Source organism: Apus apus, chromosome 2 (assembly GCF_020740795.1).
Source record: "Apus apus isolate bApuApu2 chromosome 2, bApuApu2.pri.cur, whole genome shotgun sequence".
NCBI classification, from domain to species: domain Eukaryota; kingdom Metazoa; phylum Chordata; class Aves; order Apodiformes; family Apodidae; genus Apus; species Apus apus.
The window spans coordinates 133,952,455-134,206,813 of NC_067283.1; the positions used below are offsets into that span (position 1 = coordinate 133,952,455).

Consider the following 254,359-nt stretch of genomic DNA (forward strand, 5'->3'; position numbering starts at 1 on the left):
CAAGCTTGTGTCTTCAATGGAACAGGACTACTCATGTGTAAAGTTGTTCATCTGCATAAGAGTTTGCAAGATTCTGGCCTAAATAAAGGAAATAAATATTCCAATTATTTGCAGCAGAACCACAATGTGAATATCTGCTTAAACTGACTCTTTTTCCTTCCATGTTTCTTCCTTGCCCATCTGCAACCATCTCATTACACCTACTCTGAAGTTAGCTTACTACTTCTGAGAGACCTCATACGAGTTATCCTGGTGCGTCTGAAGGACAGGGGGATACACTTAGATTAGCTTGGAGGCATCTTTCCTTTTTGTCCTCTAATATCCTTGAGAAGTTCTGAACACTGCAGAAATACTGACAAAGAGGCAAGACAAGGACACAGATTGTAGAAGCTCCAAATATTTTCAAACCAAAAATCCGTAAACTATGAATTCTCTAGAGGAAATTATTCATGATATGCTTAAGTGATACCTTTCAAATGCATCTGTTCCTTCATTCTCTCTGTCTCACTGAGATTTTCCACCCTACAACACTGCCCAGGAAGGTAAAATAAGATTTTATTTATTCCACATTTATACTGGAGAAATTGAATAAGAAAGAAATGGCAGATCTGTAGGACAGACCAGTGAGCACTTGTACAATCAAGTTGCACCTTTATGAAGACAACTTGCTTAGCCTATAGGTGCTTTCTTTGTTTCATCTGTGTATCTGATACTATTAGAAAATGCTTCTGTGTTTAAGAATTGTGCATTAAATTACAATACGCAGCTGGGAAACACTAACCAATGTATATTGCTGACACCACCCAGTGGATAATCAACCACAGGCAGAAAAAGGGGAGAGGGAAACAGAGGGTGTTGTGCTCCTATGTACACATGTGTGTATGTATGTTTGTATATCACTGTAACTCTGAACATAAAGTAAATAATATGACTCAAAAGGTAAATTATTAAATAAATATATTTCAGTACACTGGTTTTTTTCATGCACATGAAGAATGTAGACCAAGAGTCTTCCCAGTGAGAAAGAAGGAGCTCAAAGCAAGGTTTTCCTATCTTAAAGAAGGCAAATTATGACAATCTGTGAGAAAATGTTTCTTTAAAGCACCCTTGACACAGCTGTCCATGTCCCAGTGTTTCTTTTATCCAGAACTTCCCTGCATGTAAAGCAAAACATCTGCCTCTGTTTCATCACTGATGACACCTATAACTTTTGGCAATTACTCTTCTTCCAGTTCATAACTGTTTGGCATTTATTTTAAAGGTGGCAACATTAGAAAAGACAAAAATGACTGATCTTTTGAGCAGGCTCCAAATGTCACATTGTGAAAGATGTTGTTTTATCATCAGCATATGGCATCTGTCTGGGCTCCTTAAAGAATTCTCTAGCTGGAAAATAAATGTTCTCTAAGCAGAATCTTTGTGTCTCCAGCTTTTAGGCAGCCTTGACTGAAACACCATTCTGAACATTATTTACCTTCAACTTAATTTGATCCTCAGGAATTTACACATAGTTTAAAGTTTCAGAATAAATTCCTCAACTAACTCCTCGTTAAATTTACTTGAAGGGTTCTTTTATGATTAAAACAAGCTGGTTCCCAGAAGACTGTATCTGCATAAATATACACATTAGTCTTTAAGACTGCCCACATCCTGGTACTGTGGTTGCCTGTGTTTTTTAATGAAGAGTGAAATCCACAATGTATTTGCTGTGCCAGGAATCAAGACACTTTCAGTATGCTGTCAGATAAGGAATTTATTTGAGCCTTTATTCTTATTTTGCATTATAAGTCTTGTTAAAAACCTTTTTTTTTTTTTCCTCAAGACATTATAGTTATAGTTGGTAATGAACCAAGGGTAGAAGAGTAGCTGAACTGTGCAGTGACGGATGCTATGGTAACTAGAGCAGGTATGAAAAATGCTTTCAAGCAGACTATTTAAGTCAGAAAAATTATAACAAGAGAAAGCTAATTAGCAATTTAAGCAGACACCTTTGACTCAAGAAGTGAAGGGCTTTGGAATACTAGCAGCTGATATTGTTACAGCTTATTTGAAAGTGCTTTTAATTTGTTGTGGATTGTTTCACTGCAATTCAAGGAATACAAATTTAAATTCATGCTAGCTTTTTGCCAGTTTCTTCCAGGGTAAATCCAGGCTTCTGCAGCAACAGATCTGCCAGAAAGAAAAAAAAAAAAAAAAAAAAAAAAAAAAAAGAGGCTGTGGCAATGGAAAGAAACCACCCAGCTATGGGCATACAGTCATGGATGATCCAGATAATGATAGAGGTGGCACTGCTTTCAGGGAAGAGCTGTGGGTGGGAAAGCTGACAAAATGGTGATTTTAATGTGTTCAACTAGTAAATGTAGCCCAAAGATTTTCTAACCTAAAATACATCTCTATCTTCAGAAAGTTCAATTTAATGTAGCAGCACAGCTCATTCACACTTCATGTCTTCTCCAAGTACAAGTGACCAGGTTAAACTGAGGAAGTGCACCTGAGTCCTCCTTACACATCTTGGCCTTTTGTGGTTTTTTCAGAAGCTGTTTGCTTATTCCTGGAGATGCTGGTACCTTCTATGTACCTTCTATGGACACATATACATTTACACCTTTGGATTCCTTCAGTACTTGATTTTCAAGATGTGTTGGGCATCTGCCTGAGCTGATGTCCAGTTTAGTCTCCTTCCAAATAATACAAATCTTCTTTCATCTCCTCTACAGACTACGGGTATATAAGAGTTGATACTAACGTATTTTTTTTTCTCACATCCCTGTGAGAGAAAGAGAAATATTAATTTCTATTGTGAGGATAACATGCCAAAAGACAAGGAAAAAAGTAAATACTAGTGTTTTATGGCAGGGCCCCACAGACACTACCTCCTAGGCCATACATGTCACAGGTACAAAACATATTGTGCTTTTGATCTATGTGTCCATCAAAGTCTAACACACAGAGTGTGGCATGGAGACAGCAGCTTTGCTTTGCATACACAGTGCCACCAGTCCCCACTTGGAATCTGTAGACCCCTTAGAATACTGCTTTTGATGGAGAGCCTTGGATAGCTTGGTTGAGCATCCTCCAGCAGGGTTTACTTTGCTTGATGACGTGGTCTATCCTCACTGCAGTACAACATATTGTTTGCAAGGCTGCTTAGCAGTTTGCAGGATCAGGCTGCTTTGGCATTTGAGAAGGTTGGTTACAGATTATGAAAATTTCCTGAAATGAAAGGACTAGTTAGACACCTGAGAAACTTACACAGTCCCATTGATGTTACTTGTTGAGGGACAAGAATGCTCCTTATAGTAAAAAACCTCAGAAAATATGAGAAATGTTGCTGCCAATCCTGGCTCCTTCCCTGAACACATCAGGATACAGGATGCAATGTCACAGGAATGTGAGGAGCCAGCCAGAATCCAGCACTGTCTCTAAGTGGCTAAGTTCTCCTGGAACCTGTCCTGAGGAGAAGCCAGGGGCAGAGCCATCCAGGAGGCTCTAGTCATTGAAGGGTCCAGCACAGCTCACTCTGTGTTCAGGCTGCTCAGCCTGAGCTGGCTTCAGGGTCTGCAACACATTCACCAGCCCTCAGGAGAGCAAACATGCAAGATACCAACTGCTGCCCTATCCACACTGGTGGCTTTGCACGGCGAGGAGCTTGTCAAGGTATCTCTGTACCCCTGGCATGTGCTATCTACAGTGTGCTATCCCTGCAAAGAGAGAGCTGACTGCTGAAGAAATGCTATCCTCTAGCTGAAGTCATCTGCCTCTACAGTGGAATAGGAGGAATCAATTAGCAAATCCTGGGATGTCTTTGTACCTTTGCTAGAAGGCTTTAAGACCACTTTTATTACTCACAGATTACAGTAAATTGGTTCTCAGTGGTCCTGCAGTTTTATAGTAATCACATCCCACAACAGGCAGCAACCAATGCAGAGCAGATCAGCCTTACACAGAGGGTTTGCTGTGCTAGCTAAAATATTTACTTGTTTTCGTCAGTCACAAGGAACTGTTCTATAGTCAGCATCTCAACAACAACAAATCACAAGAGTGTTTTTGCAGAGCCCATGTAACTGCATCAAATTTGGCCTAATATAAAAGACCATGGAACAGAGACAGGTTCTGTATACATCACAAGTCTCTATAAATTAGATGTTGACCTTTTGCTTCCACAACTTCAGAGACTATTTTCTTTAAAGCAGCCTCAGCAACTACTTTCTTTCTAAAGAAAATAAATGTTGTTTTAGTTCTGCTCCTGGGGACTGCACGCTGCAGAGGTGGCAACAGCTAGCTCAGGTGACACTGAAAGCTGAAGAATTAAAATGCACTCTCATGTAAGAAAATGTAGGTGAGAGATGAAAACACATTTCTTGATCATGCCCTGCACAGGAAGTACATGACAGTTCAGTAAATGGATCCTGGTTTATTAAAAAAGCATAGTGTTTTTTAAGGGCAAATGTCTTAAAGCAGCCTCTCAGTTTGGTTCTGCAGTGCCTCAGGAGCATAGAATGAAGTCCATCTGGAGAGCCTTTGCTATTCTCTTGCCTCACTGTTGCTTTATCACTGCAGCTACACAGACCAAGTCTGTCCTACGCTGCTATGTGGATGCTGGTTGAAAGCTGTGGTTCGTTCAGGTATAATCCTGAAGCTTTGAATTCTTTTGCAGTTCAGGCTGGAGCAGAAGACCATGAGCATATTGCACTGGCACTGAGAAGAAAAAGAGAGTGTGCATGGGCTGACAGATCACCAGGCAGGTCCAAGCTTCCAGCCAGGGAAGATAAGAGCCCAAATGCAGTCGGAAGCATGCATAGGTCAGACCCAGGATGACAGACATCAACAATGATGTTTAGGGAGACCATTAGGCAAATGCAGCTTGCAGAGTGGATGGGAGCCCTCCAACAGCAAAAAGCTGCATCCCGTCTTTTCATCCTCTAGATGCTACCCTAGAGTAGCTGTGAACCCATTACCACACTCCAGCATTTAACAGGAGTGAAAAGATTAGTTACTCCCAAGGATAACGAGGCCAGTAAAAACACTGTCATGCACCTTGTTAGTCAGATGACCACTTCCATCCCACAAAAACCAGTATTGATATGTAGGACAGCATAGTCTCTTACAAGCCACAGTCACAGTTACCTGCCCCACACCCAGTGGTTCACATCTCTTGGTTGCTAGCCACTGTTATTGAATCCATCTGCCACACCATAATATTGTACTGGAAAGAGTGGCAGCCAGCCAAGGAACCTTCCCAGAGCTGTAACACAAGATATTCAGTAGTTCCAGTAAGAACCTCCTAGCCCTCAACTAACTAATGTATGAAACCAATGAAAAGATGTAGGGCTCAAAATAAACCCAAAATGTGAAGCTGCAAATTGTTTGGGTTTGTTTTTCATCAGTTCACTATACTGATCCCCTCTTCATTTTTTCTTTTTCCTACATGGAGCAGCAGAGGCTTTATGAGAGTGTGTCTGAGACACAACTTGTGGCAAGACACAATATGTGCCCCCAACCTTGCAGAATGAACCTGAAATTTGCTTTAGAGTATGTTCCTGAACATCAGCCTATGGTCTTGAAAATCTGGCCAACCGTTCTGTTCGTCATATTTCTGTGCTCTCAGGTTTATATCTACCCTGGTCCACAGAGTGTGATGCCACAGGTTAATGGCAGTGACCTGACTTGGAGCCAGAGGCATGATGGTTGTGTTACTACATTGGCACAAGTGTAACACCATACTGACATGTCTCTTTTGCTTTCAGCACCTGAAAATTATCTTTTCATGGCTTTGTGCTATGCTGTGTAGCTTGGTGTCTTACGGACATACAATTTGTCTTTTCCAGCAAATGCTCCTAATTTTCTTTCTCTACTCTTCTTAGGTTGTTGTGGGGCTTTTTTTTCTTTTCCAAGATGATTTAAAGCTAAAATTCTTCTTATATAGATGGGAGAGGTTTAGCCATGCAATAACACAGTCCTCCACTCCTTATTTAGGTCAGCTCTGTAGTTAAACAACTGCAGGACTGCTGCATGTGCACTGGCTGTTGGACTGGCCCCACAGCTCATATACTACGAAAGGGTTTATTCTGCAGGGTTTACTGGCTGTTACTTGCTGTTCTACAGCCAACAGAAAAAGTGGAAAATACTAGGCCAGACTCCACTCCTGGTGCACCCCCAGTAGATTTATGCAAAATGAAGTTGGCTCATAGGTTGTAAAATCCATTAAATGAATGGCTGTTTTTTTTCTGCAGAAATACTTCAGCAATCATGATAGTTTGTTAGTTAACTGCTGCTGCTGTGATCTAAAGAAACATAAACACCACAATTGATTTAGGCTGTACAGTACGGGAGCTTCTTAACTTCTTAGCTTCTTAACTTCTTTTGTAATAACTTCTGTTGTTCAGTATGCTTGATGCACAGTAGTTAGCAGCTTGTTATTTGGTTTCCAGTCTTAATACTGTTCAATTGCCTCTATCATTTGATTAAGATTCTGAAATATTTTCTTGAAGGGAGAGATACTATCTTTGCAGGATGAAAAAAAAACAGCAAAGTCCTGTTATTAAATTTTAATACTGGTGAATCTCTCAGATGAAAATACTGTTGATACCAACACAATCTACAATGGTCCTCTAGCATGTCAGCTCTTCACGCTCCTGTGCCTCAGGAACTGCCTGTGTATATCTTTTTTTGTCATTAATTTGTCAAGAAAGCCTTTATTTCTAAGCTTAATAAAGTTTCTTAAGGAAAAATCTTTCTCAGAGGAGTAGTTAATTTGATCTTTTATCTTAAGCCAATGTTTTCCATTTAGTTTTCTAAGCAAATAAAAGGTCAATTAACACTTATAAAATAATGAAAGTCTCCATGTGTCTTCCTTTAAATCTCTAAGGTATCATTACCGTGATTATATAGGAACATGGCTAATTTAATTTGAAGCTTTCTATTACCCTATTTGAAATGTTCCTTACAATACATCTTCAACTTTTGAGTTTAGGAAATAATGTTTTATATGAGCCCTAAACTACAAGAAGACACACAAAGTCCAGTCATAATCAAGTTCTAGCTACAAACTGGTATATATACAAATGTTTTTTCTTGTTTTTCTAGTTAATATAAAAATGGAATATTATTCCAATTTTATTATCAATCAGAATTCCATTAACAGATACATTAAGAAATACTATTTGTTAGTTGAAAGTAAATATCCTTAAAAGCTGAATAAATACCCTGAAAGCTTCTATATTTCTCTCCCTCAAACCTCAGTATTCAAAAGCAATGTTCTCTAGAAAGAACAGTTACATGTTCCATTAGTGATATCCATACCTGTTAGAAAGTCTCCCTCAGGGGCCTTTGCCACTTACATTGCAGCTAACTCAAAGCTTGAGTTCCAAAAGTTGGAAGGAAAATAACCTCCCTTACCAAGGAAGAAAACACCTCATGCTTATCTTTTCTAATACATTCTTTAAAGAATTTCTCCATCTATTGAGGACAGGATGCCTAGTTTTGCACTAACCAGTTCTTTATATTTATACTCATAGATTATGTATAATCCTAGTGCCAATAACCTAGTGCAAATAGCAGGCAACCATTGACTGCTTCACTTTCCTGTGCAAGGCTGACTGCTGTGTATTACTACACAGGGTCTCTCCCAGGTTCTTCCAGTTTTAGGTCTGTGTGCTGTTCCTGCTTTGACGTATTAAATCTCTGACATTGCTGGGTTTCTATCCAAGACAATAGCCTTGTTGAAAACAGAGGTTTGAAATCTACATTTGGTTTGTGCGTGGCTCACTGGACAGCTTCAATTGTTGCAGAAATAGTCATGTATACAACAAGCAAATGTTGTAAATGAGAAACTGGAATCAAACCAATATTGTAGAAGGAATTTGAGATGGTTCATCAAGTTGTCTATCAGCAGTCTCATTCTAATTTCTTTATTAAAACCATATTTTAGTAGTTTATTGTATGAGATCATTCAGGTTGAAACATAAGCTGCATTCATCCTGTGGCCAGAGAGTCTCCAGGAGCAGCAGAAATTGTACAATTCCACTTTGGAGAGGGAGGGCCAGAAAAACAGTAAGGTAGCAGAGAGAAACCCACCACTTCCTTTTGAATCCTGTAGCTGTGTCACATTAAGGCATTTGCTATAAGCATGTGCACTCACCATGCTGTAAATGAGTGCACAGCTGCCCTTTGGGTAGGACGGGAGAGGTTTAATCTTGGAAGGTTTCCCTTGCGAAGCTCTTTACTCTTTCTTCTTGAGATAAGATGGATTTCATCCTTAGATGATGCCTAGCACTTTATACAGTCATTCTTTGCCATCTGGGAATATAAATCCTTTCACACAGGCATTTCAGTAGCTTTTCAGTGCTTTACAACTTCAAGCACTTAAGAACTAATCCCATCCTCAATACACAGGTTTGTGCGTTGGATTATCTACGACAATGGGAGAGGAAGAACTTCTCTCCTGGCAGGCTGGAGCACCCTGTGGGCTGGTCTTTACTGCCTGGTGAAGGTGAAGCAGAGATTTCTTGAAACTTTGGCTTCTAATAGTTTGTCATTCCCAGCACCCTGAAGCAACTGTGCTCTGGGTTTGAACCAAAAAGGAAACTACCCCCCAGCACACATCCCAAGACTGGCCAGACTATCAAACACCAGCTGGGTTTCTAATACTGCCACCTCTCAAAATGTGTCTTCAGCTGCTTTCCGGGTGGTGGCACTGGGCTATTTGTTATGAATACTGACTGGCAAGCATCAGATGCTCCAGGAAACAAATGTTGGATTTTAAGCCAGTTGTACACTGGCTGGAGCCCACCTCCCCAGGATGATTTGGGCAGTCAGAGAAATAAAGAGAACATGTGGAAATGGGCCTGAAGACATTTTGTGCATAGTTGGTGACAAATCAGATACTGTTACACTCATTTTAAATGAAGTACATCTTTGCTGGCCTCTGGCCTTCTGCCCCAGGTCCTGTGGAGACATATTGTCCTGACACAGACTACTGTCAGGAGCTGAGGCCAGCTGGGGCCAGGAGGTGGTGGCAAAATAGAAAGGGATGCTTTTGAGCTGGGGACACAAACCTGGAACTAGAATTTAGAAATTTCAAAAGACTAACAAGTTACCTCATTTAGTCCAACAGACAGCAGCAAGAGAAAGAAAAACTAGCAAACTTCAGGTAAGAAATGGAAAGACTGTACACTCCTCTTGAAACCAATTTGAGCAGAACATAATCCCCAGAGGCCAAGGAAGCAGCATGGTGGCATGGGGAGATGCAGGGCTGGTCTAATAGATGTTAACTCCTAGCTAATTGGGGAACCATTTTTTTCCCAGAAACTAGAGCAGCCAAGGCAGCTCACAGCCATGCTCCCCACCCTCCCAGCTGGGCCGAGCATTGCCTTAGCACAGCTGACAAACTAGCCCTTAATCTCATTTTTCTGGATAAACGGGTGACAACCATGTATCATCCTTTCCTTGTTGACTTTTACTTCTGGCAACATTTGTTTCCATTTTGGTTTAAGGTCAGTGTCAATTGTCTTGGGTAAAAATGACTTAATAATGAAATTACTAAAATGAAATAATGTTAAAGTAATACCATAAACACATCTTTTGGCAACCAGTCTAGCAAAAGAGGTCTTAGATCAGATTACTCTATAATTACTTTTTATAAATATACCTAAGCCATTGCTCAGCATAAACTTCCAGATAGCACAGGCACTCAGCAGTCCCTTGTAGGCTGTGGATTCATATCTTTCAAAAAACTTGGCAAGGTTTGCTGCATGAAACTCCTCAGTCTAAAGACTGTGATATAACTGATTGCTTTAATATCGTTTTCTAGCAGAATGTTCCATGGAACATTATGCTCTGAGATAGCATCTGAAAGTGGTTGTTTGGGAGAGGTGTAGGAGGACCGGAATTCAGGACTCTACAGCAACTGAAGAAAAATGGGGTCCCAAAGTCATAATAAAAATTATTCCCTGCAATAGGAAGTTCTATTTACTCTTTGAAGCTGAGAGCAAGAGAAGAAAAATACTATTTGGTATCTAACTAATTGGAACAGGTGGGGTATTTTACACGCTGGTCAGAGAAAACAAGCATGTGAATCATCCTGCAAGAGAGCAGGAAGAGAGCAACTAATAGAAAAACAGTTTGCAGAAAGAAGAAAATATAAAATAAATTATTCATTAGGAGTACCTGGATTTCCTAGCCAGAGACATGGCAAATCACATCACGAACCATGAAGTAACCAGCCAGTCCACAGCATTATACGGAGGAAATGAATGCAAAAAAAATAGATGGGAGACATATCTCTGGAAGTAAAAGAGCATGGCAGCACTTCAGTCAAGGATAAGAAAGAACTAGGCCTGAAAGGGATTAATGAATGGACAATATTGGAAATTATTTTCCAGAGTTTTGCACATTGAGCAGAATCTTATGTCTGTAATAAAATGTGCAAAAAGTTCTGTTGTTTTGCATAGATGACTACCTGAGGAGTAAAGCCCAAGAGAATCAGGTCTTTCCCCTCGACAGTTACAGACAGGAACAGAAGAGATCTGATGATCTTGTACTAATGTCATGAAATAATATTTTTCTTCCACGGAAGAAGATTAAGTGCATTCTGTCAATTAACTTCTACCCTTCTTGTAATAAGCAGTGAAAGACTAAGCCCAGCAGTAAATCAAAGACGTGTGTATACAGAGTAAAATAGCTTTTTTCCTTTTTACAGTTACAAAAAAGACCATCTGACTCCAATGATAATCAGCCACTCCACATGATCCCCCTGAACTCAGTCCATGGAACACCTGAACAAAAGCCAAACGAACTTGGACATGTTTCTCATTCTGCCTTTTTTGTTATTTTTTTCATCTAAACATCTGTTTTCCCATGTTGACATATGAGCTCATAACTTGCAGAACAAAGACAACCCAGACCTTCATGTAGCAGCATGTTTATGTAGGTAGCACTGGGCTTTCTGACACTTTCTAGATATCAGTCCTACCCTTCAGCCCATTGCCCAAATTCACTGCCACTTTGTAAGGAACGAGCAAGAGGCACGGAATGCTTCTTACATGGGGTAAGATTTCAAAACATAACCAGAAATCATGACATAATTTAACGAAGGCTATTGGTTAAATATAGTTTTATAAGGAAAACATGATCACGATTACTTAATGAATAGCAATGCTATGACCACTATCACAGATCACATCTATTTAGCTGCACAACACCATAGCATTTTCAAAACAAGTAGAGCATATGCCCTATTCTGAAGCTCTTATAATTTAGGGCTAAGATCCTATAAGAGTGCACTTTTCACAGATCATGGGGACCTCTTGCAACACCCAGTGTATGTGTGTAACATTTCGAGGGACCACAGCCTCTTAAATACAGAGCAATCCTACTGCATTTAAGATCACAGGATCCTATGGAATGTCTTCCATGTGGAAAGCTGCGAAAAGTACAAGTGTTTGCAGATCAAATGAATGTAGAAACAAGATGAAAGATTAAAAAGTTAAAGACTGCAAAATGGAGTACAAGGTGGAGTCGCTTTGGACTGTAATGTGGTTAGTTCTAATCCTGTTGGTGTTGGCTTTTCTTCATTTACATTATGAATGTTGTGTACTGGAACACACTTCCTCCCCCCACGTGTATCCCAAGTTTAAATGAAGGTAGATTCCAAGTTAAGCATATAAGTATTTTTTAAAAGCTCTAATAGTTTACAGTATTGAAGTTTTGCTTATATTAATGTGAGCAATATTATCTCTAGATATTACATTTTAAAAAATCTTAACTTTATTACTTTGTTCTCAATTACATAAGGAGAAGATGGAGTATTGAGATCAAGAAAGTGAAAGGCAGAGAGGGACAAGAAGATGATAAATGACACAGAAGTTGTTGCAGGAAGATCTTGGAAACAAATGAAAGAATGAGTATCATCAGTAGGTTAAGAAGCTGAAGCAGTGCTAGTATGGATGTATGGATTTGTGGCCATCTGGGCAACTTAATGAATATAGAAATGCTGAATACCAATTGCAGTTCTGAATATTCCCCCAATAATGTAAACAGAGCTGCGGGTGTCAGGAGTCCAGCATCTGGCTCCAAAGGTGCAGGCAGGCAGCTGTTGGAGACCAAGAGAGGGCACCAGCTTCAGCACCAGTCCCAAAGAGCTGGTACTTCTGAAAACTCTTCCACATGCTGGTAGCACAGAAGTGGAAAGGATCCTGGTGCTTTGAGTGGCGCTGCATTCATCAGAAGAAGTCAAAATTGGGAATCAACAAATGTGTTCAGCTTGCCTCATGTTGTGACTCTTCAGGCACAAATTGTTTTAAGTTTTTGCAGACAGAAAGTGTGATGGCAGTTGTTGCTCACCTCGGGTAAGTGTTTTGGGCCCAGACACTCAGGAAATCTTGAGTCATGTATACACAGCTATGGAAACTTAGGAATCTGGTGGTAGTGAGCCCTGCAGAAACACAACTAGATGCTGCCTCTGTCCTAAGGGACTTACAGAACAAAGACCAAAAGGAAAGGGAGAAAGGAAAAACATTAAATAATAAGAGCAAATATTTATATAGTAACTACAAGCACCCAAAGTCTTAAAGTTTCCAACAAGATTTAACATGACGAAGAAACATTCCATAAAGGCATGGAGAAGTTAGGAAAGTTTGCATGGAGAGAAATAGTGTTTCATGCAGTTCCATGACTTTGCAGATTTGTGTAATTCCCAGCTGCCCCACAGGTTTCATATCTCAGATTCTCTTTTAAAGATTGTATAAAAGAGAAGTACTTTCTCACAAATAAATTCAGGAAACATAAAGAGCAGCCCTTAAGGAGCACACAGCAAACAGGCAGCCATGGCAGAGTAGATGGCTGAAGGAAGAGAAGAGTTAGAAGAAACTCAGTTACAAAGTGCTGTTACAAAGTACAAGATTTACAAAACTGTTTTCATGCTCTGCATTTATATTTAGGGATGATATAAGCAGTCATTTCAATTATAGTAGTTGTAGTACAAATTCATTCATATAGTTTGGTTCCCACTGTTCTGTTTTGATTTATAAATCAATCCCACCACAATGAATGAGAAGTATCCATCTATGTTCTTTAAATAACATCATGTTATTTAACATAATATATAACATAATTAACTATATTCTGTGACCTCTGAGTGCTACACAGCCCATTGAGAAAATGCTGTTACTTCAGTGCCTTGAGAAATGGAGTTACTCATAAGAGACAGACCTTTAAAGTTTCGAGGCATCTATCTCCCATGGGAGCTTCTAACAAAAGGGAATGTCTTAAAGTGCTTTGCAGCATGGCTGAGAAAATTAAGCCTGCCTCTTTGCACCCTCAGGTTTTGTAGCAAGAGTGACATCCTTCCTGTGAGCACTCAATTGTTCATACTATGTGTTGAGTCGTTAGAGAGTTCAGACTGTCCTTTCTCCATCCTTCCTTGCTTCCTTGTACACCCAACCTGGGAAATACCGAACATTATGTTCCAGCAATGTGGGGATATAGGAACTTGTGCTTTGGAGATCCCATGCCTAAATAAGCTGTCCAGTACTTGACCAAATTCCAACTTAATTTTATATACAAAATGGTATAAATGGTTTTATGTAAAGTAATGCTGATTATAATCCCACAGAGTGAAACTGCCAGCATTGCTAAATCAGTTTAAATGTCAATAGTTCCTCTTACTTACTGCTATTTTCCTGCTATATTTCTTCATGCTTTGGTCTATATAGATGTGTAGAGGTGAAATGATACATGTGCTACATACTGCATTATTTATGTCACATCTGGCTTATGTATATTAATTCAAGAAGAAAGGAAAATTACATCTCCTAAGGTTGAGATTCTATGGATAGGGTTGTTGCTTCACTTGATGCATAAAAACATCTATGTTTCAGTCTTCTAGCACCTACAGCAATGAACAGGGCAGAAGCAAAGATAAGCAGAAGCATTTAGTCAGTCAGTCTTTATCTTTTTCCCCACTATCACCTTTCTCTCCTTTCAGATAGAGGAAAGGGAAAGAGCACACAATGGTTAGCTCTTAACAAACCAGGTAAATCTCCTGATCCCTATCAGAGCAACAACACAGCAGCACAGTATGTTTGGAAGAATGAATTATAATACTTTGCAGATAAGTGTATATGCTCCTGAGACACCTGTTTATGATGAAGTGTCATTTCCTTCTTATTCTTGATAGGAACTGTACTATTCAATAAACTGTATCATGCAAGAAGACCTACAGTGTGACTGAGGTCTCCCAACTGACTGCACAGATAATTTAGAAATACTAAATTCTAAATATTTAATTCTTCTTATTTGTGTTTGAAGTCTAACAGTCCAACATTACATACTGATGCAGGTGCTCCTAAACACTTCATCCTGTATTTCAGACTGGCATGGAAGCTAAACTTTGCAAAGTGTTACGTTTTCTTCTGGACATAATTATCCCTGTTAGTTATGAAGCAGAAGACAACACAACTTGCTAGTGCGTAATTTCAATACTCAACCTTTGGCATATACCTCATAGGAAATTCCCTTAATTCAGAAAGAAATTATGTAACTCTTATTCAGATTAAACTGTCTTCAAGACAAATAGTTGATATGTCACTCAAGATTTTGCTGGATAACCAATGGAAAATTGGTCTTACAGTCTCATTTATGATACCTTCTGCACTACGGAATGGCTTCAACATTAAGTGTGGGTAAAACTCCTACCCACATAGTAATTATACCAATATTAATAATAGTAATAATATCAATAAAGCATTGTCTGGAATTACCTAGTTTCACCAAAAGACTTGCTATCCTAATAAAGAAATTAGAGACGTGTTTATTTCTAGGCGTTCATGGAGCATTTGATTTTATATTCACAGAATCATATTAAAGAGCTATGTAACATTTCCCATTAAGAGGGAAGATGCTACCTGGGAATGACCTCTGCCCTGGCACAAGTTGATCATTCTCAAGAGTGTTTCACTGAAGAAAAGACCAGAGTACTGAAGAAAACTTAAATTTTTTTTTTTTTTTCTGGCCAGCTAGAAAAAAAGAAACCAAACACCCAAGAAAAAAAAAAAGTTACAAAATGTATTAGTTTCCCTTGCATACCATTTTTTGGAAGAATAGTTTTGGTCTTTTCAGCTGAACGGCTAATGAATAAAAGCTGAGATGCTCTAGTGTCTCCCACACTGGGAGACTGGGAGCTTTGATTCAGGAAAGAAAAAATTAGTATGGAAAGAAAATTTTATATCATTCATATAGAGGATGGTCTTTCATACCACAACTGAGATCTGGAAAATAATTCAGGGTCTGCAAGAGAAGTCACTGAATTGTGACTGTTTGCAAATATCAAGCTATTTCCCATTATTTCTTTTGCGTTGTCTTCCCCCAGTTGGAACATTTTTCTTAAGCAGTAGACAAATAATAATAGAAAGAAGCACATAGCAGTGAAATTAGAGCTCTCTGTCAGCTAGTGTATTTTATGCTTCTTACATGATGAGGTGAACTTTACTGTAACTTCTCTGACTTCCCGAAGTTATATGAAGGATAGAGAGAACTAAGTAGTACAGGAGGATGAATGGCAGAAAAACCAGAGCCAATCTCAAGAATTACTGTGAAGTACATCAGGGTTTAAAATCTGCTATACACTGGTCAGACTTGTGGGAGTTGCTCCTGTTACAAAATCCACAATTGACTTCAAGTCTGAAAGAATTCTGACTCGTTAATTCACACTATCAGTGGCAACTCATGTGATTCAGTAACAGGAAATATTAGTACTCAAATGTCATAAGCACACCTAAATGAGAACAGCTTCCCTTATTTTTTAACAGCTAGCTCACCTATAATTACTTCACTTAAATACTTTTTTAAAAAATTACTTTAATAGAGGAAGCATAACAAAAGAGAAGTATGCATCTAGAAATTCTGAACTAACAAAATACATAAGAAATAAGGCAAACTTTAGTCCTGCTACCCAAGATCTTTTTGAAACACACGTATCTTGGGGTCGAGTTATTCAGGTTTTGGCTCCTGCTTTGTTGATGTCCCAGGTCCCGCAGCGGCGGTACTGACCTGACTGACAGGCTTACATTGGGTAAGCAGTATCTGCCATCTGCTGGAAGGACTTTTTCTAGCACTGATGAGGCTGGCGTTATTTGGTTAGGTGGCCAACAACAGGAAAACTGAACTATGAGCATTCTAGAACAAGCTGACAAATTGAAACTTAATAAAGACCTTCACATGCAGTTTGCCAGTGGAGAAGTGAGTCACAGAAGAGAAATTCTTTACAGAGAGACCTAATGCAAGAAGACTAGAGACTTGAACTAAGTCCTAATCCACTTTCCTATACAGTATTCCATACTGTGCCCATTTCAGCTCACAAACCCCAGTAAAACATGTATGTTTTCACAGCATTTTGACAGAACAATTTTCCTCTATCCACTCTGCAATTATTTGTGAGAAATATAGAATACATAATACTGCACATTTTTACAGAAAAGAGTCTTGGTCTTCTCTTCTTATTTTACATGAGAAGTGAAGCATTTAGGTTAACTTTGATGACAAAGTGCCTTTAAAAAGAGAATCAAACATAGTGTCCTTGCAATGGTATTACTGATATAAATGGCTACTGTTACACATATGTATGTTACATGCAGACAGACATTAAATATCTTTGGGATTTTGACAGAACACTGTTACTTGGCTGTGTTTCACACCACCTTTGAAAGTATTCCATTAGGCTTCAAATTCATATTTCCATGATGTGAGTGAATGGAGTGAAATGTTGTCGTTACCTCTGAGCTAAAAGAAATTGCACATTGCCTTTGCTACTCTTTGGTGAGCAGCAGTTCGCTACCTGATTTGGTTAATACATTAGTGTGAAGTAGTCAGACTGTTAGAGCTATTATGGCAATTATCCATCACTTCTGAACCCATAGTCCTGTTATCAGCTGCATAGAATTTTGCCACACATGAATTGCTCAGTCTGGAATTTTCCATGCTGGGTGTTTGCCTCCGGACAATTTTCTAGAAAACTTCAGCCAAAAGCTTTCAGCTGTTTCTGAAAGCACAACTAAGAAAAAAAAAATATTGTTTTGGTCATGTTAAAAATTCTAGCAGGCTTTACTTTAAACAGCTTTCATACATTCATCCTTTGGTACAGGGACTTCCTGTTTGCAAGCTGGGTGGCCTATTTATCAAAGATTAACTTCTTGCTATCTTCCTGAAATTTTAACAAAGTTTGACCAACTTATAGACCTTGGAGCCTGTGCACAATAAATGTTTTCAGTAGAGACCACGTTTTGAATTAAACTCTCCCATATTCCATCCATCTCAGCAGGCTCCAGCCTGAGCCTGCACGTGACTTTCCCCATGTTTCTGGCTCCAAGCTGTTGTTACTGGATGAAGTCTGGATGTGTGACCTGAGAGCAAGGATGCACTTTCAAAAGTCACAACACCAGGTCTTGCTGGCACAGGAGAGAGAAAAGGGGAGATGGTCAGGATAGGAATGCTGTGCTAAGTGTGGGTGGTGTTCTGTGGAAGATGCAGCATTAGAGAAGGGATGGGAAGAATCTGTGAGGGACTAGCCCTCAGAACCCCTACTTACTGGAACTAGTGTCTAAACCCCATTGTAACCCCTCAAACAAAGTCTCATTTTAATCCCTAAAGGCCTGCCTGAGAGGATGGAGACATTGCACTGCTGATGGCCTGCATATGGCCTAGGGCATGCATGCACATCAATTGAGATAAGGACAACCATTGGGGGGTGGGGGGGGGGCAGGGCTGGAGATCCACTCCAGCTGCTCAGTCTTATGACTCAAACACGCTTGCTCATCCTTTCAAAACAAGGAAACGAGGGCTCTAAAACAGGGGGCTGCAATGGTGGGCTTGGGGAGCCTGACACCAACTCTCCCCCATTGGCTGGCCCAATCACCAGGACTGGTGATTTTCTCTCCCTAAACTTTTCTTCTCCTCCTCTCTCTCTCTTCCTTCCTAAAATCATTAAGTAACACAAGGCTTAACCACAATTTTTTCTCAAATTGTGCAGCTTAAACATATGTGTATTATAATTTTGTGATCCAATTGTCAGCCTTTATGATCGTGCAGCCTAAGATAATAACTGAAGTATCTATATTCCTTCTATAGGTTTAGTTAAACCTAATTCAAATACAGACCTTGAGTGTCATTTCACCTTAATCTGATCAAGTGGTATCAGACAGTCAAGCATTTCCTCAGATGGTGACATTTTAATTCCTCTCCCTGGAAAGGCCAGGTCTGAGATGAAGGTTGGATCCAGCTGCACCTGGGCTCCTCTCTGAGGAGTTTAGAAAGAAGGAGGTCCAATCTGAATTTCCCTGGTTGCCCTACCCAGGTTGTGACAATAATGAAGGGGAGATAAAAGGCTGGGGTGGGTAGCTTAGGGTTTAGTTCAAGATGGGATTGACATGAAGATCTAGAGGAGTCTAAGACTGAAGTTGATAGGAAAGAGGTATGAAAGGGAGATGGCTGTAACTTGTGATCAGATATGGTGGAAACAGTGGGAACTGTCTACAGAAAGACTCTAGAACAAGAAGCTGAGATCAGATGAAAAATCTGGAGAAGATTGGAAATGATTGTGAATGGGGAAGCTGAGGAAGAAAGACTAGATAAGGATTTAGGAGAAAAGAAACACTACGGGTAAGGCAAGCATGGAAATGTGAGCAGGGGAATGCAAAGTGGCCAGTCAAGGAGATAGAGTGGGAGAAGCACTGGGATTACTTGGATCTGAGATTAGCACTGGCTTGAGAAGTCTGTCAGACTAAGTATTTGCAGTCATCATTTATTTCAAGGCTCCCTGAGCAATATGAGATGGACTATGAGCAGATCATGTTGGAAGCATAGGCTGTAAGCTGGGCATCCCCAAATGCTGTCATTGTACATGTTCTTTTTCTCCTGTTTCATTCACTTACCTGCTCTGCCAATGCATTTACTACAAGTGTAGTGAAGGAAACTGGCCAAGATGTGCTGTGAACAGAGGTGGCTGAAGTCTTCCAGTTAACGAACGGCCTACCAAAGACTGTATGTTTTTACTTGGTTGTATCACTTCCCTCACAAAGTGTGCATGTACATTTATGCATGTATTTCTCCTGGGTTACCTTTTCTTCACAGAGTAGGAGGGAGCTATGAAGGAGACACAGTGATCTATCACTTCAAGTTATTGTAGAAGTGCCTCCCTCATCCTTGCATACTGCTTTAAAAATGAACCTCAAGTATTTTCATGCTTCTTCTGGTATGAAGAGAGCTGAAAAGCATCAGCTCATGTTCAGAGAGTCAGCATATCAAGAACCACAGGCTGGAGAGGCCCAGATGCGTGGGCAGAGCTGTGGGCAGCTGGTAGCAAGCACCAACAGTTGACTGGAAGTTACTTCATTTCTTGCACTGGCTCATGTGCAGATCCCACTGTATCCCTGGCCATATACAAGTTTTCTTGAGAAACCTGATCGCAAGAATTCCCCACCAGTTAACTCATAGTTTTTGAAGACCACATTTGTCTCAGGGGCACTCTACTGATAGACAGTTAGTAATCCATTATTTTTGGATCTTCAAAATCGTGGTTAGAATAGAAATTATTTTGTGACTTCAGCAATAAACTAGATGCTATCTCCTCATGCAACTGAGGAGCAGGGGATGAGGTAATGCAGAGAAAAACAGAAGCTTTGCCCCTACACACTGAAGACTGTAGTGAAAATACCCATTTCCATGAGAGCAAGAGGAATATAACTAGAAGAAACTTAGTCACGACTATAACATTATAGATTACTAGATTTAGAAAAGGTTCTGACTCATTGATCCCTGAAAAACTGCATATAAAATCTCTAAGATCCTGTAAAAATGTGTTTTGCTAACTAACAAAAAACCCAACCAACCAACAACAACAAAAAAAGGAAAAATAATTAAAATATTCAAAATATTTCATGTGTATCTGGAGTATAATTTTAAGACAGCCTTACTAAAGATTCCACAACTGATCTTTGGTCTCTTTAGATTAGATTTAGAACAAATATGAAAGAACAACTTATGTTATTCAATGAGAGACAAGGAAGCCTTTTAAACTAAGAGAGTGATGTGTGTACTTAAAGTCTTTCATTGCTCCCTAGTGGCAAAGGTTCCAAGGCACCAAACCTTCCTGAGTGGTCAAAACCAGAGATTTTTCAACTTCCTCTAAATTCTAAGCTATTTTCTTTCCTCTTTCTCAGCCCGCCCTTGCCTGTTCCTGTCTTGGGTTCATGTGAGTGCAGAGTCGTGTGGCACTGCTGCTTAGTGCCCAGAAAAAGTTGTGCTGTGCAATAGCAGTTCTGTCTTATGTGCTGCAGCTAACTAGTGTCAGGAGGAACAAAACCAGAAGGAAAAAAATGACATCTTGAAAATATATTTTTTTTCTTTCTTAGGATCAAAAAATTATTTCACTCTCCTGGGCTAGTATCAGGAAGACAGAATTCAAATAATGTAAACGCACTTAAAATGTGGGGTGATGTGGGGTTTTTTTCCCATGCACAAAATTTCTCCCTCCCCCTCTTAGCTGGCAACATTGAGGCAGAGTTAAAAAAAAAAAAACCCTTTGAGACTCTCTTGGAACTTGCTGCTGCCTCTCTGCAGCACAGTTTCTGGATGTCTGAGCTTCAATTCACAGGCACATGCCAATACAAAGCCCCATATTGAGCTCTGTCGGATTTTTCATGACACTTTCCTGCTTGACATGATTTCATGGTTTTGGCAAGTCTTTATGCTCTCCATTAAGAAGCATTTCAGTTCCTTGGTGTCTGGTTAGTTTATCCTTGTTCTAGACTCCTCCCATTTGCTATCATAAGGAAACATTTCCAAAGCTGCAGAAGTGCTGAAGTTGAGAGAGTTACAAAAGGGGCAATGGCATGGCAAACATTTCTGGAAGAGGGCAGCGGGGACCTGTGTGGAGGACTGACAGCACGTGCACCAGGTTCAAAGCTTTCTGCATGCCATGCCAGTGACCAAGGACTACATGCTCATGCTTTTGAAACAAGTAGAGGGGATAGGAGATACATACAAAATTACAGAATCAAAAAATATTTGGAGTTGGAAGGGACCTTAACGATCATCGAGTTCCAACTCCCCTGCATGGGCAGGGACACTAGACCAGGCTGCTCAGAGCCCCATCCAACCTGCCCTTGAACACCTCCAGGGATGGAGCCCCCACCACATCCCTGGGCAGCCTGTTCCAGTGTCTCACCACCCTCACACTGAAGAATTTCTACCTAATCTCTAACCTAAATCTCTCTTCTTTCAGTTTACAACCATTACCCCTTGTCTTCTCACTGCAAGCCCCTGTAAACAGTCCCTCCTCAGCTTTCCTGTAGCCCCTTCAGGTACTAAAAGGCCACCATGAGGTCCCCCCAGAGCCTTCTCTTCTTCAGGCTGAACAACCCCAACTCCCTCAGCCTGTCCTCATAAGAGAGGTGCTCCAGCCCTCAGATCATTTTCGTGGCCCTTCTCTGGACACATTCCAACAGGTCCACATCTTTCTTGTGCTGGGGGCACCAGAGCTGGATGCAGTGTTCTAGGTGAGGTCCCACCAGGGGAGAGTAGAGGGGCAGAATCACTTCTGTCAATCTGCTGGCCGCACTTCTTTTGATACAGCCCAGGATGGAGTTGGCCTTCTGGGCTGCAACTGCACATTGGTGGCTTATGTCCAGCTTTTGATCCACTAGTACCCCCAGGTCCTTTTCCACAGGGCTGCTCTCAAGTGTGACCTCCCTCAGCCTGTATTCATATCTTGGGTTATCTCAGCCCAGGTGCAGGACCCTGCACTTGGCCTTGTTGAACCTCATGAGGTTCACCTGGGCCCACTTCTCTAGCTTGTCCAGGTCCCTCTGGATGGCATCCTGTCCTTCTGTCATATCGACTGCACCACCCAGCTTCGTGTCATCAAGAAAACTTGCTGAGGGTGCTCTCGATGCCACCATCAATATCGTTAATGAAGATATTAAGCAACACTGGACCCAGCACTGACATCTGAGGGACACCACTTGTCACTGTTTTCCATCTGGACTTAGAGCCATTGACCACTACTCTCAGGATGCAACCATCCAGCCAGTTCCTTATCCACTGAACAGTCCACCCATCAAACCCATATGTCTCCAATGTAGAGAGAAGGATGTTGTGGGGGACGGTGTCAAAGGCCTTGCAGAAGTCCAGATAGATGACATCCACTGCTTTTCCCTGGTCGACTGATGCAGTCACTTCACTGTAGAAAGCCACTGGGTTGGTCAGGCAGGATTTGCCCCTGGTAAAGCCGTGCTGGCTGTCCTGGATCACCTCCTTGTCCTCCACGTGCCTTAGCATGTCTTCTAGGAGCATCTGTTCCATGATCTTCCCAGGCACAGAGGTGAGGCTGATAGGTCAGTAATTCCCAGGGTTCTCCCCTCTATCCTTTTTAAATATGGGCGTAACATGTCCTTTCTTCCAATCACCAGGGACTTCACCTGACTGCCATGACTTTTCAAATATCATGGACAGTGGTTTGGCAACTACATCCACCAATTCCTTCAGGACTCTGGGATGTATCTCATCAGGTCCCATGGACTTGTATATCTTCAGGTTCCTCAGATGGTCATGAACCTTATCATAGTTACAGTGGGGGAGACTTTGTCTCTCTGGTCTCCATCCTGTGGGTCGTCAACATGAGAACTGTGAGGAGAGGGGTTGCCAGTGAAGACTGAGGCAAAAAAAGTTGTTGATGAGAACCTCAGCCTTCTCCTCATCTGTTGTTACCATTTCACCACCGTGGCTCATCAGCAGGGATGTGCTTTCTTCAACCTTCCTTTTCTGGTTTATGTACCTGTAGAAGCCAAAATTCATCATAAAGAAAGGTCTCAGGGACAGGAGCTGTGTTTTTGTCCTGCACTTCACATCTCAGTGGGTGCCTCATGGGAACTCATTGCATAGTACAAATAATAAGCAGGTGAAGAACTTGGAAAAATCAAGTTAAATTGTAGCCCACTCTTCATTCCTTTTTTATTTCTGCACCTGCAAGGAGTGTTCAGCAACACCTAGTGTTGAAGAGGTGCAGGTCTAACATGAATTTTATCTTAACTGAAGGGGAAAGACAACATGTTTTCAAAACTCTCAGAATTGTTAACACTAAGTAAAAGCACAAGCAGGATTGGCGTGCTCCTCAGAAAGCAGCAAGTCGTGTGAAGTCCTGCTATTCTTTTGGTGGCTCCTGGCTGAGAGGATTAATGCAAGGAAGCACGGAGAACTATGCTTGTCCAACACTTTGGTCCTGGCATTTTTCTCCAGATGCTGCTGGCCTGTTTTTTCTACCTCACACCACAGTGCAAAGCTTTCTCAATGATCTGCATCATTTCTTGGTGTTGGATGAAGATGCCGACAGCCCTACAGCAGACAAAACTCATCACATGGGTGCAAGTTGGGAAATCCTGTTTTCTAAAACTTTATTACAGCATCTGAAAAACCACATCTAGTGTTCCTAGTCAGTGACGTCTTGTCAAAATGTCACATAACTGATTAGGAATCCAGATAATACAAGGAAATAAGCCATTTTTATTGACATTATTACCATTAATGCAGCTTTCACTTTTCCCTTGTACCCTAGTATATTGCAAGCAGTTCCTACCATGGCTGATGATAACACAGAGAGCACAGGGGACCAGATGAAAGGTTTCTTTTTAAGTCATCCTAGACAATTTTCCGACACTGTGAGTCTCTGACTACCTTTCACTTCCTAATCTTAGTTCTCCAGCACCATAGCATCTTCTTCTCTCTCCTGAGAATTAAACTGCTTCAGTTCTCCACTTCTTTAGGAGTAGGCAGTTCCAAAAGCTAGTTGGATTTCTGCTGTAATTTTTTGAAGCTTGGATAGTTATCAGCCTAGACAGACAATTTAACCAGGCTGGAAATGTGTCAGGTGCTCCCTAGCAGCCAAGACAGCTAAGAGATCTCCAAGAAAGAGCCAAAAATGGAATACACTAAGTCAAATTCTCTTTCTTTATTTCAGGATGTTGTTCTTCCCTAACGCATGTAGCAGATGGAGCCTCTTTCATACTTTTCCCAGACAGATTGATCCATTCAAGTGTTTGGGTCCTTACAGAAGGAACTAAAAGTAATGCTGTAGAGGTGCTCCAAGGCACATCATGAAGGGGGCACCAGCATACCTGATGCCACAAATAAATTACCGGGATACATAAAAAAAGGTATTGCTTTGTTCTGAACAGCTTGCACAACCAGGATAAAGGCAAGATGTAACATACACATGGAGGAAGTAAAATAAAGATTAGCAAACATTCTAACTATATTATATTTCAGTTCTTGTTTCTTGCTCAGTTATGTTATATGTTATAGTGGCATGTGTTTCATGAAAAAAATCAGAGAATGACTTACACAGACTACAGAATTAGGAATGGGCAAGACAGCAGGCATAACTTTGGAATGAAAAACACAGCAGGATCCAGGGAACAGGAAGGGCTAGGAGGAAGGTAAGTCAGAGGGCAGGTAAAGGACGTTGCACAAACCACAGTAAAAGAAACAGGGCCAATGAGAAAGGAGAAACACCTAACATCCACTCTGGAGCACACAGTATGTCATTTGTGTCCTGCTGAATAAATGAACCATCTATTGGTCTTTTTCAAAATCTTTCTTCATTACCGTTTGAATGCTACTGCAAGAAATGCAGTATTTTGGAAAGAGGTATCTCAGAAAACTTTGGGAAAAATGGTCACCATAAACAGAAATACAGCAAAATATTACCCAGACATCAGCACTAGGAATTGCATGTCAACTGTTGGAGGCACCTTGGCATCTGCATAATTGTATCACCTTGGATTTTAATAGGAGTCCTTTGTCTTGTAAAGATTTTTAAGCATCTGTTATTGCTTCCTTAATGCACACAGACTGCTGATATACTGAGAATATGTTCTTACTATTGTTAGGTAAAACTCCCCGAATATCCCGCACTTCCTGAGAGGATTTGAGAGTATGATTTTAATACAGGAAATAGAATTACTATTTTAGACCCAGTAAAAATGAAGCAGAAATTGTTGAATAATGTCCATAAAAGACATGTAATAAACCGAAGTATCATAAAAGTTAGTATTTAGGTTAGGGACTGCATTTTCTTTTTTTACTTCAAAGGGAATTTACCAATAAAATGGAAGAAAAAAAAAAAAAAAAAAAGAGTACATGCAGAATTTTCCTGATGTCCAAGGCCATAGGCCAGTTAGATGATATGCTGAGGGCATGGAGACAGGACAGCTGCAGGTATAAAGCTGGGATGCTGCTCTGAAATTTGGTGTACAGTCTGCATCATTGCATGACACTGGTTCAAATAATGAACCTGCTTTGAAAAAGACATGGAATTAAACATCTGTGACTTCTTAGGTGTTCCTTTTTTAAATTAAATGCTTAGGCCTGTTCACCTTTTGGAAGCTATAGAATGCTTCTTAAAAGTTCAATAAACAGAAAAAATCAATTAATAGTGAGCATGGTAAAATGAAGCCAAAGGCGAATGTTTATGAATTTGAGTCAAACTGCTTTGTAAGCAGTTTTAGCTAAAAGACAGGGTGGAAAATCCATATAGTTGAAACAGTTCAACTTTGCAATAAAATATCTCTGTTCAGAAATGCCAAAAGCTTTAAAACACAATTTTTTGTTTCAAAAGAACATTTTCTCATTTTAAAAATAGATTAAGTTAAAACAAGAAAAGACTTAGCCGAAGTCATGACTCTAAACAAAACAGAAAAAAAAATGTTTCAAATTTTAATTGGCCAAAATTGTTCATGACTTTTCAGAAAGGAATTTTTGCTATTGTCCCCATTGTTCTGGTTTAGCCTCCAGCCCAAAATATCTGTTTACTTCCCAGCTTTCTTTTTATTTACATACTGATTTTCAAGCTCTGTAGTGTCTTTTCTGTGTAAAAGTCATTATTTTCTCAGTGTTTTTTCAATACTTAGAAGGCTGGAGCATATGATACAGGAGGCTTGGTTTTGGTTTGCCTCAAGAAGAGAAGACTAAGAGGAAAATAATTGCTGTCTTCAGCTAAATAAAGGTCAGTTGTACAGAAAACAGGGCCCTACTCTTTTCAGATGTGAACAGCAAAAAGACAAGAGGCAGTGGGGCTGCAAGCCATTCTTGGAGACTTTTAAAACTTGGCTGAACAAGGCTGAGCACCCTCATAAAACTTCAAAGTTAGCCCTGCTTTGTGCAGAGGACGGGAATAGATGGGTCACCCCAACTGAATTTACTTTGTATTTCTAAATGTGAATGTTTTGTATAGCAGTGCTTTGGTTTAGATCAAAACCATACATGGAATGATTAAGTAACAACTACAAGATTACCAAAAAGCATTGGTCTTGCAGCTAATGCACAAAACTTCATAAAAGCTTGTTTAATGTCTAGAAAGAAGTTCTCAAAAGCAAACACTTCTTTTCAGTACCTATGTTAGACATTTTAGATAGGTCTAATTATACAAATAAAAGAAGGAAAAGGTAAATTTGAACTATTTACTCTGGGCATTCACGGCCCTTAACTCTTAGTTTGCATCCTGGGTTTGGGATCCTGCCTAACTAATTTGGTGGCCTTTTACAATGAGGTCACAGCCCTGGTGGACAAAGGCAGAGCAACAGACACCAACTATCTGGACCTGTGCAAAACATTTCACACTGTCCCACATGACATCCTACTCTCCAAACTGAAAAGTTATAGTTTTGATGGATGGACCACTCATTGGATAAGGAACTTGCTGGATGCTCACACCCAAAGAATTGTGATCAACGGCTCAATGTCTAAACGGAGACATGCAACAAGTGATGTTCCTCAAGGGTCCAGTGCTGTTTAACATCTGTGTCAGTGACATGGACAGTGGTATCGAGTGCACCCTCAGCAAGTTTGCTGATGACACCAACCTGTGTGGTGAAGTCACATGCTGGAGGGAAGGGATGCCATCCAGAGGGACCTTGACAGACTTGAGAAGTGGGCTAATGCTAACTGCATGAAGTTCAACAAGGCCAAATGCAAGGTCTTGCACCTGGGCCAGGCAATCCCATGTACAAATACAGGTTGGGAGAAGAAAGGATCGAGGACAGCCCTGCAGAGAAGGACTTGGGGGTGATGGTGGATGAGAAGCTCAGCATGAGCCAGCCAATGTGCACTTGCAGTCCAGAAATCCAACTGTGTCCTGAGCTGCATCAAAAGAAGTTTGGCCAACCGGTCACAGGAGGTGATTCTGCCCCTCTACTCTGTTCTTGTGAGACCCCACCTGGAGTGCTGTGTCCAGTTCTGGAGCCCCCAACATAAGAAGGACATAGAGCTCCTTGAGCTAGTCCAGAGAAGGGCAACAAAAATGATCAGAGGGCTGGAGCACCTCCCCTATGAAGACAGGCTGAGGAAGTTGGGTTTGTTCAGCCTGGAGAAGAGGAGGCTCCGAGGTGACCTTATAGCAGTTTTCTAATACCTGAAGGGGGCCTATGAGAAAGCTGGGGCAGGACTTTTTGCACAGGTATGTAGCAACAGGACAAGGGGCAATGGTTTAAAACTTGAAGAAGGGAGATTTAGATTAGATATTAGGAGGAAATTCTTTACTATGAGGGTGGTAAAGCACTGGTACAGGTTGCTCAGGGAGGTCATGGAAGCCCCATCCCTGGCAGTACTCAAGGCCAGGGTGGATGGGGCTCTAAGCAACCTGATCTAGTCGTAGGTGTCCCTGCCTGTGCAGGGGTGTTGGATCTAGATGATCTTTAAGGTCCCTTCCAACCCTAACCTTTCTATGTTTCTATGATTATATTATTTGTTTCGGACCACTCCAGCTAACTTTCCAAACAAAACTCAGGCAGCATGCTCTGGATAGTTTACTCCTAAGAAATGTTAACAAGGTTTGGCTTTGTCTGAGCTACACAGACTTCATGTGTTGAAACATCTTCACAGATACTTACAGCATACAGTAAAGCATATACCCCTCCCATTTAATTCTATAAAAACCTCACTCTGGCAAGCTGCAACACAGCCTTCACATTGTTTCAGTTTGTCCTAAAGAAACTTATGAAAGAAAATTGCAGTTATCTCTTACGGTCATAGAAACATCACATGGTACCTAAAAGAAACTCAGAGGCACAAACAATTCCCTATGGACACAGACAGGCAGCTGTAGCAGAGTCCTAAGCAGCAAGGGTGTGAGCCAGCACGTGTCACTCCAGAGCCAGGAACAGAGATGATCCCTGGGATTCTTTTATTGAGCACTATAGACATACAAACTATAGACAGTGCAAACTTTCAGGGAGTTGGGTTTAAAAGGAGTATTAAATAAGGCTGAGGTTTTTATTTTTATAGGGATAATTTCAATATGAATAGATTTTAAAATCAGGAAAGTTTTTTTTTCCTATTTTATTTTCTAAAAAGTCTAACTGGTATGTAAGTTTGCACATTAAGAGTAACTAAGAATGCCAAATCAAGTACCCAAAAGTTAGAAAATGCCTTCTCTAGCCTTGAGGGTGCAGACAAATTCACATATGTTCTATGTATTATTCATAGTTTCATGACTGACTGGTTTGGGTTTTTCTCCTCCTGTGGCAATAAACAGCTTTCCATCTAGTAAAAGAGGGACTGACAAAACTTGATATCCTAGCTCAGGCAAGGGTTTGGATTTTCTAGGTTTCCAGGAGTACAGCTGCCTAGAACAGGTCTTCTCTGTGGTAGACTTCACAGCCTATGTGCTGAAGCTTCACAGCACCTTGCTATATAGGCCATCAGAACAAGACCAGATTAAGCTTCCTGTGGGAGTCCCAGGTGTGCTGCATCAAAAGTTCACCAAAGACTGAGCCATTTCCCTCCCTGTCATTTCCTGGAACTGGAGTTTTCTGATAACATGTGGTATTTTGGAATATTCCCAGCTACCTCTAGGTCAAAATGACAGAAACCAACCCAAGCCTAACACAATTTTACTTTTTTTTTTTTAGGGTAAAACATAGAGGAACAACTAAAAAGCTTGAGTATGTCTGCACTGATGTCCCTGCTGCTTTTGTCACTAGCTAGTTCAGGTACTGTCAGGGCAAAAGCCTAACTGAATAAATGAGCCTGCACATTTTGATTCTGTAATTGTATTTTTAATAAATGAACCCCATGCTTTCAAGACACCTTGGCACCATCTGTATGCTGTTGGCCTTCTTGGCCACCTGGGCACACTCCTGGATTCAGTGTTTGCCTTCTGTTAATTCAAAGGTGTTTTTTTCTCAGCTGGGTAGCAAGTCTTTGAATATTTATTTTTCTCACTGCTTAAGGCTGATAGAAATTTGATCATGAAGTGTTCTTCATTACCCAAGACACTCCTGGCCTGTATCAGTCATAACAACAATTTAGCTTTGATGGCTAAACACTATTTATGTTAAAGGCTTAATGATAACAGACATGGCCTTCATACAAGGTTTTTGTTGGAATGTTTCTGTATTTGAATGATACTGTTATGCAGAAGAATGTGAACTATAATGAAAAATAGTGTAAAATTAATACAGATTTTGAAGAACACAGTACTCCTTAATAGTGAATTTTGACTTAGGATTCTGTGTCAGCTCAAAAGCTGATCATGTCAACAAGAAAAATAAATACAGTGAGCTTCCAAGGTCAAAGTGGGACATGGATTACTCATCTTCTAGCTAAACTGTCCTCTTCCTTGCCCCTTAGGTGGGAAAGAAATCCTCCTGAAGCACCATATTAGAAAAACCGAAACTGTTCAAAGACTTGGTGAAAACATTCACTAGTCTGAGAACAAGAGGTAACTGATCCCTAACCACAGGTATGGACTGAGACTTAGCCCAACACTCCTAACCATCAGTCACATAAGAAATTTCACAGAAGGTAATTGTTTTTGTGGCCCCTTCTCTGCCCTGCCCCAAATGGGGATCCAAACTGTCTGCTCCCTGTCCCTAAGCCCCAATTCTAAGGTCCAATAGAAACTGACACCCAAATCCCTGAGCCATAGCCTAGATGATCAAGTTCTCAGAAGATTATTCCTTCAGCAACTGTTTCTCAGGTTGACTCCTGACCCCAGGACTCTAGGCCCTACTCAATTAAAACTCTTAGTATGAAACTAAAGGATGGGTTGAGCCTTAGCTCGACTCTGAGCTAACACCCAGATGATAAACATCTCAGGGAAGAATAATTTTTGCAGCCTACTCCTTAATCTGGCTCCTCCTCTGCTGCCTCACACCAGCTGGTGTTCTAGGCTTTGTCTCTCTAATTAATCCTAACCTCAGCCTCCCACAACAAGCACAGCCATGGCCTAGATAAAACCATCTCAGGGAAGAATTCTTTTCATGGCCTACCCCTCTTTGGCTGCCCTTTGTAGCTCCACTCCAAGTGCATCTCTAGGCACAATGACTCTCCTGCTCTTACTCTAGTCCTTAACTCTAACCCAAATCCTCAGCCTGGGCTGCGCGCTTAGCCCAAGGCACTCAGCCATGACCCAGATGAATAATTCCTCAAGAAAAACTGTCTGCAGACTACACATCCCTTTCCTGGCTATTTGTTAAAATTGCCAAGGATGGTGATGGTTGGCTCAGGGATTTTTTGTTGTTGCTCCCACCTGGAGCATAGTATACTGAGTTTTCAATAAAGCAATTTGGAGTTATGACCTATGTGAGGTAGTAAAATTGGCTTTTGTCCAAGACTTCAACTTTCTGTCAGAAATGAAACTTCAGATGTGTTTTGTTTCTTTACTTTATTTAAATGCTGAAAGGTTTACTTTGCTCCTGCTCTATCCATCCTACTTCTAATCTAAAGAACATCTAGAGCTACAAGATACATGGCTTCAATAATGTTTGAGAGGATAATCATAAAACACATATGGAACAGGTATTTCAGTATGTATGAAGCAAAAGTTCTTTTTTCCTTTCCACCAAATGGCAGGTGCTGAGTTTTAAATATGGTTGTGGAAAGGTATTACATAGGGTATGCCTAATAGCAGTTGTGGTAAAGCAAGGAATGTTTGCAGGGACAAGAAAGATTACATAAAACCCATTAAAATTAAGCTTTTTCTTCTTTATTTTTGCTCTTGTCATTACTTTCTCTTCTGTTATGTGCCATTCAACCTTCTGCTGTCATCCTTAGGAGAATGACATGAGAAAGATATTTTATATTCAGCACTGCCAGAAAGAGCCTTTGGGTAACTTTGGTCAAATCTGTTAAGACATCTGAACATTGATATTAGCATTGAAATTACTATGAAATAGAACGTTTGCTTTTTGGATGAGTACTGCCAGAGTAGTACGTTTGTTCCCACCTTTTTCTACGAGTCACACAAACTTTCTTCAAAATTTTTCAATTTGCCACAAATTTTATGGCTATTTATGGCTGTATCTCATTAGTTCAGAATAAAAAGATATATATTAGTTTCAGATTAACTTGCTTCACCAGCCAAATCAAACCAAAAGCGGCTATTTTCAAGATCCGTTATCTTTCCCCCCCCCTCCACATAAATCGGTTTCCTAAGACTTCTCGGCTATTCCCGCTGCTCCCACCCGGTGGTGCCAGAGCGCTGCATTCGAAAAGCTCCAGCGGGCCTGAAATTCAATCCCTCCTGTTGTGGAATACGGCCCCACCAGGCCCTTGCAGTGTTACCTTTAAAATGAATAGTATTTACTGTTCTGTAGCCTCTATTTAAAACAAATAAATGAACCCGTTCTAGCCGAACGAGGCTTTCAAACTGTTGAGGCATGTTTTTTCAGCTAATGTATTTTGGACTAAAACTAAGTTATCACAGTTCCATCACCTCTATTTACATCTTAAACAATGAAACTACTTCTAGAATACTTTGACATGCTTAAAGTGACCAAGCTGTGCAACAAGCAGTACAATGATAGCTAACATTTTCCAATAAATGTGTATGTGCAAAAGCATGAAAGATTTATTAAAAAAAGGTTTTATAGAACCCCCAAAATATTAGGACTTTGAATGATAAAGTTAGTTTTCTAAAAATATATAAATATCTACCTGTAAAATGCTCTGCTGTTGCTGCTACTGCTTCCAGCAGCATCCTTTGTTCCAACTCAAGTCAATTAGAAAAGAAGGAATTGACTGCCTAGTGGTATCATAAAAAAAGGCTTAGAAGCAACGCAATACTGTAAAAAAAAAAACATCTTTGAGAACAGTACAAACATACATATTTGTATACAAAAGATAAATGGACTTTTCAAAATAAAGCAGTTACATGAAATCAGCTATCACTGTGCTGTTTAAACAAATTTTACTTTGCTACATTTTAACTTCCAAGTATCCTAGGCAGATGTCAAAGCACTAAACTCGAGTATTTTCCTAGTGGGCTGTGAGACAGGGACATTTTTATACGCAGAACTGCAAATTGAAAGAATGGGACACAACTTTCCAGCAACCCACTGCCACAGAAGGCTATGGTCACTGCAAAGCCGTTCAACACCAGCGGCTCAGAGGTTCTGACTGCTCAGGTTCTGAAGGGAACTCTGAATGCTGCGAGGTAAGATTTCTGAAAAAAATAAAGACATGCATTTGGGGGGCAAATTTCTTAGAGCTTGTTCTTAGGAGAGAGGCTCTCAGTTCCCAACGACAAAACAACGCCCACCGTGATGCACACAGATGTATTTTACATAGTTACTTACACGGATGTATTGAGCCAGTTTAAGAATTAACATCTTAGAAAACATGGCCCTACTATGCGGTCGTGTTATCCTGAGCGGTGTATGAAAAAGCAGCTACAAGCGCTGCGACTTTTTGCGACATTTTCAAGCGCTTTATCTGCAGAAGAAGCGGCCTCCGAGGGGCCCCGATCCCGGCCTCTGAAACCCGTCGAGAAGGAGCATCCACCTGCGAGTCTGGGTCCCCAGACACGGCCCGGGCCCTGCTCCTGGCGTTGCCACGGGCGGCCCCGCCACCCGCGGCCCGAGGAGCGGCCGCTGCCGCAGCAACGCGCCCACGGGGCCGGGGCCGGGACACGCGCGCCCGGCGCGTCCTCCCCCCGCCGCCTCAGGGGGCGCTGCGGGGGGCGCTGCGGGGGGCGCTGCGGGGGGCGCCGCCAGGGCCGCCGGGTGGGTGCGCGGGAGGGGCGGAGGGGCCGCCACCCCCCCGGCCGCCGCCGCCTCGTCAGGCACCGCGGGGCCTCCCGCCCGCCCGCAGCGGCGGCCCAGCCCCACCAGCGGGCGGCGCCAAGCGGCCCCCGGCAGCCGCCCCCCTGCCCCCCGCTGTCCCGCTCGCTGGCTGCCACGTCGAGGTCGCTCCCCGCGCCGCGGCCCCGCCCCGGCCGGGAGGAGGGCGCCGGGAGGAGGCGGAGGCGGCCGGGGCCGGAGCCGGGAGCCCCGCGCGCGCCCGCCCGCCCTTCGGGCCTGACGCTCCGCCCCGCGCGCGCTGCGGCAGCGGCGGGCGCGAGGCGGGGCGGTGACGTTGCGCGCGAGGCGGAGGGCGGGAGGAAGAGGAGGAGGAGGAGGAGGAGGAGAGCCGGGCGGCCCCGGGGCTGAGGCCGCCGCGTCCCGCCGCGCTCCGCTCGCCTCCCGTCCTCACCGCTCCCCCCTCCCCCGCCTGCAGGCCCCGGCGGCTGCGGCTCGGGCAGGACCAGCGCGGCTCTTGCGAGGCTGCGATGCGCTCGGCCTGAGCGCTCCCTCGCCGCCCCGCCCGGTGTAGGCCTCTGCGGGGCAGGGGACCGCGATGGCTGCGGGGAGCTGGCAGGAGGCGGCGGCCCAGCAGGCCGAGGAGGCGGCGGCCCGGGTACGGAACGTCCTGTCCGGCGGCCTGGGCCTGCTGCGTGCCGAGCTGGGTGTGGAGCTGGGCCTCGACCCGCAGGGCCTGCCCACCTGGCTCGCACTGGTGGTCCCGGCCGCGCTGGGGCTGGGGCTGCTGGGGCTGCTGCTGGCCGTGGCCTGCGGAGGCGGCCTCCGCAAGAAGCCAGCGCGGAGCGCGGCGGAGAGGAAGGGCGACGAGGCGGTGGGCGCGGGCCTGACAGCCGGCGGGGGCCCGGGCAAGGCGGCGGGCCCGGCCCCCGGACAGCTGCACCTGAAAGGCGACGAACAGAAGAAGCGAAACAAGAAGAAGCTGCCGGAGAAAACGGCTCGGGTGAGTGGGCCCGCGCCGCTCCGGAGGGAAGGGGTGAGGACACGGCGTGGCGGGGGAGGGGGACGAAAGGCTCATTGGCGGCGGCGGGGGTTGCCGCGGCGGCCGGCCGGGCGCGGCGAGTGTCCCCGCGGGAAGGGCCGGCAGGTCGCGTCTGGCGAGCGGCCCCCAGCGCGGCTGCCTCTCCACAGGCCTTGTCCCCGGTGCCCCCTGCTCGGTGAAACTCTTGCAGGTTGGTTAGGCACCGGTGAGAAGGGGGAGGACCGCCCGCAGGGTCTGGAGGGCACAGAGCCCCCCCCGGAGTCGCCGTGCGATGCACCTGGGCGCTTTGCGGAAGCGGTGGGGGTTCTGTCTGGCCGCTCTGGAGCCGACTCGTGTCGTCTGCCTTACTCGATGGCTTAGAAAACCAGAAGGAGCAGCGCGCACACACGGAAATTACACGTAGATAGTCCTGAGGGGGGACGAAAACGCTCGTCTCTTTTTAGAAGCTTTTTGATGGAAACAGTTACCTGAAAGCATGAACTTTTTATTAATAGTAATTTAATGCTTGCGGGGTTAAGAATCAGTAGTGGGGAACTTCGTATGAGTTAGGTTTTCTAGCCAGGAGTTGGCAGTCCAAGCAGATACAAAGTACTGGAAATAGCGTTGTAAACTCCATGAATGCTGTGATGATTCAAACTTGAGTGAAGCTGTTTGCTGTGTCTCTGACAGAACGCGTTAACGTCGATCTTGTGGTGAGCTTGCCTCAGCAGGAATATGTCTGATTTAGTTGTTACAGGAAGGATCATCTACTTTAATACGGAAATCTGTGTCTTGGCAGCCCCTTAAAAACAGATCGTTCATGTGGAGTTGTTTGTTTTTTGTTTTTTAATCCTTTCTTTGTGGTGTAGAAATCTTCCGGTTTTGACAGTATGCAAGCACTTCGTGAGAAAATTAGTAGAGTGCAGAAATTATCAGCTGCCCTTCTAAAGGTTCCAGTTATTGTAGTTTTGGGGCTTCAAAGGATTGCCTCTATAGCTAGATATTGTTAGTATGTTTGTAATCCTATTTAGGTCCAAATGGATTATAGGAATGAAAGTGCAGCAGATGTCCCCTGCCTGTTAGAACTGTCTTTTAATTATATCTTGCTCTATAAAATCTAAATTGCTTACCTAATGACCAGAAAAAGGAGAGAAGATGGTTTTGTACCTTCATTTGAGTCTGTGGCAGTATAAAGATTTTAGAAGTTTTTCTTCTTTAACGAGAAGTTAAAGCTAGGATATCTTTAAAAAATATAAAAATCTTCATACACCATCAACTCCTCTTTGAGCAATGAATTACCAAAGTTAATTCTGGAAATTGGAAGAGACTGAAACACTAAGCACCAAGAAGAGGAAGTGTTGTGATTCAGAATCTTTCCAGTGTAGCTACGTCTCCGTTTTGGAGGAGACATGTTAAAGATGCAATTTTTTTTCCCCATCTTGAACAGCAAATAGTTCCAGATTTAGTGGATCTGTTATGCCTTCTTGAAAAGAAAGACTAATCTAGAAATAATTTACATTTTGCTTGTTCTGTTTTCTTTAAACTTCAGTATAAAAACAAAGCATAAACTCTTGCAAGTCATTATTGAAGCCACTGAAAAAGGTCTTGACAAGAAGACCCCTCCCTGCTATGCCAGGGTCTAGATTTCCATTGCGGGCGTTTCAGAAAGCTTAGAGGAACGGGTCTGTGGCATTGAAGAGCACACTACAGATAACTCATGAAAATCTGCAGAGTTACCTTAATAGAAAATGACTGAACTCAACATACGCAGGTGATGCATAACTCACCAGTGAGGATCAGAAATGTTCTTCCCTGTACCCTTTCTGAGGAAGAGTATTGCTGTTTGTATGTGGCTCTATTCAGTTCCTCTATAGCTAAGATACAACTTACCTGATATTTTTAGTAAAAGAAGTTTAAAATTTAATAGAATTGTATTGACTCCATAGGGTAGCAACTATGAGATTGTTTACTTGCTATGGGCAGACTGTGAAAAAAATTAAGCTGAAATGGTTTAGCATTCAGTAACACTATATTTTGCAGAGCCAGTTCTGGCCTTCTTCATCTGCTTGGAGCAAGGTAGTATCATGGTATCCTTCTGATTCTGTGCAATAAGTCTGAAGCCCGTTTCTTTCTTCTTTTTTATTTTTTTCAGCTCCTGGCAGGGGCAGGACTCTTTTGTCTCCTGTTACAAAGTCCTTCAGCCCCTGTTAAGATTATTTTTTTTTATTTCCAAAAAATCTCTTGATCTTTAATTTTAATTCCTTCCCTTCTGAATACTTGTGCTTCTCTCCTACTCTAGACCTTCAGCAGAAAAAGGTAAAATTATTACTACATGGTTTCTGTACAGTCTACAAAACATCACAGAAACTTGAGAGTAACCATCTTCTGTACTCTCCTACAGCTTTAGTAAGCCATTCATATTCGTACCATCTGCTTGCAGATACAGCAAATACCAAATTGACTATGTATTTCCTGCTGTTTGAAGTACACCTGGTCAGTAAATGCTACACATTTTAGTCAAAGCATTTGCATTCTTTTGAGAGTTTCCTAGGTGGTCTGCTTGAAAGAACTTTTCAGACTATGACTGTTTTATGCTTAATGCACTTAAAAATAGACTGCATAAAGACTTTTTCATACTTTCTACTGATACTCGTATGTTGATTTTGTGTGTGTATTGTCAAATTGCAGGAGAAAGCAGGGCTGTAGGATTCTCCAGTGCTCAAAGAGAAATTAAGAGAAGCTTATATGGATAAACAGATTTTTTCATTGGCTGAAGATATTCTAAGTAGGCCTATCTTTTTAATGTGTAACTAAGGACTTTGGCTAATGAGGCCTTGTAAGACTCAGATGACAGCAATTTCATCACTGCCATTTGCAGTGTAAAACTGAGTTATCCATTGTGCTGTATCGTATTCTAAGTCTTTTTTAACAGTCTTAGCAAAATATTCATTCCGCTTTTGGATTATCTTAACGCCCTCTGATGAATGTGTGTGACAAAGGCAAGAAATGTGTTCAGAACTCAGTAGTGTTATTGACATCACTATTTCTGCCTTATTGTATCTTTATCTTTTTGGATGAGGAAAAAAAGAGGGCATATAATAAATTGCACAAGTTGATTGAGTTAATATTGTTGATGTTTAATATAGTACCATAAACTTTTAAACTTAATCTTTTACATTGTAGTTGTCTTTTAGAATAAACATTTCTGCGTACTATGGAAATGCCCTATTTTTTTTTTTTCTCGTTTCTGTTACTATCTTTGCTGTATCCAAAAATGGTCACATGAATTTTGGTTAAAATTCTATGATTCATCTGTGGGCAGGGAATAGATGTGGAAAGCTTCCACTGAAAAGGAAGCTATTACAGTTCAGGGAGAAATACATCAAAGTACAAGTTTGTAAACATTTCTCAGGGTAATTGCTTACATGATCAGATGATCAAACACCATTTTAAAAAGTAATGCGGGTGAATTTTTCTAGATTGTTCTTAATGGATATGAATTGGTTTACTACTTCAGAGAAACAGCTGGATTTTTTTGAAATTAATTATTAAATTTGTATATTAAATTTTTGAGAGGGATTAAGAAAGTGGGTTTCGATTTAAGTTACCTATGTTATAACAACAAAGCAAAGCAAGGTATAGAATTTTAAAAGTTAGTTTTCTGTAAACATTTTTTTACACAAGTCCAATACTAGATGCAGCAAAGCTGTTATCTAATTTTGCTGCTAATTAACTTGGAAACAGTGATTCTTTCTCCAGCTTAGGATCTTAAACATCGTGGGTACTGTGGATTGAAAAGCATCACATCACTAATAACATGGCTGTGCAGAATCTGGAGAAAATAGAGGGGTTGAAGAACTGATTTTTTGCAACAGGACATTTTCATGATTGAATATCAGGTCTTTGCAATCCCTGTGGAATTGAGGACTGTGAACTTTGTTGGGATGAACTTTTAGAGTTTTGAGAGACAGAGCTAAAAAATATACTTCATTTTCAGAATGCTGAGGGAAATGTGCTGCATCTTAGATAGGAAGAGTCTAGTTTAAAGATAGCTGTTGCAGAAGAGAGGTTAGGTGACCTGATCTTTCCATTTCTATTAATAGTTACAAAATAAGATGTTGGCATGCTGACTAACTACAGTAAGCAATACTATGTTATGCACTGGTGAAAGCATGCCAAGGGTGATTTGTAAGCCTTCACCACTTAAACTGAGGATCAGATCTGATGTTTGAAGGAATAGGTCACACAAAGTTCTAATATGGTCTTTGTTTTACTTTAAAGCAATGAAGTTTGTGTGATGCAGAGTTAAAATTCCTCTTTTTTAATAAAAAAATAACTGAAGATAATATAGCTTGAACTTTATTTATAAAGAAATTGCAGAAATTAAAGCAACTGTGAAGTAGTTACTTATGCTTAATGTCTTAATTTTCAATCTTTATCTGAGTCATGAATGTGAATCAATATGAAACTTGTGTGGACTCTTATCAATTACTACTCCTAACAATTGTTCTTAACTCAGATTAATGGATAACAGTAGTATGTGTTATTAATTTTCATCTTTTCTGCAATTGGGCACAGTAGCTTCAGTCATAGCTTTTTGTTTACAGTAAACGTGACTTTACAAAATATTACTATATTGCATAGGGAATATGTAGGCTAAAGTATATGCTTTTGCTGTCAAAGATGATGATCGAGACTAATTTAATGACTGTCCAGAGTTTTAACTTCATATGTTAAATAATACATGCTCATTTTCTTTATTATGTGAGGGAAAAACAGTAGACTAATGTAATTACTATAATCAAGTCTGAGAAGAACAGTGGGACATCGTGCTTAGTCATGCTTCGTGTTTGACTTTCTGTTCTACTATGTGGCTTAACTTGTGAAGGAAATGAGCTATGAGGGATATGCATTGGTAGAAGTTCGGTCATGGTAAAAGTTACTTTAAAAATTCAGTCCATTGCTGAACTGCACGCTGATCTAATTTAATTAGATAATTTATGATACATACAACTGTAACTTTTCAGAAACAGTTTTCAACTGTAGCAGTTCTGAAAGCTGATCCCTTCCAGAAGTTTACCTTTTGAAAAGCAATTCCTGTGTTGAGTAGGATTGAGAAGAAATGAGGATAACTGTTGTCTTTCTGTTCTAATTTCTATGTTTGATAAATACAGAATTGCAGTAGATATTAGTTGCTTGTCAGTAGTAGTTGAAACTGAGCTCTGTTTCATCTGCTTTCTCTGAATTTTTTATTATTCACATTTATTGTTTACACAGCCTAATGGACGGTCTTTCCTTGATGTGTCTGAGGATGATGTAATACAGACTATCCGTAAAGAAAATACAAAGCAGCCTGTGGACACAGAAAAGAAGAACGAAAAGGTCAGTTATGGATATGAAATTGTAATGTGGAAGTTTAGTGTGCATTATTTCGATATCTAGAAACTCTATTTGGGATTTGAAATCCTGTCACTTACATGAATGAAGAGGCGTATTTCTCACTATCCAGAGTACTACTAATTCGATGTTGTTAAGAGCTGAAGTAGTATTGTCTTAACTTCTGAGGTCATGCCTTAACACAGCACGTTTGCATCAGGCAAACTCCCACTCACTCCCCACTTAACACTGATATCTGTGTTCACCACGTGAAAATGTTAAGCCTACAGAAATTAAGTCAGTATTTCTTGTTTGCTGGCTTGTAAGTGGTTTGTAAATGGTCTAACAATTGGGGGACTACTATTCAAAGGGTTAAGATCACATGCCTTGGTATTTTTGCTGTCAGATGTATCCATTGGTAATTATAGTTCTTAATTTCTGATGACAAATACAGGCTTTGAAGTGTGGTATGAGCTTTTTGTTATGCAAATTGAACAGCTATGTAAAAAACGTCTTTGTAAAGCTTGATCTGTAGCTTTATCTAAAAGGTAACCATGCTAGTGGCAGTGATTTTTTTTATTATTTTTTTTGCATTTTGAGGACTAATAGCTTTTGGCCATATCATAAATGATGTAATTTGTAGCCAACATGGATATATTTATGGTAGGCCTTTGATTGTAACTTTTGGCTTGTTTCTTTTGCTAACATTGTGCATGAAATTTTCCAGCTGTCATGGATTTTTTTATTTGTATTCTCCAACAAAATTGATTTCTTCCAAATATACTGTGGGAAAATAGTGGAAAAATAAATTATTATGCATAGTCAGAAACCAGTAGTTGATTATTGTAAGTTGTTTAGCTCATTCAAGCTTTAATTAACTTACTTGACTACCCTGTAGTAACTTCTTTTGCAGTTAGTATATTGATTAAATATCCTGTTAGTTGGCTGTAGGGCCATAAAGTTTTTTAGCATTAGCAAATAAAGATTTTTTTTTCCTGTGAAATGTGTTTGCCTTAAAATCTCACTCTGCACACTTCTTTCTCTTCTCCATGTGTTGGGTATCAGATTTACTTTGTGGGGGTTTTTATCAAGAACATAACAAAATTTGATCCTGAAGAAATAACTATTTCTCTTCTCAACTTGCACTTTATCTCAAGCAGGTTTCCAAGTAGGTAAGGTGTTTAAATGCTGAACTGGAGCTTTACCTTAAAATTGCAGATATAGTGATCTCAATTTTAAAATGTCAAGTTGCAACTTCAGGAAATCAGGATATGGGTGTTTACTGATTAGGTTTTCCTATCACTTTGGGGAACTCTGGGCAAAGCATGGTTACCTCAGGAGATGTTAGCCTTCAATTAAAATCATATTCAAGAAGCTTCTTTAAACTTCAGGTAACTTCACAGGCATCTCATTGTTTGATTAAGCCTCTCAAGGCATCTGTTGCATTTCTAACATTTTAAACTTGCTAAGATTATGGTAAGAAGACCTGTGCATGGCTTTGTATAGCTTGGAATGGGTGATACAAGTCAATGGGTGGAATTCAGGTGCTGTGTGCATGTGTGTAGATATATGAATATATATAATTATAGCCTGAGGGGAGTGATACTTATTTTTTTGTGTGCTTGAATATATGCTTTCAATGAAAATCACACTCCCTTTGTGTTTCTATATTTCTTAGCTGCTTCTTGTGAATTTCATGCATGTTTTTTCAGAATAGTAATTTAAGTTGTATCCTTGTTCTGCTAAAGGGGTCGGGGGGGAGCTTTGGGTAATGTCAGGATTGTGACTCTTCATAGGGTTAGTGCTTCTCTTAACACTTTTTACCATGTCACTTTTAGTGACTTGCACAGTATAGGGATTTTTTTTTTTTTTTAGTTTTTGGTATAAAGAACTGTATCTAAGAAGTGACTGTGGGTGAGATTGCAGGATGTTAAAGCTTCATTTCCCATTCTGTTTGCAAACACACAACTACCTTGTCTTGAATACTAGAAATAAACAGACCATTAGGGATGAGGAAGAAATATTTATTTTTCTATTGCTCTTGTATGCGGGGACATTGCATCTTAAAGACTTAAAAAATTCTAGCAGGCCTGCTGAGTTCCTCATGTGCTCTTTGGCTGGTGACAGAGCTACACTGGCAGCTGTATTGCCGAAGGTGACACTTTGAATGAACAGGCTTCTGCAAAATGATCGACTAGCCTGCTCAGTAACCTTTAACATCTCATGCTGTTTCAGTAAGTTTCTTACTGATATAGTGGCTGTCACAGCACTGAGTTTGGCAGGTGATGAGTGAATTGGCTAACTAATTATACTTCTGCTTTCTCAGATTAGGTTCTAGTAATTTAGGCTAGGAAAGTAAATCTGTTTTAAGATTTGAATTACTGATCTTTTTAAAAACACTGGTTTTTAGTAACTTATTTTTAGAACTGTTAAACTTTGATATTTTCATGAGAAGTGTGAAAATTTATGTTGATACCTGTACAGGAGCTAGTCATTTAAGAAATGGGAGTTTTACCTTGGAGGACTAGTCATGTTAAACTGCTCTTTGGGAGACTTCTGAAGTCATTCAGATTTTCTCTTAATACCAGAAGACAGTTGCTAGTTATGGCTTTGTTGGTGGGAGACACCAAGACCTCAACTTCCATTCTCAACATAGCTGAAAATGGGAGACTTAAGTAGAAACATACTAATCTTTCCTGTACTTGAGCACCAAGAAGTGATTAATAATTGTTTTCCATGCTGTCTGCTTCCCCGGTTAATTTTTTTGTATAGAAGGTGCTCTGGCAAATTATTTGGCTTGTTCATATTCTTAGAACAATTTTTTCTTAGTTTATTTTTGAAACCAATCCTTTCCTTTTGGAGACTTCTCAGCAGTTAAGATAGCTGGTATGTGCGTAAAGGTAGTCTACTGAGCAAATATGTAGTAAAACATGAGTTAACTGTTCAGGTCAGCTTCCCAAGTGTTACAGGTGTGTTGGCACAGCATTGCATATAAGCAGTGAAATTTTTATTGTCTCTGGTGCTGCACTAACAAACTTTACCACTTTCAGGACCTGTATTAAAGCTACATGGTACTTTCTGGGCATGTTAACTCAAAGGCATGTGAACTATATGCCATGGTGGGCCAGTAGGATAGCTGTTGCGGCTGTGGTGATAATTTATCTGTTCTAAATTCTAGAAATATTATTATACTTCTCTTTGGCATCTAAGACTAGAAAATCATGTAGTTTGAACTCAAGTATAAAGCTGGCAATTACTAGTCTTACTCTGGCGGAAGCATGTATTCCAGAAGGACTTTTGGCATTCTTAGAATATCCTTATTCAAATATTTCAGAGACAGTGAATCAGTGAATAGTTCTTCTTGTAACATTTGAGTGGATAACTATCCTTCAATAAGTCAGATTTTTTAATTCAGGTTTGTCTGGTAGTTCTTAGACCTTTCTTCGATAGGTTGAAAAGCTTTTCAGTACAGTATTTGCTAAGAAGGAAGTCAAATCAATTGGCCATCGCTTCAGCTTATCAAAAGGTTAAACTCCAGTGTTTTGTGCAGTACACTCTCTGCCTGTATCGTGGGTCATTTTTCATATTTTCTTCCTCAATATTATCTTGTAATACTTTATATTGCTACCTCTTGCACCAAAACTGCTTGCAGAAGTAGGCATCTCTGTTCCTCTTCATTTGTCTCTGCTTGTGTGGCCAAAAAGCTGTAATTGGTGAGACCCTGGGGAAAAAAAAACCTGTGTATCTATTGTATGGACTCTAATCACAGTTCCTGTTTTTGTGAAGTAATTTTCCAAGCTAGAATTCTCTTTCCCACTTTTTTTTAAAGAACTCAGCAGCATTCTTTCTCCATGTATAACTTCATACTTGCTTTTGCTCAAAACAAATTCTGCCAGAGCAGGATCTGCCTGCCAAACAGTTCATACTCCTCTGTGATTGTGATGCACAGCTTTTTCCACCAGGCTTTGTGCTCTGTAGCATGAGTAATCATATCCCCATCTTCCATTTGTGTACTGCGTAAGTCTTTCTTACTCCTTCAAGCCTTAACTGCTCTTCAGGCATTAGTAGTATTGAGTACTCCTTTCAGAGGACTGTACATACAAAGGGTTGTTCAAGAGTATCTATTTTAAACTTATTCCTGTATTTCAGTGGGGGAGAATTGTAAATCGCTGTGAGAAGTGAGGACTGAGTAATTATTAAGAGAATGTTTTGTTTTTATTCCAGTCAAAGAAAAAAAAGAAATCAAAGGGAGATGCTAAAACGGTTCAGGATATGTCACGTCTAGATGGAAAGGAAGTTGATGAAGGTACTGAACACAAATGCAACAAAAAACATGCAATTAGACATGTTTTGGCTTAAATGCTGTTTAAGTTTTACTTGTTTGTGTTTCATAAAGAAACACATGAAGCTTATTTTGTAGTAACTCCACAGTTGTATATTATATCTGGAAATCTGGTTTTTGAAACAACAGCATTTAATGACATCGACTGATTTTTTTTTTTTTAAGTTAAACCTACAAAAACTGAGAAAAGTCAAGCCCTCGATGTTTTTCAGGTTTTACTCTGTGAAGCAAAGTATTGCATTGTATCCAGGAAAGCTTATATTTGGCCAATCATTCATGTTTTCAAACTAATGTTGAAGTTGATATCCATGTCTGTGATTTTTAAGCTAAAGCCATTTTTGCTCTCTGATATTTTCATTTGGGGCATGTTTAGGAGCCTGGGAAACAAAAATCAGTAACAGAGAGAAGCGACAGCAGCGTAAGCGAGACAAGGTGCTGACTGACAGTGGCTCAGGAGAAACAAATCTCCAAGCAGGGGAAAATACAGTTTCTGTGTCCATCGAACAACTGATGCCTACACCATCACTTCCAGCTGGTCTCAGGAAAAATAAAGGTATGATGGTCGATAGGTCTATGAACATGTTCTAGAAAGATAATTTTACTTGAATGCTTAAGTAATGACTGTTTTGGATGTATGGTAGGTATGTTTGGAAGTGTAAGTCTTGAGGAAATTATTTCTAGCCATGTCAAGCTACTTTTTATTGTGCAAAACACCACCTTTTTTTGAGCCACGCTTTGGAGGGAGCTCAGGAGAGAACATGCTGGAATAAGTGGCTGAGACACTGGCCTCCACGCCAGAGCTCTGTCAGTAGCTGTACAGCTGCATAGGCATATGTCTTCATTCCTTAACTTGTGCTCTGCTGACTTTGCCCTTTTTGTTTCTGGAAACTTTAAAGGCATGCTAGCACTGCTTCAGGGAGCATCAACTCCTTAAATTTTTAAATGCTTCCTTGTCGGAAGGTTATACTCTTGAGTTCTCTCTGCAGATCACTTACTGTTTAACATGTAGACATTTTTTCGAGCATTGATTTAGTAGTACGTGTGCTCAAGCTGTTCATAATGGTGGGACACGTGGCAGAGACTAGGTCATCAATTATTACAGCTAAGGATTCAATAAGGAAATGCAGGCTTTAGCTTCTATTGGCTGCTACTGTTTAAGAAAAAAAGTTGCATGGACTGGTTTAAACAGTGTGTAGAACAGTGTGTAGACAAAACAATTCATATTTGCCTGCAACTGAGAAATGGTGTAAGAAGCTAAAAGAATATGAAGACTCAAACTGTTTAGCTTTCTGACATACTTTTAACTACTTAAATACTTGGTGCTTTGAGTAGGTGAAACTTGATGTTCTAGCAAAGTGGCAAAAAGACTGAGCTTAGCAATCAATGATGTGGTACCATGTAATAGTATATTGAAATTTGCTTGCCTTACCTGGTGTTCTTACTGACACTTGTTTGCGTCTTGACTGAGTTCTTGTCCTTGAGGACTAGATCAGCTGTTTCCTGTTTTAATTCTTTTTCCTGTCCATTTACACACAGCTTCAAGAAATGGTAATTCCAGCTGTGGCTGGCCATAACGACTGTAACCTCTCTTGCCAGAATCCTTGATGCATCATTTGTTCTTAGATATCACCTTGCACCAGGCCAGTCTGAAAATAATTCAGCTGTATCTAGTGTTTTTGTGAAAAGCAGAAGTGAGAAATAGCTATGAAATACTTAGAGTTGGTCTTTGTTTGAAAATGTCAGCCTTTATTTTATGTTTCTGCTCACCATTCTTTGAGAAACCAACTGGAGCTATTGGAAATCTGCAGTTACTTGGTTTATAGGCACTAAATAAGTTTTGAGTTTATTCTGTCTGCAAAATAAACACAAATAATAATAAAATATAGAGCATTTTAATTTTATTATTTGATTTTCTGAAAATGTCTTCATTTGAGGTATTGATGTTTATTTTTCTTAAAATATCAGTGATGGGTTCTCTTAGAAGACTTTTACAGATATTGCTATTTGAAAAAAACTTAATCTGTTTCCTCTTCTTAACCAGGTGATGCACTTCTGAATGCACAAGTTAGCAGCTCTAAGCCTGCAAAGGGGGAGGCATCAATTCCACAAGGTAAAAGGCTGTCATTATTAAGCATCCTAATAAACTAGAAGAGTACTCTACAGAAGCAAAAACATGATTTGTTGGTGCAGAATTTTGTGAGGTAACTCAACTGGAACTTTATGCAGCTGGCTTTTTGGGCTATGCAGATGTTATGCTTCTAAGTTGCACTAACTTTTTAACAGGTTGAAAACAGTTTCTGTTATATGTAGAAAAAAGCATTTGGTATCAAAAATTTTCAGCCAGATCATCTATTATACAAATTACTATTTACAGAACAATAAAGCTTATTCTCAAACTCCACTTAAAAATTCTCTATGCTAGCTTTTCAATCTTACTCTCTTTTTATATTAAATAATTGATTTTTTGCACAAATAAAAACTTAATGTAGATGACTGCAGAGAGCTGAAAGATGCCAGTCCAGATTGTTGTAAAGTTTGCACTTGTTTCAGATCATGAGCACGAGTTACTCAGTTCTTTAGATACTGCTTTGAGAGGCATACTTTAAATACATTCATTTGGAAAGTAAGTAAATATAAATATATGCTTGTAAATAAATATATACATAATGTTATATGTCATACACAGACTTGTTAAAATATTTGGCTATTTTTGCACTGTGATTGACCAGTGAATCTTAGCAGTTTTCTGATGAGAGATACTGTTACAGTAATACTTAAAGTGAATTTGGCATAATTAAATCAAGATGGTTGTTTTTACTCATAGCCAGTATTAGTGGTGTTGCTTTAATGTAAAGTATCTAGTGTAATTAAGCAAGTCAACAACTGAGTTGTTAGAAGCACACAGGTCCAGGAAGTGGCCCACTTTGTACTACTCTGAGGGCTTTACTTCACATGCAGACTTCCTGGACCTTAGTACAGAAGAAAGAAGCTATATTCTTCAGATATGCATGATGAAGGGATAAGAGGCAGTAATCAAGCTTCTGTAAGGGAAATTCTGACTGGCCATGGGAAAGAAAGCACTTCGTAAGATTGCTCAGAGATACTTTGAGCTGCCAACCTTTATGATTTCTAGAACTTGAATAAAGTGGTATTTTTTAAGTCAGCTTTGCTGTGAGCAGAAGGTAAAACTAGGTGACATCTAGAGATTCCTTCCAGTCTTCATTTTGCTGTGATTCGGTGAAAACTTACTGATAGTATATAAGGTAGATGTTTGTGATAAGAAAGTAGTATGATGAACACAAAATAATCAAGCTCCTGCTTCAGGACTTCAGCTGTCTTTTTGCGGTGTTTAAAGACTTTTTCTATCAGCTACGCTTTGGTTTCAGTCTCATTGCTTTTTTTGTTGTTACCTTCCCCTAAGGCATCATATTATGGTTAGAGGACATAGACTGACACAAACAATATTCATCCTGTGGGGTTGTATAGAGGAAGGACAGTGGTTTTAGGTTCAGAAACAGTGACTTTTCAGTATCTGTACTGGAAATTATTTGTCTAAGAAAATGTAGGCATATCTCACCTAACCAGTTCCTTGCTGGTCAGGCTATCTTGAATGTGGCACGTTCATGCTGTCTGAGCTATGAGTTCATTTGAGAAATGAAATACTTGGTCTGTAGTTTTTGTTGGCATGCGGTCCTGACTTACTCCTGGATCGGGTTTTGGCTGACTGTGTAAGTGTTATACTTGCAATGTGCAGGTATTTCTTAATTGTTTGTAAGTGAGAAGTTTTTCTGTTGCTTACATTGCACAAATAAAAGGAGAGAGAATTTCATATACAGAGCCCTTTGAGAAAGATTTGTGATATATAGGAGGTCAGGCTGGGTGCACCAGGTAACCACTAGCCCATTTTATTGGGACACTAACTAAAAGTAATTTTTAAAAAGTTGTATAATCTTTGTCTCAGTATACTACTGACTTGTCTCAAAGTATACATTAAACTTGCTATGACTAGTAATTCCGCAACAGGATAGACTGTTGCAGGTAGGCTTGTGGTCTTTCACCTTAGTATAGCATAACCCTCTCAAAAATAATAAATAACCAGTATATTTTAGCATTTTTTTTTTTCCTCTAACTTTGATGGATTCTATAGTCAATATGATAACTGTGCCCTGGGAAGCATTTTCCAATCCTTGGTCATTTTGCTCTGCTTCCTGCCTAAAGAACTGCTTTGTGCAGTTATGAAGAAGAAATTACTCATTTAGTGCATTGTGCTTTCCACGAATCATTGCCGTACTCTGTAAGAGAAGTTACCTGGCAGTGTTGGAAGCACCTCCACCTCTTTTTTTTATTTATTTTTTATTTTTTCTTTTTTTTTTAATCTAGAGGTGCTGGTTCACCAAAGTATCAGTATAAAGAAGGGGATGCAGGAAGGAGAGTGCAGTTTAGTGTTGTCTTTTCCTCCCTCTTGAAGTTAGTAGACAGATGGTGCATATTATCTGAACTGGAAAATCTGCTGAGACGGAGCAGCAGCTTTTCTGTATCACACTGGTGGAGCAAAGCTCATGTTCCATTGTCCTTTTTTAAATTGTTAAGTATATGTGCACACAAGTAATATTTTCATTATTCCTTCAGTTCTTATTTTATAAAATGCTTTCATTATGCTTGTTTTAAGTTGCTGCAGGATTGAGTGAAAGCCATACAGTAAATGGGGGAAGCTGGAATGAGAAGTCTGTGAAAATCTCCTCCCAGATCAATGTAGGGGAGGAGAAGTGGACATCTGTTCCCTCAACTGCAGCTGGGAAGAGGAAGACTGAGACATCAGCTTGGGGCCAGGACGCTGGAGATGCTAATGGAAATGGAAAGGACTGGGGTGTAACCCTGGTGGGCAGGCCCTGGAAGGAGCGTTCTTTGTTCACTCCTATTTGTAAGCAATTCTGAAAAAACCCCATTTCACTTAAGCATTTTTTACATAAGTATCTTTTTTAGTAGAGAATCTTTTAAGTAGCCTTATGCTTATATATTAAAAACATCTTGGAGTGGTCTAGTGAAGTGTGAACTAAGTGATTTCTGTTTACTCTTAAATTCTGATGGCTTAACATCTATGTGTTTACAGTTCAGCTGGGTTTTTTGGAGTTTATCTGAAATAAATTATTTCTGTGAAGAAATGAAAAAAATTTATATCACTCTCTGAAATCTCTGAAAGTAATTACTAAGTTATTTTGAAATGTAACTTCTTTTTTTAATGAATGCCTTAAAACCTTTGCCATAACTCTATCATGTTAATCCAAAATGATCAGCTGTGTTTTTGGCAAGTGTTTGTTTAGGCTCTAGCCATACAGAATGTTCAGCTCTTGTGACATTTAGTGTTACACAGTTGTCCTTAGTCATCCTTAGTACAATTTTTTTGCCTTTATACTTGTACTATCCATAATAAAGGAGAAGAGAATTCTGCTCTCTCTGGGCAACAATTTTTTACTTATTTGTAGATGCTGTAATATGGTCCTTCCCATTGTTCAGTCTAAGTGATCCTAGACTCATATAGAGCTCTGTGTTCCCTTGTAGTCAGCAGTGTTGCTTTAGTTTAGACCTCCTCTATTTGCCTTGCATAACTTGAAATGTGCCTGAGGCTGCTATACTTTTGAAAGCTTTACTATAGCCAAGTAGAAAGAAAGGGCTTTTTTCACATTCCAGTTTGCTGTATTTTGTTGTATATTCTAATAAGGTGGTTCTTAGTGACTGCCACCAGCTTGGTGCTGGTTTTGTTACTGAGAATTCACAATGCCTGACCAAGCTGATTATGCTTCTGGTAACATAATTAGTTTTGTGGGTGAGGGGAGAGCAACACACATCTTTCACAATGTTTTCAACACGCTTTCAACATTGCGTCTCTCAGTATTACTGTATCCAAGTTAGGATGGTTGAAAAACCGGTCAGGCTCAAAGGTAGGGTTTAGTGAGTCATACTCTACCCGGAGGCTGGTCACAAGGGGGATATCACAGGGCTGTGTACTTAGATTGGTCCTGTTTATCATCTTTATAAATGATCTGGAGGAAATAACAGGGTATGATTCGCATCAGATTCCCAGATTACACCAAATTTGAGTGGGAAAGGGGGGGCAAGTTGATACTGGTAGATCAGGGGTGCCATCCAGAGAGACCTAAACTCAGAGTTGTGTGTTCATGCAGTGACATCTTTATCACCACTAATTGTCTCATGTAATAGGTAAAATAATCCCTTCAGTTGTGTGAAATATTAACATAGCTAGAACTTCTGCTGTTTTTCAACTCTGTGCATAATTAAATAGGTAACTCAACATTGCCAGCAACATTAAGTTCTTTTTTTTTTCTTTCTTCCTCCCCCCACAGCTGCTTGGAATGTGGATGCAAGGATTAATACCTCTGAACAGAATTCTACTTCTTTCTCTTCATTTGGATTAACTCCTGGAGTTGCTGGTATGTATGCCCTTCCAAAGATTTTTCCACTCTCCCTGACCCCAACCTGCTGTAAGTAAAATTTGCCAAGTATTATTAATATACATCTTTCTCAGTGTTCTTTGAAAACAGTACAGATAACTCTAAACAAATGCAAGATGTGTTTTAGGAAAGCCTATAAAGCTTTTTTCTTATTCTAAAATTATGCAATAAAGTAACTGTTTTAAATTGAGAATCTAAAGCTAAATCACTAAGAAGGTGATACTTTTTTTAGCCTTGTTTGTATGTTGAGTCTAAATAACAGGCATAAGAGATTGCTTAATATTGCTGTGTCTCAAGCTGGAGATGTGAAGATTGCTTTCTAAGAAATTCTGCTTACCCATACTTCTGGGAAGTTTGTCATTTGGTGATTGGGGTTTTTTCCCTTCAAGGAACTGAAACGCTACTTTGGGAATACATTCTATGGACAGGATTTGAAGTCCTGAGTCTTTTTCCTCTATGATGGGTGGGAAAGCTGAGGTCTGGGGTTTTCCTGTTTTGGAGGGTAAAGTTGCTATAGAGTGCAAACCTGGCTTACTTAGAAATCTTCTGTGTTAAACTTACTGACATGAGTGTTACAGTGATTTATTATGCAATAAAGCAATCATAGTTAGGTTTTCTGCTCTTTCTTGCTTACCCCATTATCTAACTAGCTTGATGTTTGTTTTCTTTTAGGAAGTACTTTATGGACAAGTACTTTATGTATTTAGGCTATGTTTACTTGCATTGGAGTTTGCAGTCTTTTAGCTGTGGAACTTGAGCTCTTTGTCCTACAGCTCACATCCGTTCTTCATTCTCTGTACTCATCTGAGGCAGGGTAACAAAGAAGTTATGAATTCCAGGGTCTAATTTATCAGACTTTCCAAAGAACAGTTCACTTAATGAAGACATTGTCTTAAAGAAGGAACAAAGTCTTAATTGTACAGAGAGTTTTAATAAAAAAGCATTTGCCAGGGTAGCCATGTGAATTCAGGTTCAGTCATGAGGCTAAAACTTTACTTAATAAAGTGGGGCAGATTGATCTTAAGATTCATCTGCAGTACCACCATTCCAACTTCAAGTAAGAGAGAAGTGTGAAGAAAATGAAGTATATTAATAATCTTTGCACCTAAGCCAACAGTGTTGTAATGCAAAGCAACCACAGGAATGAATATTTACTACTTGTAGAGTTGTTTATAAAATAGAGTCCCAGGTAGCTATGGTCCTATTTAAACTTAATTTTGAAAGTAAATCTCATCATAAAGTAATACCTTTGCTTCTTTTGGTCTCACAGTCAAGGTTTTTTGGTTTTGTGCCAATGCCTTATTTTTCTTAAAATAAAGATGTTGTATGTCTTACACTTTGTGTTATCATGAGTGGTATTGGCTTTTTGTTTTTTGTCATGCTGCTTTTATGCTCCTGAAATCTTTTACTTGACATGAGAATTGGATTTTTAGTAATTAATAATTTAATTGTTTTATCTACAATGTAATTGATGAAGTTTCTTTCTAGTACTCTTTTCTTGTAAGCTTCTCCCTGGAAGAGTCCTTACTGATACAAGATAATAATTTTACTACCCATTTTTCAGTTTGAGGAGACTGCTGTAAACCTTAGACTGCTGTTGTTCACCCTTCTTATCACTTTTCCATTCTCTTCTTCCAACTTTATTATGTCTTCCTTCTTCAGTTCCCTTGTTTTCTTAATATATCTCATATTCAAGAGCCTTGTATATTCCCTATCCTGTCCTTAAAATCAGACTTTTTATTTTGAGCTTTCTGTCTTTTCTACTTTGATAAGAATTTATTTACTGAAGAGAACTTGGGAAGCTTGTTAACTTAAGTACAATTTTATTTATTCCCTTTCAGGATCCAACAATGAGTCAGTTTCTCAGACTGGTGCTTCTGATTTTCAGTGGGATCTAAGTCATGCTCAGCCCCCTGTTGATGACGAATGGTCTGGGTTAAGTATGTTCCTCTAAAACATTCATTAACAAAATCTTTTTAATTCCTGTTATTTTAAAGTATAGTTACTTAAATTAGCTACTTGTGTAGGTAATCTGAAGAAAAATCTGAAGGAAATTTTCACTTCTTTAATTCTAATTGACAGTTTGAAGAAAGCAGGAAGAAGTACTTTGGCAGATGATAATAGAAGATGGTTAATTTTTTAGGAAAAACACTTGCATATTGAAACTGAAAAGTGAAAGAGAGCTCATGCATTTGAAGGTAGTTCTGGCTTTTGCTAGAAAATCTTAGTAATCCTTTAAGACAGTTACTGTAAATGATGAGAAAAATCTACTGCAAGTCTGCAAAAGAATGTAGGTATTTAGCAGATAGTATTAGGGCCACTGAGTTTGCTTTTATGTGTTTTAGTACTTTACAGAAAACTTAACATGATTTAAGACTCTTGCAATTAGTCTAACTTACTTTCTTATTTAGCAAACATTAGGAGGCTATCATGTGTGTAGAAAGCATATGCAGGATAGAAATCACTGAAATTACTCGGGAATTGTAGTAAAGTTGGTGTTTATTCTTCCCTTTCCCCTCTCTGCCAATTTTAAAATATTCTTGTAGTTGTTACCACAGTCTCTCCCTGAAAAGGGATGTACTGTAGTAAAGTTAAAGCCATTCCTAAATATTAACTAGTGCAGCTGTACCTGTGAAGAAAGCTTTCAGCCTTAAATTAACTTTTTGAACTATCTTGTAGTTTACGTCTTTATTCAGTCAGATCTAAAAAAGTTTAAGAAAAACAATTTAGTGCTTCTTACTAGATCTTTGATCTGAAAAATTGTTCAAGAAATTGACCAGAAGAGCTGCCATGTATGTTACTTTCTCTTTAAGAAAAACTTACTGTTTAATAACTGCAAACATGGAACTAGTTGATGCAGTCTTTGATTCCACTGATTTTGGCATGACTGCTCTGATGCCAGATCATTTTGAAATTTTACCTTTTGTCTTTTATCTGACTTAAAGATAAGGAAAGCACATCTCAGTTAATCATTTGAAAGCAATTTGTTTTAGATACTATCAAAGTATAATTTATTCACCTTTCTGACCACAGAAGGTTTATGGCTATAACTTCTCTTAATAGAGTAATGCAGACGTAGATATCAGCTAATTGAAGCGTGCACTCATCGAAGTGGGGAAATAATGGCAGTTTAGGCCAAGGTGATTAACAAACACACCTTACTGCTTTTGTCAGGTTCAGGATAAGGAAATTAGCTGGATGCAAAAATACTACTAATTTTTGTTATTAATAAAAAATAACATTTTTTCTTTAAGCAGCTAGTGAGAGTGCAGTATATAAACTGTAAAGTGTTTTGTTGAGCAGTAATTGTTTTTTCAAATCAGTAAACTTTAGTGTCCAAAGTAAGTGTAATTGAGGTAATGTTTTTACATGAAAGCAAGAGATGGAAAAGTATTAGAAGTAATCTTAAGGTCTTTTAATGTATTTTTTGTTTCATAATGCTTGCCAGTAAACTTAATGGGGTTTTATTTTGACTTAATTTTCAAATGTTTAAACTGAATCCTGCTGTTGGCAGACTGAGTTTGCTTCTTCTCATTCAATTTGGCATAGACCAAGGGTGAGAAATATTTGTGATGTCAATATAAATTTGAAATTAAATAATATCTTTTACCAGGTGGTTTGTTTTAGAATCGACTTTCTGTAACTTTCTACTAACAGTCAGTGTAAGGCTTAGTTCTTCCCTTCAGATCTTTTAGTTTTTATACAAGTGACCTTTAAATCTGTCATTCCTGTATGACAACATAAATGTGTGTGATCATAAAAGAATGACAGCGGAATGGAGTAGGGACTTAAGAGTCTCAGAACAAAATAAGGTTATTAAAAATGTCAGTGTTAGATGACTTTTGGCTTAGTAAGATCGACACTTTCAGAGAAGTATCTTGTATAGGATTCTTACTAAAGCAAGATTGGTCAGTGTTACTCTTAATTTTTTTACAAGCTTGGAGGAAGGCATAAGGTAGAGAACAACTCTTAAATTTGTCCCTCTTCATCTAGTCTAGAAAAGTATCTCGAAGCTATTGCATCTAACTTGCTGTTGCTGTGATTAGTTTGTAATGATTGCTCTGTAAAATAACCAAGCCTTGCTCATTACTACAAAATTTTTCCACCTATTTTTTTCAGAAATGTAGGAAATTAATATTTGGGTCTTGATGTTGATAAGTGGTTTTATGCATAGATTTTTATTACTTTTTTTTTGTTTTAAACTGTCAAAAAGCCACTTACAAAGAAAGGAGACATTCCTGAAAATCTTCTTAATCTTTGTAGATGGGCTTTCTTCAGCTGATCCCAGCTCTGATTGGAATGCACCAGCAGAAGAGTGGGGAAACTGGGTAGATGAAGAAAAAGTTGCTTCTGTTCCTCAACCTGAAGAGATGCCTGATGTTCAGAAGGTAAAAGGTGATATTTTCTCCTTAGAGCCAGGACTTTGTCCTTACCACTGCCATTTTTTAAAGTAACTAAAGGGCGATGATAAAAGTAATCTCTCAACTCTTTTACACTGATAAGAATATCACAGTTGTGTTTAATGTGTCCACAGAGAAGGAAAATGTTATTGAGAAATTAGAAGCCACTAAGCTCCATGTCAAATCTGCTGTCCCACCATAATATAAAATTACCTTATTGTAGACTGAGAGGATTTAGGTCTGTATTATAGAATCACAGCTTTCATAAATAGTTCTTAACAATACTTAATTATCTGTGTGAAAAACATTTCCATGCCAGCAGTACATGGTGTTTGGTTGCCTCTTTCATTCCCAAGTTCTATACCTATATTACCAAATAGCATGTAAAGACTGTGGTCTTCCTGAAATTAACTGAATAAATAATATTGTGCTCATTTATACTTTTATATGCAATTAAATTTCTTATAGCTATTAATTTGTGTTCAGTTTATAAAAGACATATTTCATTCTCCTTTTAAATGCTAAATATTTTCTATTCCTTTAAGAAGCCTTCAGATAATGAAAGAGATAAAGCAGAGCCCATTCTTCAAAGTTCTACAAGTGGGAAATCCAAGAAAAAGAAGAAGAAAAAGAAGAAACAGGGTGAAGAAGCTAACTCTGCTGCACAGGTAAATAGAACAACAAAGAGAGTCTGAAAGCAGTGCAGGAGGAATTCACAAAATCACCTTATTTTTGTATATTAATATCTTAAGTAAAAATTATTTGGGGGAAACTAATTTCCTTATGGTGGATTGTTCACTGTCGTTTCTCAAGAGTTAAAGTAATCCTTCTCTTACTAGTATTTCCTTTAATGTGAATGATTACACGTTAGACTTACAAAGGCACCATAGTAGTTTTCCTGGGTTTATGGAAAGCATGACATATGTAGAAGGTATTTATCCTGAAGTATTGGGGTTTTATCAATGCAGGATTCTGTACTGTAGGGATGGTTCTAGGAGGAACTCTGCTCTGCATGGGAAACCTTCTCTTCCTGTCCTTTAAAACTGCTGCCTTGGCAGATATAGCTAGCTAGGAGAATGAGGTAAATTGAAGTTTTCTCTTAGGCTGTTTAAAAGTAAAATTCTACAATAATGTAGTGGTTTTCTGAAGTACTGGCTTAGCTTGATTTATGTGAAATGGTATCAATACCTTAAACTTGTTGGAGTTACTCTTGAGTCAGATTTGAATGAGAGAGTATTTGCAAACTGAGGAGGATTGATGTTTTCTGTGTTACTTAATGTTATTCTTCAAAAGCTATTTGAAATGGATTTATTGTAAAAATAGCAAAAGTAGATTGCACCTCACTTGGCAACTGAATCATGTTTGGTTAGATGAAAACAAGTACTTTCCTCATAGAAAAAAGCTTTTAGTAATTCATGCTCAGAATACATCCTGCTTCTGCTTATAGTGACAGCCATTCATAATTTAAGTTATTTATGTAATGGTAAATACTCAGTTGGATCTGACTAGATTAATTGGGGGGAGAGAGAAAGCATTACTTCAGTCATTCTTGCTTTGGATTTGCTTTTTATTATTATCATGTTACCAATCTGGGATTTTTTAAAAACAATTTAGAGGATTAAATTCCTGTTACACTAAATCATTTTGAAATTTTATACATGGAGATGGATGCTTTTGTCAATTTGCAATGTTTATTTTGAGGCAAAGTTAAACAGAGGCTATTAAGACTGCAGCGTTTTTGTAAATTAGTCATGCTCCAGCATTTACAGTGACTTGTAAGTCAGAATTCATAGGTTATGGTTAACAGGTTTTTGCAAATGTCTTGCATGGATCTTAGGGTTAGTGAGTGCATTTTCTGTTTCCTATGAGCTGCCTTTCAAGATGTATATGTCAAATGGAGTCCTACTGTCCATGATCAGATTCATTTATTCTATCTATTGGTCTCCAGACATTCTGATTTTGTTACTTGTTCCTTCAGTCCATCAGTCCAGGAGATATTCAGTGTAAAGATTTTTTTTTTTTTTAATGGAAAACCCTGGGGTGATGTTTGATAGGAGCAGAGGGATTGCTAATACATCAGATAAATTATCTTTGTTATAGCAGTTCAGTAATATAACTTACCGGTCCTACTTCAAACTCACTTAGAATTTGTGTATTTATCCTCTGAAAATTGAACATGTTCGTTTAAACAGCATCACCTTTCTCATTAATCATACTTGTTGACTTTGGTGTTTGTCGAGGCAGTGGAAGCTATCTTGTCAAGAATCAAGAGACACAGACTGTAGCTGTGTTTTCACAAAGTCTGAGGGGAAATAAGTGAAGGAACAGTGTTTGAAGAAGGTACATCCAGCTTAAAACTGCACACTTATATTCTGTTTACTGTTCACCACAACAGGATTCTTCTGGTGTTATAAACAAATATAAGTACTCATAATTCCTCATGTAAAATGAAAACTTTGCACCATTAGAGTGTTTTAAGGAGTAAAGATTGAGACTCAGATACTCTGGATATCTCTTCAGTTTCTGTACTGAGAGGTTTGTTTCACAGGCATCCTGGCAGACTAAATTGGGTTGCAAATATTAAAGTCTAATATGTTGTAGAAAGGTGTATAGGTTCGTATGCAGAGCTTCATTTTAAACCATTTTACTTGTAACAAGGCACAGAATTAAGAGTGGTCATGTGTCTTAGTGATACTTAAGCAAAACTTTTAGAATAATATCAGTTTGGTTTCACATCCTTATGATTTCACAGGAGTGTGAAGTGCTGTTCCTTCAGAGATTGGAATTTTTGTGAGTAAATTGCATGAAGAGTTCTGCCTCCTGGGCTTTAGTAGGTTCTAGGGGTATTTTTTCATTACATTGTTCTATAAATCTTGAGTGTTAGCATAGTCTAGTATTAGCCTACTAAATTTTTTTTAGATAGATTTTCTTAGTTAAAGAAGCTGATTATGATGACAAAACTGATGTGCAGGCAAGAGGAGTCAGAACTGTACTGCAAACATAGGCTCTTTTGTTTTTTTCCCCTCCCATCCCTCAATTTTGTAGGACACTGAAGAACTGGATAGAGAAGCTGGAGTGGAATTTCAGGAGAATACCTCCAAAGTTCAACCACAGCAGGAAATAGCTTTTTCTCGGAAGACCATAAGTACTAGTGAACCAGCTAAGGTAGGGATACAAAATTGGGTTTGTTATTTCTGATTTGGAAGTGCTCAAAGTCCATTGAAACATGAATTTATGTAGGTAAGGTTACAGTAAGAGTACTGCTTCAGGGTATATATTTATGAATATAAAGGTGATGTAGGTCAGTTACAAGTTTTAAAAAGGATGAGTCCTCTGACAAGCAGCATCTTCTAAATCAGTAGACATTCTCATGGCTGTCAAATTATTTTCTTGTTTGAATGCTCAAGCAATAGTTTAAAACTTTGAGATCTGTAAACAGAGGAACTAGTAGGTCTCAGCAGAAGATTAATAGCATATATTACTGTTTCATTGTAACAGAATTAATTGCTACTAACTTAGTAAATTCTGGCTTAAATGTAGTCTAAATTTTACTTTAGTGGCTGTGCTGAGCTTAATGTTAATGACTGAAAAGTTCTTATTGAAACAGTTCACAAACTGACTATTCATATCAGCTCACAGTTAAATATTCTTGAGAATACAAATTCTCTTTAATCTTATTCCAACTAGCAGCTTTTTTAGATACTGTTACCCTACAAGCATCACATCCTAGGAAGAAGTATTTAATACTTCTAGCAGTATTGATTTTCTGTTCCATAGAGTGAGCTATACCAGTTAGACAGCAGTTTGGTACCACAGAATATCTGTGAGAATATTGAGTTTTACTTCTTGATTTCTGAGGAATTGTTTTAAAAAGAACAATGTCTTAAGATTTAAAATAAATTATTAGAATGAAATATTTTACAAGAGGCTGCATGTCACCAAAGTACAGAAAGTGTTTCTTGAGAATGTTTCTTGAAAAGCACAGACATATTTTTAGCTCATTCTTAATATCCTACATTGAAATAGAGCTTTTACTGTAACTAGTTTGTTTAGGTTCAGTTCAACCTTTATTCAAGGTTGGCAACAGCTACCTGTTCTATCTGACTAGAGCAAAGTTGTTTTTTATGGGGGTTTTTGAAGCTGTATCTGAAAAACCAGACATCTGCCGATGTGTGGAAGTGGTTTTATTCCTGGCAGTGTGTGTTTTTTTAAAAAAAAAACTTAACAAGCAATTATGTTGTTTTGTGTTGGAAGCCACAGTTGATAATGTGTGGACAGAAAATTCACATTTGGATTGTGATGTCAAGGTGGTGTTTTGACATCTAGGAAGAGGTGTGCTGGTGCATCCCAAAAGGCTGGCTTTTGCTGTTTAGAAATCTAAACTGATGTAAGAAATGGTTTAGAAATTTTATATTTTCCCATGAGGTGTCAGCACTGCCAAAATATCAGCTCAGTTTCAGCAGACTTTGCTCAACTGCTTAGTGCTTAAAACCATACCCAACTTCCTAGGTGTTTTCTTAGCATCAGCTCTGTTGGAGAGTGCACTGTTTGGGGGGTATGTGAGCACTCCTGTTACTTTTGAGTCTTTAAATCTGTTTAAATGCCTTTGTAGAGCTGTGTTAGTGGCAATTTTGTGAAACAAGACATAGTCTATATTAAACTTTGTGTGGAGGCACAAGACAAAAAAGCCTGTTCTTAACAGGCTAACAGGCTGACTTCCCCAGAAGTTAGTTGTATTTGATGAAGGACAGGTTCTGAAAGGCTGTATCTAACAGTGCAGATGGTCTTCAAGTCTCCTTGCCGTCAGACCTGTCTTTTTTGTAATTTCACTCACACACAGAGATGTCCTCTGATGTTGTTTGATTTGGCTGTTCCAAAAAATTTTAGAAACAGTCTGTGACTGATGCATTAAATTAATTACTTACATTTCAAAGGTAGTTAATTTAGTGTCAAGCAAATGCTCCAAAACATAAGAACCAAATATGAGGAAAATAAACTGATATTAGAATACGAATAAGTTACTATCCAGAAGAATATCCTCATAAAGACCAGAAACAGCTGAATGTTGAACACTTCTGGGTTTTGTCTGGTGATGGTATTTTTCCCGTATGATACATTGGGCTGTGTGGAAACCTTTGGCATTTTATCAGCAGGCACAGGTTTTAAATGGAAAGGGAGCTTTGGAAATTCTTCATTTGTAACCATTTCACAAGTCACTGCTTCATTAATAAATTGTAGAATTATGCATGTAATTATTATGATCAAATAGGCATTGTTCATTGTTTCAGGTTTCCTTTCTGAACTGTGTTGTTAGCACAGAAAATCCTAGTGCAGAGTAGTTCCCAATTTTTAATGTTTGGCTTCAGTGTCCATTTCCCCTCCAGAATTCAGACAGAAGTATAGTATTTAGAAAAAATTTAGTCAGCCTCAGACAGCTGTATGCCATTTAAAACTTAATTGAGTTGCTTTACCTGCAGGTAGAGTGACTGGGTCCTAACAAAACTGTATTTGTCAAGCTTGGAAGTCCTGTAGGATGGGAGTTCATTTTACCAGTGTGCTGATTTAGGGTTTTTTTACTTTTTTTTTTAAATATTTAAGATTACAGTCCCTTCAGTATATTAAGGGAAATACTGCAATTACAGTTACTGAAAAACTTGTTTCCATTTATGTGTAAGGGCACTACAAACTCTCCCTTATAAGGTTAGACAACTGCTACACTCTAAAAGCTGTTCAACTTCTTGCTCAGTATGACTTGGTTAAAAAGAAAAGTAAAAAAGTGTATCATCTTGGTCTTTTGTATATTCTGACTAGATTTTCAAGATGCTTATATAGCAGTGATGGAAACAGTACAAACTGGTAACTGTTATCTAGGATTACATCCATAGTAAGGGCTGGACGTAGACTTGACTGTTCTGTTGTGATAGTTTCCAGGTCCTGGCTATTGTGGCACAACTACAGCCATGACATCTTAATAACATCCTAAAGGTTGCAGTTCATTGTTTGATTTGCTGTTTTCTAATACACTCCTAATTTTGGCAGTATGGTTTTCATGTTGTGACTTTCCTATTGGGATGTCAACATGACTTTTGAATTTTTACTTCTGTTTTACTGTATTCTAATTCCTATAAGTGCTACACAGTGAACTGCTGTGACATCTTGTCTCTGTAGTGGGAACCTTCAAAACAGACTAGATGATTGAAAGATAACTAGGATTATCTTTTTCCTTGGCAGTTATTCCTGCAGTAGTTTCCACTGAAATGCTTTCTGACTGCTCTCACAGATACCTGTTATTCTAATATAAGCATACAGAGTGTTTTGAGCAGTTAATAGGAATGACTGCAAATGTTTTCTAAATACAATACAAGCTTGATTTGGTTATTGAGATGCATATTTGGACCTATACAGCATGCTTGTTTGTCTTGCAGCCAAATACATACATTTCACTGTATTGAATCTCTTCAGAATATGTATTTTAGAATCTTTTTAGGATCTTAGTGGTGTTTAGATTATTCCTTCTTTCTTTGCATGTCATGTATTTTAAGAAAAAATAATTTGTGTGAATTAATTTTATTTTATTTATTATTTTATTTTTGTTTCATTTTTTCATTGATTCATTTTACTCGTATGCAACTAGAAGTTTTGGCACTAGATGGCAGTCTTGCAGCCCTGATTTAAAATTTCAAAGAATTGTAATATTGGCTTAAATTTTCAATGCTGTCTTTCCAGCAGCCGCTACATATACTCCCAAAGTAACACTGTATATAAGTGTCTTTTATGTTGTATGACTGAATAAACTTCTGGAAATGTTTTTCTGTTTTTCAAGCAGCCTGAGGAGGCTCCTTCACTTGCTGTTTCCACTGAGCCATCTGTAATTGTATCCGAGAGCGATTCTGACAAGATCGCTTCCCAAGTGCCACAGATGCTGCAAGAGACAGATGTTTCTAGTCCCAATATTAAGCAAAACAGTGTGCCTCCTCCACAGAGTAAGTATCTCTTGGTACAGTTTATTTGTCTGAATTCAGGGTGTACTTATTTTTCCTCTAGAGCATAAATAGTCAGATTGCTTTTCCTGAGATTTGAGTTTAGAGTGCCATACAGATCCTTAGGGATTTCATGTATGTATCTTGCCCTATCTTAGATTTCTTTGAGGTACTTTGGCAAACATGCTTTTACTGTGACGAAAAACTGGCTTCGTATGCTGGAATGACTGAAAAATGTCTTAGCCTTGTCCAGTCTTTAACAGACATTTGGATGTACCCATCACCATCAGGACTGGAGCTCCCTCTGTGCTGTGACTAAGGAGTTCTGCCAACAGTTTCAAAGGCCTGCTTCAGTCAAACAGATGGGTACTAACATAGCAGTTGACAGGATGTTTAGCTACCAGAAATTTGAAAAAAAATACAAGCAATTCAGTTTTCAATCTACAGGGGTGGCTTTTTTCACTACTCAACTTAGTTCATTAACATATTTTTCCATATTCTCCCATGAAATACAGTAATTGTGGAAGAAAACCAGCTGGTGATATGGGGGTGGGAAGGTATTGGGTGATGCACTTTTTTGTTGTCACCTAACAACACATACATCAGGCTGAACTACTGCAGATATACTGCTCTATAAAATATGCTGTGTCCAGAGGTGTCAAATGCATCTCCTGTTATACTCAGCAAAAGTGCTTGTATTGAAGTACTTGTTCAGTAAGACAGGAAAATTAGAAGGAAAAATAGGATTTGGAAAGGCATTGCTTGAAAATAAAATTTAAAAAAAGTTGTTGGAATTAGACTTTTTAATGAGTTTAATGAATGCTGACATTTTGTAAGAAGTTCCTGGCTAAGTTTTAAAAGTACTAAACCAGTTGTTAATGACTGCAGAAGAAATTAGATTATTTCATATTAGTCTTATTCAGCTGCACTAATTGCCTTCTTCATTTTGAACAAATGAAGCAACAGAATCTTTTGAGTCAGTGTGTCAACATAGAACTTTTTGTTCTAGTTGTGAAATATGAAGGCTTTTGATTCATGCCTCAGCAATTGAAAGAACATTTCTAATGTTCAGCATATGAAATATTAACTGATTTACCACAGTAACCACATCTTCACGGAATTTCGTTTTCTGACATGCCACTTATACCTAATGGGTAAAAATAGTGTAATCTGAAGAAAGTGAACAATTAATGTCAGTTGTGCACATGTACATTATTTTCAGTTAGCAAAAAAACAACCCTTAGTATAAACATTAATGAAAATTACCTGTGTTGCATCTTTTTGTATTCTCAGTGTAAAAAAAGTATGTTGAAATTAGCAAATTTGCTATTAAATGCACTCCAAAATAGCCTATTTGGGACGAGCAGGTAAATAAGACTCAGAAATCATGCTGGTTGATGATTCTGAATAACTTCATTAGAATATTAGATGTACTAGCCAGGATTTTGAAAGTCAGTTCTGTGTAAACTTTCTCAGTCCTAACACTGTAGTTGTATTTTGTTTTTAGCAAAGTCTGAAGAAAGCTGGGAATCCCCCAAACAAGTTAAAAAGAAGAAAAAAGCACGAAGGGAAACGTGAGCTTCCTGAGATGGACATGTGTTGCTGAATACTGTCATGAAGATTATGCTGTTTATGCAATAATTTGTGAACATGTACAGAATTTTATATAAATTTCAAACAGTTTTTAAAACAGAACTGCTGTGAACACAAACATCTTTAAAAAGGAATCAAAGGAAAGTAACTATAATATAGAAACAGAACATGCTACATTTGAAAGACATTCTGAAGAGTCTGTTTATCCAACTTTTGGAGAGAGATCTTAATTTAAAAAAAAACAAACTGGTTTTACAACACAGTGCCCTGTTTACAACAGATTATACTCTCATCTACAGCTGCGGATAAAAGATCAATTTCAAGGAAGGGTTTTCTGTAAAAATAATTGTCTGTACAACATTGGGTGTTTCTTGCCTCTCTTTTGAGTGGTGCATTAGAAGCACAGAATGTCAACCATTTTAATTTGTTTCATGCCTAAATCAAAGTGCTTTGATTAAATGCATAATCTGCCGTATCTTTATGGTAAGGTGGTTAGCAAGTCTGCTAGCTTTTACAGGAATCACAAGTGCAAATCATTAACCATTTGTACAGTCAGACCTTCATGGTTTATTATATGAAGTTAACACAATAAAACTGCTTTGGGTTAAAAGTTTGAGAATGTGATTTGAAACTTGAGTATGGTTCATGAAGTTATTTTTTATAATGTCTGTTACCTTACTTGAATTGTTGAAGATAACAGTATATTTTTAAGAATGCAGTCATGTGCATAAAATTGATTTTCTCCTTCATTCCCTACAGTTCTTGGTTGATTCAGACTCCCACCTAAAACTATATCCTTTCAACGTTTAAACCTATGGAATTAATTTAATCAAATGTTCCCTTACCTTAACACTTTTTAACTTATCATACCCAGTTCTATTCTGCCATACCCAATTCTGTTCTGTTTTCTTATTACTGAAACTCTGAAGAAAGCAAAGTGAACTTTTTTCACTCACAAATTGTTTGGGATTTCAGAACTCTGTTGGAGAACTGGAGTGGCTTCAGACAGCTTTAATTGACATTGTCAAGACCAGTTATCAGGAACACATTTTTTTACTGCCTTAACCTGTAGTATGTAGAATGTGTCTAGACTTCTGGACAGGAGTTAGTGTTTTTATATAAAAAAATAAAAATTCATGCAAGCATAGCAGTTGTAAAATAAAAGGCCATTTCCCGCTTGAAATTGTTAATTAAAGTGGTGTTTAAGATGTCTTGTCATTTTCAGGCACTGTGTAATTACATGGTATCAAACTGGCAGATGTGTTTGTGTCTGTAAGGTGCATGCTCAGCCATGTACACTGTAAATAGCCTTTACAAAAAATTTGTTTGATAGGGATGTTTAATAACATCACCTAGTAAATTCAGTTAAAGAAGAGCCAAGTTTTTTTTTTTAAATAATTGACTTCTTGTTTTGTGGTGCAAAGAGAATTGTTAACAGCTGTAACACGTGGTACTGATCAACAATCTTGTACTGTCTTACTGTACTTGACAACAATTGCAGAATTGCAAGGTGAAAACAGTTAACCTGGTTCTAATTGTACTGAAAATGCACCTTTCTGATGGAGAGCTTTCATAACAAATGGATTCTAACTTGCACAGGTATTAACCCCTGTGTACCTGGAACATGTGATGCTCTAAATTGATCTGTTAAAATAAATTGAGCATATTGTCAGTATTGATTTATTTCCTGGGAGGAAGTCATGCCTGAGACTGATACCTGTCAACATTCATGTAAAACAAATTCAGAACTGAAGTACAGCTTTTCAAGGAGTATCTTAAGGCAAACACAAAACCAGGATATTCCAAAATCATGCGGAGTTCTTTGCATGTAAATAATACTTTCATTTTACTTTTCCTAGTAAAGGTTAAAAAGAATACCCTTTGAAATTCAAGTTTGTAATGTTTGTCCAAAATGTCTTGTTTCCAATCTGTATGTTGTGCCACAAGCCTCTTTTTTAGAAAATATGAAGGTTTTATGTAATGAGACTGACTGCCCCCAAGGGCTTTCACTGCATAGATTTTTTTTTTTTTTTTTTCCCTCCTGAAGATAAAATCGGTGATTTTTCTGGGTTAGTAAGCTCTAATTCTCAAATAGCTTGCCATTCTGGAAAAAGAAACAAATAGGAACCCTGCTAATTAATTGCTACTACTAAGCAGGATCATATAAATACATAGCCTTCCTTTCAAAATGTTGTTACCTATTTAGCAGCACCTCTTACTGTTAATGTGCAGTTTCAACATCTTAGAAAGTAAAACTTGCTTCATTTGACATTCATGAAAGAGGTAGTAACTGTATAGCATACTGTCTATAAATAGAAACTTGGTTATCTATGTACTGTTATGTTTCTTTGACTCAAGCAGTGGTTAGTCTTAATGATACACTGAATCCAGACTTTGGTACTTGGATAGAAAGAAAAAACGCCATTTAAAGAAACTTACTCATTTTTTTATTTTTTATTTTTTTGTTGTTGAATGCATGGAATGGTTTCATAAATCCAATATGTTGGGTTTTTCTTAATACTCTGGAATTCTTTGTATGCGTAATTTAAACTTGTGATGATGTGTAATTGGATAGTCATGGCATATTTTTATTTCTTTTGTGGGGAGGGCAAGGTGTATAGAATTCATATGTGCTTGTTACAAAGGTAGCAACTGTGCATTGATCTGAAGGGGGTGAAAACTGTATTTCTGATGCCCTTTTAGAAGTCTAAAGAAAAAAGTACAAGAGAAAAGCACTACTTTAATATTTACTAAGAAAGAATGTACATATTAAAAACATTTCAAACTTTATAGAAATACTTCTACTACTGTTGTGTTGTAACTGAATTGTATCTCATTGGAAACTGCCTTATTAATAGTTCCTAGCCATGGGATTGTCCTGTGAACAAGGCTTTTGAAAAGTGCAGACATCAAAATACACAGTTTAAGCAGCTGCTCTTAATGATAATTGTGCTGCCTTCAAATTACTTCAGTTGGTTGTCAGTCAAGATTTCAGTTGTTAAAAAAGCAAGTCTCTTGCAGCCACTTCTACCTGTGCATCTCCTTCTGGTGACTGCTGAGAACCAGTGAAGGACAGAGTTCCAGTTTGCCAGGCCTGTATTGAAAGATTTCTTAATTGTTCCACTGTAAACGGGGGGGAACCAACCTGAAAAATGAAATTTTTAATTACTTCTTAAAAGATACTGCCAAAATTATTTTAAAATTCCGAGTGAATTGCTTAATTTAAGAACTAAAGAGCATCAGCTGAGTGAATTTGGGTTTGGGGCAGGACCAGGAAGGACTGTGTGGCCAATAACCTTAATTAGCACAGTGTCACCACAGGTTTTATTCCCTGCAGGACTAACAGAACTGCTGTTGGGATGGATGTTGGCAGCAAAGTGGGAGAACTTGTCACATGGGAGGGGGAAATGCTTGTTTCCTATACTCTACAGCATGTTGCTATTGAATGAGTCACAGACTCTTCTTACTGAAACTCACTAGAATTGCTAAAATTGTCTAGGTTCCATATTGGATCCCTTTCAGTCTATGAAACTTGAACTTCTGCTGTTTAAAATATCTCGTTAGTTGTACCAAGCTGAAGGGTTCTGGTTCACTGAAAATCACGTTTCTTTACTGCAACTATGATGTCTTTAATTTTGGTGTATTCTGGAAAATAAAACTGCATTTAAAACTCTTAACATGAAACTCCTGGTTTCAGGGTTTCATACCATGCTCTTAAAAAAAAGCACACCACCACCACATTCTTAGGAACATCTGCAGCTCAAAGCAAGTACATTTTCTGGCCTATTTGTAGCATCAAGTGACCTCTTAACTTGGCTCAGTATTTTTAATTCAGTCCATGGCAGAGGGTAAGTCATGGGCCACTCAGAACCAGATCACCACAATGAACTCATAAAACAGACTAATTCAAGATGGTTCCTGGTTTCTTAGGAATCTAACAAGTCTCCTACACACACAGTGTTTCCACTTAGCTGGTTGAATAGGCTCTTCCTTGGAGTTAAGTGATTCCTTATTTCAAGTATCTGATGAAGTATAAACCCAATACTTTGTTACTGAGAGCTTTGTTTTCAGGGGCCATTCTGACTAAGGCTGCCACAGCTTGTTCTCTGAGACTTCCCTATTTCCATCACCACCCTTATCTATGTAGGTAACAAGCAAAGTTGTGCCTTAAGCTCCAACTGGAAGTGAAGGTCTGGCTGGGAGATAACTCCTCTGTGATGTAAATCTGTAACTTGGACTCACTCATGGACAGCCAGGCTTCAATGTGTTTTTTGAAGAGGCTTGTTGGACTGGGGATCTGTGTCTTTCTGAGCCTTAGCCAGCTAGCTATCAGCTGATGGTCCCTATGCTGTTGAGGGGCCAAGTGGCTGGGTTTATATCCAAGGAGATACACAAACTTTGGTTCTGCACTCAGAAGTCCCTGAAAGCATTATGAGAAAGATGGGCAACTTTGCATTTTCACTCATACACGTGGGCAGCCATGTCTGAAATTTCTACAGAATGAGTTTTCTCAAGAAGTTGCTGTCATTGGAAGTTCAGACCTCTGATGCAGATCCAGTCCTTACATGAGCAGAGTGCAATTGTATATGAAGTCCATTTGATGGCCCTTCCTGGTTTATAGTCTCTGGTAACTAAAAACAAGGCACCTTTCTGAAGGGGGCAGGGAAACAATGCTGAAGCTGTCATTGCCATTTACAAAGACCCACAGGCTGGATTCTAGATAGGCTGCAAGAGTTAACTTCCTGATTTGATGACATTTATTGCTCAGATTAATTAGCTTTCCAGTTTTAGTTTTGCTAAAGAGCAGCTGTGATGGATTTCCCATTACGAGGTATTTCCTTAAACTTTTCTTCATTGCCTTGGAAGCCGAAATAATTGCTTTACAAAGGCCAACCTTACCCAGGCTGTTCGGTTCACTCTCTGTTCCTTTGAGCTTCCTCACCTTTTTCTGTCATTTGATCTGCACACACCAGCTCTGCAAAGGCTCCCAAATGTGGTTATACCTGTGTCAAGCTTTGTGCTTGCCTGGGAAAAGAAGGCTGCTTGAAGTAGGAGATACTCCCATGTATCCTTCATAATCCGTGCCTTAGGAGCTGCGGTATGTCAGGGATCCTAGTGCATGCTGAAACTCTTGTTTTCCATGCTTGGTTCATCTTATAGTTCCTTGTCTCTTTGCTAATTCAGACCTGATGGGCAAGCTATGACCAGCGAGATGATCTCTTACTGACTGCAATCTTGAAGTATCCCAACATCAAAATGTAATTGGCAAAACTATTTTGGAACCACAATGCTTTCCTTAGAGCTTCTCTTCCAGACCTTTATCCACTCAGGGAAAAAGAAAGCAACAAACAAAAAACCACTTTTAAGGTATCTTTGTAGAGCTCTCACGGAGATGAGTTGGAAGACTAAGTGTTCCTCATACAGACACTTGTTTTGCCAGATAACCCAGAACCCAGTGATGAGTCCTCCTCTGTGGCCAGGGAAGTCAGAGCTGTAAGTATGTTATTCCTTAACAGAGGGACTGTGAAATCTCTGTAGTGCATCTCAGACTAAGTATAAAAAAATGTGTTCACATTTGAATGAAAAGGTATTTCCTTCTTACGGGGGCAGGAGGGGCAACAGAACAACCCCAAAGCCATGCTTAAGCTGGCTAGTTAGGGTTCCCTATCGTTCAAATGCAGTAACATAACAGATCACACAAGCTACTATATAATTCCACACAACTGCTGTCCGGCTTCCCATATGTGTGTTTTTCCTGTGATATGCATAAAATACATCTTAATAGTTGTATTTTCTGTCTATCAAATTATGCATGGATTTAGCAGGGTGGTTTTCGCCAGAGGTTGGTTTGAGACTTTGGGAGGTCCACATGTTCTCCTTCAATGGCTGTGCTGCTTCATACTAACAAAGTGTCATTTTCTTAGCCACCAATAGAGTCTAGATGCTTCTGAATTAGAGAAGGATGTAATCCATCAGTATTTACTTTTCTGATGGGGAAAAAACCTGTCAATTGAGTGAAATGAGCTGTAGTCTAGGCTCAACTGAGCTCTGCCAGAAGAGTTTAGGACAGGGCAGCTACCTCAGGTGCCTATTTCAAGCGACCTGGTACAAGTAACTGCTGTGCTAGCATCATCTTTCATCTTACTCAAACCATTTTGTTCCAGTTTTGTGTTTGACTATGCTTGCCTTCAGCTTGGCTGGAAAGCTAGAGTCTTTCAAGGTCTTTGAAACATGTTCAGATAAATCTCTTCCTCTGTGCTTGCCAGCATGGTCTGAGTAGCTACTTAAGAACCAAATCTGAGATTGTAAGGTGATTTCTGGGGTCTTGCAGACCAACCAGCCAACACCCTACAGCAGCAGTGCCAATTTGCCCACACCAGCCCTGCCTCTGACTCACCTCCAGAAGGGGCAAGTGGAGCTGTTAAATAAGGCCAAAGCTACAGGGGTACTCAGGTGGTATCCTTACTCCACTATTTCTGCTCTTAAGTCACGTCTGTGGACTCTGTAGAGCAGGGTTAATACTGCATTATTTTAAGATTTTCACAGTTGACTTTAACATGAGATATTTTTTTTCCCCTTCATGGATACCTTCCATTTTATTTCCCCATCACTGTAATGCCTGGATCATTAATTTTAAAACTTTAAAAAATCTTAACCATAGTAGAGATTTGATATATTTTCTTCCTTTTTGCTGGGATTCTTTTCTGCGGTCTCCAGGGACAGAGGCTCAAAGAGTTATCTGCTCTGAACTAATGTAATGACTTAATAAGAAAGAAAACAAAAAAAAGGGAAAACCTGTCTTTTTAAGAAGCAAAAATAATGTTACTCAGATTTGACCTGGAGATTGAATATTTCTGAACAGTAGAAGCAGTAAAATGTATTTAAGTGCTTTCCTGGAGTGGGCTCAGGATGCTCACTACTTGGTAGAACTGAGCTGGAAAATCAATACTGTGCTATTTTATATTCATGTACTACAGAGATGTGGTTCAAAGTCATCCATGTCACACAGCCTGCTGTTGACCATGGAACTTCTTTGTGACATTTTACCAGTGTGTCTTTAACTATGAGTCCTTAGTAGACATGCAGAACAGCAGATTTAGTAACTTTAAAAATAAATAAATTATTAAAACACCTCGGCTTGCACTGCCTGTACTTGACTGTGACAGAGATACATAATTGAAGAGTTCCAAAGCCTGGCATGTTGGTGACTGAGAGGGGCAGGGTTTACATACCCAAGGATTGCCATGTGGTTTGGATTTCTGCCATCACACCATGTGAATAGTAGGCTATGGGCAACTTGGTTAGAAGTCATGGGTGTCACATCAGAAAATAGCTTTTTGCAGGTTCTCTTCCAGGCAGAATGTCTGTCACATGGCACAAGGTCAACATGTGGAAACAGGATCACAGGTGCTTCACTTTGCATTAAAAATATCATCACTAAAAATCTTGACTTTGTACTAGTATGCCACTGGGGTTGATCACCCTGTGCTGCTGGAAAACATTGTGCTGGAATGAATTTTCTTATGTAAAGTTTTAATATAACACTTAACACTTGTTGAGAGCTCCACACGTCTCCAGAGTGTTTTATTTCTGCTTCATGTTGCTGCTGTGTGGAAGGCATGACAGTTTGAGGCTTTAAGCTCTTTAGACTTAATCGTTCCAAGTATTTCTTGTGCAGTCCACCTCAAAGAAGGGATTTTGACAAGTTCACCAGGGGAAGGATCCCTAACTGCAAATTTTGATCTTTATTTATGGCAAAACAGTGGCTCAGCCCTGTTCCAGATGAAATGAGCAGAGTGTTCTGCCAGGGCTTTAAGGACTTATCTTCAGCATGGTAAAAACTCAGCAAGGGATGCTGACTATCTTGCAAATACTAAGATGTCCTGTGTGGCAGTTAAGTAGTTTAAGGGCTCATGTATACTAAAAATCAAAGGGGAACAGGAAAAATACACAGATTAGCATTTTAAAAGTATGCTTGGTTTTGGAGAATGTCATGTTGGTTAGCAGCTATTTTTATGTTAGAACTGAAAAGAAAGTTGGATGCTGAGAAGCTGAGAAACAGTGCTAGGTACTTTGCTACCGGAGTGTACAATAAGGAAGCAGCAGGATACATAGCAATGGCATTGTACTGTTGCAGACCTGCCGACTTGCCCCACAAGTTTGAGTTAATTCCAGAGTACTATCAGAATTGCTTTAAACATTGGCTGAATGAGATGCTGAGTTAGTACAAAATAGGAGGTACTGCTCTCCAAAGTGATAAATATGTATCATTCTGGTCTACAGAGACAGGGTTTCCACATGCCATGCCTAAGCCACTTGCATTCCAAAGGTTTGTACTTAGATGTCTGACTCTAAATGAGTTGCAACAGAGCTGATGAGTTGTAATTGTGTGTTATTGCAATTAAACTGTCTCTGTGCTTTTACCAGCCCGTTGCTGAATACCAGTGTGAGTTGGGAGATCTGCAATGTTGGCTCCATCAAGGTTTCCCAAAGTTGCTTCAGACTATAATCAGATGTATTCAGATGTATGTAGCTAGAAAATGCTTTACAGTCACAATCATATAATCATAGAATGGTCTGGGTTGGAAGGGACCTTTAAAGATCATATAGACGCAGCCCCCCTGTCATGGGCAGGGACACCTCCCACCTTCAAGCCCCATCCAACCTGGCCTTGAACACATTGAGGGACGGGGCAGCCACAACCTCCCTGGGCAACCTGTCCCAGTGTCTCACCAATACAGTAATATACTTTACATTTATAACCTATACTGGGACATGCAGCAGAAAGCAGTGTGATTGTAAGACACACTTATGAAGTGAGGTTTATATCGCCCTTGGGGTTCTGTTGCCAAATAATGCTACTTCAGTAGAATTATGTCTGTATCTATGTTGCTATTTGCTGTACAAAGTGGAGGATGAAAAAACAGACATATGATTTAAACTACCATCATTACTTCTGGTATGATGGACATTTTGACATTTGGAGGAACCTGTGATGAAGAGAAGCCAAGAGTATCTTTGGTTGCTGTAAGTAGAATAATATTAGCAGCCTTGATTTGTCTCTTTTTAGAAGAGATGGTATAAAATAAGCAGTACTAGAAGACAGCTTCAGTCTCACCCCCCCACACACATGGTACTGGTGGCTCCACTTTATGTAGCTTTTAATCTAAATTTCCTAGCTGCACTTCCCAATGCATACAAAAGATTTATAAATTAGAACAAACTACAATCAGTTAAACTTTGTGCACTCTCAGCACCTTTAAATGTTTTACTTGCTCTCGAAGTAACAAATCCATCTGGGCTGTATCGCTGCACTTCATGAAAGACCTGTAGTTATATAAAGGGTATATAAAAGGTGTTACATTGCATGTATAATACTTGAAATTTTTCTCAGCACGGGTTGCAGTAAAAGGCAAGTATTGGTCAACTGCATTTGAAGTGCTATAATGTGCTCAGCAAGACAAACATCGAGGGGATCCAGGACAGACTGAAGGTGGCAAACCCAGCTGACATTTTCACAGTATAAAGCTACAGGCTCCTATGGCGTGTTCTCCAGGCTTGGCTGGCAAGCAAGTGCCATCCGTGTTAAGCAGTAGATGGGTAAATTGGCAGAGGATGTGACACTATGAGAGAGTCAAGCCCTCTCCCTAGCACAGAAAAAAAACCACTAGGATTGAGACTGGAAGTTTGTGTAAAGCCCTGTAGCAAACCTCTCCTTGCGGTGAACACAGGTGAGAAGACCTGCATGTCATGCCCTAGGGTTTGCTCAAGAGCCCAGCAAAGTTGGAAGAAAGCAGAAAAAGAGGAATAACTCCATAGGTATTCAGAGTAATGATGGTGATACTGTTCAGTTGCTTTAAAGTTGGTGGTAGCTCAAAGCTCGGGTGTTTGGTGCTTAATGTGCTACAGAACAAAACAGATGTGGAAACAGGTGTGGGGAAAGTCTAAGCAAGTTCCCAAGTGGTGAGTTACTGCTTGAAACCTGACTAGCATTTAAAAAGATGAAACTGGGAAGTTTTTGCTGTGTAACTTACAAGCAGTAATAAATTAGTTATGGAGATGTGTTGTTTAAATTCCTCTTGACTGAACTTAAAAATCAGTGTTGGTTCTCAATAGGATGGAATAAAATGATTTATCACTAGACTGAGATGGTTAATAAAAGAAAAAAATATCATGACTTCTACTAGTTGTAAGTTAAAAAAAAAATCAAAATATATAAACAGAACATGCTTGATGAGAAAAACTGGGGGAATGACTACATTCTTCTACATTAAAAAAAAAGAAGAGTGAGCTTTTAAAAGAAGGGGAAAAACCACAATCACATAATGAAAAATGGAATAAAATCTGGCAACAATCCCAGTGTTGAGCCATACTCAAATGAATCCATAAATTAAACATTAAGTAATCTAACTAATGGAAGTAAAAATAAGTAAATACTATTTGATGTATATTAGCTTTTCTTAGAAGGTCTGCCTCTCCTATCAATCAAAGACCTGTGACCTCTCTGACCGCCAACCCAACACAGCATTAAAAACTATCACTGAGCTTTCCTCTGCTCCAGCAGTTGGCAAGCACTGAGATGCTGCTGGCAACGTAACCACCTCTTTAGCCCCCACCTACCATCTCCTCCTCATATGCTGTATTTCACGTTTTGTAATTGGATGCAGACTATGGATAAAATGTACCCATCCGTACCAGTCGATTTAATGCTGTGTCCAGCATAAGCATTCAGACCAGAAAGCCAAAAAAACTCCAAGCATGACCTTCCACTGGGTTGCTGTGGTGAAAGGTCAAGCATAAATCCTGGGATGTTTGAATCTGAGCAGTGAAGATGAATGGAGGGTGCAACATCAATACTGTGCCTGTTGATTAAAGAAATACTGTCACGTCTAACGCCTGCAGTTTATAGAGATTTTACAAAACTGGCTATATCCCCACGCTAGTGAGAGAAGCAAGAAGCATACTTCAAGGACGGGAAGCGGTGTCTGATGGGTAGAAGTTTAATTTACCAAAAACACTTGGAGAAGACTTAACTGTAGAGTAGAATTTGCTAGGATAAGATGTGCAGAAGGACTCATCAGGCTGATAGAGGAAGAGGTGATGAGTTTGAGATGGATACGAGACACCTGTGCTTGCCAGTTTGGTAAGCATTGCAACCAAGCTGCCAAGGTTAATGGTGGTGTCTCCACTTCTCTGTGTCTCCAGGCACGTTGAGCCAGCAGAGGGGAAAAGCCAAAGCTCTTCCACCCCATTGACATAAGATGAGGCACAAGGTTCACTAGCTCTGTTTAGCTGGGAGAACTGAAATTAGTACAGAAATGCAGACTTACCCAAGTTAAAGGAGAGAGAGCCAAAATTCTTCATTTTCTGCTTAAGTCCTGGTTAGTGGTATAGAAATGCTGCAGGGTAGAAAGTTTCAAAGAATAAACATGCTTTTAATCCATCATTCTCCATCTTCAGATGTACTTTTCAGACTCTGTTTGATATGGTATACTTTACTTTCATGTATTCAGCTCATAAGCATTTTTACTAACATCAGTTAATACATGTATAAAAAATAGAAGTTATCTTCAGTAAAACTTGTATTAGAACTCTTAAATTTTCGTAGAATCATAGAACCATCACCAAGGTTGGAAAAGACCTTCAAGATCATCGAGTCCAGCCATCAGCCCTACATCTCCATGACCACTAAACCATTTCCTGTTGCACAACCTCCTCTCAGGGAGTTGTAGAGAGCAATGAGGTCTCCCCTCAGCCTCCTCTTCTCCGGGCTGAACAGCCCCAGCTCCCTCAGCCTCTCCTCATCAGACCTGTTCTCCAGACCCCTAATCAGCCTAGTTGCCCTTCTCTGCACCCTCTCTAGCACCTTGATGTCCTTCCCGTACTGTGGTGCCCAAAACAGCACACAGTGCTCGAGGTGTGGCCTCACCAAAGCTGAGTAGAGGGGCAGGATCACCTCCCTGGTCCTGCTGGTCACACTATTCCTGATGCAGGCCAGGATGCTGTTGGCCTTCCTGGCCACCTGGTCACACTGCTGGCTCATGTTCAGCCAGTTGTCAACCAGCACACCCAGGTCCCTCTCTGTTGGGCAGCTCTCCAGCCACTCCTCCCCAGGCCTGTAGCACTGCTGGGGGTTGTTGTTGCCCAGGTGCAGGACACAGCATTTGGCCTTATTGAAATTCATGCCGTTGGCCTTGACTCATGGATCAAGCTTGTCCAGATCCCTCTGCAGAGCTTCCCTACCCTCAAGCAGATCAACACTTTCACCCAACTTGGTGTCATCTGCTGAACTTGCAAATTATCTGCTGAACTTGCAAAATATTACTAAGTAAAATCCAATCTAAGTAATCCAAATGCCCCAAACTATCAAATTTGTTGTGTCTTTATTCTTCTTTTAATAACTGTCTAAATCTGCCCAACCTGCTTCTGTAAAAAAATAGTTCCTGTGTGCCACCATGATAAGGTTGACTTACACTGCATTAATTTATTTGGTCTATACCTTCTGTGTTGATGTTTAAGAAGGAACAAACTTGTATGTGTCTGCTTGTGATGAACACCAGTGCCAGACAGAGCTACGATTTTCCAGGTTTTCAGACCCATCATGTCTTACTAGTTTGGCAACATCATCAGGCAGCAGCTGAGACTTGCAGTAGCTCCCATCTAATCCTGAGAGAGAAAATCTCCATTATGAGCCAGGGCCAGGGCTTCTGGTGGTTAGTGATGACAGGACCTGCTATCTACAGATGCTGTTGTGTGGTGGGTAGCTGGCTGATTAGTACCCCTCAGCTTTGTTTTAAGTAGTTGCTTCAGAGGAAGCCCTTGTGTACTGCTTTCTCTAGTACCCCTGTGTGCTTTTATTAGAAATTACCCAGTGAGTTGCGCAGGTGACCCACACGGGGCTGAGGAATATGCAGGGGAGAGAAAGAGTGGCCAAAAGAGGCAGTTATGCACCAACCCCAAACCTCTGGTGTTGCTGTGAGACCCCAGAAGATCAGTGTTCTGGGGAACCCTCCTTTCAGCAAGGATTTGGAGAACCTGTCCAGGCAATTGGGAAGTCCTACACAGAGCAACCACTCATAGGTGAGGTCTCCGAAGTCTCTGCAAGAGGGTCCAGCTTTTATATAGTTGAATACAAAACTTTCAAAACCACAAGTGCGGAAACATCTGCTGTCACCCTCCCTGTTGGATTCCACCCAAAGCCTGGACAAGGCTCAAGGGGAACCTAGAGGGAGTATCTCTATCTGTTTTAGCTTTGGCCACATCTTTCTCAACAAGGCCAGATGACTGGTTTCACAGCCTTGCAACATGCCCTTAAATAAAAAAAAAACTTTCTGCTGGTTAATGTTACACAACAAGTGTTTCAACAAAGCTTTATAGATTGGCACAAATATATATATATATATATATATATATTCATATTAAAATAGATAAATAATATATTGCATGTGCAATCAATACTATGCATATTAGATATATCACTGGGTCGTGAGGTTCATCTAGAGGTCAGCTTTGGCTCAGGGCCTATTGTTCAGGCCTCAGTACCTCAAGGCATTGTACTGGAAGAGTACGCAGGAGGAACACCTTTAGCAGCATGGCCAGGAATAATACAGAAAATCCCATACTGTGGCTGACCTCGAAAAAAGTGTCAAGAAGGGCTGAAAATTATCCATGCTGTCACCCTGCAGGCTGGGACTAACATATCTTCCAGAAAGACAAGGGAGAGGCTATGGCAGAGTGATGAGGTGGAAGGATCTATAGAGATGTGATAGCACAAGATGAAGACTTTGCACAGGGGAAAGGTCAGAGCTCAGCTAATGCTGTTGGAGGAATTGGAGCAAGAGATCAAATCTCTGTGATACCTAATTTGACTCCCCAAAGAAGGAAATGCCCATATTGCATGTTGCAAGTGAACACTGGTTACTGCTCTCCTCAGGTCTGGATGAAGCCCTACTGCTATAGTAGGATTCATGGGCCTATTGGTACCTTCAGCAGGGGTTTAAATTGTTGCTCATACCATATGAATAATTTGTTTGTTTTCTAAAATATAGAAAATTACTTACACAGCCATTATATTATTGATGAGAAGAAACACCATCTGCTCTACATTTACTAGAAAGCTCAAAAATAAGTTAGGCAATTATCTAATTATTTTCCTGGCAGCAGATTTGCAATTTGGTAATATACACTGGAAGTCTTTCTTCAGTGTCAAGTACAATATGCAATCCATGGGCTGCAGTCTCCTCAGAGGTGTACCTGCCCCGACATGGAGCACCTCCTTCCAAAAGTACTTCCCCCATCATGTCCCTACAATGTCTCCTTCCATGTGACTCTTGCATTTCTCCTCAGATGGCTCTTCTGTGTCCGTTCCCTTTCTTCTCTCATTTGCCCCTGCTGTTCTTCCTAAACTGCTTAGGAAAGAGCTGGATCTCACTGCACTCCAGAGCTCACCATCCTTCTTGTGAGTCCTGTATCTTTTCAGAAAAACTGTGATGCTTTCAAGCCAGAAAAGGAGACAAGGAAGCAGGCAGAAAGGCGAGCTATTTCTTGGAGAACATCTGGGCTCTTGGTTTTTTGGATTTATGAGGCAATGTACCAAACTACTTTAATGATAAGGGCTTTTTTTAAAATCTACAATTTTAAAACAAAATTAAGAAACAGTGACCCAAGGGAGCTGGAGTTGGAAGTGAAAGAATACATGTAAGTATATCAGTTGTCTGAGAGATGAGAATCACTATCTTCTATAAGGCAAATAATGACAAAATGCCCCAAAAATGGGCCAGAAAAGTTCAGGCATTTCTCCCAACATTTTTTTAAAGGTCAAGAGAGAATGTAAAAAGAAAAAATGAAAAATAATATTTTTTTTGCCTATTGTTTGGTGTCAAAACAAGAGAATTTGCCCAGCCTTGTGCAAGTAGTTGCACTCCAAGCTGTGTCCTTGTGACGGCTCTGTAATAGGTTTCTAAGGTGTATTCTGAGTTGTCACATGTTGGAGAAAAATATGGTTCTCGCCCCAAATTTCTTTACATGACCCAGGAGAATGAATGACCTATTGAACACATTTTGTTTTGTGGCAGCAGTCCTGTTTTGTCACGTGTGACCATTCTCTGTGGCAGAGGGATCATGTCAGGCATTTATTGCAAGGTTCCTTTTTTTAGAAAACATAGGTATTTTTGAACTTTGTTGCATTAAAGATTTCTGTAGCCTCTAATACTCAAATCCTGAAACTTTTCATCCTGAAACACAGGCTCTGAAGCAAGCTGAAGAATTTGGACTCTTAAAATTACTCTTTACTACAGCCACAGTCAATTTCCCCAATGTTGTCACTGCCCTGTGCCCAAGGACAATACCTAGACACTGCTTTCTTGACAATGTTTAACCCTTTTCTTATCTTTTCTTAACCTGGCCAAATAAAAAACAATTAACAACTTATTTACCCACTCTGGAGCATGTGTTCATCCTAGAAGAAAAGATGTGGTTTCTTTTAGCTGCCCTTTCGTGTATGTGCTGTAGGCAATGCTGGGCAACAGCGTAATTGAATTATTAAAGGTTAATCAAACTATGCTCCACTATATCTGTGGACTAAGAGCACAGACAGAAGACAGGAATGACAGGCAGCTTCCAAACCACCTTTCCTTTTCAAGCAATCTTGTTCAGAAAGGTATTAAAAAGGCTGGGAAGAGGAGTAATAATTTTAATCAGTGTTAGCACAAGAAAATGCCAAATGGATCATAGCATCCTCTGGCAAGAGGGAGTTGTCCCCTGGAGTGACGAGATCACAAGGAACACATAGGAGAGTACAGAGCAGAAGCAGGACACAGAATATACTGGATTTTAATATTTTTTTTTTTAACAGCTTGCAGCACAGAGAAGAATTGGCAATGAGCTGAAGTTGGTCTGGGTTCTTCCCCAGCTGGCTCGTGTAGTTCTCAGAGTATGCTGCCGGGAACAAGTGGCTGTGCAAAATTATTTCAGCAATGTACAGCTCAGCTGTGGTAAGGAGGGACAGGCAGGAGCTCTGAGTCTGCATTTCTCTCCTGGATGCATCCTACATCCTACATGCAGACCCATGGCTGAGCCAGGGCATATCAGGTTTTGACCCTTTGCTGTGTTTAATTTCAGAATCAAATGTTCATTTGGAAAAATTTCTTACTACACAAGAGATCCCACAAGAAAGACTATATATTTTTTCAGCACAACTAAAACAAGTGTTTCTGAGTAGACTGTTTATTCACCTGAATTTGTATGACTTTCTAAACAAATCAGCAGTAGTGGTCCTCTTCAAGTTTTGATATTTAGAGATGATAATCCAGAGTCCCATGTAGCTCCAGGAGCCCTGACAAAGCTCAGGTCTCACCCGCTTCAGAAGTTGTCACGGGTGCATCTTAAAATATCTTCCACCATTCTGGCTGCTTTTGGGTCTAAGACCAGATGTGGTGGATTCACAGCCATTTCAGTAAAAAGTGTTCTACAAGGCAAAGTGAGTGGCACAGGGGCTTGAACTATGGAGGCTGAGGTTATGGTTCTGTAGCTGTGGCAAAACTTGGGCTCTGAAACAAATCAGTAAACACTGAGGTTTTTTATATTTGCAACCACTTAATTTCTGTTTAATTTCTCCCCTGATACACACTCAACAGCATTCTTCTAAGGCCTTTGAAGGTATATGTAACAGTCCCAGTAAGTTGGTTTCCTTCTGCTAAGCCATGGCTGCTGGAGGCCATTCCTCACTGCTGGCAGTGGAGGGCACATGGCAGCGGGGAGCTGTGCGTGTCAGTGGTCAGCCCTGGAAGGAACAGACCAACGTGGTGCCAGTGACTGCCTCTAAGAGAAACTGCTGCATGGTGCCCGTGTCCCCACAGCCAACCCTCCTCTCCAAGAGCTTGCTCAGAAGCCAAGGCAAGAAAACAAATTCTCATGTGGATGAGGTTTTGCTGACAAAGCTGCATGTTTGTCTTGCCAAAGTGTCCTCTCAAAATAAATTTGCCTGCAAGAAAAATGGACCAGTGTGCATTGGAGCCCAGTGAACCTCATGCTGTAGCCTGTGTTGAGGCCATCCCCACTTTTACTACCCTTGCACCTTTCTGTTTTTATTCAACTTGGGGCTACATCTTTGCCTTTGCAGCTGGTAGCCAGGGGAGTGAGCTGGGATACATGGATGGGTCTTCCCAGAGCCAGCAGGGCCCTGTGAAAGTACAACAGCAGCACTTGTGCTTGGGCACTGTCAGCTGCTGATGAGAGTTGAAGACTATAAATGCTGCAAGGCAGGGACTAGGAATTCCATCTGCAAAGTATATCATATGTCACAGAAATAAAATAGAAAGAAGCACGTTGGACTTAATAGTTTCTCTGAACTCTGCTTGTGATTTATACTTCTCTGGACTTCTAGAGTTGGTTATAAATCAGGAGTGTGGTACAAAACCTGATATTTCCTGATCTTTCCCATCAGGCTCTTTGAATGGAAATTAATAATTATACAGGAAACTGCTCTGAAGTAATTAGTGTTCACTTTCTCGTTCTTCCTTCCTTTCTTTCCCTTCAGAGGATATCTGGATTGAAGCCATTGATGGGAAACCATAAGCAGAAGACATGCAGTTAATCTCACCTTACTGAGATGAGAGCTGTGCTGGGGGAAGTCATAAGCAGCTACTGCCTCCAGAAGATCCAGGACCTGGAATTCCTTCTGCCCAGCTGCTGGAGCCCAGATTGTTGTGCCCACCCCAGGCTGATGGATGCAGCTGCTTCTTTCCCATTTGCAGGCACAGGACACTGGCAGGGATGGCCACACAGATGGCCACAGACAAGGTGCTGCCTTCAGCTGTGCCTCCGACATGCAGGACTCACAGGAGACCTAAGCACAGACCAGCTGGTCTGGTTGGTTGCAAGGGAATAAAACAGACACTCAGGACTGGGGCAGGTGCAGACCCTGCCCCTGGCCAGCAGCCAGCCCCAGGCACGTGGGCAGTGCTCCACGGTCCCACTTCAGCTGCTGGCACTGAGCCCATGGCTCGCCTGGCTCACACCGACCCCCCAGTAGCTGGCACTTGCTCCCTGCAGCCCCCCACACACGCTGTGTGGAGAGTGAGACTGCACAGAGAGACAGTTCAGAAAGGTTTTATAAGAAGAGAGGGTAACTGGGCAAAGGGCTGAGTCAGGCAAGAGTGCATTACATAAGACAGACCCCTCTACACTTTTTTCTGTCTGATCCCACCTTTTCTCCTTCCCAATTCCCTTCTCCTAAACATTCCTTCCTAAATTTTGCAGAGTTCCACAGGCCACCCTCGAATATCCGGAATCCTCATGTTCCTCCCGTTTGCCACTTCTTATCAGTTACAAAGTCCAGGTGACCCTCTCCAAAGCTGCCCCTGAAGCTCCTCAATGGCCCATCAATCAGTAACCTGAGGCTGTTGGTCTTTGACATTGTCTCCATTGTCCCTTATCCTCCAGGTCTGTGTCCTTGTTTATCACCTCGCCTTTATTATTCCCTTTGCTTTGAAAAGATCAGGTTCTTGGTCAGATAACCTTAATGAAACAGATGCTTTTACCTTCCAAGTGAGATAGTGAGATAGTCCAGAACACATTGTTTGGGATTTTCCTTCGGTCTCTTGAATATTTGCTTTGTCAATAAGGATTTTTCATTTTACTAGAATTTTAGTGTCATTTTTTAATGTGACTCTTAAAAATACAGCATTTGGCTATGCATATGATCTAGTCAATATTATAAATATTGTGTCAAGTGGCTTTTCTATTAATGTGAAAAAACCCACCCAAAATCCCCCCAAAACCTGATAGTTTATTAAGGACAAGCTAAGAACTGAGGTTACGTGAAGTTCCTACTTAAAGTATTTTAAATTCAATTTACTATAGTAGCTTTACAAGTAGGGATAAGGCAGAGTTAGAAATGTTCCTTCGTGCCAACTTAGCTTTTATCTTGGAGCTCCTGTTCTGCGCAGATATATGTATGTAATAAAGAAGAGCCCCAAAGCAGCCATATAGGGAAACATTTGAGTACCTTCCTATGTTATTTTTTGTGATAAATTGTGGGATTTGGTAGGTAGCCAAGATAGATGGCAATAAATACACTACTCTTGGGGTCAGGCTAGGCGTACAGACATCCTGGTGGAACTTTCTTCGTTACTTCCTCTAGAGAATGATACAAGTCTCAAATAATAAAACGTGGAAAAGTCAGCTGCTTGGTAGGAAGTTCAGCTTCTGCCTGCATCGGTGCTACTCCTGCTGCTTGGACACGCAGCACTGCATCCTTCTTCCTAATGCTGTTTCCCCACCACCACCATCAAGGCACTAACTGCAGGTAGTAAGGATGCTGATAACTTGTGTATCAGTTACATAAGGCAATTCCAGCCTCCTCAACAGCAGCAACTTTGGGAATGGATTAAAAGGGTATTGTGAAAAAAAACATAAAAATGCTCATGGCTTAAGAATTTGGGGCAAACCCACTGCTTACCACCATCTCCTCTGATAACTATCTTTCTTATTGGTAATATGGACTTTTATTTCTACTGGTTTACCAGCCAAGAATTGCTCGATGGGCTTCAAGCTTTGCTGAGGAAGCACCATCACGGCTTCACTCCCATCAGCCCAACTCCACGCCTGGCAAGAGGTGGGAAGGACCACCAGGAGAAGGCCGCTTTTCCCCCAGGCGGGACACGCTGGGGCCATGCAGGCCACGCTGCCGGCTCCCTCAGTTCCCTCAGCCGTGGGTTTGACCATCCACCCGCGCTCTGCCGCCTGCACTCGGGGCGGCGGGGCGGGAGGGCAGCACCGCAGCCCGCAGAGCAGCTGCCGCCCCCGGGCCCCGCGGGGCTGGTCCCTCCGCTCCCGGTCCCGCCCCGGCCCCCGCCCCGGCCCCCGCCCCGGCTCCCGCCCCTGCTCCAGCCCCGCCTCCGCGGAGCGGCGCGGAGAGAGGCGCGGTGCGGCGCGGAACGCCGAGGAGCCGCCGAGATGCTGAACTCACCCTGGGCACGTTTCTACTCCAACAGCTGCTGCCTCTGCTGCCATGTCCGCACCGGCACCATCATCCTCGGCGTCTGGTACCTGGTAAGCGCCCCCGGGTTGTCCCCTCCGCGGGGCAGCGGCCCCGGGGGACGCCGGTGGCGGCCGCTGAGGCTGCTCCTCGCTCACCGGCGTCTCCCAGCGGGAAGCTGCTTGGGAATGGAGATATGAGGAGTGAAGAGCCCTCGTGGGAGGCCTTTTCCCGGCTCCCCCAAACTTTGGAGCGCTGTTTCTCAGGCCGGCGTGGACCGGGGCCCCAGGTCCTGACCACACTGCGCGGAAAATCTTGTTTGATCATCTCTGCTCGCTGCTTCGTGAAGAAGTCGGGTGTTCTCGTCGCTGCTGTTCCTTGTTTGTCAGATAACTGCTTGTCAGTAGCACCTTAGTCTAGCACCTTAGTCTGCCTGACAGAGAGCTGAAACCTTTCAGGCAGCTGCTGTCAGAAAGACTTCTTTCCTCCATCGGGGTTTTAGGACATGAGGGAGGAGTTTGACCCTCGAGGCATAGCTTTTAGTGGCTTATCAACAGTCCCAGAGGTTGCTCTACACACTTGGTTTTTCAGCCAGGACCAAGACTCATTGAGGAGGAGGCACATTAAGCCCTCAATGCTTTGACAATCTTTTCTCAAGCCCTTGGGTGCCAGTGCAGGAAAAGCGGGTTTCCCAGAGCCGGCCCGGCCATAGTCTCAGGGTTCCCAGAGGTGTCACAGCAATAAAAAAGAGCTGGCTCCTTGCCGCAGGTCATGTAGATGCACTTCTCAGCCTGCTTAGTCCTCCGTATCTCTTGGTGAGAGAAATCCGTCTCTGTCTGGTGGCAAGGCTGTGCAGAGCTGTTTGCCAAGCATCATTTTTCTAATGATTGCAGACGGAAGCAGATTAGACCCGGGCTTATTTGCTAACTACTGAAATTCCCTTCAGAAGCAAGTGAAAAATGCAGGGCTGGCCTCCATTGTAGGACAGCTCATTAAATAAATTCAATCTGCGTAATAAAAAGGCGAGGTTGACATTTATGTCCTAGAAATCATATAAAACGCTCGGTGTCCTACAAAATACGTATTTCACCACTGAGAAAAAGGTGGATTCACAAAACTATTTCTTGCTCCTGGTTTAATAAAATACAGTTAAATGCAATATCCACAGTCTGTGGTACCTGGAATACTGGCAGTATTGAAAAAAGATGCCCCTCTTTGCTTGGCTGCAAGGAAGTTTCAGTGTATCTTAATATGACCTGAAAGCTTTTGAACATTTCTTCCAGGGTGCTTGTTATTATTTCTTTCTGCCTTCAGCTGAATGAAGCCTTTTCACATCGGCTCCACAGAGTACAGATATTTTAGCTGTTCAGTGAACCTAAAGATATTTGAGGAAGAGGGAATTAAGTGCATAAGCTGGTCTTAAATACAGAGAAAAGCTGGACAGCTTTTTAGACATTGTTACCCATTGAGTTACTAACAGTGAAGTACTGGTGCCCTGTTTTCATGTATTTTTCTGCAAAATCTGTTTTCTGACTAGCAGGTATTTCCTGATTTGCACCTCTTTACTTTGCTCCTTTTGCTTTCATATATTTTTCAGGGTAGATTCTAAGTGACTTCAAAGTGACAGTAACTCACAAGATGTCAGGGTGCCCATTTCTTTCTGCACTTTCTCCTGCTGAAAATACTCAGATTTTTAAGGTTCACGGTCAAGCATAGACATTTAGATGCATCTGGAAAGCTTTCTCCTAGCTTGCAGACTCGGGAAGCAGTAAGTGAGGCAGCAGTAGCTCCTTCAGTAAATAGCTACCCTGGTTGAAAGGTCTGGTTTATAAAGTAATATACAAAAAAACTTTTCGTCTGTTTCATCTCAGAAGAGCAATTATTATTTGATGTCATGTGCTATTGAGGGTTTACATAAAATCAGATGCTGTCCTGGTGGCAATTTTTTTTCTCTGGGTGCATTTTGGGTGGTTGCATTGCTCCAAACCACATGTGAGCTATGAGAGGAGTATCTCAAATGAGGTTAAAAAACCCCACAACTTCAATTTTTTCACCACACCAACCTGTATTCTGTATACTGGTTGCCATTAAGCTTTACAGGAAATTACTTGAGGAAAAAACATCCCCCTAGAGAACGATTAGGTTTTTTGTTGCTTTTTAATATCTTGCCACCTGTGAGGTGCAAATTTTATTAATTCTATAACTATGAATACAATTATTCAGTAGTAGAGGCTTCTGAAGGAGGAAAAAATATTAACTTAAAAGCTTTGGTAGGCCTTTAAAATAGAATTTTCACATGTTGAACCACCTTTGAGTTAGTATAATTTCAGGAGGCAGAATTTAATGTCTGAGTAAATGTGGAAAAAATAGTGTATTTCTCTGGGATGATGTTTTAGCTCTTTAGTTTTAATGTATTAGTTGTATGTTTGGGATCCTATAAATAGTGGAAAGACTGGGGAGCTGAGTGTACGTGGAGTGCACTTTGCCACCAAGGTAAGGGGAAGGAACACTGTGTCCGTTTCCAGCACATGCCCAGCAGCCACAGACACTTACAATGGTCCCATAAAGTATCAATAGTAGCTGGGAAATAAATATTTAACTTTGCTCCACCTTAGAACGTAATGCATCTCAGAATCCTAATGTTTCTATAGCTGTTATGTTTTGGTAGTTTCTTCCTGATCGAGCCATAGAAACTGCATCTAGAATCATATAATACAGCATTGCATGATATTGCAATACAGTATATACATCATTCAATATGTATAGGATTGCAGAGCACTGAGGTACTTCAGTGTAAAAAGCAACTTGTAAAGGATGGAGCAGCCAGAAGGAATTTCCTGAAAAGAATATCTAATCGGGTTGCAGAATAGCCTGCACTTCAAGTACTGGTGTGCTGCCTTGGGAAGAAAAGCTCAACAGAGAGTGCTGTAATGTTGAATACAAACATTATGCTGAAGATTAAAATGGCAGTAATATGGCTAGTTGGGGTCTAATATTTATTTCAAGGCCTGAGGACCAGTTTATTGGTTGTTAACCTTTTGGTTTTTTATCTCACTGGCATGCACTTTACACTTCTCTGCATTAAAACATGAAATCCAGAGGTCACAAATAATAACGTAGAAACATTTGGGGGCACAAAAGTCTTACTAGTGTCATAGTTTAGGGAAAAAAAAAAAAAAAGGAAAATTAGAAAGTCACTTGGCAGCAGCTTAATTTTGTTCCAGACAGCTGTATCTGCGTGCTGGTCAAGGCAGTGAGACTGCTGAAATGAGCCAGTGCCAGTCCTCATCTGCTCCTGGTGCTGGAGTCCAGGGGAAAGCCAGCATTTTGTCAGCTCCAAGTGACCCAGTTTGTATTGGTGAGTCAGGATAAGATCCCCATTGGTAACAGAATTTATAAAAACAGCACATCTTCTTCCTGAGTAAATGGGCTCCTCTTTCTTTATCTAAAAGACAAAGAAGGAACCGTGTCAGATTTGCTGACAGTGTCATGGAGAGATTTCTCATTCTCTTGACACAGAGCAGTGGGGTTTATGCACATCCTGAGGCTCCAGCACCATCTGGGACAATGGGGATTATTTCCCATTGACTCGGGTGGGGGCAAAGATGAAACTCTAATGCCTCAGTTCTGGAAAAAAAAGCAACAAACCCCAAACAAAAGAACCTTTAGAAGAAAGAGCTTTCATTTTTGAGCCATGTGTGCTGCTTGATGCCCGCCTCCCTGCAGCATTGCCCCCCAGGACCTGCTGCCGTCCAGCCCGGATGGCTGGAGCTGCCCATGGCCCAGCCCCACCTTCCCACACACTCCCCAGGGCATTGCAGAAAGGGGCTAAAAATAAAAACTAATGAAAGACCAAGAATCCTTTCTAACCACGACTTACCAGGTTGTGCAGCTTTCTGAAGGACATGTGGTAAGAAAGTAAATCAAGTGAGCTGAAGGTTTTAGCCTGGGTGGCTTCAACGTTTGAGCTATTTGTGGCAAACTCATCATGAACCGTGAGTCGCAGCATTGCAGTTCTGAATTATTCTAAATATACAGTTGAAGACTTGCATAATTTCTGTCTCCATCCCAGTCTTTAATAAAAGGACTGAATCCTAATGGATGCAAAAATGCCGCTGGTAGTGGTCTCTTTGTACTGTAAAGAGCATTTCTTTTTTTACAAGGTTATGTAGTGATAGGATGAAGGGTGGTGGTTTCAAACTGAAAGAGGGTAGATTTGGATTAGATATTAGGAAGAAATTCTTTACTGTGAGGATGGTGAGACACTGGAACAGGTTGCCTAGGGAAGCTGTGGATGCCCCTTCCCTGGAAGTGTTCAAGGCCAGGTGGGATGGGGCTTGGAGCAACCTGGTCTAGTGGAAGGTGTCCCTACCCATGGCAGGGGGTTGGGTCTAGATGATCTTTAAAGGTCCCTTCCAACCCAAACCAGTCTGTGGTTCTGTGATTGAAGCAAAAGAGAAGCATTGCTTGCTATGGCCTCATTGAGTTACCGGTTGAAAACCCTGCTGAGATCAGTAGAGTGCACATGACCTGATGTCACAAAGAGACTCAAGATGTATGTTTTGTGACTGGGCCACACTTTTGTCCTTGTCTTTTTGAATCCCCGTGTGAAACAGCATGTATGGCCATGTGCTTAAATACCAGTTAGAAGATTACTGAAATTGTAAGGCTTACTTGGCAGAGATCGTCATTGACTGACTGCTCGTGTAAACAAAATATACCTACACAAGGTTCCTTCCAGGCTGCTTGAACAGGCTGGAAAGGCCCTTTCAGGGAAAATAAAGAAACTCCAAGAAAATATGAAGTTATTCATTATTTTCAAACCTGTGAGAATTGGGAGATTTTGAAAACTGAAAAAAAACAAACAAACAAACAAAAAAATGAACTGAAGCTGTGAAAAGGGGGAAACTGAACCATTAGAAGTCCTGATATTACAGAAAATTGGAAACTTAGTTATCCCAGAAGGAATTTGTGTGAATGCAAGTATAAGGCCTTGTGTTTTACTTAGAAAATTAGCTTTCTTTGCTTTTATATGGAATTAAATGGGCTAAGAATAAAGAATCTTTATATCCATATTAATGGTCATACTACACCAGCCAACTCACTGAAGGCTCTCTTCCTCCATATCAGTCAGGGATGTCACTTCCCATGTCATGCCAGTGTGATGTAGCTGGGATGTTGGGTCAGGTTATCCTGCAGGCAACACTGCCTTTACCACCCCCACTAACAGTCCCATACTGGTGACACTGGTGAAAGAAGTCTTGTAGAATAGGGCTCACTGTGGGTTCAGCAAGTGATTGCTCCTCCATGGCCCAGACCTGGGCAGTATATTCAGGGGGAGGAGCTGGCTGATGCCAATGACATGGCTAATTCCCAACCCTCGGTAGGAGATGTGGTGTCGGCAGCAGGTGAGATTTCTTCACTGGGAGGTGAAGGGTTCATGATAGAGTCTAAAATGACTTGAGATTCCTGATTCTTGTAGTGAAAATGGCTTCAGTGACTAAGTATTTGTGTCCCAAGTGCCATGTCTATAAAGTTATCATTAGTTTTTCTATTGTGTGTACTTCCTTTCATAAAATGAAAGCTGAGATCTTTTAAAAAAATGTAATATTCCCAATTAACTCATTGAAGACTTCCTGCGTACATGGTTGCTCTTGAGGAGAGTGGAGAGAAAATTTGGGATTCATAAGAAATAAAGAAAAATATGAATCCTTTCAGAGGCTTCCCTGTATGATTGGTACACATGTTGAATATCCAACTGAGACTGGAATCAGAGGAGGTTCAGGGTATTTGCACTTGTAGTGGGTTGCATCAATTTAATTATCTTCTTCAAGACCAGAAGTAAATAAATGACTGACCCTGCACAAAAATACCTGCTCGAGGTCTGCATTGTATTTTCTTAAGCAACTGAAAGCATATGTGTGCATTTTAGACATGATAGAGCAAAAAGACCATCACTGATGGTCTGATAATCAGCATGAACGAAATTTATATTCTCTGAACCTTCTCAATAACTACATTTTGATTGTAACTTATCTAGAGAGACAGTATTAAATAAAATAACAGTTAATTGCTTTGAGAACGGCCTCTGGAGAACTCCTTAAAGTACTCCTTCCTACCATGCACAAACCCAGGCTTGTTCCTGCAGTGCAGGATCTTGTCCCACCTCCTTTCTCCAGTTCATGCTTCAGTCTGTCCTCAGTTAAATTACAAAGCAAAGTACCATATGGGAGGAATTTAAATTGCACAATCAATAAGACAGCTTGCAAAGACCCTAATTACTCACCTCTGGGTGACAGAATCAATCCATGAACAGGCCAGAAAGTTTATCTGAAAAAAGGATGAATTCATGGGTACACTGTATCATGAGTTACCTGTGCTTTCTGTCCTGAGTGAAAATAGCCAGGCTGGTATGCTTGCTGTTTGGCAAGAGGAGCAGAAACAGCACCTTGTTTGTCCCTCCCCAGACTCTGTCATACATCACTGTGTTTATTACTAGCTTTGTTTTAAAAACTTTTAAAGTCATTGGAGGGATAAAATTTCTTGTGGACAGCCCATGCATTTATTGGACTGCCTATTAGTCTGTAATACAACACAAGGATTTCTGAAAATGTCTTCAAGCTCTAATCCCCTCGCACGTGCAATTTTTTTTATATTCCCAAATGCTACACTAGGATTTTTCTCGGAGTACGTGAATCATTGCAATGATAGCTGATAATCTGCATCAATTGTCCATGACACAGTTGTCGTTTCCAATCAACCTAGTTATCAATTCAGAAAATGCAAACCTTTGTAAAATACCCTTTTTTTTCTTAGTGAGGCTTTCAATTGGATAATAAATTCATTGGGATTACAAGGAACAGTTGTTTCCCTCCAGTGAGAAAACAGATGGTTGGTTGTAAGAGGAGCAAAGTTTACATAAATGCTTGTTAAAAGAAAGAAACCCAGTAAGAGTCTAGTATGCTATAATTACATTTGCTTTTTATACAGAAATCCTGAATGTATTTATAGGAAGCGAGGAGGTATTACATTAATCAAGTAAAACATGTTCAGAAGTCCTGTTGAAGGTTAGTATGTATCTCCTAGTGAGCCAGAGGAGAGCACATTACGCTTTGTAAACTGATAGTTGATTAGACTGACGTCAGCGAAAATGCAATTAGTCTTATATATTCCTGGACATATGGAACGGATGTTGCAAAATAGCCAGGAATTAATTTCCTTGATTGCTTTCTTTTTCTCTGGTTTTATCATGAGGCTCATGCTTTGACTGTAAAACTCTGGAAGTTTAAAGTGGCCAAGGCCTGAAAATTTGCTCGGGATTTTCTGTGCTATGGTACAGCCAGGCTAGAGATATAAAGCCTCAAATCTCCAAACAGCAGAATAGGAAGCAAAAATCCTTGCTCGTTGCTGAAGGTGTAAGAGAGTGCTCCTGGTTGAGCTGAGATAATGAATCTGCCAGCAAGGCATCACTGAGGGGAGTAATCTGGACTTGAGCCTAGAGCACTGCTCCTGGATCTGCTGTAGGTCCCCTCTCTTGGATGTCTGCAGTCAGCTCTGACTGCTGGCATCCTAGTCCCCTGCCTCACAAGAGCTTTTTAAAGGGCTGTGGCTGTTTTTCATTTAATTGCTGGGTTGTGCTGAGCAAAGTCTTGTTCTGTCAGAAGATGTATTAAGCTACTTAAAACAGGCAGGACAAATGCTTTTGACAGAAACACAGGTCTGTGGGAGATTTTCACCTTGTGGAGGTGCATTTTCCAGCTGCAAAACAGCTGTGCCCACACAGATCTGATACATGTGATCATGTTGTTTACTGTTTCAGTAATTATCTGCACTGTGCTGTCCTCTGTGGTGTGTCTGCTTCCACCTTGCATAACCAAATCCCTGCCTTAGGTTGCAGAGCGATGCATGGATGCAGTTTACAGCTGACAGCCCTGATCCTTTCCACAGCTTCTGTGGATGTTGCCTGTGGTAACTGCATGAGAATAATTAATCAAAGTTTTGGTGTGTTTTGTGGGGTTTTTTGTGGTTGTTTGTTGTTTTCTTTGTTTGTTTTAATTAAGTGGGCTTATGTGGAACTCTGCCAAAAGTTGTGGCACGCTTCTCACACCAGTGCAGTAACACATGTCCAAAGAGGCTAGAAGCCAGTCTGCACACAGACAGCTTTGTTGGCTGGTGTGGGTACACAACTGCTCAGTTACAGCTGCATTAACTGGCTCATCCTCTGTCAGGAGATCTGGGAGCTGCCACAACTCACATGAACAGCAGCACTTTGCTGGATCTGCCCTCAACCTTTCATAGTTACCTGCAAGACACAAAAACTCATTTTTGGAAGTCAAGGACTAATGCAGAGATCAACAAATCCCAACTGACTTGTTCAACAACTCTCTTTCTAGTAAGGTTTTAATGCATATCAATTCTTTGCTAGCTCTTCACAGCATCCTGAACCAAGATGTGCTTTAGTAGAAATTGTGAGTCAGTCTGACAACGTTATGACTTGAACAAGGGTATATGATTATATTTCCCCAGGGCTGGGCAGAAGACCTCAGCAACCACTTGGGGGCTTTGCTCAGATACAGATTTAAATACATATTTATTTAAATACAGTGTAAAGTAACAAAGAATCCACTGACAAATTTGCATACAAATGTCCTATTTCCTTAAACCATGCAAGAACTAAGATTAACTATATAACAAATTAAACTTTATCTCTAGGGAGACAGAAACCTCTAGTGTGCATCCTGCACAGTCTGTCCATCTAATTTTTTCTTTAAATGAATGTAGTCATCACCACATTTCATTAATAACAGACCTTTTGTGATTTGGGTTTTAGGACTGTTAAAAGGCTGGCAGCAGGCAGTAGTTGAGTCATTTGTATAGAAGAGTGATGATAAATTATGCTGGACTTCCTATATCAATTTAATCAGCATAGCCTTTAAAGTTCAGTGCTTAGTGTCATTACAATAATCAATGTTGAGATTATATATAAAGACTGATTAAACTATTTTATGCAGCTTTCTATTATATGCTCTCCATAATACAGTAGTTTGAGCCTGCCTGGATCATTCTTTGGCTGCTCATGAATAATGTGGAAAAATAAGCAACAAGAATTGCAGACTCTATCCTGTCTTCTCCAGATTAAGGAACATAAAAACTTAATTGCTGCTTCTGATCTGACTAATGCTTTCCCTATTTCCCAGAAATATATGGCTTGAGAAACCACACAGGGAAGTAAGAAAGAACAACTTGTGCAGGGACAACTTTTTTCTTTTATTCTCCTATTATTTTAAGATTCATCAAGAACCTGAAGCCAGAAGGCTTGTATTTTGTTTTTAAGATGCTTTGTAATACAGCTAAGCACTTGCATTTCCTGAATAAACAGCTGATTCTTTTCTGTATTCCTCCAACCTTTTGGCTTCAGTAAAAATGTCTGATAATAGGTTTCACTGGTAAAAACTTTACATGGCCATCTTTCTGTTTCCCTTCAGACCTTTATGCTTCATTGGGTGAAAAGATAGGTGGCTGTGTTTCCTTCCGTGGACCACTCATTAATTTCTGCATCACTGACACATCTGCAGCTTGTCCTCCAGCACTGGAGAGTTGAAACATTTTCATTAGCATAAGGCAGAAGGCTCAGACAGCAGAAAGAAAGAAAAAAATAAAAGAAAAAGAGAAAAAAAGAGGTATCTACTCTGACAGCCAGGGCTCTGGCTCCTCTTCTTCTAGGAGTTCAAGGCACTGACTGAGGTGCACTCAGATGTAGCTCCTGGGTCCTACATGCCCTGTGGGGGAAGGCGACTGAAACATTGCCCTGATACCTGTGAAGAAACTGGGGCACACAGGGGGGACACATCATTGCTTCTCTCGTTGCAGCAGTCAGACAGCAGTAAAACCTTTATTGTTAAAATTTCCTCCTTATTTCCTCTTCAACCAGAATTCAGATTAAAAAATACTCTGCCTAACAGGGAAAGGACAGAAATACCTGCCTAAACGAGGCAACAGATCATATACCTTAGCTCATCATCAGTGCTCACAGAGGAGGTTGGGAAAGGCACCCCAGATAGTGCAAATCTATCCTGAACTATTGAGTTAGATCATGAACTTGAGGGGTTTTTTTGCTTTTGTAAGGTTCTTGTGTCCTCTTGATGAACAAAAATGTTCTTGATTTTCATAATATCTTCTACTCTAAAAGAAAAAAAGCAAGTACATCCCAAATGAGAAGATGAAGGTAGATGGGGAGAATTAAGGATGTTATGTTAGCTTAACTATACATTTTCCATATATTCTTACTTTTTCTAATAGTTATCCTGACTTCAAATATCCAAGCACTATAAATGTTATTCTGTTGGTAGTTTATTTCAAGCAGCAAAAGCAGTTTAAGGCTGGGGTTTCTTTTCTCTAGTATCTATACAGAACCAAGAGTTAGAGTAATAAACAATAGACAATATTCTTTTAGTAGACAAAATTCTTTTAGTATTTACGGACATCTATGTAATCTACAGACATTGCTGGCTTGGGCATTTCTCTGTCTGCTTGAATTAGGCACCAGCAAAAGATCTGTGTTAATGGCATGCTCTTCAGAGCTACCAAACCTAATTTTATTTTAGGTAAGCTGGGAGAGCTACCGTGCAGCTGCACTTCTGTGAAGGGTCTGAAATTATAGTTGTACTCATTTTCTCATCATCGTTTGATGCAGTGGTTCCTGCCACCTTCCCTCCCCTGCATTTTACCTCCATAGGTCATCACAGTTCAGTGCTGATCTCTGAAACAAATGATGTGGCAAAGGCGGCAACTCACTCATTGGTGGCAGAGGTCTGAAACTGTAGTGCGTTATATAGTTTCTGAACACTGGATGCTGTCTGTGGAAGACATGAGGTTGCTTCCTTGCATCCTAACCTCTGCGTGTTCCTTCTAGCAGAGCTACCTTGCGCCATACATGAGCTGCTGGTTCTTTATCACAGTACAAGATGGAAGCGGTGGCCGTGGCTGGCAGTGCCAGTCCTAATCACAGCATATGCTGCCTCTCTCCCTCATGCACCGTCTCTCACACGGTTGCTGCTGATTAAAATATCTTCTATTCAAGTCTGAAATTGTGTAATCCAAGTAATGCTCCAATATTTGGATTAGCTATCTCCTCCATAATATGTCCTGTTTTCCCCTTTTCATTATACATTCAGTGGTCTCTACAAAGCAAGAGTTTTTTTCCTCCTCTACATTGATGAGAAGGTGGCTGTATTCTATTTGGTTGCCCGAGAAGTGGGATTTGGGGACTGTTTAAGTTATTACTTTATTTCTGCATCAGGATAAGAGGACAGTTGGGCATTTCTAGGACTTTGTATGGGATCTTAGTCCAGTTTCTTGTTAGGGCACTCTGGCTACTAGCCTGCAGGGGCTGAGCCCAGGTGCAGAACTGGGGTCCATCAACAGCCCTCACCCAACATGGCAGGTGATGAACCAGGGTCAGGGGCCATGCAGGGGGCCCAATAAGAAGCACAAGGGGATGAGACCAGTGACACAACTGGAGACAGGCTACAACATAAATTCAAGGGGTACATGCAGAAAGCATGGCTGGAGAACAGCACTCCTGTGGTGCCACTGGGGCAGGGGATGGTGAGCTCAGGCTCAGCTGAAATGGGATCCTGGGCCATGGGCAGGGGTGTGGAGAGGCCCAAGGTGGGGCTGGGCAGGGCCAGTAAGGCCTCTTAGTGCTCCTGGGGCTTCATAGGCTTCTCTCCTATGACTCTAGGTAGCACTGTGGTCATAACCAACATCGGGAGCTGGTGGTCACAGTTCTGACTCAATAGTGCAAACTTGCATTTTATTTGCACCGCTGAACACCACCCTGCTGCATCTTCATTAACATCTTTCTGTTTCTCCCCCTATAAAAGGAGGGTGATGTCTTACTGGGAAGGTATAGGGCTTACTGAAATTTTGCATAATGAAAATGCTTTCTAAGCATTGTTAATTAGACATGATTTTATTTGTGGCTGAAAGAAGGTAAAACATCTTAGAGGAATTCTTGGCCCTATTGAGAGAGCAGAAAAATCTCCTTAGCTTTTCCTAGAACAGAGATTTCAACTCTCATCCCAACTGCATCTATCAGTTTGTGCTCTTGTCCTTGGTGATGTGTCCTTGGAAGATGCTACGTCAGTAAGTTTTTAGGCACATTACATTTATGCATTAAAGCGTTTTTCAAAATTTAATGGTTGCCTCACTTTCAAAACAAAAGAAAAACCCTAACAAATACAACGCACCCAACTGTGCACACACTTCTCCGCAAAGAGAGGGAGCAAATAAACACATGGTGTATTTCACTTGCACTGCTGACAGCACAGCTGGAAGGTGCTCAGAGATCATTATGAGGACCTCAAGAGAACAACCTGATAGAACAAAAAAATGATGCAGTAAAGAGCATTAGAGAAATTCCAGCTGACCACAGCAGACTTCAGATCAGGCAAACAGAAGCTGTATCTTATACAGAGACTTAAAGGCAATGCTGACAGACATGTAATCTGAATCTGGACAATTCCATATGAAGAAAGTAGAGTGCCTAGGTCAGTATTTGATGAATCTTCCTGACTATACCTGTACTGAAGATTAAATTTGGATGCCTTTAAAATAGCAACAGTATATACATCAGTGGTTTCTGATTGCTTGGTTATTCTGAGTACTCTTCTTAAGTAACATGCTTATTACTGGCATATGTCTTCTAGCTTTCCACAAAAGAGTATAGGTCAAGAGCTGAATCGCAATATGAAGTTATAAACAATGTTAAAAATTAGTAGGATTTATAGAATCTAACTCTGAATATCAACAGTCATCTGATATGTTTTCGAAACCAAGATAAGACCATCTATAGCTACAGCATTCCCAACACAAAGCTATTTAAGTGTTCTATGACAAAATAACCCCCTCCAGACAATCTCTTCTGCTGTTTGATTGTTTTTATTGTTCAGCAAGCTCCCTAACCTGAATTTCCTTTTGCTGTAATTTAAATCTGTTACTCCCAATGGATCTGGATAAAAGTCTGTTGCCTCCTTCTTTTCCTCGTCTTCTGCACATAGAAGACTGAGAGTATCTCCCTCCACCTTTTCCTCACTATGCAACCCTAGTTTTTTACTAGTCACTCACACTTTCCAGACATCTGATCACCCTCTGTTCTGTTGCAGGATCCTCCCCAGGGCTTTTCTTGGTACATTTTAGAAGGACTTTGAACTGAACCCTTTCAACAAAGGCCCTGTGGAGGCTGAGTAGGAGGAGGATTTGTGTGTCTAATACCCATGTTTCTGTGGAACTGCCCACAACCATGTTGCTGCAAAGATGAGTGTATGGGATGGCACTGAGTCACGTTCAGCTTATTCAGTCATACCCAGACTCATCCCTGAGGAACTGTTACCTTACAGTTATTTCTCATCTTTTTCTTCTGACAGATCTGGTATCAGCTAAACTTGATGGAATTAGCCTATCAAAAAGGATTGATCTAAACCAAAATTCTCTAGTCTGTTTACATCTTATTAGAGCCTCTGTTCCTACACCTTTTTGTAGACTAGGATGACTTTGAAGTAAGAACCAAAGCAATGCAAATCCATCTTTCCTGGCATACTCTATTATCAGCTTTCTTTTCTCCATTTCTCTGTTCATCAGTCATCTTCCGAGTTCAGTAGAATAATTTTTTAACCAGGCTGTGTTATTTCAAATTAGCCCTCTTCACTTCAAAGTGATATGAATAATTTCTTCAGATTTGTTTTAAAACATAGATCTTGGCTACCTCTGCATTCCTCTCATAGCTGATACTAGACAATCCATATCTACTGGATCACTCTATGCTATATTCTTGCATTTAAGTCACTTTTTGCATATCATAGGCTTTTTGTGTATGTGAGTGTCTCTCTGTGCCATGTGACACAGGAACATGCACATCAGATATTGGGCTCACATTGCCACCTACTCCCATCCCCTCAAGGCCCCCTGATTTAGCATCTCGTGAATCAGTTCATCACTCACAGCCTCTTTTAAAATTCAGCCTCTTATAGCAAATCAGCTCCTCTTTGATCATCTAGCAATTTCACAGGGCCTGTCCCCAATTCCAGCTCTGCTAATAATTCTTGACTACAACATTCATTTGTAATAATCTTCAAATTATTGTTTTTAATTGATTTTAGTTTTTGCTGTACAACAATCTGAAGTGGATGTGCTAACATGTTTTATAACCTGAAAGTGCAGGGGTAACTTGTGTGGTGGTGTGAGAGAGTCAAAACGAGAAGGGGTAATCCACTTTTTGTTTCTTTTTCCTGCTGCCACTTGGAGAAGAAATAGGTCCTGTTTACACAAACCCAGAGGAACTACTTGCAGTGTTAGTTAAATATTACAATTGTATGTTTGCAAAACAGCCTCCACCATAGTTGTCATGGACTGTGGAGGGTATATCCTGCCCAGAGTTTTTTTTCATGGATTACTTTCTCAGCCTTTTTTCCCTTTTTTGTCTCTGTAGATTATAAATTCAGTGGTTCTGCTGATTCTGCTGAGTGCCCTGACTGATCCTGACCAGTACCACTTAACCAGTGCTGAATTAGGGGGTGAATTTGAATTTATGGATGACGCCAGTAAGTACAAACTGCCTAAATACCAGCGCTCATTGTTCCATTTATATAACTGTCCTATCATTTCAATTATTACTGTCCTTTACTTATTGCTTCACCTTACTATCTTACACATGCATTTTTATCATTAAAGGTGTATTTATGACACAGTTCAAACTGGTTACCTAGTAGGAACCTTATTGGAAACCTATTAGTCATCCATCTGCTCTGCTGTGTCCTGGCTTGACAAGGAGATGGGGATGTTATCCCTGAGCATGATGCTGAAAGCCCCAGAGGAGTTTGCAAGACACAGGCAGATACAGAGTCTCTGCATCTCCAAGCACCATGCCTTATAGTGCCTGCACATGCAGAATAACCCATGCTGCTCTTCATGTAACTGGCTGTGTGTGTTCATTTGTGTTGTACATATTTACACAGCCCCCATGTGCACATGCTTGACTTGCACAAACCTGCTGTAGTGGATAAATGTTAACTGTATAGTCACGGGTGTATTAGTGGTAACACAGGGCTGCTTCCTTACCTCACCAAAGGACATCATAGAATCATAGAATTGTTTTGGTTGGAAAAGACCTCTAAGATCATCAAGCCTAACCATTAACCCAGCACTGTGAAGGCCACTACTAACCCATGGCCCTCAGCACCACATCTACACAGCTTTGAAATCCTTCCAGGGATGGGGACACGACCACTGCCCTGGGCAGCCTGGCCCAGGGCCTGACAACCCTTCCCAGGAAGAAATTGTTCCCAAGATCCAATCTAAACCTCCCCTGGCACAACTTGAGGCCATTTCCTCGTGTCAGCATTGAACATCTTCAGGTTTCAGGGAATGGTGAACCAGGCCAGTTATTTCTCCCGACAAAACCTCCTGTCCTTTGCAAATGTTTCTTCTTTCGTCCCTTTTTTTTTTTTTTTTTTTTTTTTTTTTAATTCTGCTTACAAGCTTATTATGTTCAGTGTTTCTCTCAGTAATCTTAAGCAAGGTCTCCTGTGAGTTCCATGGGGGTCTTGCTGCTTGGACTCGCACCCATCCACAGCAAAAGACTTAAAGTCCTTTCCTCATTCCTCCTGAAGTCATTAAAATAGCAGTAGGAAAAGGAGTAGTCCCACATGTGAGAAAAATAATTGTACCCATGGTGTGTCAGAGCTGGTGGGTATCAGTTAAGAGATGCTTATTTCCACAAGGTCTTTAAGGCAGATGTGCCTTGAGGGTTTACATTTAATTAATAATAAGAGGCAATTTCTACTTCATAATGTCTTCATTGAAAAACCACCTACAGCTTCCAATAAAAAATCTTATTATATAACTGGATTTAAGAAAGTAAGGACCATAGAAGGTACAGATGGGCTCCTAGCTGATTCTGATATATTAAAACTGACTGCCTTGTCCTAATTCTCAGAGATTAACCTTGGTAATGACTGTCTGTCAGTGTGGTTTTATATAGCCGACATCAGAGGCCTGCTAGTGCCCAAGGCTTTAAAATAGTAATTCTGTTTTGTAATGCCACAGCTGTCAGATCAAGTACATTGGGGATTTCCATTTACACTTTAAAATTGTATTTTCTGTATGTTTTTTATTGAGGCTTCTGAAGTGAACACTGCAAGACTGTAAAAGGATGGCTTGTGGGCTAAGCAAGCTCTTTTCCATTCAATACAGGGAACATTTCACAGGCAGTTAAATTACAAATGAACATCTGAATTAATGTCTCTTTTTATTCTTTGACTCCTCCAGTTTAATGCCTTACTGAGTAAAGGCAGCTGAATCAAACTACTTGCTTTTATGGCTACTGAATATAGCTGGCAGGAGATTTTTTTTTTTTTTTTTTCTTTGAGTATGACGATATAGGTTCAAACCTGAGGAGATATTTTCTTATGATATAAAACATCCAACAAACTTACACATGCTCTTCTGTTGTCTTACTGTTGTTTGTCTTTTTTGAAGAAACATCTCCCAGGTTAGCTGCGTGTGTTGAAATCCTTAGTTGTGAAGTTATGTGCATGAAAAATAGGAAGATACATCAAATTTTATGCTTAAGAAGGTCCCCAAATTGTTATCTGTAGGTACTTGTGTTGACAAATCATAATGATGATGGAAATACTAGTAGCCATTATTCTTCTTACTACTTATGATGCTCCTATCCATAGCAAACAAACAAACAAAAAGAGAGTTGGCACATAAAATGCCACTCCCTCTTCCTCCCTCCTCAAATAGGCTCCTTCATAAAAGATCTGAAAACATCAGCTGGACATAGGCTTATCAGCTGAGTCACAATACTGGTTTTATGGCTAGCCTGAAGTTAATGGCAGGTTTCCCTTGACTTCCAAGAAACCAGGATTCCCTAATATTTGTATTCATATTTATTTCTGGCTGTGCTCAGGCCTGGTTTATGGAGAATTTTCAATTTTCTGTTCCAGCAGTAGGAAAAAATCCTGCTATATGTAGAGCCAGAGCCAGTCTAGTGCAAACTGCTTGAAAATGCCAGTGCAGAATCTGTTCTATGAATGGGGGCTCAGTCTTAATTTCAGGATTTACTGTCATTCGCAGGATGTTACTAGAGGCTCCAAAATGCCTGTCTGATTAAGCAGAGAAAGGACTTGCCTGAGCATCTGGAAAAGGCTGTAGGTTGTGGCATTTCCCTTCAATTCTAGAAAAGAAAACAAGGGGGGAAAAGTCTGCTGAGACCTGCCATGCAGCAGATCTAGGTAGTGGAAGACACTTGTGTGTGTGGTTTGGCTGGCTCTCCCAGAAGTACATCTGGGAGCAGGAAAACACTGGGATTCCTCCTCTGTGGATATTTAGCTGAGCCCATTTAGTCTCATCTTTCTTTTTATTATTTCCTGAGGGCCTGAGGGAGGTTATGAATTAGAAGCTGGACTAGGAAAAATTAGAAATCCGTGAGGTGCTCAATGCTGCTGCTGCTGTTAGAAGACTAATAATCTCTAAGCAGGAGATGGAAAAGGCCTATAAATAATTTTGACTTCCCAGAGGGTTTCACCTGAGCCTCCTGTTCAGCTTCTCCAGGTACACAGACCATGATCCTGATACGCCAACAGCCCAAACAAGCAGTGAGTGTTGCTAGGTTTTTTTTCACTGCCTTCACAGTGTCACAGATGTGTGTGATGCTTCATAAACTCCCTATGACAACAAGGACTGAAATCCTATGTGTGCCCTATAGAAACTGAAGGGAACTTTGACACCAATGTCAGCGACTTACACTAAAATCTGCCTGTGTCCCTGCCCTGGGATGGCCAGATGAGACAAGCAGAGGTCTCAGGGAATGGCAGGATAATGTGATGGTTTCTCTGCCAAACATGTCATGCATCGAGGGCTTACAAATATTAATTGAAATAGAAAAAAACAATAAAGAAACCTAATGACAGCAGGCTTTGACTTATGTTGGGAGGGAAAGGGAAGTGGTAGAGTAGGGACCCTCCCTGGCCCAATCTGCCAACATTACCCATGTAGTATGAGCCCATGTCACAGGGAGGGGGGGAAAAACTAGATCCCTGCCCCAGCATAGAATGTTTAGGGCTGCATCTTCCCCTCTAGCCTTATACTCTGTAGTAAGCGAGGTGGGCTGAAAGGTGCAGAAACTCTTTCCCTCTCACTGGTGTCCTTCCCTTGCCAGAGAGAAAATGCCACCACTGCAAGGGTTGTGACCCAGGAGGCTGCAAGGTCACTGGTGGCAGCAGCACTGAGCTTGCACAAGCAGCTTGGAGAGAGCCAGGCAATAATCCTCAGCTGGCAGCAAGGGGGCCGGGCTGCTGGATAAGTAAGGCTAGGAGAGTGGGCAGAACTGCCTAAGGATTGCAAGCTGCTGATCAGCAGCTTTGTGGCCCCTGCTGTCAGAGCTGTGAGCCAGCGATCAGCTCCAGGGCTGGGGCAGAGGATGAGCTAGAGGATCTGAGGTCTGCATCACTCCATACAGGTCCTGGTCCAGAGACTGGCCTTGCTGGCTGCTCTTCCCTGTCCCTGCAGCACCTGCCACCAGTCTCCTCTGCAAGAGGAGAGGGGAAGGCAAGGAAGTGCATATAAGATGGCTTCAAGGGAGCTCCATCTGCAGAGCTTGCCACGCATGCAAGCACCGTAATGGCAGGAGCCTTGCCGAGCCACAGCAGCATCTTCTCCTAAGTGTGGCAGGAAGGTAGGATCTCACTGTAAGGTATGAGTAAAAATGCCTGATTGATTTCTTTAAACCCAAGCAGAAAACTTAAAAGGCCATCTAGGACAGTAGGCTGTATACCAAGTACAGCCCTTCTAGCCATGAATGCCACAGAAAGTACAGCATGTCAGGAAAAACATTCAAACACCCTGTTAGCTCTTCATTTAATGTGCTATGTATCAAGTTTCATTCTGATTAATTGAAGCCGACACAGCTCAAAAAACCCAATTAAGCCTTAAAAGAAAAAAGAATCAGCTTGAGCCAACTTGGACTTGGCATGGTGGGACACAGCTAGAGAGACACTGGAGATGGGGAGCACGTGTGTGTTGGAGCAGAGCTTCAGTGTCGAGTCTTATCCCAGTTTGCTTGGCTCTGGCTCTGAACTGGTACTGCCCTGGTCAATCAATGCAAAGCAGGGCCTGTGATGGCTGCATCTGCTGCAAGTGGCAGTGGCAGCAGCTTCCCCTTGGATACAGCGAGTAGGTGACTGAGATTAAGAATGCACAGCACAAATATATGAGCAGCGCCTTCACACTGATGGTTAAAATAAAAATATTGATCCAAGAGCCTCCTTTTCAAGAGGTTCACTTGAGGTTAGTGGCTACAGGCAGGCATTTCCACTTCTTTTCTTTCATGACCTGCTGGGTTGGGTCTGTGTGGTGGGGCTTTGGTAGCACAGGAGGGCACAGGGGTGGCTCCTGTGAGAAGCTGCTGAAAGCTTCACTGGCTCCAAAATCTGGACCCACCTCTGCCCAAAGCCAAGCCCATCAGAAACTGTGAAAATGCCTCTGCGACTGACATATTGAAGAAGGGGAAAGGAAACTGCTAAAAGACCTGCAGGGATCAGGATGAGGTGAGAGCAATACCTGAGCAGACATGCCACGGTCGGTGAGGAAGGAGGGGAGGAGGTGCCCAAGCAAAGGTTCCCCTGCAGCCTGTGGGGAGGCAGCAGCCTGACCCACTGCAACCCGTGGAGGAGCATGATGGAGCAGCCCATGAAGGACCACGGTGGAGCAGATGTGGAACTGCAGCTGTGGAGGACCCCTTGACAGGGGACGTGACTGTTCCCAGAGCAGCCTGTGACTCTGTGGGAAGCCCATACTGAAGCATTCTTTTCCTGAGGGACTGCACCTCCTACAAGGGACTCATGTTGAAGGAGTTTATGAAGGACTCTCTCTCGTGGAATGGACTCCACACTGGAGCAGGGGTAGTGTCTGAGGAGTCCTCCCCCCTGAGAAGGAACTGACTGCTACCCCCATTCCCCATCCCCATGCCCTGCTGTGAGGGAAGAGGTAGAGAAATCAGGAACAAAGTGATTTGGGCCTGGAAGAAGGGATTGTGTGGGGGAAGGTGTTTTTAAGATCTGGTTTTGTTTCTCCTTGTCCAGCTCTGATTTGATTGCTGACAAGTTAAATTGATTTTATGCCTGAGTTGAGTCTATTTTACTTGTGATCATAATTGGTTAGTGAACCCTCCCTGTCTCTGTCTCAACTCACAAGCTTTTTGTTATATTTTCTTCTTGCCATCCCACAGTGGGGGGAGGAGTGACTGAGAATCCATGTGGTTCTCTGTTGCTGGCTGGGCCTAAACCACGACACCTCCCTTCTACCTGGTCTATTCAAAATAATTTTGATTTCACAAGATGTATGTCGGCAACCAGAATAAATGACCACACAGTTAGGAGTGTCTGAAGAGGCCGCAGTACCTTTTGTTAGTACAGCTTTATTTTGAGGGTGCTTCTTCCTCTTGATAATCTCAAAGATTTTTTCCAACCAGATAGATTCTATGAGTCTATCAGGCTACAGCTTTTTAAATGTGCCCCTCCAAGTGCCCAGGAAAGGGAGCCCATCCATTAAATTAGGAAGTAGCCTGCAGTAGGGCTCCTTCTGTTGCATTTGAGTCCCTCTGCAATTGCACAAACAAAATCTGGGGGCAAGAGACAGAGAGTGAGAATTCTGAAACCCAGGACACAGGCAGTGTCCTGGGAAAGGGGAGACCTGGGTTCCTAAGTCCTTAATGCTGCTATTGGTAGGCACAGTACCGAAGGAGCCTGTTGCCCAACATACATACCCTCTGGAGTTGCCTTCACCAGCCAGCAGCATACTACTCTTTCTCACTTCTCTGCCAGATTCATAAGTCTCAGGTTCCTCTCTGCATCACGGGACAGCAGAAATCTGGATTAGTGCCAGCAGGAGCTTTCTGCTAGTGCCAGGTTTGTGTTCTCTTGGGTGGAGGAGGATCTAGGATTGCGTCCTTTGTCTTCTACATGGATGATCATACGTAGACTGAAAAAAATAACAGACAAGACTGTGTCTGTCTTACCTCTTCATCCGTGATCTGGGTGAACCTTCACTGCTACCTGATGAGAGGTGGTAGGTGAGACCTGTCAGCTGCCAGATCAGGACCTTTCAGGGCCTTTCATGAAGTCTCCAGGGCACCTACCCAGAACCTCATTTTAATGCAGGCATGGAGGTGAAGGAACTTCTCCATGCTGTGGGATGCTCCTCATCATGTGCTGGAGTTAGATGATGTGGCAGCTTGTCACTTTGGATACCTCCAAGGTCAGGCAGTGATGGATAGTGAAAAGCCTGAACACCATCATGTATTTGTGAGTCTCAAGTCCACCAAATGTCTCATCAAGGCAGATACTTTAAATGCACATGGTGACAACAATGTGAACAGCAAGTACCTCACAGATACTGACAGAGGTGGGATCTCCATAGTCATGTCCTATTTACTTCACGTTCTCTCTTCTCTTTATGCACTGGCTTAGCTTTGGAAAAGTTGGTTGCAATGTACTCCCAACCTCACTATCATATTGGGTTCAGAAATGCACTTCTGGTATCCTGACTGTGGCCTGTAATGATATCAGAGGAGTTGTATATGAAGAGACCAAACATATTTACATTTTTTTCCCCCAGAATCTCCTTGCAGCTCTTTGTGGCTTAGGAACTTCTTATATCTAATGAAAAGTTAATTGCAAGCTGAGTGGTGATAAAATAAAAAGATAGGAGTCTGGTAATTACTCCAATCAAAACCTTAAAGAATATTTTCCTTCCTTTACTACTTCTCCTTTCCTGACAGTTACACATCTGCGTTAGTAAACTGTATGTCTGTGGAGTTTGTGTTTGAAATGAAAATTTCCAGGATGTTACGTCTGTTCTAAGATGCCTCTACCTGCCAGTTTTGCTTTTAAAAATTCATTTCTCCTTTTCCAGACTTTTTTCAAGATATGTGAGCAATGGTATACAGCAGCTATTGGTGCAAAGCCAATCTGTAGAGCAGAAAAGTAGCCACTCTTTGACTAGAGATATCATTGCCACCAAAGTAGTCTTCTTGTCAAGACTGCTTCTGATTTTTTAAAATCCTCAGAAAAGTTAAATGATTCATGGCATCTCCACAGCCTCCTAGAGGTTGCAGGGCCTCACCCAGTGGAATCACTGTCTGTGTTTCTCACATTTAGGAGGTTTCCCTCAAGACCCAGAGATTTTCTCCAGTAATGCCTGAACGCTGCATCTGACCCCATCTCTGCTCACTTCTCTCCCTGTCCTTTGAGATGTTTTGTGTTAGGTAAATGGCAAAATAACTGAACCAAGCTCTGAGTTTATCTGCAATAATTTTGTTGTGTTTCTCTTCCAGACATGTGCATTGCCACAGCAATATCCCTTCTTATGATTCTGATCTGTGCAATGGCTACCTATGGCGCCTATAAGGTAATTCGTTCTGTTTGGGGAAGACATGAATCAAGTGAACTCTGCAACTCTGTAGAAACAAAATGAAAATAATTTCTTTCTAATTGTTTAGTTGTTTTGCTGAAAACTGAGGGGGGGGAGGAGAAGTCAAAAGATGCAGCAGCACTGATTGCTTAGATCAGTGGTTTCCCAGGGCCCTGTGCTGCCAGCAGGAAGACTGCCCTGATATGTTGACTGTCTGCAGTTTTAAATATGAGTATGATGTGGGCAAACTGTGAATTCAGACAATTGCATCTTGTATCTACTGAAGTTAAGGGAATTTTTTCCCTTCCATCTCCCACATCTGTGGTTTGTCCCAATATTAATGAGAGGGAAAAAGTATCATGTGGTTTCTAAATGTCCTAGTATAATGATTTGTGGGACTTACACTGCACATAATACCACAGTTCAGCAGCCAAACTGGCTTGGCCAGTCCTTTTGGCTGAAGGCCATATTTCTTCTACCTGATTTAACACTGCATTGTGTCAAATATTCCTTAGCTTTTAGTGCAGGAAGTTACATATCCATCTATTTTAACTTGTGGCTGATGAGTTCTATTTCCTTTTTAGCAACATGCAGCTTGGATCATCCCTTTCTTCTGTTACCAGATCTTTGACTTTGCTCTCAACACACTGGTTGCCATCAGTGTACTTGTCTATCCCAGCACAATTCAGGATTACCTCCGCCAGCTGGTAAATCACTTGATGTTCACAAGCTTTTTGGGGGCTCTGGGGAAAAAACCTGTGCAAGGTGCACTGTTTGTCCTGTATTTCTAGACAAGAGTTTTCTTTTGACTTCCTATGCAGTCCTTGAAAAGTCCTCTCCTTCCTTGCTAGTCTATATGCAACATCCTTACAAAGTTACATTACCAGCTTAATACAATATTTGTGCAGCACTCAGGAGTTCTGCAATGTTGTGGAAGCTCTCACTCAGCATCACTTCATTTAGAATGAGTCTCATATTGTATGACATGGATAATAAGTAATTGCTTTTGGATTCAGAGGAGTTGTGTTCAGATCCAGCGGCTTATCTTTGGTACCATTTCAAGGGTGTTTTGTTGCTCATTTTCATTTATTTGGTGGCTTTAACACAGATTTCATTAGGCACGAGTTTGATTCAATGTAGAGGTTTTTTGCTAGAAAATATTTTTGGATTCTGTCTTAGGGGCAATTAGAGGCTTCCATCTTGCCATGGTCTGCTTCGGCCAAACATCCATAGGCTGTATTGCGTAAGCTTACCAGATGTCATTGCAGCAACCTAAACTAAAGATAAGAGCCCAACAGTCTCTGTCTCATCACAGGACCACGTGCCACGTCTGACAGGGTTCAGGTGGAGCTGCAGAGCTCTAGAGAAGCCAACACTGCGGCTGTCTCTGAAAATCTGCCTTGAGAACTTGAATACAGATTAGCTTGGCTGTGAACTTTGTTATGTGGATGGAAAACTAGCGAGGGCAGTATAAATAACAGGTAATGAGAAACAGCAGGCAGATAAGTAGCCACACAAATCTGCAGGAAGAGGCAATGTGTCAAGCCAGTGGGAACTGGGATGCATCAGGAGCTTGTTATTCCTCACCTTATTTAACACTTGCCTGCTGATGCTATACTGGAAGACTAGCAGAGGAATAATTCAAAAGGTTGTCAGAGATATGAGTGGAAAAGAGCAAATTACGACCATAGCTTGGCGAGTGCTTGAAGCTGGCACCTCCACTGGCTGGAGCCCTCCTGCCCATCCTTTGCCTGCTGTGCCTTTCTTCTGCATCTGCACCAGTGCTGCTCTCCTGGCAGCACAAGCATCTATGTGGCTACAGGACCCACTCCCTTCCCAAAGCATGACTTTCACTGTCTTGGACACCGTGCAAGAACATGAGGGGGTCAGGAGCAGGCTGGGAGCTGCACACCAAAAAGCCTCTACTTTTCTGCTGAAAACCTGGTGCCATATCTGGAGCTGGCTCATTAGAAGGGCAAAGAACAGCTGAGTCTCTCAGACTGTCTGCTCAAACATTACTGTCATTCCTTCAGATAAAAAAGAATAGTCCCCTGCCAAAGAGAAAATACAAGGAGCAGGCCTTGGAAGGTATTTGGAAAGGTGCAGCAGAGCACTGGATGAGCCACATTGCTGCTCTGGAGCATTAGGACCTCTGGTTGCACACACTCTGTCTTGCCGGTATCAATCATTCTCTGGACTGGTGATGAAATGCTGCAAGACTTCAGGAGTGCTAAACTGTCAGTGCTCAAGAGGGCAAGGGGGATTTCCAGGATAATTATAGGCTGATTAGCCTGACATTGCTACCAAGCAGGGTAATAACAGAAGGGCTGAGAGGAGAGTCAATAGATAAAGGATTAGACCAGAGGACTATGATTAATGACTGCCAGCTCGGTTTCACGGAAAATCAGTCCTGCAAGCAAACTCATTTTCTTTCACTGACAAGATTATTGGCTCTGTCAATAAAGATGGGCAGGGGCATAATAGACTTTTGTGAGACGTTTGACTTCGCAGCATGATCCTCAAAGCAACAATAAAGCACTGGATCGATAAAGGATGTATCAAATGGATTAGGAGAGGTTAGCTGCCAGACTGCAAAGGGTCATGGTCAAGCCAACCATCTGCCAGTGAGTTTCTATTTTGGGTAGAGGAAGATCTCCAGGAGTCAGCAGTAGATTTCATGCTCTTCCTGACTTCCATTAATAACCTTAGTACCCAAGAGGCCATTCACAAAGGCTAACATCAGCCCTGGGAGAACTTCTCCAGGATCACTGTCTAGAGGGATCAAGTCCTCTAGCAGGAAGTTGCAAGCAGAAGCCTAATCTGGCCGTTCTGTGTCATCCTCTGAAAGACCCTATCCCTGCATTGCCCGAAGTGTCTCTGTATTTCCCAGAGGCAGTACTTCTGAGTTTTCCCAGCAAAATAACTTCTAATAAAATCTGTGGCTGACAGAGATTTAGGAAGAAGTAACTAACACTAAGGATGGAGTTGTTAATCAGAGTGAGCTAGACTGACTGAGAACCTGAGTTCAGCCGTTAGTGTGTGCTATGTTACCAAATGCAAAGAAATGGAAAAACATGAGGAATACAGATGAGCATATGGTATGGCAACTGTACCTGGGATGCAGTGACCCTATAAGCAGAACTAAATACCAAAACAAGAGTCCCCAGGTTTTATTGCTGTTTGCAAAAACTGTTTGTGGACAGAAAAAAACATCAATGAATAGTAATGGAGAGGAGACTTCTGTTAGCAGTTGGTGACATAGGTTTCGTCTGCCTGTGGTCCCTGGTTGTAAAGAAAAATGCTTAAAAGTTACAGCATCCAGAAAAGTTCCTCAAAAAACTATATAAAAGCTGGACGTATTATAGTATGATGAGACACAATTAGTTTTTCCTGCATCATTTACAGAGAAAGGAGACCCAGAGGTGATGCTGTTAAGAGTCTTCTTATGCGGAATAATGGGGTATGAAAAGGCTGCTTAAATTAGATGAGAGACGTAATGATAATGAGTAGCTAAAAGCTAGCCCAGGTTCATTTAGACACATGGAGTCTATCAGTTTTATCATTCACAGCGGAGATTAGTGATTGGCAAAATCTACCAAGAGTTGTGATGAATTTTATACAGTTAGTGTTGCCTGTTCATCAAAGTTTTGAAGGTGTTTTGAAGGTGTTCTCTATCTGCTTTGAAGCTGTTTATGCCTCCTGTGTCTTAGCTATGGTCCCAAACAAGTGGCTTATCAGGACCCCTCATACCCTTAACCTGGAAAGGCCACATCAGTTGGCAAAAGGCTTTTGCATTTGATTCAGACCAAATATTGTTTCTCTGAAACGGCAGAAGCAAAGAGACAGGTGAAGATCATATCCACTGGTATCAGATACTGAGATGTACAATGAGATGAAACTAAACCCAAGCTTTTCAATTTTTTAACAATAATGTCACCAATGCAGTACTAGCACATTAATATTGTTAAACAGGCTTGTACCCATGGACTTGTTTCCCTGCCTTTTAGTAATAATCATGATAGGTCTGTCATCTCGAGCACCCCTTTCAGAACAAGACTGTAGTTAATACCCTTGTCCTGCAGGTGAGATCTGAGTCATGCCAGTTGGGTGTGATCCCTCCTGATGATTTATAGATAAGCCCTAGAGTCATCTTGCCCTCACCCCCTTTGCAGAGGTCTGCCAAGGTAGGCAGAAAGAAAGGGTTGTGTTTCTTCCTGGCATTCTTACAGTTTTTGTTCCTCTGAAACTGCTTTGAATTTGGGGAATGATATTTCAGGGAGCCCACTCCATAACGGAAATGAAAAATCCCAATTGTTCTTCAAATCCATTATTGAATATCTGGAAGAAGGTATGCATTAGGTAATTGCATATATTTGGCAGTCTCAGAAGAACATTTTTTTCTTGCTCTAAGATGAAAACCCCATGTTTTTAACCATTTCTGCTTTCCTGCCCAGCATCTGGAATTATGTTACCTGCTCCCTGTGGTGCACATCTGCCAGATTTCAGTCGCTCAGTGATGAGTTGCAAGCTATTGTGAAACCCTCTGTGTACTTTTAGCAGGATGATAAATGGGTACCTATCCATAGGCTAGGCAGAACCTGAGCTGAAAGTGCTGCAATTGTAAAATACAGAACGTTGTGTTCCCAGGCTATTTGGTAACATCAACCAACACTGGCTGCTTCTTTCAGAGGCCAAGTGTCTTTGGAAACTTTTTGTTGCCTTTTAATGCCTAGTTGCACACAGGTGTGCCACTTAATTCTCATGAATTGCAAGAGCATCTCAGCAGGAAGGGTCATGTAAAATAAGCAGATGTTGCAAATCTAGTACTTGAAATGTATGGTGATCACGTGATAAAACTTTCTAAGGGTTATGTTGGACATCTTGGTCATTATCACTGTCACTAGAAAAACAAAAACCTTCACACACAGGAAATCCAGCATTTGTAAAATAAAAATAATTTTGTTTCTTGGAACAGTAGTGGTCTAAAGCAGTTGGACCTAGAGCACATATCTGTAGGCCCACTAAATCTTTGATATATGGGCTTTCTAAAGCCTTTGAATTAAGCACTTAATCTTCTGTTGTCTGATAACAGGACACAAAATGAATTGGAGCAGAAGTGCAGACCAGGCTTTTTCTGCAACTGAGTTATGCAAACTTGTTTTTTATTAAAGTCCAGGACTATTACAGTTAATCTAATGAAGATTTCAAAATATATTGATTAACTTTACTATGGGACTACTGGCAACGCTGTGGTCTAACAATTCAGGTGGAATCAGTCATGCTTTTAAATCCCAGGGGAAATATCTAGAGAATGTAAAAGAGATTAAATCTAAGGAAATTTTTAGTATCAACTAAAGCTTAAAAAAGGAATTTCCTTACTGAGATTTTAATGCCATTCTATAAATTCCAAACAAGAAGTACTGCTGAATTTATAGCAGAGCTTTAAAAATCCTACAGACACATTGTTTTCTTTCAATTTTGTAAGATTCTGATACTCAGTGGATTGTAATTGTTGAATGAGAATCCACATCATCTTTTAAAGTGCAGGTTTTGTGGTCCAAGGGAAGGAAAACATGGACGTTTATGCAAGCAGGCTGAAGGAATGAGAAAGGGCTTCAGCCCGGGCCTTTTCATTCTTCTTGTGCATATATTCAATATCTATGCATAGAAATATACTTTCCATGCAAGTTTTATATTATTTTTACTTGTCTAATAGAACTTTGCTATGTATAAAGTGTAGTTTTTTTCTTAAACTGAAAAATAACCAGGCATATTATGCATGCAGCCCTCAAATCATGACTTTAGCATGCCAGTGACACACCACTACCACTACCTCTTGTTTGTATAGAAAATATCATCATGTTGTGCAGCAAAATCACTTATTTCCAGTGACAGCCTTGGTTTTCCCCATCCAGTCATATTTCAGTCTCAGCTTCATCAAAGCTTGCACAACATTTGACACTGAGCTTTTCCCACAAGTCACAGCACTGAGCCCAGTGCCCAAGGCCTCCCCAGCAGCAGGATTTCATTTTCTGGTCTCTGCACAGGAGAGCAGACCTCCAGTATGGGAGAATTTCTCTTCCCAAGTTACACCCACATCAGTCTTTAAACTTTTCATTGCAGACAGTGGAAGGCAATCGGTCTTTGATTCCTCTGAACCACTGTTCATATGTGTTCTCCATGGGAGTAAATGAGATATTTGGAGCATCTGCTGCCATGGAAGGTTCCCAAGGGTCTCCTGATGGCACCGGCTCCGTGACGGTGCCTGCAGCGGGTGAGCCTGGAGCCAGCGGAGACAAGTCCCACCATCTTTTATGCTTATTTGCCAAAAGCTGCAGGTTGAATAAATTGCTTTTCCTACTGCACTGAAGGAGTTTGTAGTTGTCAAGATCAGGCTGCTCGTAGGCCAGCCCGGGCAAGACAGCGTTAAACATCATCTGGTCGGCAGGTGCCACCAGCCCAGTTAGCAAACAAAGGGAGTTTCTTCCATGCTGACCTGTTGCCCCTGAGCTATTTATTACAGCCCACACAGTTAGCTGAGTGCAGAAGCTCTAGGAAGTGCTGGGCTTCAGTTTTTACACCCCGCATCAAGATCTCCCTGCCACATGTGGGTGGGGGTATCCACAGCATGGATGCAGAACCCACTGCCTTGCTGGGGCTTGCTTACACCTCACATCTCTTCAGGACAGAGACCCAGAAAGCTGAGCCTGAAGGGGACAAAACACAGCATTTGCTCCTCACTTGCTGTCCTGGCTTGCTGCTTTCCATGCTGAATTATTGTCCTTTCACCTGAAACACTGCTGATACAAGGGAGGACCAGGTACTGCTCAGCATCACATGCTGCACCCAGACTTGGCCAGTGCTCATGGCTCCAGCAGAGGTTCCAGCTCTTCAAGGTAGTGGGAACTTTCTTGGTCACTTTCCTGTCCTCCTCTTGCCCCTGTGCAAATCCAGTTGAATTGATATCTGGAAACAAGCCATTAAGTTATGGCCAAGATCCAAGCATGCGGTCATCCAGACTTTGACCAGTGACTGGTTCCCAAAAACCGGAGTGTAGGAGGACCAAAACCTTTCTAGGAGTTTTTTAGTACATTCACAAACTTGTTTGACTAGTTTTTCAATGGTAGGCCAGTACTAAACCCCATGTTTTCAGGCAGTTTTTTTAGTCTGTCCTTAAATGACTTGGACTTTCTAACCATGTGCATGGCCTCCTCCTGCAAGCAGAAGGACAGGCTATGGCATAGATACTTAAATTTTCTGCATATAAGGTTTGTGTTTACTTTTCAGCATAACTTTTCTTGGCATATACTCTTGCTTTCTTGGTCTCTGGGTGACTGCATCCACTACATGTAGCAATAACTTTCTGTGGGGAAAAAAAAAAAAAAAAAGAAGCAACCCACTGAATTACAGCAGGCTAGTTTCCTACAAAAGGTGTACCTCAACACAGAAAATAACAGGATAAAAACTTCAGCCATGAAATTCTGTACAGGAACAGAAACACTGTGTCAAGAAGCAGAAAATGGGCTTATGTAACATTTATCTGCAAAGGGTTACAGCTGCTGTTGATGTTAAACACTCTGAACAGTTCATGGAAATGCTAAATAAAGAGCTATTCTCACTAGCAGCTGTCCAGAAAAAGAGAGAATTTCCTGGTGCACTGAGCTGAGTGCTGGGTATTAAGGAGTTACACCAACATGGCTAAGAATACAGTTGTAGCTCGGTCTAGTTAATTGTCTTGACAAGGATGCAGAGCTGGCCTGGTTAAGTAATTAGACCTGTAAGGGAAAAGGGGGTTGTGTGTAGAAGGAGCTGATGCATTCAGTTATAATGAGCTACTGTTGAAGCAGAGCTATCTTTTGTGGAGGGTAGCTCTGTGAACAATGGTTTATTCTAACTGAAACAGGAGCTTGTGCCTTGCAATGTTTCAAATTTATTTGGAACATCCATTTTAAAGGGTGTGTTTTCTGTAACAGACACAGTAAAAAAAAATTTAGAGGTTGTTTTTCAGCTGATGATCCTAAAGTGTTTCACAACTGTAAATCACTAGAGCCTACTCTAAGTAGGAAGATTAATTCTGTCACCTCCATTTTGTGTGTGAGATAACAGAAGGACCTGGAGCATGTTTGGATTTGAAATCATGACAGTGCTCCCCCATAGGACCCATGCCTCCATGAGGCATGCACTCAGCACTGTTTCTCCTGGAGAAGTAGCCCAAATTTAGCCTAAATAAGATGGAGCAGAATCGACTCAATGTCTTTCAATCAAATATTTAGGTTAAAAGATCATGCTGTCCAGCTTTTCCTGCTTTGAATTTCTGGAAGGAAGTGTCAGGGGTCTTTGGCAACCAGTGCCAGTGATTAGCTAATAAATACAGGACTTGCCTGCCATCGCCCAAGATTGCAAGTTTCCTGCTGCAAAGCTCCCAGAGAGATGTCCTTTGCTAGTCTGTGTCAGATAGAAACCCAGTGTGCACAGAGGAAAAGCCCCACCACATACAAAGCAAAAAGCAAATCCCTCAGCCCTCCAGGGAACATTTGGCAGCTGAGTCTTCACAATGCCTGTTTCAGCCAAACTTATTGAAACTGGTTATTGGTGCGGAGAGCTCCTGATTTAGTAGATCACAGAAAGTTTTGTAAGCTGTTAATTATAAAGTGCACTATTTGAATGGCTCTTAGATGACTCGTGAGATTAACTTGCAGTGTTTTGCTTATTCTTGCTTATGCAGCCTGCCAATTTTCCCTACAAGGAAGAGATTATGTCTGTGAACCCTACGTGTCTGGTTGTGATTATCCTCCTTTTCATAAGCATCATTTTGGCTTTTAAGGTAAGTGCATTACTGTGTATAAAGTTTACTTCTGATTGTGGGTGGAATGTCCCTTGCTGGGAGGCCTGGCTTTAGAGGAGATCTCAGGAACTACAGACCAGGCAGCCTTTACAGCTATACAAAGCAAAGTGATAGACATTGTGGGAAAAAAGCAGAAAATCTCACAGGCAAACACATGAACATATAGGCCACAATGGGGAAGCATGATGCTTGTAGTGGGGGCTTATGACACATAAATCTTTTGAAGAAGTGGACAAGGAAAAGCCTGTTGATACAGACTTCTTGATTTTTCAAAAGGTGTTTGGCAGATTCTCTAATCAAATACTTTAAGAAACACTCTGACATGCACAGGCACAAGAGAAAAGGTCATCTCACAGACTGTATCTAGGAAGTAGACAATAAGGATAAATTACCAGTCTTTACAACAGCAGGACCCATGCTGTTCCATACATTCATAAAACATCTGGGAAGGAGAAGGAAATCTAATGCCAACAATTTTTTGCAATGTCATTCAAAATAGGGAAACGAATCAGCCAAGAAAGCTTTGCAGAAGCCTCTCACAACACTGAGTGACTGAGCAAAGAAATGGCAGAGAAACTCAGTGGTGATAAATTCTAAGTGATGGGCACAGAGGAAGCACAATCCTGTTTTGCAGACACTGCACTAGGCTCTGAACTAAGCATGACCACCTGAAAAAGGGATCTTGTAGCTGTAATAGATAGATCTGTGAAAATAATTAGCTTACTGCTCAGTTCTAGTCAAACAAGTAAATTAAATGCTTAGAATATTGAGAAAGGAATAGAAAAAACAGAAATCAAAGATTTCTTTGCCAGTTCTGGTGCCTGCCACCTCTGGAAGCATGCATTCCCTTCTGGTGCCCTATCTCAAAAAGGATGTTGTAGAGCAGGTAAATAGATTCAAACAGTCCCTTCTAGGAGGGACAACCTAAAGGACTGTCACACTAGATAGCAAAAGGGCACAGGGAGCCATGATTTATTTGCTGTTAAGCAAACCTCACAGGTGAGAGGGCTGGAGGTAGCAAGTAGCAGATGAAGAGGAGGTGTAGCATCACCCAGTGCAGCCAGAAAGGGCTCATATGAAACCCCTGCACTCAGCTTCGTGCTCCAGCGAGGTCGGTCCCCACCTCCTGTGTTGGGCAGACGTCCAAAAGAAGCTCAGAGAAAGGTCAGACAAATCGAGGTATAAAAAACAACCACTTGTGGGTCAAGTAGTGCCTTGAACTTCGGATGTCTTAGAAAGTATGCTGGTATGTTTACCCTCTTCTTGTACCCTTCTGCAAGTTTCTCACAGCACAGTGCTGCCATTCTTGTATATCTCATTTTGGGTTTTATTTCACAATAGTTCTTACTCATTCTCTGCAGAGCAATTATGCATTAGAGAAGTCCCACAGAGCCACAGTGACACCAGGGATGTTGCTTCCAGACAACACATTTGACAACATGATAGGGAAAGCTACTGTGAAATACAGGTTAGTTAGATTATTGAAGCTACTTCAAAATAGAAAAACAAAACAAAAAAAAACCCAGACAGGGTATTTTAAGGTGCTGTTGAATGTGATACTCACTTTCTTTTGTGATTTAGAAATGCAGTCTAGCTTTCTAGCTTTATGTGTTCACAGTTGTACCATTTATTTTCTTTTCACCTTTAAGCAATATGTATGAATGTAATACATACACAGATCTGTCAGGTGCCACAAGGGATGGGCTCTCTAAATTTCTCAGACACAAGCATGAGCTTGTTTTTACCCCAGGTGGGTCTGGTATTTCATTGACAAAGTATGGCAAGGAAGTCTCAAGCTTATAAAAGAAACACAACTAAAATTGGAATGGCAAAAATACTTACTACAGAAAAAAAAAGAAACCTAAGAAATTAATAGTGCAAAAGACTTGTTTTGTTTTAAAGTGGCTAACATATTTTTTCCAAGAGTATATGTGGTTCACAGAATGTTCATTCTAACAACATGTTATCTTGCAAAGGAGTTACAAAAAATATGACTCCCACAGAAACACATGTTTAATTCCAGTTAGCATTTTCATTTGAATTTCTTATGTTTCCAGAAGGGCTGCTATGTAGATTTATGGAATCTGCTCCATGAAAAGAAAGCTGGACACTATCAAATGCATCACACTTAATCACTGATTGACTTAGCAGATGGTACCACATTTATATACTGAAACTGAAAAGATACTGTGCATAAAAATAAGCTTGAGCTCACTCTCCCTCTGGAGTTAGACTAGAAATAGGGAGAGAAACTAAAACATTGTAACATAGGAAAAGCTGCATTCAGCTGGTGGGAAATATGAAACAGAATCACATAATTCCTCAGAAACATTTGGCATCGTGACCCCTGTTTTTGGTAAAGCTACATGCAAAGGAAAACATTACTGAGCAGAAATCAAGGCATAGCAGTATTAGATGGTGGGTTTGTGCTTTGCAGTCATGGGGTTGTGAAAAGGGAAAGGGGACAAGAGAGCTTAGTAAGAAAGCAAGCCAGCTAACCACACACAAGCACTTGCCTTTTTAGTCCTTAGGATTTACCTGGATTTGAAGCAGCTAATGGATTTTTCAGGTGGTTTCATGCAGAATCTTTCAAAATGGAGATAACGGTGTTATACCATTTATTGTGTTTGTCTAGAAATTCAGCCAGTTGCATACCATGAAACACAAGTGCTTCCTATCTGGCTGAGGAAGGACATCCAGCAGCATAAATGTATTTATATATATGTACACAGGCTTTCAAATGGCATATGGCCAACACAGTGGCTTTTGAATTGCTCCCTCCTCAGCAGCTGGTTTGGGGAACAGGACCTTGGCTTCCTCTGGCCAGCCCCAGCTGCTGAGACAGCATGATTGAGACTTCAACCTCCCCACTGGGGGCTAAGCCCCCCAACCTCAAATGATCTAGGTTCAGGTGAGCACAAACAACCAAAATCAACCCCTCAGGCTGCCCTGAGCACTCTGCAGCTGCAGAGTATGGCCTCCTCTTCTTTTTTGGCATTTCTTTTTCCAGAAAGGAAGTAGGAAGAGGCAGTTGCCAAGCTGGGCAGCTGAAAGATATTCCAGTTCAGTGAGACAGGCTGGTCTTCAGCAAATCTGCGTGTACAAGGTGTCAAGCCTGGGGCTGAGACCACTCTGCACATCCTGGTGTCCTCAGCAGATGGAAAAGCATGATGCAGAGTGAAGTTTTATGCTCATCCTGAAAGACTTAGTATGGGATGCCCCTGGCAGGGCAAAACCTGGCCTGTAGCACCTCTCTTTGACATCTACTACCTTCCTGGTACCTACACAGCCCCAGCAGCCAAGCTCCAACTCCCACTCACAGGAACAGCCAGCACAGAGCCACAAGGCTGCCACCTGGGACAGGTCCCAGCACTGGGCTTGCTGATGGCAGATTTGGAAGAGAAGCCTCCTAAAGCAGGGGTCGTTTTCTTTAAATTGTGTACCCCGCTCCGTGTGACTGTGAGCTATCAGGGGATGGCCTGGCCTGTATCGGGTGCCATTTAAAGTGTTTCAGGCCAGTGGTTTGGTTTGGCATCATTAATTCTTTTAAATCACAGCATTTCATTGTAGTTTGAAGGAGTGGTTCTTGTACAGCTGTCTTTATTCTCATTCTACACATCCTAGTGTGCTGAGAAGATGGATTTAATTGCAGGTTTCATCTGCACAGCAGCTCTTTGCTTCTCCTCCTGCAGCGTCAATGCATGAAATACACATGGCCAGCTGGTTTGCCATTAGGATCCCTCTGAAATCTTCATATAAATTTCCATTTGTGTAGAAATCTATATCTCATTTTCACCAGTTAGTGAAGACCAGCCCAGCTCTGTCAATAGAAAACTTCTAAGTGTCTGGAGAATGAAACAGGACTCGGTGCTGACAGCTCCAAACCCAAGGGGGCTCTGTCAGGTCTGCAGCGTTCGCCCTGCGCTTGCTGCCAGAGAGGGAGCTTCCCAGAGGGCTGGGGTGACCCAGATCAGCACAGACTTTCCTTTGCTGCCTTAAAAGAAATGTCAGGATACAGCAACCTCTAATTTCCACAAACATGCCAGTCAGTCGGTTGGTCGGGCACATGTCTGATGAGCCTAAGTCGTGCAGTACATTACTGTTATTTTGCAGCTTAACTGGTGCATATGCAACATCAATGGCAAGAGGCAGGGTTATAAAGTTTTGTGGGTTTCAGTTTCTTAGGGGCTAAAATAATTTACCACCATTCAGATGGGAAGACTGAAAGCTGGTGGAAGTAGGTACAAGTGCCTATTTCCACACTCAGCCCTTCTTGTGCACCCATCATTTTGCATGGTGGTAACTGGGGCTGTGCCCCCAAAAAAGGTGTCTGTCAGCAGCTTGTGCTGTGGTGTGTGTGAATACCACTAAGGGTGGATTAGGCTGAAGTGATTTAATGCCTTTTTACACAGGGCTTATTCCAAATGTGAATATTGGCTTCCTGAGAGAAAAATCAATATATTTATATACTGTGTGTCAGCCATACATTTTAAAGCAGCCTTTGAAAACTCAGCCAAGTTTTTCAGGAAAAAAAAAAAGGTAACTGAATCAGCAATATCATGTAATAGTGCAGCAGCATCAGTAGAAAACAATTATTAGGAATAAGTGTAAATAATAAATTACAGGTTGAGGAAAATGAGATTCCATGACTCAAAATTAGCAGGCCAGCACTTGAACAAGGACATGCTCTGAGCTGCCACCACTCTCAGCCGTATGTGGGTCAGTGTCTCCAGGCCATTTACTTGGTTTGTGCTGGCTGACAACCTCTTTAATTCAAGGGCTGAAACAAACATCACTCACTGAGAAACAGCCGGTGCATCTAGCAGCAGGGCTGACTAGAGCTAGTGCTCAGATCTGGAAGAGATGTAGGAGTTCATTATGGATTTAAATGTGTTTGATTGACCACATGTAATGGAATGGCAGCATTCAAAAATAAATACCCCAGTAGCTTCTCCCAGATAAGACTGCATTATCTGAAATGGGGCTTCCCTTTTTTTTTGCATTTTGACAGCAGTACAGAAACTGGTTTGTAAATAGTTAAGCTTCATGTAAAACATTTCTTATGAAGATGGGCTGTGTCCCTACAGAAGTGTACTGTATTGAGTCTCTGTTCTGTACTAACTCTTATGCTTTCTCAGCACATAGCATCCGAGCACTGAAAGCTACTGAACTACTTATAATCGTGGAAAAGGTGCAGCTCTCCATGTATGTGCCTTTACCTCACTTGTTTCAGTAGCCTGAGGCAGGTTTGCATACCCTCAGGTTATAGACTCAGTCTAACCTTCCCTAAGGACTCAGCTCACTCCAGAAGCCTTTTGCTCTCCCCATTTGATGGTTGAAAGTATTGTTGAAGTGTGCAACACCTCCAAGTCATCCAGGGTCTGTAAGATGCTGTAAAGAAAAGGAAGTAAACTTACTGGGTTTCAGCCAACTCAGCCCTAGTGGAAAAAACTCTTCCTGATCTGCAAGCAAGCCATCAGTCAGTCATGTGGCATCCCAAAAAACACACCTCCTGTGTGACAGCTCTAGAGACACAGGAAGCACAGGGCAGCTCAAAAGGATAAGAGGCTTTTGGAAGGTCATCAGTGCAAGTGAGTCACAAAAATATGACTCACTCAGAGTGAGAGACAAATGCAAATCTGACCACTGCTGGCAGTTTAATTTGCACACACTAGCTTTGTGAAAGAGCTGCTATGCAGAACCTACTCAGTAAAAATATAAGTTGGGCACTATCAAAAGACATTTTTCTCCTCATCACTGCCAAGTGTGACTGCATGGCAACCAGAAAGCTCCAGACTAAACTGCCTAGTCCCATTAGTCTTGTCTCTGCCATGCTGAGGATCTTGCTCCCATTCCTCCACATCTGTTACTGCCTCCTGTCTTCCTTCCAGTCACTTTGCTCATCTTTGCTGGCCAAACTGGAACCTCTCCTGCTGGTGAAGGAGATAATGGATGTCAGCACTTTGCCCAAACAGTTTTTAAAAATGTGGGGACAACTAGTTGTTTGCCAGGCAGCAGCCCTATCCAGAGCCAAGTGAGCTCCAAGAACAAAACTAGTGAAGTTTATGATCCTATGATAGGATGAATTATGCAATATCAAGTTTTATTGCTTTATACTGAAAAAATTAAGTATTTGTAATGGCGTTTAAAAGGTCAGAAGTAATTTCAGATTTCAGTAAAAACTTTCACATAGTACAATTTTCTCTAGTCAGGCAAGAATAGGAAGACCTTAGACCATTCTAGTCATATGGAATACATTTATTTAATGTCCAATTAAGTGAAACAGAGTATTGAAACAATGCAGGTGATATACACAATCATCATATAGTCATTGGCCAGGCTTCCACTCACAAGGAGAGTTTCCTGCCATTTGCTTGATGATTCTTCAATCGTCAGCTTGCTTGTGCTGTTTTTACTGGAGTTTGCTTCTGCTTTCTACTAACACCCAGTTGGCAATATTTAAACATCCTTACCACAGAGGAATCCAAAACTGGTTTATGTTGACTAACTGTTCCTGTCCCCAAGACATTCTGCATCTGCAGTGCCTTCTCTTTTTATGTCACAGTCTAACTTTTACCCTAATTTTGTGTTGTAAGACTCACCCCTGCTGATAGGGCAATATCTCATGCACAATAACAAAGTGTCAGACTGGACTCACAACTCTCTGTATTTCTAGAGAGGTATAAGGAAGTAAGCCAGCATATGTGACTTGCTCGTTTGAGTAAAATGGAGGTTATACACAAAATTATGTTACTTTAGCTATATTCAGGCCCAAAGAAACTGCTTCTTTTCAAAACAATTAGTCTGTGTTAGGCATGCTGTAATATCGAATATCTGCAATAGTAAACTTCATTCAGATAGCTCTGGACTGCAGTATCTCTGCCTACATGGAGCAGCTCATAGTGCAACACAAGTATCCATAATTGTATCCAGAAGCATATAATCACAAAGTGGCCTTCCAGTACCCTAAGGGGCCTACAGGAAAGCTGAGGAAGGACTTTTTACAAGGGCCTGTAGTGAGAGGACAGGGGGTAATGGATTAAAACTGGAGGAGGGGAGATTTAGGTTAGAAATTAGGAGGAAATTCTTTAGTGTGAGTGAGGGTGGTGAGATACTGGAACAGGTTGCCCAGGGAAGCTATGGAAGCTTCATCCCTGGAAGTGTTCAAGGTTGGGTTGGATGGGGCTCTGAGCAATCTGATCTAGTGTGAGGTGTCTCTGCCCATGGCAGGGAGGTTGGAACTAGATGATCTTTAAGGTCCCTTCCAACCCTAGCCATTCTATGAGTCTATGATTCTATGGTTTGGATTAGAAGGGAATTTAATGGTCATCTAGTTCAACACCCCTGCCATACACAGGGACATCTTTAACTAAACCAGGTTGCTCAAAGCCCCATTCAACCCAACCTTGAACACTTCCAGGGATGGGGCATCCACAGTTCCTCTGGGCAACCTGTTCCAACTCCTCATTGTAAAAAGTTTCTTCCTTATGTTTAATCTAAATCTATCCTCTTTCAGCTTAAAACCATTGTCCCTTGTCTTGTCATTACAGGCATTGGTATAAAGTTTCTCTCCATCTTTCTTATAAGCCCCCTTTATTTATTGAAAGGCCACAGTAAGGTCTCCCTGGAGCCTTCTGAACACTGAACAACCCCAACTCTATCAGTATGAGAAACAGTGTTGAATGACTCACACAGCCCTTCCACACACTTACAGCTACTGCAACCCACAAAGTGACTGTCCTGTGCTTCTGTTAGGCTCATATTCTTCTTTATGTAAGAATAGAAATGTTCTAACAGAAAAAAAAATCCCATATGTGGCTTATTTTCTGCACAGAATAAGAAAACCCTTCTCTTTGCAGGGTTACTTGATAAGCTGCGTGTGGAACTGTTACCGATACATCAACAGCAGGAACAACTCGGATGTGTTGGTGTACATTACCACCAACGACACTGCGGTAAGAATGTCAGGTCACAAACATTTGTCTAATATTATGCATGTAACAGCTTTCTTTCATGTTAATTTCTAACTTCTTAGGTAACCTTCCGAATTTCTTGGAGAGTCCTCATCTATTGGTTATGTTTAGACTTGAGATTCAACAGACTGGTGTGCCATTTTATTGTTTATGGTTTATGGTTTTATTTTCTGCATATAGTCTGTTAAATAATCTTTTTAAAGTCTAAACTATAGCTTGCCTCATGACCCCAGCAATGACCCCAGTTGTGATGATCTGGACAGCAGGGTGACTGTTTAAGACCCAGGGGTGCCATGGTCTACACCCGCCGTGAAATGTGGATTTAACTGTAGAAACTGTGATTTAGGACACTCAACATCTGGTGTAGTGCTTTACACACTCACAGAGAGGAGCTAAAAGGCAACAAAAGTTCAGTGGTTCATTTCCCAGTGCATGAAGGATTCTGTATAGTAAGGAGCCAGAATGAAACAAAGATCAACATAAAATAACTACATAAACAGAATTTAATCTGAAAGAACATAAGATGTCAGTTCACTTTATAGTAATTTAGTCATGACATGTATGCACAGGACGTGCATACATATGCTAAGCAATGTGCAGCTTGTTGCAGAAAGCACTGAAGGAACAAAAGAGGAAAGCGTCCCTGGAAAGCTGTTTGAGGCAGTATTTCCGTGGCGCTGCCCTGTTCCACCCAGACTACACACTGGGGGCACTGTGCCAAATTGGTCCCTGGGGTGAGATCTTTACACCATTTACATAAGAGAATGAGAGCAGCATGAACTTGGTCCTTTGGATCATCTGAGTAAAATTTCAGGATTGCCTTCCCCAGGTTTTCGTAACGTGGGTGGTTTCCACATGCTGAGGTATTAGACCATCAATTTTAAAACACTGGAATGAGCAATTCCTGTGCAGCCACAAGGGCTTAAAAAACTATTACTACTTTTACATAAAAGTTGTAACACTGGCATAGTAATTTGTCTTCAATACCTGGAGCTTTAAAAAAAACGTAAGTTTTACAGACTCTGAGTAGAGCTGGCAACCAAGACATTTATGCATAAAAATATGGGTTTATTGAAAGCTAATAAGTATTACTGCTTTCTCTGCTGGAATCTACTTTCAGTAAAACTGGGAGTTTTATGTGAAATAATTTTGATAGCTCTTTTGTTCAGCCTGTCACTAGTTGTAACTCAGCTTCCAGCACTGCTAACTCTACAATCCACAGAACTGGAAGGCTTGGTGGTGGGAAAGAATCAGCTGGATTATCTGGGAAACTAGGATTTCCTGTTCTTTTTAAAAGCTACATTGGAACCACCTGCTCCACGGCTGCCTTTACAAACCAAAAGACTGGAGGCTTTCAGAGATGCCTGGTTACCAAAACTCTTCTTGGTACTTTTGTATTTAGTAATTACCAAAGTGCTCTGAGCTGCCTCCTTATCTTTAAAGCACTTGTGTTTCTTTGAGGAAAGGAAGCCCTTCTGTCCCTTTTACAGATTACATATTTTTACACTGAGAGTTGAATTTAACTTTGCTTATCTTGATTTTACAAGACAGTTATGACAGAGGCAGGTTTTGAGAAAGGCTGTGTGTTTCTAGCTAGTGCCCTCACCATTGGACTCTTCTTTCCTCATTATTTACACTTCCATAATTTGAATACAGTCAGAATCTCTTGCTTTCAGGTGTGACGCATTTGTTGTTCATTCTTTCTTAAGTATGTTCTATGAGATGACATTAGATCAGGTGCTATAGAAAGAGCTGTTTGGGAATTTATCAGCTAACAAAAAAATTCACCCAGCAATTCTTGTCTGGGAGTACAGAAAGGCTCAGGAGCTGTGCTGCTGTGGAAGAGGTTCTCAGGCCCAGACAGAGAGGCAGGAGGAGAGAGAGTTACTATCAGCCTGGGTTTTTAATTATTTATTTAGAGTGGAGGCAAGCTTCACTCAAACCCATGTTTGACCTCTTCTCTCCAGTCAGGATGGGCTCCTTCATCCCTACGTGACAGTCTCCATATCTTACACATCCTTCCCTGACAAGCTGCATGAACATCCACCAGCACAGTGCACTCAGCAATGTTGTGATGGGGGAGCTGATGTGCTCCTGAGAAGCCTCTTTCTTATGCTCATTGCTGAGCTTCAGCAAGGAGCAACCATTTGTAGGGTTAAATCCTCATCATGCCCCACTGTGAAACAGAAGATTGTTCTTCTCTCCCTTTAGTCTCCCAAATCACAGACTCAAATACTATTTTCATTGCTATGCCTACATTGAGAGGCATCAGCAAAAATGCCTATTCACATGACTGAAAAAAATTAAGCTCAGCACAGCTGGATAAAAATGGCTTCAAAATGAAATGTGGAATGACAGGGCTTTGAAAGTTGAATGCTGAGGATCTTGGCTAGTTTAGGACTCTTGAAGATATCATGAAATTTTGAAATGCTATGTATTTGCCCCAACATTCAAGTGTACTTTTGTATTAAAATAATGTCTTTTAATTCTTACTGTTGCTCAGAAATGGCTTTTGGCAGGGCTTCTTCATACCAACATCTGTTTAAATTATGAACTACAAGTTTCTTAAAAAATGTGGGTCAATCTCTGCCCTCTGTTTTGAAAGGAACATTATTTTTAGAATCAAACCTGCTACCTGAATTCCAACAAAGCTGAAGGTCGTATCTGCAGGGTATATTATCTTCTTCAGATATGTTTTTTGGTTTATATTTATCTTCAGCATTAGCTGAAAGAATACCAATCTGTACAAATGGAAGTGAAAATCTCAGCTTAAATACAAGACTGGGTATTATAGCTACAATAACAAATTTTAAATATATCCCAGTATTTCCAAAATCTAGAGATCAGATACCAGCTGCTACCTGCTAATGTCCCTTGTACTGCATAGTAATTAATGCATCTCATCTACACTCTACAGACAAGATTATTTTTAAATTATTAAGTTTGCAAGTACTAGACTCTGTATTACAAAAAACCATCTTGTATAGAGTTTGGACATTGGCTGGTTTACAGCCAGACTTAGAAGCTCTGGTTTATGTATTGGGATTATTAGAAATACAAAATCCTTCTGCAGTTACATAAATATTTTTAATGAAGCTAAGAAATTTATTACTACAAATATTTTATTACTTTGTCTTACATTTTTTGGGAGAGCTGTCTTAGAAAAATATCTTTAAAATGAAATATATACCTTATTTCTATTACAATTTGCACTCTGGGGAAAAAAGAAGTCTCTGCCTTCAATAACAATTCATCAGTAATTCAAAATTCTGTATGCCTGCGGGATTTGTACTGAAAATGGAAAAAAAAATGGATAAAACACTTTTAAATCACAGTTAAATAGCCATCAACAATTAACATTTTGTTATGATTACTTGAAAGTCCTTGGTGGGTCTCACAATTAGCTTCCCCAGTTTCTGTCTAAAGCAAGTCCATCATAACTATGTAAATTCATACTGAGTGTACAGATCTCAACAGCAGCCTCCATCCGTCTTCTTGGCTTGTGTGGTGGAAATCTACTGATCTGTCTTTTCAAGAGATGAGCTTTTGTGGTTTTTGTCCTCATGCAGGATTGCTCTGCCAACGCCAGTCGCTGGCACTCTCCTATGTCTGTCATACCTTCTCTCTTGCTCCTTCTGAGATCTTCTCCAACAACTCCTCTATGGTACCAGTCCTCAATTCAGTAATACATTATTTTTAAAAATATTCAGCTTTGTCTCTGCCTTGTTGCTAATTTTCATACTACTAAAAGCCTTGAGAACACCTGAAGTGCAGACTGATCTGGGGGGAAGTGCCCAGCACAGAAATTTCCAGTTAATTCCCCCGATCAAACTTGTTCTTACAAATAATGCCCATAGATCTGACCTGTAACTAACCTCACCGCTACAGTTACGGGCTACCAGATAATCTGATTTTTGTCACTCAGCCTAAGTGGTTTAAGCCATCCTTTTTGCAAGGGTGCCATCTGGAACAAACAGATGTCCTCCCCACTGCAGGCTGTGGATGGGGTATTCCTGCTGCCCCTGTGAGGTGAGAGGGCCTCATTCTGTGGCCCTCATCAAAATTTGGCACCACATGAACGCACCCGGCTTTGCTCCAAGAACAGAAGTGTCATGGGGTGGGGGGACCAGCCGGTGCTGGGTGTGGGAATGGCCTGGGCCCAACCTGTGGGAAGACATGACACTCTTATGCTTCAGGGGCTGATAACACCAAAACCTGGGGATCCAGCTGTACACCTTAGTCACAGCAGAGTCACCTCTCCAAGTGTTTTTCCAACACTTCTCTCCCCTCGGTTTCTGGAGGTATCTGTAGGGGATTTTGCCATGACAGTAAGGTGGCTCCCGCGCAGTGAACCATAGTAACCTGAAGATAATTCTTTCCACTTTCCCAAACTCGGATTGCTTTTTCCTGCCAACTGCTGAAGATGAATTTTCTACACTAATTTAAACTGTGACAGCAGTACCATAGAAACATTCATCCGATTTGGGAAAACTGTCAGCATACAAATGCAGAAGATAAACCAAAGTCAGACATTTTGTTCTCCAGAGCAGGAACAGCTCCTTTGTGCTCATGGACACTCAGGGGTTTTAATTTCGTTTATTTTTAGCTCTCACTGAAGCCAATCAATGGAAGTTTCATCCTTGGTCATGCTGCCAGTAGGGATAAAGTGTAAAGCCATAAATCTCTCTTCAAAGTGGAATTTAGATACTTACATACTTTATCAAATCTCTCCAGTGGATCCTATCTTACATACATTTATCCTCAATGGTTAGTAAGTTACTCATTTTTTCAATGCAGATATATTCCTTCTGTTGACATGACATCAACTAAGTAGCCTGTAATTAATCTGTCAACACTTTTGTTTGCTCTCTCTTTCTCAAAGCAATTGGAGAAATATTTGAGAAGTGCAGAGTTAGGTTCATTCCTGCTGGTTGACTCCTCTGAGCAGAGGAAGAATATTATTTGGTAAGGCTGGGAGAGCCATTCTTTGTGTTATTGTGTTATACTACATGTGTGAAAGGTGATTAGTTTGGCTATGGATGGAGAGAAGGACCCTTCGACTCATGCCCATTAAACAGACTGAAGCATGAGATGAAGCCCAGAGGCTGACAAGCCATGAATAAGAGCTCTTGTTTCTGATAGGTGCTTTGGACCTGTTATTTCCTACTACTGAGCCAGTTTTGGCATGGTGTATGTCAGAGTAAAAGGCAACTTGGAGAAAAATGCTGCTTTAAAGATATTTTCCACAACATGGCATAAAAATCATACAAACCAGGCAGTGTTCTCCAGGTAGCTGGTTTTGTGGTTTTGTGGGGCAGTTTGTATGCATCACATTATTACTGGGCCACTAGATCAGAGGCAGTAACCATGAACATGCTTCAAAGCAAGCTAACACCACAGATGAGTACTCATGGCATGACTCACTCTCTGAGCCCTCCTCAGGGCCTCCAGCTGAATCCAGAAGCTTTGACCTTCCCAAGTAGAAACCAATGAAACCTGCAGGAGGTAAAGCATGTAAAATGGGAGGCAGAGAAGAGGAGGAAGAAGCAAGGGTAAGGAAAAAGAAAAAAAGGCTGTAAGCAGAACTACGCAATGCTTGAAGTAAGGGGGTGATTAGCTAGTGACCATATGCAGTAGTCTACATGAGATGTGGGAGTGTGGTTGAAAGGCTGGATCCATTTTTCTGCAGAATTGCACTTATAAACATCCCCAGAGCAATGTCTTTAATCAGAGAATCTTCAAAGGGTCCAGGCACTGTGTGGATGCCAGCGTTCATGTCTTGCTAGTGTGCATGTGCAACACATGCACTTCTTCCTCTTCTGTTTGAGTTGCAGAAAAGTATCACAACAGTCTGCACTTGCCAACAAATGGCTGTTCAGCTACTCCAGCATTTCATATTCTAACTGCAGTGAGTCCCAGCCCTTGTCAGTTGTCCTTTAATCTTAGTGAAGAGACGTGTTTTTTTCCTTCTTTTCTTTTTAATTTTTTTTAACTTTCTCATCTTATCATCTATACTCAGCTCTTCCTTGTTTATGGAAGGATTTTGTCCTAAAATCCAGCGTTCCTTCTGGTCTGAATTGTGTCATGCTGCCTGTTTGCTCCATTACTTAGTGCTGTTTGCTAATCACACTTCATGTTACAGTTTGCACCTATTCCTAGGTGGCTGCTGTCAGAACCCAGCTGTGCTGTTTGGAACAGGCTATTAACAGTGTCAGTTTGGGGCAAATACTCTCTTTAAGTTTAAAAATAAGATTTCCAAAACATTTTTACTTCTCATTACGGTCAGTATATTTACTTACAAGTTAAATTACAAGACTAAAATATACATGTTTATCTATTTTCCCCAGTAGATTTTTATTTTAAGCACAAAAGCTGTATTTATGTTTGCAGCTCAGATACTGGAATTACTCTAATACATGAAAATTCACAAGAGATTTGCAATAGAAATAGAAAAATCTGTTCTCAGTGTTCATAATTAGATTAAAAAGCAGACATGAAATGGGAATGTGTAATTTAAATCTTCCAGATCTTTTTGGATTCACTAATTGGGAGTGTTGCAATGTAGGAAAAACCAGTGTTTATGAATTTGCAGCGTTACTTTGCAGACCCTTTTTTTCCTAACAGGCTTGATTCATTACCATCTGGCAGCTGCTGTTTTGTGGGCTTCAAAAAACGAGTCTAAGTCGTTGGTATAATTCCAAGGATATGTATCAGTGTGGCAAAAACTGATGACAACTTAAATCCCTGTTGCCAAGGCTAGATGGGTGTATAAGCTGAGCCCTATGTGAATTTTCCAGGCCAGGCTCAGGCTGTAGTTACACTGTGCGAGGAAGGACAGGGGCGCCTGCGTTCACTCGGGCAGGTATTGCTCAGCAGACAAGTGCAGCAGGGTGCAAGAGGCAAAGTCCCAGCAGCAGCGAGCTACGTGGTGGCTTTATAGCCATATAGTTGGCCCATGCTAGAAGCCCTGCCCTTCTGCAGAGCTGCTCTTCCCAGGGGCAGTCCTGCCTCCAGCTCCAGCACTAGCTCACCTGGTGTCTTCGCGCCGCATCCCCTGGCGCTGCGCAAGCCTGGCCTTTGCCAAGCGGAGGAGGAACTCCCCGCACATCCCAGGCCCTGCATCCCTGAGCCTCTCTGCCAAGACTTTCCCAGCTGGGCAGATGCAGAAAGAACGTCAGCCAGCAGTTGGGTGGGAGAGAGCTGCGGCTGCAGGTGGTTCAGGAGGTGGCACTGCTCTCCTAGACACTGCGTGAAGGCAGCACTCGGCTCCCTACCAGGCAGCAGCACCAGGCTGCGGTTGTTTTGCTGAGGGTGTGACAATAATTGAGCAGTTTGACTTCCTGTGGTTTTTAATGGCTTCTGGTGATTTCTGGACCATTCTTTCAGTCTGATTTCAGTTCATTTTAATGATTCCCACACAGCAACTGCACTCTTCCCCAGCCTCCCTCAGGACCCTTTATGGACACGGGACTGTCCACTGCTGTCTGTCTCAAAACTGCACGGCTCTTCTGGTTTTGGTCCTCTGTCTTAGGAGCTGTGAGGAAAGTGAGGTCTGCTTTAAATGAACTCTGTGGCAAACACTCAACTTCAGAAAGAGCAAGTCTGAGTGGGCATTCATACACCAAATGTAATTGATTTGGGAAAGTTTGTGGGAGTTTCTGGTTGGCAGGTCCTTTACAGATGTGATTTATTAACGGTACTGGATTTTTATATAAACATAAGACTTTTACCTCAAGCTATCAGTTCATCAACTTCCCTGACACTAGTCCTTTGGAGTTTTAACACAGTATTATAACAATTTGGTTATAAACAAAGCTTTCTCTCCAGCACCCACTAGGAAATGCCTAAGTACCCTGTGCAAGAACATCTGTATTTTCTATGACAATATTATGCCTTACTTTTTAATAGTGATACCAAAATAATGTGTTTGTATAAAAATAAATATTAGTGAAAAATATGTATGGAAGACAAAACTAGAGACTGGTCATCTCAAAATCCTAGATCTTACTGCTCCCAAATATTATAATGAGACTTTAAAATCTACCTCCAAAATTTACAGCTGGCTCATGTCTCTGTTGCGGTACCCAAAAACTGACATTGGGTCATTCCACATCCCTAGATATATATTGATAGGGAAGAGTGGTCCATCTGGTGAGATGAAGATGAGACAGAAGCCTTTCCAGCAGTATCTGCAATGCGAGCATGGCTGTGACAACCATGTTCCCGGGAGATGACCAGTCTTGTTAAACAGTTTGGCTTTCCCCTGTGAGCTGTTCCTAGGTTCCTGTCATGTTGACTCTTGAGTGAGGTACACAGTGTAATCATAAGAGGACATGAGGTTAGAAAGAGATGCAGGTTAGTAATTAACAAGTCCATTGAAAGATCAGTGGGCTGTCACAGTCTCTGGACTCAGGACAATACATCAACTATTTGTTATGCAAAGAATACTTGAAGTCTTCAATACTGATGATATGCAGGTAAGTACCCTGTGTGAAAGCACGTGCTCTTCCAGCAACTGCTCATTTCAAAAAAAAATGAAGGAAAAATTGGAAAAATAAGTATATTCTATCTGTATAAAATCATGATGCACAACTAGAGATGCAGCAGTAGAGGGCTGGCCAAGATGCAGAAAAGACTTCTACAGCCAGAGCTGGACTATCCTTCCTTGTCTTTGAATGGAGACGGTAATTGCACCATTATTCTGAATGAGTTTTATGAGGTTACACATGATGGAAAAAGACAATGGCTTCCTGAATCCAATTTTCTTCCCACGCAAGGGTAATCACAATCTGTCCCTAAATATTGCTGTGTCCTAGTAGTATAGACATTCCTTCCTCTATCTGGAGTGCTGAAAACATTCTGCTGCTTCGTTACAGAAATCCATACAGTCATGTAAAGTTTCTTAAATAGTGTCTTGGAGAGCTGGTGTCTCGGAATAAACAAGTTGTTTTGTCAATGGAAAACAAAGCATACCAACTCTAACTTTGCACAGATGATTTTGCAGCTTTAAGGCCTACTTCTTCATTGCATGGGGTTATAAATTATCTCTGAGCTATTCTGCTTCCAGATACTCCATCTGTAATCGTTCTAGTGTGGTTTCTGAAGGAAATGCATACATATAAACATGGAAATACTTCCTGTCCTTGTTAAGAGGAAGGTTCCTTGGGATTTGTTTGACAGACAACTTATCTTGAAACCCTTAAATGGTAATTAACTAGCACATTTTGGACAGACTTTTCAAGTAAAAGCATCTGTGCATAAAACATTTCGCTTTTCATATTAAATATGATTTGGCTCGAATATGAAGCTTTGGCCCTATACCCAGGGCTTTATTATCTGAGGACAGGGGAAAGAGAAAAAGAAAGATGGGAAATGTTTTTTGTAAACATTTCTCTCTGACTTCCTCAGAAACTGTTGCTTTGACTGGACTTACTTGACCAGAACAGCCATTTACACTGTAAAAAGCTATCTCTGAAGTATTTATAAGCATTTATTGATAAGAATTGCTTCTAAAGGGCAGTTGGTCTCATCTGGAAGAATATCTAATACAGGTCAGATGTGTGAACATGCCTCCTGCTCTCCTGAGCATGAAGGAAGCTTCATCCAGATGAAGCTCCCTTTCCAGCACCCTCTTCACTATAATGCTTCTCCATATGCCTGGTCTTGGAGCTCTCACTTCAGCCTGGACCCAAAACTGTCAAGTGAGTGTCTTAGCATGAAGACATAAACTGTATTGCACTGCAGGGGAACATCCCATCCTTAATGGGATGAGAGAAGGACAGAACAAAAAAGAATGTGATAGAGGTCTTTAAAATCATGGGTGGCAGAGGAGGTGAAGGAGAAACAACCACTCACTGTCTTAGCAAAATGAAATAGCCAGTAGCAGGTTTCATAGCAAACCAAAGAAGGTATTTCATCATGTAACACCTACATTAGCTGTGGACTGCTTACCACAGGATGTTGTGGGTGCTAAAAGTCAGCATGGGTTCAAATGCAGGCTAGAAAAATCAATGAAAGAAAAATTATTGTAAGGCATGTCCAGTAATTCAGCAAGTCCTTGACATGCAAAATTCTGACAGTTTGGAGAATATTCTGTGCAAGTCGTGACCCTGGATGCTTGCGTTGCTCTTTCTTAATTTCTGTAATTCTTCTGTCTTGCACTTCTCTTTCTTCATCATCCATCACTAATTGCTGTGATCTGGATGGACCTCTCACCTGATCCAGCAAAGCTGCCCATATATGCACGTGCTTAGCTGCAATGTGATGAAAGCTGATCTCTGCTTCTTCCTCCAGGGCTTATCTTGTATGCAACATGTGACTGCTTCTCACCACAGAGTTATAATTCCCATTTCTTCACTGCTAGGAAAAAGCTCCCTCTTCTCCTGAAGGCTGTCGGTCTCTTCATACAGTCAATGTAAAGTGTATCTTCATGTTAAAGAGAAAACCCTGAATTCTCAATTGATATAGTCTTAATACTTCCTAACTGATTCAGTCCATTTCTCTCCCTTGATAATCTGAGTGTGCATGATCTAATCTTCTTCAGGGCCAAGTATTACCTACTTTTCTGAAGTTACCTCAGAGATTACCAGATCAGATGACTCTAAGGTGCAGCTTGCACCTGCAGTTTATGAACTGATTTTTTAAAAGTAGCAGAAGACCTTGGCTGACTCACTTCTGAGACATCTGAAAAGCCTGGGGCTTAAAAACTCTTTGGCACCCATTGTAGAAAAAACAGTTCTTCTACATTTTCCTTTGTAATCCCAGACTTCTCAGAAGAAAACCACATTGTCAATCTTGACAGGAAGACATTTCAAAGAGAGAATTATTCTCAGCCTTTCTTGCATACAGAGTGAAGCAATCAGCTGGCTATAGCTGTTAATGCACATGGAAATCTTCTTTTTTTCCCCAGGTGATCTTCATAATATTTGCATAGTCAAGAACCCAACAGTACACAAGGGCTATTGGGACTGTCTTAAACTAGACAGGTGGTCACATCAGCAGCCTCCTCTCTAGGGCTGTTTGTAGGCTTGCTGCTTGCTTCACTGCAGCTGAGCATGCTTTAGGTTGCAGTTAATGGCTCCTCAAAGCTCTGCAGCTGTGGGAGGAAATTCTACTCCTCTTGGCTGGGTGATGACAGAAGAGCAGGGAAGTAAACATGAAATGAGTAAATGTGATTGCATACTGTTAAACCCTCTCCAAACTCACAACATTATCAGTTTGGTACAAGTTGGTGGTTGGTCTCCAGCTGGATGAAATGAACCTGGAGTAGTGCAACTAGGCATGTGCTGCTCAAACCTCATCTTTCAATTCAGTTGTCTCTGAACCTGATGTATCAGCCCTCTGACCCACTGAGGAGAAAACGTGTCCTGGATTAAGAAAGGCATGTAGTGGCTCTACTTCAGCCTGCAGCTGTGTCAGTGTTCATCCCAACATCAGGCCAGGGGCTGTACGTTGGACAGTCTCCCAGATGAGGAAATTCTTGTGCTTCAGCACTTTAAGATGTGAAACAATCCAGTTCTGGCCCTGGCATACTCTTGCCATCTGCCTCCCACTGTTCATTTCGTGGTTACTCTCTCTTCCTTTTTAAGTAAACAGAGAATAAGTCCCGAACCCAGTGGCACTTTGTATGTGAGCTGTGTGAAAGAATAGACTCCTTTTGCCCTCTCTCCTTTTCCTCCCCACATATTCACACAGGTCTCCCCTAATTTCTGGTAGTGGTTTCGATGTCTGAAATGTAAAGGTCACTCTGCAGAAGAATGACACGTAACACATACATAGCTGTGGTGAAGAAGTTGGGATAAACATTTCAGACAGAAACAGATGGAAATTTCTGCAAATGGAAGATCTTCCTAAGACAAAGTCAAACAATTTGTCAAAACTCAAAAGATCAGCAATAGGGCCAGGATTAATTTGCAATAATGATGACCCTAATTGCACTCAAGTGCAATTGTACTCATTTTAATTGGTCCCTATCTATATATATTTTGCATTGATGCAATGTGAAGTCCTTCAGCAGAAAGGACTAGAGTTCTTCTTGAAAAGTTGTAGTTTGAGAAAACATCCTGAATGCTCACCAGAACCATCAGTGCTTACCAGAGAGATTTCTAATCCATAGCTTTTTTTGGCATTACCAAGTGCATTTCTGACCTAAAATGTGTTAGAGAAAGGTATGTTAGAGCTGTCTCTGACAATGTTTGTTTCAAACAAGACACCAAGAACGTATTTTGCCATGGGAACTCACAAAAGTTTCATATAGCTGCTAGTCAAAATGCTGTTCAAACTCAATGTTCAAACTCAAAGCTGTTCTGTGACAATCGTCACAATTGACATTCCACCCTGTGAAGAATACAAATGGCTGTGGAAAAAAGTGATCCAAAGCTCTCTGGTGACACAGAAAGATTTCTATTGAGTTCAGTGAGTTTTGGGTGAGACCCTTAAGAATGCAGAAATAATCAATCACTTATTTAAGTGTACTTGTAAACAACTAAGCACATTTTCTACTCTAGAAATGTGCTAGACACGAAGCAGCTTGAGTTCAAACAGGATAACTGCAGCAATCTGAGAAAGCTTGTACATATGCTGAAGAAGGAAAATTTTCTACTGGAAGTTCAGGTAAATGTGGAATCAGCAGCAAAAGTATGGAGTGATTATTGAAATGATGCAATTTGCTCCCAAAAAAACGCTTTGGGGCCAAGTTTAATTCCAAACTGCTTGAATATACAAATATTTGCCTGTGTTTCTTAGACGTATTTCTAAGCAATGTCTTTAAAAACCTTTTCTCCAAAACCAGATGAACCAGGATGTAAAAAATAAGAAATGACATATGCTTATATTAACTGAATATGTGATAGCCATTGGCAAATTTGTATGGTAATTATTTCTTCCAGAGAAGGTCATCCTGTATCATGTGCTTTATAATAGAGAGATGCTTATGTAATACAGTTATCCAAACCTCTTGGATGACACCAGCTAAGTCAGGACCAGGATTTCTTATGAGTCAGTTCTGGATTATTTCTGCGTATTATGCAAGGCTGCTTGCAACAAAATGCTTAAATGGTATTGGGAGCAAAGCCCAGCACCCAGGACTCCCTGTCCCACTTAAGTCTCCTAACAGTGGCCACACTTTCTCCTCTTTTCTTCCTTTCCCCATGGATTCTTGCATACTTGGTTTCACTGTGACAACAAAAGAGTGGAAAATGGTCCTTCCAACCTAACTGAAAACCTTGTTTCTGGAGCATTCATAGGGCAGACAGAAGCTGGGTGTTTGAACCCACTTGGTTTGAGAGCCCCTAGAGCTCTCATCTCAGAGATTCTGTGCAATGCTTTTACCACCAGAAATCTGAACAAACAGTGAGTAAGTAATGTCATCTCCTCCTCTGGCTGCATATTAAAGAATGATGTTAAAATGCTACATGGTTCTTAAATACAGTTATAGGGATTGTGAAAGAAGTTAGGAGCTTCTGTCCTTTGGATTTTAGGATTGAAGCCTGCAACCATCTAATCTTCCAAACTTGCTTGCTGGTCTACTGATGAAAAGCCAGAACTACTTTTCACAGGGATCACTGAGTTCCAAAAAATGGGAGTCCTTTGTACTTAATTTTTATAGTAACTTGTGAGTGACAGTCTCAGACACACTGTAAACATTAGTCCCAGAGCATCCGGGGGAGCTAACATACTTTTTTTTTTTTTAATTCACAACAAACAAGCAAGGAAGTGCTCAAATGTAATGCCTAGGAAGCAAAATGCATCAGTTGTCCTAGTAGATATTCTGCCTTAGGGATACCATGGACCTAAAATAGGCATATCTTTTTGTCCTTCATGCATTATTTTAGAATGCATCCATTCTAATTAGGTTCTTAGATAAGACTGAATTGTGAGTTTCTGTCTACTTTTCCAGTTTCTGAATTCACTCTTTGGCTCAGTGACTGGCTTCCATTTTGTGTCTCTGGAGAACATAACATATTGCCTGAATAACTATGTGATGTTACGTCCAAGGCACTTATTGCTTCCATTAAATCATATTGAGACCCAAAATTAACACAAGAGAAGGGAAAACCACTCTGATACAGATTTTCATCTCAGCTGTTTTGGGTTAAAGTCAGTTATTAAAATGCTAATAGAATTATCTTTTCCTTGAGATTTTTAGAAACTGTTAATGATTTCAACAGTAACCAGTTAAAAGCTGAGGTAATTCAGGTTTTATTGGTTTTTTCCCCCTTTTGCTAAAATACATTTAATTGAGAGAAGATAGGAGATTATTAAGGGAAAGCAAAGGCCTGAAACTGTGTTCTTGTAAAAAATAATAAAAAGGTAGTCTTATGGAGGCAGAGTTGCAAGATTTGTAGTTATAGAGTGGTTGATGAGTTATTCAAAGTGCCATGGAAGCAGAAGGAGGATTATTTAGACTTACAGTTGACAGATTTTTAAGTAACAGTAACAAAACCACATTGTTAGTTTAAGGAACTTTTATTATACTAATGGCTTGAAATCCTTGGGGTCCCAGCCAGCACGATGTATTCCACAAACTCCAAGAGCTTTCTTCCAGGTGTTGTCCAATCACATTAATTCATCTTAACCTTTGTTTAATATCCTGTCTGTATTTTCTTTTTCTAACTTAAACACTGCTAGGCAAAGGTAATAATTTTGGATTCTGCTTATTCTACACTCCTTATTTTTTATCACTATTCTGTTCATGTCAGGGAGCTGCAGGATCAGGATATTTAAATATTTAAGCACAAAAATATTTGAGGAGTAAGCTTGTAAAGTCATCACAGATAGAACTGTTCAAACAACCTTTGCCAAAAATAGTGACTCTAAACCTTAATAGACATTTGGCAAATACTCTTTAGCCTTCTGCTGTAGGTATTTTCTTGTGAAACTTCTGAATGTTTTTAGTGGTTTCCCCAGTTCATACCCCACATACCTTGAATATTCCTATAGAAATCCATATGCCTTAGGATTTAGCCAGTGGCTTCTCCAACAGGGCTCCTGCAAGTATTCCTGTCTCCCCTCTCTTGTTGAACAGTTGATAAGTGAGAAAGTGTCTTCTGAGGGTACTTGGGTCCATTGACCAACATATGACTTTTGGGTCCACAGAGAAAAGGGGAGTGTTTATCTCCCAAGAGGTAAAAGCCTTACTAGGAGGCTCTTGTCCTATTAGTAATATTGCTGTAACTACAGTATCCTTAGGACATGTAGGTCTAAAAGAAGATCAGAGCACAGGAAGAGGTATTGTCCTTTATTAATCACCTCATAGACCTGGAAGATGGACAGCTTTTTGGATTGTGTCTGCTGTTATTTCTTACCACACCTGATGAAATGGACTGAACCTGAGAAGAACAGACGACAGTTTGGGCCTTAGCATTACAGGAGTACAATAAGATGACTAAATCTTCACAAAGTGAACTTGATTCGTTTTCAGTCTCATCATACATCAGATTAAATTGCTAATTATATTTCTTCGTAATCAACTAACGAACATGTTTTCACTACATTTGAGTATTTTACTAGAAACCCTGTTATTATTAAACTACTTGTCAGCACTAGGGAGAGGATCTCAATGGTAGTGTTTTTCACATTTCACATGCTTTATGTTACATTTTCTTTACATTGCAAAATATATCATGGTATTTATTTGAAGTTCTATGTGTTATCCTAATTTTACTAGGTGAGTAGTCTGCCATAAGCTGTTTGTGCCAGTCATTTAGTAAATGCTTTTTTGACACAAAGTTTTTTAGATTATCTAGTGGATATGTGCATATTATATTGCATTTACAAGCTAAACATATGGTATTAATAAAGAGAGATGGCTCTGACAATTTCATTTTCTCAATGATGGGACTTTTTTGACTAAGGGCTGAAGATGCCAAGGTAGCCATTCTGTAATCTAGCAAACATGTGCACAGATGTACTTGAATACATGGTCATCAACACATGTCTGTAAACTTACATAAGCATAGTGTGAATCACCCTTGGAACTATCCCTCAAAAGTCTGATCCAAATCTATTTAAATCTATAGATTCCCACTGATTTTGTTATGTTGTGGATGAAGTCCAGAAGAGATGACTACAGATGTTTCTTTGCAGAAGGCAGTTTATCAACTTCTTGGAGATCTGATTAAATCCTCTCATGGCAAAACTTCCACTGACTTTATTGAATTCAGGATTTTCCTTGTGTATGTTTAGATAATCAGCTTTGTGTGCTCTTTAATGACCAAGAAGCACTGCTGATAAATCTGGAAATTCCATCATGAATAATTGATCTTCAGCTGCTTAAAGTATCTCCGCAAGTGCACTGCAACTGATATTCTTACACAAGATTGAGATGTTCTAGGGAATGTACACTCATTTGTCATTCAGACATCTATTTTATCCTGCTGGGATTCACAGACCAATTGCTTCTTTGCCTTTTCACATGCAAAGCCAATTAATGGCAGTGCTGGTGCCACAAAAAATTCCATGATAGTTAGCGTGCTTGCTTAAAGAAGGAGAAATCTTGGCTCAAATCCTCCTCTGCCCTGTGTGGCCTGAACTTGCATCTTCCATGTCCTAGGAAGCTGCCTGGCCTCCTGTGAATGGGGATGATAGATGATTAAAGCTGTCCTAATTTTTATCAGATGTTTACATATTCACTGAAGGACTTATGGGAACGTAGGTCTTCCTTTTCATACCTTGAATGCCCCAGAAGCACAAAACTGAAGATTTATTTAGACATTAGGTCATTTCTTCTCCATTTGCTTTATTTCTCCCCACCCCAAAATAATTATGAGCTATTCCAGGGAGACCTCAGAAAGAGAGGTTTCTGGGACTTTTCTCACTCTAGCTTAGCAGTCTTAGCACTCCTCCAGGAGATGTGTTTTAAGTGCTCTTGACAGAGGATAGCTCCAGAATAAGCAGCTAATGTCACTGCCAGATTGAACAAATTCAGGTACCTGCAAGGAACGGTCTGTGGCTGAAATCAGGCTGTCACTGAAGTCAGTAAGAAATGAGAAGAAATCACGTTTTCTTTCATAATTAAAACAGGCACACAAATTGAGAAGGAGGAACTTCAAGCTAATACTGTTTTGTTTTCTAACTCTTCTGCACCTACTTACTAATTCACTCTTTTTTGTAATTTTTTAGGACTAGCCCTTAAGGGTTTTCTTTTCTGTTCTGTTAATTTTATCAGCTGGCTTATTTTTAAAATACATAATCTTATTTCCTTTCCTGCAGGTCTTGTTGCCACCGTATGATGATCCCATGAACGGAGCTGCGAAAGAACCACCACCACCTTATGTGTCAGCATAAGTGAGAGCATGTTGTGTACCTAGGGAGGATAGCTTTACTCTTCAGATATTGGAGCAATAGTTTGATAATTTCACTTCCAGGTTATAACCTCAATGGGTTATACATTGCTGTTTTGCTGACATATTGAAACCTAAATTGTATTATTCAAATTCTGTAGATAGTTTTAATAATTTGTTGCAACTACAGTAGAGTTTCAGGAACTAGTGAACTAGTTTCAGAACTACTCTGGGTAGCTCTAAATTTTCAGTAGACACTTAAAAGCTTTTTCCACCATGTCTGACATGCAGTGCTAGAGAACATAGAACTTTGCATATTCAATCAGGTTCAGAGTGTAACTTTATTTTTTTTTTAATTTGTAAAGCTTCCAAAGCATTACAGATGTGTTTCTCAAATACCCACTTTCACCTTCAGAACACAGACGAAGTCCAAAAAAGTGACATTCCACTTCATTCCTGTTCTGCAAGAATTGATTAAATTAGTAAGCTGAAGGATGATGATTGAGAAGAAGGAATCTTATGTGTTGCTCTCATCAACCTGGCTAATGGGAAACAAATTTAATTGGGAAAAATAAGTATAGGAAATGAGAATAGACAAAGCACTCTGTGATGTGTAACAAGCCAGAACCTGTGGTCTACACAGACTCACTTTGTCCCAGCCTGCAACCATTCCAATGCTCAAAAAACTCCCAGTTCTTACCAACTTCTGGTAATTTTCTTTTCCTGCCTACACACCTTTTTCCTCCCCACTAACTTCACAAATAGTATTTTAAGGTCACAAAATCCCTGCTTTTAAAGTCCCATGGTTAGGTGACAGAGCTGTGTGTTTCACACTCAATATGCAAATGTTTTGCCACTGGAATGTGCCTGTAAATATTGCAGTGTTCTGCTGAGTGTGAACTAAATTATGCAGATTCTAAGATAAATGTTCCCAACCTATGGGAAACTTATGCATGTAACTTCACTGAACATTAGTCGGTATGTTTTCATGTTTCTCATCTACATCAATGTGGGGATTTTAGATCCTTTTATGACTGAACTGGTTGTGCTGAGAATCCTTCTCATGGGACTCATCCATCCATGAATGCTTGTGTGAGGTATTTATTTCTTCCCCAGATAAGTGCCTCCTGCACATGTAACTTTTTGTCATTGATGAAGGTTCTACTTTTAACTGAAAAGGAACAGGAAAAGGGAATATAATGTGTGTCTCTACCTCTCATTTCCCCGTGTGTTGTCTCCTCTGAATTTGGGGTGATAGAGCAGGCTGAAGCCAGATTGATGCCATTGCACACTGTCCCAGCTAAAGGGCAGTGCAGAGCTGAGCCACAGTTTGGAGGGGCACCAGAAGATACCAAGGTGCTGTCTCTCCTGTGACTGGGCTGCCATGTGAGTCCCACACTCTTCCTAAGGAGAACACCTGTTCTCACCCCCAGTGCATTAACTCCATTCTGCAGCTGAAGAAGAGTGGAGCTTTCCCTGCCTTTTTCTGGAAAAGAGCTTTCCAGGGGAACACAGGACCAACAACTTCCTTGTATGGAGGTTGCCACTGTGACCTGTCCTTGCAGGGGCCAGAGAAGGAAGAGCTAGACTCTTCATGCCTGTCTCTTCCACACTCTTGGGAACAGGCAGGTCTCTGCTTGTTGGAATTTTACTTTGAGGTTCATCTACTCTGAGGTCAAACAATGAACAGCAATGCTTTTGACTGATCCAATTTGAAGTCCATCCATGACCTCTGTCACAGTCCTACTCCTTCCTTCAGAATAACTCCATGTATTATTTTCTCATTACAGTTATCTTCAGGAATTAATATGAATTTGGGGTTTGGGCTGGCTGGCTGGGCTTCTGAGCTTCATTTTCTTTCATTCTTGTCAGATTTGTGAAAGAATTTAAACAGTCATCTGTTTGAGAAAAGCTGGTTGTAAATACATCGCATCTGTGTATACAAACTTCTCTACAATAAAAGGGTGTTTCCTCATGACTATGGAGAACATTTTTGCTGGTCTTCTGAGCACAAACATACACAAATTCCTGTTCGATCAATCTGAGTTGGGAGGATTTTCCCTGCAAATGACATAAACAACACTTTTTCAGTCCATTCACCAGTCCGTTCACCTGCTTTCCCTGCATAAATGGAAGCTAGAACATTAAGTTCTGTAATTTATTATACAATAAAACCAAGAGATAATTCAAGCTTTTAGTTCATTGTCCAGAACTGCAGGCACTTTTCCAGGTCTGATGAAGTGTGTGATACAGAACAGGGCTATACTGAGCTGCATCAAAATCTTGGGCTTCTTTTTTCTCCACACCATTATAGGGATAATGTGCTAATTCACATTAAATTTCACTGGACTTCACCTTCCCTTACTATGGAATCAAGACTTCTTCACGCACACTCACGTGCATAAGTGTGAGTGCATGTGTCCTGTCAGTACTCCTGATACCTTCTGGATTTTGTCCAGTTTGAGTTAAAGAGGGCAGGAAGGTTATGGCATCAAAACCATGGCATTCCTGCTCATACTGTAAATAGACATCTGGGTGGGAGGGAGCAGATAATGTAATATAAGCTCAGCTCTGCTGACGTATCAGAGGATCCACGTGGGAGACAAGTTCTCCGCTCCCAAAGATAGAGCAGATCCTTTGGATTACATAAAGAGACATGAACTCCAGCTGAAGGTTTTCTATCCTCAGTTGTTTAATGCATTCTCCATCTCTTTGTCTAATCCTAGGCAATTCACACCACAGCTTTCCTAAAATTCTTTTTCAGTAGTCAGTCATCTGTGACACAGAAACCCATTAAAAACCTGGCTTCTTAAGTTTTGGTGTTTTGGGAACTATTTGCTCCTAACAGTACTTTTTTTTCACTATTCTGTGAATTTTTTCCTTTCTCACAGATATTATGAGCATGTGCTTACTCAAATTCTATCCTGTTTTCTTATCTTAAACTCTGACATAGCAGTTTATTATTATTAATTTCTAGTAACTTAAGAGTGGAAAGAAAATGTTTTCAAGGTACATTGACATGGAACATCATAAATACGGGGCCAAAACCAGCAAACAGGAATCTAAACCTTGGTAGTACCAGAAATATAAGTAGATGTTTTGCTGAAAAATTGTATTTTTCTTTTAAAAATATAAGGCACTGCAGGCTTCAGAAAGCCTACACATGCTAAGGCATAAATCCCATTTCCCTTTGCTTGATCTTATTCCTGACGGAACAACGCAGCTTGTTTGTTGTGCACTCATCCATGCATCCTACTGCAGAAAGCAAAGAGGATTTTGTAGTGGTGAACAAACCATCAGTGTGGCACTTATAAGTACATCCAGTTTTCTAAAGCAATTATTAATGACCATTATTTTAGGTGATAACCTGTCTCTACTTCTTTGGGAAAACCTCCAGTTTGTAAAAAAAATCCAGACTTGATATGTAACCAAAAGCCATATCAGATCAACTTATGGCCAGAGAAAAGCTTGGCAAGGAAGGAGGGGGAATGATAACTAGTCTGAAAGATATTCCAAATTCTGTGCTTTCAAAATAGTGTGTTCCTCACCACTACCCTCTTGGCCAAAATACAGCAACTAGGAACACTGTGGACAGTTTAAACAATTTTTTGGCTAATATCACCAGGTCTACACACTGATGCTTGGAATATGCGAGATGGAAGACGTGGTTACTGGTAAGGGCAGAATGAAGAACAGCAACAGGGAAAGAGTACAGGAAGGAAAGGTTCTTTTATGTCCTTTAAACAGCACAGAGACACAATTTTTGTTGCACTGACAGGCTTCACTGCTACAAAACAGGTTGACTGATGTGCTCTTTCTCTTCTGCTACAGTCAGGAGGAAATACAACTGTCCTGTAAACGTCAGCACTGCTTCAGATTTTTAGCACTGGAGTGGGTGATACCTTGGTCTTAATTGGTGTAATGAGAAGAAATGGACAGATTTATTTTTCTAAACCTAAAGGAATATTGGTTAAATTCCTAGACTGTCTAGTTTGTCAAACTCCAAGCTGCTTCTCTGGAGCTAAATTACATCCTTGGAGGCAGCTCTCCTTAGAGGTTCTCTCTGTAGAAGCAGCTTCTTAGATATTCCTTACCTAGAGGCTGCTCTGCTTAGAGGCTGCTTCTCTGAAGCCAAGTTACAGCCTTCCCATTTTTATGTCTGTATTATGTGCAAACCATGCAGCCAGGTACCATAAAAAAAATAAATTTCTTGCTGAATTTCAGTGCCTGTGGCTATGGAGATGTTCCAACACTATCTCAGTTCACAGCTCTGAGAAACCCAAAACAGCAGCCACAGTTATCTGAAGGGAGGTTTGGCTCTGATAAATCAGGATTAGAGTTCTTTCAGGGAAGGACTCTGGTATTTGTAAATGATGTCTCCACACCCATGGATTTGACCCAAAATGGTTCTGCAACGTGGCCAGTTTTTCAACTGAATAGCTCAGCAGGGTGTGGAAGCCAGATCTGTGACCCTCTGCCTGCAGCCTGTGTCTACCTCCAGCAGAATAAGATACCAAAGCAACAGGAAAGAAAACCCTCATTGTCACCCAGCCAGAAGATTCAAAGTTTGGTTTAAAGCAAAAAGGCAGTTCTACAACTATGTCCTAAACAATGAGCTACACCAGTAGTTTATTTTAATGAAGAATTGATGTGAAATTTAATGCAGTAACTTACTTTTTTCTTTCCGATTATTCAAACCCTTCGAACCAGAGGGTTTTCAGAAAGTCGTGAGGGATTTGTCCTATGTAGCCAGAGCTGGACTTACCTAATTGGTCTCAGTAGAAGACACTGGGTAACTTGGAAGACTGACCGCTGACTGAACAGCAAGGAGATGAATCAGGCGTGCAGCAGGGCTGGCTACTTGGCTTACAGGAGAAGCTTGCTAGTCAGCAGAGACAGAAGAGCTGTGAAGCTGCTCTGAGAGACAGAGCTGCAGCACAGTGGACTCTGCAGTCACTTCAGAGGGCTTGTGTTTGCTCTTTGAGATCAACATGACCAGCAATAACAGGGATGAGGCAAACACAGCTTTTTAGCCTAGAACCTGGGCTCCGTTACAGCCCTCATTACAGTGCTGCATCCTGCTAAATAAGTCCTATTGAACAAGTTTCTGGTTTTGCATAAACTTTGCCCAAGTATCCAAATACTTCTGTTTTTTTGAGGGTTTGAGTGACTTTTTTTGGTTTTGGCTTGTTGTTTTTTGGGTTTTTTTGGGGGGTTTTTTAGATTCTTTCTACTCCATCATCAGGAACTTTGGGGGATTAATCACCCTTATTTTTGAAACTATTTCCTCATTCCAAGTGCCCATTTCAGGTCCTTTCAAGACAGCAGAGGCAAGGGTGTAATTAGAGACAGAGGCCCAACATTGGTAGGCTTTTATAATCAAATCCTCTAAGCACACTCAGTGTCAGGATGAGCAAGGTGGTCTAAAAATACAGGTATCATCCTAATAAGACAGATATGTTCTGCTTTACAGGTGGTTCTCTCTGGGCCAGAGGCAAGCACGAACAGGCATCCTGTCTCTTACGGACAAAAACTTGCTGGACAGACAATTACTTTTATATTTATATTTTGTGGATCACCAGAACATCAATTTAAGGTGGCTAGATACATCACAAATTGGTGGGACACTCAAGGAGACTGATACTATTTATATGAATGTGGTTGATCTTGGCAATATCACATGCACTCACCTGAGGGCAGCAAGGGCAATAAAAGTAAAGGAACAAATTGAGAGCTTAGTTACTAATCTTTATCTGCCGCAAGTTCATTAATTCTCCCATCAAACAATTAGAAAATTGGAATAAGTTTCATTTCCTTCATTGCATTACAGCTGAGGATGAAATTAGCTTTATCAGTTGCACAGGGCAGCTTAAATTTCCTGCTATTGTGTGATCCTGCTTCTTTGCTTCTCATAAAGAAAAAGCAACTAAAGAAGTCAAAAATGTTTTTAATTAACCAGATTAGTTGGTTGTTGTTTTTTTTCCATTTAAAAATATTGATATTTCTTCTTTTTTAATGCAAATATTATCCTTTTAAATATAGATATTTAGTAAAGGTATTGATGGCCACATTTTCATTTTATATTTTATATTTTGTTTGTGGTTTTCATCTTGTGAATTCGCAGCCAAAAAAGAGCTGAAAGCACAACACAATACATCACTATCTTTTGGTTGCTTTTTCCTCTTTTTTCAAAGTTCTGACAAGGTACTTTAGAAAAAATAAAGTAGGACCAAGCAACATAGCTTTTGGTTCCTTAACTGCCCTTGTGCAGCTATGCAGCTGCAACATTTGGTTGTGGGCTACATTTAGCCCCAGAGCTGCCCTATTTGTGGCCCTCATCCTAGAGGCAGCTTGGGCAGCACAGTCCCAGTTGAGCTGGGACCCCTTCATTTTACATGAGCAGCCTGAGGATGACCTACAAAAAGGGCTGCCTGAGGAAAGGAGGGAGGGGAATGTTTAAGGAAGAATGGCTTTTACTGAGGGGTTGTGAGACCAGATAGAGTCACAAGCTGGGAGAGTTTCCAGGTATGATCCCTGATCATGTCTGTGATGTCTACATACACCCAACATTGCATGTTTTTTCTGGACACTTCCTAGTTTCTCACTAGCATTCCTGCATTACACTTATCACAGATAACACTGTAGATAATTGATTCTTCTTTGCCTTTGAGGTTTAACTCAGCTACAAACCACCACAGTTACTACAGGTCTTCTTTGGCACCTCATACTTCTTTTACCACACTTCTGTTCTGATGCCTTTTTCAGTGAAATACCATCTTACATTTGGATGGATTTTCCAGGTATTTGGGAGGCTTGAGGACATTTTTCGAACATTACTAGGAACACATTAAAGTCTTTAAGACAGTCTATATCCACAATATCTGCTACTATACGTTGCATACCGGGAGCATGTTTTCTTTTGGCTATGGTGTACCTATGATACTTACCCCCAGTTAGGTCTGACTCATGAACCATCTTGAGGAGATAACAGGAGGCACCAAAGCCTGCACTAAACTTAGATGTGAGGGAGATTACTCATGATCTTCAAGTTACGCATGTGTTCAGGGGTTTCAGTGGTTTCTTAAAAAAACATCACCTATAAAAATTTTGCCTCCTGAAAGCTTGTCTCTATGACCCCTAGATTTGTGGCAATGGCCCTGGAAAAACATGGTACTTCGTGAAGTGCATAGAAAATATAGCTGTGAATTCCCTTTGTTGCCATTTTTTTTCAGTGCCCCCTATGATAAATTTTCTGTAATACTTAATGTATAAAATTTTTAATTCAGTAACTCTCCAAAAGCTGTTTTTAGAGTACCACCCCATAGGGGGCCATAAGTTAGAGGAGCTGAACACCATCCTTCGGGATTTTTTTTTAGGTCACTTCCTACCTAAATCTTTCCATAATTCTGTCATTTAGTGCATTGCTCAGAAAACGGAGAAGTGGCTCCTAGAGTCATGTGCAGGACAGTTCAAGGTGTAGATGTGGCTTGGCTGCTGCTAACAGCTAACAGCTGTTTGCAGAGAGGCTTGGAGCGAGCACAGGGTGACCAGCACAAGGACTAGCAGAGAGCCAGGCAGACCTGCTGCCCTTTCTTGGCTCCCAAGGTCTTCTGGCAGCAAGGACCAGACTTCTTGACTTATGGGCAACGTTTAATCAACACCAAACTAGTTCTTAATAGCCACAGTTACACAGAATCACAGACTGGTTTATGTTGAGAGGAACCTTAAAGATCATCTAGTTCCAACCTCCTGCCATAGGCATGGACACCCTTCCACTAAACCAGGTTGCTTCAAGCCTCATTCAACCTGCTGCTGAACACTTCCAGGGATGTGGTTCTTTGTATTAATATACATTGCCATAATAGCCTTTTAACAGAACATATTTCAGCTGGGTTGATCAGAGGCAGGCAAGTTTCACTAATCATGTTTTTTTGTATTAACTATAAAAAACCACGGATCCGTGTATGTATTTAGAAGGGCTGCTGTGAGACAGTCTGCTTCCTTTTGAAAGTGGTAATATCATCAACTAATTTCATTAAAGATGAAATCAGGGTAAATCTCAAGTCAGCAGCCATAGCAATGACAAGATCAGGCAGACAGGTATTTCTGCTGCAAATGATACCACAAAAGCACCCAAGGATTTGGCTGGATTGGCTGCCATTTGGTTGCTTGGCATCTGAAACACCAAAATTTAAATACTGATGTAATTTTATTTTTATAATCTTTGATCTACATAGTTCTATACAAACACCTTCAGGTCAAGAGCCAGACTGCCTAAATTCTGCCAGAGTTGCAGTTCAAGTGAAATGTAGGTGCCTACTTTGAGCACAACATAGACATTACCTAAGATGCATAAAGAACCTTGTTGTTTCACTTACGATCCAGACATGAGTAAAAATTCAAACACAACACTATGTTTAGAATGTTTTTCATTGTGCAAGGCATGATCTAGAGCTTGCAGCTTGCATGCTTTCTGGGTCTTGTTGTAAGATCACCTCCTGGTGTATCTGATCTCGTTTTTTTCCGAAGAGCTGAGTAAACAACCATTGTCTGGGATTCTGAAGGAATGAAGGGTTGAATTTAAGCATGGCATGGCTTAAATTACCTAGGGAAATGCTGAAAATGCAATTTTATTGTCCAGATGTTGAAAGTTACAGCCTGTGAATACACTCGGCAGAGTGGCAATCCCAGGACAATTTTTCAGCTAGTTAAGTGCTGTCTGCAGATGAGGTCAGTAGGTATTTTATCAAGTCTAGTCTCTGATGATACCATATATCAAATTTTTTCACCAATAAACATTGTCCAGTCTGGACAGTAACCATAACTTACCACACAATTCTCCTGAAGACAATGAAGAAAGGCTGTAATGTATATGACAAATACTTGCTTTTCGGGTACCAGCTGCAAGAGCCCTCATTTTAAGGAATCAAATAATGTTTCCAGGAGAATTTAAGTAGGAAAAACCTTGGCAATTGCAACATCTAGACTTTAATAACCAAAACTTTTGCCTTTTGCCCAATTTTCTGCGCCACTGCAGGAGACTTTAGCTGCTATCCACACAACTTGGAAGATGGAAGCCTGCAGTGGTAGTGAGAGACAGCAAAGCACAAAGGGCTGAACTGAGGCTGTATATTGTCTGGCCGTGCACTCCAGTGAGCTATTTGCCTTTGTCAGATGCCTCAGAACTAAGAAGTCATTCTTAGAATTAAGTACAGAGCCAGCCAAGATCCTAATCCTCAAACATCTGAAACTAAAACACAAGAAAATCAACACAGAAGTGTGAGAGAAAAGTAAATGCATGCTCTTTACCAATTCATAGTCCTTCACAGACTGATCCATTTCAGTTCCTTGGGTTTTACAATGAAGTTCACAAACCAAGAACAGCACTATGCAACTCATCCATCAGAAGTCCATCACTAACACTCAAGTGCTTGATTCCTTTTTACCACAAGTGAGAAAGGAGCACTTTGTCATTACATGTGTGTTTGAATCTTTACTGAATTTGCTTTCAAGCAGCAACATTTTCCTGGAATTATGGAAAGCTATCAGCTGAACAGAAAGGATCCGTGTAAGAAAACAGCGAGGCTTAAAAAAAAAAAAATATCTCCTAATTTCTTTTTAGAAGCCATATAATATACTGTATACAAAATTAGAATCACGTAAGTGTAATTGGACAGATGATCAAAACAGCAAAGAAATGTTAAGCACACGCTTGAAGTAGAAAGGGCTTGTGGGCATAGTGAAAAGATAATGTTTCTTGGGGTGTGTGATGAGATACAGCATATTATCTATCAACTTATTCAGGAAAACAGATTAGATATAGCTGGGAACCCTATATCCTTATCTTTTATGTAACTGATTTTAAGTTAAACAATGGAGAATCAAAGTAATTGACAGCTACCAACTGACTGTAACATATTTGCTTTACATGACAGTAGTTTTAACCAGATCAGACATCTAAGCCAATGAAAAAAAAAAAATAAAATTAACAATTTCCCTGTCTTTATTTAGGAAGAACAGCAGAGAAAGAAAAGATTGATCCAGTTTTACTTTCAAGCTATTTTAGAATTCTGCAAATCTCACTGTAAGTAGAAGGAGCTTGTTTTGTATGTTCTGTGAGGTATCAAGTACCTGTTGATCTGGCACTTCACAAGCCAGCTGAGGCAGCTTCACTTCAGTGAGCAATGCACTCAGGAAAGAGCATCTCTTCTAATTACGTAATTAAGTATGGCACTTCTATTGATAGACTACAATTTACATATGCTTTGGAAACTCTGCTTGAATAATTGCAGTGCAGCATGGCTTCAAAATCTTATGAGTTAATATTACATGTACATTATAACACTTCCAACCATAAGGCTGCCAGATACAAACTTTGGAATTATCTCAAAATATGGTTTGATTTCTCTATAGACTAATAAAGACACTTAAAAGTACAACAGCTTTATGATCTTGTTCATGAGCATTTCAGATCTTGCTTGTCAATATATAAAAAGCTGAAGTCTTCCACTGACAAAAGTTGCAGATTCTTCATTGCACTAAAAATCATTTTTATGTATTTATTTCAATTTTTTTTTACTAAGGTCTAAATATGTTCTTATTTGCAATATAAACTAACAAAACTTTTATTTAGGCCTTTGAGAAACCTGTCTTGCTTCAGCTTGTCTACCCACTGCTAAAACTTGGCAATCTATACATATTTTATTAGTCAAACCAGACAAAGGCAGGATAATAAGCAAGAGCACCAGCAACTACAAGCAAGGGAGACCTGAACCTGAAACACATTCATGTCAAGGGGAACAGACAATTTCCATCTCAAGTGATAGCACAGGTATCACACCAAATTTTCTTAACAGTTGGATTGAGTGAGAAATAGTGCCAATGGAAAGCAATATCTTACAGCAACCTCAGAGAATCACAGAATATTAGGGATTGGAAGGGACCTCTGAAGATCATTGAGTCCAAAGCCCCTGCCAGAGCAGGACCAAAAAAACCCCCCACAACTAGGGCAGATCACTCAGAAAGGCATCCAGAAAGGTCTTGAAAGTCTCTAGAGGAGACTCCACAACCTCTCTGTGCAGCCTGTTCCAGTGCTCTGTCACCCTCTCAGTAAAGAAGATTTTCCCTCATGTTGAGGTGGGACTTACTGTGTTCCAGTCTGAATCCATTGCCAAACTTGATTTGTACAAATGCCATCTCAGCTTTTATTCTGATCCAAGTAGTGCTAAACACTTAAGAACAAATGTAATTAAAATGTTGCAAAACACTAGCAAGTGAAAAATGTAGGATTAGTTTCCCAGCATTAGGTTGTGCTCATCTAACCTGCTTTTTTTTGAGGCAAAGGAAAGGCAGTAGATCTAATCTGTCTACACTTCAGAAAATCATTGCCACTGGGGAAATTACTAATTGAAATAGGAACTATGAGAAGGACTGTGAGCTAAGCATGGATTTAGCCCATGGCAACAGGTGAATGGGATGAGGGAGTATTCAAAGGGGAAACATAGAGAAAAAGTTATTAAAAATTACAAAAAGATCTGGTTGGTAATCTTCTTTAACATTTAACTTTTTTATTCATTAAATTGGCAGGCAAAAGTGGAAGTTTTCTGATAAAACACAGGAGAATGAATAGCCACTGTGAATGTTAAGGAGAAGGAGGATCTCATTTGGAAAGAACTCAATGATCTTAAGAATGGAAGAACTAGAAGACAGATTAAATACCACAGTATATAATGAAAAATCATGTACAGGTGCAGCTGCATGAACAAACTGAACACGAAGATGACCATCAACCATCAGTGGTAATGCAGCCACTTAAAATTAAAATGAAATCCTAGATCCCATCAGGCAAAGTATTTTCAATAAATAGAAATTTTCTGGTGAGAGTTTGTATGGTGTATCAGGTTCAGTTCTGCTGCCTGCAGCCACAGGAATCAGCTCAGCTCTGTATTTTCAGTGAGAACTTGCTTGTTGAGTGAAGCAAGAGTGAAGGCTGAAAGAGGAAATAAATGACTGTTGTCACTACATAACCCAGCTAGGCAAGCCTTGGACAAGAGTAAGAGCTGTTTAGTTTGAAAGACAATGTTGGTACTAGAAAACAACTATAACATGGCCGTAAATACATTTAGGCTGGAAATTAGTAGGAAGTATCTAACTACCAAGAAGGTTTGAAATAGTCCTCTCAACAGCAGGAAGAAAACAATTCACTGTTGCTTTTACTAAAGCACCTGCTCTTAAGGTGGAATGTGCTTTCTGAAATGTGGATTTTACATTATGTGGTTGCCTGTGGTAATTCAAAAGCAGCCTGCATCACTGGGAATTTTTCCAGAATTAGAACTATCCTTCCAGACACTGAGAGAAGCCAGGAAAGGAAAGAGGAGACTCAGAAAGCTTCAGGTATCCAGTTAGCAATCTTCAAGTACCCTAATAGTTGCCAGCAGATCAAAGCATGTCTTAATAGAAGCCTCTGGCTTTTTCTAACATAACATATCCTGACTTTGCTCTAGCCATCTCCTCAGATTTTTGACAGGCTGAACAATGTCTCTCCCAAACAGAGAAGTCACAAAGTGGGAGTGGAGGACAGAAGCTCATCATCTGAGGAAGGACAAGTGGCAAAGAGACTCTATAATGTCAGGAACACACAGAACTTCTGGTACAGTATTAAATAGTGAAGTTGATTAATCAAGTCAAATAAAAATATCCTCCCCCCCCCCATCTTCTAAAGTGTGTCTTAGAAGAAGTGTGCCTTATCATGCTGACTCGCTGCCGTCGTGCCCCTCCCTCCCATCTCCAGCTGGGATGCCTTCTCTGTGTTCCACCTGCCAACAGCAGCAGGCTGCACAGCCTCTGGAAGAGCTAGGGTTGGGATTTCTTAGGTGTAAGTTGGAGCTGAAGCCACCAAGCCCAGCCTCTGGGCACTCACTTAATCTTCTCACCACTCTTTCTCTCCTGCCTTTCGTCTTCTGTTGACAACTCAGCAGGTGCCTCAAGCCACAGCACAGGGAAGTATTCAGGGGTATATATTCTGAATTGTGAGATGATGGAGCATTGACTGGGAGCGTGGCTGGGGCCTCGTCCTATGCTACACTACAGAAGAGGGCACAGGATCGGCGAACTGTTCTGCGCTTGGCTGTCATGTCAATCAATGTTCATCTGTCTTTTTAATTTTTCCCTTTCCTCTAGCTAAAGGAGAGGTTCAGGAGCCTGTTCTCAGAATGAAAGGTGGGGTAAATCCAGCCCCTTTCAGTCTGAAATTTGCTCATCACATACATTCCCCTTTTTAAGCATCAGATTTTGTACATTTGTCTCACAGACAATTAGTTACGCTTTACAAAACTTAACAAAATTAGTCCTGCTGATTTCCAAAATTAGCTCACCATACCAGCAGCTCTGGGAGGTACAAATCTCTCTGGGACCCCGCTGGCACCTGTCACTCTGGAATTGGCATGGCTTGGAGATCTTTTTCCTTTCCTGTTGGACATGACAGTGAGTCCAGCTCACCTCTGCCGTCTGGAATGGCTTTCACTATTGCTTTTCTCCAGGGAACAGAAATTGCAATTGCTTTGGAACAAAGCAGGAATTGTATTTATTTTTTTTTTTCGTAGTGTGTAATAAAACCTTAAGCGTTGATAAAAACTCCACGCTCAGCTTTCCCCCCTCCCCCCAGAGTACTGGCTGCGCTGCTGCCGTGACAGCCGAGAAACGACGGCCCCTTCTACCCGGCCCGTTTCTGTCAGGCCTCCCTCCCCGCGTTCCCCGACGGGGCTCCCACAGGCCTGCCGCGGTGCCACCACCCACCCACCCGCACGCTTCACCGCGGGCTGTGTGCCTCGGCCCGGAGGCCCCCCACGCGGGGAACGGGATTTCCATTCCCCGACGTTTCCCTTGGTCGGCTTCCCTGGAAGAGAGCGCGGCCGGGGGAAGGAGGCTGCCGGCTCGGCGCTGAGCTGCCGGGTCAAAATCACCGCGCTCTCTTTCAGCGGGGACCCCACGGCCTTCTCCCGCGGGGAAGAGCACGGTCCCGGGGCTGCGGGAGCTGCCCTCCCCGCCCTCTCGCCGCGCAGGGCCAGGGCTGGTAAGGAGGAGCGGGCGGCGGGGCCGAGGGACGCGCGGGCGCGGGGCAGGCAGGAGCCTGGAGGGGCCGCAGGGAGCGGGGCCGCTCGCCCGCGACCCTGACGGGGCCAACGGGACGGAGCGGGTCTTGCCTTCCTGGCGGGGCAGGCGGGAAGGCGCGGGACCGACGGCCTGGGTGCCGCCGATGGCGCTTCTTCCCTGGCGGCGGGCGGGCGGGAGCGGGAGGACAGCCCGCCTCCCTGCCGCGGGACAGGCGGGAAGGAGCGGGGCCGCGTCTCTCGCGCGGGACAGGAGCGGGGCCGCAGCCCGCGTCCCGCCCGGGGCAGGCGGGAAGGAGCGCAAGCGCTCCGTCCCGGAGGGAGAGAGGGGCCCCGGCAGCCCCGGCTGCCTCCCGGGGACGCGCGGGGAAGAGCCGGCGGTGCGGGCAGGGAGGCCGGTGTCTCCCGAGCGGGACCCGCGCCTTTCCTTCCCCTCCGTGCTGCCGAGCCGGGCTGCGGGGACGGGGCTGGCGGGCGGCGTCAGCTCCCGCAGCCCTGCCGGGGGGCGGGGGGAGGCGGCGCTCCCTCCCGCGCTCCCTCCGGCCGCCGCCACTGCCCGCCGAGCCGAGCCGAGCCGAGCCGAGCCGAGCGGAGCGGAGCGGAGCGGCCCCGCCAGCCCCTCAGGTAAGCCCGGCTCTGCCCAGCCCTGCCCCGCCCCGCCCCGCCTCTCCCGCCCGCCGCCTCCCGCGCCGCCCGGCGGGGCTCAGCATCGCTGACACCCCCGGGGCACGGCACAGCCTGGGGTCACCCCCGCCCCGGGGCCCCGGCGCGGCCGAGGGACGGTCCTTCCTCACGGCGGCGGTGCCCCGGGCGCCCCTGCGGGTGAGGGGCCGGGCAGGGAGGGCCGGGCGGCCGGCGGGGGCTGCGGCGCGGGCGGCAGGGCCCGGCGGGACGCGGGAGGCCGAGGCGAGGGGCCGCGGCGGGGTCCGGGCTTGGGTCAGATGTTCGCTGGGTCCTGCTGGGGTGGTTGGCTACTGGTGCTTCAGCCGCGGGAGAAACACGTCTCTTTCTTTTTCTGCACGGGTCTGAGCAAAGTTCCCCTGTGCCCTCTTCCCTCTTGCATGCTTCAGTAACTCGTTTAACAGCGTTACGTGCTGTAAGGGGAAACCCCACTGGATCTTACGAGCAATCTAGGACTGGAAACATTTGTTAGTGAGTAGCCTGCAGGTGCCTTCACCAGCTGCCAGCAGGACGTGTGGTGGGTACAGCCCCGAAAGGAAGGTTTAGATGAGACTTTAGAAGAAACTTCTTCACTGAAAGGGCAATTAAGCACTGGAATAGGCTGCCCAGGGAGGTGGTTGAATCACCGTCCCTGGAGGAGTTTAAAAGATTTATGGATGTGGTGCTGAGGAACATGGTTTAAGCACTGGACTTGACAGAGTTAGGTTAATGGTTGGTAGAGTTAGGTTACGGCTGGACTCTGTGATGTGGAGGAATTTTTAATACAGCAGGGCCATGATTTTGAGAGCCTGGGAGGGCTTGACAATCCTTGCTGTAGCAGTAGTATGAAGTTAGCCATTGTTCTTGTTTGCAACGTGTTTGCAACAAGGGTTGTCTTTAGCCTTGGGAAACTGAGGAAATGTATCGTTTCCAAGGATGTACAGATGGATGTGAAAACTGCAGAATGTAACTAAATAGTGCTTGTTATGCATAAAGGCATAACATAATGCATAAAGTCATAACCGATAGCAAAACAAAGCCTGCTGCGTGGACAGTAACTTAGAGTATCTAAGTAGCAACCGAACTAACAATAAAGGAGAACGATATGTAAGATCATATTGATTGTCGTGTCGTTACTCGGCCCTGCTCCTGCTGGACTCATCGCAACACTATGATCTTAAAAGTCTTTTCCAGTCAGAATGCTTCTGTGATTCTGTACCTCTGCACTGGAGCGGCCACCTCTGGCGGGTGGCCGGGAAGCACCTGGGCTTCCCAAGAGGAGAGCATTTGCTGGATGTGCAAGGAGCAGGGCACAGTTTGCTGCATGTAACATACCATAGAAACCCAACCTAGATGGTGCTCCTTCATCTCAAGGTTGTTGTGGCATATTTAATGACCACATATTGCTGTTTCAGAAGACAGTATTTTCCATGTCAGACTGGCAGCTGTCTCTGCTTAACTGTGAGTTCGTGCTGGGAGGGAAGAGTGCAATCTACTCATTTATTAATAGTTCCTAAATTATTGGGTTTTCTTTTGAGACCATCACTCAAGGGTGGATGACCCTGACTGAGATCAGCAAAGGTAACATGCTGTGTTACATGCTATAACTGTGCTATTGTCATGCAGCTGACTACTTCAGAAGAAATTTTCCTACTAAACCCTACTATTAATTATCCTTAAGAATTTAATGACATACACATATGACTTTTTCACAAAATCTGCAAAATAATTTTTGCATTATACATTTTTCATTTAGATGTGTCAGCTTTAAGCACTGAATTTTAAAAATATTTCCTCATGAACTGTGTATCATGATGATTGTAACTAGATCCATCAAATTTTGTTTATTTTATATCTTCGGAAAATGTAGCATCCAGTCATACCAGGCTGCAGCTAAGACCCAAAATCCTACACTCAATATTCACACCTAATTACTTTACATGAATCTTTCCATTGACTTCACTGGGATATCTCACAAACAAACAAACACACACTCTAGTGCTTATGAGCCGGGACCCTGGGATCCAGCTGCAACAGCAAAAGATGTTGTAGTAAGCTAATAAGATTTAAATACTCTCCCCTGACTTACAGACCACCTCCATGGGAGGGTAAAACATGAAGCACTGCTATGCAATTATAATCTGGACATCATTAACAAGGTTCTTTTATACAGCATACTTGTTAGATCATGTTTTCATTGTGAGCGAGGAGTATTTGGAATGGAGTGGTTTTAATCCCCAAGTTACTGTTTTACACTGGTGCTGGTACTGGGATCTGTTTGGGTTTGCAAACAAGTTTCAGAACTACTGTATTTTTTTAATTTATTTTTTTTTAAGTACTTTCTGTTTGCAATTAACAGTCTGTTATGGTTTGTGACTGTACTTCACAGAGACAAAACTAAGCAGCCCGCACATATATTATATGTCATATAATATATGCTTTTATATAAATACCTAGTCTTTATGGTAAAAGTGAAGTTTCTCAGTTTTCCCATGCTAGTCTTCTGGGAACTTTGTGGAAACTCTGATGTCTAGATCAGATTCGGAACCAGAAAGTGCAAATGAATCTTCCGCAAAAGAACAAGATAATGAAAAGGTCTATTGTCCAAGTGGCAACTGAAGAAAATCATGGCATGGAGACTGATGCTGTCATAAAATAAGAATTCCCACTGCTAAAGCTTGCTGTCTGACCACTGGAAACTATGCAGAGTAAACCATACTATGGGTGCACTGTTCTACAGCATCACCGTGTACTTCTTTGTGGTGCGTTTCTGAAACTACTGAAATGGTCGTCGGCTTCAGCTCTGAGCAGGGTTTGGACCTGATGATCTACAGAGGTCCTTTCTGACCTAAACTATTCTGTGACTCTATGGTTAGTAGTTATTAGTTTTACAACAGTGATACCAGGAAGTCTTTATGGGGTTTAGATGACTTAAACATAATTATTAAATCCCTTAATGGTCTTTATTTCATTAGACATGTAGAAAATTAAATTACATGTGTAGTACATTTACCGTAAGACCTTTAGATAACTAAGTCCATTGTATAAAAGTCCTACCATGGTATTTACACCTCAAAATAAAATTTAGTGCTGATCTTTGATTTTTCTGATACATTTATGTTTTAGTGTGTGTACTCAAGATGTTTGTGACCTTAGCTGACCTCTGTCCTTGAATAGACAAGCTGCTCTTCCCCTATTTCAGTGCTCTTCTGATGGCTTCCAGAACATGGTTGTCTTCCCATATCCTGTAGCACCCTCAGCTACACTCTGCAAACAGGTACTTATGGGTGCCTGTCTTGGGTTTGTGGGAATATTTGGCTGACTACCAAATGTCATTTACTTCCCTTCTAGGAAGTTCTAGGAACTGCTTTATAATGCATTTTGTGTCTTTCCTGTACTGATTCAAAATCTAAGTTTAGTCCACTGTCACATTTGATTTTATTAGTCCAGGATATAACTCAGCTGTTGCCTTTTGTAGCAGCAGTCAGAAGATTTCTCTACTGATGGAGTTTCCTTCAGCTGCAGCCCAATTGCTGTACAAGGCAGGGAGATCTCTCAGTACAAAGAGAACTGGAATATCCTTTTAGCTGCCAAAGTATGTATACGTGTTGAGCAAGGAGGACCATATGAAAGCATAGGAAACAAAGCTGGAAGACTTAGTGAATCTGTGGTTGTCGTCCTGTCCCCAGCACTATGCAGACATGTCTGGAACAGGCAAATTGCCACCACTTGCTAGGATTGTGCCCTTCTGTGGACACAAAACAACGTGTGGCCACAAAACTTCCTGTCAGGAAGCTTCATGAACCTATGCAAAGAATTTGTCCCAGTCTTCTTGTGCTGGAGTACACGATTTCTGGCCCTAAACCCGCTCTAGATTTGGGTTACTCTTTATGTCTGGGCACTCAATATTTTAGACTGATAAAAGGCTGTTAGCCTTTGAGTTATCTTGTCTCAGAATACACCTGAATTACTCATTGATTTTACATAACGACTTTCCCAGATTAATCTAATAATACTGGCAGTATGAATGGCAAAAGTCAGCCTCTTAAAAGGAGTTAAAGAATGTGTTAACAAGGGAGTACCAACCACTCTGCTGCTTTGCAGGACTTGTGGTGATGGTGGGTCGGTTCATGTGCACATGGTACTTGCTGTTGGGGTTGAGGAGCAGATGAGGAATTCACAAACTCAGAGCAAGAGCAACCTGGGTTCTTCTTCATGATTTAACCATATCAGTGAGATGCAGTTAACAACCATGATTTAGGAGGGTTATACCTGTCCCGTGCTGCTGAGCTTAGTGAAGCCCTTCTTGTGCAGGAACGAGTTGCAGAAAATCCAATTCATCATGTGACGGAGTGCGATGACAGCTGAATGCTCCTTTTTAAGGAGGAAGGCAAAATGGTGCTTTTTGCTGATGTGATAAATATCACCCTCCTCATTGTGACCCACTGCCCCCACAGAACACCTGCATAGGTAGGGACAGAGATCTTGTGATGTTTGACTCTGTGAGGGCTCTATAGCTATTTTTGAGAAGTGGAAAATGACTGTGTTGGCAGCTGGTCTAGAAAGATGCAGGCAATTATTAATACTCTTATGTCCCAATACCCATGCCACACACAGTGATTTTAATGAGTCATGGGGCTAATAATATATGTGCTGACTTGTGGATAGTGAAGTACCTTGAAACATGTTCTGACTCAGTTAACAGGGCTTTACAGTGCTTGGAGTCCTTATTTATGTTTAATTTCAGAGGTGATGGGATTGAGAATCAGGTATTTTGTGGCTTTCATGTAATTAGAGTACATTGGTTTTCCAAGCAACTCACTGTGCTTACTAACTTGGGGACACAAACTCTGGTTTTATTGACTTACATAGATGGCTTGCAGTTCCTTTAACTTCAGTGAAAGCTTTTGATTTGATTGCAGTTTCCTGTTATATTAAAAATGGGTAGATAATGAGAGCTGAAAGAACTTCAGGATGTTTTCTCTTGTATGCACTTAAATTCTTTGTAACTTAAAATCCCTGAAGTTAGATCTGCTGGTAGCGTAATGAAAGTAAATGACTGTCTCTTTTAACTATCAAACAAGGAAAGCAGAAAGCAGCCTCTGTAGCTGCTGCCTCTGGTTATTTTTTGTCTCCCCTTTCCTTCCCATCTATGATGAGAAATTATTTAGCATTCAAGAGAGGGGATATTATCTGCTAAAGGTGTTGATGTCCCAGGTAACTGCTGACAATTCTCTTTCTGTGCATTGTGCCAGTTTTGGTGGCAGCTGGAGAAGGTGGAGAGGTAGGGCTTTGTGGAGTTCGTGTTTCTGATTTAGCCTTTGAAGGGAACTTGTACTGCAAGATGAGGATGGAGACCACCCCGAGGAGCAGGAGACATAAGCTGAAACATTACTGCCCTAGTTTTCCAGTTTCTTTTTCAGCATGTTCTGTCCAGCAAAGGCAAGTACTTTTTTAAGATACCTGACAGAAAAAAAGATGGCCCTCCAGACCAGTGGAAGGGTTTTCCCTTATTCTGTTATTCTGTTATTCTTTTATTCTGTTGCATGGGTATATGGCCAAGCAAGCACAGATAAAGTTGATAGGAAAACTATTTATACAGTGGAATATCTAGCTTTTGCCTAGCAGCCAGTTAGGGAGCCTGAAAGAAACAAGAGAGCCTGCCTATGTATTTTCCACCTTCTGGAAAAATCTCCTCCTCCTTCTTCAAGTCAGCTGCAGATATTGCAAGCAGCCCTTACCAGTTTGTACTTCTGTGAGCAGCAGTTGCTTGTTCTCTGTTAGGAGCTTCTTCATGTGTCCAGCAGAGCAGTGGGCTGCACTCACTGCTCCGTGGTTGCTGTAAAAGCCCTGCATAGAAACATCTTCTTCCTCTCTCTGTAAGTAGAAGAACAGAGCAGTGGAAGCTGGTGCATCTAGTGCTCAGCCTGGTTGAGCTCCATGGATTGCTACACCTCCTCTTGGTTTGTTTTGGTTTTGAGATGTTTGGCCAAGTTTGGTGACTTGGTCTTGTGTCTGCCCACAGGAGTTGGCTCCTGATGGTACAACGCTGAATAATACTGCTGCAACGGATGAAACTGAAGTGCTTGAAACACATTTTCATATTTTCCAGATGGCTGCAAAAATATGTATTTGTAAGTTGGGTACTTTGGGAATGTGTTCTCAGCTGGTAGAGCAAGGGTTAGCCAGCAATATAAACCTACAAAAGGTTGTGCCAGCAGCCTGGCTTAGCCTGATGGGAAAATGAGGTGTTAAATACCAGATGTGGTGCAATAAAACCCAGCCAGCTTCTGGAGTTACTGTGGTTTGAGCCAAACATGACAACAAAGAACCAGGACACAGCCACGTGGCTGCTCACTCACCCCCTGCCCCTCACACACACACACACTCTGGGATGGGGAGGACGAAGACCAACTCGTTCGTTGAGACAAAGGACAAGGAGGGTTCACTCACTGATCAAGGCCATGAGCAAAACAGACTCAACTTGGGGAAAAATAATTTCACACTAATCAGATGCCCACAGGACAAACACAACACACAGAGCAGGACTTACACACATTATCCCCACCCCTCCCTTCTTCCTGGGCCCAAATCACTTTGTTCCTGGTTTCTCTCCCTCCTTCCCCCCAGCGGCACAGGGGGACAGGGGATGGGGTTTAGAGTCACGTCACAGGCTGGTGGTTCCTGCTGCGCCTTCCTCCTCAGGAAGAAGGATTCCTTACAGTCCTTCCCTGCTTCCCCATGGGATCCTTCCCATGGGAGAGAGTCCTCCACGAACCTCTCCTTCATGAGTCCTTCCCACCAAGTCCAGAGCTGCTCCAGCTTGGGCTTCCCACAGAGTCACGGGCTGCTTCGGGAGCAGTCACCTCCCTGCCACGGAGTCTCCACAGCTGCATAAGCGGGAGCAGTCACCTCCCTGCCACGAGTTCTCCACAGCTGCATAAGCCAAGTTCACTGGCAGCAAATCCAAGTTGACCCCTCCTGGTGCCTTCAGGGAATGTTCTTCCATGACTGCACAGGGGCAGCCTGCCATTTTACCATAGGTTGCAGGAAACTTCTGCTTGGGCACCTTCTTCCCCTTCTTCCTCACCAACCATGGGCACTACTCTGCCTCTCCATCTCAGCTCCTTTTTCAACTGCTTGTTCTGCTCAGGTGTTAGATCAGTTCTTCTGTGTGTTAATAACAGAGGCACATCCATTGTCTCTCTAATGGCTTCTTGGCTGGTTTTGGAGCTGGGGGAGCTTCTCAGCTTCTTACCAGAGACATCTCTGGGACCCCTCCCCCACTACCAAAAAAACCAGCCAAACCAAACCAGCACAAGAGTGAAGACAGGGGACCTAGAAGAAGATTCAGAGAATAAACAGAGAAGCGTGGGAGGACTGTATGAGAAGCCATGCAATCACAATACAGACTGGTCATGTAAAAAGGCAAGCAGCAGTGGACACAAGTATGTACCTGGAACTAGAGCAAAGGACAGAAGTCTAGACTGTCATCACCTCAGGAAAGCAGCACAGAAGCTTTCAATGTGGATGAAAGGGTGGCAAGGAGCTTGGATCAGTGGCATGTGTTATCACATACACAGCCTTTGGCTTTGGGAACTTGCTTTTTTTCTCACTGAAAATGGATGCAACTTCAGTTTAACTTCTAATTTAGATTATCTTATATGTAAAAATTTTTAAGATGAGGCAATTAAAGCTCTCTGTTAAGCATTGTTTTCTTTTGAAACAGGATTTTAAACCACTGTTTGTTTGTTGATAATATATCTTTTTTAAAATGAGAATTAGATTTTTTTTTAGTGGAACTGTAAGTTCTGGTTATCAGGCTGGTAAAGATACTGAAATCTAAGTATCTAAGGTTTCTGAATCAATATTAAATGCTATTGAACACCAGTAGTTACGTTAAGTTTGAATAAATAGATCCCCAGAAAACTAAGCATTGTTACTCAGTGCTTCTATTTCTTTAGTACCTACCACCTTACTTTTCAAAGAGACTAGTAAAATCATACAAAAATGAAAATATTCTGCTTTAATATGCTTTAATACGTGTCAGAATTCAGTGGCTGTTAATGAATGCTTATGTAGCTGATAATATGATATTTACATGCCATGTAAACATTTCCTAACATAATTCAAAGACAAAATGGCATAAGTTGCTTAGGGACAGCTGTGAGCCTAGTGAATTTGAAATTGCTACCAAATATTGAAGATTGCTACAAAGGTATAAAGTATGTTAAGTGCTGGAATTTAAGAGGGCTTATTTTGGGATACTTTGCAGAGCTGGTAGGACTGTCCCGAGTCACCCCTTTATATTGGTTTTCTTTGGCATTACAGTCTTGGTGGATGGTTCAGTGAAGGTGCTCTGCCACAGGTGAAGTGGCTTTGGCCCAGTCTCCACAGCTGTTTAGGATGGGTAGGATGGAGAGGTGAGTTAAGCCACTGATAACTAGGTAACAGCCAGATAGCCCTTCTGAATAGGCTTTGTGCAGCTTGTTCTAGTGTGAGGTGTCCCTGCTCATAGCAGGGAGGTTGGAACCTTATGATCCTTAAGGTTCCTTCCAACCTGAACCAGTCTGTGATTCCAACAAGCTGCTCATGTCTGGTTCGTGTGACAGCCTTGCAAATAAGAAATCTTTCTCTACGCTCCTCAGCTCTCTGAGCACAGCTTCTATGTTTCTAAACAGCGGTGGTAGAACTGGCTTGAGGTTCATTTGCCTTGTGTACTGAAGGAACAGACCAGAGAGAGAGAGGAGGCTCCCTTATAGAGTCCTGTGTTTTGTTTGCTGTGTCCTGAGAAGTGAGGAGACAACCTGGGAGAAGCTTTCATTGTTCATCTACAGCAGTAACAACTGTTGCCTCCAGCAAAATTTTGTCCCATTTTCTGTAGTGCGTGCTGTTTCAGTGTCCATCTGTTTCTGACTAGCACACTGGAAATACTCTACCAGTGATACTATTCAGGTGTACATGCTGCTAGGGCTCCAAAACCAGAATTTTTTGAGGCCACTGTTAGAAGTGCCAACTATTCACAACTATTCACTCTTTCCTAGTTTGAACATCATTAAATCATGTTTTGCCTGTGACTGAATAACATTAAACATTTAAGCAAGGCTGGTAATTTTGAGTGCAAAGGCTCAGTTAATTTTTCTCTCTGGCGTATACATCAGAACACTGTGTTTGCATTTGCGGGATGCTGAGTAGGATACACAGAAGGAAAAGCAGATGATAGGAAAATAGATCAATGTGTAATGGCTGTGTGGAACAGACTGAAGGATAATGTACAGAATCTCTTTATTTACCTCATGGTGGGGAGAAAAAAAATCAATTCTCTTTCTGAACTGGGGTGTTTAGTTGCCTTCTGTTACAGATCTGTGGCTCTATGCACTTATTAGGTTTAGGACACTATTTTTTTTTTCTTTTCCAACGTCTTAGTTACTTAACAAAAAATTGCTGATAAAATTTGCATTGCTTGTAAAGCTTCCACTCAGATTCAGTTTTTATCCATTCTCTGGTGCATCTAGGGGAATTAGTGACTAAGCTTCATCACCAGTTCTGAGGCTGAATTTAGCTCCAGTGAGATGCTCTGTTCACAGTCCACAGCGGTGAAGTTTTGGCAGAAGGTAGAAGGATTTGCCATCTGAGGAAGCCCACCAACAGGAGATATGGCCAGAAGATGATCACATAGCATGTCAGTCTTAGCTTCCTGTTGGTGGGCAGAGTCAGCCATGGCTTTTGATGGTGCCTTAACAAACTCCTGAGCAGGAATAATCTCTTAGTGTAGGAATTTTGCCTGTCAGTTTGTTCTTCTGTATGACAAAACTTCTCCAAAACCTGTGGCATGCTCATTGCCAGTCTTTGGAAGTCTCCTTGAGTAAACAAGATTCATTCTGCACTGTTACTTGTTATCTTCATGCTAGTAACCACAGGCAGTCTCCTGAAAAGAAAGCGTGAGCTGTTGCCAGTTTCCATTTACAGTTGCTGTTTCTGGAATATATTCCCTTCTCATGTTTTAATTCTCCAAGGTTTTCTGAAGCAAGTATCCCTCTGACTGCAAGAACCACTGAACTTCTGAAAAAATGCAAGAGAGTGCTGAGTAGAATAATGAAAATGTATTTGTGAACTCCTCGAACCTATTTATGCTGACAGGCTTACTGACACAAAGTTGCTTTTCTTGTTTCAAAAATACTTGATTATTACAAATTATTGTAAAAGTTAGTACATCTTAAATTATAATGATTAGCTTCAACTAACAATGCTTATAAATACTGCAGGGTCTGTTAACTGCTACTTTATTGTGTAGGTCTTCCTTGAAGTTGTAGGTATTATTCCACGCCAGTATATCTGCATGTCTGTATGTGATGGGAGTGAAGCAGTGCAGCAAGGGGGCTGACATGGTTGCAGTGACTTTTTGTGTAATTAAAGAGCTAATCTCCTTCTCTTCTTTATTGCAGTTTCACATTCTTAGATGTCCCTCCGTTTCTTGAAGATGAAGAAAATTAATGCATGCTTCTTTCTCCTGTTTGGACATACTCTGCTTTCCACTGTCTCTGTCATGGCAAAAGACCTCCCTGGAGGACCTTTCAACCAAAGAAGGGATGTTAACTCACAATCTCTACTAGGTAAGTTACAAAAAAAACCCCACAAAACCCAAACACCACCACCAAAGGCCATCTGGAATGAAAATGATACAAAGGCTTCAGCAGCTGGTCAAACCTTGACTGAGTTAGTTTATAATAAAAAGGAAATTGCCATTTGCAAGCGGGAATATGACAGACTTTGTTGACCAGTTAGCAGCTGTCGAGAGATGGTATTTACTTTTGGGGTCCTAGATCTACTTTCTGTAAGTGGTATGAAATAAATATTTGCTACAGGGTTGTTGTCTTGGAGAAAAGACCTTATGACCACTGCTTAGAGAAAAGACATATTGGCCCATGGAGCTTCTGTCAAAGCTGCCTTTTACCATGCCAGTGAGTTTTAGCTGTCTGGATATATGTGCTGTGTATAAGGATGATTTAATGAAAATTAGTGGCTATTGAAACAAAGCTTATCATGACATTACTTAGTGTTAATCCCTTCATTTTGTCAGGTTCATATTATTTGTAATAAGGTGCTCATTTTTCCTCTTTTGCCAAAAATCTGAGGACAGGATCTAGCAGTTTTAGCTTGTGGCTGTCATATTTTGAAACATAAGGTTCATCTCTCTCTGATTGATCATTGCCTGTACATCATCAGGCAGTTTGTTGGTCAGCCTTTTCATCTGCTAACAGTTTGCAACTTAGAATAATTTTCTTTTGCTCATTGTTTAAAGTAATTGTCAGATTATAAAAACATAGCATCAACAGGGTTTGGACATGACCCATCACTAGGTATTCATGATGCACATTAATTGTAGAACTAGTCAGATATCTCTCTCCAGCCACTGGGAGATGTTAAGCAGCCTCTCCATCCAGGTGACATAACCTAGGCGAACATGAGGAATGTGAAATGCCCTGCAGAAGATGTATTAGGAAGAAAGAACAAGAAACAAAGCCAGAAAATGAGAGAATGGGTGACAGAGAGAGGAGCAACAAGTTTTATTAGTGGCACTCTTCTCCAAACTAAACGTATTCTTTAAATATGTAAAATTCTATGAGGTATCATTCACAAGCTGTCCTTTGTTAACTTAAAACCATTAGGTTTTGATTCTTCTAGAACAGGTTTAAGTCAAATGACAAAATCAAAAAACATGGATATGAAACAGCAAAGAGAAATACCCACATTCACACCTTACTCTGTAGGACTCTCAAACTTTCTAGAATCCTAAATTCTAAAATGTGATTCAATAGCAGCCCCTCCTGAATGTTTTAGGGTCCCCAGCAAATACCCTGAGTGAGCTTATTTAAGAAATAAACTACCTGTTTCTCTAGAAAATGAACACAATAGCAAGGTGTTATGTGGAGGAACTAAAAATGTTTCACATATCTCAGCTTGCCTTTTTCCCCTATGATTTTTAAAATTGCTTTTATATCCTCTTTTTCAAATTTTAAATAGTGGGAAACATGTTAAAAGAATTACTGCTTATTCAAAATCAAAATATATTGATTAAATTATTTATTTATTCTTTCAAAAGCCAAATTATTTGTGTTCTCTGTGTTTGGAAAATTCTGGATACCTATTCAATTTGGCATGTGTAGGATGCAAACAATTCTGGAAGCTATGGCTGAAGGAACCTTTTCAAGACATTAAATGGTGCAAGAAACTTGGGACATTCTCTGGTCCAGCCCATAAAAGTACGTGGCAGTTTGGAGTCAGACTCTCGGGCCTTGCACTCTGTTACAATAAATTAGGTCACCTGCTTCAAATTGAGCAGTGCATATAAACAGTGGCATGGCTAAAATGTGCCTCTGTGTAAAGAACAGAATGTGTAAAATGCATGCCACTCTGCTGGGAAGCTGTGGTGTTCCTTAAATGACATGAGAAAGAATGGGGCCAAACAATTATGACAGTGGCATCAAGTATTTTGACTTAATAAAATCACTCCAGGTTGAAGCAATTTAACAGGGATTAGAAGCTGTCTCATTTTATATAATATGTGTATTATAAATAGTAGTGGTGATGACAATTGCTGCTTTTGTGGAAAGACTTAGCTGGCAGGAAAAAGTGAGCAATATAGCTTCAAGGAACCAACAGATACCTGGAAAAGTAATAAAAGTTCCAGTTCGGTTTCTTTTTTCAGGTGGAGATATCTATTTTTTTAGGGAAGGATTACACCATGTAAATATTAGTAGCATTAAAATAATTTTACTCCTTTTTTCTTCATTTTACCAATTTTTAAAACAAAATGTACTGCTGTGATAACTATTTACTGTTAAAATCCTAGTAGTGGCCACATACAAAAGTATAAGTCCTTGCTCCAGGAAACTAAATGACAACATAAATAAGCAGAATGGAATGGACTAAAAATCCTGTGAGATTGTCCACATAGAGATAAAAGTACTTTGGGATCCAGCTTTAGGAGTATTTAATTTTTTTGGCAGCCATGTGCTAATACTTCATAGGTTTCTTAATTGCTTTGTTAGGGCTAGTAGCCTGTAGGTTTTAACAAAGGTTTCAGAAGAAATGAGCTATATCTTTTCTATGTTTTTCTTATCCCCAGTCTTTCTGCTAAACCTTGATGTGTGTTGTTTTAATTTGGGAGAACTTTGCATCACTTATGGTTGTTAAAGTAGTTATTGCTATAGTATAGTAATTCCATTAAAGATGTGAAATCTTTTGGATCATTTGGACAGCTTTTTGGGGCTTTCTCAGTGTGGATCTTGAAAACCAAACTGCTTTGAATAGGAGTGGCTTTGCAGTTTATTTCTTTCTTTAAACACTGAATCAAACTTCAGAGTTTTAAAAACTTGTCAATTGTTCCAATTTAGTTAATTTTGTTACCATTTTCTTATATCCTTCTTCCAACGTATTTGTTGTAGGGCATGTGTAGCTGCCTTAGAGATAGAAAATATACATTTATTTCTCATAATAACAGAATTTGTATTAGATTGCTGGAAAATATTATTTTAATGTGGGTATGTTTATGTTTTAAAGGATCACTTCCATAGCCCTGCAAGATCTTGTGAAATAACAGAAAGAAACAGGTTGGTCTGTTTGTCTTCCCTGTAGCAGAGTGGTTGTCTCTCCCCTTACGTACGAACTGAATTTCGCTTTCTCTTTCCCCTCATCAGTAATTTGATCCTGAATATTGGATCTCTGGCCTTATCCTGATTCCTTAAAGGAAATTAATCTTTTGGTTTAGAATCTTCCCTTTTAAAGGCTTTACCAGAGCTCTAGAGTTGTTACTTAGCTGCTGTCTGACGAAACCATTTCTCTTGCTGAGTGCAGCTGCTTTGTTCGATTACACACTGGTCACTGAAAGCACTGTTTGCCAGCTTAGTGTTGCTTTTTGGATACTAAAGAAAAGCAGTAATGGAAATATACTTTGGATACATGGATTTAAAGATAAAATTATGTCTGCTACGTTAGTTGATTCCCTTCAGATAAAACTGAAATGGACTTCTGCACCTAAACAGACTGACCAAGAGCCATGTCAGTTGTCCAGAGTGTTGATTTCCGTGTTGTGATTTCAAGGCCACGGTCAGAGGTTCTTTCAGCAGGTTCCATGTTCACAAGATACATGAGTCCAGTTCTTGCAAATTGTAGCTTTTTTTAGTGTTTGATGTTGTGGGGTTTTTTGGTGGAGGAGATTTGGGACTTAACACCCCCTACTGCCTCTTAATAATTTTTTATAAAACAAAGCAAAGCAAAATTTGAGCACTGTGGAAAAACCACAATTTTTTGTATTAGGTTTTTTTGTTGTGGGTTTTGTTTGTTTGTTTGTTTGTTTCTTAGTGAACTCTGTTCTTGTAAACTGGACATCTATTTCTTGTCATGTGGGCATATTTCTTTGGAGAGCTCTGAAGTGGATGCATGGGAATAATTGAATAAGCTGTAGAATAATATTCTAAGCAATAAAGTTCCTTCTTTTCCTTAGGAGTATAAAACATGCACCTACCTGTTTTTGAAAATAACTACTTACATGAGCTGAACAGCTAATTTAGGAGGCAGTGCTTTAGCTACTACATGATACCAAAAAAAGAAACTACAAGAGGTTAACTGATACTGCACAAATTTGAAACAGAGAGGGGAGTAGAGGCCAAGAAGGAAATGTACTTGGCTCCTGTTCAGTAGAAACTTCTGCTAAATGCAAATGTCCCTGTCTGTCTTAAATTATATTCTGCAACAAAATATATAATGATTTATCTCTTGGTTTTATATATATGATTCCTCTGATAATATGAGGGGAAGTAATATGAAGTACATAGAGTGCTCACTAAATTTATGGATCGCTTGCTACAGTCATTTAAAATTATTCCAAGCATTTTTATATTCAACCCAGTTCTTAAACTTGTGTGTATGTAACTTTAGGGCTCATGGACATTATTAGGCTAACCATTCTGGGTTAAATGTGGATTGCTGAACCAACACGGGACGATAACTGCTGTAAGAAGCTCCTTCACAGCCTCATCAGCTGTGTGTATGCGTTACTTCTTCACTAAAGTGCAACCCAGCCAAGGTTTTGTGTCCTCACACGTGAAGTAGACTCATTGCAACTGATGTCTGCATTGCAATTAAAGTCAGAATTTTTTCATTGTAACTACAGTGTATATTTGACATACTAGGCTGGTATAGTATCTGGGGAGATCAAAACTGTTCCAGGCATTAGATAAAGGTAGAAAGAAGTTGCAAATTACATCTTTTTAACCATCATGTATTTGGTTAAAACATAAGCAAAATCCTAACAAAACTTTTATAAGGATACAAGTTAATCAATTACATATCAATTTAGTCTCTCTCTAATCAAACCATCAAATTGCCATATAAATAGGGCTGTGTCATACTTGGAAAGATAGAGAGCAAATAATTTTACAGTCCTGTGAAGTCACCTGTTTCTTCCTTCTGAGGTGTGCAGGTGCATCTTACAATTGTGCCTCAAGGCAGTATTAGCAATTGCAGGCTTTGCTTCCTAACGGTGGTTGTCTCAATAGCTGAGAGGTCTCCTGTGGACTTTATGCAAAGCCTGGAAACTTTGGTTTTGTCTCAGTCTCTCATCTGTCGGCCTCTCCCCTGCAAGAGCTGTTGTCCATTATCTACCCAGCTGGAATCTAAAACAGTAGCAGGAAAGTTGCACTTGCTCAGACCACTCCTCTCTTTCAGGCTTCTGGATTTTGTTTGTGGTGGGAGACTCTCTCTCTAGGCTTGGTAGCCTGGCGTGTGCTGAGGTGGGGCCTCCCCAGCCCCTAACAGGGGTCCTGGAGTCTGAGAAGGCAAGATCTGAATGGCCATCGTATCCCTGACAGCCACTTACTCCCTGCAGAAGCTGTTATCCCTTAAGCAGGCCCAACTAATGAGCCATGACAGCTAGCTGGGACCATGAGAGACCCCAGGGATTTGTGTCCTTGTCTGAGTGCACTCATCTGCAGCCAATTATCATGGAGATCAGAAAGCTTGGATTTTGGTCTGTATTCGCAATTTTTAACCACATAACAAAACCAGGCTTGCCAACTTTCGTGTTTAGTATTCATTATTAATTTTCCAGTCATGTATCAAAATAGCATTCACTTTTAAGCCATTTAAAGGGCAATTCAATAATTAATGTTATATGGGATGTAATTCTATTTCTAGCACAATAAATTTTCTTGTATTTCTGTAACTCAAAAATATTTCCTCGAACAAAACCTTTTTTACCTTCTTCCTCTCTTCTCTTTGTTTTGTTTACTTGTTATTTTTTATTTTTCTCCCCCTTTTTTTCCTTTTTCCATTTCCTTTTCATTTTTTTAAGTGTTTTTTAAGGTTTCCACAAGGAAGAAAGAATATCTGTTGCTACAGAAAAAATGGAGTCTTTTACTAAACTGCAAATGCTCTTTGTATTTTTGAAATTGTTTGTGACAACCCCCACAAATTACTGTGAAATACCATTTCTGTTTGAAAAGAGTTTGCCCTGACAATAATTCACTGAGCAAAATTACAAACTATTTTTATCTGTGTATTCTCAAAGATCTCAAAGCCTCCTCTATATTTTGTATTGAAGGAAGATCAGGCCGAAAGAAAGAACACTGAACTGAATGTTCAAAAGTGTGGTGTTTTGGTTTCATTGTGAGTACTTCCACTTAATAATTAAAAAAGCACATCTGTGCAAAATTAACTTGAAAATCCTGGAAACAGTACGTGCATAACTTAAGGAACATCTCATTTTACAGGCATGAGTAGGTAATCAGACACATTATTGTGAATGAAGACAACATGCCTTTAAATAACTCTGGAAGCTAGAAGACACCATCTACTTACTTAAGTTCTGGTGAAGTAGAACTGATGGTTTGACAATGGGCAGGGTGTTCCACATATTTTTGGGGGCAGGGGGAGATATTGTACAGCACTAGCTCAAGGTGCTGTTTCTGAAACTCTTCTCGAAAAAACTCTTAATACTTAAGCTGTTACCAGTGGGTAGAAGTATGTGGCTTTAGGTCAGCTGATAAATGAGTAATGTTGAGGTTGCTAACAGCTTTCTCAGTAAACAGCGCCATGGGCGACTTAAAAAAAGGATGGATAAGAGTTTTTAAAACAATAAGCTAATGTCCTGAAAGCAGAGCAGCACAAACTCAGTAAGGTCCTTTTTTTTTTTTTTTTTTTTTTTTTTTTAACTGAATTTTCTACGCTGCTACTAAGAGTTACTTAATTTCTCTATTTGTTCATTCTCTAATAACTTCTGTCTCCTTTCAGTAGCACCCCAAGTAGCTCAGACAAGGTAAGAGTATCAGATCTTCAAGGAGAAAATACAAACATCATCTTCTCCCATGCAGCCCCCTTTCCTTTGTGTTGACTGCGATGTGGTGTTCTGCAGAGGTGTGCAGGAAAAGACAGTCACAGACAGAGTAAATGCCTCCAGGCTGTCTGTGGCAACTGGATTCAAAGTAGCATTCAAAGTGTTACTACAGGGTTTCTCCATCATGGGTCAGAAAATGAATTCCTTCCCTCTCATGGGTGAGAGTGCACGGTGTTTGCATCTGTCAGGAAGAAGTGAGTGGATGTGTATGTTCATGGGACTGGCATGGGGTTATCAGGAACCTTCAGCCCATTGTTCAGGTATTTCCTTGCCTGCAGGGGAAAGCAACCTGCTCCCCAGTCCTCCTGAATACAAAAGCAGGTTTGACTCCTGTCAGGAACACCAACAATTTCTTCCTCAGTACAGCTGAAGTATGCAAAAGGAATGGAGAAACTTGAGAGCATCCCCACACCGTACTTTGGCTTGATGCTAAAGAGCATCCATCTCAGTAAAGAAATGGAGAAATCTTAGGAGTCAGGTTTGGGACTCTGAAATTAGAGAGACTTTATATTAATAATTACCTGTTATTTTGGAAAGAATGACAAGGGAGGAATAGAAATAGTGAGATGAAATGAGAACAAGGTAATAGACCCTCTCACAGTGACTGATAATGGAGCATTTGCATATGAAAGGAAATGGAAATCTGTGGACAAGAGCCTACTGCTGTACAGCTCTTCCAGAAGTTTTGGAAGTTCAGAAAAGATTTTGTCAGAGTCAATAAAGAATGTCTGGAGGCTGTGTTGCATTTAGAGAGTGTTCCCAGATGAAGAAATTTGTAAGGAGGAATGGGTGAGCTGCCAAGTTCATAATGAATCGTTGGGTTAGGGCCAGAGGCCTGTGAGTCTGGGGAAAGGCTCAGAGCAGGGATGTGGGCTAGGGAGCACGGGGGCAATTCTTGGAGCCAGGGTCTGTCCGAGAGCTGGTAAGAGGTGGAGTCACTTGCAGGAGTGAGTGCAGTACATATGTGCCAGGAAAAGGGTACTGAGCAGTTTCTGAAGTTAACTTCAGGAACTAGATACGCTTATATCTGAAATGCAGCATGCCATCCTTTGCCCTTCTTTGAATTAAAAATAGAAAAAAAGAATAGGGGTGGAAGTTAACTTGCCCAAAATGTCCCACTAGGGCCAAGAAGTGCTTGGAATTACTGCTATTATTCATTTACTCTTGGCAACAACCACAAAATGTTTTCCAAATAGGAGCAATGTTACATTAACTACTATGTACTTCATGCTTCATCTTTGCAAATGAGGCTTCTGCAGTTTCCTATAGTGTGTATGTAGGTAATACACAGATACGTCTTTATTCCCACTATAGCATTTTGCTCTTGGTGTATTTATGAATGAATTGCAAATTTGAGTATTCTTTCCTTGTATGATTGTATGGGAAGAAGATTAAACATTCCTGATGAACTGAGAAATCTTGTGTAAATATCTGAGAACTTGTCAGACCTAATCTTTCTGGCTGGATGCTTAGCTAGGGAAAACAAGAATTCTGGACTTTAGGAACAAATATTTGACACCCAGCCATTTTTAAACAAATTTGGTTGGAATTATACTGAGATTAATAAAGGAAGAAATGATAAAGAAAAGAGAGGCAAGTAAGGTTGAGGGCTAGAGGGAAAAAATAATAAAATGGCAAAGAAAGAAGAGAAATTAGGAAGTTTTATAATGTGCTAGCTGGGAGAATAGTTACCTCTTTTATTTAATTCTGAGAGAAGACTTTTTTGTTACTCAAAGATAAAATTTAGAAATAAACCTGGTGTTATTGCTGGCATTGTCACAAGATGTGATTTTTTTTTTTTTTGCATATACATTACTGGGGAGTGAGTAAAGAAACATTTGTTGAGTCTTAAAATTGCCATGAATGCTTTACCTCCTCAGGCAATAATTTTTCTATGAACTAGTTTTTTTGTAAGTGATCTCATCCTTCCTTTTTATGTAAATTGCCTTACTTGATAACAAAAGTCTTAATGGAACTAGTGTTTACTTGTTATAAATTACTTTTTCAATGTCTTAATGTTGCTGTAATACGTACCAAATTGAACTATTCCTTTTGTTTTGCATACTGCAGTGGCCTTCTTTAACATTTTTCCATTCTCATGTATTAGGATAAAGACTTACATAACCAAAAAAGTAATATCCAGATTAAAAAAAAGTAACATTAAGGGGTCCTAAAGGTAGAGGACAACAATAGAAAATAAAGAGCTCATTTTTAAACAATCTTTTCAAAGGAGTGGTCTTGCAAAAACTGTTGAAAAATCACTTAGTTCCTTTGAATGTGTTCTCTTTGAATATCCCAAAATGGAAATGTCTGAGGAAATTAAACAATGCCATGGGACATTCTTGGGCATTGGGACTCCACCATTATTGTTACTGTTAAATTGCTGGAGCTGTTCCTGGCCCACAGTGGTCAGTGATGCCCAAGCAGTCAGTGTGCACGGTTCAGAGACTACAGGGGGGACAGGGATTATTCCCAGTAGGCAGCTTCCCTACAGCCACTTTGTTTGAGTGGGAAGGTGAGTTTAATACAGTGGATGCAGGCCAGCTGGCCTCTGAGGTTAGCTTGTATCCTAGTCTGCTCTCTGGCACTGAGACCAGTGGTCTGAAACAGCCTGCTTCTGTCCTACTAAACACTCTGAGCTTACAGAGTGCTTGCATCCACATTGCTTATTAGGATGGATCCCTGGTTCACTCAACTTCCAGTACCATGCCTGAGGATTGTTTGAGCAAATGTTAATTGTCCTAGGCTGAACAATACCAAGAACTGTTCTGATGATTTCGCAGCCTAGAAGAGTAAATTCCAATGGCCAGGGAAATTCCTTGGCACTGCTTTAATTATAATAAGACAATGTGGCAGTAATTAGAAATAAGCTGAGAGGGTTCAACCACACTCTGAGACAGGGATCCTGGGTGGGTGAGCACAGTCAAAGCAGTGTGAGCTTCTTCAGAGACAAAGCAGAGGGTCAGGCCTGAAATAACTTGCTTTGTGAAAGGAGCAGAAGGAAGCCTACAGGGATTAGAGAAAATAATTTAATGAAATTTCCAGCTTTAGAGGGAAGATGCTTAATATGAAATATTCTTTTAAGCTCTATTTTATGTATCTATGTAATTGGATCCCAGCTGGATTCTTCTAGGGAGAAATGAAATTTCCTTGCGTTGTTAGTTTTGCGAAGATGGCATCACTGTGACTGTCACCTACAGACAAACTGCATGTTTGATGTTGAGTGGAGAAAGAGAATGTATTTACTGTTGTCCTGACTTTTCTTTCCCTTACCTTGTCTGCCCTTGTTCTGACTCTCCTGACTGTGCTTTGCTTTTGAATAATGCAACTCACATTGAAGGTTTTTTTAACTTTTGTGTTGGCAATACAAAACATCTGCTGACTTAGAAGCAGGTTTATGGATGAGTAGCTCTCTTCAATGAATGTGTCACTTTTCGTAAGAAGAGTGGAAGGAAATTACTTTGGGGTATGAGGATGTTTGCCAAAGTTGTGAGAAAGTAGGTAGAAGTGGTGAGCTGGTAGGAGGATGAGGTGATAATTTATAGGGCAAGTGCAAAAGCATGAAACTGCTAAAAAGGTAACACTGAAGTTTATCTGAGGAGATGAGTGTTCAGAACTGTTAACCATTACTGATTGCCTCTCCTCAAAATACCACCTGCCTGGGGTTTTTCTTAGTAAAACAATTACAGTTTATTTTTCATTGACCTCATCTCAGCTAAATCAACTTTATTAATTACAACCACTAGACCAGGTTGCACAAAACCTCGTCCAGCCTGGCCTTAAAAACCTCCAGGGATGGGGCATCAACAACCTCCCTGGGCAACCCATTCCAGTTCCTCACCACTCTTATAGTGAAGAACTTATTCCTAATATCTAACCTAAATCTCCTCTGTCTCAGTTTAAAACCATTACTCCTTGTCCTATCACTATCTTCTCTGATGAAATGCCCCTCCCCTAACATTTTACTTTGGAAATGTTTTGTATTTATATAGATAGAATTTTGCTAGTGAAAGTAGTTTTGAAATATACTGTATTGCATTCAAACTGATAGATTTTTCTTTAGTTATTTGGTTCAATGGGGTGTGTTTCTGTTAGTACTATCCACTAATGTTGTCCAGGTTTTTTTCCCATCAAGGTTAACGCCTGACTTCAAAATATGTAACTGAGTCTCTTCAGACTGGGATCCAAATCTTTATATTCAAATTAAAAGGATTCCACACCATGGCTTTAGTTTTGACTTGTTTTAAGGGAAGAAAAATAGTACTCATTTTACCCTTCTTTCTTCTCTGTCCTTTGCCTCACACAGACACACATATTCTTAGCCATTTTTCTGTGATTATCTTTCTTTCCCCTTGCTCTTCTGCCACAAATCATACCTTATAATTATCTTTATATTACAACCATGCTGGCATGTTTGATGTTTTTGTAGTATAAACTATTAATAATTAGATATAGTGCTAAGATAATGAGATGGAAAATAGTTAATATGTCAGGATAACTGCATCCCATTAGAACTGGAATTTTGCTTCTGCTCAGTTTGGCTTGCATTCAACGTGCTCTGGTTTTGAAAGAATAAGCAACCCAAGCTGATTCCTACGCTTATGAATAAAGCTGTACTGTAGACTGCACATGAATAAATCCAGGCAGTCATTTTTATTGTAACCAAAGAGCATTTTTACCCTATGCCCACAAATGTTCTTGGTAATCTGTGAAAGAGGCCTCTGAGTTAATAAGTGAAAATAGGCATCTTCCTCACCCCTTGCCTTGGCAGAAGTACATGGTGAGCAGTCATCAGCAGTCACGAGGGAGCTCGTGTAGAGGCTTATCCACAGACAGATGTTTTTCCAACTGAGTCTTCAATTGGCCCACTTGTACTTGTGCCTTATGACATGACCTTTAATTAAACAGTCAAAGACTACTTTTCCACCCAGCTTTTGCCTCATTCAGTGCTCGATATGGATGAGAGTGCACTGGGAATTGAATAGGCTTGGGCAATAAGGGGCATTACTGGTTAGGGATATCTCAGCTTAGTAAAATGAGGTCACTACTGTGATTTGGTAAGCATTCTTGCTAACTTTATTCTTTCAAGCCAGGCAAATGGGCAGCTAGCTTCCTCACGGTTTCATTCATAGCCACAGGAGTTTAAGCACATAAGAGCACACACACTGATTGAAAGCATAGGGCCATCCTGTCTCTGACAGCAGTCAAAAGTGGATGCATAGGAGAAAGTTTAAGAACAAGGCAATACTGCCTGGAGGTATTCCCCCAAATGCCATGCTTTTGTGGCTCAGGAATTTCATTATCTTGAGAGATCTTTAGTATAAATATTTAACCTCAGTTGATTTCTTCTCACCAGCATCCCATTAAACCCTTTAATGTCCTTTAAATTATTTGCTGTACACCTCCTTGTGTGGCAAGGCTCATGGCCCACCTCCCCCTGCTCACCTTTAGCCTGCCATTTGCTGGCATTCGCTGAATGGCCAGTCCCTGTCCATCCTCACTGTGCAAATCATGCATATGTTGCATGTTCTTTCAAAAAGGAAGGATGCTGAGCAAAAGCCAGAGGATCTACCCAAGGTCCCAGAAAGCTGATAGCAGGCCCAGAAGGCAGCCAGCCCTCGCTTCTGCTGTTATCTTTGATAGCTTGGCCTGCCTGCCTGTGCAGTTGTCAGACATATCCTGTGGTATTTCTTCTTCAGTGGCCCTTGGGGTAAAAGATTGTTGATGACTGAAATGGAAGATTTCAGAAAGTGTATCAGTGCTCTTTTGGCCGAATTGAGTGCCACTGTAGACAACTGGATTTCCTGTCTGTTACAGCCACAGAATATCTGTGTGAGACCGAGCTAGTCCAATAGACAAGACTTTTCCCAGATGGCCATTAATTATGTGTTTGAAATCAAGGGGCTAGATTTGCAAAAGTGCTGAGCACTCACAGCTGCAGCTGACGTCATTGAGAACTGTACTTTATACATGCAAAGTGCTGCCTAATGCCAAGTTCTCTGAAAAATCAGTCCCTTAACGTCTCATATTGGAACTGCAATTAACAGATGCTCTTGACCTGAATTTATTTGTGTTATGTTTTCCCCCTTTGTAATGGAAGGCTGATACTATCCTGTTTCGTTGGAATGGTAGATTTTTAAGTTCTCAGGCACTGCCACAAAAAGCATCACAATGCAGCCCACTCAATAATAGCTATGCAATTCAGAGGAGTTTTCCATCCTGTGTGGGGTACGAGGTCAAAATCTCAAAACCAGTGACAATACAGGGCATGGCACAAGTATATGCCTATTCTGCTGGCATTAGCTGTTCTGGGTACGGATCTCACCAGAAAAAAAGCAACATATATACTGCTCATGTAACAGGCAGCTTTTATTATTCACTGGAAGTAGAATTTATATTGCCTAAGTAGCCTTAGTTCTGGCATCTTCTGTTTTTCCTGTAGTTTCCCAGAACTTGTCAGAGTGTTTGTTTGGACACTGTATTTGAGACATCAGGTCAGCCTGAACTGATTTGCACTTTAAAGTTCTGGTACAGTATTTTTGTTTGCATTTTGCCTTCCAGAAAATACTTGCAACAAAAAACGTCTGGACCTTGTCTTCATCATCGACAGCTCTCGCAGCGTACGTCCTTACGACTTTGAAAAAGTGAAGGAGTTCATTTTAACTATCTTGCAGTTCCTGGACATCAGTCCTGATGCCACCCGCGTGGGTCTGATTCAGTATGGCAGCACAGTGAAACATGAGTTCTCGCTGAAGACGTTCAGGAGGAAGCAGGACATTGAAAGAGCAGTGAAGAGGATGATGCACCTGGCAACCGGCACCATGACTGGACTGGCCATCCAGTACGCGGTGAACATTGCATTTTCAGAGTCAGAAGGAGCTCGACCTCTGAAGCAGAATGTGCCCCGAATTATCATGATTGTGACAGATGGGAGACCTCAGGATCCAGTGGCAGAGATTGCTGCTAAAGCACGTAACTCAGGAATCCTGATTTTTGCCATTGGAGTGGGAACAGTAGACATCAACACGCTGAAGTCCATTGGGAGTGAGCCGCATGAAGAGCATGTGTTTCTTGTTGCTAATTTCAGTCAGATTGAAACACTGACCTCTTCCTTCCAGACTAAACTTTGTGGTAAGGCTTTATCTATAGATTTGAATGCACAGATGAAAGTAAAACACAGAAATATATCTATATATTGTAAATTAACTCTTTTTTTTTCCACATCAAACCTTATCTGTTAGACAGCGAAAAAAAAGAAAACTGGCCAGACAACATTCAAACAGCAGTCATACATATGGGGAAAAGCTAATTCTACTGCTTTGTGCCATAAAGTGTGATCTAATTCCTAGTGGTCATCACCAGTGAGACAAACACATACACCATGATTTTCCTGTTAATTGCAGTACATTTATAACCCTCTGCTATTGGAGTATTAGATTAGTTGTTTCATCAACTGATTTTAAACATCATCTCCCTTAGTAACAGTTTTTTGGTTATTAAAAAACTTCTGTGTTCATGGTATATCTTCTCCAAAGCTTACATATTAATTCTGTGCAACCAATTATCTCTGCATATGCCTTGTCACTGGAAGTGATACACAGACATGTGGTAGCTTTTTTTTTCCATCCATTTTGAGTACAGAAATTTAGGAAAAGCCATTACAGTTATATTATTCATTCATACAATAAAGTAAATAATATTTTAATAGGTATTAATTTACAAGAGAAAAATTGCTTCCATCTGCAATTCCCTGATAAGAGATTGCTTTTTAAAAAATCTGTGGCATTCGTAATGATTTTTTCTCCAGTCTTTGTACTTAATAAAATTTATTTTTTCAGGTTTTTTGTGAGAGAAATATGGAAGATTTTCATACAGATTTGGCATTAAACTGAAGCATTTTCTGTAGAGTCCAGAAAAAGAATGCATGGTGAGATTGAATGCTCACTCATCTCTAGGGATGCTTTCGCCAGAAAATAATGGGGGCTTATTGTCAGAATAGCCTCAAGAATTTTCCTTACTTGGTCTTTTCCAAAACTGTTTCAAAGAGCAACAGGGCTCCAGCTGAACTGCATCAGCACAAAACACTGTCACAGACATGCATCAGATAATAGATTTTTTCCTGTTTCTTCATTGCTGTATTATTAGCTGGCATAGTAAGATACATTTAAAAACAAACCAAAAAAAAGTAAACATAGATTGAGAGTTTAAATTGAATGAACAGCAAATGCTTCAAAATTTCATCTTGGATTTTTTAATTCAGTTTTAGAAACAAATCCAGTACAAATACAATACAACTTACTTGTTTTTTTCTGACTAGGCAGTGTCCAGGTATTGTATTAGAGTTTTATAGCTCACTTTTAATGGAAAGAGATGTGTTCCTCAATAAAACCACCACGCCCTGCAGATGGAGGAGTAGAAGGACCTCCTTTTTTCAGGGAATGCCTCCACAACATTTGCTGTGTCAGGAACTGAAGGTGAGATCCAAAAAGGCATTTAGAAACCCAGGCTCAGATGCAACAAAGAATTTAAGCTGGTAAGTTCTTATGGATTTCAGCTTAAGGGACTAAGTTGTGGTTAGAATTCTTAATATTTTACTGAATCTGGACTGCAAAGCAGTGTTCAGCTTGCTATTTCAGCCTCTCATAGCCTCTGCTCCCTAGAGCATCTACATTCTTCCAAAGAAATGAGATTAGTTATTTTGAAGTCCTCCCCAGTGTGGACCCAGAGGCAAAATAACTGTAGGCAAGTTGAACATCTGAACACCTTATTTCTTTGCTAGAGCAGTGGAAAGCAATTCCTCTTGTCAATCTCCTGGCATGCAGTCTGCTGGGCTTTTTGCTGTGGGAAGAAACCTTGGCACCTGAGTTGTCCATGTTTCTGAGTTGCACTTATGTCTGTGGGAATCGATCTTCATGGTTCCTTTGAAGATAAGAGAAAAACCTGGCCAAGTGATAAAGGTCTGTGGGGGATAATAAAAATGACACCAAATTAACCACTTTTTATGTACGGATGGCATAGATTGCCCAGTGCTAGCAGCTATATTCTCAGGGTTCAGCCTGGAGAAGAGAAGGCTGTGGGGAGACCTCAGCAGTATCTGAAGGGGTCCACAGGAGAGCTGGGGAGGGACTTTTTACAAAGGCTTGTAGTGAGAGGACAAAGGCTAATGGATTCAAACTGGAGGAGGGGAGATTTAGATTAGACATTAGGAAGAAATTCTTTAGTGTGAGAATGGTGAGACACTGGAACAGGTTGCCTGGGGAAGTTGTGGAAGCCCCATCCCTTGAAGTGTTCAAGGCCAGGTTGGATGGGGTTTTGAGCAACCTGGGCTAGTGGGAGGTGGCCCTGCTTATGACAGGGGGTTTGGATCTAGATGATCTTTAAGATTCCTTCCAGCCTAAAACATTTTATGATTCTGTGATAAAAATCCATATAAACTGGCTGTGCTCCATGCTCTGCTAAGTCAGACTTTCCCTACAGTTGCTGCCTCTGGCTGCTAAAGATTTGGTTGTGTCAGAAACAGCAGCTGAAGCCAGGGAATCCCAGGAGCCTCTTTTACCAATCAGAAAGGTAAAAGAGAAGCAAACAGTATCCTGGGAAATCAGAGACATAAGGAGTGAGGTAAGAGTTGAAGCCTAGAAGAGAAACAAAAATGGGGACAGAATTCAGGAAAGGAAGTAGAGATTAAATAGAAGAGTGAGAAGGACAGAAGTTGGGATAGAGCAGTCAGGAGCAAATAAAGTTTTTCTTGTTCTCCTCTAAAGTGGGTAATAGTGTCATCCTCATTTTACCTTGGAGGAACGGAGTCACAGAAACAGGGTTAAGACCTAAGATCACTCACTGACATTAAATGTTTGGTTCGATGCAATCCCTGGTCTGACTTTCGGGGCCATTTGGCATTTTTAATATCACATACCAGTCATAGGTCTACAACTGTCATTTGCAGCTGAGAGAGCCCTGCATTCTTGCAAATCCAGATTCAGGTGTCATTAGCTGAACACACACAGTGTGAAGATTGATGCTTGCTTGAAAATACTGATACTGTTGGCTTGCCCAAAAATCAAATAAGGACCCTGTGACATAGACAAGAGGTAAAATCTAATTCACAAGGCTCACATTCGGATTCCTTAACTATGAGATCACCCTTTCTGTTACTTCAGTCCCTGGCTGTGTCCACCAAACACCTCATGAAAGAAATGTGGTTGCAGAAATCGTGCAGACAGGAGCCTCCATCACCACAGAAATCTGACTAATGACCAGAGTACCACTGGTTCTTTGAAATGGGTGCAGCAGAGACACTTTGGAAAAAATTTGTGTGATACTGTATAGAACATAGTAACAGATTATAACAATATGTTATCAGAAGGAACTGAGTTACTGAAATGCCTATCATTGAATATTTTTTTTATTTCTTATTTTTTTTTTAGTACTCTCTTTTGCAACCTTATGTTCTTTTGATAGGAGAGGCCTGAGTTTGTAGCAGTGTTCTACAGATTCACATTCTATAGCATTAATATATAGTAAGATTTTCTGATGCTTAAACTACTGAAATGAGTATATTTTTCATTTGTCATATTTGAAAGTGCTTCTTTGGTCATAAAAAGCTATATCTGATGTTGAAAACTAGTGAAATACAGGCAGGAGAGATCTTCTGTTCAGAAAGTATCAGAGGTCATAAACTTCATTTTCAGAATGACAGAAAATGAAAAGACAAGAAGTCCAAACAGGTCTTTATTCACATAAATAAAAGTACTTGAAAAGTTTATTATGACAGAAAATTATGAGATCAAAGAAGCTGATTAAGAGATTTGGGAATTGTGGTGGTTTGTATATGAGTAATAAACTCATAACTCTGGTAACCATTCCAGAGACCACTTTTTTTTTTTTCCGCAAGCACCACACATAACACATACTAAGTTATTTATCAGGCTTCTGTTGTGGCTGCTAGAAGATTTCTGTTACAATTTTGAGCTTCGTTGACCTAGCACAATAAGGAGCACATCAATCCCTAATTGTTGCTGAGCATTAGAGGTTATTTTCTACATCATGTTCTCTGAGAAGCAATTCACCTATATATTATAGAAATTGCATCCAAGCAGTGGAAAAAAACCCTCAAGGAGATTTCTTAATTCCCAAATATGATCTGGAGAAATACAGTTCAGCAATGAATTGGACAGAATGGGCCTACTGTTATTTTTCTTTCTTACTCTGTCTGTTATGTTTTACTACTTCCTATTACAGACATAAAATACAAACAGATTAGAGACGCAGAAAGACTTACACTCTGGAGTGTAGCTTGGCTCAGCTCCTACTTACTGAATCTTGGAAATGCATGACCTCAGTGTTGTCATGTATTACTTGTATGTTCCTCAACAGTAGTAACTAAGCAAGCAAGATTCTGTGGCAAGTTGTTTCGTAGTCAGACCAGCAGTTAATAATGTTTTCCTTGTTTTCTTTCAGTGCCCCATATGTGCAGTACAGTTGAGCATCACTGCGATCACTTCTGCGTAAACACCCCTGGCTCCTATGTATGCAGATGTAAACAAGGATACATTCTGAATGCTGACCAGAAGACTTGCAGCAGTATGTTATCTTTCTTAGCTTTTCTCTTTTGTTCTTATAAACCTTTCTGAAATACATCAAGCTAATTTTTATACGTGGCTCTGTAGCTACATAAAATTGCATTAAAATTTTATTGGTGTAATAGGTTCAACAATGAAGCAACAATCAAAGAAAGAACTTTTTTATCATCTAACATGAAGTGAATCCAACTGCTTTAGTACCTTGTCTAAATCACAACCAGTACTAAGTAGTATAGAAAGGTGCAATAAGCCCCATTCTAGAGAGCTGTGAAATAACAAGTGGCCATTATGGAAAGCTCTCCCTAACTGCTGCTTGAAGCATAATGGTTTGCAACCATTTCAATAATAGTTTCAAAAGCCTTGCTTATGCTCTAGTTTCCTTCAGTTTTAGTCATTGGCTTTACAGTTTTAGTAATTGGCTTTGTAGTTTATAATAACAACCTTTATTTCACTTTAATTGTGATCTTTGTAAGCAGTATTTTGTTTGTCCTTACTTGCTTCCTAGTAATTGACAGTAGACTATATTAGATGGTCATGCCAAATGTATTTTTGTATCCACCATTATATTAAAGAAATTATGTTACACTATTTTAAAATATTTGTGGAAAATCTACTTGCTAAAAATACAGTTTCTTATCCTAAGATCGTGCCTGGGTTCAAGTGAAATTTGCCAAACTGATTTTAGTGAGAATAAAAGTTTTAGAAAATATTTTTTCAAAAAGCTGGAGGAGACAGTCATAGTGAGAGTACAAGATATGCCCCTCACAACTGATAATTTAGAATTAAGGTGAAGGATGCAGGCTCAAATCCTGTTCTTCTGTTTGAACTTGCATGTTCCACATCTCAGGAGAGGGCTGTAAATCATGTAGCTTGAGACTAGAGGATTCTTAGTCTGTCTCGCTTAGCGTTGTATTTTGACATCAATACTTAATGACCTCTGAAACAGCAAGCATATATCAGTAGCTGAGGTGACTGCAGTTTGGGGATTAGAGTCCTTACATGTGCCGTGGGACACATGGTTTTAGTCAGAGTCTCAGTGAACAGGAATGAGAGCAAAGGAATGTCTGCACTGGAGTGATTCGAGCATTCTCGCAGCTGCCTGGAAGCACCTTCAGACCCTTTGGGCTACAACAGAAAACTGCATTTGAGCTCCCCACCTCCTATGCAGTTGATCTATGGGATGAGTTATTTTAGGAATCTCTGTTTTCTAGTCCTTCTCTCTAGCATCCTTCACCAAGCACAGACATTTGTCAGATGCGTGTGTGTAAATTATAGAGGAATGTTTTGTGTTAAATGGAACAAACTTAACACTTTATTTGTGGTTTAGTTTCCTCAGGAAGATACACAAAATTTCAACCCAGTCTGGAATATTTCCTAATTACTATTTGGTTTAGAAGCCAAGCCAAGCCGAGAACATGACAAGAACAATTTTTCAGACAGCCTATTTTCTCTGCTTCCTATTTCCTATAGCTCTTCAGAAAGAGGGCAGTCAGAATCCCAAATGATGCCTCCAACTATATAACAATATGTAAATAATATTCTCTAATCTATTCTTTTCATTGTGTCCCTCATTTAAAACTTTTGTATCTTTTAAAGCTTTCTTTTAAACCCTCCTCTTATGCTATTTATTTTCTTAAAGAATTTTTAGGAGAGAATTTGCTTTCAATTTCCTAGAAATTATTTGAAATTCAAAACTACTTTTTAAATTTATTTATCTTCCATCACACATTTTGCCCATCCTCACCCCTAACATCAGTTTTGACAAATTTTTTCTGTGTGAGTCAGTTAAAAAAAGTTAAATTACAAGTACGAAAGCTATTTCTTTATTGTGCCTTCTTCATTTTCATTGTGATATTTTTTCATAGTTTTTATCAGCCAGTAGTTCAGCTTTTGAGCACTGCACTGCTTCATATTAGGGATTCATTTCCAATAGAGTTTTGGAAATGTGTGTAGTTTTTCTGCTGGTGACCCATGCACAGTACTCCTCAATATGTTTAGTTTCTACCATTATTTGAGACCCATTGCTACATTGCTTTACTTTTTTTTTTTAGCTATGACTTAGTCTTCTATTAGTTTTTCCAAATTACCTGTCACACAGGATTTACTGGACTGTGTACCTGCTTTGATCATCAGTCAGGTGATACTAGATTTCAGTTTGCTAAATATGAAAGGGAAGTGAGTCATTCCATGTGTTTGTAGCCTACTTCTAACGGACATTTTTCTACATTACCAAACTATAAACTAGTTTTTGCAATTGGCACTGGAAATCTAATACTGAGAACCATCAAACTGGCCTTAAATGTGCTAGAATGGTGCAAGGCATTGGCGAAGGAGGGAGATGGTACACTAGCAGTGTAGATAAGGTCAGACTGTTATGTCTAAAACCTCCCCAGGGAGGTAGCAGAATTCATGAGGACAGGGGACCGAGCCTGGACAAACTGGACAGCTTATTTCTGGAGGTAAGAGGAAGCGTGGTGATAGAAAACCCACAGTCTGTGACCATTTTAGTTACCTTAATTGGCTGCTGCTTGTCCACAAGCACACAGAGACAACACATTCCTCACTTGACCTCTAACTATAATAAATCTTCATAATGTTTATGTGTAGTGCAATACATTATCAGCATAAACCAGATGTATTTATCTATAGTTTGGATTTGTGAGCTCTTTCCTGAATAGTTTCCTTATATATGCATTTTAAAGCTTTCTAAATTGAACAACACAGAATAGATGAATGGTATGTATCTAAGTGACAATGTTGCTTCAGGCTGGGAAAGGGTGCAATTTCTCTTTTGAATAGATGATAGTTTCATTCTTCAATACATTTCGTGATGGCTTTTTTTCTAAAAAATATTTTTCCTTGCATTAATGGATGAAAATCTGCCATATTTGTGATTTGTTGCTTTCTACATGAAGGGAAAAAAAATAATTAAAAAGTGTCATATATCTTCCAGAACTAAATCAGGGAAAAAGAATGATTTTGTTTAACTTGAAATATTCTTGTATTTATTTCATTAAGATCTCTTCCCTTCTTCTGTTGGCAGATGTTCAGAACTTACAATAATACACAGAAAGTACAAAAGAGGAGATATAGCTGAAACGAGCTGGAAAATTATCTGTTTGTGGGTGTTTATACTGGAACAGGAGAGTTCAATGACTACTTATGGTGTTGATCATGCCACTTGAAATGAATCAGACAGCTATAAAAGAAAATTCCTATTTGCTGGGCTAGTTTCCTCAAACATGGAGGGAGGGATAACTTGCTATGGTATTTTGCATAAAACTGGAAAGCTATAAAACTCGGAAATTAAATATCCCCAAGTTTTTTTGGTGTTGTGTTTTCCTTGTTTTCCCTTTTTTTATCCTTTCCCACTTTGTCATCATTTATCAGGGAGGGGTTTGCAAAAAAAACAACCAAACAAACAAAAAAACCAACCCCGCAATTATTATTTTTTCCAAAAAAAATCCCAGAAGCCTGCTCTTCAGACTTTTAAGAGAAACTTACAGTCAAGCAACTCTACGAGTCACCATTGGCCCATCATTAGTCATTGATTTCAGCTGAAGGAAAGAGCTCCTCAGCTTTGAGTGATAGTTCCTGCTGGCATAAGACTTTCTGTGTTTGGCAGATACTGGTATGAGCTGTGTTAAAATGAGCTCTTCTCTAAGGAGCTGTTGATAGCTTTCTGAAACTTATTTTGTTTTAGTCTTCCTGTGCATTATAGAAGGTAAAAGAATTTCATATTCATGCAATTATGTTTTGTAGCTCAGGACCTCTGTGCTGTGGAGAAACATGCCTGTGAGCAGATCTGTGTGAACACACCTGGGTCTTATGTCTGTCAGTGTTATGAAGGGTATGAGCTTGATGCAAATGGGAAGGATTGTATTGGTGAGTATGAGTTTAGGAATTCATGTTTATCTTTTTGACACAAGCCAAAGAGAAATTCAATGTAAACTAATATCCAGTTTAGACACAGACAATGATGGGAAGCTCTCTCCTCCTAGATGAGTGGTAGATAAGGAAAAATAAATATGGGTTTGTTCAGCATGGAGAAAAAAAGGCTTAGGGGAGACCTCATCACCATATTCCAGTACTCAGGTGGCTACCAAGAAGGTGGAGAGTCTGTTCTTTACAAGGAGGAAAAGTCTAGGGGTAATGGGTGCAAGTTACTCTTGGGGAGATTGTGATGGGACATAAGAAGGAAATTTTTCACTATGAGAACAGTTGGACGATGGAATAATCTCCCCAGGGAAGTGATGGATTCCCCAAAACTGGACAGTTTTAAGTTTCAGCTTGACAAGGTGTTGGGCCATCGCATCTAAACCACCAAATTATCCTTGAGTCCCTTCCAATCTGGCATTCTATGATTCTAGTTAACCATTCCTTTCTGTGGAGTATTTATTATCAAATGGCAGGATCAGAAGAAGGATCTTGATCTACACATATATGAGAGACCAATGAGTGCAATGACAATTTTGCAACAAGCAGTCACTTCATTAAGGCTAGTCTCTCTTGTTGCTGGGCATGCTGTTCTGTCTTTCCTGGCACTAGTGCTAGACTGTTTCTGTACTGCTGCAGCTGCTGGGCTTGGAATCTGTTCTGCTGGCAGTGGTTTGGCTGCTGACACCTCTGCAGTCCTGGCACCGCTGCCTTTTTTTGGCTGCTTTCTAGGTTCTTCTAAGTCTTCTATGAGGCTGCTCTACTCTTTCCCCATGTTCTTTTTCATCCTCCTTATCCCTTTACTTATTCTGTCACCTTTCCTTCCTGCCCTTTTCTTCTATCCTTCTAATTAATGTACTTCATTCTCCTAAGCCTGAATAACCCATGTAAACATGGTAGGGGTAAAATGATACAAGAGAAAGGTGACCCATGCTGTCCACAGTTGAGAGAGGGCAATGTAGTCACCCAGAGTGCAGCACTGGTAACTGGAAGTGAAAGATGGCTCTCATCACTTACCAACTGATTCCAAGCCAGAAAATCAGGAAGAAAGAAATACAGGGAGATGACAACTGAATTAACTGCCTGCTCACTAAAAAGGTCATTATTGATCCTTTCAAAAAGTTTCTTATTGAAATAGGCATGGGCTAACATTAAAACCAGTGAGATCTCAAAGTGTTCACATTCTAGTTTGTATCTCATGACTCAGTACAGAAATATGAAAATAATAAAACTTAAAAAAAATAGGAAACTATTATTCTGATTTGCTTTTGTATAAACTGTGTACATTCTCTGCATACCAACTAAAGGATTACAGTAATTCAATATAAGAAATACAGATTTATAATTTTTCTCAGTCTTTTCAGGAATATTTAACTCTCTGGACAACTTACCTACTTGCTGACTGGAATGCTGTTGATAAGTTTCTGTTTTAAGCAAGTACCACCAAAGGCTAAAAGTGAAATTAATTTGTAGGTCAGTTACCCATGGCAGTCTGCAAGGCTAAGCCTGTCTGGAATTAGGACAATTTGTATACAAAAATTGTTGAAAAAAGGGAATAATACTTATTCTCTTGACAGTTGCTTTTGGAGATGTTCTCACTTACAAACTGTGTTAGTGGAAAGGCATTATTCAAATTGATATGCTCTTTATTCTTACAAGCCAACAGACATGTTTCTGTAAGTAAGAAGCTCCAAGAATTGCTATAAATGGAGAAAAGCAAGCCTGGAAAAAATAGTTATTTATTTTGTTGGATTTTATTTCCTTTCTGTCCAGAGCAAATTAGCAGCTGCATAGCCATGAGAAGGCACAGTTCTCCCTCAAGAGAGTGTTGTCTGAAGGTGCTTAGGGTCATAGTTGCTCAAATGTTGATAATAAAGCATTCTAAGACCTCATTAGTTGTCTCTCAAACAACAAAGCTGGGAGGAGCTGAAAGGGCTGGGAGGAATGTCCTTTGAGGAGCTACTGAGGACTTTGGGTTTCTCTAGTTTGGAGAAAAAGGAGGCTGAGGGACAACCTCAGCTTCCTGAGGAAGGGATGTGGAGAGGGAAGTGCTGAGTTCTTCCCCCTGGTGTCCAGTGATAGGACACGGTGGGGTGGTTCACAGCTGCACTAGAGGAGATTCTGACTGGACATGAGGAAGCATCTCCATACTGAGAGAGCAGTCAAACACTGGAACAGGATTCCTAGGGAGGTGGTCAATGCCCCGAACCTGTCAGGGTTTAAGAGGCATTTGGACAGTGTCCTTAAGAACATGCTTTAACTTTTGGTCAGCCATGAATTGGTCAGGCAGTTGGACCAGGTGATCACTGTAGGTCGCTTCCAACTGGAACTATTACATTACATTACATTACAATAAGTTCTCAATTGTATAATAACTAGACAGGCAGGTATTGTGGTAGAAATGCATTTCATTAGGGTTTAAATGCAGAGGAGGAGGTGACTTTATGGAATGATCCATAAGGCTGGGGCTGTTTCCCAGGCATGATGCTGGAAAGAAAAAAAAAATAGATAGAAAAAAATATATATACTTATGGTCTACTTATTTCTTAATGTGTGTTTGCATGTGGTTAGAATTAATTTAAGGAGAAAACTGACTAATTATATGATACATTATATCCTTGAAATATATGTTTGGTAACTGTTTTTATATGAAGCTATTCAGTCTGGAAGCAGGCAGGCTCTTGCCAGGAAAATAGTCTCACGTGGTAGCCAGTAAGCAGTCTAATTTGACTTGATTCAACACAAATATTCTGAAGGATTAAAAGAAGCTCTTTCAAAGTGACAAAATTGATTATCCACTTTCCTGACTTGATGACCTTGACTAAATATCTGAGCACACCTGAGTACACTCATTATTTGCAAAGGCGGCGCTATTAAAGAAGGTACTGATTTCATGAAGACAAATTACTACCTCTTAAAGCAATTGGGAGGCCCAGCAGTATAAGGTAACAAAAAAAGTACAGCTGACAAAGGAGGGGAACCTGTCTTGTTATATGTCTGTGTGAAGCTGAGCACATTGCTCTCTTCTGCAGAAGGAATCAGGTAAACTTGCCTGATGTGGGCCTGGCAGCTCTTTGGGAACAGAACACCTGCTCTGTAACCTGTGTTTAATTTCTTCTAAGCCTTTCTTTGTGAAGAAACAGCTTAACCTGCAAAGAAATTTAAAAAATGGGTGCAAACTGGAGCACAGGAGGTTCCACGTAAACATGAGAAAAAACCTCTTTACTATCAGAGTGACAGGGCCCTGGGACACGCTGCCCAGAGAGGTTGTGGAGTCTCCGCTTCTGGAGACATTCAAAACCCTCCTGGACACTTTCCCATGTGATGTCTCTAGGTGATCCTGCTCTGGCAGGGAGGTTGGACTAGATGATCTTTCAAGGTCTCTTCCAACCCCTGTGATTCTGTGAAAATTAAAAATTAACTTCTTTAGCACTTTTGAATGGGCTTGACTGAGTAAACTCTTAAGGATTACCTTATCATTCTTTGACAATCTGTCTTGTAAACATGGATTTTTGTAATAAATGACTGGACTTATGAAATAAGTGACTGGACTAGCTATGACATTTTATTTCTCTCATAGAAAAGGTGTTACATAAGCAAAATATCAGTGGTTAATATTAGCCTTAAGCTCTCAGGCTTCATAGCTGCAGCTGCTTTGTACAGGATGAATCTGGAGCACATTAGAGGGAACGAGCATACCTGAACAGTCCTCACAGTAGAAGATATTGCCACAGGGTTCCTATATTCTCAGGCTACAGGAACAGCTCTTTAGAATCTGGGAGGGAAATAAGAAAAAGAGCAATTCCTGGACTGGGACTGTAGAGACAGAAGACAGAACTAAATCAAACAAACCTTGCTACACCCTGGTCTACAGTGCAAACGTATGTACAGCGTTACTGAGACATGGTTTCCAGGTCTGAGAAAACATGTTGAGAAGGCTCCTGACAATCTGAGAGTTGATAAATGTTCAAAGGGTAGGAGAAATGATCCAGGACTCATATCAAATCTGATTGATCCAAATTGGTATTGAAAGTGCACTACTTTTTGCAGAAAGGTTCTTCAGAACAGAAATAATGTAATATTTTTGGTTGTTCCGTGCTTTTGGTTGGTTTTTGTTTGGTTTGGTTTGTTTTCTATACCTACTCTGTGTAACTAGTACCATAATATTGATGCATAGTAGTTCTAACTGTGTTTTTCTAATTGTGCATGTTGGTCTTGTTCTCTTTCAGTTGTGGACTACTGTGCTTTGGATAACCAAGGTTGCCAACATGAATGTGTTAACACTGAGGACTCCTATTACTGTACATGTCACCCAGGGTTCATTTTAAACCCAGACAAAAGAACTTGCAGAAGTAAGTTGTGATAAGATTTAATTATGAACAGTTTGTACTTCTGTTTTCCAGTTCTCAGCAGTAATACACCCACTGGTCCTGGGAACACTGAATCAGGTATAGAAAATCTTGGAGTGCCCTGGAAGCCAAAGGTCTTGAGAGCAATGCAAGTTGTTTTGGGGGGGTAGCTTGGTTATTTGCAGTAGGCTTTAAGGGTAGGGTGCAGAACTTGGTAGTTCTTTGCTGAACTTGATAAGACATGTTCTGGTCCAGTCATCAAGTTTATCAAGTTCCTCTGCATGCAAATTCTGCCGTTCGCTTTCAGTTACTGTCCCTAATTTAGTGCCACCCAGAGATTTGCTGAGGGTGCACTTTGTGTCATCATCTATGTCACTGATGAATATATGTTTAGCAATGTGACCCCAGTACTGTCCCCTGTGGTACTGTGGTCATTATCAGCAACCACCCAGATGTGAAGCCATTGATCACTATCCTTTGAGGCTGACGGCCTGGCAAATTTTCACTGCACCTGAAAGTTCCTACTTCCAGCCTATACTTTCTCAGCTTCCAAATGAGAATGCCATGGGAGGCAGCATCAAGAGCTTTGCTGGTGCCAGTGTTATTACAACCATCAATCTTCCCTTGTCCACAAATGCATCAGTGAGGGTCAATAGGCCGGTCAGGCAAGGTTTGCCCTGGGTAAATCCAAGCTGACTATTCCTGATAACCTTCTTGTCCTTCATATATTTAGAAATTTGATTCTGAGAGGATATGCCCAGTGATCCTGGGACTGAAATTATGTGGATTGGTCTATAGATCCCTGGGTTAAGGCATTTATCAGTTATCAGGGACCTCTCTCAGTCCCTGTGAATTTTTATTCATGACAGACAGTGGTCCCATGGGTCTGCATATATCCAGTTTCTCTAAGTAGTCTCTATCTGATGTTGCCAGGCCCTCTCCTTCTCAAACTGTGCTGATACACATGGAAATCTGGGACCAGGATTAAAAAGGGCATAATATTTTTTTGGCCACTTCTGTATTTTTCATCACTAGGTTGTTTGCCCAGCCAAAAGATCCACATTTTCTGTGACTTTCTTTTTGCTACCAGCTGATTTGTAGACTTATTACCCCTAGTGTACCTCAGTAGTAATAGGTCCAGCTGCGCTTTGGTTTAGTCCCAAAATACCTAAGCAATGCTTTTATATTCCTCTTTTTTTCTTGGTCCTTCTTTCTCCCTATACTGTTTTCCCTTCTTGTGTTTTAGTTCACTGAGAAGCTCTTTGATCTTCTAAGCAGATTTTCCAGTATGATGGGATAATTTGTTCCTGAGCTCTTAGCAAGTTTTCTTTAAAAACTATCTAGCCCTCCTGGGCATCGTTTCTCTTCTTGGCCCTTTCCCAAGGGATTCTTCCTAGCAAGTCCCTGAATAAGCTGAAATTTGAGCTTGTAAAATATGGAGTCACAATGATGCAGTTTCCCCTTACAGCCTTCTGGATTGTGAACTCAATCATCTCATGGTCATAGGAGCAAGTCAAGAAAAACATCACCCCTCAGGAATTGGTGCAAGGGAACCATTACCAAGTCTGTGCAGAAACCTCCTGAGTTGCCTGCACAGTGTTGTCTTACCCTCCCAGTAGGTGTTTTGGATGGTTGAAATTTCCAACATGACAAAAGTCTATGAGTTGGAGACTTCTGCTATCTGTTTGTAGAAAGCTCTTGGTCAGGTGGGGTAACAGACTCCACCACCACATTCCTAGTGGAATTTCCCCTCTGATCTTGATCAGAAAATCTGACCAGCCACATCTATGGTTTCACGTTGCATTTCTGTGGAATGGAGGAGATCTTTAACATATAACACAAAAGTACACTGCTCCACAAGGGAATGCAGCCTGGTAGCCAAGGATGGCTACAAGACTTTGGTCACACAGTACCCAAAGAAGAAGAACAAAACACGTCCTATGATAGTAACCTGGCTCAGTGATCACCTGACAAGTCCATAGGGTCAAGAGAGGTCTAAGGTAAATTCAGGAAATCAAGTCAGCCAATCAGCAGGTCAGCATCAGCAAAACACAAGGCTAGGCACAGGTGTTCCCATAACATAGCTCAGGCAAGAACCAAAGATGAGAGCCTGACATTAAATGCAGCTCCCAAGCCAGGGGGCAGAGGCCACAGACAAGGCTTCTCACTGCTCTGTGCATCTCTGCCATGTTAACTGCATTCTGTTTTGTTGTAAATACTTTAAATTAGTTTAAAATTAAGAGAGAAAATTCCATCAGGTTGCAATTAGAAAAGAATCAAAGTTATTGGACATGGTCAGCAATGCAGATTGATTCAGAAGGAGTAACCAGGGAGGAATAAGTGAATACTATGGCAAGTAACTCTCTTTTAAGATATATGCCCTGAATCTAATAATAAATAAAATGTACTAAGCCACTTTTCCTTCATAAGCATGAATGAAAGAACTGTCTGGCTCTTAATGCTGCGAAAGTCAAGGCAGCATGAGAGCTCTCCAGAGCAGAAGTGTCCCCTAGCTCCCATACATTATGAATCACGCTGGCTTTGAGTCAGCATAAACAACATGAGCAAATAGCTTCAGACCACTGAATTGAAAATGTTTGTACATTTTAAACCTTGAATGTAAATCTCTGTGTATTTGGCTTATGCACTGAACCTCAGGGACGATGGCCAACTAGTCAGGACTCACACCCGTGCCAGACCAGCTCTCTGCATCAGCAAGCAGGCCTGGGCCTGAGGCGCCAGCTGCTGAGGTCTCCTGATAATCTCAGAATCCTGGCTTTCCTTTAAAAAATAGAAAGTAAGCTTTTATGCTCATGGCTGCAAAGAAAAGCTTGAAAATGTAAATGTTATCAGTGCTGTCATGCATATCTGACAAATGTTTTATCTGGGAATTACTCCAAACTTCTTAGAATGAAGTAGAAGGAACGTGGCTCATGAAGGCAACCCTGCTGACACCAGCAGGGTACTCTAATGTGTGGCCGGGAGAGAACAGCAAATTCAAGTATCAGCAAGGCAGGCAGAGGTCATCCCTAGCTCCTAAGTTAACTATTATGGAGACTTTTGCCACTCTTGCTGGTCCCCTCAAGAGGACAAATGGTAGTTTCTGCTTGTACTTCGGAGCACTGAGCCTCAACTGTTCTTCTTTAGGAAAAGCCCCTGTTTGAGTTGTGGGTGGATTCACATGAGCTGTACCTGGCAGGGGCCTTCTGTTAGCATCCTTCTTCTGGGCTGTGAAATCTGTTTTTAGTGTTCCAAACATAATAGCCTCAAAGTTTCAACAAAGATAATAATACACATTTTTCATCTCTTGTGGTCTTCTTCAGAATCAGTAACCCAGGAAAAGTCTGTCCTGCACACTTGTGTTAGCAAGGATTTGAGCAGGTAAATGCAACACAGCACTGAGTAGGTCCAGAAGGCATACAGCTGTCTTCCTCTGGTGCACACACATGTTTTCTGTCTCTTCAGTGTACTCTTGAACAAACCACATTTTCTAATTTATTTATTTATTTTTAGTAAACAGATAAGATATCCTTGTGTTATTTATATGTGTATGTGCATATGCTGTGATAAAAAGCTTTAGTAAAGGAAATGTTCTATAAATATATGAAGTAGAGTTCATAAATGATAAAATAATCCTCTCAGGTTTTCTTAGAAAGTCACATTCCTCTTTGTTCTGAAAATATAGTTTGTTTTTTATTTCTAAGGGCTTTATTAAATATATAAAGGCCCAATTGCATTAGCCTGCTACACATACAAAGAGAGAACAGTTCCTGCCTCAGGAAGCCAGTTACCTCTGGGAATAGTAATTAACCTCTGTCAGTTTTCAGGTTGTGTAATGAGGTGTTCAAAAGTGCCTGGATGTCTTTAAAACTGTGACTTACTGGATTTGTGACCTGTTTATCTATTGTTTGCATAGCTGAGGGGTTAAAAGCATGCTTGACTAGTATAAATTAATTAACTACACTGATATAAAACTAAGTGATGGTCAGTCACTATCAGGTTCTTTGACTTTATCAATAGTAGAAAACACTATGCAGTAAATATCCTGGTTCTTACTGCACAACTACTTTTCTTTTTAAGGTACTTCAGAGACAGCTGATGCTTGTGTATAGAGTTTGCTCATCTTCCCTTTCATGAGCATTTTAAATGGAAAACTTACATAGCAAACACCCAGAGCTGTTAAAACATCAATAATCCTGATGACCTGATTGTCCTGCTTTGATGTAATGCACAACATTCAAAAGCATCATTGTGCATTTATTACAGATTGTAGCTAACTTGCTCTGAGTAAAATAAAGAGGCAATTTTAATGAGGACTTAGCTGCAAAATGTGAAAAGTATTTAAGATTCTGACTTCTCTACTGCTTGAAGTACACATTCCTAAAGAATTTGTTCAAGTAAACATATCAGGTATACCTAAATAAAGCAGAAATTTGGGGAAAAAAACAACAACATTTTATTTTCATAGTTTGAAACAGTACAGTAAAAAGTCAGAATGGTGCCTATAAAAAAAAAAAAAAAGCTAAAGAAAAGAAAACAAAGTAATGGATTTTTACATACCTTATTTCTGAAGAATTATATTTCTCAATGTCACAATTTTTTCCCCTTTAGGACCAGACTATTGTGCCCTTCTGGACCACGGCTGTGAACAGGAATGTATTAATACAGATGATTCCTATTTTTGTCGATGCCAAGAAGGGTTTACACTTAATCCAGATAAGAAAACATGTGAAAGTGAGTAATCATTTGAACATAATAAAGTTCATCTGCTTTTAGTTCTTAAAACTGCTGTGGATGGTTTCCCTTCTGAAAGTATAAGTTTTCTCTATAATTAAGGTTGCTTTAGAAACTTGAATTTTAACCGAGCCAGTCATGCTGGAAAAATATACTATTTGCTGTTTTGTAGACTGGATTGTATTATAGATGTTTCCTGAAGAGATTTATGGAAAGCTGAGGAGTAATATAGGAACCAGAGTGGCTCAAAACCAATACATTCATTACTTATTTGAAACTTTCTGACCTTGTCATATAGTGACACAGCTTTAAAAAAACCCACCACATCTTCCTCTGCCAGATTGGTTTAGACAAAGACTGATGTATTTTATTAACTTGGGAAAGTACTGGATAGGTAACGTAGCTGTTAAAATCAACTGAAAGTCACACACAAAACCCTACAGTTTCCTACAAAATCTGTAGAAACAGCCTCAGCAATGTCAAGGTTGAAACCATTCACACATACTATTTATTTTAAACAGATTTCTGTGTTACAGCTGGGGCCTGGAATCACAGCAGATTTTCAGTGTAATGTTGTTAAAATTTAAGGAGAATATATTCAGCAAAATGAACTTGCCTGATCTGGCGGCTTGAGGGCAAGAATTGTACTTCTGGTATTATATGAATAAGAAGCTTGCCTGGAGCAACATAATTATATTTCTAGACCCTCATAAAATTTATCTGGTTTTGGAACTGTGTTTCTTTCAATCTTAAAGATGTATTCTCATGAAGCATCTTTGTCTACACAGTGCCATTTTTACAGCAAGCCATGCTATTCTGTTTTTTATTATCCATATAGTATTTTAATACATTCAGGTTTTTATTGATTGGCTATGCCTTGATGAGCATTGTGTAGAATATTAAAGGCAAATTGTAATTCCTATTTGGGGTATTTTTCCTTAACCTTAGGGGGCTTTAGATGTGGCTTTAAACCTGGTGACATTTCCAGGATTAAGCTCCTATTCCAAATCTTGTTATAACAAGGCTCATGTTAGATAAGCTTGTAAAGTAAGGCAGAACATTTGCATATATGCCCTCTTTATAAATTAGGGAGGGTGCATGACTGTTGATTAGCACCAGCTATACCTTCTTCACCATGATGCATGACTTCTGATGACTACAGGAGCAGGTCTATGGGAGTCAAAGCAAAGTCTTGTGTAGCCAAGGATTTGCAATCCCTTCTTAGATCTTCAGCTCACTGTCAGCTTTAACAGGTGTAGAAAGCACAGAATCCAGTATGAGTTAAGAGGTTTTCTAAGCTGTTTTACTTCAGGAACCTTCCTGGCTGCCTTGAATTCATCACTGTTTTTCGCTCCACAGAAGTAAACTTCTGTGCTTTAGGTCAGCATGACTGTGAACATGAATGTGTTAACATGGAAAGTCATCTATGTGCACATGTCACCCTGGATACGCCCAGTGACATGATGGCAATACGTGCAGAAATGAGTGTGTCTCATGAACTGCAGCAACTAGTTACATGCAGTGGGGTGTGGTGTGAACAGAATGAGGAAACACTTCCAGGTCCCTTTTGAGATCTTTCTGAGCTATGCAAAATGATGTTACTGTAAAGTCCACCATGAGCCAGGCCTAGTGAAGTAATGCTGCAGTGAGATCCCTGATCCAGTAGAGAACTAAAGCATCATGTTCTCCAGTCCAAATAACTGGGAAAATGTGTTCAGCCAAGGTGTCTAACTCAAAGGCAGTGCTTACTGTTGAACTTTTGTATCATCAGATGGAACTACACAGGCAGTGGAAACGGGGACAGGTATCATGGGAAGAGTATAGGGATGTTGCCCAGTTGTGTAGGGATGAGGTCAGGAAGGCCAAAGTGCAGCTGGAGCTGAACTTGCCAAGGGATGTAAAGAAAAACAAGAAGGGCTTCTATAGGTACATAAACCAGAAAAGGCAGGTTTAAGGAAGTGTAACCCCACGATGAGCAACAGTGGTGAACTAGTAGCAACAAACGAGGAGAAGGAGGAGGTTCTCAACAACTTTTTTGCCTCAGTCTTCACTGTCAGCCCCTCTCCTCATGTCTCTCAAGTTGATGGCCTGCAGGATGGAGACCAGGGAGATTAGATTTGGGTTGGACATAAGAAAAAAGTTCTTTAATACAAGGGTGGTGGATCACTTGAACATGTTGCCTAGAGAGGTGGTACTGGCCCCGTCCCTGGAGACGTTGAAGATCAGGCTTAATGGGGCTCTGAGCAATCTAGCTGGAGATGTCCCTGCTTATTGTAGGTCCTTTCCAACCCAAGGCATTCTATGATTCTATCTATATGGGCAGGACAAGACATACTGATGTATGCTGATATGTAGAGATATGTTGAGATCTCCTCCTTCTATAAGACTACATTTTCAGTGATCTGTTTGATAAAATCTCCCCTTTTAATAAGAGTGTTATTAAACAAAGGATCAGTATTGCACCAGAAAAACCCAACAACATGGCCCACTTGATCTCACCCAGTTTTCAGAAGATACTTGCAAAGAATAATTTTGCACATCAACTAAAATATTGGCAGCATTTTTTCCTGATGTACTTAAGACGTATTGTTCCAACAGAACACTCAGTTGCTGAAATTTTAAAACGTTTATATGCCAGGGAGTAATTATTTTTAAATGAACAGTTCGTGACAAAGCTATATGTAAAGAAACTTGGATGTTCAGAACTTTTTAACAATTATGGTTTTAGGCTATTGTAAGTTGAATATCTAAAAATTAATATCCCAAGACACTAATTGTTTTTTAAAATACTGAACCTTCCCTTGTCCTTTCCCCTTCTTACATTTTTTTACACGTGTAATGAAGGACACATGATGACCAAGTTTACATTTATACTAATTTCTAAAGCCTGGTAACCAGCAGCTTTGTGATTACTCCACTCTTGGAAAGAGTGTGTTAAAAGATTCTGCGTGAGAAACCCAAGTATTTAAATTTTAAAATTAATGTTAGTGTGTGTGTTTGTATTGTAAAAGGCAGTGCCAAACAGATGTAATTCTTCACAGAGAATACTGGGGGGGGGGGCGTGGGGTATTTTCTTTTTTTTCCACATTTTTTGTGTGCTCTGAGAAGTTACACAAGCCTCTTCATAATGATGTAAACTCTTGGAAAAATTAGAATGTTCCAGCTGGAACTTGCTTTAGCTAGTAAAAACTGACACCTCAGCTTCATTTGTTCAAGCCAATATTATCTCTGTCTATGTGTAAGGGTAAATCTGGATCAATTACTGCAAACTCGTTGCTTAGTTAAATAAACTAATAAAAGCAATATTTAGAACAAAGTAATTTTACATTAAGTACAGAAATTTTAAAAAATGTAAACAAATAGCTTCAGACACGCCTGTTCACATCTGTAAATGATTTGCAAATAGAGACATAAAAGACTGTGTTTGTGTCTGAGGGAACTCCACTACTTTTGATCAAGTTAAGCTAAAGTGATTTGGGCCAATTTAACTAAAAATAGCCATTAGCAACTTGGCAATAAAATATTATGAGGAAGTTCAGTATAAAGTTTTTTTCCTAAAATGTGCTTTTTCTGTACTTACAGAGTCAGCAGGTTACACAGTACACCTGCAAGCACACGTATCTCACACTACTGCTTTGCTGTCCATACTATGAGACAGTATCATTTTTAAACCAAATTCACACCTCTCTCTCCCTTCCCTCACCCTTCATCTTTCACACAAGCAGTTGCTTACAAGACTAAAAAATATTCCCTTTTATTTTACTTGGAATAGGAATAGGAAAATCAAAGAAAAGGATCACATTAAGACACTCTCACACTCACAGTTTGTATCTGTCCCCCACTAGGCTTTAACTGCTTGAACCTGTTGGCAGGTACAAGTTTTAATTTGGTGATTTCTCATCCTGTTGAAAAAGAATGTACTGTTTATGAAATAAACCGAAAGCCATAATTTCTATTTCAAGAGTTACTGATAGTCATGCTTTCTCTCTGAGAAATTTTATGGTGAACAACAGAGAGACTCTTGCTTTTCAAGAAGGAAAGCATGAATCTGTGGTAAAACCAAGTGGGGGTTAAAGGTTCTCCCTTCACTCCACTTTGCGTTAGTTTCCTTTTGTGATTTTTGGCAAGGGAAGATCTACACTTTATCAAGATTGTCATCTGCCAAGTGGGGTTGTTGTATTCATTTCACTTAGGTGTTGTTAATTAACTCAGATTATTCAAATAGAGTAGAAAATGAGCGTAAATAAAAGGCTGTACTGATCTTTTCTACTGGCTTTGCAAATGCATTGTTTACTAAGTGTAGGGGTATAATGTATGGATCCAAGGTTCCAGTGTGATTTCTTCAATTATTAACACAAATCAACAGGAGTGGATCACTGTGCTGAAAGCAATCATGGCTGCGAGCAACTGTGCCTAAATACTGGTGACTCCTACATCTGTCAGTGCTCTGAAGGGTTTGTCATCAATGAGGACCTGAAAACCTGCACACGTAAGTCTTCTGAGAAGCTCTGTGATCTCTGCTCACCTGGGAAAGGTTTGTGTTTTCATACAGGGAAGAGGACACACCTTCAATTTATTCTTACAGTCTGCATTTTGATAATTTTTTTAAAATTATTTGAAAGCAGAAAAAAAGCAGGAAAAGGATTTACAAGAGGATACTTGTCAAGATAACTAAACCCTCACATATTCAGAAAAGGTTTGGAAGATCTGTTCATCCCCAGCTATTGAGGACAGTTTTTTAGTCACATGAGTATTGTGTCTGACTGACCCGTCATCTTGACAGCAGTGTCCTCCAGGCAAACTGTGTCCCTCACCAGGGGCAGGAGGAGATGAGAGAGTCCCACACTGAGATTTACATTTTGCTTGTGAACCTTTAATAAGCGAACAAGAATTGTCTTGACAGCACTCTGCCCTTTATAAATCTAATGATCATTGAGAATCACTGCAGTTTCACAAATTGCCTCCTTCACTGGAAAAATAATCACAGAATCATAGAATAGTTAAGGTTGGAAGGGACCTTGAAGATCATCAGATTCCAACCTCCCTGCGATGAGCAGGGACACCTCACACTAGACCAAGCTGCACAAGTTCTTGTCCAACCTGGCCTTAAACAGGAGGAACCTGTATGCTCCCACAACCTCCCTGGGCAACCTATTCCAGTGCCTTCCCTCATGGTGAAGAATTTCTTCCTAATATCTAACCTAAATCTCCCCTCTTTCAGTTTAAAACCATTACCCCTTGTCCTATCACTTCCCTCTCTGGTGAAAAGCCCCTCCCCAGCTTTCCTGTAGGTCCCCTTCAAGTACTGGAAGGCTGCTATAAGGTCTCCCCGGAGCCTTCTTTTCTCTAGGCCATACAGCCCCAACTCTCTCAGTCTGTCTTCATAGGAGAGGTGCTCCAGGCCTTTCATCATCTTGGTGGCCCTTCTCTGGACCCTCTCCAACAGCCCCATATCTTTCCTATGATGAGGGCACCAGAACTGTACACAATATTCCAGGTGTGGTCTGACCAGAGCAGAGTAGAGGGGCAGAATCACCTCCCTGGCCCTGCTGGCCACACTTCTTTTGATGCAGCCCAGGATTCATTTGCTCTCTGGGCTCCAGCACACACTGGTGGCTCATGTCAAGCTTCTCATCACCTACCACCCCCAAGTCCTTCTCCTCAGGACTGCTCTCCAGCCATTCTTGCCCCAGCCTGTATTTGTGCCTGGGGTTGTGCTGACCCAGGTGCAGGACCTTGCACTTGGCCTTGTTGAACTTCATGAGGTTGGCACTGGCCCACCTCTCCATCCTGTCAAGGTCCCTCTGGATAGTGTCCCTTCCCTCTTGAGTGTCAGCCACACCACACAGCTTGGTATCATCAGTAAACTTGCTGAGGACACACTCAATTCCACTGTCCATGTCTCCAACAAAGATGTTAAACTGCACTGGTCCCACTACTGACCCCTGAGGGACACCACTCGTCACCTGCCTCCATTTGGACATTGAGCCATTGACCACAACTCTCTGGGTGCAGGCATCCAGCCAATCTCTTATCCACCAAGTGGTCCATCTGTCAAATCCATGTCTTGTCGGTTTGGAGACCAGGATGTCATATGGGACCGTGTCAAAGGCCTTGCACAAATCCAGGTAGATGACATCATTTGCCACCATCCACCATCTCTGCAGCCTTGTTGTAGAAGGCCACCAGATTGGTCAGGCATGACTTGCCCTTAGTGAAGCCATGCTGGCTGTCACCAATCACCTCTTTATTTTCCATGTGCCTTAGCATATTTTCCAGGAGGATCTGCTCCATGACCTTGCCAGGCACAGAGGTGAGACTGACCAGCCTGTAGTTCCCTGGGTCTTCCTTTCTCCCCTTTTTAAAAATAGGGGCTATGTTACCTCTTTTCCAGTTGCTGGGAACTTCACCAGGACACCGTGACCTCTCAAATATGGTGGACAGAGGCTTAGCAGCTGCATCTGCCAGCTCCCTCAAGACCCTATCAGGTCCCATAGACTTGTGCACCTTCAGGTTCTTTAGATGGTCGTGAACTTGTTCTTCTACAGTTGGGGGTACTTCCTTCTCCCAGTCCCTGCTTTCACCTGCTGCAATGACACTGGAGCATTTGCCATAGAAGACTGATGGAATTAAGTCATTGAGAACCTCAGCCTTCTCAATATCCTGCATAGCTATCCGGGCTGTACTTGGATACCTATCAGCAGCATTAAAGGAGTGCTGTGACTTCTGGAATCCCTCTGTTCAATGAAGCTGAGCCTGTTTTAAGAGCTCCTCTTCTTACCAGCATACCCCTCTCTTCATACAGATTTAGGACAGAGATTTTTCCTATCCCTGAGCTCCAGATGAGTCGTTAAAACCTGGTGGACATTTTTAGGGTATCTTGAAAAGAGTTTTGGCACTCCGGGGTTTCCTCAATGAGCAGTTGAATGGAAGTGATCAGCATTTAACATATACCACTCCAAAAGGGAAAACATCTGGGAATTACAATTATAGTGTCATATGCACAGGCACAAGTACTTTAAGACAGCTGTGGGAACACCTGAATGGTAAACAGATTTCTATTCTGGCAACTAATTAAACAAAAATAATAAATTAGTGACACTCTGTGTGTAGCCAATAGCAAGTGCTGCCTGCAGGATTCCAGGGGTCTTTGTATGACAGGGAAGAAACACTTAGGAAACCTGAGATGAAAAATGGACCATATTTGACAGCACTTGTCATTTGCAATTCTTTGCAAAAGCTGGAATAGTCTAATCCAAAGCCTACTGAGGTCCCAGGGAGGTTTTCTGCTTGCAGCTGGGTCAGGCACACAAGTGAGTTCTGGGGGTGGCCACCTCCACATCTGCCATTTCGAGGCTGTATTTGAAGCAGAATGTTTACAATGTAACTTTTCTGTCTTCGCCACTGCCTTATATAAAATCAGTGGTTGTCTTAAATTCCATTTGTGAATGAGATGTGGAGGCCGTTGAGTTATGTTGAGCATGGGAAATGATGATTTCTCAATTCTGCTTTAAGCAACCATTGAGAAGTACCCCACAGGCTCTCTTACATTTTGTTGAAGTTGTATCTATACTACCAGATAAAGTACTGGGTTATTGTTTAAGCAGTTCAGTGTATTCACATTTACTTGCTTAGATGTCATGCTAATTCTAGAGAGGCAAATAGCAAATTCATTATTTGTTACCTTTTTTTAATAACATCAATTTCTCCTACAGGAGTTGACTATTGTGCTTTGAGTGATCATGGCTGTGAACATTTATGTGTAAATGGTGACAGATCTTACACTTGTCAGTGCTTTGAGGGATACAGGCTTCGGAACGATGGGAAAACATGTAAACGTAAGTTACTGTTTAGCAACTCAGAGCTAAATTTTTGTTACGCACATAGAAAAAATCTGTAAGGTAGGATGTGATTGCCTAAAAGCAAGTGAAATGTCCTGTCCCTGTAGAAGTCCAGAGGGATCTAGTTAGGTTGGAGCATTGGCCAATGATTAATTGGATGAAATTTAACAAGTCCAAATGCTGGATTCTGCACCTGGGATGTAGTAATACCAGGCACAGCTATAAATGGGGAGAGGAGTGGCTGGAGAGCAGCCCTGCAGAAATGGATCCAGGGGTGCTGGTTGGCAGCAGGCTCAGTTGAGCCAGCCATGTGCCCTGGCAGCCACGAGGGCAAACTGCATCCTGGGGGCATCAAGCACAGCATGACCAGCCAGGCACAAGAGGTGATTATCCTGCTGTGTTCTGCATTGGTGCAGCCTCACCTTGAGCTCTGTGTGCAGCTCTGGGCCCCACCATTTCAGAAAGATGTGAAGGTCCTTGAATGCATCCACAGGAGGGCAATAAAGCTGGTGAAAGGGCTGGAAGGAATAACCTGTGAGGACCAGGTGAGGACTTTGGGCTTGTCTAGTTTGGAGAAAAGGAGCCTGAGGGGCAACCTCATTGCTCTCTACAGCTTCCTGAGGAGGAAATGTGGAGCAGGAGGTGCTGAGCTCTTCTCCCTGGTATCCAGTGATAGGACACATGGGGATGGTTCAAAACTGCCCCCAGGAAGGTTCAGTCTACACATTAGGAAGCATTTCTTTACTAAGAGGTGGTCAAACACTGGAATAGACTTCCTAGAGAGGTGGTCAATGTCCTAGGCCTGTCAGGGTTCAAGAGACATTTGAACATTACCCTTAACAACATGCTTTAGCTTTTGGTCAGCCCTGAAGTGTCAGGCAGTTGGACTAGATTATCACTGTAGGTCCTTTCCAGCTGAAAGATTCTGTTCTAAGTCCTTGCAGGAAAATAAAGGGTGTGGGGAAGGAAGTGAAAGCAGGATGATAGTTTACCTATCATTGATTAATAGATTTGATTTTATTTTGAAATATTGTTTCTCAATTCTGTATCAGGAAAGCCCACTGAACTTCTGCATTACCAATTATAGCTGTCAATTTTCCGGAATTTCATGGCAGGGTCATTTAATTTGTCTTTCTTGCTGTGCTTAAATGCTACATATATTTTTGTACTCCTACTTTAGATAAAAATGACAAACACCTTCTGAACTTAAGCACATAGGAAAAAAAAACAACAAAACTATTTCAGGTTTGGGAATGTTCATTACTGAAGATAAAATGATAATGATGGAAAGATCTGTTTCTCCCTAGAAAGTTTACTTGAAATTTGGATGTGGGATTGAGGTGCCTTTGGAAATCCCTGTGGGTCACTAATCTGCATGCTAGGCCCATGTAAAATTCTACAAACTGTAGAACTGGAGCAATGCATTTTTCCTTAGTAGTAAGGTTGTAAAATTAGCAGGACAAAGATGCACATCTGTTACAACAGGAAAAAAAAGACAGGAGGTGCTATGAATGATTTGCAGGATTCAGTCCGGTATACTAGCAAGTACAAAAACATTCAGTAGCTGGGAATTGTAAGACTTTAAACATCTTGCCCTTAACTAACACAATTTTTTACCTATTGCATTATTCTCAGGTAAAAATGTCTGCAAATCAGTCAGCCATGGCTGTGACCACATTTGTGTTAGTGCTGACAATTCCTACATCTGCAAGTGTCGTGAGGGATTCGTATTGAGAGAAGATGGCAAGACATGCAGAAGTGAGTGACCAGTGTCTGTTGAACACTTTTGCATGTGCATCAGGCAAGGAAAGAAAGGGGTTTTTTCACTTCTTACTGGAAAAAAAGAAGCCTTCCTTTTAATGTCTAAATTGTTTTAACATGTTTTCATGTGAAACCTATATTTGTATCAATCATTCCCAGGACAGGATATCTGCAAATCAGTCAGCCATGGCTGTGAGCATATTTGTGTTAATGAAGAGGACTCGTATGTTTGCAAGTGTCATGAGGGTTTTCTGCTGAGAGAAGATGGGAAAACATGCAGAAGTAAGTACTCTAATAATTACTCATACACTTTTATCTGCAGGATGTAGATTTTTGGAAGCGTTCTAACAAATACAACACCACCCATTTACTGTTATAATATAGGAGTAGTATTGTTATACCTGCCAGAAGCTTGAAAGAGACTCTGTGGACAGAAATAGTGTGTTTTAATAGCCAAACACATGTGACTTAGATAAACCAATATGACTGGAGACAAAAAAGGCAAGTTTTCAGGTATGAAGGGTTAGAAGTGTTTGTTGCCTACATTTTTGCCCATTTCTTCCAGTGGTATCAGCAGACCTAATAAAAGCTATTGCTTCTCCCTGTATGATATATTTGCTATAGATATGTTTTAATCAAATATCATCAACTATTCTCAGATAAAGACATTTGCAGTTCAGTTGACCATGGCTGTGACCATGTTTGTGTTAATGCTGATGAGTCGTATGTCTGCCAGTGTTACGAGGGATTTGCACTAAGGGAAGATGGAAAAACATGTAGAAGTAAGTATCCTTATCTTTAATAGAAGATTTTCTTTATAATCTGTGCATTTGTAGACACATTTTAAATACTGGCAACATTTTTTTTTTTTTCCAGATAAAGATGTTTGCAATTCTCTTGACCATGGCTGTGAGCATGTTTGTGTGAATACTGATAGTTCATACATTTGCCAGTGCTATGAGGGTTTTATATTGAGGGAAGATAAGAAAACCTGTAAAAGTAAGTTATTCTATGTTACTGTAATTTTTGCACTCAGAGGTCTACTGAAGAAACATACTGTGTTAGAGACAGGTCTTCCAATGGGCCATTTGCCTAAGAAAAAGGAGGATAAATTCTTTATGTACTAGAAGCTTATTACTTTTAGTCTTTGAAGTTTTGAAAATGTTGTCATTCTTCAAACTGTAGTAAATAAAATCTAAATTGTTCCTAGATAAGGACATCTGCAAATCAGTCAATCATGGCTGTGAACATCTTTGTGTTAATAATGAAGATTCATACACTTGCCAATGCTATGATGGATTTGTACTAAGGCAAGATGGGAAAACATGCCGAAGTAAGTAACTTATCAATAAAAGAAGATATTTCATTTTCCTTTTATAAGGAGGTTATTCACTGATTTGTAGTGGTCAGAATCTTATATTGTTCTCTATAGATCATGAAACATCTATGAATTAGTTATTGTTTAAACTAAAGACACATTGCAGAAAATCAGCCAATTTTAAGGTTTGAATGTAGCTTTTAAAATGTGAACTTCATTTCTAGATCGAGCATGCTGAGTTTTAATCTTGAGCATAGGATGTAGCTTCATTTGACTTTGATGGATTGAAGTTCTAATTGTCACTGTGTTGTTCTGTGTATATGCAAGCTGGTCATGACTTAACCTGTTTCTTAACTTAATGTTTTAGCATGTTCTTGTGTAAATGATAAGCAGATGAAACTCCCTCATCTGTTTTCTAATAATTTTACACATGTCTTCTTGCTCCCCTAAAAACCTCTGCTATTTATCAGTATCCTTGTGGCAGCACCAGAGTGGTACAAAGTCTTCTAATTGAGACACAGCAGGGTCTGTGTAGAGGAACTATAGCATACCTAATTCTTATTTGAATCTACCCACATTTTTTTCCCATTTATCTTTTTTTTAATCTTTTTTTTCATAACCAAATATATCATTAGTCTGTGACCAAAATATTTTGCTAGCACTTGTGTGCAGTTAGTTATCTACCATATCAGAAGCTGTTTAAGACTCTCAGTCACACAGGTGTCCCACATCCTGTAAGTACAGCCCTCATTCTTTGTTCCTAAATGTATAAGCTTAGTTCTGGCTATTTTAAAATGCATATGATTTGCTGTTATCCAGCTTGCAGAAAGATTAATGTCTTGTTATATCAGCAGCTTCTCTTTTTTTATTTACTCTCAAAACTGGGGTAACCTCCAAACTTTGTCAGTATTTTATTTTGAGGTGTTCGTAAAAATATCAAGTCTTAGTGGAGCAGGGCAAATTCTTAGAAAGAAAGCAACGTGATCTTGCCCCATTTACAATTTATTCTGAAGACCTCTCTAGCCAGTGTTAATCTGTATCATGTTGATTCTGTTTTCTTAAACAAAATAAATACCAAGACTGCTGCCTTACTGAATGCTTCATTGTATGAACAGCACGAGCTTTATGAACCTTATAAGCAATTAAAGAAGGTATTTAGTTTTCCAGGATCTATTTTTCCATAACACCGAGTTGATTGATATTCATTTTCTTTCTTTGATTTTACTCTGAATCAAGTTCTACATTATCTATTCCATTATTTTAATGTGAATCAATGTCAAGCTGACAGGCTCACAATTAACTACTCATCCTTTTTAAGCACTAGAACAATAGTATTTTTTTCAGTGTGGGTGCATCCACTGGGGATGGAAACTGCTCAGTGTTTTGGGGCTTCCTTGGAGTTCTAGGAATTACTGAAAAATAACACTAAGCATTCAAGGTGTTTCTCAGCCAGCTCTTTCTACAAGTCTTCACTGCAATTTACCTGGAGTTACAGTTTAAAAGTGTGTGTTTTCAATAGGTGACCTATTTCTCAGCTGATCAAACTCTTCATCCCAACAGTATCAACAGTAGCCTATCTCATAAGCTCAGATGTGAATACACTAAATATTTTTTACATTTCTGCATGAAAATTGGCAATTCTACCATTTGTATTTATTAAATAACAATACATTGTTATAATGCCTTTTTTTGTAATAGTCTACATAACTTACTAATACTGTCCTTTATTTTGTTGGCCATATATCACCTTTATCTTATTATTTCAGTGGTTTCAAATTCCTAATATTTTCATGTTCAGAAAATACTGTATATGTTCCTTTCTTTCAATCATTATTCAAACTCTTTAACTGTTTTTGAGTTCAGTTTCTGACAGAGGTTGCTTTTTTAACCATTCTGGCATTCTATTTAGGTTATGGGACTGTTTTTGAGAACTATCTATTAAAATAACCTTAAATACTGCAATCATTCACTTATTATTTTTCACTATTCTTCCCCCCATCCCAAAATAATTTGGTTCATATTTGCTTTCAGCTATGTAAAATTCAACCTTCTGAAATAATAGCAATGTCTGCTGCTGGTTTGTATTTGATTCTGTTTGTACACAACAAATGTGTCTGAGTCGCTCACAGCTGTGTATAAGCAGATGCTAAACTTTACTTACATGACAAACTCTTCTTTATCTGCTATAATGGGATCTAGTTTAGATTGCCATGTCTTAAATATAATGTTTGTTGACTTAGAAGATTGTCCTCTCTAGTAGTTTTTGGAGTTTTTGGTACTGGCAGCATGAGACCTCCAAGTAATTTGGCTCAGACTGACATTCTTGTAAAGACATGAATTTTCCTTCCCTACATATTAAACCTAAGTATTTTGCTGAAGACTCAATATGAACTTGGCTGTCAGTTACATTCTAATTTCTATGTGAAGGTATTTCACCATTAACAATTGAGAATATTTTCTTTTGTGTTGCAGTGAAACAGAAATGGGGAATGCTGATAGATGGTTCCATTTCCTTCTGTATTTTCTCTCCATCTGTTCTTCTTGAAGAGGTTTTAAGCAACTGGTTTTAACATTGCAGTCATTCAAATCTTTTCATCAGTTTTCAGAAATACTAGTTGAATTTTATTTATCATCTTAAAGGAGTAGTTCCTATTCTTCTGGGTTTGCTTATGCAGGATCTCGAAATTGATGTAAAGTCATTAAATAATTATTTTGCTTCTTGTCCTGTGATGTTTTGTTTAATTTTATTTTTACCAGCATGAATTTGTGCTAAATGACTGTACTAAATTACTTCCTCCTTTTGCCCTTACTTTTCTTAATGTGAAGTCGTCCTCCCTAATTTAGTCAGATTAATCCTGGAATTATTTCTTGTCAGAGGGAGGCCTTCCAAACCATACAATTCTTTCTGCTCAGATGGTAAAGAACTCATGCTCCATGGCAGCTAAGCTGCCCATCATTTAACTAGCCACAGATTTGCTTTCCGTTTGCAGGTTTCCATCTTTCTTTGCTCGTGGGACTAGCCCCACAGTCTTTGTATTTATAAAAAAAGTTTAACTAGCAAACTACATTAAATATTATGTAAATATTCCCAGGCAAGGATACGTGCAAATCTGTCAACCATGGCTGTGAACATGCTTGTGTTAATGATGGTGATTCATTTGTTTGTAAGTGTCAGGAGGGATTCCTGCTAAGAGAAGATGGAAAAACATGCAGAAGTAAGTAGTCTAATATTTATCAGCATACTTTTTATCTGCACTCATGCTTGTGTAAAAATGCATTAACCAGTAAGAGCTGTTCTCTGTTTTCAGATAAAGATCTTTGCAAATCAGTCAACCATGGCTGTGAACATGTTTGTGTTAATAATGAAGATTCATACACTTGCCAATGCTACGATGGATTTGTACTAAGGCAAGATGGGAAAACATGCCAAAGTAAGTAGCATGAGAACTTAACTTAATGAATTACACATATAATCGAGCCCTCTGCTGATGTATGTTGACTACCAACTCTTCTGTTTGCAGACAAGGATCTTTGCAATTCAGTCAAACATGGCTGTGAGCAAGTTTGTGTGAATACTGAAGATTCCTACATTTGCAAGTGTCATGAAAAATTCATACTGAAGGAGGATGGAAAGACATGTAGATGTGAGTAACCTGAGCTACAAAAGTATGTTTTTATTTGAGGCTTTTAAGTTTTGCAGCTGTGAGTGTTTGCAAATGTGTATGTTTGTGATTTCTAACTACTTGAGCTGGTAAATAAAAGATACTGTCTCTCCCTAACAAACATCACCTCACCATGATTAAAGGACTGGAACACTTGCCTTAGGAGGAAAGGCTAAGAGACCTGGAGCTTTTCAGTCTAGGGAGAAGACTGAGGAGGGATCTAATTAATGTTTATAAATACATGAGAGCTGGGTGTCAAGAAGGCAGGGACAACCTCTTTTCACTTGTGCCCTGTGATAGGACGAGGGGCAGTGGATTCAAACTCAAGCTCAGGAAGTTCCACCTCAACATAAGGAAGAACTTCTTTACTTTGAGGGTGACAGAGCACTGGAACAGGCTGCCCAGAGAGGTTGTGGAGTCTCCTTCTCTGGAGACTTTCAAGACCTGTCTGGATGCCTTTCTGAATGATCTGCCCTAGCTGTGGTTTTGTTTTTGGTCCTGCTCTGACAGGGGGGTTGGACTCAATGATCTTCAGAGGTCCCTTTCAAACGCCTAATATTCTGTGATTCTGTGATCTCCACCCACTCTTCTCAGATAAAGATGTTTGCAACTCAGTTGACCATGGATGTGAACATACTTGTGTTAATACCAATGATTCCTATATCTGCAAGTGTGAGGAAGACTTCATACTGAGGGAAGATGGGAAAACTTGTAGAAGTAAGTTTTTTAATCTTTGTTTTCTCTTGCTGATCTGTTAATGTAATACACTATGCAATGGCACTGTTATATTTGTGTCTTTAATACAGAAGCCACCTAACGGAAGTGAGCTCCCTAATGGGAGATTATTGCCTTAATTTTTACATTTTACATTTTATAGAAATTATTTACCTAGCTAACTCTGCTAAATATAATTTTTGTTATTCCAAGGTAAAAATATCTGCAAAACAGTCAACCATGGTTGTGAACATGTCTGTGTTCCAACTGGCGATTCATACACCTGTCAGTGTCACAAGGGATTTATATTGAAGCGAGACAGGAAAACATGCAGGAGTGAGTAGCTGAAACTTTTGTGGGGAATATATATCTTTTAAGGCATAAAAGAAATAACAGACTTAATCTCACTCAAAGCTTGTTCATGCCTGTTTTGCGTTTGAGAAATGGTCTAATGAGGAAATTCTCCTAACAATTCTCAGGTAAAGACCTGTGTAAATCCATTGACCATGGCTGTGAGCATGTGTGCATTAACAGTAACAGCTCCTACAGCTGTCAGTGCCATGAGGGTTTTGTCCTGAGACAAGATGGGAAAACATGTCGAAGTAAGTAGCCCGGTGTGTCTGTCGGCCGCTCTTCTCTCACGTTGCTACATAAATGAACAGAGATGCTAAACTCCTTTGTCAGACATTCTTCAAATATCACTTTTGCAGTCCTTGAATTTATAAATATGTTAAAATTTTCTTTTTTTTTTTCTAGGTAAAGATGTCTGCAAATCAGTTGTCCATGGTTGTGAACATATGTGTGTTAATAATGATGATTCATACATCTGCAAATGCCAGGAGGGATATGTTCTAAAAGATGATCAGAAAACATGCAGAAGTAAGTACATTTTATTTAGAAAGCATTTGTTTCTTTAATTTCTAAAATGACCTGACCTCTCTTGAAAACATGCCTCACTTCAATAATGATACATTATTTAAAAGCTCAAAGCATTAGTGAGTGTGATGGAAAGTGTCTTGAACAATTAACTTGATGCTCTTGCAAGCAAAAAGACCTAACAAAGCGGAACAGTTGTTTTGGTACAGCATCAAGTATGATAACAATTCTTACCAAACAACAGGAAAAAAGCCAAAGTGAAATCTTATTATCAAGGAATGTGCACTTTAATCAGATTAATATATACTGTGGAGCTTTAATCTTGATATACTTCATTTTAAAATATCATTAATTCTATTTGCTCATTTTCTAACATGACACGGTTAGAGTACGACATTCATGAATCACATCACCCCTTAATACTTGGAGGAGAAATTCTTCTACTAAAACTCAGTGGAAACATTTATTCTGCAAAAATGGATGCCTTAGCTGCAGAGACTGTTATTTCCAAAAGAATGGTAACATGTTCATGGCTGACCTCAATCCTAACTAAAACCATTCACCATTAACTGCTGCCTTGTCCTGACTTCCATAAAGATATTGAGGTGGTTCTGATACCCACATAAATTGCATTTCCATCGCCTGAGTACATGTGAAACATCTTTTCCTCAGATGACTGCAGAAAGGAATTCTTGGACAGCAGTTTTAAAATAGAGCTATTGTCTAAGAAGAAAAGCCCAAGTTTTAAAGCTGGAAAAGCCTTACTCCTACACTGACTTGATAACAGACATCTTCAGCAGTTTCTGCAATCAAAAGTAACTTCTGCTGCACAATTCTTACTATACAAACATCAGAGATGAGTGGAAATCAAAGTTTGTTTAGTCTAGAATAAGAGGCAAATCTTACATTCCTTCGTATGGCAAATCCTCCCTGAAGTCATACTGATTAAATAGGAGCTGAGCATCTCTGCAGCCAACCCCTTGCACAAAGTGCACTAGTCAGTGCCTGCTGGAGGCAACTGCTTTACAGCATAAAAAGAAAAACCACCCTGCAGAACCAGTCTCAGCTTTGAAGACATCATCCAGTACTCAAATTCCCTCATCTTGTCATCGAGGCACAGTTTGTACTGCTCAGATTTTTGTATGTGTGCACTTGCCAAAAACTGTGAGAACTCCAAATCTGTCAGTCTCCTGACAAAATCCCAGCTTTAAAGTATAAACCAGAAAAGGATAATTTCAGCAAGACATAAGCCTTCTAGATTGTTAGAGATGCAATTAAAAAAACTTATATGAACAATTCTGCTCCATATTTAGGAGCCAAGCACATTTCTAGCATTTACTCTCTCATCTATAGGGTTGGTGGGGTTTTTTTTGCAGTTTTTCTGCCACTAGAAGTTTAAGTTTGTGGTATAAAAGCGTGTGCATTGTCTGAATTTTGTCCCCAGACTTGAGCCTCATCCTAAACTCTAGGGCAGGCTACCTAAAATCTTCTCACTGAGCCATCACCAGGCTCTTCAGCTTTTGCCTCACTGTTCCCTGCCATTCCAAGTAACTCCTAGTGTGGCTTCACTGACACATTTCTTTGTACCACTTTTGCTTTTTTGCTACTTCTGCAACACAAATGCAGCTCTGGTGATTCTCTGCCAGATCTTTCAGTGCTGGTCACCTAAATGAATGCAGTTGGCATACTGGCCTATCCCTGGAAGAAAATTACAGCAACTCTTAGGAGGAGATTCTTTAGTGTGAGGGTGGAACAGGCTGCCCAGAGATACTGTGGGGGCTCCACCCCTGGAAGTGTTCAAGGCCAGGTTGGATGGGGCTATGAGCAACCTGGTCTAGTGTGAGGTGTCCCTGCCTATGCAGGGGGGTTGGAACTAGATGATCTTTAAGGTCCTTTCCAACTCAAACCATTCTATGATTCTATATTCTTCAGTCATGCAGTTTTCTCCACTTTACAGTCATTCTTAAAATGTGCTGATTGTTGCTGTATTTTTAAGAGTTTTAGGGTTCTGCAAGGCACAATGTCTCGGTAAATATTCACTATGATCATATTTTTATTAAACTCTTGGTCATAGGCTCCCTCAGCTTTTGATACAGACTGCACACAACGTATTTAGACACACTGACAAGGTTGGATGAGGCAGGAACAAGGTACTCTAGATGACCACTGAATTTATGTGGTCCCTGGGTGTCTAGATCACTTTTTCAGCTTTGTGGAATGTTTTAATAATCTGAACACTCTGCTGCTTATTTCACAGGATGCACTGAAGGCCCAGTTGACCTAGTGTTTGTGATTGATGGATCAAAAAGTCTCGGGGAGGATAATTTTGAAATTGTAAAACAATTTGTCTCAGGAATCTTGGATTCACTTGAGATTTCACCCAAAGCTGCTCGAGTTGGTTTGCTTCAGTATTCCACTGAAGTTCGCACCGAGTTTACATTGAAGCAGTTCAGCTCAGCCAAAGACATGAAGAAAGCTGTATCACAAATGAAATACATGGGGCGAGGTTCCATGACAGGACTGGCTCTGAAGCAAATGTTTGAGAGAAGCTTCACAGAAACAGAAGGAGCAAGGCCATTTTCAGCAAATGTCCCTCGAATCTCCATTGTGTTTACGGATGGACGAGCCCAAGATGAAGTCTCCGAGTGGGCTGCGAGAGCAAAGCGAAGCGGTAAGTGAAGTCGGTTTTGACTCATTCTGAAATACTGTTAGGAATAAGATGTGATGATAGCATGGATGTGCTACAGAGTGTGCTAATCATGAGAATATTTGCCATAGCAGTGTGGCTAGTGACCACTGTAGCAGAACATCAGATCTTTGCTGTTTGCAGGAGGCTTTGCTACAGGCATAGATGTCATCCATAGTGGGGGGGGGCACGATGAGTATCACACCACTGGGCTTCTCTGCCATCCACAGGTAGTGGTACTACCCCGTGGCGTGCCACGCAGTGCCCTGAACACAGCCACTAAGGGCAGACATTTGATACAGAAATTTGGGAACACTAGGAACTTCAACAAAAATTCTAAGAAAACAATAAAAAAAACAACCCAACCTGTCTCTTCAAAATACAGACATCTATCCTCCTGAGAACTACTATGGTAATAATTGGTTATGTTGTATGTTTATTTACATATATTTTGTATTTTAACAAATTTTACAGTGTTGATGGTGTTCTGGAAGGAAGGTGGGTCCTCTTAGAAAAGGATATAGCTGCAGCACTGTCTTTCTGTTTCATCATCATCATAGGATGGTTTGGGTTGGAAGGGACCTTTAAAGATCATCTAGTTCCCACCCCCACACCATGGGCAGGGACACCTCCTACTAGACCAGGTTGCTCAAAGCCCCATCAAACCTGGTCTTGAACACTTCTAGGGAGGGGGCAACCACAACTTTCTTCCCTAGGCAACTTGTTCCAGTGTCTCACCACCCTCACAATAAAGAATTTCTTCCTTGTATCTTATTTAGTAGTAGTAGTAGTAGTAGTAGTAGTAGTAGTAGTAGTAGTAGTAGTAGTAGTAGTAGTAGTAGTGTCATTTCTTCCTTATAGCAACTTTCCAGTACCTGAAAGGGGCCTGCAAGAAAGCTGGGGTAGGGCTTTTTACACAGGTGTGTAGTGAGAGGACAAGGGGCTGAAGCTTAAAGAGGCAAAATTCAGGCTGGGCATTAGGAAAAAGTTCTTTCCTGTGAGGGTGGTGAGATGCTGGAACAGGTTGCCAAACTTTTTTATAAAATAAAGGATTCCTTTTTCCTTTGTAAAACATTTTCTAAGAAACTGCTTTAAGAGCTATGGCTGATGGCCCACAACAGAGAGAAAATAGCCAGACTTTAGAAGATGCTGCACATCCTTGCTCTTTTATTCACTTGTTATATCAATCGTAACTTGATACATGATTAGTGAAGCTTTGGTCAGGATGGATACCTCTCTGTAAGAAGGGGAAAATGTCCAAGGATATAAGAAAAGCATGTGCTGACAAGGGTGCCTTTAGAAGCATATGTAAATAAAGTGTTCTAAAAATATTTATCATAATACTTAAAAACAAAACCAAATATTTATATGCTAACTAGAGAGATCTGGGAAAGTACGTGGAAGATTTACAGGGCTGAAGAAGGAAAGTATACAAGCCAACCTTGCTTACTTGCTGAATGAAACCTCTGCTCTGGACTGCTTACACTCACAGTTGTAATGCTAGAAGCCAAATCCTTCCCCTGTGTAATTGCAGTGTAGGCAGTGTAGTAATGCTGAATATGAAATTGGCCTTGAATGCTTCATCACTGGTATCTCCAAGTCTTTAAAAAGCAACAGACCTCAGCATGACTGGTCCATTCATTAAGTTTAATCAGCTTCTGGTGGATGTTTTACTTTCCTGGCTAAAGTGCAATGGTAGTCAGATTCATGACAAAAAGGAGATGCTTACATTTCATGTTAAGAAGTTGGGAAATACATATTTTATGATGTTACCAGGCCCAGGATTCTTCAGCAAAAAGGTTAGAGTTGCAATTCAGTGAGTGTGTAGCTGTTATTACCCTGTGATAATAAAGAGATATCAAACCTCCTCATCCTAATTTTTATCTGAAACCAACCAGCTGAGAAGGCAACTTCTGCTCCTGAGTCTTATAAAAGAGCTTGAAATACTATGATGCTGATAGTTGTTTTATGAATCACAAAATTAGTACTAGTTGTGGATACTTTCTAAGCTAGAATTGATGTAAAGAGAAATGCATCAGATCATATGTTCACAAGAATAAAGAAACTGCTAAAAAAGGAAATGATGAAGATGACTATGTTTTGTATTAATTGCTTGTTCAAAACCTGTCCAGTGAGAGGGCTGGGAACCACTTCCTCCTTCCCTGTTTCCAGAGTGAGGAAAACTACAAATCTGCCTTACTTTCCTCCCTAGCACCTCTGCTGGAATAATGCTTGTTCCAAGCATCCCTGGTACAGAGTCACAGGGATGTTCTGGCTGAAAAAGTCCTTTCAGATCATCGATTCCAACCATAACCTAACTCTACCAACCATTAACCTAACTCTACCAAGTCCAGTGCTTAAACCATGTTCCTAAGCACCACATCTATACATCATTTAAACACCTCCAGGGACAGTGATTCAACTAGCAACCTGGGCAGCCTATTCCAGTGTTTAATTGCCCTTTGAGTGAAGAAGGTTCTTCTAATATCTCATCTAAACCTCCCCTGGTGCAACTTGAGACCCCTTCCTTTTGTCCTGTTGCTTGTTACTAGGGAGAAGAGACCAACCCCCACCCTCGCTCCAACCTATAAGGTCTTCCCTCAGCTGCCTTTTCTCCAGGCTAAACATCGCCAGTTCCCTCAGCCCTTCCTCACAAGACTTGTTCTCCAGACTCTTCACCAGCTTTGTTGCCCTTCTCTGGACTTGCTCCAGCACCTCAATGTTCTTCTTGGAGTGAGGGGACCAGAACTGAACACAGTATTTCAGGTGTGGTCTCACCAGTACAGAGTAGAGGGGAACAATCATTTCCCTTTCCTGCTGGCCACACTGTTGGTGATGCAGGCCAGGATGCTGTTGGTCTTGGCCACCTGGGCCATATACACTGCTGGCTCATATTCAGCCTCTTGTTGATCAACACCCCCAGGTCCTTTTCCTCTGGGCAGCTTTCCAGCCACTCTTCCCCAAGCCTGTCTAGGTGCATGAGCTTGTTGTGACCCTGTGCAGGACCTGGCACTTGGCCTTGTTGAACCTCATATAACTGGGTCTTGGACTATTGATCCAGCCTGTCCAGGTCCCACTGCAGAGCCTTCCCATCCTTGAGCAGGGCAACACTCCCTCCCAACTTTGTATCCTCTGCAAACTTACTGTTTTAAGGCTATTTCTCTCCTAGCCCCACAGGTCATTTCTTTTCCCCTGTTCTTCCCCTCATAGGTCTGGGTGGGTTTGCAGTGCCTCCTAGGCCACCAGTGTCCCTGAGAGTGCAAGGATCTGATCTCAGTAACAGGTTTTCCCATCAGCCCAGTAATCAGCTTTATTGCACACATGCTATGTACAAAGACCCACATAAACCAGAAACTTTCCGTGCAGCTGCAAAACTGACTTGTGTGATTCTCTTTGATGTTTTGCAGTACTCTTTCCGGCTTGATTTACTATCAGTAGTGGCCACGCAACTGCAATTTCTAACTTATAAACTATCTGTTAAATTACAGCAAAGTAGTAAGTTCCTACACATCTCTAAATAACTAAACCATATTAAGCCTGCTCAAAACCAATTTTGAAGTTACACAGCATATACATTTCCTGTGCTCTCTCTAAAAAGACTAATGCTCATATTTTCCTTTCACAGAGGAACAAGGGTTTCGTACTGCTGCTGTAATAATTATGTGCAATTTCTTCTGAATCTAGGTATAATTATCTATGCCATTGGAATAGGAAAAGCAATTGAGGAAGAATTGCTGGAAATTGCTTCTGAGCCACCATATAAACATCTTTTCTATGCTGAGGATTTCACAGCTATGGAGGACATAAGTGAAGATCTAAGAGCCCAAATCTGTGAAGGTATTCCACTTCATTGAGATTAAAAAGGAATTAATGCTTCTGGATTTTTGCACGTACAACTAGTGTCAGTTTGTAAAGGTGACGTGTCACTGGTGTCAGGCATTGCAAGGCATGAGTCACTCCAGGTAATTTTCCTGTCCTTTAATATGTGAGTAATATATACTGTTAATCTATGACCAGGTAGAGTTATATAATAATTGTCTTTCCTTTGTTTTCATAAAATGTACACTTCTGTGCTGGAAAACTCAATTGCTCCCTCCTTTCTTTTCTGCAGTTAAGTCAGCCATGCACCAAACCCCACCCTGCCAAAGGAACATGATCTACCTCATTAGGAATGTGGGAAAATAATCGGATTTGTAATGTCTTAGTGAGAATAAAAAAAATTACTCTTAAGACCGTGGCAAAAACCTAAACCACAGCAAAACAAATAATCAGGATTTGTGCATATTTAGAGAAGACTAAAAAAAATTAATTGAGCATACATTTACATCTACAAAAAGTGGATTTTAGTTATGCCCAAGCTCCAAGTTTTGCTCCACAAATGTAGAAGGTTTATTCCAGAAAGCACCCTTCCTCACTCTGGCACAAGCAGCCTCTATATAAACATTCCCAGCTGAAGTTCTGCAAGGGGAAGGGGGAATGTGAGCCGGGACAAAAGCTGCTCCACCAGGGAGAGGACAGCACGTCTCTCCCACTCGCACATTCCCAGGATTCTGTATTACCTGTAAATTCAAAGTGGTACCTGAATAAAAATTCAGAAATGCCACTGTGAATAATATCAGTCATAGCACTAGAATTGTGCAAGATTATTTCATTTTCACTAGCTTTTATTTAATTGGTTTTCTTTGAGTTAAATGCAAACAGGTTTAATTTTCTTCTATAATGTTACTGTGTAAAACTGTCTGGCAAGCAGCAGTGCATCTCCTCATACAGACATCATGGAAGACTGGAAAAAAGCATCTGAGAATGTTTCCTAGGTTGTATATTCTTTGTGTTGCTCTCCATCCTAAGAAGTCCTAGTTCCATACTTCTGAAACGCAAAGTACTATGATAACATGAAACCAAGTCTGTTCAATTAACTTTCTTACTAGGGAGATAATCTGCTGATGACAGCATGTCACCTTAAAAGCTTGGGGAGATGCCAAAGCCAAAACTATCTGGCAACTGGTATAATAACTCTCTCATTAACAAACCCCAGAGCTCGGTGATGAAAATGTGTCCTTCAATTATCCACATCAGTATTTAGCAACGACGATTTTTTACTGGTTTTTTTAAACTACATGACTTACTAGATGAAAAATAAGCAAATCCTGCCCCTTTGTGGCAGTTTCTAGACTACGTCTCTAGTAATTGGGCAAAGCTGGTGCCTCTCAGCTTCTGCCCTCCTCCTCTCTCACCAACAGGCAATGTCTCAAACCTGTGAACTGAGGACTGACCCCGCCTTGTTTTTCTGGATGCTCCAGGACTACCTATTGCTCAACTCAGTCCACCAGAAATTCTGCCTTCAAGCCTCTTACACAAGCTGAAAGTTCATTTTTTGTTCCCCCTTCTGTTTTGATTTCCAGCCTGAATTATTTCCCTCCTTTGCAACAGCAGTGATTTCTTTTTTACTCCAGCCTTGGTCCTTAGCTGAGGATTTTTGAGGCTCCAGCCTGTGAGGGCAGTGGGAGACCCTCTGAACCTCACAGACTCCACTGACAAAGTCTGTCATCTCCTCCCAGCTGTGGATGGGCTGTATGTTTCCCAGTAAAGCAGAAACCCTCCAAATTTCTTTTGGGGTAAGGCTTTTTCCTTTCATTCTGCAAAAAAAGCATCACCCTTATAGAACAGCTGCTGATTACTGTTATTTGTGCTTGATGACTAGTAGTAAAAAAAAAAAAAAAAAAAAAGTTGTTTCCTCTTTTGCCTCTTACTAAGAGGGATTCAGTTGGAAGGTTCCCATTCATTGCCTTGGTTAATGTTCATTTGTCATATGACTAGAAGCACTAATGAGGCTACAGCACTGCCTACATAATAAGCACTCGTCAGGATTGCGTCTTCACCCGTTCTGAGCATGTGCATTATGAGACCCTTCAGTTACACAGTGACAGACTATTTCTGTCACAAGATCCAGCCCTGATCAGATGACAGCATTCAGCAGTCTGCTGGTTAATGTTCTGTTCTTCCAAACTGCAGATTGTTATCACTGCTGCAAATAGTCAGCCACTGCTTTTGAAGGCATAATTTTTTTGAAGACAATTTCTCACATGCTTTTCCTAATTAAATACTTAGGTTTTCTTACAAAACAGAATGCTAAAAACAAACAGCCAGCTTTTAGCATTGTTACCCAACAAATTTGTTTATGTTCTCTGCACCAACTTCACCGAGGGACTCAGCGTTAAAGCCTTTGTCTCCTACTTGTCTGATTACTCACAGCTTTACAAGGGTGTTGAGATCAGAAATCTTTGGGCCTCAACCAGTTTCTGAAGCCTGAAGAGGAGTTTCCAAAATGCCCAATTACCATCCCAAACTGGAGACCACTGGTCACTCTACCAGTGTATCTATCCTTTCCTGCCACTTACGTCTGAATCCCAATTACTTATTGTCCAGTGTCCAAAGCTCAAACTTTTCAGGTCAGGTCCTCTGCCCTTCCTAGACAGCCTCCTCATTAGCCTACAGCTCTTAAATGACTTCCAGAGCAAGTCCTTTTCCAGGGTCAAACAGTCAAGGTTTGTCTTACCTGTTTCTTCCCTCCTATGCTGGAAATATCACCATCCGTGTTCCCAGTTGAGCATTCTTCTGCTGGAGTCCTCACACAGTTTGTTTCATTACTTACCTCATGATCTCATCCCCACACCTCTCTGCCCTGAACTCCTCTCCAAAATTTGTGTTCCTTCCACCAGTGGATTTCCGCACAAACTTTTAAACCTACATAAATACTGTAGTTCTGCCCAGTGAACTCCAGTCTTCTTATTCAACCACTCATCTCTGTTCATTCTGTGTTCCTCATGTTTTATCATTCCAGTCTCACCAAGAGGGGCTCATCTTCTTCACAGTTCAACTTAGCACATCTGCATATTAACCTGCATCTGCCAAAATTCACTAGATCAACAGAGATCCCAATAGCTATAACAAACCTTCAGGGCCCATAAGCATCTTCCACCTCCCTACTGCATCTTCCTGGCACATCAGGAGACTTTGAACCATCACTTTTTACCCTCACACATTCACCTTCAGTGAAGGAACTCTGTATATTCGCAGGGAGGGGTAACCATTCCCTGGCATAGCTGATCAAGTCGTGCAGCTGTTAAATGTATGATCTTCAGCTTTTCTGGGCCCTTAGGGGCTCCACAGTTCTTTGAAGGTGAAGCAGGTATTTTCTAGAAAGAACCCGTACTTAAGGAACCAAAACCGCCTCGACACTCCCCTCTTGAGGCAAGAAAGCTGCCGTGCACAGAAGGACCCTAGGGGTGGCTGTAGCTACATGTAAAACAGGTTTCCTTTTCTTGCCAGCCACCTTTGACTGAAAAGATGGGTACGTGGTCTGAAATAAAACTACATTTTAAAGGCTGTACTTCACGAAGTAGAAACTTGTAATTATAGTGCATCAAATAATCTCTGCTGCACCCTTCTCACTTAAACACCCCCTAACTCCCTCAGTGTTCCCCATTATAAAGGAGAAAAGTGAAGGACAGTAAGAAATTTCCTCCTTCTGCAAGCAGTTTTTATTCATATTCAGCTCACCCCAAAGGACTGATGGATGACAATGGACCATGCAAGAATTTTCACTAAATGACACGAAGTAGGTTGCTGTAATTTCAGATTTCTTTACTACTATTAAATCTATTCATAAAGCACCTCTGGTTTTGGAAGAGTTCCTCTGATAGTCTGAGTTGAAGGAGGAGTCCTGGAGCTTCCATCAACAGTGGATCTCTTTTTAACTGCACAGGCATGAAGCATTCTTCATGTGTTACAAGGGACAAGCACATGAGTTACTGATAACAAACACCTCCAATGCTAGGGAACATGAACATTTTTATTGTTCCTGTTGTGATCTCTTTTTCTTTTGGCACTTTCTTTTTACCAGCCTTGAAAGAGTCAGCTCACCAGCAGGATTCATCATCTGGGAGGCTTCATAAGACTGGCCCACAGCCTTCAGGTTGGCTGCCTGAACTCAGTGTACTGCTGACTTCCCAGATCATTGCTAAGTTGCCTCTTCATGCCACCTTCTGTCGACAACTCTTAACAATTCACCTGTGGGGGAACTGTTCATCCCATGCCCCTTCCCACCCTCCTCTGGGCCACCTTCCTTTCTGCAAATCTGCTTTGCACAAAAAGAAAATATTGAGATTTGCTGTAATAAATGCATGGCTGCATGCTTCTCACACCATCCACATTAATCACTTGATGGGAAAACCTGCATTTCAACACTGTGCTTGCTGTTTTAAAGCATGCTTAGCTTTCAATCACTTCTATTTCTCACAGGAGCCTTTGCAACTCCCTTTCAGTTCTGCAACCCACAACTTAAATCATGTACACAGTAAATACAGCCCAAAAGCTTCGTTCCTTCACGTCTTTGTATCCCTAGTCCTCTCCCTGAATGACCCTCACTGCAGTGAGATTACTCACTAATTGAGGAGAACTCAGTGCATGTGGGTAGAAAAAAAAGACTGTATATTTAAGTGAAGTGGGTTTGATTTTTAGACTTTTGGGGGGTTTCCTGCAGGACCTGAATCAACCACAATAGCCATCACAGATGTCATTGCCTGCCCCAATCTTGCAATACACCACCAGTATCTTTTTGAAGACAGTCACACTCATTCAACAAGAACTACAGGTAATCAGGTTACCTTTGTTTAGAATAATCCAGGGTGCTCTTTGAATATATAGGCCTAAGTGTTGTGTACCATTTTCCAGCATTTACAAAATCTGCCCCCAAGCATTCTTTTGGATGTTGTCCTGTTTAGAGAAAAGGAAGCTGTATTAAACATACTCTGCATTTACAAGTCCTTGTGATTTCCTGCCCCATCCCATTCAATTATTTCAGCACTTAGCCTATGCTTGTCTGTTTTTCAGCAAAAGCTTCAAAAGATAAAGAAGAGTGTAAATGTGAAAACCTCATGACGTTCCAGAACTATGCAACAAATGAAGTCAGAAGACTCACACAGCGATATATCCTTTCACAGTAATTGTTCCTTACATGTATCATATAAGGGGCAGGTTAAATGACAACACATCAAGTGTAAGCTGTCTCTGTAGCTCATTACTGTAATGAAAAGCTAAACTACTTGATAGATGTTAATCTCCAAGAAGCAAGGCTTTTAGACTTGAAATCTGTGTGTCCTTCACAGAAAGGACCAAAGCATTAATAAGGATCTTAACTTTTAGTAATCCCTAACAGTACAGGCCTTCAGGGACAGGAAACAAATGACTGCCCAAATTCAAGACTAACACTCTTTGCTGTAGGGTATTTCTTCAGATGGCTTTGAAATTGCATCTACTGGCTATAGGAGTCAGAGTACAGATGCTTCCCTTCTGAACTTCTTGGTGAAGCATCAAATGCAGCAAGTCATTTACAGTAATAACAATACTGCAAATGAAGAGGAGATTCAGAGGACTGAGGTCTGATTCACTTTGCATAAACAGATACACAGATAAAAATTAGTTAAGTGCAGCTCTATAGCTTCTCCCTGTTTCTCTTTCCAAGGGCACTGCTAGTATAGTAACATCCACCAGATGCCTCAGGATAGGCAGGAAATCGGCAGTGAAACTTTCTGCAGTATTCTGCATCGTGCAGCATCTATGCAGCAAATTCCTGTTTTCTTCATGAAGGTTACTTGTCTAATCAGACAGATGTAAGACATTACCTATTTAAGTTTTTTAACTGTGTGCAAGATCAATAAGCACTTATTTTCTGCACAGGAGACTGCAGTGATACCAACAGCTCATAACTGCTTCCGAGAGAACAGCTTCAGGCTGACGTGGAGGTAACAGTCTGCCCAGTCAGGCTAACAGTGCCCTCAGTGGCCGCAGCAGTCAGCAAGACCACAGAGGGCTCTGTTAACCTGATGCAAAATACTGCCTATCAGTTCAGACCTTACCTCCAGCTGTTCTGTGCAACTGCGGCAGCCAGCCTCGCTCTCTCGCCGTGCCAAGTGAATCCTTCAGCACGTGACTCAAGGAATCATGTTCTGATCACTTGATTGATTTTAAAGTATTCCATGCCAAGTATGAGGAGAAAGCCATCACATAAGGTGCCTCAAATGCTCAACATTTATATTTCTCTTAAGTCTCCATATGACTTTGGGCAAAAATCTCTAGATCATTTCCCATATCCTTAGGAGCATTATCCAGACCTGCACAGTTCCAGCCTAGATACCAACAAGGGAGACTGCTCCTTCCCGCGTCAGCAGAAGCCTTAGCCTCTTTGCTGTCTTCTCCGGCTATGGGGAACTCTGACCTTTCTTTGAATCAAAGAACAGGACTAAGCAACATACGCTTTTACTTTACAATTTGAGCAGGCATGCTATGACTTTTTGGAGTCTGAGGACTCAAGGTGATAGAAAAGCTGCTGACACTGAAGCAGAGATCTACATTTTGATAGGAATAGCAGTGAGCACTTCCCCAGAATACTGTGCAACCACTGCTTTGAACACTTAAGAACTATCCAGTTTCTCTGCCATTATAAATATAGTTTCTCTGACTTATCTGACCAGCTCAGATACCGAGTGATATCCTAGTTCTTGGTAACTGCAGAAAACTCCGCTGGCCAGTCCTCATCCCAGGGATCTGGTAGGAGCGGGGAGAGGGAGAACAGGCTACAAAACTAGCTTGTTACGAAATATAAATTAAGAGGGACTAATCCTAAGTGTCAATGATTTGTATCCAACTTCATTTAACTTTTTCTATTAGTACATGAATGCAGTTTCTACTGGTTGAATTTTGCCTCTGTAAACACTTGAGGAATGTTGATGCTGCATAGAAAACAGCTCAAATGATGCTAGCATGCACAATCACTTCATGGCAGACAAGTGAGAAATTGTCAGACATAAACCTGATGTCCAGGCAGGCCAGTCCCCACAGAAGCAGCACTCACACTTGCTCCACTGTTTTGCATTGTTACAGCTTCTTCCCTTCAGTGCAGCCAGCCATACATCACAGGGACTTTGTGCTCTATTCCACAACTGCCTGGAAATCACTGGCTTTGTAAAAACAGCACCCCCCACTACACCACCCTGGGGCAGGGATTTAAGATCATTGCAGACATTCTTAGCATAGCCATGGAGCTACATGGCTTTAGAATCTTCTGTTAGCTTCTATGTAGTTTTTCATGTGATGAAGTGAAACATTTTTTAAACAGCATTAACTAGGATAAATATTCAACTTCGCTTTAAAAAAGCAAAATGGCCAGTTTTCATAACAGCCAGCCTTTTAAAAAAGCTGCAGCCTGAACACCATGCCTGTTAATAAATGGGGCTTCACAGAGCTTTCTCACAGCTGATGAAAGCAGAACAAGAAAATACAGGGGAGTTTTCTATCAGAAACTACTGGGAATCATGGAGGGTATCAAAGAGGAGAAACAAAAACAAGTTTATGGACCATAGCAGTAAGACAGCTGACACTGTTTTACTATCACTAGCTCTTTCCTTAACTTCTCTCTACTGGAAGAAATGACAAAGAGAATGGAAGACTTGGAAAACAGGCTAAAATACTGATCAAAAGTTTAAGTGTATACTACACTGTATATTTATACATACAAACTTGTCAGAGCTATTTTCTTAAACTGGTTCAAAGTGAAATAACAAATCTTGAAGTTGAAAATACTATTTTGAATCCCTGCATCTATACTGCGTTCCGTCTTGCATTGATTGCAGATATGTTAAAAAATTTATATATATATAAACCATTTAGTATGTAGCAAAAATTCTAATTAAGCAGAACAATTGAAATAAGCTATGCAAAATAATAAAGTGCTGTTATTTTTTGAAGTGAAACCTCCATGTTTTGAAGTACTTTTAGGGTATGAATTTATTTGGCTTGCTTTTCCGTATTTCCCTCCTTCACTCACTCTGCTAGTATTTTAAGCACCCTATCTGTGTGGATATACACAGTTCTATACATACACGTGCATATATAAAACCAGAACCAGTGGGACAGCATTTACAGCAATTAAGTTCTGATTATATCCTTCAAACAAGACTAATGAAATCAGTTGGAAGTAAAAATAGTAACTGGTATGTTTGTGTTGAAACCATGATGAAAGTAAACGTGAAATACTGGGGGGGTCTCGAGGATCATCAGGGTATTACAATCCAAAGTTTCAAGTTTCCTGCCTCATCCAGACCATCTATGTAACTTCTCCCTACTTGTTGCTTGGTCAGCATTCCATAATTCTCCACATTCGTTGAATGCAACTAATATTTTAACTACAAAATCATTTGGGCAGTACAACTAGCTGCACACCTGTTTGTCAAACACGAAGACATAAACAAAACCAGCAAATTGCTTCCAGCCATTCTGGCCAACAGAAGCGCCATGCGAGTCCCGTGAGACAGGGAACTACTGGAGAGAGTCCAGAGAATGATGAAGATGACAGGACTGGAGCATCTCTCTTATGAAGAAAGGCTGAGCTGGGACTCTTTAGCCTGGAAAAGAGAAGGCTGAGGGGAGACCTTATCAATGTATACAAGTATCTAAAGTGTGGGTGTAAGGAAGATGGAGAAAGGCCCTTGGCAGTTCCCAGTGTCAGAACCAGGGGGCAATGGGTACAAGCTGGAACATAGGAAGTTCCACTGAAACTTAAGAAAAAACTTCTTTACAATGACAGTGACAAAGCACTGGAACAGGCTGCCCAGGGAAGTTGTGGAGTCTCCATCTCTGGATACTCAAAACCCACGTGGATAAAGTCCTGTGTAAAGTGCTCTAGGTTATCCTACTTCAGTGGGAAAGTTGGATTAGATGATCTCTAGAGGTCCCTTCCAACTCTTAACAATTCTGTGATTCTGTGAAATTTTACTCCTTCCCCTTAGCAGCAAAAGCACACTTTGCTTCTGCTACCTATAATTTCACACTAACAGCAGTATTTAAACTCCCTTCAACTGATTCAAATCTGTTGTTTAATAGGTAGACACCAGCAATCCATCCTCTGCTTTGATTCACCTGCCTCATTACTCCAAATGGAATAGACCACTTCATCCATTTTGTAACAAAAGCAGAATTAAGTTGCAGCAAAACTAGATTAAATTCTCTAAGGTAAGCTAATGAGTGCTCATGGATACATAATGGCAAGCTTTAAAGGTAGCTTGTGCCTTGGCATACTTTGGCAAACAGAACACAAGTTCAGCAAGGATACCAGTACATAATGATTTTCATTAGGTGTTTCTTTTACTGCATGTCAGGAGAGCACTGGCACCTCAATTAAACCAGAAGAAGCCCTAGACTGTTGGGGTTTGGCACCGTACTTGCCACGATCAAGTCTTCCTTCACTTACCTCTCCAGTTGCACAACTTCTAGAGAAAGAAACAGGCAAGTTTTGTCCTGTGAAGATTATTTCTAACAGAACAGGAAACAGCAGTGATAATCAATCTTCATTTATATACTTTGTTCCCCAAAACCAGCAAAGGTATAATACAAGTTTTTCTTAAAACAAATCTGTAACCAGTTTTATTGTAGAAATAACACCTTTACAGCATTTACTTCTCACTGGTTTGTTCTGGCATGCTTCTAATGATGTCAGAGTCACCTGTAAAACAAAAAACAAAAATGTTGTTACAAGAGGACCCACAGAAAGATCTTACAGGAATAGGCCAAAAAGTAAAAATAATCCAAAACTCAATACACTGATTCTACAACCAGGAAACAACTTAAAAGTCTGTCTAGAAAAAAGCAAGTCATATTGACAGCTTGGTAAAAATACTTGTAACTGTATTTTGCTAATCCACACACAGCATTTTTACAGTAATTGTGTACCTGTCACCAGCATTTCCAAAGCCAGTACTAGAGAAACAATCTAGTCCTGGAGGACACAATGCATAGTTTTAATATAGCGAATGTCTAGCCTCCCCTGATCACAACAATATCAGGACAGCGAGAATATTCGCATGATGTTACACTGCAGGAACATTTACTTGCAGTTCCTTACCAAAATCCAACCTAAAAGTAACATTTTACAGCTAGTATTTGAATACAAGCAAGGCAAGTAACGTTTTTCTGAAGAAACGGCAAACTTAAACCAATGTCACTTGGGGAACATTTGGTGAAAGTTGTTACAGACATCATTAAATCCATGTGGATACAATTTGTTCAACAAACAGAAGACTGATTCTTCTCTTAGAAGATTATGGAAAGAGGATGAGAAATCACCTCATTACAGGACAGTATGAGGAACCCGAGCATCTCTCTGGGACAAACAATAATACCAAACCATCATAATTACACACGGATGTATTGTTTTAAAATAAAACTTTTAATATACTTTTAAACCCTGGATCAGTATCCACCTGCACATATATTATTTTTTTATATATCATTCTGGGAAGCAGGGCAACTCACAATCCTTTTGTCTTAGATTAAGAACAATCAGACAAGGCTGACATAAACAGCATGTTACACAAACTCATGTTCTGACAGGCTCAGAAACAGGCATCATGAAGTTGCCTTCCCAGCCACTGAAACCTAATTACAGACCAACAGGTAGACAAAATGCACGCTCACAGGGTTTAGCAGTAAAAGGAGCTGCGTGCAAACACAAGCAGCAGTAATTCCAGGTTCTAAAAACCTAGAAGTCACAAAAGGAAAGGATCTTGTTCAGAGGGAATGATGAATTAAACCTGTCTGAGGACAGCAAAGCCACTTGCTCCGCGCTGCGGAAGCCCGGTGCAGCGCTGCGAGGGGCCTACCTGGGTCGATGATGGCCAGTGTGCACACCCGGTAGTACTTCCCGCACGCGGTGCCCAGCTCGATGTTGTTGCCGCTGTAATGGTGGACGCCGGTCTTGGCAAGCATGGCATAGTACTCGATCTCTGACTTTCTGAAATTCAAACACTAGAGGTTACACTTCCAACCAATTCTGACTGACCTAATGCAGCAAGAGCAGCTTTAACTCCAGTCACATTTAAACCTTACAGTTTTCCTTCCCCCTGAGATAAAACCCATCTGTTTCTTCGCCCTTATCCAGAAGTACACCAAAGGTGTGTCAACAGCAAACCCACTTCTGGAGTGCAAATCCTGGAGGCTGCTCCTACACATGCAGGGAAGAAGGGGATTCAGGACTTCCAGACTTCCACAAGGTTGCAGGAGCCAACCCAAAGTACATAAACAACACCTGTTAATGGTCATACCCAGAGGCCAGAAACTGTCTGTTTTTCTTTGTTAAAAAAATCAATTTATATGCCCTTCTCTTCCTATTTCCACCAGGTGATTCTAGTGGTCGATACTGTTTCCTCAGCACTTCTGGGATTCCCACTAACCTGCTACCAACTGCAACAGTGCTGCAATTTCTTGATGCCTACTGTTGTTTTTCTCTGTTTAGTTTCTTCAATCTGTCAATATCCCTTGATGACAAAAGGGGCCCAGAAATTGAACAAGGAAAATGTCAGTACAGATTTCATTCTCAAAACAAAGGCAGTTTCACTGACCAGGAACCTAGTTTATAACTTACTTGGACAGCAAACTTTGGGTGCTTCAAATATTTTAAATCAGTGTCAATTACCAGTTTTCCTATTTGTAAAATACTTTCCCAATACACTACTTTGAAAGAAACACAGGAATTCAGCCCCATTATACTTTTAATGAATGTTACCACAGTGTGAAAAGCTTCCAGAATCTTCACTAGTACAAACTCTTTTTTATTAGAACGCTAGAAAAACGTTGGGAAGCATTTCAACACATCCCAGCCTGAATTCATTACACACCAAACAACCCATCACTTATAGCACTATGGAACATGCCAGTGAAGTCATATGCATTAATAATTCACTGCAGCAATTAACATGAAGTACACGCTGTATCTGTGGAAAGAACCTGTCTTACTTTTAAAGATAATTGTTTTTTCATACATCTACTTACCTCAAAGCAGGACAGTTGTTGGCTAGGATGACCAACTTGGCTTTGCCCTGCCGAATCATTTTCAGAGTCTGTTTGTATCCTAGCACATATTTACCACTTTTCATAACCAGCTGAAGTCTAGAGTTTATGGACTCCAGGGACTTTTTCTAAAAAAAAAATGTACAAGTGCATTACTGGGTGTTACTTTACATGTTGCAAAATTACTGAGGACTTAAGAAAACGAAGTTATTCTGAATGCAAGTAATCTTTTAATAATTTCCCTGTAATTTGCAATGCAGAATGAGAAAAGCCACCCTACCGTGTGAGTATGAGAATGCTCATGGATAAGGGGGTTGCTGATGTCTTCCCAATTTAATTAAAAAATTCCTTACTCTCGTATCTTATGATAGAAGAACACATCTCAAAGCATTGTTGCTGCTATCTATGCTAATCAGTAACATCCAGATGTGACAGACCCTTATCACAGCTCAGCTAGTCAAGTCCACATAACTACTACTTCTGGCTTGTATTTAAGCCAACTCTGGAGTGCACCTCTTCCCCAGGCACACAGTCCTAGCAGTAGGTCAGTTAGCAAAGACAAGTAATCACATGCAACAGGAGCTGACACTTCCAACGGGAGTGACAACAGGTAGTAACACATGTGCAGGGACGAACGCCACCCCCCAGCAAGAAACCCACGCTCGCCAAAGTCACTTCAAGAGAAAGGCAAGCAGACAGCACGAAATGCAAAAGCTGAACTCCACCCGCACTAGGAACTCAGCGCCAGGTCACGCTTCCACCAGCTACCACAGGGCTCCTGTAAGCAGCCCGGGACAGTGTGAAGGAAGGAAGCGAGGACAGGTAACCCAGCAGCAGGGTGCGGCCTGCGGAAGGAGTCCTCGGCCCCGGCTCTGCAGGCCGAGACAGGCACCTCCGGCTGCGCCCGCACACCCCCGCCGCCCCCGGCCCCAGCCCACGGCGGGGCCCACTGCCTCCCCGAAGCGCGACCGGCCCCGCTCCTCTGCCTCGCTCCCTCGCAGCGCCCGCCGCTGGCGGAGGCCGCGCTGCCGCCACGTGAGGCCGGCGCGGGCCGCCCCCACTCACCGTTTTCTTGGCGGCCACCATGCTGCTGCCTCGCGCCGGGTCGGGCGGTAACTGGAAGACAGATGCGCAGGGCGGGGGGGGGGGGAAAGGAAGGGTTAGCAGCCGGCAGCGGCCCCCGCGCCCGCCCGGGCCCAGCCCCGGCCCAGCCCCACTCACCGGAGACGCGCCGCCAAGATGGCCGGGCCGCCAGAAAGGACCGAACGCCCACAATGCACCGCGGATCCCGCGCGGCAACTCTCGCGAGAGCGGCGAGGACCCGCCGCCCCCCCCCCGCGCGAGCCCCGCTGTGCGGCCCGTGCCGTCCCGGTGTCTCCGCCTCGCGGTGGAACCTCCCTCCTGAGTCATGACTGGAATTAAGAGCTCAATGGCCATCCTGCAGTGGGGGCCATGCCTTCATAATACATTGACTTAAGCAGAGATGGCATCTGAAGGAATCCCCATCCTGAGCCCTTTCTTTTAGTCCTAGACTTGTTTTTAAGTCAGGTCAGTGTTTCATTTGGTAATGCACCCCACAGCAGTATGGACACAGCTGGTAGGATGTCCTGCTGGGGGTGGAAATGTGCAGCTGAGGAGGGGGAGACGAAGGAGCAAGGCAGGGAGCTCCCATGGCCGCACTGACACCGACACAGCATATGAACAAGCAACAGTGCAAGCCCTGGTGACTGAGTATACTCATACTTGAGGACAGGCAAGGAAGTTCATGTGTTTTCCTGCACAGTTGGGATTGTCTGCAGTCACCCGTGGCATCTCTTGCAGCAGTTCAGCTGCAAGGAGTAGCACTGGGCATACTGCAGGTGTGGGCCTCTCCATGCAGCACAGGCACATGCATTTCTGCACAGAAATCCCAAAGCAATTTTTTCTCCAAGTTATGGAGCCCCAGACATCACCCCCTCAAATGCAATGGTGATAACACCATTGGGTTGTTAACAGGGAGGTCTCATTGCTCGTCAAAAAATGACAAGCAATCTGAGGATAATAAAATGCACTAAGAAAAAAGGTATGTGTGCCAATTTCACATGCTGTTGTAGGCAGCGTATAGTCAACTGAGATAAAAGGTTGGAAAGAAGAAGAGAAAAAGAAAAGGAGAGGAAAAATGATACTGAAGTAAAAAAACTAGGCAGTACATGGACATCCTACAGCACAAACCTGGATGGATCATTCTGTTCAACTCTCTGAACTTCTGAGATCCTTAATAAAGCTGAAGCAGCATCACTGCTGACCCTGAGAGAACATAGGGATCACCCTGACAGCTGGGGATGCAGAGGAATGTCTGAAGCTGTACCCTTGCTTATCCTTCATCCCTGAGCATCTTGTCAGAGCTGCTGGGTGCCTGACATGGTAACAGGTACTGTACCTGTTACCAGCAAAGAATCAGGAAATGTGTGATGTGTTTGGGGGGGCTTTCAAGTTGTAACCTCTGCTAAAGCCATTGCAAGGGGGAAGCAGCATATCTTTAGCTATCCTTCAGGTGCCAGAGGTCACACACTGGCCCTGAAAGACAAGATTCAATTCAAAAGAGGAGGCTGATGTATTGAAAATCTAGGCCTGTGTCTTTGTTTTACCAATATGACCAATACTGTTTTGATAGGATGAAAATATGCAAAAGTGCACTCCTGTACGTTCTTACGTTTTCAGTTCTGTCAAAATCTCTGCACAATTACACAGCAACGTTGTGTGAACACCTGCAGCCATTATTTTCTCCTTTTGCACTTGTCAGGGCTATTAAAAGTGACAGATTATGTTCTCTGATAATCATCATGTTTACAGCAAATGCAAACATGTTCATGCGATTTTCACAGGGTTATGCACCAAGCTATCCTCTGCACTGTCAGGCGTGCAGCTCTTTGTTTCAGGTCATTGGGAATCTGGAATCCCAGTAATGCACAGATCCAGTGGATCTAGATGCAAACCTGGATGGAGGGCAGGCAGGCAGGCGGGAAGGAGGGAAGGAAGGAGGGAAGGAGGGAAGGAAGGAGGGAAGGAAGGAGGGAAGGAAGGAAGGAGGGAAGGAAGGAAGGAAGGAAGGAAGGAAGGAAGGAAGGAAGGAAGGAAGGAAGGAAGGAAGGAAGGAAGGAAGGAAGGAAGGAAGGAAGGAAGGAAGGAAGGAAGGAAGGAAGGAAGGAAGGAAGGAAGGAAGGAAGGAAGGAAGGAAGGAAGGAAGGAAGGAAGGAAGGAAGGAAGGAAGGAAGGAAGGAAGGAAGGAAGGAAGGAAGGAAGGAAGGAAGGAAAAGGGCTGTGTAAGAAAATGGACCAAATGCATAAAGGCTCTCTCAATAGAGAACAAGGAAAATCTTAAGGTTAAATACTGTCTATAGGGAATACCTGGTATCTGCACACCTTGGATAAATTTTCATCCAGTAAAATGCTAAGGAGTATGTGTGTACACACATATATATTTAAATTAATATATAAATACATATATTTGTATACTTATGTGTGTATTCAGCTTACATATAGTGCCAGTGCAACAAGATACTTGTATTTTCTGAGGACCAAACAGTGCACAAATTGACAGTGACAGATTTCTAAAGACATTTGTCTGGTAATATCTGCAGATTTTCTCCTTTACAGGAAATTACAAGATATGTCCTTGGAGGTAAGTTTCAAGGTCATTGCCACCCGAGGCAAAAGAGAAATAGCTGTTTTAGAACTGACATCACAGAGCAGCCTTCAGTGGAGCCACACAAATTTGCACCAGTGGCCTGAGTTATCTGCCATGATACACAATTTAGAATATTTTATTGCCTGGTCAGTACTGGTCTTTCTGTACAGAATAGCCAAAGAGTTGAGAAAAGGAGTCACAGTTGAAAAAAGAAAACTCATTATTAATATTTTGAAAAGTCTACTGTGATTTGGGAAGTTTGGGTTTATAAAAAAGTAGATATAACTTTAATAGCTGCAGTAGGAATCATCTAAAATTTTGAAAATTATTAACAGTTAGTGAGCTCTGGAATGAGCAAAACAAGTTCGATCATGTAGTACTGGCCTGGGGAACTTAAGAATTGCCAGTTCCTTAGAGAAGTCTTTACAAAGTTTGCTTTTGGAAACATTTTTCTGCTTGGGTATAAGAGGACATCAGCATTTGTTGCTTTACCTCTGGAGATAGAGCTATCCCAAACACTCCCAGTTTACATTTTATTTTCATTTCCCAATTTATATTCCTGAATATAATCGTTTTCCTTTGTTAAAACAAAACAAAACAAAAACCTAATTCAGGATGATTGCTTAGTTTGTTTGTTGCTAAAGGTTATTTTTAGCCTTCACTTGGGGCAGCAGCAAAGCAATTCAGATTAGAGAAGGCAGGGAGTCTGTGGGAACATCTACTGCCCAGTGGAAGGGATGGGAAGGTTACTAAGGATTTTCATCTGCCAACACTTGCAGCCAGTTTTTGGACTCTGCTATAGCCCCTGCTCCCACATTCTCTCACTCCCTGCCCCTGCCTTCTCCCACTGCTTGTCACACACCCAGGAACCTCATCTCATTTTCAGTCTCACACTTTTATCTCACTTCCTCAGCCCTGAGACTCCTACTCCCAAAGCTCTTCACCCTGCGTTTTCACTGCAAAGTGCAGGTCACTACCAGTTACCCTGGCCAATAGGTGAACATGAGAACACAGTGATACACACCATCTAGACAGCAGAAGTAAAAAGTCTGAGCCTAACTGGCAGCAGCCCCAGCCCTCTCTTGGCCTCAGTGCTGTTTGCTTGGACATAGAGCAGCTTGAAGAAGGGAGCAAGCACCAGTTCATGTTTGCCCATGAACTTTTGATATACATCATCATGTGTAGCCTGCCCCCATGGTAAACTCATGGAGTACCACTTTTGGTGGAGGGGTGATCATCTTGGTGTTCCCAGCAAGGCAGGACAGTGGCACAGAAGCAGCTGTGGAGCAGCACGTTATCCTGTGGGAATGTGTTTGTGCTGAATGGTCTGCAGAGGGCACACGGTGTCCAAGCCTCACCTGGTATGTGGCAATACAGCTGATACGCTGAGGTGCAGCCTTGTCCAGCTCCAGCACTGGCTCTGTTGTGTCCAGTTTTCCTCCTGAAAAGATGCAACTTCTCCTTTACTCATTGGGAGAGGGAAAAAGACCATGACATTGTTATTTAGTGATTCCAGAGTCACCTGCCAAATGGCCATTGTGTTCTCATTCCTATTTCTGTATCTTATCCAAGGCTTGTTTAAAGAATGTGAAGTAGAGGGCAGCCCTGAACCCCCTGGTGAGTGTCCTTGGCTGCTGATACGTGCCCAAACATGTTCCCTCCCTCTGGCCTCATAAATCTTTAATTCCTTTCTCCACTATTTCAGTAAGATGGATGGTTGATGGACTCTGCACAACTTACCCCTCAGTTAGGACATGGAGGGAAGCAAGTAAAAAGCTCTACGGGCAAGAGAAGGAACTGAATCCAGCTTTCTCTTTTTTATTTTCCTCAGTGTCCAGTGCTCCATGAGTCTGTCCTGAAAACTTTTGAAATTAACTTTTAAGTTGCTAAGCCCTTAGTTGCATTTCTGCTTTTATGTCTGCACAGAAGCGTGCTTTGCTACTGCTAAAGTTACCACTGTTTTGCTGCCTAGTGTCTGGGAGATCCTACAGAGAAGCTCATGAATTGTGGCCTGGAGGAGCAGTCAGAGAGGTAGATGGGAGAAGAGAAGGCCCTGGGAATACTTATAGCAGCCTTCCTGTACCTGAATGATGCCTAGAAGAAAGCAGGGAAGGAACTTTTTACAGGGGTGTGTAGTGATAGGACAGGGGGCAATGGCTCTACACACTGGAAGAGGGGAGATTGAGATTATATATTAGAAAGAAATTCTTCACTCTGAAGGTGGTGAGACACTGGCACAGGTTGCCCAAAGAAGTTGTGGATGAGCCCTCCCTGGGAGTGTTCAAGGGCAGGTTGGACAGGGCTTGGATCAACCTGGTCCAGAGTGAGCTGTCCCTGCCCATGGCAGGGGAGTTGGAACTAAATGATCTTTAGGGTCCCTTCCAACTCAAAGCATTCTATGAATCTATATATCCAGAGAGAAATCTGCGCAGCCTAGGTTTTTTGTTTGGTTGGTTTTGTTTGTTTGTTTGTTTTTAGAAGTGTCCTAAAAATGAACTCAAGCTGAGGAAGCAGAAGTTAATGTGTTTCAGCTTATGTAGTGTATTCCCTCCTGTGTTGCTTGTAGGTTTGCCATGTGATTTCCTGAAGTGACAGAGGTGCTCTCAGTGTGCCCTGCACATACAGTGAGTCTGACAGCTCCAGGGTACACCTTATGTCCATACAATACATACCTTACCTGTGTCAGCCTTCCCCAGGTGTGCCAGAGCTTGACACTTGTGCTACAGTGATAGTACACATCCCATACAGGATTCCATATTTCCAGGAATTCCATATGTCCTTCTGGCTGGCTGGAGTTACTGCTAGGGCTCTGCCTTGGCTACAGGATGGCAACAAATCCTGGACAAATGTCCAAAGACAGTATGATTTGTTTTCACATGTTTCTGGATGGATAAAAACCATTTATTTAGAAGAATGGGTGATTAAATTTGAAGGATATATGAAGCAAGTATTGGGTGCAATAAATAAAATACACTGGACCTGCTTATGCAAACAAACATATGGCAAACATTCTTCATTTTTACTCTTTGGAAAGTTTCTAAGCCACCTGGACTTCCCTGGGCATCTGCTGATTTGCCTATATGCAAATATAAAGATGATATATTTATTTTACCTTTAAGGCAGATGGTATGGGTGTCACAGTTGGCTGCTGAATCCAGAGGACTCTGCAACTCAGGGATTCCTTCTTGCCTCCCAGCTGCCAAGACCTCAGAGGTCTTCTCATGCCAGTCCCACAGATGCATCGCTGCTGTTGCCATTTGCAGGGAGGGCCAGTAGCCAGACTGAGCCCCCTCTGCATGCACAAGCACCCACATGAGCCGCTAAGAGCACTGCACTTAGCAGCACCTGCATACACCTCATGCACCGCTAGTGCAGGTAGCCCAGTCCAGCTGCCCCTCTCTGGCTGGTCCGGACTGGGGCTCCCTACAAAGACTCCACACCCTCATTCTCAGGTCCACAAGCACAACCACAGCCATGGACCCTCAAACATCAAGCATGGCCTCCAAGTCCACCTGATCTCCCTGCCCAGACCTGGGCTCTCTGACCCAGTGCCTGTGTCTCCCTCTCTGCTCGATGCTAACCCGGCTCGAAGTTTGCTAGCGAGTTTTACCCACACGTACACGCAGCCCGGATTAAATTCACCGTCTCCAGCTGCGGACGCACAGCCCTGCAGTCCGTGTCTGGAGCGTGGCCGCTCAGACCTCGCTGCACCCGAGCCCAGGCATTCACAGCCGGGTGGCCCGGGGTGAGCAGGACGGCCGTGGCGGGGGCGGGGGGTGTTTGAAGGCGGCAGTGCCAGCCCCCCGCTGCACGGCGGCACCTCCAGCCCCTCCTCACCCCGCCCCGGCCCGGGCAGTCCGGACGAGCCGCCGAGCCCGCCATGGGCTGCTCCAGCAGCGCCCGCAGCCGCGCCCCGGAGCCGCCCGCCGCCGCCGCCGGGCCCTCGCCGCGGGGTGAGCCGGGCCGGGCCGGGCCGGGCCGGGCGGGGGGCGAGCGGGAGGTCCCGACCCTGGGCAGGCGTCCCGGGAGGGCCAGGGGCCCGTCGGGTTTCTCCCGGCTTTCGGTTGTTGCCGCGCTGTCGAGGAAGCTCGAGTGATGAGAATGATGTCTGGGTAGAACCGCTGCTTCGCGTAGGTGAATAAGTTGCCTGTTTCCGACCTGCTCCGGAGACTTTTTATGTTAATTTACAGGCAAGTCCTTTTGTGTGATAGCTTGTAAATCCAGTGCTTTTTATCCCCCCTTTTAAATAATAGCCAGCTAGCAATACCTGACTGCACCATCCTTGCTTTTTCTTAAGAAAATCTTAAGAACATCCACCCCAGCAGTTGGCAGCGCCGGCAGTGCTCGTGTGACTTTGATTTGGTCCGAGTCACAGAGGATTAATTTGGGGTGCATTTGTAGGATGGTCCATAAGAGTATCCTTGTGATTCAGCGGAAGTTAAATACAACTTTGTTTCCAGATTCGTCATTTTGGCTCTTTGTTCCAAGGGAAGCTTGTAAACACTTATGAGAACCTGAAAGCTGCAGTCACAGATGCTGGCTTCTCCATTGAGATACATCCTGAAGATAGACACAAACGAGTTGTTTGCCTTCCGTTTTACTGCATTTCTTTCCCGTATTCTTGAGGTATAATCTGTTGGTGCTCTGGCTGCAGCATCTGCGTTTTCTGGATGGGTTTATTTTCCGCGCGTTGTCTGGCGGGGATGCCGCTTGGGACTGCAGAGGTGAAGGCAGGTGGTGCGGGGTGAGCGCTGCCTGTGCCGCGCAGAGCCAGCACACGCCTGCAGACTGAGGGGCTCTGCCGAAAGTTCTTGGCAGAAATCTCTTTGTACTGTGCCTGCTCTCCTGTTGGCTGGGTCAACGTACCAAATTCCTCTGCCTTTGCACCTTCTGCTGAAATATATTTGCACGGGAACACTGAAGGGCTCAGGGAAACAACCGAAGTAATTTATGCTGGGTATTTTAGGAACCCTGTCTAAACACCTGCTCATGTTAGGATAGGTTATGAAATGTGCTAGTATATGTCATGGTAGTGATAAAGTGCAGATTCTAATTACAGATGAAAGTTCTCTAGTAATTGGGCAGTTACTGGCCAGGTATGTTAGTTAACTTCTAATTAATTTAGTAAAAGGATACTTTGAAAGAAACTTCTCTAAATGTGTTAATATGGAAAAAATGTGTTTAATTTCCTTCCATTGATATGTAATTCACAAAAATGTGAAGCTTTTCCAAAAGGACAGAAAAAAGCAAAGATAAAAATACTGTACCTATGGCCCACTTACATTCACTGTGCTTTTTGCATTGTTTCTGCAGCTGAAATTGTCTAACAGCAGGGAAAATAAAAATTATAAATTAAAAAATAAAACAAAAGCAGAAGGCATCCTAGGAATGTTGACTGCCACATGATGTTCATTCTTCCTGGGGGTAAAGGTATTGAACAGATTACTGGGAGGATTTTTTTTTTCCATATTAGAGAATTATTTGCTTTTCAGATGAGAGCTGCGGAATGCTTCCAGAGTTTCCAGCAGCCCAGATCTTGCTTTACATGACAGTATTTTATAATCAAATTTATATCAAACATCTTGATGAAGAGAGGACCAACTGGAAGTTAGTTACAGGGCTGGTATTTAAAGAAGCTGCAGGAAATTCCTAATAATAATGGATTTGAATTGATTCTTTTACTGGTAACACTAATTGAAAACTCTGTGCTAGTTTTCATGGCTCATTTATTTCTGTTTGTAGGTTTTAAATGTTCCTTGTCCACCTGCTACTAGGCAAAGTGAAGGCATGAGAAGTGTCTAAAGGGATTAAAAAAAAACATGAAAAGGTCAAGTTTCTGATCTCTGAGCACACACTGTTGTGGTTTTTTTTTTAAGTCACTGTGTAGAGTAGTTTAAGACTTACTTGCTGTTATTCTAGCTGGGTATCTGTTTCACACTGAGCTTTGTGTTAGGAACATGAGTGCCTGGAAGACAAGGTGCGAGGGATAGCTACAGAAGGTAAAGAGGGAAACAGATTTGCTGTTTCTTGTAACACAGGAACGGTATCACATGATTAAATTACTAGAAACAGGCTTAAAACCAGCAGGAATGTACTTCACAGGGGGTATAGGTGGGCGGTAGACCTCATTGCCCCTGGTCATGGTAGAGGCCAAGGGTGTAAAAGGTAAATGGATTGAAAAGAGGCTTGGGCAGGTTTGCAGAGGAACATCCACTGATGGACTGAAACCCAGTCCATGGGCTGGGGTCTGAGGCACAGCTTGCTTCCTTTTTTTGAGTGGCATTTTTAAACAGCTATACCTCTATGAATGTTGAGGGATTGGTTGGATCCTGAGTGGTTCTTCAGTTCCTGGGACAAATGAGATCTTATAGATCCCATGGTCAAAGTTGTTTTCTGTCTGTCTTGACACTCCAGATTCCCTGTTCTTGCTCTTCCTCTGGCTTAGCCATCCTTCCCCAGGGCTGTAGGCACACACTAACTAGGTGACACTTGCTGAGGAGATGTTCTGCTTGAATGCCTCAAAAGAACTGTGAAGGTATCTTAAGAGCAGAAGTATTCAAGCTGTTGTTTGAAGTGCAGGGTGTGTTACACATTTTTGCTGTTCATATATGTGTGTATGAAGTATCATACAATTCTGCACACTGGCTTTGACACTGCAATTATGATTTCCTCAGAAAATATAATTTGTCCGTATTTTGTAGTTATTATGTAAACAGATTTTGTGCATGAATTCCCAGGGTTTTCATCTTGACATTCCCGTTGAGAAGGTTAAGTACAAGCTGCTGTCAAACTGAATTTAATCAGAAAGTTTCAAAGTCAGTCTGATAGGTAGGCATAGCTAATTTTGAGTCTTCAACTTTTATCCTTAAATACTTGTCCGAGTAATTTTGCTGTTTCTGTATTCGTAAATTTTGTCTGCCAAAAAGGCCCATTGCTTTACTTAGCCAATAAGCTGATGAAAGGTGAAAGAAGCAGAAGTCTTCATTTGTTTAGGCTTCTTGTTCGATTAGACAAAGAATATGAGTGATAGTTTAGTTTTTAAAAAGACAGACATAGTGTGGGGTTTTTTTTAAGAAATGGGCACTGCTCACCCTGTGGGATGAGCAGGTTCTTCTCAGTGTTTTTCACTCAGCTGACACAGGCACCACCAGAAGTGTCCCATGTGCAGCCCAGGGCAGCAGCTCCCTCCTGCTTGGCATGTTATTCTGTGCCTGATTTGGGGCAGAAAAGGTGCTTCCTTGCAGAGCATCCCATCCCTGCCAAACCTTCTGCACACTTCATATCCACAAGGTAAAATGAGGCAGAACGTTGTCTTGTCAGCAGGTCAGCTCTCTTCATATGAAAAGATATGATGTACATCAAGCCAAACAGTTTTTTTAATTTTTATATAAGAGCAGAGCCATCTTCTACGGGATGCATGTTAGAGCAGCAGACCTGGTGAAGCAGTGTCATCCACAGCCAGGTGGGAGCTCTTTGACAGGTAGTGCTTGTGCAGCCCCTGTGGGTCTGGTTCTCATTTAACTTACATGCCCACTCATCAATTATCTGTAATTCTCTTTTTTTTTTTTTCCTTGTTCTTTCATAACTGAAAGCATCATCAGGTGAAAACACCCTGACAGCAGACGGTCATGAAACCATAGCTGACCAAACACAGTTGGACCCAGTGGAAGACGAGAGTCTTGCCCCTGAGGACACAAACCCAGGAGAGCATCTGCCAGAAGAAGAGGCTGCAGCTGTGATTCTGGCTGTAGAGGAAAAGATTGATTTGGTCAGTAAAAGGGAGGAGCCAGAGGGCACTGAGCCCTTGCCTGCAGGAGTGGATGAGAGCTCTGAGCTGCCATCTATGCAGCAAGAGGAGAGTACAAGGCCTTCACCACCAACACCTGGAGAAGACACTGGGTCACCATCACCAGGAGCAGCAGAGGACAGTGGACTGGTAGAGGACAATGATGGCTCTCTAGTGGAAATCATCGAGAAAGTACATATTGCTGAAGAGGACCAGCTGATTGAAGGTAATATTTGTGCTTTCATAAATTCAGGAGACCAAACTCTGCCTCCAGGGACTTGTGTTGAGGTCCTTTTTGACTTTACTGAAAGCCTCACAGGAGCTTCTGGAGTCAGAATTTGGTTTGGGAAGACTGTACAATGTGAAGCATAGGAGATTGTGGCTGGGGAAGCCTCAGATTCACAAGTCCAAGCTGTAATACACTTGATCAGCATTTCTGGTTACTATCTCTACTATTTCATTTCATGCTGTTTTTTTTTCTTAGCAGGTACAATGCCCCACCATACCCTTAATTTAAAATGTTGTGTTTCTGTGTAGCTCAGACACATTCCTTAATAATTTACAGAGACCAAAGACTTCAATACTTAGTTATATGTATTAATTAAGGTGATTCTTCCCTTCTACTCTGCTCTTGTGAGACCCCACCTGGAGTACTGCATCCAGTTCTAGGGCCCCCAGCACAAGAAGGACATGGAGCTATTGGAGTGAGTCCAGAAGGCCATGAAGATGTTCAGAGGTCTGGAGCACCTCTGCTATGAAGACAGATTGAGAGTTGAAGTTGATCACCCTGGAGAAGAGAAGGCTCTGGGGAGACCTTATAGCACCTTCCAGTACCTGAAAGGCCTACAGGAAAGCTGGAGAGGGGCTTTTCACCAGAGAAAGTAGAGATAGGACAAGGGGTATTGGTTTTAAACTGAAAGAAGGGAGATTTAGGTTAGATATCAGGAAGAAATTCTTCACTGTGAGGGTGGTGAGACACTGGCCTAGGTTGCCCAGGGATGTTTTGGATGCCTCCTCCCTGGAAGTGTTCAAGGCCAAGTTGGATGGGGCTCTGAGCAACCTGGGCTAGTGGGAGGTGTCCCTACCTATGCAGGGGGTTGGAACTAGATGATCTTTAAGGTCCTTTCCAACCCAAACCATTCTGTGATGATTCTATGATAAAGCAACTGTTTGTGCACATAAAGCTGGAAGGCAGATGTCTAGATGTAGAAGAAAAAGCATCTATTTGGTGCACCCTTGGACTTATCCAACCTGTCGTAGAAGCTTGGCTACTACACAAACAGAACAGAAATAGCAGTGAAGAGACATAGGGATGGGCTTTCCCAGCTGACTAGCTGGGAAGGAAGGCAGAGTGAGGAAGCTGTGGTGTCTGAGATGGCAGGTATTTCCATGTGTTCTGGGAGGCTCTGTGACCTTTGGGATTGCAGAATCCAACCATCATCCCTACTCTAAAAAGTTCTCCCCTAAACCATATCCACCAATACTACATCCAAATGACCCTTAAACACATCCAGGGTTGGTGACTCAACCACCTCCCTGAGCAGCCTATTCCAGTGTCTAAACACTCTTTCTGTGAAATTTTTTTTCCTAATGTCCAGTCTAAACCTCCCCTGTTGCAGCTTGAAGCCATTCCCTCTTGTTCGGTTGCTAATTACCTGTGAGAAGAGACCAGCACCAGCCTCTCTACAATGACCTTTCAGGTAGCTGTAGAGACTGATGAGGTCCCCCCTCAGCCTCCTCTTTCTCAAACTGAACATTCCAAGCTCCTTCAAGCGGTCTTCATAAGATTTATTCTCTAGGCCCTTCACCAGCTTCCTTGCCCTCCTCTGTACTCACTCCAGCACCTCAAGATCTCTCTTGAATTGAGGTGCCCAAAACTGGACACAATACTCCAGGTGTGGCCTCACCAGTGCTGAGGACAGGGGGACAATCACATCTCTCCTTCTGCTGGTCACACTATTTCTAAGACAAGCCAGGATGCCATTGGCTCTCTTGGCCACCTGGGCACACTGCTGGCTCATATTCAGCCGCTTGTCAGTTAGAACCCCCAGGTCCTTTTCTGCCATCATCTTAATGAGACACGTTTACAACTGACCATTTGCCTGAAGATCTGTTATGGGGCTTTGACCACCAAGTGTTTCTTGCTGCTTGCAGGGCAAGGGAGCAAGGCTTTTGGGAAAAAGAGTTTTGCTCCTATTTGTTCCAAGCTAGAAGTAATATCTTATTTTTTGTGCATTATCTTTCCATGAGACATATGATGAAGAAGGGACCTTCCATTTTCCTGCTGTGGTGCATATGATACTTAATGCTTGTTTTGTTTTCCTTTATTCTTTCAGTAGCTGTGTGAGTAAACGAATTAGGTATCAGATTCCCAGGGAAAGCACAGTTTCAGCACGTTATTGAGTTTTCTATTTATGTTTTGTTCGAATTGCAAATAAAACTGCACATACATAAAATAAAATTCAGGAAAAATAATTGGAGCAGAAATAGTACTTTGATGTGTATTGAATAGACTGTCAAGGAGATTTTGTGAAAGCATCAGGATAACTTTACAGGCATGAGGCTTGCGTGTCACTGGATGATGGGAAGTGATTGGGAACATGGTATTTGTTCCCTATGGATTCATTTGGGGGTACCTTGGTAAAGAACAGTGGAGAGTCAGGTTTACAGAAAGGAGCTGGGGCACTTGGTCCTGTTCTCAATGGATCCTAATTTGATCTCCATGGTTACCGTTCCCAGGTGAGATGGGAGAACAGGTGGAAACTGAGCTGCTGGGTGAGATAGTAAGTGAAGGGCCTGAAACAAAAGAAGAAGAAACAGGAGAAGCTGTGGATGGTGCAGGAGTGACAGAGATAGGTATGTTGACAGAGGAGGGAAGGACCACATGGGTAATTGTTTAGGAGAGATAAAAGACTGCACTTCATAATGAGCACATCTTGTCAGCCCCCTGCTGCTTACAGCTGCTTTCTGTATTTTAACTCAAGAGAGTCATACATATTTTTGTTTACATTAAGATGTATTTTTGGAAGCAATCAATTGGAAGTCATGCTTTTTACATGGATCATTTTTATATAATATATGAGTCTTACTGGTGATAAATTAACCCTCCTTGGGAAGAATGCTAGACTGTAACATGCAGTCTTGGAAAATAAATGCCTATGTTAAAATCATGACTCTGCTCATTATTATTTGCATGTTTGTTATTATGAGCTAATGCCTTATTGCTGCCTTGTGATTTCTGTTCTATGCCAGACAGTCATTTTAGCTCCCCTCCTTTTCCTTATTAGCTGAAATCAGCAGTGTAGCACTGTGATGAAAGTACATTGCACAGCAAATGCAGTCATATGGTAGGAAATAAAAATCACAAGCCAAATAAAGTACATGTGGAAGATCATCACACCACTGAGGAGAAGAATTTGAGGGGCTAGGACTGTCCCTCTAGCAGACCTGGAAATTATGTTAACAATTCTTGTTATCATAGTCTTTCTGCAAAGTTATTTCTTATTCCTCCACATTTACTAAGAATCCCATACTCCTTTATTTTGAGTCCATCATGTAAGGTATTCGCATGGTCCAGAGGGCAGAGGTTACCCCATGGTATTGCTGGAGTGTGGGAAAGGATGAGCAGACAACACAGACACCTCCTCCCTTCATTCCCCCTGTGAACATTTCTGCTATGACTGACCCTGTTTTTTCCCCTCTCTCCTCCCTCCTAACCACTGCTCTGTGTAGCCATGCTCAAAACCTCTATAGGCCAGTAAGTACGTCTGTAATTCAGAAGCAGACAGCTTCAGCAGGACAGGTGGGAGATACCTTAACACCAGCACCTTTCATGACTTCCGAATTAACCTCTTACACCTGGGATGAGGGGTCTTTGGTTCCTTCCCAATGCTGGTGTGTGCTCTAGCCTTTGAGCTGTTGAGGACAAAGGGTGAGGGCTCCCTTAAACAGACCAGCAAGGCATGTTACATCTGTCTTTCCTGGTATGCTGCAAGGATGCAGAGTTTTGTTTTGTGGGAGATGAATAGGAAGCACCAAACTCATGTGTTCCAGCAGGGAAGAAGTGTTCCTGGGCAGGTCCAGAAATGTGCATTTGAAAGGACTGGCAAGACACCTTCTGTAACTGGTGGAGAAAAGCAAATTCTTCTCAAAGAGGAGAGATGGCAGCCATGTAAGAAATTCCTGAACTAGAAGGACTATGGGACAAAATGTGAAGAGCCACTGCACTACAGGGCAGTTCAGAGCAGCACCCTGTCTCTCTCATGGCTGCTGGCACTGCTCAGTCTTTAGCACACTGAACTGTGCCCAAGATCATTGTCTTAACTATCCACAAAAGCTTGCAGTTGAAGGGGTTGTTCCACCTGTGCTACAGGATGAAGGAAAATGGTTTGCAGCATGAGCACTGCAGCCTGGCAGACCAGTAAGGTGGTGATCATGGTATATGTGCCTGTACGACCTCGGGATTACTCGGGTGGAGTTAGTTAAGCAGAGGCCAAAAAAGGCACTCTCCTCCCTTTCATTCTCACCTGTTTAACTGTTGGTGACCTTTATATTGTTACTTTTTAAGCTAGCCTGTGAAGACAAGCTATTGGTAGTTGTTGGCAATTGTGCTCTTGCAGTATCATCAGACTTAGGCCATATAGCTTTGCCTATGAAGACAAAAAAAGTTTATTCACTCATCTTGTCCCTATGCCTTTGCAAAGAATTATCTGTTTGTGCTGTGGGTTCAGCAAAGCACGTAATTTGCTTTTGGGAAACTTAAAAGAACATCCTTCTCCCCCTGAAGAGTAAGAGATCTCATCAGGTAAAGATTACAGCTTTGCTGAAATACTTTCTGCATTTACCTGCCTTTACAATATTTTCCCCAACAGTTTTGTAAGGAAGCAGAAAGAGCAGCCCTGCTTCTATCTCCATAAATATGTTTCACATGATAGGAGCATACACATGCAGACAGCTCAGAGAACAGCTGTGGGCAAGAAAAGCAAACAATGTTAAGAATGGAACAGTGGCCACTGAAATCTGGGATGCTGTTGTGTAAGGGAGTAATTCTTCCATCTTGAAAGGATATTGAAGAACTAAAACAAGATTCTGGGCAGGGAAGCAAGATTGCTAAAGGGAATGGAAAAATTCTTACTTTGAGAGACAGCAAAAACATTTGGACTTGCCTCTGAGAAGGTATGACGAAGAGGATATGAGCTGATCCTAGTGCAATATAAACAGTGCTCTAGAGGTTGCTGAGGTCCATCTCTGGCCAAGGACATGCTCAGTGACACACTAAGCATGTTGAATTCAAAACCACTAAAGGGGATTTTTTGTTTTTTCACCTTGTGTTAGCAATGTTCAGGCAAGTTAACTGTGAGATTCTTAGCTGCAGAGAGTCACTGCAGTTGGACGTCTCTCTCCTGTCACTCTCTCCTTGTATTCCCCTGCAAAATTCCCACCTTCCCTGTTTTCCTTACCCAGCCTTGTGATGATACCGCCATTCACTACAAGGAAGTACCATGTTCCAAATCTATACTTGCAGGGTCTTCTTGTTAGGAGAGAAGTGCCTTGAATGGGAGTGGCCCAACACTATAATTTCTGCTGGTCTTCCCCTTGAGCACCATCTTTTAGCAGTCAGGCAAACCTGCAAAACTCATAGCTTCTCAGCTGCTGATGGCCAACACATATACTTTCAGGGGCTGGGTGCAGTTCCTCAGCCATATGTTACCATGGAATAGTTGGGGTAGGAAGGTGCCTCTGGAGATCATCTAGTCCAGCCTTCCTACTCAAAGCAGGGGTCAGCTGGAGTGGGTTGTCTGGCTGGGTTTTGGATATCTCTAAGGATGGAGACTCCACAAAATCTGTGGGCAGCCTATTCTGATTGATCAATTGTCCTTATGTTAAAAAAAAAAAAAAGGTTTTCTTACATTTAAATGTAATTTTCTGTTCTTGAATTTATGCCTTTTGCCTCTTGTCCTTATTTAAGGCTACTGTAAGATCTAATGTCCATGAGATCTTTTCATCTGTATCAAGTATGACTGAAATTAAGCAGTGATTTCAAAAGTTAAGAGAAAATGCAGCAGGGTGGAGAGAAGCATAAGACTGTTGCAGCCTAACTGAATTTCACACAGGTGATGTGAATGTCTGTAAGGGGAAAACTGCATATGAATGGGAGGGGGGAAGAGGAAGCAGAGCCAGTGGATGCTTGAAGCTTTTTCAGGTCCACACATAACATCCCTACAGATCTGGGAGAAGAGCAGATGACCTCTTTGTGCTGTGGTGCTTCAAGGGAGCTTTCACATTTAATTCCTGTAAGATTTAGTGAATATCAAGTTGTACACTCAATTAATCATTATTTTTTCCCTCCATATGTTTCAGAGACAACTAATAACAAGGAATAGAAGTTACATCTCTATGATCATCCTCTTCTTGGGCCTGTTCTTCTGTCCACATGCACATTTTTTAATTTTATTGGGTTGGGTAAATACAAAAACTTTTACGGATTGAGCCACAAGGCAAGATCATGAATAAAAGGCATCAGGAAAAGTTTGATGTAAAATTTTTGAAGTCAAGCTGCCAAGACTTCAAGTGTTTCTGGACTTCCACCTCCCTGCCACAGAGTGCCTTCAGTACACAGCTAACACAGTGGGATCCTTTTCTGACATCAGTATAACTGGTCAGTTTTCAATGAGGATTTTTTCTGGCTTCAGATAACTAACTTCAAACCTTTGAAACCTTCAACCAGCTTAATATAGGATAAAGAATATAGTGTAGCTTTTTTTATTTTTTAATAGTAGTATGCAGGCAATGTATCCAAGTGCCTGGACTACCAATGTATGGGGCTGCTGAAGTCTATAGCACATTTACCAGGCTGTGACTAAACATAGAGGTTGTTTTTTCAGGAAAAAGAAGATATATTGGGTGCAGTGTCCAGGACCCGAGAGAGTGTCTGCCGTTCATTCTCCATTTTTAAAGACAAATTTATTGCAGGGCTAGTAGTACAATATATATGATCACTTCTGCAAAAACAGGGTGAAGAGGGCATTTTTAACTATGTGTAGGATGTTTCAGCCTTATAAATTCAAGCACACTTAAGATACAAAGAGAACTTTACAGCTGTTAACATTCACCGTGATAAATATCCTCTCTTTAGCTGTGTAGCTCCTCATACACATTTGTGGCTTCCAAAATGGATTTCTAACCACAGGCATATAGAAGCCTGTTCCCAAAGAAGAAGTCATCTATTAACATTTCCCTGTAGTGCTCTCCCCCACAACTATGCTGTCAGGGGCTGTGGTGGTGATTTTCCAAAGTGCTAAATAATCCTTTTGGACCTGAAGCTGAATGGCAAAGCTTTCAAACAAATTTCCTGTGAAAAAGGGCCCTGAATAAAATTGAAGTTATGGATCTGATAGAGAGTAGAAGTTTGTTCTGATGATGAACATTGCAAAGGGACTATATGTTATATCATCGAGGAATGTGCTTACAGGATTCTCTGGCATAAGGAAGTAGAACATAGAGTAAAGGTCAGTTATCTAAGAAGAACAAGCACATGTTGCTATTTTATCAGCTTTATTGTAAAAAGGAGTTTTCAGAATTTTTGCTATCTCTAGCAAATTATACAAATCTCCTTTAAGAGCTAATTTTATTTTATTTTTTTTGCTGCATATGCACATCTGACTCCAGCTGACTCTGGTATGTGTAAAATAATCTAATTTATATCCCTGACCTATCAGCCTTTTGTGTAAGCTGATGTGCCTTGGCTGCATCATTAAATCTAAGGATTTCTGCTTATCAGCACTCTTGCAAACTTGTCAGTGTCACTTAATAACTTTCTGTAGGCATACCATAAACTTTTAGAACCAAAATGCATACTTTTGTGTTCTTTTAGGAACTTTTTGTTGGGTGGATGTTGCAGTTTTATTTTTGCTAGCCTTCTATTACAGAGAAGTGTTGAAGAATGGCTTGAGCAGCAAGGCCATGGGTCCTGGCAACCTCCTTGAGAGACCTTGAGAGTTTAACACAAGTAGCAACTGTACAAGCAATCTCTTTGTTAGCCTAACACAAGTATAAACATGGGTCCTTGCAATCTCCTTGAGAGACCTTGAGAGTTTAACACAAGTAGCAACTCTATGAGCAATCTCTTTGTTAGCCTAACACAAGTATAAACAGTCTCTTTGTTAGCTTAATAAAGGTAGGCATTGGGCCTTGTGTATAAGAATGTAACAAGGAAACTAACACAAGGACAAGATAGAGAAGTAGAATAACAGAGAATAAGGAAGAACCCTGAGAACTCAGTGTGTATGTTGCCATATAAAAGGTGGAGCATGTAAATAGAGCTATCCGATGATATCATGACTATCCAATGAAATCACTACAAGTAGTTTTGGAAAAGGGTATGAAAGTAACACTGTGTATTCAATAAATTGAAGCTTGCTTTATCAATCACATTGATTCTGGACTGCTCGCTTCCCTCGCCGCCGGCAAGTGGCGCCCGAACAGGGACCCCCATTCCTTGTTGTTACCGAAGCCGGCGGGAGTGCCGGTAAAGCGCCGGTAGCAGCGACCGGGGAGCAGAAGTTCAGCTGCGGTATGCCGGCATCGACGGGCTGGTCCGCGCTTGAACTGACCTGACATCAGAGGTTCGCCGTCCGGATTGTTGGGCTACTTATGACGATTTTGATGAAGAGCGCGCTCTAAGATAAGGTAAAAGGCTGCACTAAATTATTAGGGTCAGGGATATAGAGATATACTGGCCGAAAATGGAAAGTGAGGTAGCCCTTGATTTATTATTACGCTTTTTAGAAAAGCGGGCAGTAAAGGATATTGACCTCAAAAAGGAGTTAGCTGGGTTGGTAGCTTTTGGGAAAGATCAAGGTTGTTTTAAGGATCCAGGTGCGTTGTTTCAGGTTGAGGCGTGGCGAGAGTATGGTGATTTGTTATGGAACAGGGTAATAGATGATGATAACGGTGCGAAAAAGTTAATGAAGCCATGGCGGGCAGTGATAAATTGTCTTAAACAGTATCAGGCAGAGGAAAAAATAGCAGCAATTGCTTCCAGTCACTTGAAAGGAGTAGGTACGGAAAAAGAGGCAGGCAAGTTCCAGTTAGGAGTTGATTATGTGCCTACCCCCCCGACAGGGTGTTCGGTGTTAGTGAAGCCTTTGATTGATAGTGCTTCTGGGGGAGGGGGGCCATCGGCTCCGCAGTTAGAAGAACATAATGGAGAAGGCAGACTGTTAGAGAATGCCGAGGAGGAGTTGAAACGAGAGACAGCAGAAAATCATAAGAACGAGCTGGTAGTGAAAAGTGATAGTAATCAGGAAGGGAAGTTCAGAAAAAGTTCCGCGGGAGTGTTGCGTCTAAACTGGCAGGAGATCTCTCGGACAGCTATCGAGAAGGGTGATCATGACTTGTTAAGTGTTATGCAGGAATCTTGTGTGTTTCCGGGGTTCTTTGAAGTTACAGATCAAGGGGCAAGAGGAAAGTATAGTCCTATTGATTGGAAGCTGTTGTCACAGTTACGTGCTACGGTAAATGAATCTGGGTTACACAGTGAACCTACCAGGCAAATGTTGAATTATATTTGGGGCAGTGGAATTCTTTGTCCAGAAGATATTAAGACAATTGTGAGAATGATTATGACTCAGTCACAATTAATGTTGTGGCAAGCGCATTGGAATAGACTTTGTGACAGGGCAGTTAACATCCCCCGCGATCAGCAGGACCCATTGCATGGTGTTACGGTGGAACATTTGATGGGTGTAGGTCCTTTTGCTACTGTAGATATGCAGGTACAACTAGGTCCGGCAGTATTAAGGGAATCAATGCGGTTAGCCCGCGTAGCTATAACAATGGTTAAGACAGCACCACCCACTCCGTCCTATATGTCTATTAAACAGGGCAGGGAAGAGTCGTTTGATAGCTTTGTGGACAGTTACCGATGCAATTGATCGTTCAGATGTGCAGGAGTGGATGAAGGGAGCATTATTACGGCAGTGTATTATGGAGAACTGTAATGCCGCTACCAGGGCTATTATTGTGACGCTGCCTGGGGATGCTTCTGTAGAGGAAATGTTAGATCGGACGAGTAGGGTGCCGGTCGGACCGCAAGCAATGTTGGTAGAAGCAGTGAAAGATTTAGGGAACAAATTAGTGCAAGCCCTGAACCAAGTCTTAGCAGCCCTTGCGTCTCTTCCGCAAAATCGGTCTTCAGGCAGACCTCCAAAAAATAAAGACTTAAAATGTTTCCGGTGTGGGCGCAGAGGACATTTGCGACGCCAATGCCAGGTGCAACAGGTTTGGTGTGAAAACTGTGGAACGAATAGCCATAACACAGAAGCCTGTCGCAGGGGATGGGGAAACGGGAGACGGAGCGCCAGGCGCTGCGGCGCGCGACACCACCAGCGGTTCATGTAGCAGCAGCGCCATCTCGCGACGACAATTGCGAACTACCGACAAATTACAGCCTGCAGCATCCGGGAGCCTCGGCTTGGGCTTGGCAACCGCGATAGATGGGACTCTCACTGATAACAAACCTCCAAAGATTCCCACTGGAGTTAAAGGACCGGTGATGACTAAGGGACAGACACACGGAGCACTAGTGTTAGGACCTTCGTCCAGTGGATTAAAAGGACTATTTGTACTTCCTGGTATCATCGATCGAGACTATCATGGAGAAATTGAAATAGTTATCCAGACACACTTTCCTCCTATGTTTATTCCAAAAGGAAGCAGGATTGCTCAACTTGTTCCTATGCAACAATTAACGGATGCAGCACAGACCCCTCAAGTTCCGAAGTGAGGTCGTGGAGGATTTGGTTCAACTGGAGGACTTACTTTGCTTACTGTGCACATGGATCATCGCCCTCTAGTCAGCGCAGCGTTAAAGCACGAAAATGAATCATTACAGCTTATGGTTCTTTTGGACACAGGAGCTGACTTGACTATTGTTTCTAGCTCAATTTGGCCCTCTCATTGGCCACTACAGGGTATGATGGGCAGTGTAGAAAGTGTAGGAGGAGCTGCTTCAGTGCAATGAAGCCAGAAAAGAATTCAAGTCATCATAGATGGAAGAGCTGTATTTACACCAGTAACAGTAATGCCACTACCCTACAAGGTGAATGCCTTGATTGGTCGGGATGTTTTAAATCAGCTTGGGATTGTTTTGACCACTGGTAGGCCTTTTTGATGGCGGTCACTGTGAGGACTTTCCCGGTTCCATTACAGTGGTTAACTAGTGAACCTGTCTGGATCTAGCAGTGGCCGCTGAAGAAGGAAAGTCTACAGCAAATGCATGAGCTAGTGAATGAGCAGCTACAGCAAGGACATATAAAACCATCTACTAGTCCCTGGAATACACCTATATTTATAATAAAAAAGAAATCTGGTAGATATCATCTATTACGTGATTTATGTGCTGTTAATCAACAGATGCAATCTATGGGGGCTTTACAACCTGGCCTACCCAATCCAGCAATGCTGCCTGAACATTAGAACTTATTGATTATAGACTTAAAGGACTGTTTTTTCACAATCAAACTTCATCCTGAGGATACACAACGTTTTGCCTTTACAGTACCTGCTATAAACCGGGAGGCCCCAGCCAAC

General features: G+C 41.1%; 4 protein-coding genes and 1 non-coding gene across 17 annotated transcripts; 3 read left to right on the forward strand and 2 right to left on the reverse strand.

Annotated features, from left to right (window-relative positions):
- The first annotated feature begins 33,423 nt into the window (after positions 1-33,423).
- MTDH (metadherin) lies at positions 33,424-66,040 on the forward strand. Of its 6 annotated transcripts, none has more exons than XM_051609973.1 (13): positions 33,424-34,065; positions 39,361-39,465; positions 43,684-43,765; positions 44,175-44,354; positions 45,843-45,911; positions 48,471-48,722; positions 50,164-50,250; positions 52,113-52,211; positions 54,535-54,659; positions 55,217-55,339; positions 57,717-57,836; positions 61,495-61,654; positions 63,159-66,040. In XM_051609973.1, the coding sequence occupies exons 1-13, from the start codon at positions 33,661-33,663 to the stop codon at positions 63,227-63,229; spliced, it is 1,878 nt and encodes a 625-aa protein (XP_051465933.1). In that variant the 5' UTR covers positions 33,424-33,660; the 3' UTR covers positions 63,230-66,040. The 6 variants fall into 6 exon arrangements, with proteins under 6 accessions (XP_051465933.1, XP_051465935.1, XP_051465934.1 ...); XM_051609975.1 differs by having other exon boundaries at positions 61,498-61,654; XM_051609974.1 differs by having other exon boundaries at positions 55,220-55,339.
- A 17,102-nt stretch (positions 66,041-83,142) lies between these two features.
- LAPTM4B (lysosomal protein transmembrane 4 beta) lies at positions 83,143-141,773 on the forward strand. Its single transcript, XM_051612368.1, has 7 exons — positions 83,143-83,296; positions 97,711-97,822; positions 105,619-105,692; positions 106,280-106,402; positions 114,421-114,519; positions 122,400-122,495; positions 139,725-141,773. The coding sequence occupies exons 1-7, from the start codon at positions 83,201-83,203 to the stop codon at positions 139,797-139,799; spliced, it is 675 nt and encodes a 224-aa protein (XP_051468328.1). The 5' UTR covers positions 83,143-83,200; the 3' UTR covers positions 139,800-141,773.
- A 12,703-nt stretch (positions 141,774-154,476) lies between these two features.
- Positions 154,477-227,224, forward strand: MATN2 (matrilin 2). 8 transcript variants are annotated; one of them, XM_051610152.1, is made up of 27 exons: positions 154,477-154,527; positions 165,009-165,176; positions 178,520-179,089; positions 183,416-183,538; positions 187,300-187,422; positions 191,703-191,825; positions 196,434-196,556; positions 200,923-201,045; positions 204,272-204,394; positions 206,033-206,155; positions 206,318-206,440; positions 206,818-206,940; positions 207,035-207,157; positions 207,369-207,491; positions 210,569-210,691; positions 210,785-210,907; positions 210,998-211,120; positions 211,733-211,855; positions 212,066-212,188; positions 212,332-212,454; positions 212,609-212,731; positions 214,986-215,399; positions 219,099-219,251; positions 223,318-223,389; positions 223,957-224,067; positions 224,307-224,402; positions 226,893-227,224. In XM_051610152.1, the coding sequence occupies exons 2-27, from the start codon at positions 165,023-165,025 to the stop codon at positions 226,943-226,945; spliced, it is 3,837 nt and encodes a 1,278-aa protein (XP_051466112.1). In that variant the 5' UTR covers positions 154,477-154,527; positions 165,009-165,022; the 3' UTR covers positions 226,946-227,224. The 8 variants fall into 8 exon arrangements, with proteins under 8 accessions (XP_051466112.1, XP_051466113.1, XP_051466114.1 ...); XM_051610153.1 differs by lacking the exon at positions 223,957-224,067; XM_051610154.1 differs by lacking the exon at positions 212,332-212,454.
- A 1,580-nt stretch (positions 227,225-228,804) lies between these two features.
- On the reverse strand, positions 228,805-232,658 carry RPL30 (ribosomal protein L30). The gene is made up of 5 exons (XM_051610170.1): positions 232,536-232,658; positions 232,380-232,430; positions 231,297-231,442; positions 230,129-230,259; positions 228,805-228,972 (listed from the first exon to the last, which is right to left on the reverse strand). Exons 2-5 carry the CDS (start codon positions 232,398-232,400, stop codon positions 228,923-228,925), a joined length of 348 nt encoding a protein of 115 aa, XP_051466130.1. The 5' UTR covers positions 232,401-232,430; positions 232,536-232,658; the 3' UTR covers positions 228,805-228,922.
- Positions 229,198-229,332, reverse strand: LOC127381936 (small nucleolar RNA SNORA72). The gene has a single exon (XR_007888829.1). It is a non-coding gene; the product is annotated as a small nucleolar RNA SNORA72 (small nucleolar RNA).
- Positions 232,659-254,359: the final 21,701 nt, after the last annotated feature.

What these genes read in the sequence shown, in the direction of transcription:
- MTDH (XM_051609973.1), top strand. Translation starts at nt 33,661, where the DNA reads ATGGCTGCGGGGAGCTGGCAGGAGGCGGCGGCCCAGCAGGCCGAGGAG. An exon ending in ATTAACTCCTGGAGTTGCTG is followed by an intron (nt 50,251 to 52,112) that starts GTATGTATGCCC and finishes ATTCCCTTTCAG; the next exon opens with GATCCAACAATGAGTCAGTT. An exon ending in GTACTAGTGAACCAGCTAAG is followed by an intron (nt 57,837 to 61,494) that starts GTAGGGATACAA and finishes CTGTTTTTCAAG; the next exon opens with CAGCCTGAGGAGGCTCCTTC.
- LAPTM4B (XM_051612368.1), top strand. Translation starts at nt 83,201, where the DNA reads ATGCTGAACTCACCCTGGGCACGTTTCTACTCCAACAGCTGCTGCCTC. An exon ending in TCCTCGGCGTCTGGTACCTG is followed by an intron (nt 83,297 to 97,710) that starts GTAAGCGCCCCC and finishes TTGTCTCTGTAG; the next exon opens with ATTATAAATTCAGTGGTTCT. An exon ending in CTACCTATGGCGCCTATAAG is followed by an intron (nt 105,693 to 106,279) that starts GTAATTCGTTCT and finishes TTTCCTTTTTAG; the next exon opens with CAACATGCAGCTTGGATCAT.
- MATN2 (XM_051610152.1), top strand. Translation starts at nt 165,023, where the DNA reads ATGTCCCTCCGTTTCTTGAAGATGAAGAAAATTAATGCATGCTTCTTT. An exon ending in AGATGGGAAAACATGCAGAA is followed by an intron (nt 206,441 to 206,817) that starts GTAAGTACTCTA and finishes AACTATTCTCAG; the next exon opens with ATAAAGACATTTGCAGTTCA. An exon ending in TCATTCAACAAGAACTACAG is followed by an intron (nt 224,068 to 224,306) that starts GTAATCAGGTTA and finishes TCTGTTTTTCAG; the next exon opens with CAAAAGCTTCAAAAGATAAA.
- RPL30 (XM_051610170.1), bottom strand. Translation starts at nt 232,400, where the DNA reads ATGGTGGCCGCCAAGAAAACG. An exon ending in TGGTGGCCGCCAAGAAAACG is followed by an intron (nt 231,443 to 232,379) that starts GTGAGTGGGGGC and finishes TTTTTTTTTTAG; the next exon opens with AAAAAGTCCCTGGAGTCCAT. An exon ending in AACAACTGTCCTGCTTTGAG is followed by an intron (nt 230,260 to 231,296) that starts GTAAGTAGATGT and finishes TTTGAATTTCAG; the next exon opens with AAAGTCAGAGATCGAGTACT.